General features: G+C 33.5%; 2 protein-coding genes across 2 annotated transcripts; both read right to left on the reverse strand.

The window, feature by feature from the left end:
* Nucleotides 1–31,820: 31,820 nt before the first annotated feature.
* Nucleotides 31,821–239,901, reverse strand: LOC118191921 (uncharacterized). The gene is made up of 33 exons (XM_085827585.1): nt 239,855–239,901; nt 237,179–237,199; nt 226,639–226,788; nt 214,937–215,011; nt 211,561–211,635; nt 210,004–210,078; nt 209,200–209,274; nt 192,996–193,070; nt 187,471–187,545; nt 181,945–182,019; nt 176,425–176,499; nt 170,905–170,979; nt 165,385–165,459; nt 159,860–159,934; nt 153,763–153,837; nt 147,036–147,110; nt 144,330–144,392; nt 137,748–137,816; nt 130,863–130,931; nt 128,100–128,141; nt 118,677–118,844; nt 102,742–102,786; nt 97,151–97,297; nt 88,544–88,660; nt 74,033–74,095; nt 73,346–73,426; nt 58,304–58,360; nt 57,619–57,693; nt 46,137–46,232; nt 41,276–41,425; nt 34,246–34,278; nt 32,994–33,092; nt 31,821–32,216 (listed from the first exon to the last, which is right to left on the reverse strand). Exons 2-33 carry the CDS (start codon nt 237,192–237,194, stop codon nt 32,005–32,007), a joined length of 2,727 nt encoding a protein of 908 aa, XP_085683711.1. The 5' UTR covers nt 237,195–237,199; nt 239,855–239,901; the 3' UTR covers nt 31,821–32,004.
* A 21,960-nt stretch (nt 239,902–261,861) lies between these two features.
* LOC146993521 (uncharacterized) lies at nt 261,862–286,407 on the reverse strand. The gene is made up of 7 exons (XM_085827376.1): nt 286,256–286,407; nt 282,893–283,043; nt 282,658–282,800; nt 278,407–278,548; nt 272,578–272,894; nt 267,622–267,796; nt 261,862–263,977 (listed from the first exon to the last, which is right to left on the reverse strand). The coding sequence occupies exons 1-6, from the start codon at nt 286,266–286,268 to the stop codon at nt 267,624–267,626; spliced, it is 939 nt and encodes a 312-aa protein (XP_085683502.1). The 5' UTR covers nt 286,269–286,407; the 3' UTR covers nt 261,862–263,977; nt 267,622–267,623.
* Nucleotides 286,408–288,358: the final 1,951 nt, after the last annotated feature.

Below are 288,358 nucleotides of genomic sequence, written 5' to 3' on the forward strand. Positions count from 1 at the left end.
AAGGACACCCTCATCATCCGTGCACTGATAGAAGAATGGGATAAATTACCTCAACAGCTGCTGGATAGTGTTATGCAAAGCATGTCATAATGTATGGAATCTTGCATTCCCCTCTACGGTGGTCATATCCGATAATGACATCTTACTCCAGAACACCTGCAGAAGGTAATTGCATTATTTCACTTCTACGTATTCAGCTCAAATTGACCATTTTCTCCCTTGAGCATTTTTCAGAGCTCTTTTGGATTTCAGGACACAATAGATTCTCTTTATTTTCTAGTATTCTGGCATTATTTTATTTGACTTGGAATCCAACCACACGTTTTTAAGCGCTATATACCCGTTTTTGATCCGTTCTTAGCAATTGCCCGCCATTGTATTTACAGAATTAAAAATGTATTAAAATAAGGGTTAAATTTTAAATTATGGGAATTATTTTAATAAAATATTTATAAAAATCAAATTTATATATCCAAGAATTACTGTTATTATTAGAAAGACTATGAATTAAATTTATAACAAAAAGAAGAATTAAATTTATCACAATGAGAATTATTTTAAGAAAATATTTATAATATTAACATTTGTATTAAGAACAAAATATTTTTGAAAATTATTACTATTATTAGAAAGAATGAGAATTAAATTTAAATTTAAAAATATTTTAGCAGATTTTTAAAAAATTAAATTAAGCAGTGAAAAGAATAATAGTCTGTATAATATAATGTAGAAGGTTTTCATGTCGAAAGAAATTGTCCACCAGTGTATTTACAGAACTCAAAATATATTGAAATAAGGATTATTTATAAAAATCAAATTTATATATCGAAGAATTATTGTTATGATTAGAAATATTATGAATTAAATTTATAATGAAAAGAAGAATTAAATTTACCTTAATGAGAATTATTTAAAAAAAAATATTTATAATATTAACATTTGTACTAAGGAAAGTTTTTAACAAAATATTTGTAAAAATTAATATTATTATTAGAACGAATTAGAACTAAATTTTTATTTAAAAAATATTGTAAAAGTATTTTTAAAAAATTAAGAATAAACAGTGAAAAGCGTAATCACGTGTTACAATATAAATGCGGAAGTTTTCATATTCCTCCTGCTATAAAGTTAACATATGATGGAAACTATGACATCGAAAATAAAATGTTTACCAATTGCAGAAGTTCTGTTAAGGATCAAGATGCCGCAACCAAGCATTTCATTTATAAAAAAAAAACAGTTATATTTTATGCAACTAGTTAGCTCTCTTGAATTTATTACATTTAAACCTCAACAAAATTGGCATTTCCATAGACATACTAAATTTACAATTAACACTATTTTAAGCGACCATTTAAAACTTCCAAAAGAAAGAGATGCTGGTATTTCATTATAGAATTTACTCAACCAGGGGCTATACGTATTTTAATAATTATTAGTCATACGATCATAATTAGTAACGATGTAATAAAGACCAATAGGTACAATAACGATTAATAATATAATAACGATATAGTGTTTTAATATCGATACGTCGTACGGTAATAATATAATAATTAATAACGACTAGTTATCGTATTGTTAAGTGCGTATTGGTTCATAATGGATTGACTGCACACAAACCCAATGAAAGATTGATAAAATTTATTTTCTCTTAAAAAAACACTTTACAGTTCTTTTCACAGAAGTGCTAATACAGCTGTTCTCAGTATAACAGAGCACAAACAATAATTATCACTTCAAACTATACAGAAAGTTAAGCACAGAACAGTATAAAAAGCCTCAATGCGTAAGCTCGCATTCATTCAAGATTGATCTCTCAGTACTCTGAACTAAACTTCGAGCTCAACTCTGAACTCAACTGAGAACTAATGCTCTCTCCAGTCTTATACAGATTTCCCCGTTCGCCAAAAAATTTCCGTTTTTCGAAACTGCTTAATTAATATACATTTACAGTTACATATACTGCTGTAGTTACATACAAGTATCGGACCAAATACTGTTACACAGGGATCGAATCAAAATGTCGCTAAATGATCGTCGCTAAGTTGGCGATGTTTGACGATTTCTAGCCACATTTGGCGACAAATTTAGTCTTCCATCGTCAAAACCATTGTCAGCTTGGCGTATTGGTGAGATAGCCATTTTAGTCAATGTTAAATGCATTTACTCTTGTAACCTTATTTCTCCGGCTGAGCTTCACGCTCTTGAGGCCTTTAATGTTACATTATACAAGAGATACTACAATTTTAGACATAATTTCCTAAAATTATTTACATATATACAAAATTCGTAATATTGACCTCTTCCCAAGGACTGCAATCCCGGGCAGTGCAGTTCTTGAAGAAGAAGCCATACTTACAAATGAGGTAAAAAAATGCAATACCGACATAAAAACTTTAACGAAAAATATATAACAAATCAAATACTAAATCAGTAAACAAATGCATAAATTTAGAAATGTATAAACACATAGGACCATGCTCTTAGTATACTATTTACACTATGGGGACTGTGTACTATGTCGAGCTAGTAAGGATGTCTTCAGAGTAATTAATGGAAACATCGCAAATGTTGCTCATCAAGAGATATTTTCCGCAGTATCGGAGTGCCTTTAATCGAAAATGTTTTAATACCTTCACAGTTGTTAAATACCGTATAAAGAGATAATTATTGAAAAGATCTGCAGTTTAGCAGAGAAGAAAGGGGGAGTGGTTTATCCAGCAAGAAGAAGGGTTCCCCGGAGCTGATGGTGACAGAGCCACACCAAACGAAGCTAGAATCGACCATAGAAAGCCACAATGCAGCTATTACAGATGCAGAAGGACAATTACTAGAAGGGGAAACAACTAATTTATGTCAGGTAACGAAATTTCGGCAGCAGCAGGACTATCTAAAACGTAGAATAAAGCGAAGGTAAATAAATGACATTATTTGTGAGGGAAAGTTTTCTTTTTCATCAAGACAAAGTTTTACAGCAAAGTACATAGCAATTATTAGTCCTTAACCTTCCAGCATGCGCGTATGCGCAAAATTTACGACAAATTCAGTTTTTAATGCACATTTTTTGCATATCGAAGCTGAGACGTCTGAAGGTCATTTCTATTCCTCTTTTCTACCCTTCCCCACATCATGGAATGTGCCAACAGGAAGTCATTTCACTTTTTTTAATTGGGCTTTTGTGCTACGTGGCAGATTTTTCATAACAGTTATGACACGCGCCTGGTCGTGTTTTAAAATTAGGAAAATATTTTTTCCCAAATATTTTGTAATTTTGTGTTATTAATTGCCGTGTATTATTTTAATTTGAATAAATTTTGCTCTGTAAATTTTATATCGGTTTTCATGGCAAAAACAAATGTGTGCAACCAGCTGATTTTGCTCGGATTTTTCAAGAATTATCTTATGATGAAGAGGAAGACAAGGAAACCTTTGGATGGGAGAACAATAGCGATCAATGTAATATATGAAGGAGGAAGTGCCTGGTGAGGTAGATAATATCCTCTCTACATTAGATCAGAATAGTAATTTTGAAGGTACAATAAGTACTATAGGTACCGCTGATCGTACCACGAAGCAGACTAATGATCTAAAACTACTTTTAAGGAAGTACGAAACCTATTTCTAAAATAGGTTCAACCCGCTAAAATAGGAAATCATGAAATCGAACGCATTCCAAGAGCAGATAGGAGAAAACCTCATTGCTATAGGATTACGATGGCATTTCTCAAAGAGTTAGACAAGGAAATTAAAGACATTCTAGAGCTTGGTCTCATTGAACCGTCGGAAGCAGCCATAGCACATCGAATATTATGTGATGCCAAAAAGGACGCAATAGTTAGAACGTGCGTAGATTACAGGGCTTTAAATTATGTTACTAAGGTCCCTGTATCTCCTATGGAGGATATACACGAACTAATATATGTGGCGGAGCATTCAAATGGTTTCTAGTTTAGATATGCACAGAGGCTATTGGCAGATAGAAATGGACGAATGAAGTAAACCACTGACAGCGTTTTTCAACTCATAATGGGATATTTCAGTGGAATGTCATGCGTTTTGTTTTCGCAGATGCGTCAGGTACTTTTCAAAGAGAAATGAATAAAGCCGTTTCCTGGCACAGTGATTTCGTCCAAGCGTATATCGATATTATAATTTTTTCAAGCATGTTCAAAGAACATATGAAACATTTAGAAATCAGCATTAAAGAGCTGGAAAATTTAAGATTTTTCTGCCAAACTCAGTAAGTATGATTTTGCGGCTAAGGAAATGGATTATTTAGATCATAATATAGAGTACCGTAAACATGCCCCAGATCCTAGTATGATTGCAGCAATTCAACAGTTAAGGAGTTCGCTCAGTATTGGGTTTCATGGTATTTGTATTGGTTTTCATGGTAATGCACGCATATCCCGAACTGAGCAAAGATAGCTGAACCTTTAACAGAGACGAGAAAGAATGAGCCAAATATTGTATGGTCGGGGCAAGTCGAAGAAACCGCTTTTAAGAAATTGAAAGTTATTCTGCGTCAGATGGCATCTTTGGCAACGCCTTGATTCCAGTTTACAATTTCAGGCGCATTTGTATCCGCCAGATGTCGCAATCGGCTGTTGTCTAACTCCGAAAGATGCGGGAGAGTACTTTAAATCAATTTCGTTTGCTTCACAAGAACTTTCTGGTGCTCAGAGAAAGTGGGCAATGATAGAAAAAGGGGTCTGAGCAGGTTCATTTTGGCTCAAGAAATTCGATAAATGGTTTCTGAGGGTAACGGTTTTAGATCATTATGGATCACAATCCCTTGAAGTACATATACCACCGTAACCACGTTCAGGAGTCCAATATTAACACGTTGGGAAGTCTCCCTCTGCAAAGCTGGAATTCGCCCAGAAGTACATCTGGCCGCGGATACACTGTCACGTTTAATGAGAAACGCCAGTGATATTTACATAGTTATGTTTCCTATTTTTAGGTCCTTATCAAGGTTATATATATATATAATAATTTATTTCCTAAACAGTATTGATTAATTGATTATTAATAACTTGTATTCGCACTAAATGGATTTAAGTTCATACAACATTATATATATATATATATACAGTTTATTCATATCTTTTGTCAAGGAAAACTAATAAGAAGACTTTTATATCAATGATCAGAAATTTGGATTGTTTGTTTCCTCGTATATATTTTGGTTTACGTATATATATATATAATAAAGAGATTGAATTTAACTCCCTACACCTGGTCGGTTGGGGAAATGAAAAGTTTAGTAACCCAGTCAGTGATGAGAAAGTTTTGAATTTCTTTATGAACCTCAATGAATGAATTACGAATAATAAATTTAGGCTTCATATCTTCATAAAACCATCAATTATAAAAAATATGAAATTATCAGTAACCATATAAAGTAGCATAATCCAACTATTCACGTTTCATAGCATTATAATGAAAGTCATACATTAATTGTTTTGATCTAGTAGTATATTTTATTTAGAAGAGCGTATGATCATTCTATTCATGTAATTTTACAATATTACTCATATGTATAGCAACTAAATTTTCCTCAAATATAGTTCTTCATTTAAAATTTTGTTTAATAATTAACATTTTAGCTTTTTCATACTTACCAATGTCATAATCTCACATTAATTCCTTTCTAAAGTTTTCTACTGTTTTCTATAACACTGAATTATTCATAAATTCATCAATTTCATTCTTAAAATCATTAGTAACTCTAGTTCTTAATTTGTATTCATGTCTATACTTTCGTAACCAAGGAGATTGTTTAAATTGCAATACTATATGAACACTTTCTAATTTTAGTCCCATTTTCAAATACAGCCTTAAGTTCCTATAATGAACAACATAGTGTTTTTTATCATATAAAGCTGTTAGTACTTTAGCTTGTTTAGAGCTATTTAGAATTCAATTTTGAAGAGCTAAAGTTGTATCTGAATGTTCATCATGTAGGTCCTTTGGATATTTTAAATCAATTTCTAAAATATACCCGGTATCTGAGTCATCCGTTTTAGTAAGCCATCATTGTTGCTTCATTGAAATCCACCATATGGTAGATATTGACTCATAGCCCATTCATATAAATTATTGGCATACACATACATTAAAAAACTAGATGGGTTACTTTTACTATAATTTTTCATATATTTATTATTTTCTTTTCCCTATCTATTACAATATTGAGCTATACCTCCTGTCGTTCCTCTTTCTAACATTAAAGTCATGCAATATTACAGTAAAGAATATTACATGAAGTATTACAAGAATTAATTGCATTAACATTTAAAGTCAACATATAGAAATGAATTAATTTTGAATATGTTTCTGATAAACTCTAAATGTTTCTGATGAACCTTCTGTGAAAATTAGCTTTATGAGGCAAATTTCCATCTTAGTAAGTATGTGTAAACCAATGCTCTCTTACAACCCGCAATTTGGAAAGGTCTGTGGTTATAAAAGTCAATACATCCGTTAAAAATAACTGATAATATGTTAGGAAAACATGCAAACTTGTTTTATGTGAAATATGATCAAAATGCTCATTATTGTCATTATTAATACAAATAGATTAATAAGAGTTCAAATACAAGTCAAATATTGCTGTGTGATAAGTGTTTAGGGTACGTTTTTTCAAAAGGGGACTAAACGCATGAAACTGATTGTGCATGTAATAGTCTTGCGAAGACATAAATGCCTGAAAAAGACACATACATAAAATTTGAAAATTATAAAATATGAATGAGAGTACAATTTGTCATTTATGTGGATTTTGAATCCAATTTGAAAAAGATAAATAGTTATAAATCTATTCCAACAAAATCCTGCATAACAAAATTGAAATTTTTATTGATTGAAATTGAATAATTGAAAAATTTATTGTTGAATAAGAGAAAAAAAAGACATTAGGAATATGGTAAACTATAGTGAAGATCATTATAAATGTACAAATCTTTGCCATATATATAAAAACGAAATTATACCTGATGCTTCAAATGCTAAACGAAAGTCATAAATAATTGCCATTTAAACTGGAAAATACAGAGGACCAGCGTGTAATATTTGTAATTTAAATTATCAAATTCCTGATTTAATTCTCATAATAATTCAAAGCTAAGCTCCAGTAATAATTAATTCATTATTTAGAAGATATAATGGGTATTTATATAGTACTGTACAGCGCCAAAATTATCTCGGAAAACAATGCTAAACATCTCAAATATTGCAATGCAATTATGGACTGATTATGGCATGATTTAATAATATAGTGTTAGAAAAAAGAACGAGAGGAGGTATAGCTCAGTATTGTAATATATAGGGAAAAGAAAGTAATAAGTATATGAAATATTATGTAAAAGTAAATCATCTGGTTTTAATGTATGTATATGCTAATAATTTACAAGGATGGGCTAAGATTCAATATCTACCATATGGTCAATATCTATCATAACGATTGGCTATGAGTCAATATCTCCAATATGGTGGATTTAAATGAAGCAACAATGACGGCTGGCTTACTAAAAATAAAGGTATATTTTAGAAATTCATTTAAAATATCCAAAAGACCAATGAACATTTAGATATAATTTTAGCCCTTTAATATAGAATTCTAAATAGCTCTAAACAAGCTAAAGTACTAACAGATTTATATGATAAAAAACACTATGTTGTTCATTATAGAAACTTAAGGCAGTATTTGAAAATGAGATTAAAATTAGATAATTAAGTATCGAAATTTTAACAATATATAGTATCGTAATAAATATACAGTATAAAATGTACAGTATCGAAATTTAAACAATCTCTTTGGTTAAGAAAGTATAGACATGAATACAAAAATGAGAACTAAAGCTGCTAATGATTTTAAGAATGAAATTGATGAATTTATGAATAATTCATTCTGGAAACAGTAGGAAACTTTAGAAAGAAACTAATTTGAGATTATGGCATTAGTAATTATGAAGAAGCTAAAATATTAATTGTTAAACAAATGGATTTATTGGAGAACTATATTTGAGGAAAATTTAGTTGCTATTCATATGAATAAAATTGTAAAATTACATGAATAGATGATCATATACTCTTCTCTATTAGATATACAATTAGATCAAAACAATTAATGTATGATATTATTTATAATGCTATAAAACTTAAATACTCGGATTGTGCTACTGTATATGGATACTGATCATGTCATACATTTTCTTATAGCTGATGAAGATATGAAGGCCACAACTGATTACTTTGATACATCTAGTTAACCCCCAAAAAAGAAAAAAATATATATTATTGCCCAAGAAAGTAGTAAAATATTCGGGAAAACTAAATAATGAAAATAAAGGAATATATATGAAAGACTTTGTTTGATTAAGAGCGAAATGTATACTTATAGAAATAAAAGGTTTGTAAACTAAGAAGTCAAGAGGTGTAAAAAATGATAATTTGACCTATGAATTTAATTAAGTATAAAATTAAAGATAATAAAAAACTATTATTGTCTACAGATGATATATGCTTAGATTTCGAAGTTGGATTTCTCATGAGACCGTTAGGTCATTATAAACGTTGTGTTTAATTTTTTTTATTAATAGATAACGGAAGAATTCAACAGCTTGGAATCTTACACTGTACCTCTTCAACTGAAAGACTTAAATGTAGGAAAATCTAAGCTACTAGTTTTCAAATGCGTTCAAACAAGCATTTATGTTTAAAAATAGTTAAATTAGTAGATGATGAAAAAGAAATTGCTATCTTAAAATATATCACGGCAATCTCTCTGATGAAACCTAAAAATAAATATTCGAAATTATATTTTATTTTCGAAGGACAAATTTACAACAAATATTACTATTACAATTAGAAAAAATAACCCCTTATGAATGGATATCAGTTGGATGGAAGTTCGAGAACGGCTAAATTATCTGAAAGTTTGATTAGAAGCTGTAAAAATGCTGTGAACTGGATAATTATTTCAGAACAACAGATATTAGAACATTTTATCTTATTATTTTAAGATTGAGTAAATTGGCATACTATTTTTTTACATCAAAGTCTATCAGAAAGATTTCCAATGGAGAATAAAGATTTAATTCATTGAGATGTCATATCTTATCAGAAATTATCTGCAAAATTTATGATTGAAAATGCTTCTAAACTGGTTTGAGAAAATTAAAAATTACAAACTTTACATCATCGCTTCATTATAGAGAATTCGAAGAAATGAAATATGACATTAGAATGTAGATATAAAAAATGAATAATTTATTGTTCGATATTGCTTTTTAAAATAGAATTTATCCTAATCACAATTTTATAAATGAATTATCTTCTTTATTATTTGCCTTAGTGAATTGCTTATGGAATTTTAATATAGAATTTTTTCTTGTCAATTTTATTAGAAAATTTGATTTTTTATAATTTTCCCTCGTCATTTTAAAATTTTTATTAAAATATGTTTTTTTAAATTTTATACTCATGCGCTTGCGTATGGCTTTTTAAAATACAATATATCCTCATCGCTTTAAAACCTTTTGTTAAAAACTCTGATTTTTTATCATTTGTGTCTAAAAATTGTCCTTGATTTTAAAGCTGAGATGATGAAGGATTAAAAAATCTCAGTATCGCTAAACATTGTTAATTTTTATATATCATTTAATATTTTATTTTTGTTTAATGCTTTATTTTTACATCATATATTCTTATTCGAAAAGTTAAAGGTATTTTTAATTTCCCTGAATGTGTTCCCGTTCGAACGATATTTATTACTCTTAATGAATATAACTTTAATTTAGGGATCAACAATTAAGATTTTTTTTATTTCTTCTGTTCTAGCAGAGCATTCATGTTCTTTATGTGACATTTTATTGGGCCCTTAAAGTCAGGACAATGTCAACTTTTTAGTCCAAAAAGGCGTTAGCCCAAATCGGCTATTAGACTTGAACCAGATTTTGCATCGCCCACTCTAAACGGCTGTTTTCAGATTGTTGGCACAAAATATTATCATTCTGTATTATTTTTTAAGAAATTAAATAATAAGGAATATGCACGTAAGTATGTTGTTCCTCGAATTATAAAAAAAAATGACGATGCTATCAAATTTTGAAAACACAGCCAAATATGTGTATGTAATACGTCACCCATCCAAATATGTGCACATGGAAGACCAGATTTTAAATTTCGAATTTTAAATTTAATATTTGGTAAAACTTTAATAACTTTTCTATTAATAAACTTAATGACTTGAAAGCTCCCAGTGGTAACACTGTCCGGAATAAAACATATTTATATTCAGAGCGCGAGACTGTATATTAGGAATTCTAAAGATATGCTGTTTTTTTATTTTGCTGTTGAATGGAATTTTGTGTGACATAAATGGGAAGAAGATGATATTTAACAAATAAAGTTAAAACACAAAATGTTAATATTAAAAATAAAAAATGTTTAGCAAGCCATCATACTAAGACAATTGAACATTCATATGTTCATATGAACATGAATTTTAAGCATATGCTTTTATGCTGCTTTTAAAATGTTTGTGATTTTGCTGATTTTTGCGATTGATTTTGCTGATCAATCACATTTTTGTGATAGATATTTTTAATGGTTTTGCTGATTTTTGTGATTTTGCTAAAATATATGCTGTAAGTGTAAAGAAAATGTTCCTCCATAATGATGCTAAAACAAAAAAGAATGGGTTAGCAGGAGTGAGTGCAACAGCAGATGCGAGCTCAGCTAGAGCGTGAAAACCGTTAACAAATCCTTTTGGGCAATCATTAAAATCTGTATCCTTTCAGATTTTATATTAAAAAAAATATTACTTTTTTTTTTTTGCTTTATCTGACCAACCTTAAAATCGAAGGAGCTTTTATTAAAATTCTATGCCAGACTAAGAATTTTAAATTTTCCATTGGCGTCTTTCTCTTGCAATTTGACCTAGTAGATTCTAGAGGGCTTAGAGCTGCAGAAAAATCAGCGTCGCTGTGGGCTTTTGACTGCTCATCACTCATTTCAAATGCAATCTGAAATTAATTATAGATCTTAAATACAGAGTATCCCAAAACGACCGCATAAACTCTGCACAGCTAGATTCCTCGTTGGGAGTACATAAAATCTGCTCAAAGAGGCCTTCCTGTACGATCCATAGTTTACGACAAAAATACGAAAAACAAAGTATGACGTCACTGCCGGTGCAAGGGAAAAAACAGTTTATTGGACATATCAACAACAGTATTGGCATATCTTTCTAAACGATAATGTTTAAAACGTTCGCCGCGCATATCGCATCATGCATGCGCGCGCGGCGTGTATCCAGACGTAGTGTCAACACCAACGGACTTAGTTGCTCGTCTGCATGCTGCTTGTACTTCTGTGGACCCCGCGATGCAGCAACGTGTGATTACAGCCATTCCACGGCGTGCTTAAGCCTGCCTCGACATGCACGGCGGACACTTTGAACATCTGCTTTAAATTATGCCTATACTGCTGCTGATATATTCAATAAAGTGTTTTATCTTGCACCGGTTACTTTGTTTTTCGTATTTTTCGCGTAAACTATGGATCGTACTGGAACGCTTTTTTGAGCAGTTTTTATGTACTTCCAACAAGGAATCGAGCTGTGCAGAGTTTATGCGGTCGTTTTGGGACACCCTGTATAGCATAATTCTGACTACCTAATTCCAATCCGATGATGATTTAATTTCGACTTTTCTACTAAGTTACCCAGTATAATTTATTACGTCACTCCTTAAAACTGTTGCTAATTATAAAAGTGATATCTCTGCTTCCCTGTATTTCTGGTTATCGCGATGAACGCTCTATTTTTTCGTGTCCATAAATTTCATATTTATGGGAGTTTAACTTAGTTTCTTTCAGGACTGAGGTCAAGTTTCTCTATTAGGCTTTTAATAATGCTAGGTGAATGACGTTTAAAGCTTCCATTCTTTTCTCCTTCGATTTCGATTTCTAAATGTGTAGATTAGTTCTTCGAGACTTCGAATGTGAAACATTTTCGAGTGTTTGTTCAACTTCCTGAATCGACTCAGGCTTGTCACTTATATCGTCAACATATAGGATTATATCAGTTCTTGTGTTTTCCCTGTTTGAGGCAAAGGAGCATGGATATATCCTTTGTCGCAAAGAATTTCAATTATTTTATTATTCCAATTTCTGGCTGCCTATTTTAGTTAGTAAATACTTCGGTTAGCTCACAATTGTTTTTTCCTTTCCCTGGCTAAATGTAACCTACTGGTAGCTTCATATTTCTTCTTGTAGGTCTCCATAAAAAGAAACTGCTCGGACGCCGAAATGATTTACATGCTTCTTTTCCTGAGCTGTAGTTCCAAAATTGTCCTTATCGTAGTGAATTTTATAACTAATGCATATGTCTCCATGTAGTCATGTCCAATTTTTTGTCACAATTCTTTACCTACGAGGCGAGTTTTATATCTGACTGCATTTCCTGAAGATTCAGATTTTGATTTGAAAATCCATTTTTATTTCAAGTTCTCATACTTTTCTAGTTTTTTCTACACATCTCCAGTTTTCCATACTTTTAGAAGTTGATACGTTCTCACATTTTATTTCTCTTTAGTAACTCCATATCTCCTTTTGTAGTTATCACCCACAGTTCCTTTTCTTTTATTAGAAAAGTTTGCAAGTCTTTACAAACTTTAGGCATTTTGATTTCTTCACTCTTTGTCATATATCAGAATTTATTTGGTGGGATTTTCCTGATTGTTCTTTGGACATTTTTCGTTAATTTTAGAGTTTCTTCTATTCTATATCATCTTCTGTTATATCTGGACAGTAGACTATCGACCCCTTTTCCATAAAAGTGCATTACGTTTCTTCTTTCCGAATGTTAATTGAATGATATATTGCCCCTCCCCTTTGTTTTCCTCGAATACGTCTTTGGAAAACAAAGTTGTTTGTATGTGGCATATAATTTCTATTTTCTTTAGTACGATTAGTGTATCCAACGAGAACTCCTTTTTTTCCATCCAATTTAGATATTTGTCTCCTGCTTTGAAATCAGGCAATAATTGGAACTGCCGAAAACTTTGATGACGCTTGAGTTCGGGTTTTGGTTATTCCAGAACTGAAACGGTGTTTTAGAAATTGATATTGATGGAATTCTGTTTTGCAGAAACGTGGCTATTATCGCAGCTTAGCCACAAAATTCTCTTTGAGTCTGAATTCGAGTAATACGCATCTTGTCATTTCCATTCTACATGGATTTTTTTCTTTCTACTGAACCATTCTGTTATGCTGAAAATGCTTCGGTGATTCATAATCGATTCCCTCTTCCTTCAGATATCTGTTGTTTCTTTATGTATTCTTCTTCATTGTTTCTCCTTAAGACTTTTAACTTCTTTCTAACTTCGTTCTTTCACATGGATAAAAAAGACTTTATCATGTGTAGTTAGCAAACGGACTATCCTGTATCTGGAATAATCAATCGTCAATGACTGTTATGAACTGTTTATTTCTTCTTAGTGATGTCGCACCAATGCACAAATGTCCGAATGTATGAAATCCAAAAAGGAATTTTTCAGTATTTGTTTTGCATAAGATATTGTAATTCACACATTTTATTTCCAGTGCATAATCTGCACTTCTCCCGATTTCACCCCAGGTCTTTATTATAGATGCTAAATCATTATTCAGCTTTTTCCGAACTTCATAGTCTCTACGGCCTAAATTTCAGTGCCATAGATGTAGGAAATGGCGATGCAACTGTAACTGTGCCGCCGCAGACGAGATCAAGCAACGATGGTGATTGCAGATGAGCAATCATGTTATATTTAATTATCTTATGTACTTTATTTTGTAATTATCAAGACTTTTCTGCTTTTCACTACTGAAATGTCTTAGGCCAATGAGTAGTCTTCCTGAAACCCATGTGACAAGTGGTCACGTACCCTCCAAAGTAATCCTGTCCTCCTAAACATATTCAGCGGCAGTTCTATACCTCGAGCGTTCTTGGAGCACCCACTTCAAGAGAGCCGATACACAGCTTGCAAGCTAGAAGCGGCTCTCAGCGGAACATGGAACAGGAGATGGCTAATGGTGGGACATTTACTCATCTTTTTCTTATCACTTTTAATTCATGGAACTAATTGTTTGTACACTAAAATACGGGGAAAATATTCCTATATTTTGATGTCAGAGTTGTAAACGTTCCTGCCCCCTATATTGATATTTCAGTTTCTCTGTACTGTGCTTAGTGAGTTCCTATTATCAATGATTAAGGACTAGCAATTTTACACCATTTTCAAGAGGATTACATGTACATCTGTAATCTTACTTGTATAATTTTTACTTTTACTTGTATAATTTTTGTTTTTAATTTAACTTTATTTAAAGTATAAGCAACATTTACTCTAAAGACAATTTTGAAAAATTAAAACGGAAACGAAATACTGAAGGAACTTTTATTACCAAACTATTTTCAAGAATCGATGTTGCCTTAACACAAGAAAATGATGAAAATGTAACATGCGATATCTTGAAGAGCATCTAAAACTTTTAATTGATAAAAAAGAATAAATTAAAGAACATTCGATTCATGTAAACTCAATTGAAGAGTACCTAAGCACTAGCACTGATTACCAAGAAAAACTTATCAAGTATAGTAACAAACTTATTTCGTGAAACGGAAGTTATACTAACTCCTCGACACTTTATGCTAACTCCTTTATGTGAGCCACATGAAATGACAGCTTAAATTTAGCCTCTTCAATCAAACTTCTTAAATTAATAATGAAGCCGTATTCAGGACACCCGAAATACTGGACTGAAATTCGGAATTCATTTAAAAGCACTATCGATCGAAGTGATTTACTTCCCAGAATTAAAACATCTGCCTATTTAAAAGCATACTTGACTGGAAGAGCGTTAAATGTAGTATATATCTTTTACTTAACTGTCAAAAATTAGAACAGCGGGGTAAAATTATTGAAACATCGTTTCGGTCGTAAAGATATCATAATTGATTTTTTTTCTTAAAAACATTTTAAACTTCAGAAGCGATAAAAATTCTTCAAATGTTCCATTTTTGCGAAACTTACATGATGAGCTCGATACGAAATTTAGATTCAGTGCAAGAGTATTCAAAATCCTGTAGTCTTTCGATTGTCCTAAATTTATTGCCGAAAATACTTGTTTTAGAATTTTGGTAAATTCAAAATGTGATTTTGATTTTCTGTGCTTATTAAAATGTGAGATTTAATATCGAGAATCATTATTATTAGATTTACATGATAGAAAAGTTTCTCAACAAAATCAAATAATTTTCAAACAGCCAAATTTGGATCTGGCCATTTATCTAAATTTTGTCCCGAGACACATCATGAATCCAGTTTTCAGTAGCTACTCAGGAGATCTCAATAGCTGCAGAAGTAATTACGACTAATATTTATGTTGAAGGACAGTAATATAATACTATCAGATGCTATAATCGATATGTATATTCTTAGGTAAGTTAAAATTCACACAAAAGAAAACTGTGTTCATATTTTTAAACATGTTGTTAAATATATTGCTCTGGAAGATGTGCACAGCAATAATATTTCAATTATTCAAACATTCGAATTAGAAGTAGGTCGTACTGCTATAAAAAAACAAGTTACGATTATTGAGAATCTTGTCTCCGATTACAAACTGCTCAAAATTTCGAATACTGAGTTAACTAACCAAGTGAAAGATAAAACACCTATTTTTGACATACATAGGCCATTATCTTTTGTCTAAAGAAACACAGTAGATCAAACAAATTCACACTTGTTTAGCCTACGCATAAGTGAACCGTAGTCTCCCGAATATTGTAGTAGGTTGTAGTAGTACAAACGAAAGTTGTATCCATACTATATGTACAAACTACCACAAATTAAAGAAGAAGATTGGAATCTCGGTATAATTAAACAAGAAAATGGTATTAAAAATTGGTGTCTCTTGCCGTTAATAGAAGATTTATGGGATAAACTACAAGATGTTCGTACGTTCACTACTATCGATTTAACAAATGCCTTCTTCCATGTTAGTGTCGACAGAAACAGCTGCCGTTAAACATTGTTTATCACGCATAATGGACAATATCAGATTTTACGGGTACCTTTCGGTCTCTATACCTTATCTTCTGTATCTCAAAGATTTGCGAATAGAGTTTTCAAGTATCTAGTACTGCGAGACATGTCTTACTCTAATTAGATGATATAATAATTATTGTTAAAGATAAAGATGAAGGTATTAAGCATTTGAAATCCGTTTTCTTAGTTGCTTTTCATTAAGGTCTTGAAATTAATTTTAAGAAATCTAAATTTTTAAGTCGTAGAATTGAATTCCTTGGTCATATCATCGAACATGGTAAACCGTACCTATCTCTTCTTAAAGCATCCACTATTATTAATTATCCCGAAACTTTAAGTCATAAAGACTTACAAAGCATTCTTAACCTCGCCGGATAATTGTTTTAATTTATTCTATATTTTTCCATAATTTCTAAATCTTTAACTGATCTTCTTAAGAAAGGTAAAACTTTTTAGTTTAGTGACAACAAGAAAAAAGCCTTCAAAATTCTGAAACAACGTTTATGTGCAAAAGCCGTACTTAGCATCTATAATCAGCAGTTGAAATACACACTGATGCCAACATCAACACAGTTATGGTTGTATTCTCATGCAAAGATCCATGACTGATAATTGGCTACATCCTGTTTATTACTTTAGTCATCTATGCAGTGTAAACATCCTTCCTTTTCCGATGCTTTCGGCTTTCAATTGAGTTTTATTAATCACTGTTATTTGCTCCGATCTGATTCTGTCTAATTTTATGAAGGAGGTTATAATATCTGTCATGTGGCAGGTAATTCTTGAATCAACTGAGTTTTGAGTTTTGGAACATTTTTTCTTTGATAAATTCATATGCAAAATCCTCAGTCTTTTCAAATTTCTTACTTTTATTTTCTACGTATCTTTGCTTACTGAAACTCTATATTTTGTTTATTTCCATAAATCTTTATTCATTTGCTTTTTATTCTTGAACATAAGATTATTTTTGTTTTTGTACCTTTCTTATAGTTACCTAAAGATCAGCATTCTTTTCCCTTTAGGTCTTTTTTTTAATTAACTGCACCTTTCTTGATTGAACTTTTTGAATTTATAATGAAATTCATTTCATTCTTCCACTCGCTTATTTTCTTTTCTTCTTAAGCATCTGTAAATTCGATTTTCATGTGTTCCATCATCAGTTCTTCTTCAGGAGGAGTTTCTGAAGTTGAACAAGGTTTTTTATAAATTTTGATCAGCCATTTAGTACCGATCTTCCCCGATTCCTTATTGTCAGTTACGATTTCAAATGTTTTGCTGATGTGCTTTTCAAGAATTTATTCGTTTTTTCCTATTAATGTATACAGCCTTCCGAGAAAAATAAAGCTTATTAGAGAGAGTTTTTTCTTTCGTACTTTTTTTAATTCCATCCCTACTCCTTTAGCTGTTGTTTTATTTCTTATTAGTAGGATTTAATTATTTTCTACAGGTAAGCTTGCGCTAGCCTGAGCTTTCATGCCGTTTTATTCATTCAACAGTGATTTCTTTGGGTACATCATTCGTCATTAAATCCCACAAATTTTGATTTTCAAAAATCATCACTAGTTCATCACTCACTCACATCATTTCCATACGTGATTACAAAATTTACATAATTTCTTAACTGAACCTATTTTCTCAGCTTGCAGCTATTCACGCTTCCATTTTTCAAGAGCGACGCAGTAGGAAACTTCTGGTTTTGCTTTTAGAAAGCGGATTTGGCTGTCCTCTGTCGATTATTCAGTGGTATGACAGAGTTTATACTCGGTTTTTATTTATAATAACTTATTTCTGTGGATATCATGTGTTCCGATAATGCAAACATGTTATCAGTTTCATAAACAAACGCAGAAATGACGCGCTAGTTCTGCGTGTTTTCTGAATACCGCAAACAAGTCGATAAGAAAAAAAAATGGAACAAAGTCAGAATCTCGTAATTCTTTTAATGCAATCCAAATACGATGTACGGAAACACAGAAAGACAAAATTAAATGTTGCATGATTTTAATTTACAGCTCTAATTAAAAAAAACGTAGAAGGTGAAAAGATTATAGGCGACACTCGATTTTCCCACATAACTAGTTTTTAAAAATGCGCGATAATGTTGAATGTTCAAAAGTATTGTTACGTGCGTATGGGTTCGTAATGGATTGAATGCACACAGAACAGATGATAAATTAATGAAATTTATTTTTCCAAAAGAAACAGTTTACAGTTCTCGAACTCTTTACAAAAGTAACTCGTACATTTTTCAATATAACAGAACACAATTAGTAGTTGCCACTTCAGTTTACTAAGAACTTTAAACACGAGACAATACAAAAAAGCCTCAAATGCGTAAGCTCGCACGTGAATCCTCGTACTTTCAATACTTTGAGCGAAACTCTGAACTAAACTAAACTGATGCTCTTTCCAGCCTTATATCAGGCCGGTTTAGTTTTATCTCGTCCGTTAAGAAATTTCCGTTACTTTCGATTCCTCGAAAAAGGCATTCACAGTTACAGTTACATAGGACGCATACAGTTAGGAATCTGACTAGTTACAGTTACATACGTATAGGCATAAAACGTAACCAAATGTTCACTAAGTTTGGCAATTTTTTATTTCTCGTCAAATTTCACGACAAAAATTAGTCCCCAACACATTTACTTTAATGTTAAACTAACTGACCCCTGATACCTTATTTTTCCAGCATAGCTTCACACTCTTGAGGCCTTTAACATTATATTATATAAGATATACTATAATTAGATACATAGTTTGACTAAAATTATTTGCATGTATACAAAATTCATAACATTGCCTCCTTCCCAAGGATTGCACTTCCGGGGCAATACAATCCCTGGACAGGAAGCCAAATTTACAACTAAGAAAAATCAATAACTGAACAATGAATGCAGTACTAAAATAATAATTTAAATAAATAACATACAACAAATAAAACAATAAACCATAAACAGACGCATACATTTACAAATTTACATACACATGGGACAATTGTCTTACTTTATACACGCTATGGGAATTGCGTACTATGGCCATAGTAAGCGACTACGGTAATGAACGAATTTAGGCTTAGAATTTGATTACTTAACGGATCTAAACGATAACGTCGCTCAGCCTATTTGCGACTGCGTAATGATCATTCCAGAACGACTGTAATTTAGGAGAAAATTATTTCTTTGAATCGGACCCAATATCCACACCTTGTCACCTTAATTGAATCAATGTACTTAACTGCAATGTCGTGTCGAGTCTTCATCTTCCCTGTCGTCAAGCTGCGTCACTTTCCTGCAAAAGTTTCATCATTTCTCACCGTAACTGCAGATCACCTCTGGCGGCGATGATCCAGAGGACAACCAAACAGGTGCTCCTATAGTTGTAGCTTCTCTCGGCTGCGTTTCTCAGGTCTTTTCCGCCCTCACAGGCTTCGCAAGTTTGGGACCAATTTTGCACGTCAGCCTTCGCATTACACCAGTAGAAATGCTCTCGAATTCTATACAAAGTCTTCATTATTCCGAAGTGGCTTCCATTCGGACTACTATATAGTACTTTAAGAATGTCCGGTATCCAAGACCTTGGAAGTATCAACTGGCACCGAAACGCCTTTCCATCATCCGATTCAAATTTCCGGTACAAGACGCCGTGTCAAATATGGAGTGAGTTTCAGAGAGACCAATATTGCTTTCTCATAGGACTGTAGATCGAAATATCCTGCCTGTTAGGTTTCCTATTTGAAGACTCCACTGAATCAATTATTGTTTTAATGCCTTCGTCTTCCAAATGGTTCTTCATGACTTCCTCACTCCATGGGTCTAGACCAGATGATCTTGAAGTTGTAACTTGTGCGGCCGGATTAAGCAGCTTGTCTTTCACTTCGAACCTGGAGCAATGTCGGCAGCTTTCTGGGCAGTGGTCCTCTATACAGGGCGTTGGTGTTCCTGTATGACCGTTCTCTCCTCGTATAGTTATGTCACATTCATGAATCTCTGTATCCATCTGCGTTGAATTTCGAGATTCTTCAAATTTAATAGCGCGATCAGTGATCCCTGATCTGTTCGAAGCAGGAATGTTCTGGCGTAGAGGTAAATGAGGAAAGGTTCTATGGATTTATCTATGACGAGCAACTATCTCCTGATGATACAGTACAGATCCGTTTGAGATAAACACTTACTATAGTACACTACGTAACGTTCTTGTCTTTTATTTCCAGAGGCAAAACAGCACCACATTACCATTACTCGTATCTTTGTAAAGAATAGATGGTCTGTCGAGCTGAAGATACGTCACGATCGCAGATGGCTGTCTCAAATGTTTATATGCCAATTGTTTTAACAGAGATGATAGATACACTGCTCACAAAAAGAAATTGGGGAGACAGTTGTATATCTTCCGTTCTACTGGGCCGATTGACAAGATTCAAATTGCGTTTATCATATCTCGAAAGTGCGACTTATCTATATTAAATTTATATATAGCTTTGTTCTAATATAGGTATTCTGACACAGAATCGGACTTTTCTGAAATAACATACCATATTTTCCCGTATTTCGATTCTACGATATTATATTATGCCTAAATATTAAATTTTGCAATATTCTACGGTATCAAATTATGCCTAAATATTTAATTTTGTAAAATTTGGGGCAAAATTTACGAAGAAATTCAAAACTTTTTCTTGGCGCAAACTGAAAGAAATGCACTTGGCAAACTTCTTAATTTATAGCAAACTCTTTTCATTTTCTTTTTTTAACTGCAGCCTAGCGGGAAAAAAGTCATCGTTCATACTTTCAAATAATTTTAACAAAGTGCGTATTATTGTTTGGCGATATTATGGCTTAAAAAATAAAAGTAAAAAAAATAAAAATAAAAATGACAAATTTTAAAAGCTCCAATATGTAAATTCATCTATATCTTAGAAAATATTGAATAAAAAACTCTAATTTTTTTGCAGATGTGCTTAGAAATATATCCTTTTTATGATGATGTTAAGAATTTTCTAGGTTATAATACACATTTTTTTCGAAAAATTTATAAAGTTATTTAAAAATACAAATTTTAAAAATAATTCATGAAACATGGGCGAATTATATTCGGATTAAGTGTAAATTTCGAATTCTGGAAGAAGGAATCAAGTAAGTTTAATAAAGAAATAGATATTATTAAAATATATATGTCAAATTTAATTAATATTGAGGAGGTAAAAGTTCGATAGCTAACTTTTTAAAAACTGATCGTGATTTTACAAAACTTACCAGTTTGGCATAATTTGAGTCAATCAAAATATGGAAAACATTGGCATATCATTTCAGAAAAAGTCCGATTTTGTGTCAAAATACCTATATCAGAACAACGTTATATATAAATATAATACATATCCTAAGTCGCGCTTTCGAGACATGAAAAACACAACTTGAATTTCGTCAATCGGCCCAGCAGAACGGGAGCTATAGAACTGTCCCATTTTTCTTTTGCGCAGTATACGAGGTAAGACATTTCCTGTCTGAGCAATTTACATTTTGCAGGACTTACTTTTACACTGGCTTCTTTCAGGTTCTGAAGAGCCTTCCTAATATTTTCTCAATGCTCTTGGAAGCATTTGCCAACGATACTGATGACATCCAGCTATAACAGGCACGTTTTGCAAGAAAGGCCTCTCACTATCTCCATGAGGCATTCGAATGTTGCCGATGTACTGGAGAGCCGCTTTAAACTTGCAAATGGTCTGCCGTTTGTAAATGCGGTCTTTTCTCGCTCATCAGAGTGTATCTCCAACTGCAACATCCACTCTTTAAATCAAGCTTCGAAAACAGTGCTTTGAATTACAGAAAGACAGACACAAGCTTCGAATTTCAGAAAGAGTGTCCAAAATATCGTCCGTTCTAGGAAGAGGCCATCTGTCTTTCTTAATGTCATTCAACCGGCAATAGCCAACGTAAAATCTAGTTTAACCATCGTTCTTTCTCACTAGGACTATGAGAGACGCCAAAGGACTTGCTAAAGGATCAATAACGTAGCTTTCTTGCATGTTCTTTAAGAGGTTGGAAATCAGTAGACGCTTTGGCTATTGTTTAGTTGGTGGATGATCCCCGTATCAATTCTATGTTGTGCCAGGCTTGTTCAACCTATGTCAGGAGAAGTGCAGGAGGAAACATTTTTAAATTCCTGAATCGTGCAGTACTCCGCTGTTCATCACATAGTTGCGCTTTCTGCAGTAACTCCAATGTTAGGCTCTACAAAGACACAATGACTGGAGGACTACTGGTTCGTTTAACACAGGTCAATAGAGTACATGCTGCAGTCACTTTGCCGTTCCTAATTACTTTTGTGTTTTCACTTACGTTGGCAGTTCTCACTAGGTGATGGGCCTCAATAGGTCGAGACGAGTACCGAAGCTATTCGTACTTCATTTAGGTTGTTACACTTCTTACGCTATTCCACTTTGCAGTACGAAAACGTTCTGTTTTCTATGAGTCTATGTAGTGAAAATTCTTTTCTTGGAGGTACTGTGATATTGTCTTGAGCTATTATCTGGTGGACTGACTTAATTTCGTTATCTTTAATTACGAACAGTGGTATCTCCTCAGAGACAGAATAAAGAATTAAAAGTTAATTTGTTAAAGTCCAAAGAAAAACTGTATTTCTTTAGAAAGTCTAATCCTAGTATGCAAGGGTCTATAATATAAGCGACATATGCCATGGGATGGTTGTCGGTTAACATTTAACATCACATTGATGTTGATTTTATCATCAGACACAGTCTAGAGGCTAACGCAAGACGGGATGCAGACGAGTTTACCTTCCAGTCGTTCAGCCAAATCTTTCCGTATGATGGTAGCATTGCATCCTACGTAGACGCGGAATTCCAGTTATATGTCCCATGATGAAGAGTCCATTACTGCCGATTTTACATGCATATGTCTGAAGCGTTTTAAAAGGAGGTTTTTCAATATCTGGCAACCTCCGCTCCGCAAGGATGTCATTAATTATTTCCTACCATTTTGCTAAGGAGCCGTCTTAGCTTCCCTGCATTGGGATATTCTGCTGTTTCTTTATAAGTGACTTTCACCGTCACAGTTTTAGCACTTTAGAATCGGTTTGTCATTTCACTGGGTGCCACTCAGCAAAGTGTATGATATTTATGTTTCGAATTTAACCAGAAGCTTCAGTGAGTTTAACTAACTGGGCTCTTTAAATCACACGTTTTCTTCTTTTTTAGCGCAAAAAGAACTATTCGTCTCGAAATACAATTTTGCGTTGTTTCATTTTTTTTTAATTCGAGTTAGTTGCCCTTTGAAAAAAACACCTTAATATATTATTCATAGTATATAACATAGTTAATCTGTCTGTTATTAATTAACAAACTAAACTATTTAAAATCGATGGATTCAGTTCTCAATAATATATTTTTTTGTTTTTTAACCGGATTGATTTTAAAAACACGCATTTAATTCATGAAATATATCTATTCAAAACAGCTCCCCGGCAGCTACAGACATTCGAGCCACAAGGTCTTCAACTAAAGGAGCGGGCGTCCCGTGCACCAAACACTTCATTTGGCCCCATAAGAAGTACATGCATGACAGGTCCGGTCATTGGTAGGCCAATGAACCTGACCACCACGACCTATCCTCCCCTAGCCAAAGGTTACATCGAGGTGTCTGCGAGCATCAGTCGTGTAACGAGGAAGAATCCCGTCATGCTGGTACCACATGGAGTGGCGCAACAACGGAGGAACATGTGCTGCGTCAGGACGTTCGGGCAGGACTTGCTCGAAGAAAATCAAGTTTGCCCTACCATCCAAAGAAGTGGGCAGAAGTTACTGTCTAATGAGGTAGTCTGCAAGAATGCCAGCCGAAACATTTATCTAGAAACACTCTGATGAGGGTTCTCTGAAGGCCCCACATGGGCGTTATGCTGATTGAAGGCTTCCTCACCTGCGATGTATGTTTCATCCGTGAACAATATTAACGCAGCAAATATGCTGTCTGTAGCATGTTGTTTCAGGAACAATGTAGCCGACCTCCGGAGTGAAAAATCCTCAGGCTCTTGTAAAGGGACGCGGTGAAGATGGTATGCGCTCATTTGGTTTGCTTCGAGTATCCTCCAAACGATAGATTGAGATAAACCCACTTCCTTGGCTATCGCTCGAGTACTCGTATTTGGTTTGTCTTCTACCAGACGTATGAGCACTTCCTCATTGCCAGGTGTCCTCGTCGTTCACTGTCGTTTCATTGTAGCTCTCATTAGGCAATCAGTATCGAGTATTTTATATTCACACGAACATCGTGTGATCTGGAGCACACCTGCTCGGGTAAGTTTCCTGGTACAAACGCCGAGCGGCGTTTTGCCCGTTACGATCCTCAGCTCCATACACAATCAGCATATCGGCCATATGAATACGCGTTCATCCTACCACCATGGGAAATGAATACTTCCAGCAAGATCGCTGTTCACGCAACCTTGTGTTCAGCGGCCTCTACAGCAAGACTGTTGGGAGTAATCTTCCAGAACATAAGGAATTCCATGCAGCGCTGCTGTCAGGCCTGCCTGACGACTTCTGGTCGTAATTTCGAACACCTATTCCAGCACAAACTTTCGATAGAATGTTTTGTTTTTTGTCCCATTAATGTGCTGCTGTTCCTGTTCTAGTTTCTCTGATTTGCACCATAGCTCGCAACTGCGGCATTTGCGACTCTGCATTCCTATGTGATTCCGAGTCGTCTCTGTATCCCCTACACAACCTACACGTTTGTCGGTCTGGTAGCGAATCGCTCTGTAGAGACCGCAAGACCCTTTGTGTCATATCATTACTGATAACTTTAATTTAATGCCTAATGCATGTTTTTAATATTTTGTATATTTTCTTCGTCATACAATTTTGCGCGTACGAGTAAAATGTCGAAGGTTTTTAAATGTCAAATTCGTTTGGATTTGAATTAAAAATTTATTCAACAACTGTAGTGATTTACCTGTATTAGGTCACAATATTAGCGTCTTCTTAAGCAGATAACTGAAATATTTGGCCATATTTTGTATATTTATTCCTTTGTTTGTTTATATTTTAAATATTTTTTATGAATAACTGGAATGGAAATGCTACCTTGCAATATGATAATTTGTGATTCCAGGATTATTGCTTTTAATTATTATTATTTGTAGTACATTTTATTAAAGTAATGGTCACTTTTAAAAGTGGTAAGTTTGGGAAGACAATCGCCATGACATATACGTGCATTCTTTATCGGCTTTTATTATACTAGTTTTATTATACTCGTATTATTTCAAGTAGTATTTGAATAATAACTTTACAAATAATTATTAATTAAGCAAAATTTCAAATATAAATTTTGGAGAAATATGTTCAGTAAATTTTCATAGCTGTTCTCATTTGTTTAAAATCTAAACAGCAAAATATTTCTTAACCTGTTCTGACGCTCTTTGTAAAGAATTGTACACAAAATCTTCATATTTAATATAACAGACGATTTAGAGTATCAGAATTTATTCTCACGTAAAACTAAACTTGAAAGGAATATTTTCCCTAAACTAAACATGCAGTTTATCAGTTTGATACTAACGGAGTTTTAAAAATTGCAAAATAAAAAAATTAGCTATTTTTTCAAAACATTTTTAATGTTAGCAAAAAAAAATTTAAATGTTTTTTAACATGCTAAAAACACCAATTTCAAACTAAACAAAACTGCTTAATTGAAAGCCAAATTGTTACCTATTATCAGTTTTTTGTCTTCTGACGAAATACTGTGTTAATTTCTGTCTCCCTTCCCAGAGCTCCAAATCCCAGAGCTTCCAGAGCTGGGAGCGCTCTGGGAAACGTGTTAAGTCCTTTTAAACACCACTTAAAAAGAACATTTGAATAAACCAAACTAACCTTAGTAGAACTGCTAAAAATTTCAACTCAAAATGAAAATATTTTTAATTCGAGACACTTTACTCTCTTGTTTACTCTCTTGACGCAAATGATTGAGGCTTTAACACTCGGGCACGCTTTTAATAGGACGTCCGATCCACGCGGAGAAAAATAGGCGAAAAATACTAGAAATTGTCGAACAAGTGCATAAAAGTTAGCCTCGCAATTATATTAACCATCTACAAAAAGGGATAAATAGCAATATTCAAAAATAAGGTATCTCCTGGCGTTCTTGCATTGTTCAAGGAAGAAAATTTACCTCTCTTGCGATGGCCGATGGCCTCTATGTCGACTAGAAGAAGTAATAGCTGGTTCTGATGGCAAAATTGTTGTGGTGATCTTACGGACAAAAATAGGCAGTTTAAAATGATATACTTTAAAAATTTGTATATTTTTCGTTCAATAAGAAAATGTTGTTTAATACAATATCTAATTTATTTTAGCTGTTATTGTTGCACCATGCTGTTTAGAAATTATTTATTTACATATTTATTTTGAAATACTGAGACAATTCAGCGTCAGGTGGGATGCTGGAGATCATTATGCTGTTTATTTTTAAAATAAAAACTAAAATATTAGGTTTTTCAAAATTCCGCAACCCTAGTATATGCTATAGTATGTATAGTAAGGTTATAATGCTCATTTTTGTTTCATTATTTTTTAGTAGTTTTAATTATCGTCTGCTCTGTAACTTGAATTCTTGTTTTTTCATTTCCAATGGGTACTAGCCGTTAGAGACGTTGGTCACTACGAAGGCCAGAAGAAGTTGTAACTTTATTATGGATGCATCTAATAGGTGGGCCACTATTGCCTCCTCTGTGGGGACAGACAAGTTACATCCATGCCTTCTCTGGGATTCTAACTCGGGCCTTTCGGTACAGCCATTAGAGTCACTACCCACTTTACCGTCTGGGAGGCAGCTAGTATTCTTTTAAAATAAATTAGTTCATAGTTCTTCCTGCATCTAGTAGCATTGTGTTCCTCTTAATTTGTAACAGCTGAAAGTCTTCAAAAATGTTTTAATGGGAAATAATTCTTAGGAATTCTGTAGAACAAAACGTAATCTTATTCAGCCCAAAATAACTAAAAATTCATATTTTATTTCACCTGTTTGAAAAACTGTGAAGCAGGCGATAACAATTTTTTTAAATCAAGATAAAAAGAATAATAAATTCCACAAAAACAAATAAAAACAATATGACAATTGTTCCAAAATTGCATGCAAGTAAATTAACAGACTGATATTATGAATCGAAAAGATAAGAACTGAAATACTGAAGCACATTCATACCAGCATAAAATTAATAAAAGTTACTCCAGCATTTCTAAAATCTTTTAGAGATACCAAATGACAACCAAAAGGAAACCTCGAAGGGACAACAAAAATAAAAATATAATTCCTACTCCTCGAAATTCATCGCTGATTTGGCAGAAAACTTTTACTATAATACAGGAGTTGTCAAATATACTTGAAATCTCTTTCTCTCGTTAAAAGTAAAACATTCAAAATTTTAAAAATCTTCACTACTTAATTCCCACACATTCTATTGTTAAAGAAACTATTAAGATCTCTTAAAATTTCAGCTACCTAATAAATCCGGAATACATTGGTGAATTATTGTTTGATTGAGTTCATGAATTCAATTAACAAACAAATTAATTTAAATAACTTGCTTAAAATTAGCATAAAATGTAATCCGATTTTTTATGCTTGAAATAAAAATTTCAGTTTGCTTCAAATATTCTAAAAATTAGGTACTTTGGTTAAAAATATCAAAAAATGCGCATTAGCAGTAGCATTAGTCAAGAAATTTAATTATCATCGTGCAATATTGCAGGAATTTAGAAACATAAATTTTAAAGTAAGCCTACATGAACATGAGACTAAATTCCTTCCTTCGAAAACTTTGACAATGAAACATAAATGGCAAACATTATTACTACCTTAAACAAGCATATTATTAAAAATAGCAGATAAATATCTACTCTATATTAGCACATTTATGAAATGAAAAAGCTAAGATCGCTAAGCTAGATCAGAAAAAAAAGCCCAAAATTATAATACAAAATGAAAAAAAAATTGAAAACAATTCAAAAATTAATAAAAAATTCTATTATTATTATTATTATTATTATTATTAGTAGTAGTAGTAGTAGTCAGGGCTTAATTTCTAAAATTAGAAGTGCCGGAGCCCTATGGAAGACCGTCAGCAAAGGGGAACAAGAGTAAATAAAATGACTATTAAACTCTTTAATAATTGTAAAATTAAATAGTTAATTATTATTGAATTAATTAATAGCTACTTAATTAATGATTATAAATTGCTATTTAATCAATAATTGTTGCATAATTAATTAATTATAATTTTATTGATAATTATTAGATAATTCATTAAATATTATTTATTGAAATAATTAAAGATTAAAGTAATTAAATAATTAAAATAAAATAAAATGTAAAGAGATAAATTAAATTTAATAAGCGGTTTTTAATTCGAGATAAAAATTTCTACTGAAATTGTTATTATTACACGAAAGAAGTGCCGCAGCTTTCTTATTCAGGGCTCCAGTGCGTTCCGACTAGAATTATGATTTATTACAAAAACTAAGAAGCAACGGAGCCGGGATCCGGTGGGTTCTGGCCTAATTTAAGCTCTGATAGTAAGGGGGGGAAGTTCTTTTATGATCACAAAAATTAAATATGCTTAAAGTATAGCTGATGAAATTTCAGATAATGCTAAAAACAGGGCGAAACAGAATGAGGGCCTGAGGGTATGAGTGGGTGGAAACAAAAAAATGAGGGAAATCCATAGACCTTATAAGAAATAGACCAACCCAAATGGGTTTTCTCCCTCGTCTGACGCGTTTCCAGCTGTCACCTTAATCACATTTGGAGGAGTAGGGACGACTTGCAGGAATTTAATAGGGGTTGCCTATTGCAGCGTGTATAATTGTCAAGAAAAAGCTGGTTGTAGCGCCTCATTTCACAAATTAGAAATTCTCCATATTTTTATTTTTGAAACTGAGATTGATTTTAAAAAAGTTAGCATATTTATCGAGCATAATTAGCGTTCCAGATAATTATAAAGCTATTGCATGCTTTCAGGGCTGCATATTTTTTTAGCTTTTCCTATGCTGTAAGGAAATTTGTAACTACTTCTTTTAGAAAATAATATTTTAAATCTGAACTAATATAAAATTTCAAACAAGGAATTTTCTCTTGTAATTTTTATGCTTTTTATTGGTGTAAATAAGTAAAAAATACTAAAATATTTAAAAACGAATTTTGTAAAGTTTTGTTTAAAATTCAAAATTGTGCTGCTTTTTTTAAATTATAGATGAGTATTATAGCACAATTTCTATAAAGGAATTTTATTTCAATCATATTTCATAATACATGATAGTGATAAACACTTTTGACTCCTTAATTTTTATACACTTAATACTAAAATTGTATTTAACAGTAATAATTAATTTTGCTTGTATTTTATAGTGATTATTTTTTTAATTTATTTTTAATATAAGATTTTTTTTATTTGCTGTTTACTTTATTAGCTCGAAGCGGCATTTTGCACTGTTTCACTATAAATATCCGTGTCTCCTTGCAAATTGTTGTTATTAAATATTATCGCCCTGTATTATATTTAAAGAAATTAAATAATGAAGAATCTGCATGAGTACATGTATGCAACATGAATTCATGCATACAATTTTGTCACAGTTTCTCGCCCTGTGACAAAACGACAGAATCTAGAGTCATCAAATTTTGAATAATGAAATCCTCCACCAGAACATGGGCATCTGGACGGTCAAATTTCGAATTTCTTTTAATTTATTTCATATTTTGTAAAACTTTAACGAATTTTTGATTAATAAACTCAACGAGTTCAAAGCGAGTAATTGTAACACTGTACGGAAAATAACATTTTTATCTCCAGTGCGGAAATTTCTAAAGGTATGCTGTTTTCAAATATGTGTGGTTTACGGTCGAAGAATATGATATTCAATAAATATAGGTACAACACAAAACGTTAAAAAAAGGTTCCTTTTCGGCGTAATATAAAATCTCAGTGAGTCTAGATTTTATTTTATCTTTTTCTTCTTTCATTACACTCAGAAAATTTTATGCTCGAATTTTATAAATTATTAAAATAAATATTCCACTTTAATAAGTCAATGATGATATAATCAAATAAATGATTGTTTTCTAATGTTATTATAGTTTTGAAAATCACTGCCTAAAAATGGTCATTAAATTAAAAAAAAATATCAGATCTTGTTTAATTTTACGTTATTTATTTCAAAGCATCAAGTACTATCAATCTTATTTAATTTTACGTTATTTGTACGCAAAATTAAGCCCATAAATTTTGTGCTTAGAGTTTTTACCGTTTTACCAAAGTAAAGATGTTTTACAAGAATTACGCGTGGAAAAAATGCGCGAAATGTAGTAAAAAGTGCTTTAATGAGATTTATCAAATCCTATTTTGAAAAAACTGTGACTTTCATAATCTCATCACTATACAACGTATCACATTTAATAATTAAAAAACGTTATGTGGTACAAACGCCATAGGTTTCAGTGTTAAAATAAACCAGATCGTCCCTACTCTTTCATGCGGACATGTCGGTGACGCGCGCCCCGCCCACTGGGTTAGTCTATTTCTTATAAGGTCTATGGAGAAATCTTGGTGAGAAAGAACGTTTTCTTTGATCACAGCTCTCTGCTGATATAATTATACCCATCAAGCAAATGTGTGTGAGTGGGAAAATGAGTCCTGGATCTGACTTCTAAGGATAAATGTAAAGTTGCTGGTTACACTTTGTGCCCCCCCATATTTGGTTACATTAGTGCATACTGGGGGAATACGATGTATAGGACGTGCTTGAGCAGTTTATCTCAGTATTTCACTCTTATTGTACTCGATATCACTTAACGCACATTTAAGAGCACAAATTTTCCTTCCTGTGAGGATAACTAACTGTAACCATCGATAACAATACAGTAGATACGATGGCATAGCGAGAAATTTACGCGTATTTACGCCCCTAAATTACGAAATAAAGGATATGCCTTCAAAAGCCATAAATTAGGAACCACAATTTAAACAAAGAAGTGAGTTTTAAATTTCTCCTTAACCAGCAAGAAATATTCAGTAAACGGATATTTATGGGTCATAATATTAAACAGAATATTATGAACTTATGATTAGTCTTTGAAATATACTTCAAAAGTGATTTTACTTATTAATTGAAGGTTTTATTTCTTTACATTTTTATTTTTTCCCAGGAAATGAAGTTCGAATGAAAATGATAGTGCAGTATTTCACAGAATACTACATAAAATACCAATTTGAAATTAAATTTACTAAATTTTCACTAAATTGTCTCAATTTTGAAAGTAGATGAGCCAAAACTCTTCTACCACAAAAAAAAAAATTAAATTAAAGCCAAATTAAAATCATGTTAAATTATTAGTAAACATTTTATTAATTTAAGTTCTTCAAGTCGATTTGACTGTTTAAACATAAGGCTTTTCAGCTCACTAAGATGTTCTTCTAAGAGATAATGTTAGATATAGTACAAGCTTAAACAAAACAAAGTTTCATACATCAAAACACTGATAATCGCCAGTTTCAGATGCAATTTATAAGCAAAGCTTAATTGCATTGAAAACATATATCATATTTTTGCATTACAAAGTCAGACTAGGGCAGAGTTAAGTTATGAATAACATTGGAAAGTGAGTTGCTTAATAAAAGAAAAACATTGGATTTTTTTTTCTTTTTACTTTGCATCTTTTTACTTTACAGATACATCAGAAAAGCAACATATTTCTTGAAGAGACATGGTTTAAGAAGTACACTTTAAATAAAAGATATGTAACATACACTAGTATCTCATTTTAATCAATTAGAAATATTCAGCAAACTTGGTATTTCTGCTGAGTGAAAAGGACATTAATTCCCAGAATTAGTTAAAAGCAGTTAAAACGTTTACAGGATTATTTTCTGATTGTGCATTACCTTGAAGTCCACAGTTTCGTAGACCTGCATAGCCTTCACCATCCACAGACCTCTTTATAAACCTTGAACTTTGTGGACCAGAGGCAGCTGCAATGATTTTTGCAGATTCATAATTTTGATTAATTCCGTATGCCTGTGCGTCTGGTGCGGCTTGTCCAACTACAGAGGAAGAACGAAATATTTTCTCTCGAATAAATTGGAAACATTTAAATATTTAATTCATCAATTAAAACTTCAAAAGTTACGATCAAAAATAATGAGAATCAAATAATTATTTTATCATTCGCAGATGACATCGCTATGAACGAAAACATTTGAGAAAACAATGGCAGAGAAAATGTTTCGCTAAAGCATAATCATTAGAGAAAGTTAATACAAGGATATATCTCCGAATATTTAAAGACAAGTCAAATACGTCGTTGTAACCCCCCCTCAAAAAAAGATAGTTGCAATTAACACAGCTTTAGACATTGAAGTAAACAAAGCGAGTACTGAATAATCACACATATTTTCTTCATACTAAAATTTTAATCGGAGTATAACGAATTACCAAGACCCTGATTAAACTTAATTTCATTGAAATTATTTACCACATTTGTATTGGCGAAGGAAGACTTGGGCAGTGTAACACAATGAATAAGTTTAAAACGATATTCTTTAAAGGGAAAAGCCATTTCTTATTTATTCTGAAACACGAGAACTGCTTTGTTATTTACGGTGCAACATATTAGAAGATTGAAAAAACTTCGGGATATTTCTTCAAAGACATAATTAAAAAGTACAGTTTAAATGCAAAAATAAGTTTTAGTAGCTGTTCTTAACCAGCTAAAAATATTCGATAAATCGTTATTTCTGCTTACACAACCTTTAATTCCTGAATTAATTCCTAAAACTGTCTTAAAATATTTACAAGATTACTTTTGGCTTGTTCATTACCTTGAAGTCCATAGCTTCGTTGACTTCTATAGCCTTGAGAAGCATCTGCAGACCTTTTCATAAATCTTGAATTTTGTAAACCTGCGGCTGCAGCGGCATCTGCAAATTTACAATGGAAAGTAGTTGAAGTAGAAAATAAAGCAGTTATTATGCAATATTCAAATACTCCTTTTGTAATATTTTGTTTGCGATATAGAAATCTCGTCACAGTGCAAATCATTTGCTAAGACTAATTTTGTTGAGAGCATTTATCGTACTTTCTTCACATTTCGATTTCGTTAAGTATTATCATGAACGTGATGTGGGCAGTTCTATTAAGCATACGTAGCTATTACAAGGCCAAACTTGATTTACAATACAAACAAATAAACAGGTGTAGTTTATACAAAGTTTTTAAAGTAATATTTCTTGCGGCTTGCAGAGTAACATACTTAGACCTAAGAAAACGGGAGGGAGAGAAAAAAATTTGTGAGATCTAGATTTTAACTTGGCACCAGATGATTTGTTAAGATCTGTTATGTTCTTTTTAAGCAATGCAGGTCTCCAATATCCTTTTATCTTTAAATCATTGCTTTCTTCGCACTTAAGTCACTTAAAATTCATTTGAACAGTGATTTCGATTTGTAACAAATCAAACTGCACCGTGATATATCTGAAAGTGCTTTACTAGAAACTGCTAAACGTACTTTCCATACTACGATTGAATTTATTCCACCGAATAGGAGGATTTTATTGCTCAGTGATTTGTGTCTTGCATCGAGGTACGGCCCTTAGATGAGACTTAAATCTATTATAATATAATATGGAGTCTCGACCGAACCCAATTTTTGATCTTTTGATGGAATTACCAACCTGTGCTCATTTTTGCAAATCAAGTGTCAGGATGAACTAAAAATTATGCTCGTATTACTGCGTCTCAACTTATTCGATTCCCTTCAACATGGCAAACTAAAAGCAAATAAATATGAATTTTTATAAATGGTATTTACGAAGCCTGATTTAGTGATCAGGAAATCGAAATATGGAACAAATGGAATAAAATATCAGCATGCATACTCATGCAGAAAATGTGCGCATAAAGTGAAAATTTAAATAGGGCAAAACTGAGTCTCAGATTGACTAAGATTTACAACGTCACTATTGTCTAACTTACGTACTTCTAAATTAAATGTGTATTTTATTACATGTCATAAACGAATAAAACTGAAGAAAGCAAAACAATTTGCCCAATAATTATTTAAATGGTTATTACCTTCTTTATAAATTTCTTCATCTCCTCGCATATCTGTGAAAGAAGGAAAAGTACATTTTAAGGCATGCTTGATTATGTACTTATACATATTCACAATCTTTCATAGTACACATATATATATATATTCATAGTCTACTTATATGCAGTTGTCTGACGACTTAGGATTTTAGAAGCGATTGGCGATAAAATGATTCTCTGTTAAATGGTCATTATATTGTACGTAACTCGAAAGTCGACAATATTCATATAGCAAGGTCATGTTCGTAAATTCCGAAAAATATGTAAAAGTCTTGAATGTATTCTAAGAAAATACATTTTTCAAAGAGAACATATATTGTTTGCTTCCACAATTTAGCATGAACAACAGTTTTAAGTATTTGTTCATCCTCAACATTCATATTAAATCGTCCTTGGTTATTTTCTGCTTTGAGAGAACACTAAGAATGATTACCTTGTTGTAGTGAAAATAGTTTGCATGTTCCTGAACAATGTCTTGTGCTAGAGAGAAACTAGTGATTTAAAATTATGAAATTCAAAATAACACTATTTTTAAGGAAATCATAAGGTTTCTAACATTTCAGAATGCACAAAACGTAAATATTATTTTTATATTAAAAGAAAACATCTAGAAATTTTCTTAAAAATTATATCACGGTGAAACTGTTAACCAGCTTAACACTTCAAAATTTTATTTTATCTTTATCTTTTTTTTTTTTTTTTTTTTTTTTTTTTCCACCACGAGGAAAATTTTGGATATTACCAGAATTTCGAAATCAGAAGAAGGTGCTAGGGAAGCAGAAGTAGGTGCGCGAGAATTTAGAAGTAGGTACCAGGGGAGCAGAAAGAGACATCGGTCGCTTCTCGCTTTTTCCAATTACAAGTGTCTTATTTATATAGTATGAAATTTTTAAGTTTAATAACTTCTGAAAACTAAAACTTTTAGGTTAATGCAAGTAAAGAGTAAATGAGCAACTTTTGAGTTACAAGGAAGAAGAAATAAGTATGCAATACTGTTGTTTCGAAGCAGCTGCATTTTCGAACCACTAACCAAATTAGTGTTAGCGAAGTGAGGAAAAAAAAATCTAAGTGGTGAGAAAACATGCGTTTAAAATAATTAGGATATATTTCCTTGATTAATTTCTAAAAAAATAAATTCTAGCGATTAAGAACGTTTCATAGGGACATCGAAATTTGTCATTGGGAAATGTATTCATGAGAACTTGGTTTTAGACTATAATTTACGTTTTGAGAAGTTATTTGCAATTTTTTGCTATTTTATTTTGGAAATGATTTCTGATTAAATATCTAAAATGATGTGACTTAATTCTTTATTTGTTTTTGATGTGCAGGTAATCAAGTCGAAATATTATTATGGAAAATTAAATAACTTCACGGGTAAAATTAGTAAATTCAGTTTCCTTCAAGGTGCTACACTTTACCAGATTCAATAAGAAACATTTCCTAATTTATTAATTTATCGGATTATAGCGTGTACATTTAAATCTTCAATAGGTAGTAAAACTAAAATGAATGTATTATATAGTTTATAATTTTTTGTCCATTTATAGTTTTGGAAGCACCACAAAAATCGTAACAGTTAACGTGAAATCATTTTCGACGCTTTGGCAAACAAAAAATGAATCCATTCTTATTCAATCAAGTATTGATCAATAAGTTCAGAGAGAATTCATAATGAAATTTAAGCAAATGTGAAGAAAAGGAAAATACAATTCTTACATGCCAGTAAATGCTTAATATCTGTTTTTTCAATACCTTCTTCATCTAATCTTTTTTGTCCGAGGCGCAATATGCCCAGAAGGACTATTAATTTCGTTTTGGTATTTTGCGTTGCTTCTCTACAAACATTGTTTCACTTTTCAAATTTTTGCCACCAAATATTATCGCCCTGTATTATATTTAAAAAATTATATAATGAAGAATAAGTGTATGTACGTTTCTTGTATACTGTCTTCTACGAGTAAACTTATGGTAGCTTCTGCTTGTTCATCCCATTTTATCTACTCGGCAGTGATATCTTTTCGTATATCATTGTCGATTAAATCCCATAAATTTCCCTTTTCCAGAATGTTTTATAGCTTGCGTTTCCACAGCTCATAATCTCATGGGATTTTTAAGAGAATTTTAAGTCCATTGTCAGCTGGTGTCAGCAAGTCCCTGAAGGCAATTTAATGTAGTTTAATATTGTCAGAACTCCTGCTTACAACCTCTTCGAACTGATGTAGATAATAAATTAGGATTATCGCACCATTTTAAGCTTGTTTCCATGAGAAAATGAAATTACTTTTATATGCTTTTTAATGCAATTTGCATTTGCTGTTTTTAGTGCACTAAAAATGAACCGCACGCCCAGAAAGAGAGCAGAGATTATCACACTTAATAGGCACATATCCATAACTTTAACAAATATTGGTTCTGAGATTACTATTGGAAAATGAACCATTTATCGAATTCTTAGAGGGTCAATAAAACTGGAAATTTTGCTCCAAAAACGAAAAGGAATATGTGAGGAAAATAACTCCAAAGTCTGACAGATTCCTACTCTGAGATAGCGTTATTACTAAAACAAAATTTCTTAGAACGAATTTGTTGTCTATTGATCATGCTATTCTTCTTTCATATGATCGGTCTAGACTTCTCACTGCTGGTCTGAAGGCGAGAAAGCTAATTAAAATCAACGCTTGTCACGTCAGATGAAAAAAACATTATTATTATGGACCTAAACTTTGACCACAAATGAATGGTAAAAGGTCATTTTCAATGATGATACTCATTTATTTGTTCATGGTTGTGCAACTAACGTTATTAGATGAATCAGTATGACCTTAATTTATCCGAAAAACCGTAAAAACCTAAAATTATGCGCGAATTCTGAATGTTAGAAAGTAGAAGGATGTAAAAAAAACATTTCATTAAAACTGTACTTTAGAATATTTATTCATCAATAATATTAAGTCTGCATATTCATAAAAAACATTATTTATTTACCAATATGCATAATTCCAATAGGCATAATTAATTTATTTACCAATATGCATAAATAAGTTTTTAACCTCTTTCAGGTGTTTTCCTTTTAAGCTTTCAAGAGCTAGTTGAATACCATTCTCTTTATTTTATTTTCTTGAAAAATATTGCATACATTCTGTGTCTTTCTTAATCATAGATCTAGGATACGTAACTTTTCCATAATATTCAAAAATTTGTCAAGATTCATAAACAGCTCATATTTTTGACTGTCAAAGTCATGACGACTTTATCAGTTTCATCGTGTATTTGATTTACCACTTATTGCTCAATTAAGTATTCTAGACAGATGCACCGAAATAGCTTTAGTCAACTAATAATTATCTTCGTTCTTGACATCCAAGTGTAGCTCATTCATTACACTCAGTATTTTTCACCAGTAATAATTTCCAAAATTTCTTCAGGATTTACAAAATCTCTCATCATTTCCGGGCGTAATTGCTTCCAAGAAACTTTCATTGCTGAATCTTTTATTTCAAACCACGAACCTCCGGTATTATTTATTGCGATTCATATATTATAATGCTTACAAAAGTCTTTTAGCATAGGCTCACCTTCCCTATCAGATGTATTGGTGGCCTGATTCATTATTGTCCTCATATAACATTTTTAAACATAGCTATCAGTGTTTTATCCATGAGCTGTATAAGGCAGGTAGCATTGAAAGGGGAAAATACAATGATTTGCGAATATAATTTGCAGAGATTTTGGGTGTCCTGGAGCACTATGTAAGATTAAAAATTCTTTAATTTGTAAAATTTTATTGTTAATATATTGTTTAACTGCCAGCACGAAATGAAACATGAACCAATCTTTAAACATTGTTGAGTGGGTAAGATTTCGTAATGGATTGAATGCACACAAAACTGATGAGAGATGAAATTTAGTTTCCAAAAAGAAACACTTTACAATTATGTACCTTTTCACAAAAGCACTCGTACAGTTATTCTCAATATGAAAGAGCACAATAAGTAGTTATCACTTGAAATTACTAATAATGTTCAACACAACGCAATGCGCATCTAGAGAGTGGAGTTCGCACTCATATCTCTCAGTACTCCATAGTCAGCTCTGAATTAAACTCAAAGCTGATGCTTTCTTCGGTTTTACATAGCCCCCCCCCTCAGTGTCTGAGAAATTTGCAGTAGCTTCGATTTCTCGAAATTTCTGGAAGTCCTACATAATTACAATTACTTAAGGAGGGATATGGGTGCACATACATATAGGGATCAGACCAATAACATGTTCACAGGAATCGGTAGAAAATATCACCCAGTGGTCACCATGCTTGTAGATTTTAGGTGATTATTTGTGAAATTTATCGAAAATATTAGTTGACAAAAACTATCACCAGCTTAGGGATATCCCGCCATATTTGCAAGATAGCCATTTACCACAGTGTTAAATGGGACCTGCACCTATAATCTAATTTTTCTAGTGGATGTTCTTTTCCCGACGCACTTCGTGTTGCATTGCACAAGAGAAAATGCAATGTTACATGTAACACTAAAATTACCACACTACTCATGCAATAAACCAGGCTCTTTTTTTCCGAATGAAAGGGAGGAATTCTATATCTCTACTTTTCAAAGCCCTGAGATTTTCGACTTGGTAAACTACTATCATATCAAAACCAGCTAAATTTCAACCAAGAAGGAAAGTCAAGAGGTTTTTTTTTAGGAGGATTATGTCGAGAGTCTACTGGTTCATGCATATAATTTCATTAAAATTATTTATACACATATAAAGAATAAGAAGTGGGATATAAAAATTGCTATTCGTTTTCGAGTTATGCGAGATATATATATACATACATACGTATAGACGGCACGAAAGAATCTCTTCTGAATCCATTTAAATCAGTTTTTCAATTCATTTGGGGAAATAGAGACCTTTATTCTGTCCTTACATGCAGATGTCACGCAAAAACATCATTAAATTGTTATTCTATAGCGGTCACAATGGATATTTTCGTTGAAATATGATACCCGAAATTTTTCGTGATTACAATACTTCCTTTACTTCGTACAAGGAAGTAAATATGAGTAATGTTAATTTTTTGTTGCTTTAATAATTAGGGAGAAATTTGCTCATGTTTGATATTCGTTTAGTTATTTACTGATATTTTTTTTATTTACAAATTACTGCGCTACATTGTAATTTATGGGATATTATGCCACCAGAGCGAGATAGTAGTTAGCAACGCTGACTGCCGTACCGAAGGGTCCAGGTTTTAATCCCTGAGAATGTATGGATGGACGTTTATGTATAGTGTCTGTGCGGCATGGGAGCACTCTGAATATGCGGCGAGCCGAAAGACCTCTTGACAGATTCGTGTTAGGGGTAGAGAGGTGAGAGACACTTCGAACCCCCTAGGTGCTCGCCTTCAAAATTGCGAGCGGAAATGAGCAAAGTCGCACAGATGCACTCCTTGCCTTGATGAATTTCGTGGGCTTGTTCTGATGTTACTATCAGACAAGTGACATACGTCATAACAACACCAATATGGGATTTTAATAGGACATTCAGGTTAATTTCTTCTATTTAATTAGAATCATTTATTTTCTTATTTCTTTTAGTCCCCTGCAAAAAAAAAATGTGTGAAACTGTTGTGAGCAATAATTACAAATCATGCAGTCATGGACAATTTTAATAATTTGTTATTTGGGTTAACAAGCGTTTAAGCATCACCGATAAACAAGTACTAACATGTTTGAATGAACTTCTTACCTGTTAAGAGACTGTGGTCAGAAAACAAGCGACAGCAAACTAAATAACCAGAGAAGTAGACATTGGATGCGACGTGTCTGAGATAAAAATTTGATAATGGATGATTTCGTTTTAGTTCAGATTTTTGTTTTGTTTGATTAATTTTACGTTTCTGACATTATTATTGATTGAAACCTTATGTAAGTGCCTATGTTATCAGCTTTATGGGAGAATCTTTCGACATGGATGTACTCTGAAATAACGCAGTTTCAAAACACTGAATTATTTTAAGTTGTAGGGTTTACATTCATTTTAACTAACATTTATTTTAAGTTTAAACTATCTTTCCTGTCAAGCCTTACTTTTCCCTGGAACTGCCAATGCCAGAGTATGTAAATTTTAGTAGAACGCGCAAGGATTCAAATTATCAGCGGAAGTATTCTGAGTTAAATACTAGAATGGAAACGAGTTCGAGGTGTGCTGTTCTTACTTCACGAGCGCGGAGGTAGTTAGCCAGAAATTGAAGAACCCCGCTTTTCGGCCTGTGTGCTTGCCTCGGAGAATTGTTAATTGTTCAACGTGATATTCAAAGTTTACTGAATTAGCAGCGGTATTGTAAAACGCGGTGAGGTTATTTACTTTTAGAGAGCTTCGTAGTTAGAGTCTTGTTATTATTTCTTTTCAGGTTCTTATTTTTATTTTACCGCCGGGTCGGCGTAGTTTGTGAGCGTCAAGAGCACGCAATTGTAATTTCTTAAGTTGAATAAAAAGGGACTTAAACCCTTAGCAAGACTCTGTCTATTTTCCAGTTTCAACAGTCACCTCTTGGTTACGTGCAAGTTGGAAGCGCGCAACTCTACAAAGTATTTACCAATTTTAGAGGACTAAGAAAAGGAATACTCAAATTAAAATTGATAGCTAAGAATTTACTTCAAATTTAAAATCAGTATTTTGATCATAGTTTTTTTTACCTTACACAAATACAAATATATAAAATGTGTATAAATTGCAGCAAACTGACTCTGCGGCTGCGCAGTAAGCATGACAAGTAAACAGTATGTAACGCATGAGAAACTTGGACAATTGCCAATGCTTACGATGCAGGTTTTACCAAGAGTAAGACAATAGATCGATTTATTTTTAATTTTATAAAACCACACCAGTCATTTATAAACACCTTGTATATGATACGACTGCAAAGAAATTAGGAAATATAAAATTATCATATACTGTAAAATAAAATAAGCTATATATGAAGGAAGCATTTAGGTTTCCTTACCTCTGTCTACGTATGAAGCAGCAATATCAACAGCTTTGCGACTAGCTGGAAGAAGTTGCGGGTTTTCATTCACATATGAATCCTTGTTCGCATATGCATCACGACGTGGTTTATAGGCTCGATAAAGAGGAGCAGGAAAACCCGATGCAACTGGAAAGAATTTTAGAACTTGATTCACTTAGGAAATATGTCCAATATTTTAATACATTATTTTCATGAATCATTAAATTCTTAAGAAAGAAATCATAACAGTGATTTAAAATTCTTAAGCATAAATTGGCAACGCCGGTTAATTAGTATGCATATATAATAATCAGGAAACAAGTCGAAGTTTTATGTCTTTTGTTCTACTTTGGCTGATTTACAAGATTCAGATTCCATTTTTGTACCTCAGATGCGCGAGTTGTAATACTATGCCAAGGTCCTAAGATTTCCAAAAATAAAGCAATTAGCATTTAAATAGAACTCAAGATTTTTGTTACGTAATATTACCTGAATTATGCACGTAAATAATAAAATCCGTATTTGAATTTAATTTTCTTGCTTTCTTTGAATGTAGTCCTTCTAACTGCATCTGAATCCAAACGATGATCAGGCATTAATGTAATTTTAAATATTTTAAATAATTTCTGTAATTTCCCGAGTTTTTAAATTATTAGTATAATATGAGTATTATTAGTAAATACTATGAGATTTAATTTATTAGCTGACAATATAAGAAATTATATTATTAAGCAGATAACTGACATATGTTTTCCTTTTTATAACTTTTATTTGTTTATTTTTTCGTATTTTAATAGAAAATATTTTGGAAGTGTTTCATTGTAATATGATGTCTTCTGATTACATGATTATTACTTGTAACTACTTCATTTAAATCATTGCTCATCTTTTGAAAAGGTAGTCTTAAGAAGACTGTCGCATGAGATATACATATTATTTTTCAGCTTACGTAAAGAGCTTAATACTTCTTATGATTAATCTCTGCTGATACTCTATATGAAACGTACTATACCCACGGTCTTCCTATTTACTAATACGACAGACGATTCTAAATATCAGGTTTTATTTCCAAATAAAAACCTTGATGCGAATTTCTTTCCTAAAATGAACCTGGAATTATTTTTTTGAATAACACATTTTTAAATCTAATAATAAAAAATAAGCTATTTTATAACACTCATTTTATTCTTCAAGAAACAATTGTTAAAAATATTTTAGCATGTTCAAAAATAAAAATCTCTAACTTACACAAAAATGCTTAATTAAAACACCAAATTTATATTTCTTGTCAGGAAACAAATTGTTGCCATTAGCTCATTTCGGTTGTGGCAAACGTTTATCACGTAAGAAGCATTTCTAATGCTTTGGTTAGTTAAATAAACCAAGAAACACGTAGGCAGATTTAGAGCAGTTTTTATTGATAATACTTGGTTTGAAAACAAGAATACTGTTATAAGAGAAGAGAAGGTCCTTTTCGAGGTCTGGCCGGATGTTGAAGAATTTCCCACGAAGACGGTTGCCCAGGGAATGGAAAAGGTGGTAGTCTGTTGGCGCGAGGGTCTGGGGAGTATGGTGGATAGGGAAGTGTCTCCCAGTCCAGTTGCTGGATGGTGCCCCTGGTTTCCCGAGCCATATGCGGCCTCGCATTGCCATGGAGCAAGAATACACCCTTCTGATTGACCAATGCTGGTTCTTTATGCAACAATGCCTGATGCATATCTTCCAACTGCTGCGAGTACAGGCCTGCCGTGGTGGTGGTTTGGCCCACTGACAGGATCTCATAGTGCACCACTTGGCGACTAGTCTACCAGATTAGAGCATGATCTTGTGTGGGTGGAGAGAATGTCTCACAGAGTGAGGCACAGGGTCCCGTGGTGACAACTAATGTCTGCAACACTTGGGTGTGTCATACTGGACCCACTTTTTATCGCTGGAGAGTACTCGATCAAATATGGATGCATTGTGGTGCCGAGCAAGCAATGACAAACAGGCAGCGAGACGCTGTTGCTTGTTTGTATCGAACAGTGAGTAGGGTACTCACTTGCTCAGCATATATGCCTTTCCTATGCGGTGTAAATGGAGTCTATGCGGTGTAAATGGATTTCATCAGATACCTGGAAATGTGAAGCAAGTCCACCGCATGTTTGGGTACTGTCACTCTCTATGGCTGCTCTCAGGACCTATTCGTCCAGTGCTTTTGACCGACCGCTGCGTGATGCATCATTAAGAGACATATTGCCTGACCTGAACTTCTGGAACCATTGCCTAGCGGTTCGTTCGTTAAGGGCATCATCCCAAAGCCTGGCAAATTTGGCGACTTGAACACATAAAAGGAAGTGTCTGGCCGTCTGTGTGTGTCTTTCGCTCGTACTGCGTGAAAGCTAATAGACCCAAGGCTAATAGACCCAAGGCTACCAAGACTCCATTTACACCGCATAGGAAAGGCATATATGCTGAGCAAGTGAGTACCCTACTCACTGTTCGATACAAACAAGCAACAGCGTCTCGCTGCCTGTTTGTCATTGCTTGCTCGGCACCACAATGCATCCATATTTGATCGAGTACTCTCCAGCGATAAAAAGTGGGTCCAGTATGACACACCCAAGTGTTGCAGACATTAGTTGTCACCACGGGACCCTGTGCCTCACTCTGTGAGACATTCTCTCCACTGATACACTGCGAAAACAAAAATGGGGCCGTTTTTATATCTCCCGTTCTACTGAGCCGATTGACGAAATTCAACTTGCGTTTTTTATGTCTCGCAACGTAGGATATGTATTACATTTATACATAGCATTGTTTTAATGGGAGTATTTTGACATGAAATCGGACTTTTTCTGAAATCACATGCCAGTTTCTTTCCATATTTCGATTCTACGACTCAAATTAAGCCAAACTGACAAGTTTAGCAACATTCGCACGAGAAGTTTTTAAAAAATTACCTCTCAAAATTTTAGCTGCTCAGTGTTAATTCATTATGGTATGCATATATTAATATCTCTCTTTTTATTACGCTTACGTGAGTCCATCTTTCACAGTTCAAAATTTAGGTTCATTAAAAATAAATTTCACTAATTTTTATGATTTATTTTTTTTTAATTTGTATTTTTAAATAATTTTTATAAATTTTTCGAAAAACACTTTGAATGATGATCTATATAATTTTAATCATACACCAAGTAGATGTATTTCCAAGCATCCCTGTAAAAAATTATAACTTTTTATTCAAAATTTCCGAAAAAATGCGTGGGCGCGTTTTGAAATTTGGCATATCTGTTGAAAGCGATAACAGCATCTGATGTGGTTTACGCACTTTGTTAAAATTATTTGAAAGTAAAAACATTGTGACTTTTTTCCCTCATGCTCAATGTAAAAAGGGAATGGAAAATATGTTGCTATCAATTGAGAAGTTCGCCAAGAGAATTATTCTTGACGCAAACTAAAAAGAAATAAACCAAGCTAAATTTTTGAATTTCTCCGTAAACTTCTCTTTTAATTTCACAAAAGTTAATATTTAGGCATAATTTGAGTAGAATCTAAATATGGAAAACATTTGGTATGTTATTTCAGAAAAAGTCCGATTTTGTGTCAAAATACCTATATTATAACAAAGCTATATGTAAATTTAATATATATCATCATAAGTCGCACTTCGAGATATGAAGAACGCAATTTGAATTTCGTCAATCGGCCCAGTAGAACGGGAGATATAGAACTGTTCCTTTTTTTTTTTTTTTTTTTTTTTTTTTTTTTTTTTTTTTTTTTTTGCGCAGTGTACATAGGTGCATCTAGACAAGTACATAGGTACATAGGCAGTGTACATAGGTGCATGGAGCTACCTAAGCGAATTTTTTTTTTTTTTTTTCAAAATTTAAATCAGATTTTTTATTTTATGTTTTTTGATGAAATCGCATCAAATCGATAATTTTCTTTCATTATATCAGCAGCAACGGCACGCAACCATGGCTGCTGATATATCACTCTTGCCATTGTTGCTAATATCAGCACTGTTGCCCCTCGGAAAAATGCGGGCGATAATTCTGTTCAGTTTTTAAATTTAATGTTTCACTTGGACACTGGACGTTTGTCGGAAAAGGCAACGGGAAGATTGTTAATTTGTTAGGATAATTAGTATTTGTATTAAGGGTATCCCTTATTTCATTGTAATTTTCTTATATTTAATATATTTTTATTGAATTTTTTCTAATAAAATTGTTCTGCAGAGTAAAATATTTTGCAGTTTTTAAATTTAATGTTTAGTGTTTCCTCTAGGCATTAGATAATGATAAAATTAAATATATTTAAACCAAATTAAAATGAAATCATGTTAAAATATTTTTAAATATTTTACGAATTTTCAGAGTTCTTACAGTCGATTTAATCATTCAAACGATTTTTCAGGTCTCTCACTGTTGTTTTAAAAGATAAAATTACAGTTAGCACAAGTTTCAACAGAATAAATCTTCGTCCATCAAAATACTGCAAACTGTCAGTTTCAGATACAATTTATAGGCAAAGCCTGATTGCATTAAAAACATATATCATATATCTGGGTTGCGAAGGTTGACTTGCGCAGAGCACCATTAAGAATAAGTTGAAAATAGAATTGCTTTATACAAGAAACAAGATATATCTTTATTGCATCATATTACAGGTACATAGAGAATGCATGATAATTGCTAAAAAGACATGATTTACGAAGTACATATTTAACGAAGGATATGTAACTTTTATTAATGATTTCGTTTAATCAACTAGAAATATTCAAGAAATATGATATTTCTACTTAAAAACACATTTCTAGAACTGGCTAAAAATAATTAAAGCATTACTCAATTATTTTATGATTGTGCATTACCATTTAGTCCCATTCGTAAACCTGCTGCGCCAGAAGCACCTGTAACGATTTTTGAAGCTTCATAGTTTCGATTCAGTCCGTAAGCTTGTCTGCCGACTACAAAAAAAAAAAAAAAAAAAAAAAAAAAAAAGAACGAAACATGTTTCTCGTCAATAAAGTGGAAACATTTCAAACAATTATTTCATCATTCTAAAAGGGGATACTTATGATTGAAAACATTGCGGAAGAAATAATTATTTTAGCATATCAGAAAAAAATCGTTATGAGCGAAAACATTTTAGAAAACAATGGCAAGGAAAATGTTTTTCTATCTAGAGCAGCAGTTTTCAACCTTTTCACTAACGCGTACCATCTAAACAAAAACTGAAAACCTTTAGTACCACCACTACATTTTACAATAATTATTTTTCAATTTCTGAATAGAAATATTAAATAACAACAACAACAATAATAATAATATAATAATAATAATAATAATAAAATCTGAAAGCTCTGAACTTTTACATTACGCCCAAATGGACTCTTTTTTAACCTTTTGTGTGTTACCTTTATTTATTCAATATGTTCTTCGCCCTTAAACGATAAAATTCGGTTCAAGAGCAATATCGCAAAACAATTTTAAAATGAGCATATCTTTGGAATTTCGGATACACAGTCTCGCGTGCTGGAGATAAAAAATCTTGTTTTTTCTTTTTTTCCCTGTTCAGTTTTGCCATTATTCGCTTTGAAATCATTGAGTTTGTTAATTAAACATCGTTGCAAATTTAATTTCAGGTGCGACTTTCTTCATTTGAGAAATCTCTCCGGAATATTTTCCTGCTAAAGCTCGAGCTCCGTCGCTGTATAACGGAATATTATCAAGTTCATTAGCCTCTTTTGTTAAAACGATATCTTTGGTTGCTCGTAATATAAGGTTTTCACCAATAGTGCGAGCCTGGGAAGTCTTAGCAATTCTTAGGCTTACCAAGTAACTAGCTTCCAGAGCTTTTTCACATGAAGTAACAAAACCTTTCATTACACGTCTACTATTTTTGAACTCCGATAATTTCCTCTTAATTTTCTTCAGATTTATCCTTTGAATTGGCATGCTTAGATTCAAGATATCTTTTAAGAGACGATGGCTTCATACTTTGATTGGTTTCATACTTCCTTGTTGTTGTTAATAATGCATTAGTTATTTTAATGTTTATTATTTGTGTTTTATAATTTCCCGACTCACGTGCAAGCCTCACTCAGATTTTGTTAGTATAGTTTAGTAATTTGTGTATGGCAACAGTAATGGATATTCAAGTTTGAAAAAGATGTAACAACTCTAGCAGAGTTATATTTTTTCTTTCGTGATAATAAAGATTGCTTTCTTTGAAACTGATTCTATTGCGCAAATAATCACCGCAGTTATAGTGTTTTTATGGGTTTTACTTTGGTAGACGGTTGCACGGATGTTTGAAAATAATCAATTTCCTGACTTATTTAATAACTTCGGACGAATGGTAATATATTTAACAAAGAAAACCTTTTTAATTAACAACGAACTATTTTATTTAGCATTCTAAACATAACAAAATGTAACATTCCATGCGCTATCACGCTCAAAGCAATATAAAATAATTACTGTTGCCACAAAAAATCTACATTATAATGAACATATTAAATTATTGTGTATTAACGGAGTTCGTGCACGTTCCTGAACATCCATCCCACCTTGCAATTTTTAGGAAATTGCAACGTATTTTCTACTCAGTTCAGAGATTCAGTCGATGAGGAACTTTTACTTGTCTTCCGACCCTAGTGGTTATGGGTCTGCCTATTGTAGGGGACTCAGTCAAAGGCTCAACTATCCTTGAGGTATCAATCTGACCCTCCAGAGATGTTGGTAGTAGGGGGGAACTTCCAAGATCCGCATCTTGATCTGGATTTAACGAGACTTGAGGCTGAGGTAGCTCTGAGGGACGAGTCACTTCTAAAGGATACAGGTTTTGGGCGAGTCTTATTTTTTTCCGTCAGCCGTTTTTACTTTTGCCACTCTTACATGACCATCTGTACCTGGAAATACTTGGACAACAAGTCCCAGTGGCCAGTTGATGCGCTTTTCCGGAGTTCCAATCAGCACCACATTATTCACCTCTAAAGTGTCTCCTTTTCGTTCTCTTCTATGGACTAGCATGGCTAGGTACTCATTTCTGAATCTCGAGCGTAAATCAATCCGAAGGTTTTGTAAATACCGCAAGCGACGATTTAAACTTTTGCTGTCTATAGTATCTAGATCCTTTACATCATGGTGAGGGATTCCTTGTATAAAATATGCAGGTATCAATGGGTTTAACTCCGCAGTCCCGTCTTCTAAGTAAGTTAAGGGTCGTGAATTCATTGTTGCTTCACAGTCGCATAGTATAGTTTCCAGCTCAATGTAACTGACCGTTTTAGAGTCCAAAACTTGTCTTAAAAAGTCTTTTACCATCCGTCTTTTACCAACCTCTTCCAAAATCCTCCCCACCAGGCAGCGGTTGGAGGATTACACTTCCATTTAATCTTCTCAATTGTTGAGAACTCCATTATTTTTTCCCAATCAAGTTCGTTTAGTACATTATTCGTTTCTACAAAGTTGGTACCATTGTCAGTATATAAGATGCTTATTCTACCCCTTCTTGCAATGAATCTTCGGAGTGCCATTATAAATGAATCTGCTGATAAAGATTTCGTCAATTCAAAGTGCACAGCACGATAGATCGCACAAGTAAAAATCACAATCCATGATTTATCGCCAGACAATACATACAATGGGCTAGCCAAATCGATGCCAGTGACCTCAAAAGCTCCAGCATATTTAATGCGGTCCTTTGATTAAGGGTGCAACTGGTGGTTGAACAGATTTGCCTTTGAATCTTTTACAAATAACACACTTACTATTCCTTTTTTTCTTTGTCTTCGTCTTCTTCACAAGACGTCACAAGACGACTAAACAAATTCTCTTCACAAGACGTCTCACACTGACAATCCAATAATCTTCTCGCAAGTTGCAGATCAAGGTCCCTGTATCTGCATGCTGCAGTCGCCGATGTTTCTATTCTATTAGGCGATGGACTAGTGCATGGTTCCCTGGCAATAGAATAGGACACTTAAAGTTTTCGTCTTCGTCACTTAAAATTAGTTTGTTTCTTACTGGATGAAGTCCAAAGTCATCCTTAAATGTAATCATCCCTTTCAAATTTTTTCCATCAGTATTCCGAAAGTTTTCGGCTTGGATTAAATATAACAACCTTTTCTCTGCAAAACTCACTTCTTCTGAGGTTTATTCCTTATTAAATTTTTCGTTTTTTCTATAACGACTGTTGTTAAGAAATCTAAAGATCCAAGCTAATACTCTGACATTTTTATAATATCCAGAAAATCGAGTGAATGTTTCTGAAAAGTTTGGGGTTCTACAGGAAACGCAGGAAACCACATTTTTCCTTTTTTCTTAATTAGCTGTATTTTCATCAGTTTCTAGTTCTGACTCTTCAGAGAGAGGCCATTTATCCGGCTCCTGTTTAAGGCAATCCGGCCCTTCCCACCATCTGCTCTGTAGCAACATTTTGGCATCGCACCCGCTAGAGGGAAGATCAGCTGGATTGCTTAAGCTTGGTACATAATGCCAGTCGTCCGGATTTGTGCATCTCCTTATTTCAGCTACACGATTGGCCACAAAAACACTCCAGTGGGAGTCTTTTTTTATCCATGTCAGAACTACAGACGACTCGCTCCAAAAGTACACCTGGCACTTTGTCAATTTAAGAGCGTCAATGACTTGACGGTACAGCCGTGTAGCTATAAGTGCTCCAAGCAACTCTAATCTAAGAATAGTTACCTTTTTGGCAGGCGCTACTCTTGATTTACATAATACCAATTGTAGCAAAAGTTTTGGAAGAATTTCTATTAAATTCGGCCTCTTTTCGAGGCAACCATTCAAGGAATTCCCATTTTCATCCTTCAATGATGCATCCAATACATGTCGCAGTTTCGTAGTCAGACTGTAATCCTTGATTACTGCTTGATGAGATAAATAGTGACCAGTATCACTATTATTCGGAGCTATTTCAATTATACCTTCCTCGTACCAGCTTTTAATAATACCATCTTCTGCAGTCTTCGTGTATTGGCGAAACGTCGTTTTTCCGCTTTATCTTTATTATCTCCAAGAATCCGATGACTATCCTTCCAAGGCAAACAGACTTCCTACCTATTTCCCTCGATTAATGTTCTCTAGGAAAAATTTGATCGTTTCAGTTTCTAAGTTCTCTTTAGTTTTCGCTTCCGCCGGATCTTTTATGCCAATTGTCTCTAAATTCCATAGTTCTGTGAGATGCAAATAACAAAGTCTGACGGTATCAAGCAAGGTATTATGACTTTGCACTGGGCCTTGTAGGGTCCAACCCAATTTTGTTTCAATGGCAATAAGGTTTTTGTCAATTGGAATGATATTATTCGTCATCAACAGTCCGGAATAGTCGGTTCCTATTAACAATCCGATATCTGGAGTATCTCTACCAGCATCACTGATTTTGATTTTATGTTCTCGAAGTGAGGAACATATATGTTTGAGTTTCACTCTAGGAATGTATCCAAAATTTTGTCTTTATCTAAAACCGATAATTCGTATTTGAATTTATTTTCCGTTCCTTGTATTTCGATATCAAAAATACCATGGACCTGAGATTCAGTTTCAACTCCACCAAACAAATTGTGGCTCAAAGTCTCTTGATCTAATGCGACTAAATCTAGTCTCTTTATTATGTCTTTCCGTAAGCAAGATCTTTGTGACCCACTGTCAAAAAGCGTTCTCACAAGCTCCTTTTTTCCATTACATTAATCTTCACCATAATAGTTTGGAGAAGAGTTGTTTGCAGTGTTTGGTTAGACAATAAAGTCTCACTCGTTTCGTTAGCTGCTTCAGGTGCTTCCTTTTTTGAACTTCTAGAACCTTTTAGTTCTCTGCACATCACCGTTACATGACGTTTGTTGCAAACTAGGCATTTCACAGAACTCTTACACTTTTCGGCAGCATGCCCAATTTTTAGGCAGTTAAAACAAGCTTTTGTCTTTCTTAGTAAATTTTTCTTATCTTCCAATGAAAGGCTGTGCAGCTTAAAGCACTCATAAGAATTATGTGTTTCCTTGTCACACGAAACACACAAATTAAGCTGTTTCTTCTTTGAATCTTCTGCACAAATACAAGCTGCTGTGGATGGAACCGAGTCATATTTGTCTGGAGTAGAAAACCTTGTACGGGCCAACTGAAGACGCTCTTCACTTTCAACTTCAATTCGGAGAAAATGCAATAAATTTTCCAAATTTTCAGTGTGTGCAACACTTTCCCTACGCTGGCGAGATCGCTCCCATGCCCTCAGAATTTCTTCAGGTCGTGAAGACTCTACAAGGGGATACAGCATAGCTGCATAAATCTCACTTTTTACCCCCAACATCTCCAAAGCTCTGAGTTGCGTCTCTAACTTATCATATAAGTTGGATAGAGTCATATTTCCTTTTTTGCTAGCTTGAACCAAAACCAACTTTAATAATTCGCGAACATAGATTTCTACCAGTAATTCGTCTCGTGCAAAACGAGATTTTAGCTGCTGGATAGCTTCTTTATAATTCGCGCCTGAGGGAGGATAACTATCTATGAGCTCTCTCGCTGGGGATCCAACGACCGTTGCCTGCAATAGGTACTGAAATTTATCATCGTCGTCTATATTTACATCTTCGTCGATCTTCATAAACTGACCCCAAAATCCTAACCAATTTCGGGACTCCCCATTGAATTTTTGAAGTTCCAACTTTGGTAATTTAAAGTTTCTTTTCGTGGAATTTTCTAAAATTCCAAGTGTAATTACAGAAGTCGAATTCACCCTTTTGTTTTCTACTTTTGTTTTAAAACTGATATATTTATCACGATATGTTTCATTCGTGTCAAAATCAGCCAAATATTCACTTTCGTTTTCACTTTTCAACAAACGTTCGGAAATTTGTGATTGAACTTCATCTAATCTCTTGAATATTTCTTCCAACTGTGAGCTCAATACTTGGAGTTGATTAACCTCCACGTCAGGCTTTAGAATTTCAGCATCTAAAGCACTGGCAGTAATCGTAAACGATTGCCTTAGAGGCTTACGTTTTTCGCTTTCAAACCGTTGTTTCGTTTTCTTCAAATAGCCATTCTGTCCTGACACCGGACGCCAGTTGTTTGAAATTAATCTATTTCTTGACTTATTTGATAACTTCGGACGAATGGTAATATATTTAACAGAGAAAACCTTTTTAATTAACAACGAACTATTTTATTTAGCATTCTAAACAAACAAAAAGTAACATTCCATGCGTTATCACGCTCAAAGCAATATGTAAAACAACATCCCTGTTGCAACAAAAAATCTACATTAAAATGAACATATTAAATTATTGTGTATTAACTGAGTTCGTACACGTTCCTGAACACACGGAGTTTTGGCGATTTACATTCGTGCAATTGTTGGCTCAGTTTTTACAGTCGTCAGCCATCTTGAAAAATGCTGTTTTTACGTATTCCACGCATAGTAAAGTATTCGAAACTTTAAAAAAATAAATATCGTTAAAAATGATGGATTAATTTTTTGTTGAGAACGTTGTTTTTTTAAGATGGTTGGCAAATGTAAATAAATACATTTACTAAGAGTATAAAATGCTAAAGTAAGGTTAAATTATTACTTTCATATAATAAAATAAGAACACCGCTATAAAAACATTGCGCCAACATTTAATTGGAATAAAATATTACTTAAATTGAATATTGAATTAAAAACCTCATACCAACGTTTAAAAGAATTAAAATTTTCAATTACTTAAATTCAAATCCTTTAAAATACGTTTTATAGGATATAATTATTTAACATTAAAACATATGTAGCAATAAATATCTCAGGAATTTTTGAAAATAGTGTATTAATTTTTTAATAAAAATTGACGTATACAATAATAAAGTAAACTACCTAACTAAGATTTTTACCGCAGCTCGTGAACCCAATCACATTCTGGGAACGGGAAAAATCCCGCAAGCGTCACCCACCGATGACTTGAAGAAAAATATGTACTTACATTTTTTTAAGCATTTTACGTTACGTATATTGATAAGTACCAGAAAAGAAAACGATCTTCATCTCTCGCACTTCATTGAAAAAGCAATTAGCGAGGTTTCCTCCAAATATTTTAAACAAATTTCCTCTGACCCTTGTAACAATAAATAAATCTTTGATAAGGAAATCCAGGTTGGCCAAAATAAGGTCTCAAACGGCAATTCTTTTATGCCGATACCAATAATTCTTGGTAATTACCAATAACAACATTCATCTTAGATACATACATTCGCTTTGAAATCTGAGGAACTCGAAGAGATGAATAATAAAATTTTAAAATGGCGTGGTATTGCACAAATAGTCAGTAACTAATCAGGGAGCTGATTACATCACGCCTAGAATTAAAATTATTTAAATAATCATTCATAATAAAATCATATTTAAAAAATTCCAAATTAAATTGTATTTTAATAATATTAAATATTAAAATTAAAATGTATTTTAATAATTTAATAAATAATTTAATAAATAATTTAATAAATAAAACTTAAAATGTATTTTAATAATTTAATAATGTAACAGCCATAAATAATGTCTAAAACATTAGATTAAATTTACAGATATAAAAACCAATTACTTTTAAAATAATGTGACGTCATTCATTACATCATTCACAACATAAAATTCCATAAAATATCATAAACAATAAAATTTTTATTTACAATAAAAATGCAAAATTAAATTCATTTTTTATTATTTAGAAGTCATAAATAATATTTAAAACACGGAATTTATGCATAATAAAACGCATTATTTTTTTAATAAAATGACAACAAAGTATCGGTTACAATAAATAACTTGTCTAGCAATGGGTTTATCATAAGTCGTATCGCTCACCAAAAAAAAAAATCGCCAAAATCCGTGCAAAATCCGTCTACCAAAGTAGCACCTTTTTATGATAGAGACATTTGTTTAATCTATAATGCGAGTCTTTAATTAAAGGCTACTTCGTGCTGACGTGTGATTTATACTTTTAAGTACTGAAAGCTGAAAAAGTAAGTGATATTTTTTTCTTATAAGCTTTAACAGTTGTTCACCGCAAACAACACATTGAGGTTGAGGGTCCATTTCCTTTCCATTCCAAGTAATTCCAAATGATGTCGAACATTTTAAATGCCGTGATTCGAAAAACAAACATTTATTACAGAGTAATAAGCAGAGATACACGAACAGAAATACGCGAAGCGGTTACATACTATATAACTTTACAACAGATCATGTTTTAACAAATCATAAACAAGACACAATAAAACACCAATCAAAAATAATATAAACAGATAGAATGGGATTAAGTTTCAGAATACATCGGACCTGACAGAAAGCTAATGCATCGGATGTGACGGAAAGCTATACTTCCTTTTAACCAATAAGAATGTGATTACAAATATCTCAACAAATGATAAGTAACTTTCATTATATTTTCTAGAAATATTTTTGTTTTCTTTTCAATATTATCATAGCTAGTAGATTGTCCTGGATCCATCACCTGTGAATCGTCACTTTTCCGCTTAGTCAATCCTAGCCATTTTTTCATTTTGAAAATCTAGGTTTTTTTTTATTATTTTTTCACAAATATTTAAATGCACAATATATTACAAGTTCTTCAAAAGCAGACGACGCTATTTTCAAACCGCGTGGAAAAATAAGCAATGCAAAGCAACAAGAAGACAAAATATTTACTGTTAGAAACAGCACACCGACGTAAAAAATTATTCTCATTCAAAATGGAGCAATATCAGCCCGGAAATGGCAGCATATAAAGTGCTGACATGCTAATAAATCGATAAACTCTAAGTGAATTAAGGATATACAGTTATCTTTTTTATAGGAATTTATTTTTATTTCCTCTTCTATTTCATTCCTTTGATATGAGGGCTTAGTTTTAGTATATATTGTTTCTTTTTACTTTAATCCGTAATGCTTTCCAGTAACTTTTCCTCCTGATTACCGAACTTACACTCATTGCCATAAACATTTGCGCACCAATAAATAATTGTGGGATTGTAACGAAACTTGGCCTGAAGGTACATGTCGGGTAGATATGCTAATGATTAGAAATGCAGCGTGATTGCGCATTGCGTAATGCCACTAGAGAGCGCTGAACTTCGTTCTTCTTGGAGTATAAAACAGGTAAGCTAGCTCACCTCTTTTATACTTAATCTTGAATGTACTTAATCTTTTGCTTAGGAACCTCTGAGGTAGACATGTCTTTACGCCGCCATCGAAGCAAATATCAGCAGCTTTCAGAGTCTGAGAGGGGAAGAATCATCAGGATGATGGAAGATGGATGATCAGCTCGGCGAGTAACTCGTCAGGTAGGCCGTTCTGATTTTACTGTGAGGAAGCGTTGGAACCAGTGGACAGAAGAGACGTCATTCACACGGCGACTAGGTTCAGGACGTCCTTGACAGATCAGACGTCGAGAAGACCGTCACATCATACGACGCGCACGCATAGAGGCACCTGCATTGGCCGCTATTTAGGCACAGGCAGCAGATTCATTACTTGCCCCTGTGTTTTCCCAAACCATCGTAAGGGGCCTTGTGAAGGACATCTGGTATCGCAGCGCTCATTACGTGTGCTGCCAATGACACCCATCCACGACGCCTCAATTTGGAGTAATGTCGCTCACGACAGGACTATACTTCAACAGAATGGAACCATGTCGTTTTCAGCGACGAATCTAGATTCCGTTTGACCAGTGATGACAATCGTCTTCGTGTGTGGAGGCCCAGCGATGAACAACTCAATCCTGCCTTCGCTTTATAGCAACACACTGTTCCCACAGTTGGTGTGACATTACTTACGATACACGGTCACCCCTAATATTGATTCATGGCACAATGACAGGCCAGCGGTACGTCCATGATATCCTTCAGCCACATGTGTTGCCACTCATGGCAGGGCTCCCATGAGCCTGTTTTCAACACGACAATGCTCGGCCACACACAACACGGATCTCACAAGACTGCCTCCGCCACATTAATACCCTTACCTGGCCTGCTCGATAGATTTATTCCCAATCGAGCATATCTAAGATCATTTGGGATGGTCAGTTGGACAGTCTATGAGATTGGTAGAACTAGAGGCGGCGCGTTTACAGCGACTGTGGAACAAGATGTCTCAGGACACCATACGGAACTTGTGTGCTGCAATGCCCGCTCGTATCGCATCGTGCACTCGCGCTGGTGCGAGTGCACGATCGAGGAGGTCCAACAGAGTACTAAAACTTCCGTTCATGTGTACTTTTTCTGCCAGAAATTATCCTTTTCTCCTTGATTTTCTAATCACATACTTATATCAATGTAGTACTTATGTATGTTAAATTTCGTTTCATTCTGATAACTCTTTCTTGATGGGCAAATTTTTATGACAAAGAGTATATTTCACTTCATCAGATTATGTTTACTAAGAAACGCTACGTCGTTTAGCTTTTAAATTACTTTGCGATCATATTTAGAAACTTGTATCTACCTTAGTTTTAAGTTTAGAACTTTAAATAGTCACAAAATGCACTGAAAAGTCTAACTTGAGTCTAACTTTTTAATTCTCTATAAATAAATTTTCAAGGTAGGTTGTATAGTAGGAGAGATATGTTGTTTATAAACGAAAATTTTACGATCAAAAAACTTCCGAAAGAAATAACTGTTTTGCCATTTACAGATGAAATCGTAACATATGAGATCACTAGAGAAAATAGAAGAGAAAATGTTTCTCTAAAGAAAAACCATTAGAGAAAGTAGTCAATACAAAAAAATATAAATCCGTATATTTTAAAACGTGTTGTATTCAAAGTTTTCTATTCAAATAATTGTTCACAAAACACAAAAAATAAGTGTAAATAACATTTTTCGTATTTAAACATAGAAGCAGTAGAAAAAGCGAACATTCTATAAGCAATCACATATTCTTTACACACAACTGTAATCGAGGATATACAAAACTGCTAAGCTAAAATTCATTGGATGAGCTTAATTTCATTCAAAATATTCATCATGTTTTCATAAAGTAGACTTACCCTTTATCAACTTTGAATATCTTTGACAGTAAATTATTTAATAGAGGAGAAACAGTCTTTAATTATTGTGCAATATGAGTTATGCTTTTTACTTAGCGTGCAATATATGCCAACATAGAGAACAATTCAAAGGTGCTTCTTTAAACAAACGAGTTTAAAAGTACGGTTTCGTTGTAGACAAAGGATTTAATATCACTTCTTAATCTACTACAACCAATCAATAGAGGAATGTAGATGTATGCTTATGCTTATTTGAAAGATCATCAAATTCCAATAAATTAAAATATTTAAAAAAAAAATTTTGTGATTTGTACATTACCTTGAACTCCATACCTTGCTTCATTTAAGCCTTGAACGCCTGCCGCTGCGGCTGCAGCTGCAGCAGCAGAGTCACCTGCAAAGTTATGACAAAAAGTCTTTGAATTAGAAAGTGAATAGCACACAACACAAATCATTTTGTAAGACTAATTTTACTTAGAATATACGTCATATTTACACTGAGAAAGCCTTCTCGGATGAGGTCTCTACGGTTAAATTTCAAACTAAATTGACTAATAAATGTTAAGTTGCAGAACCATTCTGGGGTGTTTGTTTGAGAATATAGAAAAATCTCCAATACACAGTTCTTAATAAACCTCATTCCATTTAAAATATTTATCATACTTACATATAGAATATAGTCTTACCCAGTATTAACTATGCCTTAAGTTAAAACAAAGTTGCTAAACAGGGGAGAAACTGTCTCTAATTCCTTTCTAATCTGAGATTTACTTTTTTTAATTACCGTGCATCATATCTAACGCAGAAAATAATTCTAGGATATTTCTTCAAACACATGAGTAAAAACATAAGCTTTAATTCCATAAATAGGATTTAGTAACACTTCTTAAGCTGCTAGACTTGATCAATAAATGGATGTGTTTGCTTATTTACAAGATCTTTAAATTCCATTTAATTCTTAACATTAAAATATTTACAAAAATACTTCGTGATTTGTTCATTACCTTGAAAGTCATAGCCTTGAGCAGCTGCAGCAGCAGCAGAAGCAGCAGCAGAACCACCTGAAAGGATACAACAGAACGTCTTTGCTGTAGAAAATAAACTGTTACAACACAAATTATTTTGTAAGACTAATTTTACTGACAAAATATATCATGTTTGCATTGAGGAAACCATCTCGAGAGAAATTCTACGAATAAAATTTGAAAGTAAATTGACTAATAAGAGCAATGCATTGCTTATATATTGGGAAAATGTTAGATGGTAGGAAAATTCTGGGATGTTTTTTTCAAAATAATTGCGTTAGAAAGTGCAGTTTAAATGCTATAATGGATTTTCTGCTTAATCTATTAGAAATATTTAATGAATTGCATGACTCTGCTTATTGGGACGTTCTCTCACCATTGACTGTTTCGATATGAAGAAATGTGGTGCTGCTTTAATTATTTAATTTTACTACTTCATTCATAAAAATATGCTGAAATAGCTAACTTAGGCGACTTCTGTACTAATAAATGTCAAATAATTTACGAATAAATTTGTAACTAGCTTAAGTGTATAAAGAAGAGAAATTAAACTGCTAAAACGAGTTTCATAGCTCTGCCAAGACAATCACAAAGTCCTTACTGAAAAAAGGTTTCAGCAGTTACTATCCTTCTTGACAAATGAATCCGAGGGGGTACGGAATTTCGCTCGCCCATTCCGGATTTCAAATTCTTGAATCTGGATTATTTAAAGAACGAGAATACGAAGAGGAAACGCTAATTAGTACCAAACCTTGATTGTTAAAATGAGGAAATGGATTCGGAATTAAACAAATCTGACGAAAGACAACGTCTTTTCTTTTATCAGGTTTGTAACTAACCTGATGAAAGAAAAAACTGTTTTAGCACAAAAACGACTCTTTATGAAACATATGTTATTCTACTTAAGAAAATGGCCTGCGACATTTGTTTTAGAAATGGGCATAAAGCGAAACATAGTAAGTCTAAAGTACAATGTTTAATATTTTCCTGAAGATATCTGCCAGTGCTATGGCAAATCAATAAGGTTCCGAAATTTGAAAATACGGTGAAGAAAAATATATAGAATTCAATAAATTCAGTATGCCATTAACTAATTTTTGTTGCACTCCATAAGTAAACTTTCAGAGTTTCTCATAAAATATGGAAGTAAATGGAGGAAAACTCTTAAGTCTGCTTTTGATCAATGAGAGCTTGCAATTGTATTTTATTTTAAAACCTAGCAGATAAATGAAGAAAGGTGCGGTGTTTCAGCTAGTTCCGAGACAACATCAAAACGAGAAAACTACAATTGTTACTTGGTACAATTACATAGTTTTACACATGATTTTCCCTATAATCCGAAATGACCAAGGGGGGTATTAGAGAAACAGAAAAATCACGAACGGACGTGCGCTGGCTAGTTAAAGCAAGCTCTGACTAAACTCAGAGATTCACTCGTTTAAATACTCCCTTCACTTAATTTTAAATTTTCATCTGGCAAGAAATTGCAAGGAGAAATTGAGGAGTTCAGAAAATGTAACAAAAATTTGAAGAATATGTTAATTTTAACTAAAGGAAAACCCTACAATATATATAATACTAGTATATATGAGTTATGGTAACTGATATATATTTCGAATATCAAATGTTAAATAACGTAAGTTCTAAATCAAGAGAAAGAGACAGTTTGTGAAACAGACGAAGATCCGTTACGTGCAAGAATTCAACATAACATAGATTTAATTCAAATGGAGGTAATGTAATCAGAGACTACACTTAATTTATTTAATCAGGCTCGAGAGAGTCATTGTCGCTTATTTTAAACGTCCGCAAGAGAGATGATAAATGATGATAGACAGTCGTTTCCTTGGATTAAAACTCTGACAGGGCTAGGATTTTAGATCCGTCAAAAAGACCGGTATTTAAAAAACATTTATTAGTTGAGTTTGTATTACTTACTTTACTTCGTATTTTCATAAACTCACATTTATCAAGAAGATATTTACATTATTAAAGAAAATAAAAAAGCAAAATATCTTAAATTATAAGTTAATATATGCCGAGTAGCAAAATTTCTGATGACCGTATAAGGCTGGGCATAACGCTCAGAGCGGAAAGAACACGCGGGGAACGTTTTTCAATAAAGGAATAAATTCGACATTTGAACAGAACTGAAAATCAGCGTCAACTTAAGAGTGAATGAAATCCAGCTGATTAAGCCTGAAGATAAACTAATAAAACTGTTCTACAGATAAACTAATAAAAGGCAGATGGTGGGAAGGGTCATGTTGGTTAAGAATGTCGACAAATTAATGGTCATTGTTCAATCCTCTTCCAAGAGAAGAGAAAGAAGTTTCAGAAAGAAATGAAACATTTACTGGCATTAAATTGTTAGAGCAATGCATACTTCGGGATGTTGTCATGTGTTTAGAGTTATACGAAGATTTTAAGAATCTTTATTTGGATGCGAACATTAAATAGAAACTAGCTATTGAAAGCGAAAGAATGTAAAACGAAAGACTTAAAAGTTTATGAACAGTCGACAGCAAAGAAAGTTATTCTAACATTAGCCTATTAACAATCTTTCAGTTTTATACGTAGGAAGAAAATAAAATCTATTGGGTTATTGGAATATGAAAAAACATTTTTCGAGTTCAAACCAAACTGACGGCAAGAAAGCAGTACGAACATTTTGCTTTTCCTATGTTACTTCTAAGAAATTATAAACTCGTTGACTATAACTCTTAACCTACAGCAGTATATATCGCAAGTTGGATTGCATGTATTGATATGAAAGTTCAGGAAATTCCTCTGGATAATGAAAAGTCGGAAAACAATCAGTAAAATGTTAGCTCAATGCATAATAATACAGTGTTTTTAGTTACATTACCAAATATAAAGTCCGAGAAAGTATTCTGTTTGAAGTGACAGATACTGAAATCACAGTTAAAAGTTTAAGAAAAAGGCATGGGTAATTCTAATTACCTGTGCTGTATATTGTGGTATCAGTCCAGAACTGATAATGTTTCTCTCAAGCGGAAGCTTTTTGCTTTTACCCCGCAGATTTATTGCGAGAAGAGGACGTCCAAAAATAATTTATTCTGACAATTGAAGGAATTTTGTTGGCTCTTGTAATCTTCTGATATACTTTGACTAGAAGGTGATAAAATAGAAAGAAGAACTCAGGGGATTTACTGTGCTAAGAAGCGGATGACAGCTGAAAGTTATTCCAGCGTGTTTGAGATATGTGCAATATTGACGCAATCGCGTATGAGTTTCAAAGCATAGTGATATTCAAAGTGTCTCCAGCCCATGTATGAACATGCTCCTCTGCTGACTGTCTAAGATGATGTTCTACAGTTTCTCTGCAAATGAACGCATAGTGATCTTCCCAGCCGCATGACAGGTCATTTTCACGTCGTCTAAAGCAATGCAGATAGGTCAGGAAGGAACCATTCCCTGTTAGAATCATAAAATGTCGCCGCGCATCTTCTTAACACTAGAAGCGCCAGAGCAGTCTTTTTGACTGCTTTCGTCATTTGACCTTGGATTCCTCAAAAACCCCTTATCTTAAGAAGTCACAAATTTTGGTATTTTCCTAAAATATGTCGAAAATTATTGGTATCAAATATAAATCGAATGAAATTAAAATTAACGGAGATATTATTAGATATACCTAAAAGCGCCACGAACAGTCATAATGACTGCTAGTAATACTGGGTAGATTTATTTGGTATTTTCGCTCAGAAAATATTTTTCTTGGAAAAACATCTGGCGTACATATACATTTCTTTCATTCACTGATTATTTACAGAAGGATATACTTCCCTTCTGCTCAGAAAATCGCTTTTGTTGGAAAAACATCTGGCCTACACATTCCTTTTCAATCTCTCTTTATTTACAACATCAAATACTTCCCCACCTCCTTGTCAACGGTCCACCCCTTTTTGGCGAAATGATATAGTTCTTAGTTTGCAGTAGTTCAGTCAGTTTGTTTCATGACATTTCATTCTTTCAAGCGCACGGTAATGGCAGCTCGAAGACAGCGATATCTGAATCCAGAAGAAATTGTACAACTTTTACAGGATTTATCTGAAAATGAATCTGATGTTGAAGAACATAATATTGATGATGATATGGATTATGAGCCTCCACAAAACTTTGAGAGAAATAATAGTTCTAGTGAATCTGAAGATAGCACGGAAGAGCAATCGTTGGGCCAAGGTTTTCAGCCCATCGATATTTACGCAGCAAATATTTCGTCATCAGTAACTGCAGCATCCACATCAACTGAAATAGGTAAGAAATATTTATGTTTATGTATTGTTATTTTTGTTTTGACAATTTCTGATGTACTCGAATTTTTTTAAAATGTGATGAGTCATTTATTGTAAAAAAGTATACATATATATTATTTTTTAGGTTCCCCTAATGCACAAGGTATAGGATCAAAGCGAAAACATGATTTACCTAACTCAGGATACGCACGAGGAAGAGGATGTCTTTTTCAAAACCACGAAAAAGGCTCTATATATGTCTCAAAAGATGGAACCTCTTGGACTGTGACATCTTCACAAACTACAGCTGGGAAATATGGAGCTCAAAATGTGCTAAAAGAAATGCCGAGTCCAACATCTTATGCAAAACGAAATGTTGGGGACAATGTGTTGAGTGCTTGGAAGTTGTTTGTAGATGAATCGATGTTACGACATATTAAAAAGTGCACGGAAGCAGAGGCAGTTTTGAACAATGAAGAAAACTTGGCAATATCTTTAGAAGAGCATGATGCTTTTATTGCTATTATTTATGCAAGAGGAGCATGTGGTTGCAATGATATGGATTATGATTTTTTTGGGGAATAATACATGGGGTCCTCCTTTTTTCTGAGAAACAATGTCTCGCAATCGTTTTCGAGACATTATGAAATATCTAAGATTTGACTTGAAGCAACTAGGACTCAGCGTTTAGAAAGTGATAAGTTTTCACTTTTTTCCGATATTTGGAATAAATTTATACAGAACTGTGCGATTTCCTATAAACCAGGAGAAAATCTAGTTGTGGATGAACAGCTATTTTCATCCAAAGCCAGGTGTAAGTTTATACAGTATATGTCGAATAAACCGGATAAATTCGGTATCAAATTTTGGATGTTAGTCGATGTAGACTCGAAGTATATGTGCAATGCTTTTCCATATCTTAGAAAAAATACATAGAGAAGTGAAACTGAAAGTCTTCCTGAAACTGTAGCAATGCGTCTTCTAAGCCATTATCTGAATTCAGGTCGAAATTTGACAGCAGACAATTATTTTTCCTCACTATCATTAGTTAGGAGACTTAAAATGAAAAACACAAGTTTTGTCGGCACAGTAAGAACACATCGACAAGAAATTCCGCATGAAGTAAGGAAATCCAAAACCCGGCTATTTGAAACAGTTTTGCTAAAGAATGGTGAAACTACGCTTACTGTCTATCAGGAAAAAAGGAATAAAAATGTCCTACTACTAAGTACCTTACATCCAAAAAAAGTGTAAATATAGACTCACAAAATAAGGAAAAGCTTCCAGAAACAGTAGAGTTCTACAACAAAACCAAATGTGGAGTTGATATCGTTGACAAGATGACACGTAAATATTCTGTTCGGGCTGCTTCACGTAGATGGCCTGTGCATGTTTTCTATAATATGCTGGATTTAGCAGAGACGAACGCCTACATTATCTACCATAATTAAGTGATTAAAATTTTACAAGGCACGACTTCCTATTTCAATTAGCAGAGGAATTAAGAGAGCTTTAAAGAAAAACGCAAAATTGCCCAGGAAATTTCCAAATCTAGCAATAGACTCTCGAAGAAAAGACATCAATGCCAGATTGGACTTTGTAACAACAACAAAACAAGTGATGTGTGTAAAAAATGTTCATATTATGTGTGTAAAAAATGTTCATATTATGTGTGTGGAAAATGCACTTCCAATATTGAAAAAGTTGTGTTTTGTAAAAATTGCGAAAAGCTGTAAAATGTGTTTTATTAAGGATAGGCTGAAATTTATAATAAAATATCCTCTATTTTTTTATTAAAATAATCTGTTATTCTTTAAAGTTCTTCAACAACTGTAATTAATATTCTCAAAAGCATTATAAAGCATTTACATTTGAATATATATATTAATTCGTTGAGCAGTCAATTTGACTGCCGTTGGCGCTTCTAGTTAGGGAGAAAGCTTGGCGCTTCTAGTGTTAAAAGCTGACCTGCTTTAGGAACAAAATCTGGTAGCTCTTCTTCCTGTATTGTCTGTTTCTCACAGATGTTGCCATCTCTTCAATAATTGTCTTTCCAGCCCTACTGAGAGATTAGAAGGGTCATATCAAGTGAGCGTAAGTGGGACTCAGTCGCAGCTCTCTTGGCTATGCCATCTGCAATTTCATTACACGGTATTCCTGTGTGTCATGTACCCACTAGAGTTTGAACCTAGTGTTTGATATCTTTATTAGCAATTTTTGTATAGCCTTCAGGAATACAATTTTACAGTATATGCCTTGTGTGACGACTAGAGGCAGAGTCTGCACATAAACTAGCGAGACTTAGTAGCCAATGCATAAGCAATTCTAGCTTTTAATGCAACCAACGTCAGCCTCAAAAATTGAGTTGAGCTCTTGAGCTTTCCTTTCCAAGTCTCTATGACCTAAATTTCCATGCAGTCTACAATAACCAGCCAGTGCAATGTTCTCGTTCTCAAGCATAAGTGTAGACTGCCATGACTTTGAAACAATCTGACGATTTAAGAATGAATTTAAATATCGAAATCAGGCGGGTGATAAAGAGGTTCAGGAATACTTTGCTCATAGTCAGTATATGCATTGGTGTCTTACTGAGTCAGAGCACGCGCAATATTGCACTCTCGAGTTGAATCAGCAGATGCAGAGGCAGCTTTTCTAAAGTCGCGTTTAATGTATTAGTAGGCAAGGTTTTGTACTCTGGGCAACTGCTTAGGAGGAATAGTCTTTGTATTGAGCATAACAAATTCTCCCCTTTTCTAATGACACTTATGGCCAACATGGAGGTCCCATAAATTGCAACTACTATGTCTAAGACGCTCTGCAACTACTGTGTACCACATCCTAATGCTCCTCGAAGAAAATCTCCATATTAGGGCTGCAGTACAAAGCATAGAATGAAGTAACCAGTGATGTCGTCCATAGACCTCCTTTAAATGTTGGATGTAAATGAGCGTGCCATCAAATTAACCCGAAGCTATCTCATATATCTAACAATTTTAGTACTATTTTTACCATGAAGCCTGATGCATGTTGTTCCCGATGTCTTTACAAGGACAGATAAGCATGGTTTTTTGAGTTGGCTATAATTAGTTTCTGGTCGTTGGTTCAATTGGCCATCGTGTCATAAAGTAAACTTAACGTAAAGTAGACTTGACCTTTAGCAACTTTCAATATGTTTGATAGCAAATTATTTAATAGAGGAGAAATAGTCTTTAATTACTCTGCAACATGAGGTTTGCTTTTTTACTTACCGTGCAATATATGCCAACACAGAAAACAATTCCAGGGTGTTTCTTTAAACACACGAGTTTCAAAGAACGGTTTAATTGTAGAAAAAGGTTTTAATATAACTTCTTAATATACTACAACCAATCAATAAAGGAATGCAGATGAATGCTTATTTGAAAGATCTTTTAATTCCAACAACTTAAAAAATTTTAAAAAATGTTTTGTTATTTGTACATTACCTTGAACTTCATAGCTTCTTTCATCTAAGGTTTGAACGCCTGCGGCTGCGCCTGCAGCAGCAGAGCCATCTGGAAAGTTACAACAGAATGTCTTTGAAGTAGAAAGTGAACAGCATACTGCACAAATCATTTTGTAACATGAATTTTACTCAGAACATACGTCATGTTTACACTGAGAAAGCCATATCGGGTGAGGTCTCAACGGATAAATTTGAAACTAAATTAGATAATAAATGTTAAACTGAATAACCCTGGAGGGGTGTTTGATTGAGAATATAGAAAATCCCCAATACACAATACAATTCACTAGCAAACCTCATTTCATTTAATATATTTATCATACTTATATAGCCTTACGCAGTATTAACTATGACAAAATTCGAAGCAAAGTTGCAAAACAGGAAAGAAACTGTATTTAATTACTTTCCAATGTGAGATTTACCTTCTTTAATTATCGTGCAACATATTCAAAGCAGAAAATAATTCTGGAATATGTCTTTAAACACATGAGTTAAAGCATACGCTTTAATTGCATAAATACGATTTAGTAACACTTCTTAAGCTGCTAGACCTGATCAATAGATGGATGTCTTTGCTTATTTGAAAGATTTTCGAATTCCAATTCATTCTTAACAATAAAATATTTACAAAAGTATTTTGTGGTTTGTTCATTACCTGGAAAGGCGTATCCTGGAACACCTGCACGCTGTGCAGCTGCACCTGCAGCAGCAGCATCAGAACCATCTACAAAGATACAACAGAACGTCTTTGCTGTAGAAAATAAACTGTTACAGCACAAATTATTTTGTAAGACTAATTTTACTGATAAAATATATCATGTTTGCATTGAGAAAACCATCTCGAGAGAGTTTCTACGAATCAATTTGAAAGTATATTAACTAATAAGAGCAATGCATTGCTTTTTTATTGGGAAAATGTTAGATGGTAGAAATATTTTGTTTTTTCAAAACAATTGCGATAGGAAGTGGAGTGCAAATGCTAAAATGGATTTTTTGCTTAATCAATTAGAAATATTTAATGAATTGCATGTCTCTGTTTATTGGGACGTTCTCTCACCAGTGACTGTTTGGATATGAAGGAATTTGGTTCTACTTTAATTACTTAAGTTTACTACTTCAGTTATAAAATATGCTGAAAAGGCTAATTTAGGCGGCTTCTCAGCTAATAAATGTCAAATAATTTACGAATAAATTTGGAAATAGCTTAGGTGCATAAATAAGATTTAGTAACTCTTCTTAAACTGCTAGAACTAATTAATAAATGGTTGTGTTTGCTTATTTGAAAGCTCTTTAAATTCCATTTAATTCTTAACATTAAAATATTTACAAAAATACTTTGTGACTTGTTCATTACCTTTAAGGCCATAGCCTTGAACACCTGTACTCTGTGCAGCTGCAGCAGCAGCAGCAGCAGAACCACCTGCAAAGATACAACAGAACGTTTTTGCTGTAGAAAATAAACTGTTTCAACGCAAATCATTTTGTAAGACTAACGTTACTGACAAATTATGTCATGTTTCCACTGAGAAAGCCATCTCGAGCGCGTTTTCTACGAATAAATTTGAAAGTTAATTGACTAATAAGAGCAATGAATTTCTTATATATTGGAAAAATGTTAGATGGTATGAAAATTCTGGGATGTTTTTTCAAAATAGTTGCGTTAGTAATTGGAGTGTAAATGCTAAAATGTATTTCGTGACTAAAATGTATTTTATGATTAATCATTTAGAAATATTTAAATTTTCTCTGTTTCTTGGGACGTTCTCTCAACGTTGGTTGTTTTGCTATGTATAAATGTGGTGCTACTTTAATTATTTAATTTTACTACTTCAGTCATAAAATATGCTGAAGAAGCTAACTTAGGCGACTTCTGTACTAATAAATGTCAAATAATTTACGAATAAATTTGTAACTAGCTTAAGTGTATAAAGAAGAGCAATTAAACTGCTAAAAATAGTTTCTTAGCTCTGCCAAAAAAATCACAAAGTTCTTACTGATAAAGGTTTCAGCAGTTACTATCCTTTTTGACAAATGAAGCTGAAGGGGTACGGAATTTCGCTCGCACATTCCGGATTTCAAATTCTTGAATCTGGATTATTTAAAGAACGAGAATACGAAGAGGAAATACTAATTAGTAGGAAGCCTTGATTGTTGAAAATGAGGAAATGGATTCGGAATTAAACAAATATGACGAAAGACAAGGTCATTTCTTTCATCAGGTTTGTAACCAACCTGATGAAAGAAAAAACTGTTTTAGCACAAAATCGACTGTTTATGAAACATATGTTATTCTGCTTAAGAAAATGGCCTTTGCCATTTGTTTTAGAAATGGGCATAAAGCGAAACATAGTAAATTTAAGTACAATGTTTAACATTTTCCAAAAGATATCTGCCAGTGCTATGGCAAATCAACAAGTTTCCGAAATTGAAAATATAGTGAAGAAAAATGCGTAGAATTCAATAAATTCAGCATGCCATTAACCAGGGCCGGGATGGAATGAGGCAGGTGATGCATTTGCCTCAGGTGAACAAATAGAAGGGTCGCCAAATTTGCTATTCGAATCAAAAATTCAGAAATTTATTTTTAAAACTTACGATTTTAAACTTTTTATTTCGGAATCTGTGGATATTAAAAAGATTTTGTGTTCTAAACAATCCAGCTAAGAAACGAAAAAAAATGAGTAGCATTAATGTATTCTCAAAAGACATGAGCTTTTGGAGTAGCGTATATAATATTTTCTACGTTAAAATTCCGATCACAAAGATTCTATGCTTCATCGTGATGCTTATCGTTAATGTAAATGCTTTGAAAAAAAAAAGGAAGTGGTTTCATACAGCATTCCCTGCATAAAGCAGTAGAATCAGAAAAAGAAACGTGGCGACATATCTTACGCGTTATATTAGACATCATTTTGTTTTGTGCAAAACGCAATTTACCTCTTAGAGGTTCGTATGAAATTACTGGCAATTCAAGTTCAGGAATTTTCCTAATTTGATTAATAAGTCATTATGGTAGTGTTACGTGCGTACGAGTTCGTAACAGATTGAATGCAGAAGTCTGATGAAATGTTCATAAAATTTATTTTTATCACAAGAAATAAAACAAAATGCCGAAATTTTTCCTCGCAGATATTTTTACAATATCATAATATCACACAGTAGTTTTGAACTACTAAAACGTTAAATAGAACAAAGTTCAAACCGCATAGAAAGCTAATCCGACGCGTTGCATTACGCGAGGAGATAAAATAATTTTAATTACAGTTTTACCAAAAATAACTAACTAAATACAAAATCCGTAACAATAGAAATATTGTCTATCATATAGCTAATCACAGAAAGGGATCCGTTTTTTATCTGTCTAATTAAAGTACAAGATGAATTCATATTACTCTTAGGGAATCATATTCGATTGGAAATTCGTTCTAGGACCAAAAAAGCGAAACAATTTTTCTTTGATATTTGATTGTAGACCAGATGTTTCGCATAATGAGCAACTGTGTCAGATTATTAGATACGTGTACATAAAAAGACGAATCCAGATTTATTAGAGAAAGCTTTATAGATTTTATAGAAACAAAAGAGAAAACTGGTAGTGGTTTAGCAAATGAAATTATTTTTAAGTTAGAAAAGGATGGCCTCGACATTCAGAATGTTCTAAAATAAGGTTATGATAAGGGGGCCAATATAGCTGGCGTGCAAGACAACATTTGCCAAAGAAATGATCAAGCTACACATATTCCTTATTCTGCTCATAGTTTAAATTTAGTATGCAAAAATGCCGCTTCAACAAATTCAAGTATGTTAATATCTTTTGGTACTGTACAGAGGATTTATAACTTTTTGTATAAAGTAAATAAAGAATTGAGTTCAAAAACTATAACTGTCGATAATGCCGCACGCTTAATAGAGGGACTATGTCTTTCATCAGAATTTGATGAAAAACGAAAACGAAAAGTTAATAAATCAAAATGTGAGGAATCAATTGATATAAATTGTAGTTTTTCAGAAAAATATATTTTTATAGAAATTAAAGAAGTGTTCGACAATTTAATTTCACATTTGAAATGACGATACGAAAAGTTAAATGAAATCTCTTCCGATTATCAGTTTCTAACTGGTGAACAAATAATGTCATCATATTTAAGTAATTTAAAGGCAGCAGCTTATAACATAGCACTTAAATATCGGAATGATATGAACGCTGAAGAAATTCAATCAGAAATATCTAGTTTTAATAACCTGTTATTTCAATAATTCCGGACACAAAAGCAGCTACAAGCTTATAAAAATAATAAACGATTATAATTTAGTTCAATCCTATCCGAATTTAGAAGCAGCGTTATGAATTTTTTAACGTTGTCATTTACTGTAGCTAGTGGCGAAAGAAGCTTTAGCAAACGTAAGATATTAAGGAACTATATGATATCTTCACTAGGCCAAGAAAACTTTCAAACATAGCCAATCTGTCTAAGATTGAAATACAGAAGAATTCAATAGATTTTGAAAAAAATTATTGATGATTTTGTTTCTTTAAAAGCAAGAACAATTAACTTATAAATAGGCTTGAAATATTTATGCCATAAAATTTTGAGCAGATGTTTTATTTATACTAAATATTATTCGCCATTTTTCAAAAAGCATATTTTTAATATTTCCCATTAAAAAAATTAGGCCCACCAGCGGCCGAGCGGTAAAGACGCTGAACACTGGTAGCTCGGTCCGAGGTTCGAATCCCGCGGACCGGCTGGCTGCATGGGCGTTTTCGTGGTTTTCCCCATTTGTAACGTGTATACGAGCCAGTTTCCCTTAGAACGTCCTCCACGAAGGCTATCCCTCCCTTTAGGCAGATAGCCCTCGTGTGCTTTGCCATAATTGAATAATACCAATACCCATTTCAAAATTGTTAATCATTATATATGTTTCACTTTGTGGAATATGCAAAATTTTAATTAAATATTACTCTAAGTGTTATTGTATTTTCGCTTCAAGTAGATATTTTAATGAGCATAAAATATATATAAACATAGTTAATTTGTTCTATATGTATGATTATATGTATATATATTAGTTCGTAGCAATATTTAATCATTTATTTGTTTATAATTAAAATTTCATAATTTAAATTTAATTTTTAATTACCTTTAATTTGCTTTTTACGAATAAAGAATGTTTGCTAAATTCAAATATATATATATATATATATATATATTGCGCGTGTTTGTATAATGTTATGTTTTCAAACATCATTTAATATTATTTATTTATCCCCGTCACAAATAGGTAAATAAATAATCTTGCATTGTATACAGGGGGCGCACATTTACCGCTTTGCCCTAGGAGAAAACATATGTAGGCACGACTCTGCCATTAACCAATTTTTGTTGCACTCCAGAAGTATTCTTTCAAACTTTCTCATAAAATATGGAAGTAAACGGGGGAAATCTCTTAAGTCAGCTTTAGATCAATGCGGGCTGGCAATGATATTTTATTTTAAAACGAACCAAATAATGACGAGAGGTGCGGTGTTTCATCTAGTTTAGAAACATTGAATGGTAATATGTTTGGCGTTCTATCATCAAAACGAGAAAACTACATTTGTTACCTGGTACAATTACATAGTGTTACACACGATTTTCCCTGTACATAAGGACTCTACGTAAGGACAGTCTTTTATTCTGTCCTTACGTACAGATATCACGCAAAAACATCGTTAAATTTCATTCGATAGCGGTCAAAATGGATATTTTCGTTGAAATATGTTGCCTGAAACTTTTCGCGATTAAAATACTTCCAATTTACTTCGTACAAGGAAGTAAAAACTGGTGTTCTCTGTTTCTCACAGGTGTTGCCAACTCTTCAATAATTCTCTTCCTAGCTCTACTGGGAGATTAAAAGGGTCACATCAAGTGTGCGTAAGTGGAAGTCAGTCGCTGTTCTCTTGGCTATGCTATCTGCAATTTCATTACATGGTATTCCTGTGTGGCATGTACCCACTAGTGTGTTAACCTACTGTTTAATATATTTATTTGGAGTTTTTGCATAGCCCTGAGAAAGGAAATTTTTCAGTATGTGTCTTGGGTTGCCTGAAGACTAGTTACAGAGTCTGTATATAAACTGGGAAGAGTTAGTAACCATCGCATAAGCAAGTGTAGCTTTTAATGAATCAACGTCAGCCTCAAAAAATTGAGTTGTGCTATTGAGCGTTCTTGCCCAAGTCTCTGTGACTTAACTTTCTACAGATTGTACAATATCCACTGCCATGTTCTGGTTTTGAAGCATAAGTGTAGACTGCGATGACTTTGAACCAGTCCGACGATTTAGAATTACTTTAAATATCAAAGTCAGGCGCGTGATAAACTGGCTCAGGAATACATTGCTCATAGTAGTATATACATTGCTGTCTCACTGAGTCAGAGCACCCGCACTATTGCACTCTCGAGTTGAACTAGCAGATCCAGATGCGGCATTTCTAAAGTCGCGTTTAATGCATCAGTATGCAAGGTTTTGTACTCTGGGCAACTGCTTAGGAGAAATAATCTTTGTACTGAGCATAACAAATTCTCCCTTTTTCTAATGACACTTATGGCCAACATGGAGACCCATAAATTGCAACTACTGTGTCTAAGACGCTCTGCAACTACTGTGTACCACAAACTAATTCTACTCGAAGAATCTCCCCATATTAGTGCTACGGTCCAAAGCACAGAATGAAGTAACCAGTGATGTCGTCCATAGACCTCCTTTAAATGTGGGATGTAAATGAGTGTGCCATCAAATTAACCCAAAGCTATCTTATATATCTGACTATTTTAGTATTATTTTTACCATAAAGCCTGATGCATGTTGTTTCCGATAGCCTTACAAGGGCAACCAAGATAAGCATATCTTGGTTTTTTGAATTGGCTACAATTAGTTTATGGTCGTTGGTCCAATTGGCCATCTTGTCATAAAGTACACATGACCTTTAGCAACTTTGAATATGTTTGACAGTAAATTATTTAATAGAGGAGAAACAGTCTTTAATTACTCTGCAATATGAGTTTTGCTTTTTACTTAGCGTCAATATATGCCAACATAAAGAACAACTCCAGGATGTTTCTTTAAACACACGAGTTTCAAAGTACGGTTTAATTGTAGAAAAAGGTTTTTATATAACTTCTTAATCTACTACAACCAATCAGTAAAGGAATGCAGATGGATGCTTATGCTTATTTGAAAGATCCTTTAATTCCAACAACTTAAAATATTTACAAAAATGTTTTGTTATTTGTACATTACCTTGAACTTCATAGCTTCTTTCATCTAAGGTTTGAACGCCTGCGGCTGCGCCTGCAGCTGCGGCTGCAGCAGCAGAGCCATCTGGAAAGTTACAACAGAATGTCTTTGAAGTAGAAAGTGAACAGCATACTGCACAAATCATTTTGTCACATGAATTTTACTCAGAACATACGTCATGTTTACACTGAGAAAGCCATATCGGGTGAGGTCTCTACGGATAAATTTGAAACTAAATTAGATAATAAATGTTAAATTGAATAACCCTGGCGGGGTGTTTGATTGAGAATATAGAAAATCCCCAATACACAATACAATTCACTAGCAAACCTCATTTCATTTAATATATTTATCATACTTATATAGCCTTACGCAGTATTAACTATGACAAAATTCGAAGCAAAGTTGCAAAACAGGAAAGAAACTGTATTTAATTACTTTCCAATGTGAGATTTACCTTCTTTAATTATCGTGCAACATATTCAAAGCAGAAAATAATTCTGGAATATGCCTTTAAACACATGAGTTAAAGCATACGCTTTAATTGCATAAATAAGATTTAGTAACACTTCTTAAGCTGCTAGACCTGATCAATAGATGGATGTCTTTGCTTATTTGAAAGATTTTCGAATTCCAATTCATTCTTAACAATAAAATATTTACAAAAGTATTTTGTGGTTTGTTCATTACCTGGAAAGGCGTATCCTGGAACACCTGCACGCTGTGCAGCTGCAGCTGCAGCAGCAGAACCACCTGCAAAGATACAACAGAACGTCTTTGCTGTAGAAAATAAACTGTTACAACACAAATTATTTTGTAAGACTAATTTTACTGATAAAATATATCATGTTTGCATTGAGAAAACCATCTCGAGAGAGTTCCTACGAATCAATTTGAAAGTATATTTACTAATAAGAGCAATGCATTGCTTTTTTATTGGGAAAATGTTAGATGGTAGAAATATTTTGTTTTTTCAAAACAATTGCGATAGGAAGTGGAGTGCAAATGCTAGAATGGATTTTTTGCTTAATCAATTAGAAATATTTAATGAATTGCATGTCTCTGTTTATTGGGACGTTCTCTCACCAGTGACTGTTTGGATATGAAGGAATTTGGTTCTACTTTAATTACTTAAGTTTACTACTTCAGTAATAAAATATGCTGAAAAAGCTAATTTAGGCGGCTTCTCAGCTAATAAATGTCAAATAATTTACGAATAAATTTGGAACTAGCTTAAGTGTATAAAGAACAGCAATTAAACTGAAAAAAATGAGTCTTAGTTCTGCCAAAACAATCACAAAGTTCTTACTGAGAAAGGTTTAAGCAGTTACTTTCGTTATTAAGAAATGAAGTCGAAGGGGGTGCAGAATTTTGCTCGCAAACTCCGGATTTCAAATTCTTGAATCTGGATTATTTAAAGAACGAGAATACGAAGAGGTAACGCTCATAACCACTAAACCTGGTTAGTTTAAAGTGAGGCAATGGATTCGGAATTAAGGTAAACAAATTTTTGCAAGTTTTGTAACAAATCTGATGATAGAAAAGAAACTACTTAACACATTAAAGGTGGGAGTCGTAGTATTACGATTTATCTCGACTGTAGCTTAATGGCGGGAGTCGTAGTAATACGATTTATCTCGACTGTAGCTTAAAGGCGGGAGTCGTAGTACTATGATTTATCTCGACTGTAGCATAAAGATGGAAGTCGTAGTAATACGATTTATCTCGACTGTAGCTTGCACATCTCGATTGTAGCTTGCGCATTTATTTTGACTGTAGCTTGCGCATTTATCTCGACTGTAGCTAGCGCATGGACTTCGCAATATGGTTTGCAACCATAGTACGCAATCCATGCGCTACTTTATATTCGTATTTTGTATGTTTTGTGGTTTGAATCTGTTCGGTTGTTCAAATTCTACTTACAGTAAATTTTGAAATCCTTCAATATGGTTTCACGTGAAAATAAAGATACATATGAAGGCGAATTGGTGGACACTGAAGAGCCACAACCTGGTACATCGAACCCGGCACCACGGACTCCACGATATAAAATTGATCCGCCTGGACGTCTTTCGCTAGACATCAAAAAACGTCAATTAATTCTGATAGAAAATAAAGGCAGAAAGCTGTATGCATAACGAAACTGCGTAGTTTGTGCGGCACATAAAAAAAGAAAGTTGATTTGCTTCAAATGCGAGTTTTGCAATGCACCTCTTCACCGTGGCGAGTGTTATTAACATTATCACACTCATAAAAAATACTAGATTCTTCTCATAAATATGTACTTTAAAACATTTTTTTCAATTAGTGTTTAGTTCTTTTTTAATATTTCTTGTAGTTTTAAGTGTTTAAATAAACATTTTAAAGTCTAAATTTTTTTATGATTACACAAAATATCGCCCGCTGTATGATGAAAAACGAGGCGAAGCGGTCGCCGCGTTACTTAGCACACTTTCGTCAAGATTCCCCGCCTTTAATGTGTTAAGAAAAAGGCCTGTGACATTTATTTTAGAAATGGGCATCGTTTCAAACATTGTAAGTCTAAAGTGCGGTTTCTAATATTTTTCCAAAAGACATCTGCCAGTGGTATGGCAAATCAACAAGGTTTTGAAATTTGAAAATATAGTCAAGAAAAATGCATAGAATTCAATAAATTCAGCATGCCCAGTGAGGTCGTCCATCGACATTCTTTAAATGTGGGATCTAAATGAGTGTGCCATCAAATTAGTTCAATATCTCATATATTTAACTATTTTAGCACTATTTTTACCATGAAGCGTAATGCACTGTGTTTCCGATGGCCTTACAAGGGCAGATAAGCATACCTTGTTTTTTTTATTTGGCTTTAATTAGTTTATGGTCGTTGGCCCATCTGATCATCTTGCCTATTGATTCTTGCTCCGTAGTCTCATTTACTTTACGGCTGAGCCCTTTGGTAAGTAGCAAATTGTCATCGGCATAAGCTGATATTTCTGAGCGAGGATCTACAATTAATAGATTCAGCGCTGTATCAGCTAATATATTCCATAGAAGAGGACCCAGACCACATGCTTGATGGCAGCCTTTATTGATAGATTGCGAGTGTACACCATGCGTCCGTTTTGGCTTGTATGTAAAGATTGTTAAAGTATTTATAAACTATTTCAAAGAGGATCTTTGAGCAACCCATGTCCTGTAATCTCTTGAGCATACTGGCCACCGCAACGAATCGAAGGCGCCATGTATGTCTACTGAGAGTGTCTGTGCTGATTATGTCTTATGTTATTTACTGTCATTTTCCGTAAGTATTTCAGGGCGTGACCCACCGATCTGCCAAAAATGAAACCGTATTGCTTTTTCACTTATATTTTGTCCAGATAAAACATAGTGTTTCGGTGTTAAAATAAAATAAATGTAATAAATAAAATAAAATATATTTTCAATATCTAAATACCGCCTTTCAAAATACCGTTCTCAACACAAATAGAAAAAACAGAAATGAAGAAAAGAAATCTGAAAGGATTGTGATTTTAACGGAGCACCAAAGGATTTTTAAGTATTTTATGCTCTCGCTGATAATCCCAGGGTACCAATCTACTTTTGGACTCATTCAAAGTAACACATTTTTTGGTTTTTTAGCTTTATTACTATGGATTCCTTTCTTCCTACTTACACCACAAAAAAATCAAGAGCAAAATCACAAACTATTTAAAAGCAGCCTAACTTTAGATTCGCGATGGACTGTTAGGTTTGCCATACATTTTTACATACTCGCTATATCATTTCTTTGGTAACTAGCCGCTTAAAAGGCCAGTCACTAAATGAGTAACCGTAAAAGACAGAGAAAGTATCTGAGGATTTTAAGGAAACCAGCTCTTGTCATTTTATAAAAATGTTGGGAGTACTATAAGTCTCCGCCGTTTGACAAAAAATAGTATCACCAGTATTTCATGGTTAAAACTGTCTGATGTAAAATATCCTGCCATAAGATTGGACATCTGCTAACAACATAACCTTGAAATATTAGCCATTTTGTATCAGCAACATATCATTTATTTTCGTGAGAAAATGTCGAGTTTTGAGCTGAATGAGCGTCCATTTGCAGAACTTTTGATTTACTTCTTTAATTTGAAGAAATCTGCAACTGAGGCAGATCTTTTGCTTTTAGAAGCATATGGCAAGGCTGCCTTAAATGGGAGAAATTGTCGTGAGTGGTTTCAAAAGTCAAAAACAATGAATTTGACGTCGAAGACCAAAAAAAAGGAGGGTGAAAATGTACAAAGACGTGGAGTTGAAAGCATTATTGGATGAATATTCATGCCAAACGCAATTAGAACTTGTACTTACATTAGGAGTGACTCAAAAAGCAATCTCACATCGTTTAAAACAATTAGAAATGATTCAAAACCAAGGAAATAGGGTTCCACATGAACTGAAGCTGAGAAGCGAGAACGAACAATTTTTTACACGTGAAATATTGTTCGCTAAGCATAAATGAAAAGGTCCTTTGCATCTCGTAGTCACTGGTAATGAAAAATGGATCCACTTCGATAATCCGAAGAAGAAATCATGTGAACCGCCTGGCCGTGCTACAACAGCCAAGCCAAATATTAATGGAATGAAATCATGTTGGGTATATGGTGGGATACCCTTGGTGTCATGTATTATTAGTTACTCAAACCATTACTGAGACTCTCTACCAAACCCAATTGATGAGACTAAGCCCAGAACTCAAACAAAAACGACCCTACTACTACTAAAGACATGACAGAATTATTTTCCTGTATCATAGCGCTCATCCACAACCCATAGTGCCAGGAACATACATACATATGGGATGTCATCTTTCAGAACCTACAGATGCCGCTTTTTGTGAAAACAACGTAGACAATGCCGTCATTACAATGAAAGACGTATAAATACGCTATTCTCTGATGCAAAAGACGTCAGCTTCTGTATATTCTCTAAATAATTTTCATCCATTTCCATCTACATATGAAATTAAATCGTAGGAAAGCTTCATTAAATGCATTACTTGAACAGTTGTAAAGATCTTAAGTTTTACTAACGTTTATTTTATTTTAAATCTTTACTATCACTTCTTATTTTCTACTTCCGGCCAGAATTATAAGCGTTAATGTATTTATGCAAAGTTTGTCTGGCGAACGCCAAGTACTTAAGTTGTGGCTTTTTGCCAAGAGAGAGAGAGGAAGCAGTTAGTCGAAGCAGGCCGCTTACCTTAGAAGTTTTACTCAGTTGCTGGTTGTCTTCCAGGCCAGAGGTTTAATCCTCTTGATAACTTTAAACGTATTGTAGTGTTCTCAGTTATATGTACTACATACGGCTTCCTGTTAATATAAGGCCAATCTTCCACGTTTATTATTTCAAAGTAGCGTTTAGTTATATTTTTATATTCTTACGTTTAGACCACAAGTAGTGGATCTTTGTATTCCGAAGTACGGAAATTATTGTATATAGAGAAAAATAAAGGGTTTTGTATACCCTTCTTGTGTATCCTGTCTACTTCCCACAATTATTGAACATAGCTTTAGTAAGCTCTCTGTTCCGAGTCAGGTCCTTGCATGTTCCCGAAGAAGGTAAGACGGAACATTGAACCTGATACAGTCACTTTGGGGTATGATATGTTCTACCTCTGGACACCGCAAAGAGTTAAAACTATATGTAGTAAATTCTAAAACTCAATGAGCCTGGGATAAGGAATGAATGACGACGATGAATGAAAGATTACGACGTTGGAACGAGTACGTTTGTTTCAAACTATTAATTTGCATATTGCTACTTGTAAGAAAACTCTTAATTCGATTCCTAAAACTTCTAATTCTTTAAGAACTGGTTCCACAAACCCAAGTAGCACATGACGTTTCAAACTGGTCCGAGAGCTTGCAAAGTGATCGTGGTAACTTTTACGACGTCTGTACAGAGCAGCGAAGACGCAAAATATTTGCCGTTGCATTTTGGCAATTTGTCAACGTCGCTGAAACATTGTTATTTGACGGCTTTTAGACGTGGTTGTTTTAGCATTTTCATCATAGTTCATCAGCGTTACTTTTAGAATGAAAAGAGACTTAATCTACACTTTCAAGAATCTGAAGTCTGTATAAGATTTATTTTGCAATGTTTCATTACTTTATTTCATCTAAAGATATAAATCTAAGGTAGATTCATCTAATTAAATATAAATTTAATATAAATATTTTTTGAATTATTAAATTTAATTAGTACTAAAAATACGTGCAAAATTATTGTTTAAGATTTTGTTAAAATAATTAATACTTAAAATAATTTTTATAAGTATTATAGCAAAATATTTTAAAATGAAAATATGCTATAAAATAAGTTATTAAGTTAGGCATTTTATATATTTAAAAAAAACATATTTCAAAAATCAATGCAAATCACATGTTAGCAATTATTTCACTACTGAAATATGACTTTATTTATTACTTCTGAAGTAAGGGCGAATTTATTTGAATTAATATTCTGACATATTATGAGACATTTTACCGCATACAGTGCAAAAACTACAATTCTCGAGAAGATTTGATTGTGCATGAAGATGTATTCACGGATAAAAATAGGGCGATTTTAGGCTTTCCAGGAAAACGTCCAATGTTAAAAGACGATGCATATTCATGCATATTTAACGGCTGTCCAATGTATATGACGGAAAACCCACCGACAGTCAGGAGAAGCAGAAAGGGAAAATTAATGGAAAAAGAGAAAGAAATATTAACACTTTTTATGAAAAAAGACAAAATTAATGGATTTGATAAATTACTAATAAATTCTGACACCAAAATTAGAGAAACTGTTAACAAAAATATGAAATTCTTTCCCTATAAACATCCTGATGAACTGTTTGTTATATATTTTTTTTTGTTTTTGTCCATCTCCATGCATTAAAAATTGCTTGGTTTAATCCTAGTATACGGTACACTCGGGATTTGGCGACATTTACATTACAAATATTTTAGCGAGCCCGAAAAACATTTTTTTGTAAATATAATCTTGTGAACATTGTTCGTAATTTTATTCAGTTGAAATAATTCTTCTAGGCCATTTAAGAGAAATTCTATTTATTACTTCTGAAGTATCAAAAGAACCGTCGAAAGGTTTAATGCAATTGTATAAACCGCTAAAAGGTTATACTGAATTTCTGTTCGACCGATGACATTCCATGTATATTATTTACTGACTGCTTATGTAAACGAACAACTGAGCTCAAGGTTTGCGCGCTTTGCCTAGCTACCAAATTCGAACAAGTTGTTAACTCCACAATGTTTTGAGACTGTCAAGGATTACACTAGGGAGTCAATTTCAGAATGTTTTAACTTTTGTTGAAAATTTGACAAATAATAATGATATTCTTGAAGAGAAATTTTAAGCATCTGTTAAATACTGGAGAGCTTCAATGCAGAAAGAGGGCGATGGCCAGTTTATTTTGGAGCAAATGAAACTGTTCGAAAAATCTGATAAAGGAAAATGATACAGCAGTTATCTGATAGCATTTGCATATATTTTATATATGAAAACTATGTCATGTTATGAAGCAGTTCTTTCAAGTAATTTGGTAAAGGTGCCATCTGTAAGGCATTTGAAAAGACTGACTTTCATGTTTGAAATTGAATCAAACAATGACTGATATAAATAGTATTGCTTTTATTAAAAGTAAAATTGCTTATATATTATATTGCTTATATTAAAAATAATGAACATACCATAACAGCTTGAACTGTTGTTGCTTCTGCATGGATTGCATTTTCAGCAAAACCAGAAAGTGCCTTACCATTGTGTTATTTTTATTGCGCTGTCAATCAAAGAGCGCAGCCGCACAAAAAAAGTTTTGAGTGCAAAACGTGAAAAATTGGTTTGTGCTTCTATCAAAAAGGTGTGACATGCTTTGAACAATTTCATGAAACTAAGAAATCGAAAAATTTTTAAATATTTTGGTATATATGCCCTGTGTACATGCATATATTTATCTCCTTTATCCATATGTATTCAAAAATATTGTGTATATCCATATATACAGCCATAATACAATGTTTTTTCATTACTATACAAAAGCTTCTGCTCATTTTCGTGCTTTACTGCAATGCTCACTTAGTCGCACTTTTTAAGAGCAGCTCTGAAAGCGCAGTGTTCCACCTCATGGAACACCCACATAATTAAAACGGTAAGAGCAATTTTTACAAAATTTTACCTGTACACTCCTTTGGCCTAAATAGACTGCGTACAACTTTTTTTATTGAAATTCCGACTTTAAAGTAAAATGCGCCACAAAGGGTTAAATATTGCCATCATGTATGTTTATTAGATAATCTCAAAAAATGAATGCTGAAAATAAGGTTTTATTTTTTAATTAATTTAAGTATGTTCTATTTCCTTCGCTTACTTTTTATGTGCTTGTGTTAACAAAGAAATTCATAATAAATAGGAACAAAAAGTTCCATCTTGTGCTATTTAACGAAGAGCTTACTTTAACGTACTTAGCTTACTGTCGTATACTATATTACTATTTAAATTAATTTTGTATAGTATCAAAAGGAAAGTTATTGATTATAAAAAGTTCATGAATTAATAATAGTAATCTACCAATAACCTGAAATGTGAGAACTAAAAATAAGTAAATATATTTGCATATGATCGAAAGAAATGGTGTTAAGAAACATCAGCATTACTAGTAAATACTGCAATCCCTAATTATCGCACTTTTAATTTCTTAAGATTTAAAAAAAACAACAAATTTTTATTAATTGGAAATTTTAGTTTTGTTACCTTCTTTCTACTATGCATACTTTTAAAGACTGCTAGTTCATGTTATTTCTTAATTAGTGCTGTCATGTATGTTGTTTATTAGGTTATTATTTCATTTTAAATAAGAATATTGGAAGATTTTGGGGGTATTAGATTCAGGTATATTTTTGTATGAAATATTTTTAATCACATTTATTAACTACTTTACACAGTCTTTCATTTGCACATCTTGGAGATAAGAAGTTAAAGGTTATGCTTTTTACTATGGAACGCGAATAAATTTGTACTTGAGTTCAGGTAAAACATTGATTATGTTACCTTACGCTTCCTAATTTATAGTGACAGGGGCAATTTTCCATTAGTATTTACATTTTTATAATATGTTCAGTTTTCACTCATCGGTTCCTTCAATTACATTTACGCAAAAATAAATTAAAATATCTTTAGAAAGCCTACAAAATATTATATATAAATATATATATATATATATATATATATAAACCTATTTTCTATCTGCTATTTTAATTAATTACGCAATACGGTTAAGTTATACTTCGGCAGAAACTTTAAAATTATCCAGATAACCTTCCGGCTACTGCACTGGACGGAATGGTCCGGCATATTTTTCAAATTTTATGGCCTTCCCTTTACACGAAGATCATAGACAGACCGGCAGACAAAGTAAGAGAGACGTGTTTATAGGCGCTATCATCACTAGGCACAGTTACAGATAACTTAAACAACAGCGATAGATATGCATTAATCTTAAATTATACTTATTCTCCTAATACCACTTACATTTAGCAAAATAATGGTGAGCTAATTTGCTAACTGTCATTGTGCTTTATTCATAAAACCAGCGTAATATTTTGTAAGATCCAGTTTATGGCCCTTGCGTGTTAGCAGAGGTAAGTAAAGTTTCCAACTAAAAAATTATTTTTTCAAATAGTTTTTACTTGAAATGATGTTATATTGATAAATTATGTTGTTTTCTTTAAGTTTTGCTCTGATTGTGATGTCTTGTTAATGATGATTGATTAATGCTGGAAGCAAAATGCCGTTAACGAACTTCAAATGGCTGTAAAATAGCCTTTTATTCTGAAGTTATAATAGTAGATGTTATAATAATTTTTAATATAGATTAAAGAATAATTACTTGCGTGAAATTAATTACACAAAAATTAAGTTTAAAATATTTTTTATCTAAGTAATGGTATTGGTAAATTATATGTATTTAAAGTTCTACAATTAATTTACCAAAATGTAAACTAAAATAAAATGTTTTCGCCATAATTATTAACTGTTGAATTTATATTAATAAGCAAGTAAAATTAAAATCTAAAAACATTAAATTGATACTGTCATGAATGTTTCAGTTGACTGAAATTAAAATATGAAACATTCTTATTTTAATTTTTGAAACTTAAATATTTCACAATTGAATGCTTTATTAAACAATTTGTCGTCAAAATTTTCATTGATAAATTTTATTTTTAAAAACATTGCTCTAACTTTGAGATGGAGCTTGTGCATTTACACAATAGTTCGATCTATATAAATAAATCTTTATAATGGATAAATTTAACGTTTTATTTGTGAATAATTGAGCATTTAGTGTTACATTGTTAAGGGTTTACGGTTATATAGTCTTCGATTAATATTACACTTTTCAAATGAACATTTTCAGTTAGAGTTTATGCATTTAAACCACTGCTAAAATTAAACAAACACTAACATCTTTATGGTGCATAATTAACCATTTTATGTTATGTTAAAGTTTTATTACTTTATGTCTTTTGATTGATTTCGTTATTTTTGAAATTAAAAGAAAACATTTACTTATGTTCATAATATGTAGTAAAGAAGCTTTTACAGTAATAATTTAATATCTTTGAAATGATATGGATATTTTGCAAAACTGTCTCTGAGATTTAACAGAAAAGAGTATGATAATGCTGTTATAATCAGAAACGCTCTTTTGTTTACCCACATATATAATTTTACTTTTGTTTATGTCTGACTGAGCTTTATTTACTTAAAACCTACTATTATTATTATATATTTATAACAACCATTTTCATAATTACTCTCACATACTAAAGGATTAAGGGGAAAATGATGAAATCTTAAATAATCGTAACTTAGAATTTAAGTTGTTAACAAAATTTAGTTTAAAGTAATGAAAATAATTAAAGCTATTATTAATTATGCATATTTATTCTAAAGAGAAAAATTGTAATACCTTCTGATTTTCTAGAAAAGATAAAATATTTAAACTTTATAAAAATACAAGAAATACAACATTTTAAGAAAGAAGAAAAATATATTAAGCTTATTTTTCTGCATAAATCATTATGTAACACAAGGACATAATAACGACGTTTTCACAACTGTTGCAAAAAGGTAGAAGTCTGAGAACATTTAGGCGTCGTTAAGACGTCGTGATAGGATGCTTTCCCAACCAAAATATAATCTGAGAAAGACGCAATAACGATGTCTATTCGGCAAAAACCTCATCTGCAAAGATGTAAGAAAGGCATCTTTCCAACGGTTGCAAAACAGTGGAGTTTCGCGGACATCTGGGCGTCTTAAAAACGACATATTGCAACGTTAGTGCAAAGTGACCCGCGACGAGTTTGCAACGTCATTACGACGTTGCCGTGCTATTTGGGAAGTCTACTATATTTTTGCATCAAATTATATTTGGAACATAATGTGATAGGAAAATTTCAGATATTCGATTTTGCGTAACCTTTCCATCTGATATTAATGTCGTGGAAACGAAACAAAAATTACTTCATACTTTCACAGCAACGAATTTCATTTCTGTGTGTAATTTATTACATGTTAATTGTTAGTCAAATGCTGATCAAAAATGTAATTTATTATTCAAGAGTGTTTGTGATTTTAAGCTTTTACATTCCGAACCTGATGATGTTGATGAACTACAGTGTTCACGATTCTGATGACGACGATGATAATTATTCTGTTAAGTCAAGTTCACCTAACGTAAATATTTCCGTAGATTAAAATTATGTCTACTAACATTTCATTATACTTACGTGATATTTTAGATACGTTTACGGAATTTAATAGAACTGATACATATCCGGTAGAATCGTCTATTCGCGATCTAGAAAAAGCTTTTAAATTATTTCCGTTATCTGAAATTTAAAAAAAAAAAAAATGTATTCTCTTAAAACGTGCTTACTGGTTCTGCTAAAGCATTTATTCGGTCTTTGAAAGATATTATGTCATGGAACAAATTAAGAGAATGTCTTTTATCTGAATTTCGCTTTAAAATAAATAGTGCACGAATTTATAATTTGTTATAAAAACATTTTAAAACCTGTTGAATCCTTTTCTGAGTATTTAATTGCAATGCAAGAAGTAGTTGCTTATGGCTTTGACGATTCATCTATTATCAATTATGCAATTTATGGAAAAACCTGGTATAAATAGTTTAAAACTTATTTTATATAATGGTAAAACTAATTTTGTCAAATTCAGAAATAGGCAGTAATTTATTTCTGAAAAATTTTTAATTTGAAAATTCGCACTCCAGATCCAAGTCCTAAAGGCTATTCAAGCATAAACATCTATACCTAGTAAAACTAACGAACCAAGTTGTTACGATTGTTTAAATGTAGGTCATATAAAGGATTTAAATGTTTTAAATGTAATTTATTTGGACACAAAGTCATGTATTGTTCCAAAACGTCTCCTAGAAACATCCACGTTGCCAAAACTCTTATTCCAACTACTCAGACTTATCAGAAAGAAATGCATAAAGCTGATAATTTAGGTAATTTTCAAATCAATGCTTTAATAGATACTGGAAGTCCAGTTACGTTAATCCGAGATTTACTTAAGAAGCGAGATTCCCCTGAGCTTAAGCCGGCAAATTTACAATTATCTGCATTTGCCAATGGGAAAATTCAACCTATAGGGACATTTGAAGGTGAATTCCAAATTGATAATTCTACATTTATATCAAATATTTTAAGTACCGCAAAAAAAAAAAACTTTTTTTAAAGCTATCATTGGTACAAATATTATAAGCCTCGGACAATTGACTTTAAATGAAAAGGGGAATTGAAATTGAAAACTTGCAGCCAGAAAACCATTACACGTGTATTCTTAATATTCATAATGACGAAGAAATAATTAAATTACATTAAAATGGGGTGAACTGAGACGAAATACTGCAGTTGTAAGGATAATCTGAATAAAATTAAAGCATCTGCCCTGAAGATGAGATAGATGTTGACAAATAAACTTCTGGTTCATTGCAAGCCGAGACATTCGTTCACTCCGCTAAGCAGAATGAAATAGATGAACAAATCATAAAAACCAAGTTGTTCCGATTTTTCAAATAATGTGAAGCAGAAAAGAAAATGGCTCCAATCGACTATATGTAGACTTTAGACGCCTAAATAAAAAAAATATACGAGATCGCTTTTCACTGCCATTAATTGATGATATCATTGATAAATTTGAATCTGAAATGATATACGCTATATTGGAATTGAAAAATGAGTTTATTCTTGTTGAAGTAGACGAAAAAAGCACAAATACACATCTTTTGTAACTTAAAATGCACAATTTGAATTTTTGGAAGTTCCTTTTGGTCTTGCGAATAGCCTAAGCTTTTCCAAATATAGTATAGCGATTTTTCAAATAATGTGAAGCAGAAAAGAAAATGGCTCCAATCGACTATATGTAGACTTTAGACGCCTAAATAAAAAAAATATACGAGATCGCTTTTCACTGCCATTAATTGATGATATCATTGATAAATTTGAATCTGAAATGATATACGCTATATTGGAATTGAAAAATGAGTTAATTAAAATGAGGAAGGTATATTTCGTGGTTTTTTTAAAGGATAACACTGTAGTAATCTATATGAATGACATCATTATTCCTTCCATATACAAAACTCCAGGAATCCAAAAGCTGAAACGTGTTTTATTGACCGCGTCGGATTATGTATTAGAACTAAACATTAAGAAATGTCAATTTTAAAAATGTTAAATTAAATTTCTAGATCACAAAATTAAGGATGGTAAATTATATCCTATTTCTTCTAAAACTAAAGCAGGAATTAACTTTCGAAGGCCTTATTGTGCAAAAAATTTTCAAAGAGTTTTAGGTTTAACGGATTATTTCAGAAAAATCATCCCTGATTATTTATTAATTGAAAAGTCGTTAAGTGATTTATGTGAGGGATTCTATTTAAAGTCGTGACACATGATAAAGCATTTAAACAAACTATGAACAAGAAAAAAATTTACATTAAAATATCTAGATGGGCATTAATGTTACAAGATTAAATTTACACAGTCGAACGTAGTAGATCTGCTACCCATATGCAATCTGTTAATACTTTGAGTAGAAGCTCTGTATATATGGAAATTCAAGATGCTGTAACATTTAATACAATTCAAGATCAAGAAACTGATGAAAATATAAAAGCTGTAAAGAAAGTTTTAAATTCTAAGCCATATGAAGTCTATCGCTTACGAAATGATGTGCTTTACAAAATTTTGGATAAAAATTATGCTGTCACCGACGAATTAGTACATGATTAAAGGAAAGAAAAACAACACATTCAGATTTCAAGCCATCGAAGAGAAATGGCACCGCAGAAGGAGATTCTGAAGAGAGGCACATTCCCGAGGAAGAGTCAGTTGCTAAAGATGCTGAACTAAATACTAACTCCACTAAAAACGCTTCAGTAACATTCCCTGCAACAAATAAGCAAAAGAAACTACTCAAAACAAAGAAAGTCCAGAGATCACCCGAAGAAGACGAGAAGACTGAAAAGCAGAGAAATCTGCCGATAAAACGCTCATACAAAAAGCAAAGATGGAGCAAAAGAGGGCAACGAAATTGAGAAAAAGAAGCGAAAATCAAATTCAGAAGATCCAGGAAGAAAATCAAAAGATTTTGATAATACAATACCGATTCTGATGAGTACTGATTTAGACCTTTTCCCAACTTGACAAATTTCTCACGATCTGACTACAGTCTATCGGTGTACATTTTATTACTTGTGATTACTGTTTTAAAGACAAAAAATATTTTAAGAACGGTGAAGATGATGTCAGCATGTATGATATTATATTGGTAAACCCTATACGGCTTGAAATAGTTGAGAATACATTTGAAATTCAGTCTCTCAGCAAAGAGGTGTACTAGATATTTACGGTGTAACGTATTACAGTTGCTAACAAATTCCAGGATATATCTTCAAAATATATCGGTTAAAAGGTAAAGTTTAAGCGTAAAAAGGAGTTTTAGTAATTATTCTAGATCAAATATAGATGTTGAACAATCTGGATGTTTTTGCATATTCCCCAAACTAACTACTACTAATTCCCAAAATTGAGTAAATATATTTAAGATATTTACAGGAATATTTTATAACCTGGCTATTACCTTGAAGTCCATAGTTATGATAACCCATGTAGCCATAAGCGTTTTGAGCAGCTGCAGCTGCAGCGGCTGCCGAACCTGCAGTTCCGTAGTTTCCATGAATTCCGTGAAAATGATTATCTATAGGAGGAAAATTAAAAATTTCTTTAAAAATGAGTTCAATCATTAAAAGTTACTATTTCATTATTTACATATCAAATCAAAGGAATTAATACACTGCAAAGGAAGCAGCGCCAGAGAAAGACAATCATTTTAGAAATGTAAATATAAAGATGAAACTTTGAATAACTGCAACAACAAATCTTACGACAAAAACTTTATTAATAACTCATTTCAATTTCCAACACTAAAGTATAAAGCAAATTATCCATAAAAATAAGTTTCTTTTACGCATATAACAAGTTAAAGAAATTATCTGAACTAGTTTGTATGATCATAATATTACAGTAAAACTTCAGATATCCACAGAGCTATAAAGAAGCTATTGAATTGGTTCAAAATTCAGTAAGTCTAACAAGATTTCACTACAGTTTTGCACAATTCAGTTCAAAATTATTCATTTTTCATCCATAAGTCAGATTTTTTAATCAGATAATGTAGATGATGTTGCATTATGCCTTAAATGCACCGCATAACTCTTCGAAACTTACTATTGCGGATATCCTCAGAAAACGCCTTCTGTGATGAACGACGCTTTGTACCTCCACTACCCATACTAACGTTTCGGTTTATGCGGAGTTTCCACATGTGTCTCAAGACTTTTACTTTCCCAAATGCTGCAGTTATGTGCATGTATACTTTCATTAAAGAGAAAAAGGAGCTTAGTCAATAGACAGGGCATTTGACACACTCCTGTAGGAAAACTGTCACCCGGAAAAAAAGGAACGGTAAGAAGGGCATCGGAAAAAAAACGAAAATAAGTCACCATTACTTTGCAATAGAAAAAGTTAGGCATGTTTAGAAATATAGCCAAGCTAAGCTAGGAGAAAACGTTTATTACAACAATCATGACTTAAGATTACCGGTGATTAAGACTGACGATGATTTCAAGAAGGTAAACGAGCTGTTGCCTGTGCAATAGTAAAAATAGAGGGATGTTATTGTCAGATCCTGATTAAAGGCTCCCTTTAACGTCATGTAGTATTATAACTCCAAATTGTAGCTATCTGAAACAGTGATTGTCGCATAATTCATCTGAATTCGCCTGACTTCGTCTGAGCGTTTGGTATGAAAGCAGTTTAAAACAAACCTTTGCTGATGCAATTTAAAGTCCGGTTTGTGATTAGAATATTACTCATTTTTTTCTATTATTAAGTATCGCATAATTTTCTGCATTTGATTTTAATTAAAAGCAAGGTATCTGCACAGGAAACAATTGTTTGAATAAGAAATAAATAAAATTACAGCCAGGACAATTTTAAGAGGTTTATTTAAAAATTACGTAACATTTTTAAAAACTGATTAAAATGTAATTTATAGTCACGTCATTTGAATTTAAAAATTTAGTATACAATGACTCTCAAAAGTGAGAAAAATGTACTAAGTATTTATCTCTAAGACGAAGGCCACCACCGAAAACCAAAATAAATTAAACACGTGTGTAGTCGCCCTAAGAAGGATTTAATATAATTTAAAACAATTAAATTGTAATGTATTTTACCAATTACATTGTAATGTATTTTACCAGAATTAATTTTAAATATTCAATACATAATGAAAGAGTTTATCGCAACCACCTCCCTAAGATTACCACTTCAAAAGTGACTAGCACTTCCAAAAGCATAAACGAACAGTTGTACTAATCATCTCTCTAAGACAATCACTTCCTCAGAAGAGCAAAATGAAATAGAAACGCGGATGGACGTCTCAGAACGGTTTCAGTGTGTTTTTACTCATAGCATTTACATTCTTTACAATTAGCTATAAATCTGAAGGAAACTTGTAAGCAGCCAAGCGGTTAAGCCGTTGAATACTGGTAGTTTGAACCTTGGTTCGACTCCTAGCGAAAAGGTTCGCTAGGATGTGTATGTGTTTGTGAGTATGGCAAAGCCTCGAGGGCTATCTGCCTAAGAGGAGGGATGCCTTCGTGGAGGACTTTCTAAGGGAAACTGGCTCGTATACACGTTACACATGGGGAAAACCACGAAAACGCCCATGCAGCCAGCCCGTTCGCGGGATTCGAACCTCGAACCGAACTACCAGTGTTCAGCGACTTTACCGCTCGGCCGCTGGTGGGCGGCTCGCTAGGATGGCGCTTTCGTAGTTTTCCCCATGTGTAACGTAAATTTACAATCAGACATGGATAAAACAGTTTAGTTCCACGACCCAGAGGCAGGGTAAGCGGCTGGCGGACCTGGCAACCGTTTTTAACCACACACTTCGAAGACGCTCCGTGAACACATAGTGATCTGGAAATACGAGCTTAATTAAAGAAGTCTAATCATTCAAAACACGTTACGGTTACCTCAGTAAAATAAAATATTCATCAATCTATTGTACCCAAGAGCAACAAGCAGAAGTATGGGCAAAAATCCAGATATTTTCGCACGTCTAGGATAAATGAACGACGGTAGCTGGAGAACAAAATTTAATCGTCAGAAAAATTTTTCGCCGAAGAGAAGCGACTTGAAGAATTAGTAGTAGAAGAGTTAGTTATGAGTAACAGCGGGTTTACGCCGAGAATAAGTTTATGCCGCGAGCGAGATTTATGCCGCGTGTTTGCAAGTTTGCAAGCTCTGTAATTTAATATTTGTGCTAAAGACTTACTTTTAGATTATTTTATATTTTAGACTCGACCTTGTTGAATGCAGTTGATAATTCTGATTTAGATTGAAGTAAAAGCCAGCGGTGTTGTTGAAATTTGATTAATTCTAATTGTACATAATATTTTCTGTTTAAGTTACTTCGCCACAAGTGGTGGTTATACCAGTGTGCGCATTTTTTGCTCCGTTTAGCTAAAATAAAAATGTTGTTCTAACCTCGTTGGTAGTTATCTGTTTTCAACACATAGCAAGAATGCGCTATCTCATGTTCAGAAGGGTCTACAATTCATGCTCTCTAAACGAATAACACTCTAAAAATTATTTTAAATTATTATTTCGTTTCTTCAAACAAAAGAATTAACACACTGCAAAGACTCAACGCCAGAGAAAGGTTCCTCTTAACTCTTTCGCATCGAAGTCGCCCGTAACGCCCGTTCATTCAGGCAACGGTAAACCGCCCCAACGCCTCGTTTATTTTCTACCTAGTTCTTTTCCCCTCCACGTTAGTGTATGGCTCATTGGTTTCGCGAGTTGTTAAAAGACATGTCAATCATTCTTTTGAAGCAAATAAAGGAGAAATACGGAAAGCTATTGACGTTCGCAGGTGCAATCCGGCCCTAAGTGAAACTGCACACAATGGATGAAACCGCAGGGGGAAAGGAAATCTATTCCAAGACAAATTCGTAAACACGGGCGTTTTCGATGTTTGTAGAAAACAGATTTGGTCGTCTCTCGATGCGAAAGAGTTAAACACACTGCAAAGACTCAACGCCAGAGAAAGGTTCCTCTTAACTCTTTCGCATCGAAGTCGCCCGTGCAATCCGGCCCTAAGTGAAACTGCACACAATGGATGAAACCGCAGGGGGAAAGGAAATCTATTCCAAAACAAATTCGTAAACACGGGCGTTTTCGATGTTTGTTGAAAACAGATTTGGTCGTCTCTCGATGCGAAAGAGTTAAAGACAATCATATCAGATATGTAAATACAAAGAAGAAATCTTCGAATAATTTAACAATGTCACAAAAATTGCTGTGACAAGAAACGCTTTGTAATTTCAAACACGAAAGTATAAAGCAAAGTACTCGTAAGTTTCTTTTATGTATGTAACAAGATAAACAAATTAACTTGTTTATGTGATCCTATTATTATAGTGAGATGTCAGAGGTTCACAATGTTTAAAGAAGACACGATTTCATTGATAGTTAGTGAGTTTAAGGAGATTTCTCTAACGTTTTGCATGATACATAAATTTCAGTTCGAAATTATTCATTTTCCATCCTCTTTAACTCTTTGTGGAGGGGGCTGTAAACCAAACTCTACATAATAAATATCATAAATATTTTACTTTTGCTCCAACGTACAAACTTCAAACACAACATAAATATTAAATCTTTAGAACACAATTGTAATAAAATAAGCCGCGTGTAGCCACATGTCTGAAATAAAATCACCAGGAAGTTTCATTCATTTATGAAACGAAAGTTCTAGATCAAATTCGAATCACTCATAATCCAAAATGAAATCCATGGCCTGGAGGGTTTTACGTAAATTTTAATTAAACTTAATATTTACATATATAGAATGTAAGCTAAAATGCCTGAATCGAATATTAAGGCTCAAAATGGAAGAATTGAATAGTTCCATCAAAGAATCTAAATAGAATTATATTGCGTAGTGCATCGAATTCTACCTTCAACAAGAAGAATATTTTCCCAAGTCACGTGTTCAGAAGGCGAAGGGTTAAGTAAGTCAATAGATGGACTCCTAACGCCATCTCTTGGCGGGATCAAAGAATACTCCTTCACATTTAAAAGTAGAAATAAATGAGCTTTATCTGCTTACGAAATAACAGGAGCGAGCCTTTTCGGCGAGTAGTATGTGTTAACACATCCATACGTTAGAGGTTTTCAAATCTAATATTCTAATGGGTTACATTCTAATTCTTTGAAATACACTTATGGATAAACTTTCTTAATTAGTCTATTTTTTGGGGCGAGAGACATATAAGTGAACTCATATTTCTATTTCGAATCCAAATTTGCAATTTTTATCTCAATCCCAGTATATATATAAACGTACTGTTCTGGATATCCTCAAAACACATCGCTATGGTAAATGACGCTCTCAACCATTAGTACCCACACGAAATAATTAATACAGCGCGAAATTACTGTTCTCTGGAACCGCTAATCGCAGTCAATAACGCTGATGCCATACACGGAAGTAATACTTAAGCAGCCAATTATAATTTTACTGCAGTGTTAATTATTGAATGGAAACCGAAACTCACTCATTCTGAATTAAGATTTCATCTTGAACATTGCTTATTTGACTTCTACACTTAAACCTAGCTATATTTCTGCTTGCTGCTCTTTTCTTACTGTAAAGCTATGAAAAATATAAATGTTTTGAAATAAGCGCGAGTAGTGTTTTAAGCTGTTGGAAGCCGCAATAGATGTTTTGAGATAAAAATGTTATCCGCTACCAGATTGTTCCTTACAATGCATCCACATTTTCAGCATCTACGAAATGCAATATTTCTACATCTAAGCTATCAATATTTTTCTATATCACTACATCTAAGTCTGCTGCATTAAATGTAGATATCCCAAAAAGACTGAAAAACGCTTCAAAATGCACCATTGTGGAATTCTTTAAAAAAGCCGTTTATGGTGAAGAACACTGTGAGCCAGAACCACCGACACTAACATTTTTGGCTTATGCAATGGGTTCGTAATAGTAGCACGTAGGATATTTTTGCTATATTAAACCATTTTTGGATATTTTACCCTCATTAGAGTAGAAAGGGGCCTAATTAGAAGACAGAACGTTTGATACCTGTCGTTAAAAGAGGAACTAATACGGATACCTGGTTCGTATTAGACAGGATGCCGCACTTAATTTCAGCTCTGTGGGAACACAAGAGCAAAAGACATAACGATTAGAGAAAAAGACCATTTTTTTCAGCAGCTGCTAAGCTATTACATGCCTTTCTAAGCATTTCTAAGAAAACAACATCATATTACTGTGCGTTCTTTTCAAATTAATGAATTTTTACTTTTTCTGTTACATTTGGATCTTCCGTACGTATAGTCAGAAATTCGTTGGCAATTTATGCATAGCAATGTTTACAATTGTATTGCTTAATTTTGGAATCTATGGAAAAAACTTACAGTTACCCAAGTGAATTGGTTCAGGCTATTTATTTTTTAAATACAATTATCAACTTCTTGAAGCTCTACATTTTCAGTTTAAGGGATTCATAAACCTTAATCCCCATTATGATCTTCGAATACGTGACTGTTACAAGAATTGGGATATTTTATTTATTTTAAAAGCAATTACGTTTACCTTTTTACAGCTGACTACATAATATAGCTGCTTTGGGAACTAGTAAACAGAAAGTTTGTATTGCCACAAATGTTTTTGTAATTTAATCCGCTTTGTGACAAAATTTTCGTCTTATTTCCACCTTGCGTGTATAATATTTTTTAAATGACTAATGTTGCATACTTGAAATTGGATGAAATTCTTTATATGGACACTATTTTCTAACTGAACCAAAAATCTGATGAATATTTTAATATTAAAACATTTTGTGAAAGAAAACATTACAGATTCTTTTAATAAAATGCATTTTATAAAGTCAACTCCAAATAAAATAAAAATTTAACATGAAATTCTTAGAATTTTTGGTTCACAGTAGTTTTCAAATGTTATAAAAGCTATATATTAAATATGGAATTAAATAATGCAACAGAATATTTTAAACTGTGCTCACAAGGTGGAAACATGACGAAAAATTGTGTCACAAAGCGGATTAAATTATAACAATATTTGCGGCAACACAAACTTTCTGATTACTATTTCAAAAAGCAGCTATATTATGTAGTCAGGTGTAAAAAGTTGGAAGTAAATGCTTTTAAAATAAATAGGTTATCGCAATTCTTGCAACAGTCACATATTAGAAGATCTTATGGGTTTTAAGGTGTATGAGTGTTTAGTGATTCAAATAATGAAAATTATTTTCATCATTTACCTTAACGATCGTAAAATTAATACCTGATCCCCTTAACAGATTTTCTGCTTTTTAAATATTAGATAACTCTTCTCTAAGCGTACTTTGCAAAAACTGGTAGTTCTAATAATTTTATGTAACCTAAAATACACTGCTGGTCATTAAAATTGCGACATCATGAAGGGAATGAAATAAAAAAAATAGTTTTATTGCACGCAAACAGAATGGCATGAAGACCAAATTATTAAATTTGTAATCATTTTGGAGGTTTACAGGGGTGCGAAATTATTAGAAACAGCTGCCATCTCTGGCAGCTTAAACAGTCCTTATCCCATTAGGCATGGAGTCAAACTGGGCTTGGATGACAGAACTGGGCAACTCATTTCATGCTCCTTTAAGCCTATGCCACACTTTATCAACCGCATTAGCTGGAGAAGCTTGGCGGGCCAGTCTCTCAGCAACCCACGACCAGATGTTTTCAGTGGGTGACAGATCTGCAGACCGTGCAGGCCAGGGCAGCAATCGAATACGCTGTGTATTGAGTAAGGTCAGAACACGATGTGCAACATGTGCTCTTGCATTACCTTGTTGAAACATGGCGTTTGGCAGACCACTGAAGATAGCGCACAACCACTGGAAGTAAGATTTCAGAAATGTACCCATCTGCGTTCAAATTGGCGTCGATCCAAACTAGAGATGAGCGTGCCGTGTACCCAATGGTTGCTCAAACCATCACACCAGGTGCAGGATCCCTATGGTGATAATGAAAGCAAGCAGGCGACGGGAGGTCTATTTGGACAGAACCGGGACTCGTTTGAAAAGGCGATATTGTGCTACTCCTGTACTCAGCTTTTTCGTTTGGCGCACCAGAATCGCAGTCTCTCGCTATGCTGCATTGTCAAGGGAAGTCGAAATAATGGTCACCCTGATGATAGTCTACGCTGGTGCAAATTTCGATGCACCTTACGAGCTGATATTGGGCCTGCTGCAAACATACCCATTTCCTGACTAATGGTCCGTAATGCGGTTGTATGATTTTGCAGGGCTGACATCACAACATGTCCGTCTTCTCGGGCGTTAGTCACTACAGGGCGCTGAGTTTCGTTCAATATGACCCACAGCAACACATTGATCCCATATTCGCATGACAGTGCTTGGATTGCGACCAATGCGACCGGCGACATCACGGAGCGATAATCTACACTTTCGATAGGCAACGATCCCTCCTCTATCGAATTTCGAAACTAGTTGGTAAGTATTTCAGCTTCTTATTGGAGGCATAACACGATATGCTGAGAAAACTCCGACCTTTCCGAATGATAAATTCATTAAACAACCTTTCGTTTATGCAATGCTTCACATGTCTTTTCTCCCTCCTGCGTCGGCCCACCAGCGGTCGAGCGGTAAAGACGCTGAACACTGGTAGTTCGGTCCGAGGTTCGAATCCCGCGAACGGGCTGGCTGCATGGGCGTTTTCGTGGTTTTCCCCATGTGTAACGTGTATATGAGCCAGTTTCCCTTAGAAAGTCCTCCACGAAAAGCATCCCTCCCCTTAGGCAGATAGCCCTAGTGTGCTTTGCCGTAATTAAATACACCACACCACCCTCCTGCGTCGTCTAAATGCGCTGAAATACTAATCATTTGCATATCCCAACTTCTTCCTTTTATGTAATTTTGGCGTTCTTCAGATCAACCCTTCTTGGTGTTGAAATTTTAATGGCCAGCAGTGTATTTATGGTGTTATTTGAAGATCTAAATATTCCTTCTACTTGTAGTGTATAAAATATTATTAGTAGTTAGCTAGTGATTACCTGGAACAAAGCGCTCACCTCCATATATATGCGGGTCTCCATACGCTGCGTAACGAGGATCTGGATAATACGGTGAACCTGGGATAAATTTAGGACCTGGAGGATATATTAATCCATTCGCATGATAAGCAGGATTCATCCCATAGGGAGGTAATGCTTCTGGATCTAAAATATAAAAGCAAATTTAATAAAACGTGACATATTTATTAAAAGTCTCTAAGTTCAAGAAACTACCAAAATAAAAATCAATGTATTACAAACAGTTTCGAATTATATGTTAAAATGAGAAAATTCTGTATACTAAATTTTCTTTTTTATTTAGAAATGGCGCACTTAATTAAAATTAAATTAAAGAAAACAGAAACTTAGACTGGTATATTCCACAAAACTCTACGCATTCGAAGTGTGTTGCAATGAAATTTAGGGGACCCAAAAGTTTGTTCGATGTATCCAATGACACGCTACAGCCAATATAACAAAAAAAATCCATCATCTCACAAAATATTGTAAAATTTTATTAATGTACCCCAAGAAAAAATTATTAGCATCTTCATATCTCCTTAAATAAGGGAATATTATAAAATTCTAATAAAAATTTTAAATTTCTAATTAAAAGCATATTAATGGTTTATTTCAATTTATTATTTTATTTATAATGGCAATTATTAAATTTCATTTTCGTTGTTTTTCAGTTTCACTGTATGATAAAAATTTTACGCAATTAACCACTTAGCATAAAATTTCTGATTCACACAAAGGTCGGAAACCTTTTTTTGAAAACTGCCAAATCATAAAACTCTTAGGCGAAGCAAACCAAAGGAAAGGGGGTAAAAACGTTTTAGTACGTTATATTTTTACATAACATTGATACATTTTTACACATTTTGCTGATGCTTACCCCCTAAAATAATCTGAAAGCCCTCAGATTTTAACGACTGCCAAGCATTAAGGGCTCTTTTAAAGTTTAATACGAATTATGAGTAGAGATTATCAACAGAGATGGTCCAGGTGGAGTAGTTGAACATTTTATAGGGTATTAAATGAATATGCATTTAGACTAACATAAGAACGTTACATATCTTTTGTACACTTTAAGAGTGAAAAAATATGTATTGCAAATCTATAAAAACGTATAATGTTTTAATTTGATATATCATAAAATAAATGCATTTTTATTTAAATCAGTCCGATTAATAAGTAAAAAAGTGAAGTTCTTAAGAATTGTGTCTATTGCTTTTAAACAGATTAGTTTGTTAATAAATAACGGACAGACTAAACATAAAAGAATAATATTTTAAGCTTTTCCGAATGACAATAGAATCGGATGAAAAGTGAAACAATGTAAAATCGTGTTTCAAATTAATAGACTTTATGGAACCTTAAAATAAATAAAATGAAATAAAATGCTTTTATTTGCTATTAAAGTATTATAGAACAAGTTAAATCTGTGTTTATGGAATGAATGTAATTATCTCCTTGAGAGAGTATTTCGTCAAAATAGAGTATTATTAACTCAGATTATCCCTATCATTAATGTTGTTCCCTAAAGGTCATCAGTTAATAATGTTCTCTATTTAAGTTTACATATTTCATTTTCTAAAATGTTTCTGATAGCGAAACGTACTCCTAAATATAGATATAAATCCTCATGCAAATGATTTTAATTTACTGTATTTATTTTCTGAAAGTTATTTATAGAATTGGGTTAGATCCAATTCGTTAAATATCTTTTTACCATACAATTATTTTGCAGATCAATCACTACCGTTTCAAGGTATAAGAGAAAATTCTTGATTGTACATTCCAATATACTTTGAAATATATATTTATCCATATGGATAATGTCTTTTGCACTTGCATGAAAATCCATAAAGCCTTGTTTTAAAGATTTTAAGTTCAGAAAATATGTCCGCTGCAAAGGTTTTTGGAAGTAAGGATTTCTTGGAACAGTTAAAAGGACATTACTTTGATTCTTGACACACAACTTATACAATAATCGTTGTTCGGTGTGTTACGTTAACTCAAATAAGGATTTTGCCAGGATTTGCAAATTTTACAGAATGGAAAACGGTCAAACCTGTTTAAGGTTATTTGTGTTTTAAACAGTAAAAACTGCCAATGATATGATCACGCGATATAATACATTTCACACATGAGCACTGTTTTTCTTTGTAATTTTCGGCTAAATTCGTTAAGATATCCCATGATGTCTGTAGCAAAAGCCAACATTTGTAGTGATTCATCGTTCAGCAATAGTAGCTGAAAAATATTTATTATTTCATTAAGATCAATAAATCTTTCGCATTGCTGAACCATCAAAATACTGACAAGTCGGGATATTCGATTTCAAATTCTAATAAAATATCACGAAACTGACGATGTTTCTCCCCTTACACAAATGGTTGATACTTTGGTGTTTCTCCTGGCATTCAGCAGGATAATTGGCTCCTGCTCTTGCCAGTATCCTCAGAAAATCCCGACTGGGCCTGACTTATAATGAAGTTTGAAGATGAGAGTTCTCCATACGAGGTAAAATTGAAGAGGTGACACAAATACACGTAACGGATTAAGGTTTTTCCCACAAAGGGCCTGCTGGTGAATAATACGAGAAGTGTTGAACATTAAGCTTAAGCGATAGAGATCAAACACAAGGTCTAAAAATTTGTCTAATTCTTTCCCCTTGCACAAAATTTTACCATCATTTGTGGCACATTTTAAATGAATCATTCGCAAACTGTACTATACTAGTCTTCCCTAATTCCTTGAAGGAATTCCTGTACGCATTTGTTCCAAGAATACTACTTCTAGAATATAATTCTTCACTCAAGTCTAGCTTGCGTTGACCACTCGAATAAACAGCAACAAGTGGGGTGTACGGCAATTTCTCTTGAAAATCAACATCCAACGAAAACGAATTATTATTATTTTTTACCTTGTCTTATAATGTTTTCCGATGATAATGGTAATCTTATAATGCTTCTTATAATGAATGCTCATGCTTCTAGATGTCTTGAATTCTAATAATTCTTCTTGCCAAAAGACTGATAGATCGAAAGATATCCATTTTTTGGGTGCAAATGTCTTAACCTATCACAGTCTAACATAATTTAATTCATTCACCATCGGTAAATAATTTCTCCTATAAGGTATTTCTGCTGACGATATGTGAATTTAAGTACCTGAAGGAAGCTTTAAAATCTACACCGGTCCTGACGTATCCTGAGCTCGACAGACCATTTATTTTCGACACAAAGCGAGCAATGAAAGTGTCGGTGCTGTGTTGTCCCAAGAAATAAACGGCCAAGAATGCGTACTGCAGCAACTGCCTGTCTGTGTTACTGCAGCAAGTGCCTATCTAAACCTCAGAATTAGAGGTGCGCGCCATAGAACATTTCCATCATTATCTATACGGTAGAAATTTCTTGCTCTGCACGGATCGTGCATCATTGGGCTGGCTTTTAAATTTCAAGAATCCTAAAGGGTCAAATATCCAGGTGGATGCAGGCGTTGGTGTATTTAATTATGGCAAAGCACACTAGGGCTATCTGCCTAATTCCTTGAGGCAGATAAGGGGAGGGATGCCTTCGTGGAGGACTTTCTAAGAGAAACTGGCTCCTATACACGTTACACATGGGGAAAACCACGAAAACGCCCATGCATTCGCGCCAGCCCATTCGCGGGATTCGAACCTCGGACCGAACTACCAGTGTTTAGCGACTTTACGTTCGGTCGCTGGTGGTCCAGGTGGATGCAAAGACTCCAGGAATATAACATCACTATCAGTCATATAAAGGGATTCATCACAAGGAAACGTCGACGTTCTCTCTAGAAGACCTTGCCCAGAAAGCTTCCGATATTATTTTAGGGTCGAAGCAAAAATACGAGCTGCTGAATCCGGTCGCAAATTATATCAACAACGGCTGATCGAGACCCATACAGTGACAAAAAAGTGAGGAAAGACCAGCTGGAAGACGCCGACATTAAACCCATAATTGATTTAATAGTCTTCAAACAGATAACCTATTTCGATCTATAGTCCTACATCAAAGCAATATTGGGCACTATGGTACTCAGTTTATATTCGAACAAGCGTCTTGTACCAGAAATTTGATTTGGGTTATGGAAAGATTTTCAGATGGCAACTGATACTTCCAAGATCCCGGATGCAGGATGTTCTTAAAAAAAATACATAGCAACCCTACAGGATGTGACTTCGGAATAATGAAAACCTTGCAGAGAGTTCGTGAGCGCTTCAACTAGAATAATGCAAAGTATGACGGGCAAAAGTGCTGTCGATCTTGTGATGCCTGTGCAGGGCAGAAAGGACCGAAGAAACACAGCAGAGGCAGCTGCAACATTAAAATGTAGGATCATCTGAGCGTATCGTCTTTTTCACCGTGGGACTTCTGCCACGAAACACTGATGGCAACAAAATACATCCTTGTTGTCATTGTTTCTTATTGCGTTGATGCCTTACGTTCAAGTCTGGCTTCCTCTCTAGGGATTGTACTGCTCGGGACGTTCAGTCCTGGGAAAGGGGACAGTGTTACGGATTTTGTATTTAGTTGGCTATTTTTAGTAGAATTGTAATTAAAATTGTTTCATATCTCCGTGCAATGCAGCACGAGATTTATTCTAAGAAAAAGCTATGGCGGAAATGTAAAAAATACAGGAGCACACGTATTTATCATTTAATAAATAGATATCTCGTAATTTATATTTAAATTGAATAAATGCAATTGTGTGTTAGCTGTAATTATAATTCTACTCTTTTGCTTTCCAGAAACCTCGAGAAAATAAAAATCACCAGAATGTTCTCGTGAATGATTAAAAAGCTTTAAAAAGTCGTAGAAAAACATCTCACTTCAGTTGTTTACTTACTTGTTGTTGTAGACTGTAGCGAATTCGCGGTGAGATCGGATTAGCAATTTCTGGGCTTTGAATTGTGTTCTATTTAACGTTTTAATAGTTTAAAATATAACTACTGTGTGATATTGTGATATTGTACGAATATCTGTGAGGAAACATTTCTGCTTTTTGTTTTATTTCTTGTGGTAAGAATAAATTTTATTAACTTTTCATCAGACTTGTGCATTCAACCTATTACGAACCCGTAAGCACGCAACAATGTGCTTTGTCAAATTCTCTTTTTTATTTTGAATCAGACTTCTGATGAAATGGTCTGAAAACTTTGACAGAATTTTGTGTTTTGTTTTTGGAATGTAGGTCAAATCATAATAATTATGGAAAAAAAAATAATTGACCTGGTCAAATTAGTGAATTCATGTTCTTTCACTGTGCTAAATTTTGCCAGAGTAATTAAAAAACAATGTAATTTATTAATTTATCAGGCTATTACATACACAATGAATTTTTTAATGGCCAATAAAATTGAAATGAATTTTCTATAAAGTTTCTAATTTATTGTTTATTTATTATTTGAGGGCACCATAAAAATTTTAACATTGTCAAATCATTTTTATTACTATAGCAAACAAAAAATGAATCAGTTCTAATTTAATCAAGCATTCATCGTTAAGCTTAGAGAAATGCAAAGAATTTACAATGAAGTTCAAGCAAATATGAAGAAAAGGAAAATAAATTCTTACATGCAAGTAGACTCCTTGTGCCTGGCTTTTTAATGATTTCTTCATCTACAAAACAAAAATGTTAATCTTTTTTTTTCAGTAAAAAATATTGCTTATTAATTATTAATTATTAATTATCATTTATTCCAGTAAAAGTCTTCAGAATTTGTGCGACTGGAGAGCAAACAAAACAAAAATTATAGCTTTTTCGCACGATAGGAAAGAAAAAAATAAAATTTAGTTACCAAAATACAAGCGAAACTCACATAACTAATTTATATTGATTAATATATGTATGGATATTTTTTCAGTAAATCAATTTTTATTTGAGAGGTGTCATATGCATGTCATTTCAACTTTATAAATTTAACGTTATGAAAGATTTTGGTTCTTCAGTGATAGCGGCCACCGCACTCATTATCTTCAACCATATATGCAGTAGCCGCCTGAGAAAGAAGCAGGTTTTCTTCTTTAGTCCCTAAAATAATCGGTGAAACGTTCTTTACTTTGATTTTGACATGAAAATGAAAACTGAACTATATTTGAAACTCATTAAACAACCATGTGGCTTAATCCAAGCAAAAACACTTCTCGAGTATTCAGATTATGAATTTTTTAGATTTATATTACCCCCAAAACAGGAGTTTTTTTCTTTATATTCATATATACGCTTCGAAAGTATTTGGGCTAATGTTTTCTTGGATTCAATATTTAAAAACAATCTATCTTTAGAATTTTCAATAGACAGTCTCGCGCGTTGAGATAAAAATGTTTCTTCCAGTAGAGTGTTACCATTTCTCGCTTTGTAATCGTTGAGTTCATTATTCAAAAATTCGTTAAAATTTTACAAAACATGAAATGCATAATAAAACAAATTCAAAATTCGAGCTTCTAGGTGTCCATATTCGGCTGGATGAATACGTTATTCAAAATTCGATGGCTCAATGTACCGTTATTTTTTCACAATGGAACAAACACGCATATTCTTCGTTATTTAATTTCTTAAAATATAATACAAGGCGATAATATTTGATGACAATAATTTAAAACATTCGCAATTTAAGTGTTTCGGTTCAAAATGCCGTTTCGAAATTAATATCCCATTCGGGACAAGCGTCTCGTTTGGCCAAAAAACGTTTTCTATTATAATATCAACACACATATCTTCATTATAATGTTAGTTTTAAAGGAGTAAAATAAAGCTAATAACACTTAGAAGTATGACATTTTGTTTATAAAATGTGATCCAATGCGGCACTTTCAGAACAACCAATGTTAACAGTTTTCAAACATTTCAAGTTTCATATCCTTTTCCGGGATTTTAGTTAGAACTTCCACCAGAGAAGTTTTCACCTGAATATTATTTTGGAGACTGCATGAAGTTTAGTTTTCAATGTCACACGAAAATCTTTAACACTTTAGAAACATAATTATTATACATACAGATAAGTGTCCCAAGCTTTTTAAAATGTCATATTTTTCTCGAAATAATTTCAGATTAAAGATTTTATAAATGTTACTTATATAATGTAATTTCAAGGGTATTTAAGAAATTCATAAAATTTCTGAACATTTGATTTTTTTCCCTAACAAACAAGGAATTTTTCGATCGTTTCTGAAACTAGAATAACATGTCATTTTCAGGACTAGCAAGGAAAAATCTTTAATATATGTTAGCCATAGAAGTTGGTCTGCCCATCTCAGATAATTTGAAAGTGTTTTTCAGCTCAAAGAGTTTATCACGAATTCAAACAATTATGAAGCATAATTCTCAAAGAATGTATTCACCAGTGTAATTAATAAAAGAAAATTACTTTAACAAGCAACGGAAAAGGTTTTGAGTGTGAACGAATCGAAAGCTGCGTCTTTTCTTGTTGGAAATATTGAAGTTTCAAGTGAATTACAAAATATTGCTCAAAAAGAAGTGACAAGTCAGGAAATAGATCAACCCCCAAATGAATATTACTAGAGCTGTCTCTATATTTAACCCTAAAGGAGATGAAATTGGATATCATTTGACAGCCTTTGAACGTCAAATTTAATAAAATTTAGAAGTGCTATAGAATCAAAACAGACTTTTTACCTGAACAGTTCACTGCCGACTTATAGCGCAACTTATTGCTAGAAAAGTTGAGAAAACAACCTCAAAATTACCGAAAAATTGAGGAAATACTTCTAAAGATTAATTTCGTACCGTTTCAGACAAGTGGCTTTTTTTCCAACACACGAAAATCCCATGTACAACTTGGAGAGATTTCTACCATAAACTAGCATCATATTTTGAAAGATGGATAAAAGAACTTAAGATTAAAGATTTTGAATAGCTTAAAAACATAATTATTTGCGAGCAAATTAAGAAAAAAACAACTTCATAGCTTAAAGAACATTCCATTCTCCATAAGTCAGTAGCAGAATGCCTACGAAAATATCCTTTATGCATTAAAGAGAAATTCAGCGCCACCTAACAAACAAAATTTTAGAAATGAGTTCCCGACATTAGATAGAAATTCAACTTCACTGCGATACCTGAGGAAAATAGTCAAGAGAAAACAACAAGAAATGTATTCTACAAGAACACGAAATCTACACTAGAAACATCGAACATCCAAATTTATGAGTGAGAAAATTCTGAATGCATACGATCCAAATGTCCTAGTTGGTTAAAATCTAAAAAAAGAAGCAAAATCGTCTTTAAATAGTCTGAATTTGTTTTCGTTCGGATCATCCATTTTTCAAACCAGTTTAATTCTCCTTCAAATTTGTGGATTTAAAGCTGCTGTGTATGCTGAAACCAGTGCATCATATTGTATTGCGAGCGGAAAGTCATACCATATATTGCAAAGTTTAAAATGTAAAGTTTAAACCCAAGCAAATTAAATTGACGCTCCCTGATTGAAGAAAGAGCAACGTAGCTGCTTTGACTACAGTTGTAGATTTTAATGTGGTAAAAGTGTAAGTAAAGTGGTAAGAACTAATTCGTTTGCCTGAAGCGAAACGAAACAGAACTCTCTTCGAAATAGGCTTTCTCTAGTCTTCTGTTTTCTTTTTAATATTCTCACGCACTTCCATAAAACTTCTTACGTACGTACATTTTCTACAAGTTTCTTTGCAACACTGATAGTTCTAAATCCATTTCTGATTCTTAGAAAAGAATTGCAGAAACTTCTCATTTAATGTTTTTGAAATGCCCTCTTTATTGAATCTTCGAAGTGACCGAGGTAAGCATTGAAATACAGAACAACGTACTCAACTAAACCGCTCGTTGCAATAACTCGATAGATACTTTGACAAAGGGAGAGACCTAAACCCATACAATGAACATTGTAAAAATATTGAAAGTAGTCCATCTGTTGCAGATTCTCATTACAGAACGAATCTCGTAAAAGGAGAATTGCTGAAAAAGAATTAGATTCTCTCCTGGCTAAAGGTATAATTAAAGAATAAGAATCACTATATACCAGTCTTCTTGCATTGGTGCCTAAATTACATTCTATAACAAAAAAATCGACGCATCAAGAAGGAATCATCAGATTGCTTCGAAATCTCATATGTATAAATGTTTTGACCAAATATGCAAGTGATTAAAATTGTTGTCCAATGAATGAATAGTGCGATCTCCAGCATATCGAAACTGCGCATCGAGCAGATGTATATAAGGGAGCTGCTCTTCAACTGTTGTTAACTATATTTTTCCTAGAACTAAAACGAAATTCTGCAGGAGAGAAAATTCATCAATTAAACAATATGTTCAGATTCAATATCACAACAGAAAAATATCAGCCCAGAAAAAGCCAATTCAATGTTTCAATTGCCAGTAGCTCGGGCACTCCCAAAATAACTTCTTTTAAAAGGTCAGATGCTGTAAGTGCGGACAAAATCCCAGATCCAATACCTGTAAATTAAAACCAGATGAAAAACCAACATGCATTTACTCTCAAAATCACGTTTCTTCTTATCGCGGTTGTACAGAAAAAATTCATTCATTTAGAGAAGATAGAAAAACCACAAAAAATTCCCACTAAAGATGACTTTCCCGAATTCATTTAAGCTTCAGCCCAAACTAATCAAGAGATGCCTAAAAACCTTTACAGTGAGAAAATTAAACAAAACAAATCCGCAGGAAAATTTAGCAGAAATCATTAACATTTTCAAAATTCAGGAAACCCTGTATCTCATGAAATCAATAACCACAATAGCTCAGAGAATTAAATCAGCTAAATCAAATATGCAGAAACTTTGTCTAGCTTTTCAAGCAATGGAGATTATTTTGAACTTTGCAGATCAAGATTAATTCGCAACTTCTCCCAATACAAGCATAGCCGAGCGAAAGAAATTTTCGCTTCCTAAGTTCGGGCCTCAGCACCGCTCACGCTTCATTTTTGGTTTTAAAACAAAAATGTCTCTTCTTTTCTTTTACAATTTTCGCCAAAAGATGGCGCCTTCTTCTTCTGTTCTAGAGACTAATCACTAGGTGAAAAAAGTACGTTCCATCATACTGGATTCAACTCATCATTAAAGATGCCCTATTTATAATATATTGGTAAAAGCCGCCGATTGCCTCTTAATTGCGTTACGACATAGACTGTTGTTAAAAGTTTCTGTTGCACTGCAATTTAGAATTCCTTTCAACGGCTGAAAAAATGCCTTGCAGCAGAATTCGAGCTCATTACGAGCAACTGTCAGAGTTTGAAAGAGATCGTATCATTGGATTGAAATAGACAGGTTGGTTAAATCAGAGAATCCCTCGTCATATGAGTCGAAGCGATGCGGCGGTTAGTCGATGCTGGCAAGAATGGGTGGAAAATGACATTTTTCAGCGTCATGATGGTAGCTGTCGACCTAGTGCCACAACAGATCGGGAGGACAAAGTGATTGTCAGATCAGCTGTCACAGCGCCTGATTCATCGCTATCAACCATCAGACATCGACCCGCAGACGAGTGTTCACCATGATCATTCACAGACGGCTGATAAAACGAAATCAACCAGGAGTTATTGTCCGGTGTGCCATTTCACTCGATTGCCGGACCCCTTTGCTCGTCATTAGGCGCACACTTACAGAACAGCGGTACGTCGACGACATTCTGGGACCTATTTTGCTACCGTTCTTTTTGCAATACTCTGGCCTTATTTTTCAGCAAGATAATGCCAGATCACATACGGCACGTGTTACTATGAACTGTATTACAGCTCGTTAAACACTTCCTTGGCCAGCCAGATCTCTCTTCCATCCAACATGAATGGGATACGATGAGAAGGTGACTGCATCTACCAGGGAATGTTGATGAACTATCCCGACAACTGGAGCACATTTGGCAAGAAATACCGCAGGAGACAACCCGGGCGCTTTATCAGTCTATGCCACGCCATGTGAACCTTGCATCCAGGCTAGAGTTGGGTCAACACCTTATTGAGCTCGTTATTTTGTAGTTATGAAATAAATCATTCAATTATTCTGAAATTTTAATCGTTTTCTGTTTTGTGCATAATCTTCATAGACATCAAATTTTGTCTCCATTGGGCAAATCTTTCTTGGTGAGTTAATGTTTTTGTTATAGAGTGTAAATGGTGGCATAACAATTTGCAAAGACTATTGCAAACTAAATGCCACTACTACTGCAGACATGTATCCTTTACCAGACATGAACGATCTTCTGATAGAAGCGAAGTGAATGGCCTATATATCAACCAGCGATCTTAAATCAGAGTATTATCCGGTTAAAGTACATGAAGCTTATCAAGAAAAAGAAGATTCAGTTTGCCAATTTGGAACATAAATATTTGCGTATGCCTGCGAATTTTCAGTGCCTGACTAACAAATTTAGTGCAGGCCAAAAGAATGTTTTTGATCTGTCGTAATGATGTAAGTGATTTACAAGCTGCTTTCAAGAGACTCTTTGCTTAAACTACATGTCATTTTGCGTGTGACCTAGTTAAATATTTAGGTCAGTGGATAACCTCAAAATGGAATTGAAGTGGACCCGAAAAAAGTGTCCTTTACTCAGAGAATCCCTAAGCGAACGATTATAAAGGAAGTTCAGTCTTATTTGAAAACTTGCTCATGGTTTTAAGCGGTTCGTTTCAAGCTTTGCGGAAATTGTAAGACAACTCAGTAACCTTACAAATAAAATGTACAATGGATTGGGTATCCTGAAACTCAAAAAGCGTTTGAAGAATTGCAGAAAAGATTAATAACACCTGCTGCTAAAACAACCAGATGGACCGAAGCCGTTTCGCATCCGTATATATGCTTGTAGCTATGCTCTAAGAGCAGTGCTTCTTTAAGGAGAATGCTGAGAGAAACACATTATTGAGTAGGTCGGTTGTTTGCTCATCCCAGCAGAACAAAATTACTTCACTACTGAACGTAAGGCATTTGCAGTAGTTTGGGCTCTGCAAATATTTCGAAGTTATGTCTGAAACCAAGCAATAATCATAACATCTGACAACCAGCCATTAAAATGGCTTATGAGCATCAAGCCACCATCAGGTCGTTTGGCAAGATAAGTTGTTCAAATTCTATACTATAATCCGAAAATTGAGTATAGGCTTGGTAAAGCTAATGCGCTTGCAGACATGCCGTATAGATACTCGAATAAAAATGAAGATGCCACTTGTAACTTATTTGCAATATCACAGAATTTTCCTACGAGAAACCCCAAAAAAATTCGAGAACAGTTTAAAGACAAAAACTGAAAAATTAATTGACTGTTTTACAAGCATTTCAAAAGATAAACGGATAACACGCGACTAATAGAGGTTATCTTACGAATAACGCTATTTCGTATCATTATCCACCCTAAATAGAAACAGAAGAAGTCCAACTCATAGTTCCTATCCGGGGAAAAAGAGAGCGTATTGCAACAGCCCCATAAAGTTGCAACTGCTGGACATTATTAAGCTGAAGGAACTTACAGTAAATTTGATCTAGATACTATACTTCTGCTCAGAAAATCAGCAACAACGTTAAACGAAAAGGTACAAATTTAAAAAGAGAAATTAAAAGATACAATTTAGGTATCTTTTAATTTATCTTTTTAAATTTAGGTAGAGGTTGCATTGCCGAATGCAAATAGGCAACTAAAATTAGCATAAAACGCAATCTCGCAGTCACACCACAACGCCTTAATAAGGGGCATGAGTTAGTTTGCAAGTAGCGATAGTTCCGTGTAATCCGAGATATTCAAAGCGGAAAGCATGAGACAAAGACACCATTTGCAGGATGAAATGCGTTGAAGGGCTCTTGCAAACTGTGTAAGACAATCTGCTGTTGCGAGAGAGCTGAATGTTCATCGCAGTATCATCAATAGGCTGTGCAATCGTTACCAAAGGGATCAAATTGTTTGTAAAAGACGTGGGTCTGGACGCCGGAGGATTACTACAAAGGCAAATGATTGCTTCCTGCTTATGTTCAAGACGCCGTAAAAAACTAACAGGAAGACAGCTCGCGTCGCATCTCTGCTACACGACAGCCCATATTCCGCCAAACTGTGTCGCGTAGATTGTATGGAGGTAGAGTGTACGCCGGACACTGGATGAGCTGTGCTTTGTGTTCCTTTGTCCCCATCACATAGCAGAGCGTGGTTGAATTGGGCCCGTGAAATTCGCACTGGGAGACCAGAGCAATGGGCCCGTGTACACTTTATGGAGAGTCTCGATATAATATTCAGAACGATTCCTGGACGGCAATCATATGGCAAGAACTAGGGGCACACTATCTTGCGCCAAACATCATCGAAAGAGACCATTACATAGGACGATACTTATTTGTATCGGCTGGGATAGCAACAAACTGCTGCACCAAGCTCTACGTGATTCCTGGTGGCTCCTTCATAGCCATCCGAAATTGCGTCGAAATTCTACACCCTCTTCTGCGTCCTTTTATCGTTGCATGGATACCAACGCGATATTTATGGGCGATAACGCCCACCCGTATAAAGCTCGAATCGCGCGGAGATATCTTGACAGTGACATCTGACGTGGCTAGCTAGATCACAAGACCTGAATCTCATACAGCATGAGTGGATCATATTCGGACGATGGATAGCAGGTTGCAGTGTGCCGCCGGGCGCCCTCCACCAGCTTCGATATGCATTACTACAGAATGGAAGCTAATGCCACAACAAATGATCAATGACACTATAGCCAGCTTGCCTCACAGTTGTCAAACATGCATTTCAGTTAGAGGGTATCATACCCGTTATTAGCATGATGTTTTTACTGAAGATTCTTCCGACTCATTTTGTCTTTCCCGTTGTCATGTTGGTAACACGTGTGTTTTTGGTAATCTTTGCTTTATTTTTGCTATGTGGTCCAGAAATGCCATAACTCATGGATCAGTTTCACTTAGACCTATTAAATAGGTTTTGTTTAATTCCATCTTTTGCCTTTGTTGTTTATTTTTTAGCAGGAGTATATTCTCAAGCCGTGCGCAAGTACTTCTTTGCATATGTTAAAAATTGTCAGAAATGTAAACGTCACAAACCGATTAATCAAACGCCAACCGGTCTTCTTCGAATTCCCGTTTATGCCCAAAGGTTTGAAACCGCGGCTATTGGTATTTTTTGGACCTCTTCTACAAACCTCGTCTGATAAAAAAATCATTTTTTTTATCTTAGATGATACCAGTACAAATGGGTAAAATGTTTTTTTTTTTTTTTTTTTTTTCGTTAGGAAGAAACAAGTCTGAACTTCTCCAAAACGTTAGTCGAAGAAGCTTTTCCAGGAAACGAACTTTGATAACGGGTCACAATTCATAAATGCGCTTATGCGATAAATTTTCAGTTAAGCAAAGATCTCAAAATGCTCAAATTTAAGCAAAGACCTTATTTCAGTGTATCATCCTTAAGCAAACTCATCTGAACGTAAAACTGCCACTTCCAGACTCCTGGGAAGAAAACCTGCCACTGGTTCGTTTTCCAGTGAAAACTCACGAGTGTGAACCCGCTAATCACACAGCATCGTTTTTGTAGTTTGGGTGAGAATTAAAAACAGGACATGATGTTACCCACGATCTAATCTCTATCGCTTATCTACAAAGATAATTTCGTCGCTGAGAAAACTCCGTATCTCAAACGACTTGCCCATTTATCCGCAGAACTTAAAAATCACTTCGAAAAGTCGCAAGACAAGCGAAAAACGTATTATGATCGGCAACGGGAAAAAAACATTCTACAAACAAGGTGACAAAATATGAGTGACGTTACACAAAATAAACAAATTTCGAAATTCATGCCCAAACGTGAAAAACCTTATTTTCTGACTAGCAATCGTTCACTCACTACGTATGATGTTGACCCAGTTAAGCCAGTTGATGTCCTTTGGACTTACCACAGCTCAGCCTTACATGCTTATGAACTACCCGTTTCAAGTGAGAGTGGAACTGTAGCACCTCTTCGGACATGAGGCAGGCCAAAGAAATATGCTGTTGGCTCTTCGCTGAGAAGTCGTACGAGCCAGGCGGGAAGACTGTAATTCAACGGCTTTCAAGAGCGCAGTCAGGCAAGGCAAATTTCATAAACTGGAAAATGACAAAAGTAAGAAATTTTTTTTAAAATTATTCTTAGAAAAATATTAAGTGACGAAGTATATAAGGATAACCAATGCTTTAAATATGTGAAAGAGGACAGACAGGGAAGGCTAAGTATCGGAAATGGGAAACGGGAACCACTAAAATTGCAACACAACGAACGAAGGACCTGACCAACGTCAAAATTACATGAAAGGAAAAATAGGTTGGGATATGCAGATTATTAGTATTTCAGTCCATTTAAAACAATGCAGGAGGGAGAAACGACATCTGAAAAGATCAGCATAAAAGAAAAGTTGTGTAGTGTTTTTTTTTTATTCGGGAACTGCTTTGTAAGGTAGGAGTTTGCTCAGAAGTTCGTGTTATGTCTCAAATAATAATAGGAAATGCTTACCAGTAAGTCTCGGAATGCTATAGAGTCAGGACTGTTGCCTATCGAGAGTGTGGTTTATCGTTTCGTGATATCGCCCGTCACACGGGCCAACAACCAACCACTGTCATGCAAATATGGTATCAATGGGTGATTGAGGCTCATTCTGAACACATGCAGGATCTCAGCGCCCTGCTATGACTAACCCCCGAGAGGACAGACATATTGTTAGGTCAGCCCTGTAAAATCGTACAACCACATCACGGACCATTAGTTGGAAAATAGTTATGGTTGCAGGAAACCTAGTATCCGCTCGTATGGTGCATTGGAATTTGAAGCCGCGTGGAACATCATTACGATTACCATTATTTCGGCTTCCTTTGACAATGCAGCATACAGAGAGAAGGAAGAGAATGCTTGACAATGCAGTTTGTATACAAAGTTAGCAGTGTTTAGATTTTATTTATATATGAACTAAAAACTTTCCTCTGCTAGTTCATGTTGTAAGAGCTTAAACAACCCCGATTCATTTTCTTAAAAACATGGCAGTTTAAAAATCCCCAGTCAAAAGTCAAACATCAGTTCATTTGTCAGGCAAGCCTATTTTGCTTATTTTAAAGTGAAAAATTGATGATCATGTGAAATCATGGGCCCCTCACAAAGTGTGCAAGCAGTATGCCGACAGTTTACTGATGTGGACGCAGGGAACACATTCTTAAATATCCATTTCGTATGTATATATTTTGGCGAGAGCCTAAAGATCACTCATACGATTTGACTTTTGTATGTTGAAAACATCAGGATATAACGAGAAAAACAAATTTAAAATAGAGGATTCTAATTTACCATCAGCTTTACCCCCAATGCCTCACTCAGCTGAACACCCAGGAATAGTTTTCAAGGAATTACCCTCTTTTTAAATACAGGAATACGAGTCTGGTAAATATCTAATTGACACAAACGACGAAGATTTTGAAATTAAAGATAATTCCGTTCGTATGGTAGCAGGAATTGAATGATTTGTCAGGAGATTTGGGACTATCCAAAAATGTTTCAGAGGTGTTATCGTAAAGACTGCATGAGAAAAACTTGCATATAAAGGGAGCTAAGGTATTCTACTTTCGGTTATTTCAAAGCAAGAGAGATAAAAAATGAGATACGCCTTCGCCGGGAATCGAACCGTGGAACTTTGAAATACACGTCCAGCGTGCAGACCACTACACCACCTTGGCACGCGACGAAATCTGGAGATATACCTTATATACTCCCCCTTTTAAAGGGCGACTGGCGTTTTAAGGGACCCAATCGCCAAATCCTAGGGGTGGAGAATCATCATCCACCACCCTTTTAGATCGGGCGCCACTTGTACAGACATTACGATTATTTTGGAAGTAGGAACGATGAAAAATAAGCAACTCCTTCGCCGGGAATAGAACTGCGGACCCCTGGAATATGCGCCCAACGTGCAGACAACTACACAACGAAGGATGGCGAAGAAGGCGGTAGAAATACCTTATATAATGTACATGGTTTCATTAGGGATTTGGGAATTTCAACCTATAACACAACACATTGGGGGTTGTTCATCGATTACTCAAAGTAAAACTTGAAGTGTGTCTTCCTCCATGATGGAAATGTATTTGGGGCAGTCCCAGTAGGCCATTCAGTTTGTTTGTAGGAAGACTACGAAAACATGAAGAGAGCCATTGATATATTGCAGTATCACACATCTGTGTTGACCTTAAAATGATCTACTTCCTTCTTCGCCAGCAACGTGGATATATCAAGTATCCCTGTTTTTAATGTGCGTGGGACAGCAGAGCTTGCGAGCAGCAATGGATGCAATCGAATTTGCCGCCAACATCTGACCTGAAAGCCGCTGATTCAAATATTCTACATCAGCCACTTGCCGTCAGGGAAAACATTATATTTTCACCTCTATACATAAAAGTGTCTAATGAAGCAATTTTAAGCTTAGTCAATTAAAGCAGACTGTTTCCAGTGTCTCGTTTCGTCATAGCACAGAATTGCAGCGAAATCGTGAAGCAATTTTTGGAGAGCTGAAAAATGCTTGGTTGCACCATGAGCATCAAACTGCAGTTTTTACGTCGCCATCTTTATAAATTCCCGAACTTGATGCAGTTAATGATTATCTGGGGGAGCGATTTCACTAAGATATTAAGATCATAGACCCATAATACCAAGGCAGGTTGGTTTTACTTATTAAGGCTGACTATTGGAGCATATCAAGCGAGAATCGTTCACAGATTAAACACTCCAGAAAAAGCCACAACCGAAGATATTTACGTTAATATGTATGTTTATTTGAATTACTACAAAGCATTCGGTCTATATGCCTAACGGAAAGGGTACCTTCGTGGAGGACTTTCTGATGGAAAACAGCTTCTAAACACGTTACACGTGGGAAAACCATGAAAACACCCATGCTGCCAGCTCGTTCGCGGGATTGAACCTCGGACCGAACTTCTAGTGCTCAGTGACTTAAACGCTCTGCGGCTCGTGGGCTCCATTTGTTAATTGAAGACAGGTGTTATGTTACTGATATGTTACCTGAAGGTAAAATTTAAAGATTAAATAAAAAATATTAATTTTGAAGAAAATTGTTTCTTCTCATTGTATCGTCAACCGCAAAATATGTGTAGACAAAATTTGATTTTGATAGCTTTCAGGAATATTTAATAATGTATGACAAACCATATCGTTAATACCATGAACGAACTAAAGGTTATAAAAAATACTAAAATTTAAAAACATTACTTTGATAGTCTTTGAATTTGCACTCTAAGTGTATAAATGGTTAATATTTCTAAACTGCAATATGTTCTCTTGTGTAACATGAGCACGAGTCTCTTGTGCGTTCAAAAGCAACCACTCCCTTTGTCTTCGTTTGACCCTTTTTTGTAAGTAAGTTACAGAAAAAACATCGCAGACGAAAACGTCGCGGAGATAACAAAGCAAGGCCAAAACTTCGTTATAAAAAACATCGTAGGAGAAAAGAAAGAAAGGAAAAAACATCACAAGTCCATAACATCGTGGTACAAAACATCATCGTCGAAAATAAAGCGGTTCAAAACTTCGCACTTTAAAGACATCGTCCTAAAAAATAAAGCATCTACAAATCATCGCATGACGATAACATTGCAGGCATGCTTTCAGCCTTTAAAAGTTGCAAATGCATATTCGCATAATGATTTGTAAGCGCGAGTAAGATTGAGGAATATGCCTACCTCTATACTTTATATTTTTGGAGTTATTAATTTTTTTCTCTAAGAAACATGAAGGAAACTAAATGTTTAAGCATGAAGGAAAATGTTTAAGCAATTATCAAATTGTTAATCAAATATTCTTTGAGTAAAAATTATTATTTTGTTGTAAAATTCTTATTTTGTTTCAGTTTATTCGTCTTCTTAAAAGTGTCATTATTCTTTTTATGTATAGTCTCTTTTGGATGTTGATTCGCGAGTTATGATGAAACATGTCAGGAGGAAGCATATTGGAAAACATGTGAGATTTATCTGCCTAACGGGAGGGAAGCTTTTGAAGAATTCCAGGCATTCCAGGAACAGATTATGAACGAAACTCATTCGTTTTTACAGCACTCAGTGAGAAGCCTAAAATAAAATTAGACCTATAAAATGTAAATGTAGATTTTTTTTCAGAAAGAATATATAATTAGATTTTTTTTCAGAAAGAATATATAATTAAAATGCATCTTCTTGGTGACTATTATCCTAGGATAACCAGTGTTTCTGAGAACATAAAGAAAGATATATATTAAACAATATCTGTCTAAGATGACTAAAGAGTCTTGTTATCGTCAGTGATCGCTTTAAAGAGAATTTTTGTATTTAAATTTTTATTTAGACAATGTTATAAATAATTTTAAAATATATTAAATTTTTTCATAGACCTTTTATTCGAAACTTATTTAGTTAATTCTTGAACTTTTACAACAAACGATGAACTATTTATCTTAGACCTGCCCTTCTGAATGTGACCAGTATGGCTGTAAAATTTTGGTATTAAATCTCATCTTTCTAAGAGGACAAGCTTCATAGGAGGGTAAATCGTTTAGAATTATAAATGGTGGCCTTAGAGGTGACCCCCTGAGTCTAGCTTTCCCGTTTAGGTTATTTTTATTTCATTTTAGGAAATGTGGCTTCAGTGAGAACATTTTAGGGAAACTGACTCATATTCTAATTAGAATAAAAACACTAGTCGTATTCTTTTATTTCTTAATATCTTGTTTTTTGCTTGGAATTTCTAAGTTTTCAAAGTATCTTACTCACAATCGTACCAGTAATTGATACAGAAATTGCACTAATATTTGGGCGGACCCCAAATAAGTGATCTAACGTTGTGAAAAGACTAGCCTAGTTGATCTACTGATTTTGGACAAGAGAGCGCATTTTTCATATTTACACTCTGTCAATTGCTGTCAAATTCAGATGTAAAACAACAAATTTTGAAATTTCGAAACATTGAGGAGAAAAGTGCTAACACAAGCAGTATCCAGGCAATATTTAAATGAAGTATGAGTTTTATTAGTATTTTCCTTTTCTCCTCGATTTAATCAATGAAACTCAAGCATGTTGCAGCTTTCAAATTAGAATATCCTTCATTTTCGTTAAAGCAATAAAATCAGAACTGATACAGGAAAGAAGGAAGAGGAAAGTTTTATCTACCCTGTTTATCTACTCCTGTAAGGTTTATCCTAAGTTTATAACAGTTACTTTTACGTTAAAGCTCCTTTCCTATCTCTCCTAATTTCAGCTTACAAATTCCTTACCAGAATGTTTTTTTTAACATCGCGTTTAATGCAAATCAGAAGGAGTAGTATTTAAGTTCCACTGACTTCGGAAGAAAGAAGCAGAGTTTCTGACTAGCGCGCGTTTGCTTTTTGGCCACGTCTCTCTAAACTGTTACTATGCTCGGTCGTATTACGGGACCTTTGATAATTAATAATAATGAAATATTTAATAAATGAAAGCTTCGCTATCTAATTCCATATTTAGAGGCCAACTACTTAGAATAGTGTTAGCTTAGGCTAAATCTCTTTAGTTAGTCATTAGTTAAGATTTTATTTCTTATAATTTTGAGTTTAATCCCAAGTGGAGGCTATGATGTACGTCCTCAGAAAAAGGCCATCTGTTAATCCTTATTTTAAGCAATGAAGGGTAATTAAACCTTCTTGAGTATTATGTTTCTGTTACTGAACTTAAGCGATTATTCGCTTAGCTCTTCACTAGGTTTGTCTACACTTACTTATTGTATAAAAAGGGAGAGATACTACAATCCTAATACAGAAAAACACCAATAGATAATTACGAGTAGGACATCATTTTATGCCAAACATTAGGGTGCAACATTTTACATGTGCACAGGACAACTAGGATACTCCTCTGAAAAACGGGTTAGGAACTAGAATTTATAGATATGAGTTTAAAATTTCTTCTTAATAAAAATGAAATATTTAATAAATGTAAATTTCTGGCTTATAATATTTAAATTTAAGCAGACTATTTTAGTCTTTAAAAGATACTCATTAACTAAGGATTTCATTTCTTTATTTTTTCAATTTGTGTTACTAACTTCAGAAAAAGCGTATTTTTCGAAATATATGTGAGATTTCAATTACGAATTAAATTTGCTAGATTCATATTTAATCTTCTAAACATAAGCAAAGATTAATTGCACTGGAAACATGCATCATATATCTGCATAGCGAAGGCTCACTCGAACATAATTTCGTTAAGAATAAGTTGAAAAGTAAGTTGCATAATAAAAGAAAAACATTGAATTTATTTCCTGTTTACTATGCATCATGTTACAGGTACATGAGAAATGCAGATATGTCTTGAAAAAACAAGGTTTTAGATGTACAGTTTAAATGAATACTTAATATGTAACCTTCAGTAGTATATTTTCTTAGTTTCAAAAAATTTGAAATTTCCGCTTACTGAGAAGAACATTAATTCCCAGAATTAACTAAAAGTACTTAAAATGTTTATAGCGTTATTTTCTGATTGTACTTTACCTTGAAATCCATAGCTTTGTGGATCTGCATTGCCTTCACCATCTACAGACCTTTTCACAAATCCTGAGCTTGCTGCACCTGCAGCACCAGAGGCACTCCCAAAGAATTTCTTAGCTTCATAGTTTTGTTTAATATTGTAAGCTAGTGTGTCTGCACGGGCTTGTGAAACTGCGGATGAAGCATGAAACATTTTTTAATCAATAAACTGGAAAGAGTTAAAATTTCTTCATTTAAAACTGTAAATTTTACGATCGAAATCCTCACGAAGGAAATAATTATATTATTACTTACAGATGGAATCGCTATGAATGAAAACATTTGAGAAAATAATAGCAGCGAATATGTTTCCTTAAGCATTAGAGAAAGTTAATATAAAATGATATCTCCGAATACTTAAGGATAGCTAATCAGAAAAGTTGTCGTCTAAAACGAAAAATAACTGATAATAACACTTTACAATTTAAACACTGAAGCAAAAAAAGCAAGTATTGCATTATTACTCGTATATCCTTTTTGCAAAATTTTAACCCAGATATATAAAATTACCAAAACACTGCTTAAACGTAATTTTACTGAGAAAATTGTTATGCATTTTGTATAGATGGAAATAATTTTAGTTAAATTATATGTAGGTTGTAGTATATCTGGAGTAAAGTGATATGAGAGGCCTCAGAGCGTGAAGCACCTCTGAAAAAACAGCGTTACAAGGGCAAACTCATTTAACATTGAGACAAATGTCTATCTCGCCAATTTGGCGAGAAGTTGCCGATAGTCGCCAAACTTGCCGAACATTATAGTCCAATCCTTGTGTAACTGTACATTGGTCTACTCCTGTGTAACATTAACTGAGCATAACTGGCCTTACATAACTATGCATTCGTTCTAGCAATTTCGAGGAGAAGAAGGCACTGAAAATTTCTCGACGGCCGGAGAAAAAACACGTAAGACCTGAGAGAGCATCAGTTTTCAGTTTAGTTCAATGTTCAGTTTAGAATTAAGCTGAGAGTATTAAGAACTCACTGTCCGAACTATGCATTACTGAGGTCAATGTGTATTTGAGGACCTTTGTGTTGCCATGTGATCAGTGCTCTTAGTAATTTCAAGTGGTAATTGACATATGCCATATTGAGAGAAAAGATCCAGAACAATAAAGTGTTTTGGGAGAAATAAATTTCATCGGTTCTGTGTACATTTAATCCATTACGAAACCGTACCCACGAGATAACTTTTCGTGTTGAACCGGGACTGAATGTCGGTGACAAGAGCGATATACGAACAACTAAGACAGCTGGTGACAGCCTTTGCTGTATTCCAAAAATATATAAAAGTGGCTCTCATATCCATTAAAAAAGAGGCGGAAGTGGTAGATGAATTTAACGTTAGATATCAGTAAGAATTTTATATATTTTGAAGGCACTTCCAAGAGTTTTATTATTTGAAAGATTTTTAAGCTCTCTAAGAATAAAGTTAGATATAGCATAAATTTTAACAGAAAAAAATTTATACATCAAAATACTGAAACTAGTCAATCACTGAAAACAAATAGCATATAATTTCACTGGGAAGGCAGACTCGGGAAGAATTTTTTAAACCTAAGTTGGAAAGTGAGTTTCTTAAGAGATACGAGATACACTGACCTTTTTACTTCCTTGTACGAAGTGAAAAGGAAGCATTGTAATCGCGAAAAGTTTCAGGCATCATATTTCAACGCAAATATCCATTTTCACCGCTATCGAATGCAATTTAACGATGTTTTTGAGTGACATCTGTACGTAAGGATAGGATAAAGGACTCTTTCCCCCCAAAAAAAATTGTAAAACTAATTTAAAATGAATTCCGAAGAGAATTTTTTGTGGTGTCTGTGCGTATGTATATATATATATCGCATAGCTCAAAACCGAGTAGCCTCAGAACGTTGAAATTTTGTATATAGGACTGCTATAACATGTAGATGTACCCCTCGTATTTTGGTTGCAAACGGCTGTACCAAAAGTATATAAAACTTTCTAGGACTAACGGAATATTTTAATAAATTCATTCCGCATTATGCTAAAGTAGCTAAACCTCCTAATGACTTACTTAGAAAAGGTATTGGTTTTAAGTTCAATTCGGAACAACAGGAAGCATTTTGCAGATTAAAAGAAATTCTCTCTCAAGCACCTGTTCTACATATATTTATTCAAGGATATCCAATAAAACTTCATACTGAGGATAGTAGTCAAGGCTTTGGTGCGGTACTACTCCAACTGTCTGATGATGGTAATTATCACTCAATCCAGTATATGAGTAAGATGGTGTGTGTGTTGGTGTATTTAATTATGGCAAAGCACACTAGGGCTATCTGCCTAAAAGGAGGGATGCCTTCGTGGAGGACTTTCTAAGGGAAACTGGCTCGTATACACGTTACACATGGGGAAAACCACGAAAACGCCCATGCAGCCAGCCCGTTCGCGGGATTCGAACCTCAGTATATGAGTAAGAACACCGCAGCAAGAGAAACTCTATAGTAACGAATTAGAAGCCCATGCAGTAATAGAAGCTCTTAAGAAGTTTAAAAACTATTTATTAGGGTCTTAATTCAAAATTGTCACTGATTGTAATGCTTTTCAGAAAATTTTAGATAAGAAAGATTTAATTCCTAAGATTGCAAAATGGGCAATGTTTATTGAAGAATTCGATTACGAAATTGTACATCGACAGGAAGACAAATGAAACATGCTGATGCATTCCTACTTAATGCTTTAATTTTGACATCATACACATCCGATATAACTGAGAAAATTCGGTTAGCACAACAACCGAATGAAGATGAGCATGTGAAATTGATCAAATATTTATTCGAGAAAGGAGAAGAAAATGGATTCTTCCTGAGAAATGATATTTTGTATAAATTTGAAAATGGTAAAGATCTGCCAGTATTGCCAGAGTTATTAAAGCAGAAGGATTTCTTCATCCCGTACCGAAAGAAAACGTTCCCTTGAGTACATACCATGTCGACTTTACTGGACCTCTTCCATCGACGAACAAGAGATACCAACACATTTTAACTGTGATCGACGCTTTTACGAAATTTACTTGGTTCTATCCAGTGAAATCACGACCTACGCAAAACGTCATTTCAAAATTGAGGCAACAACAGACTGTATTTAGGAATCCAGCCAGAATCATTTCAGATCGAGGTAGTGCCTTTGCATCGAAAGAATTTTCAGCTTATTGTACGGAAGAAGGCATAGAACATGTTTAAATTACTACTGGTATTCCAAGAGGTAACGGACAGATTGAGTGAATCACATGAGGATTCAATGAAATGGTTTAAGTATGTTCCAGATGTCCAGAGAATAATCAACAGTACAACTACGACAAGTACAAAATATTCACCGTTTGAACTTCTCATAGGCACGAAAATGAAGAATAAGGAAGATCTAAGGATTAGTGAGATATTAAATGAAGAATATCTAAAGCAGTTGATGCAAGAACGTGATGAAATGAGAGAAGATGCGAAAAACAACATTTTGGAAATACAAGAGAGAATCGTAAGCAATTTAACAAAAGACGGAAGAAACCGAAACTGTACAAAATAGGTGACTTGATAGCCATTCAGAGAACTCAGTATGGGACTGGTTTGAAACTACGATCTAAGTTTCATGGACCATATAAAATCATAGCTGTTAAATCAAATGACAGAAATGAAGTCGAAAACGTAGGATGTCATGAAGGACCGAATTTGACATGTACTGCGGCTGACCATATGAAGCCATGGTCAAATTGATTGATGATTGTATCAGCTCAAATCTAAGGACCTGATACTCTCTTTTTTTTCTTTTTTTATTCACTTTGCAGATATCTCATGATGATGGTGATGTCCACTCAACATACATCGAGGACGATGCCCCCGCAGGATGGCAGAGTGTAGCGGTAGCTCGTTCCACAACATTTACTTCTACTTCAACTTAGCAGAGCCGTGACGAAGTTTAGTGTAGCTTACAGATCAAGAGAAGATAGTTGGAAGTGCTGGAGACGAGACGCGTTCCAGACCGAGCGGATATTCTCAGATGGAATGGAAGCAGACAGACGGTCCGCAGGTCCATCAAGATGTTTGTCCATAGTAGCCTTAAGGGGGCAAGACGTGCCCTTGAACGTGCCTTCTTAGGACTGAGCATTACGCATCGTTATATGATCCTGGTATAACTGTCGGACTTCGTTTCACCATGAGATTACCAGTGAAATTATTAACTTTTACCTTTTATTCTTTTATTTCATTTATTTAATAGTAGTAAAATAAAACAAAAATTATGCTTTAAATGTGCTCTCCTCATGTTATTTGAAAGTAAAAACTACATATATATGTTTTATTAAGCTGAGAGGGCCTGGAAGTATTACAATGAATCTAGTATTATCTTATTTCAGTGCTTGCATTTTTTTTTTTTTTTTTTTTTTTTTTTTTTGTTTTGTTTTTGAAAGTGTTTAAAATATATATTCTGTATGACCTAATTATATCTATTGTAACATTAGAAATTATATATTAATAAATTAAATATATTCGTTGGGAACAAGATAAATTCATTCCTTTTGAAAAGTATTTCTTGTACAGACAATACATTTAAGGGTGACCAGTTATTAAAATTCAAATTTAACATGCCAAATATTTAACATGAATGCAAATGAATATTCATGTCAAATTTAATATGAAGGAGTTATAACAATTTTTACCTTAGTAATTTGAAACTCAGATTGTAATTTTCAGACTAGGCAGCTTAATTTTTAATATGCCTGTATGCAAATATATATATAATGTGTACCGTTTTGAAAGGTAGTTTAATGTTAAATTAAAATCATTTAATGGAAATTAATACAGAAGAACTTTACTTACTGAAGTAAAGTTTTAAACAACAGTATGCAACTGTAGCAGCACAAATGAAATTTCTAAAAAATACTGAGAAACCATATTTCGGTCTGTTGTTACGTATTTCAAGTTCTTTTCAATTTGACATAGCATTCACAACATCAACTAATTCTGATGAGCCATGAGTAACTCTAATTAAAATAAAATTTTATTTGAGAAATGTTCGTACCTTTTAGTACAGATATGGTTCCGCTTAAATATTAGTAACATTTTTAATTTGCATGTATTTTTCTTTTATCCGTCGCATAGTTTTTCTCTTTGCAAAATAACAGCATTTGTAATATTTTAAGTAGTACACTGGTTATAATAAATTAAGGAAAATTCACAAAAATAGCGACAACTCCCTCAAATTAAGCCAAACAGTGTAAAATTTGAATATGTTGCCAAGTAAGCGTAGCTGAGCGAAATTGCGATATGCCAATTAGTAGCAATGCACTCGGAATACATCATCTGCGAGGAGCATAAAAGTCCATGTTTGAGAGCAAGCCCACATATTTCAGTGTGATAGCGACCTCAGAAATCTGAGATAGCCAATTCGGCAGGACAAAGTCAAACAGAAGTGGCCAGATGGCTAAATATGAGTCCTTCTGTGGTTCATAGACTTCGGAGGCAATTTCAGACCACAGATTCGGCATCTAGGAGGTTCCGCCAAGGACGGCCAACTGCTACAACGAACGCCGATGACCGATATTTGACATTATGTGCACGCAGGAATAGAACCGCTACTCAGACTCTTCTTAGATCCTCCCTTGCTGCAGCCACCAGAAGGTTGTTGTCAACGTCAACTATGCGTAGAAGGCTTCGGGAAGGTGGTCTGTATGCGAGGCGACCAGCCTTCTGCGTCCCGCTCAAGTCACGCTATAGGAGGGACCGTTTGCAGTAGGCAAGACAAAATGTCTACTGGACGCTTCATTAGTGGGGGGCTGTTCTCTTTACGGATGAGTCCAGGTTTAGTCCAGAAAGCGATAGTAGGCGTTATTTGATATGGAGAAAACCTGGAACCCGTTATCATCCGTCAAACATCCGTGAAAGAGATGCATACGGAAGAGGCAGTGTCTGTGTTTGGGGTGCCATCTCTTTGGGTGGACGCACAGACCTCCATGTTTTTCCAAGAGGAACCGGAAATGCTCAGATTTATAGAGATGACATCCTTGAAGTTTGTGTGCGCCCATATGCCGGGGCAATAGGTGTTGCTTTCCTGTTACAGGAGGATAACGCAAGATCACACAGGGCTTGCATCGTAAATGATTATCTTCAACAGGAAACAATTATGCGCATGGAGTGGCCAGCTCGATCCCCGGATTTGAAGCCTATCGAGCACGTTTGAGATGCTTTAGAGAGACGTCTAACTGCTCTCAATCCGCCCCTTCAGACCCTTGCCGCGATTGCAACTTCTTTGCAAGAGCAATGGTTCTCGCTTCCTATGGAACATAGACCTCATACTTGAAAGCATCACGCATCGCTGTATGTGCTCTATTGCTTCTAGACGCGACCATATTCCATATTGAAGGTACTTTTCCTATAGCAAACTGACACCTTCGATTTGTTCATTTTATACATGTGCTAATTTCTAGACTATCATAATTGTCTGGTAATTTCTTTTTATGTTATTTGATACCTTACTATGTGTTATATATTGTGGGTAAGTTTCGTTAAATTCTACATGTAACTTTTTCAGTAATCGTGATTTTTGTGATTTTTTTCTTAATTTATGATAACCAGTGTATATTGAATCCTGAATAATTAAATGAATCTGGCATAAATGCTATTTCTTCACCAGATGCAAAATATAGATATAATAATAATATTTTATTGAGAGATTTTAAATTACTCTCGATAAATTTACGCAATTGTATTTAAAAATTATATGGCAATTTGTATTCCAAATGTATATAAATATATGGTTTTTCGTCTGAACTGAATGTAGTAACAGAAACGAATTTTAAGTAATGATTACAGTTACCATTTTGCAGTCAATTACGCTTAAATACAAAATTTTTCGATATGAAGAATGTTGACAAATTTAGTTACTTGAAAACAGAAACCGAGATTGATAAAATCGAGGTTTTGCGGAGTATCCAACATGTGTTTGTATTTCTTTTAAAATTCTTTCATTATGGTAGCGAAATCTTCACAGTTGCTTACATTTGATCTAACTTCAAAATGAACATTTTCAGAAGAAATCGACTATGCTTTAATTATTTTGTACAGGAAATTGCATGACAAAATGTTTCCAACCATCTTGCTTAAAGCGCGTCAAAGGGTTATTTGACATGATAGAAATATCACTGGAAGCCCATTGGTGCAACCTAGAAGCCCCTCCCTCGGTAGCTACACAGATGAGCATTTGTGAAATATGCTGCCCGGACTTTTCAAACTATAAAACAAAGAGAGAAAAAATTTTTCTCTTCAATAAACTGGAAATATTTAAGATCCAGAGCAGTCATTTTGACTGCTTTCGAAATTTTACCTTAAATTCCTAAAAAACCCTCTACCTAAAAATGTCACAAAATTTTGGAATTTCCTAAAAGAAACTTTAAAATTATTGGTACCAAATATGAATCGAATAAAATTAAAATTATCAAAGATATTATTAGTTATACCTAAAAGCGCCACGAGCAGTCATATTGACTGCTAGTTTTATTGGATACATTTATCTTGTTATCTCGCTCAGAAAACACTTTATCCGCTAAAAACATATGGCGTACACATTCCTTTCATTCACTGATTATTTACAACAGGATATACTTCCCTTCCAATCAGAAAACTTTCTTCGTAGACGAGAAGTGAACCTGAAAGTCTTCCTGACACATTACATTTTCAGGAAGTAATGTGTCTTCTAAGAAATTCAGGTAGACATTTGACTGAGGACAATTATTTTTCTTCACTATCATTAGCTAAACTTAAAATGACTTAAAATGAAAAACACAAGTTCTGTGGGCACAGTAAGGAGACATCGAAAAGAAATTCCGCATTAACATAAACAAATCAAAACCCGGCTATTTGAAACAGTTTTGCTAAAGAATGGTGAAACTACACTGACGGTCTATCAGGGAAAAAGGAATACAAATGTCCGACTACTAAGTATCTTATACCCGGAGTGTAAATGTAGACTCATAAAATAAGAAGAAACTTCCAGAAACTGTAGAGTTCTACAACAAAATTAAATGTGGAGTTGATATCTTTGACCAGATGACGCGTAAATATTCTGTTCGGGTTACTTCACGTAGATAGCCTGAGCATGTTTCCTAAAATATGCTGGATTTAGCAAGAACGAATGCCTACGTTATATACCATAAATTGAGTGGTAAAAATATTACATGGCACAGCTTCCTATTTCGGTTAGCAAAGGAGTTAAGAGAGCTCCATTTAAATTTAAAAGCTCAGGATTGCTCAAAGAATCTAGCAATAGACTCTCGAAGAAAAGATATCAGTGCCAGATTGGACTTTGTAAAAACAACAAAACCAGTTATGTGTGTAAAACATTTTCATATTATGTGTGGGAAAAATGGGAAAAGTCCTTCCAGTACTAAAAACGTTGTGTTGTGCAAAACCTCTGTGCTGTTGAAAACGTTTGAAACAGATTGAAAACATTGTGTTGCGAAAAGCTACGAAAGGTGTTTTATTAAGGGTAATTTATCTATTTTTATAAAAATAATCTGTTGTTCTTTAAAGAAGTTCTTAAACACCTATAATTAATATTCTTAAAAGCCTTATAAAGCATTTACAATTTGATATATACATTTAATTCGCTGAGCAGTCAATTTGACTGCCGTTGACACTTCTAGGTAGGGAGAAAGCTCAGAGTGTTCAAATAATTATTTCATCATTTAAAACTGAAAACTAAGATCAAAATCCCTGAAAAGCAAATAATTATTTTATCATTTACAGACGAAATTGTTGTGGACGAACATTTTAGATAAAACAATGGTGGGAAAATATTTTTTAAAGCCTGATCATTAGAGATAGCTTGCAGAAATCATATCTTGGATCTATAAATAAAAGCGTTGTCTTCAAAACGTTCTAGCTAAAGAGAAAAATAACTGGATATAATCCTTTACAACTTTGAAGCGGGAAACAAAGCAAGTATAGGGTAATGAACACGAGTATTCTTTTTACAAAATTTTAATACAGGATGTAAAAAATCAACGAAAACACAAAATTAATTGGCTAAATCTAATTTCATTCAAAATATTAATCATACTTACATGCAGAAGGTAGAATTTAAAATATTAAGTATGATTAAGGATGAAATTACGCTGTTTAGAAGCGGAAAAACGATCTTTAATTGCTGTGTAACATGAAATTAATTTTGTTTATTTAATGTATTACAATATTGAAAAATAATTCCCCAGTATTTCTTCAATAACATAATTAAAAATTTCAATTTAAAAGCTGAAATCGGTTTTAGTAGTTTTACTTAATTTGCTAGAACTATTCAATAAATCTATATTTCTGCTTACTTCAAAAATCATTTGGCATAAAGTATGAATAAGAATATTTTGTGGTTTGTACATTACCTGCATGATCATAGCCCTGAGCGGTCGCAACAGCAGAGGCATCTGGAAAGTTATAATATAATACAGTTGAATAAGAAAATGAAACATCACAACACAAATCATTTCCAAAGACTAATTTCATTATCTATATTGAAAAGGCAAAGTTACGGGAATGCCCTTGGAATACATTTGAAATGAAATTGACTAATAAGACAAATCTATTGTTTATATACTGGAAAAATATTATATTCCAGAAATATTCCCGGATGTTTTTTTAAAATACATGCATTAAAAAGTGCACTTTACATGCTGAAATGGGTTCTGCATAATCAATTAAAATATTTAATGCATTCTATGTTATGCTTGTTGGATAGATCACTAAAATTCGAAATTCGAGAGAGGTAACTAAAAGAATTGTAAGAATATTTTCTAAATTATTTATTACCTCGTGATGCAGAGATTCGTTCGTTTGCATAGCCTTGAGCTCTTTCTTTAACTTTGTGCAATAACGCCAGGATTTTGATTCATTTAACATTTGATTAATTCAGTAACCATCTTTATCAGCATGGCTTTGTATAATTACAGGTAGAAACTAAACGTGTTGCTTAAAGAAAGAATAAATTGGTAACCTGGAAAATATTAAAATAAAAGTTTTCTCACATGTGTGTTATCTCTGAGTTTTCATCCAAACTAGCGGGAGAACAAGTTAAATGCAGCAAAATGTAGCACCTGACGTCACATGTAACATAATTTTGTGACGTAAACTCACATCAAATTCACATTTTCGCAAATTCCGCAGTTGTAAATTTCCTAAGCTGCGAACTATAATTCTATTCTTAAATGTGTTCTTAGTATTGACAAGAAGATTAAAATCTATACTGCTAATTATGTACTGCTTAGATCTCCATTTCTCCTCTTAACTAACTGTCAATTAATCTAAGTTATTACTCTTCTGGTAATATGTTTATATCCATTGTCGGATGTTTTCTCATAATTCAATTATTAAGGTTGTTGAACTAATTCCTTTCATATGAGGCTGAATTATTGTGTTCATTATTTTTTCTCACCTTAATTAGTGACGCCTTCTAAAACCCTTTCCCCTTTTCCATTGTAGAACTTATTTCACTTCATCAAATTCTGATTTCAAAAGAAGCTACTTTTTTTTGCCATTAAATTTGTTTGCATTCTTATTTAGAAATTTTCTGCTATTTCAGTTAAATTTACGACTTTGAAAAATATTATAAAATGCACTAAAACGGCTAGCTCGAGCGAATTCAGCCCGAATAAATAGAGGTAAGTTGTATAACAGAAGAAATGTAATCTTTATTAAAAGGAAAATTTACGATCAAAAGCATTCCAAAGAAAATAACTCTTTTTTCATTCACAGACAAATTCGTTATGAACCAAATCATCAGAGAAAACACATCATCAGATGGAAAGTTTCTCTGAATCATAATCATTAGAGAATGCAAAAAATATACCTCCGAATATTTAAACGCAGCCGTTGTAGTTAAAATTTTCTAGTCAAATAATTCTAGTCAAAACACAAAAAATAACTGTAAATAACCCTTTGTATATTTAAACATTGAAGCAGATAACTAAGCAAGTACTGGGCAATCACTCATATTTTTTTCACAAAACTATTATTCATGGTATAGAAAATACCAACACACAATTCATAGGGAAAACCTAATTTTATATAAAATATTTATAATTATTACATAGAAAAAGTAGATTTAAGTCGTAACATCACGAAATAAATTTATGAGAAACAGTCCTTAATTACTGTATATATATATATATACTGCCTAGAATATTTTTTGATGTCTGTATGAACGCGCATATTAAATTATGTCAAAGAAGTTAAGGTTGTAGGGTTTATATTTATTTTAACTAACATTTATTTCAAGTTTAAACTATCTTTCCTGTCAAGCCTTATTTTCTCCTGGAACTGCCAATGCCAGAGTATATAAATTTTAGTAGAACGTGCAAGGATTCAAATTATCAGCGGAAGTATTCTGAGTTAAATAGAAAGGAAACGAGTTCGAGATGTGCTGTTCTTACTTCACGAGCGCGGAGGTAGTTACCCAGAAATTGAAGAACCACGCGTTTCGGCCTGTGTGCTTGTCTCGGCCAATTGTTAATCGTTCAACGTGATATTCAAAGTTTGCTGAATTAGCAGCGGTATTGTAAAACGCGGTGAGGTTAGTTACGTTTAGAGAGCCTCGTAGTTAGTCTCTTGTTATTATTTCTTTTCAGGTTCTTATTTTTTATTTTAACCGCCGGGTCGGCGTAGTTTGTGAGCGTCAAGAGCACGCATTTGTAATTTCTAAAGTTGAATAAAAAGGGACTTAAACCCTTCGCAGGACTCTGTCTAATTTCCAGTTTCAGCTGTCACCACTTGGTTGCGTGCAGGTTGGAGGCGCGCAACTGTACAAGGTAATATGTTAAAAGTACACAAATGCAGGTATAAAATACCAGCAGAATTTTTGCATTCAAATAAACATATAATATTTTCTCATAGCAGTTTTGAGAAATTTGTGCTTTCTAAGCGAAACGCCTGATAGGTCTGAGGGTTTAAACACAATGAATACTTTCCGGGTATTTCTTTTAACACATGAATTAAAAACTACGGTTCAACACCAAAAATACATTTTAGTAGCGTCACTTAATCTATCAGAATTTTCGGTAAATAGATATTTCTTCTTAATTAAAAAAAATCTTTATTTTTCAATTAATTCTTAATATTGGTTTAGCAAAAATATTTCGTGACTTGTTCATTACCTGGAAGTGCATAGCCTGGAACACCTGCATTCTGTGCGGCTGCAGCAGCAGCAGCAGCAGCCGAACCACCTGCAAAATTGAAGTAGAAATGACTTTAAAGTAGATATTGAAAATTCAAAACACAAATCACTTACTAAAACTAATTACATAGACAGAAGTGGCAAGATTTAAACTGAGGAGGTCATCTCGGGCCAGCTGAGCACGAATAAATTTCAAACTAAATTGAATAATTTTAGAAACGCGTTGTTTATTAACTAAAAAATTATTACACTATTAGAAGTAGTCCAGCTATTTTTTTAAAAGTGGTGTGTTACGAAGAGTAGCATAAAGGCTTACATTGTAAACACTCAGTAATATTTAGTAAATTGCGCGTCTCTGCTTACTGGAAAGATTACTAACATCCGGAATCAGCTAAAAAACAATTGCTTGGTACAATTCGACAGCCTCATCCGAGAACATAATTATAAACACGCATGGACCTATCGGACCGTATTATTCTCAAATAGGGTGGAAAGATGGGGACTTTCTTTCCCTCCAGCATATCTTTTTAAAGAAAAGTGAATATTTTCAGGTGACCTCTCACGTCGCAGCAAGTAATAACGCTCCTTTTAGACCAGTCTAAGTGTTTTGGAAGAATGCCAACCAGGGTTGCTTTTGGGACGGTTGAACTGTAGAAGAAACGGAACTTTTACTGACCGGAAATTTTACTATCGAAACCATACCGAAGGAAATAATTATTATATGATATTTACAGACCAACTTATAAACGAAATCATTTCAAAAAATAATGGCACGGAAAATATTTCTCTAAAGAATATTCGTTACAGGTAGTTAACACAAAAACGATATCTTCATATATTTAAAATTAATGATAATAAATTATAAAAGAAATTGACTAAAAAGAGATATTTATTGCCTACATACTACGCTCTTATGGGGGAAAGAGCTATTAAGCTAACTCATCGAACCTCGAAGGTCAAGGCCCAAAAAGGAAATTTGAAAACAAACGTCCGCGTACCCAGAAGGCAGAAGTTGAAAGGAAAGCTTTAAACGAGTAGAGGGGCCGGTGAAAGCGAGGGTCCAGATCCCGGAAGTTTTAAAAAAAACCCTCAAAAAGACATTTAAATAGGGTCATCGTAAAAAACTCACATCTACCAATTATACAAGTCCTGGTTGGCGATGTACCAGTAGAAGCCCTCATCGATACAGGAGCAGAAGGTAATTTTATGAGTGAGACATTCTTCAAAAAGAATTTTTATAGGTTACGATTATTTAGAAACAAGAACACAGAAATTATAGCGGCGCAAGGAAAAACCTGTCACTGCATCGGGAAAGTATCATTAAACATACAGGTAAAAGAGGAAAGCCTCAAGGTATTAATTTTTGTGGTAAAACATCTGCAAAATCCTCTTATTTTACGTATGGAGTTTTTAAGGGCCGCGAGGGCCAAATTGAATTTTCAGGACAGTTCTATTGTGCTGGAGATGGACCAGAGGGTGGTGGAACCTGTGGAACAACCGCAAGTTGACCTTAGCCATTTGAATGACCATGAAAGTCAAGCCATCCAGCAAGTGGTGAGTAATTTTTCTAACTTGTTTTCAGAAAAGCCTGGTAGCTGTCAAATAGTTACGCATCAGATACAGTTAACTGCCAAAAAACCTTGTAGGACTAAACCGTATCGTTATGATAAACAAAAAGACCTAATCATCGAAGAAGATATTCAGGAAATGTTAAAGAACAAAATAATAACGCCCATAAATAGTGAGTACGCGAGTCCAGTCGTACTATGTAGGAAAAAGAACGAGTTTCCTCCTTCGGATAAAAGGGCTTGGAGGTTTGCTATCGATTACAGAAAACTGAATAGTATTACTAAATTCCCAGTTTACTCTTTGCCGGTTATAGAGGAAATTATTAGAAACATTAAATCTACTAGATACATGACTACTTTGGACTTAACGTCTGGCTACTATCAAATAGCTATGAAACCCGAAGACATACATAAAACGGCGTTTATAACAAAATCGGGCACTTATGCATTTTTACGCATGCCCTTTGGGTTGTGTGGGGCCCCATCAACATTCCAGAGAGCTATGGACATTGTTCTAAAGCCTGTCCTAGGAAAATCGATTTTAATCTATCTAGATGATATAATTATAACGAGTAGTACGTTAGAACAACATATTAAAGATCTAGAAGAAGTGTTTAAATTATTAAAAGAGGTCGGTCTTACAATTAACGCCTCAAAATGCAAGTTCGCAACTAAAGAACTTAAATATCTGGGTTATAAAATTTCGCAAAAGGGTATAGAAACTCAAGATTCAAAAATAAAAGCAATCAAGAATTTCCCACCGCCCAACACCGCCAAGAAACTTTCTTCTTTCCTTGGGTTATGTTCTTATTATCGGTCATTCATAAAAGATTTCGCTAATATTGTTGAACCCCTGTTAGTAATTAAAAGAAAGAAAACTAAATTCACGTGGACAGCGGAAGCAAATACCGCATTTGAAAGATTAAAAGAAGCGCTCATCAATGCCTCTGTTTTGAAATTCCCGGAGGGGGACGAAAACCTGGAAATTGCAGCAGATGCGTAGGACTATGCCGTGGGTGCGGTTCTTATGCAAAATAGCCATCCTCTGGCATTTTTTAGTAAAACGTTGAATCACACACAAAGGAATTATGCAGCTACAGAGAGAGAAACATTAGCCGTATTAATGGCTGTACACAAATTTCGAGTTTATTTCGGCAAAGCGCCAGTAACAGTCTTCTCGGATCATGCGGCTGTTGGTAGACTTTACTCGGGTAAAAACCTAACGCCCAGGTTAATAAGATAGGCTTCAAAATTCCAAGAATATAATATAATAATAAAATATAAACCGGGTAAGGAAAACAATGTAGCTGACGCAATTTCTCGTATAAAACTGGACGATGAAGGTAATGAACTTAAATGTGCTGTGTTGACTTCAAACATTTTAGATTCTAGAGATACAATTATCGCTGAACTGAAAGCTTATCCTGAATTTGGAAGTATCTATGCATATTTGAAAGACCCCGAAAGCTTTGAGCACACAGATATCGATGCGATAAGAAATAGAGCAGAAAACTATGAAATACTAGATAATTTATTATTTTATACGAAAACAACAAACGAAAATCTCGAGTACAAACCAGTCATCCCAGCCTCGCTTCGATTAAGCATTTTGAAGGAATTACACGACGCGAAAACAGCGGGTCATTTAGGGGTCAGAAAGACTTTAAAAAGGGTACTCGAGGCGGTATATTTCCCGCAATTATACAAATTAGTAACTGCGTATGTCAGGTCCTGCAATCAAAGTCAGTTAATAAATGATATTAATTACAGCCCGGCCGGGTACTTAAATAGCATTCGCGCTACATTTCCGAATGAAATTTTAGGCATAGATCTGCTTGGTCCCTTCCCCCAGAGCGAGTTAAATAAAAATCGTTTTCTTTTAGTAATTGTAGATCATTTTTCAAAATGGACAGAAATTGTTCCACTTAAACGCGCGTCAGCCAAAACAGTCGCAGATGCATTCTTACACAGATACATTTTAAAATACGGTGCACCGATAAAAGTCATTAGCGATAACGGAAAACAATTCCTTACTCAAATATTTGAAAACATATGCACTGGACTTGGCATACGTCATATCAAAATGGTTCCGTATAGACCACAGGCAAACATAGCAGAAAGAGTTAATAAAAACATTGTAAAAATAATTCGCAGTTACGTTAGCACACATCACAAGCGCTGGGATGGCTACATAAATGAGTTAGCTTATGCTTTAAGAACGGCAAATCACGATACTACGGGAAAAACTCCAGCAGAATTATTTTTAGACCGAAAGTTAATTACGCCTTTAGATAAACTATTCTTTGTGCAAGAAAGAGAGCAAGAGTTTAAACAGAAAGATGTGCAAAAACTTATTGATCAGGAGCTTAAAAGCTCGGATACGGCAAGAAATAAGCAAAAAATATATTACGATAGAAAACGCCGTGAAGCAGATTTTAAAGTTGGGGATAAAGTATTGAAGCGGAAATTTTCTTTATCAAGTGCCCCAGACAATTTTACTGCAAAGTTAGCTCCAAAATTTGACGACCCCTATGTAATTCAGGAAATCAAAGGAGTCGTATTGGACCTTAAGAACGAGAGAGGGGAAATCTGTAAAGCAAGTCCAGACCAGGTGAAAAAATACTATAATCAAAATGATTTTAAAATCCTTAAAAGTTTCTTGCAGGACTCAAGCGTAAAAGAAGTAGAAGGTCCCGAAATAACGTCACCCGTTCCACCACCCAAGAAGCAGAGAACTGAAGAGAGACCTAGCCCTTCTACAACCCAGGCAACGGTACCGAAAAGAAAAAACGAAAATTTTCAGACTCCAGCATTTAAGAAAAACAAGAATGCAAAGCCACCGCGTAAAGAAACCTTGGTAAAGAGGAAAACACCACCTACAACGTATCGCAGTAGAAATTATACATCAAGGAGACGCTCCCAGGGTTAGAGAGTCAGGTGCAAACAAGGCCGCCGTTCTGGAAACTAAAAAGATAGCAGGAGGAACGAAAAGACCAGCAACAACAGAAGAAATTCAAGGAGGACTCCAGACCGGAGAACGTCAAGACCAGCCGTCCAATGGAAAAACGAAAAAGACAGCAACCCGACGACTACTACGCCAAGAGGCCAGCATGCAGAGGACGCAAAAGAAAAACTAATGTGGACGACACTCGGAGGTCAGTAAGGAGAAGATTGACGTCCATGAGACCTATCACGTGGGAACAGTTCTGCCAGAAAACAATGACGGAGTTTCAATCATCGAAAACTCAAAGATAAGTTAAAATCTTCTATAAAATTTTTCTTTTGTTCCGAAATGTTATGCGTAAGTACGAAGTTCTATGTTTTGACGAAAGTCAATATGTCTCGGTTGAGACTTAGTTTTGTTTTACTTTATTTAGCTAAGACAAAAGTATTATTTTCTTTAAGTATAAAATCTAAGAACAAGCAGTTTCTGTTGGTCGAAAGACTAATACTGTTATGTTAAAGCCAAAATTTGGCCGAAGATAAAAATAACTTCGTATTCTTGTATTAATAAAAACTTTAGTTTCAGTGCCGCCAGCTTAGCGAAGAATGAGTAAAGTAAAAATTTATTTTCTCTTATTCATTTTATGGGAAATTGTAAAAATCATATGTCTTAGAATTTTGTAAATATACGTAAATACTTGAATGTTATGTAAAAGTAGAATTTAGTCTAGAAGCATAAAATTTTAGATCCTAAAAGTAAATGCTCAAAAGCAATGAATTCAAAATTTAAGTATTAAACTGTAGATAAAATCATGCTTTAGAGCGAAAGCCTGCATGTCTAAAGATGAATGAGGGGGAAATTAAAATGAATGTGTTTTGTAGGGTTCTCCACCTACACTTGAATTTTAAGAATGTTAAAGTAGCTCATCGAGTTGTAGAATGTCGAGTAAGGTGTGGCTAGTTGGTCGTTGAATTCTAACAAATCATGGTGGTTAGGGAAAGTGTTGTAATACTAAAACACGAATCTTCCTGTTTGACACATGGTGGAGAGCCAGGGTAAAGCTAAATTAATGTTTGAATACTTGAATGAATGTGAAGTAAGCAGTAACTAAGGAAAATAAATCGTTTAAAAACAAAAATGTATTCAGTGTCAAGAAAGTGTAAATTATAATGTATTTAGAAAGATACTGATACTTATTCCTTCCAGATGCTGGAAGGAAAAGAACAAGATTGATTGCTGAAGTCCAGGAAAAGTTGCTGTAAGAAGAGAGATTTAAATAAGTATCTACAGGTATCTACAGAAATTTAGTATACCATTTGTGACATAAGATTTTTTTATGTAAACGAGGCTCTTAAAAGTTAGTTTAGAATTGTAGAAACTTTACAACAGGTCGTTTGTAGGACCTGCTTCCAAGTTTTCCAAATTCTGGCAGCGGCAAATGTAGGGTTTCTATTTATTTTAACGAACATTTATTTTAAATTTAAACTATCTTTCCTGTCAAGCCTTAGTTTTCCCTGGAAATGCCAATGCCAGAGTATGTAAATTTTAGTAGAACGTGCAAGGATTCAAATTATCAGCGGAAGTATTCTGAGTTAAATAGAAAGGAAACGAGTTCGAGATGTGCAGTTCTTACTTCACGAGCGCGGAGGTAGTTAGCCAGAAATTGAAGAACCACGCGTTTCGGCCTGTGTGCTTGTCTCGGCCAATTGTTAATCGTTCAACGTGATATTCAAAGTTTGCTGAATTAGCAGCGGTATTGTAAAACGCGGTGAGGTTAGTTACGTTTAGAGAGCCTCGTAGTTAGTCTCTTGTTATTATTTCTTTTCAGGTTCTTATTTTTTATTTTAACCGCCGGGTCGGCGTAGTTTGTGAGCGTCAAGAGCACGCATTTGTAATTTCTAAAGTTGAATAAAAAGGGACTTAAACCCTTCGCAGGACTCTGTCTAATTTCCAGTTTCAGCTGTCACCACTTGGTTGCGTGCAGGTTGGAGGCGCGCAACTGCACAAGGTAATATGTTAAAAGTACACAAACGCAGGTATAAAATACCAGCAGAATTTTTGCATTCAAATAAACATATAATATTGTCTCATAACAGTTTTGAGAAATTTGTGCTTTCTAAGCGAAAACCCTCATAGGTCTGAGGGTTTAAACACAATGAATACTTTCCGGGTATTTCTTTTAACACATGAATTAAAAACTACGGTTCAACACCAAAAATACATTTTAGTAGCGTCATTTAATCTATCAGAATTTTCGGTAAATAGATATTTCTTCTTAATTAAAAAAAATCTTTATTTTTCAATTAATTCTTAATATTTGTTTAGCAAAAATATTTCGTGACTTGTTCATTACCTGGAAGTGCATAGCCTGGAACACCTGCATTCTGTGCGGCTGCAGCAGCAGCAGCAGCAGCCGAACCACCTGCAAAATTGAAGTAGAAATGACTCTAAAGTAGATATTGAAAATTCAAAACACAAATCACTTACTAAAATTAATTACATAGACAGAAGTGGCAAGATTTAAACTGAGGAGGTCATCTCGGGCCAGCTGATGACGAATAAATTTCAAACTAAGTTGAATAATTTTAGAAACGCGTTGTTTATTAACTAAAAAATTATTACACTATTAGAAGTAGGCCAGCTATTTTTTTAAAAGTAGTGTGTTACGAAGAGTAGCATAAAGGCTTACATTGTAAACACTCAGTAATATTTAGTAAATTGCGCGTCTCTGCTTACTGGAAAGATTACTAACATCCGGAATCAGCTAAAAAACAATTGCTTGGTACAATTCGACAGCCTCATCCGAGAACATAATTATAAACACGCATGGACCTATCGGACCGTATTATTCTCAAATAGGGTGGAAAGATGGGGACTTTCTTTCCCTCCAGCATATCTTTTTAAAGAAAAGTGAATATTTTCAGGTGACCTCTCACGTCGCAGCAAGTAATAAGGCTCCTTTTAGACGAGTCTAAGTGTTTTGAAAGAATGCCAACCAGGGTTGCTTTTGGGACGGTTGAACTGTAGAAGAAACGGAACTTTTACTAACCGGAAATTTTACTATCGAAACCATACCGAAGGAAATAATTATTATATGATATTTACAGACCAACTTATAAACGAAATCATTTCAAAAAATAATGGCACGGAAAATATTTCTCTAAAGAATATTCGTTACAGGTAGTTAACACAAAAACGATATCTTCATATATTTAAAATTAATGATAATAAATTATAAAAGAAATTGACTAAAAAGAGATATTTATTGCCTACATACTACGCTCTTATGGGGGAAAGAGCTATCAAGCTAACTCATCGAACCTCGAAGGTCAAGGCCCAAAAAGGAAATTTGAAAACAAACGTCCGCGTACCCAGAAGGCAGAAGTTGAAAGGAAAGCTTTAAACGAGTAGAGCGGCCGGTGAAAGCGAGGGTCCAGACCCCGGAAGTTTTAAAAAAAACCCTCAAAAAGACATTTAAATAGGGTCATCGTAAAAAACTCACATCTACCAATTATACAAGTCCTGGTTGGCGATGTACCAGTAGAAGCCCTCATCGATACAGGAGCAGAAGGTAATTTTATGAGTGAGACATTCTTCAAAAAGAATTTTTATAGGTTACGATTATTTAGAAACAAAAACAGAGATATTATAGCGGCGCAAGGAAAAACCTGTCACTGCATCGGGAAAGTATCATTAAACATACAAGTAAAAGAGGAAAGCCTCAAGGTATTAATTTTTGTGGTAAAACATCTGCAAAATCCTCTTATTTTAGGTATGGAGTTTTTAAGGGCCGCGAGGGCCAAACTGAATTTTCAGGACAGTTCTATTGTGCTGGAGATGGACCAGAGGGTGGTGGAACCTGTGGAACAACCTCAAGTTGACCTTAGCCATTTGAATGACCATGAAAGTCAAGCCATCCAGCAAGTGGTGAGTAATTTTTCTAACTTGTTTTCAGAAAAGCCTGGTAGCTGTCAAATAGTTACGCATCAGATACAGTTAACTGCCAAAAAACCTTGTAGGACTAAACCGTATCGTTATGATAAACAAAAAGACCTAATCATCGAAGAACATATTCAGGAAATGTTAAAGAACAAAATAATAACGCCCATAAATAGTGAGTACGCGAGTCCAGTCGCACTATGTAGGAAAAAGAACGAGTTTCCTCCTTCGGATAAAAGGGCTTGGAGGTTTGCTATCGATTACAGAAAACTGAATAGTATTACTAAATTCCCAGTTTACTCTTTGCCGGTTATAGAGGAAATTATTAGAAACATTAAATCTACTAGATACATGACTACTTTGGACTTAACGTCTGGCTACTATCAAATAGCTATGAAACCCGAAGACATACATAAAACGGCGTTTATAACAAAATCGGGCACTTATGCATTTTTACGCATGCCCTTTGGGTTGTGTGGGGCCCCATCAACATTCCAGAGAGCTATGGACATTGTTCTAAAGCCTGTCCTAGGAAAATCGACTTTAATCTATCTAGATGATATAATTATAACGAGTAGTACGTTAGAACAACATATTAAAGATCTAGAAGAAGTGTTTAAATTATTAAAAGAGGTCAGTCTTACAATTAACGCCTCAAAATGCAAGTTCGCAACTAAAGAACTTAAATATCTGGGTTATAAAATTTCGCAAAAGGGTATAGAAACTCAAGATTCAAAAATAAGAGCAATCAAGCGTTGAAATAAAACGTTGAATCACACACAAAGGAATTATGCAGCTACAGAGAGAGAAACATTAGCCGTATTAATGGCTGTACACAAATTTCGAGTTTATTTCGGCAAAGCGCCAGTAACAGTCTTCTCGGATCATGCGGCTGTTGGTAGACTTTACTCGGGTAAAAACCTAACGCCCAGGTTAATAAGATAGGCTTCAAAATTCCAAGAATATAATATAATAATAAAATATAAACCGGGTAAGGAAAACAATGTAGCTGACGCAATTTCTCGTATAAAACTGGACGATGAAGGTAATGAACTTAAATGTGCTGTGTTGACTTCAAACATTTTAGATTCTAGAGATACAATTATCGCTGAACTGAAAGCTTATCCTGAATTTGGAAGTATCTATGCATATTTGAAAGACCCCGAAAGCTTTGAGCACACAGATATCGATGCGATAAGAAATAGAGCAGAAAACTATGAAATACTAGATAATTTATTATTTTATACGAAAACAACAAACGAAAATCTCGAGTACAAACCAGTCATCCCAGCCTCGCTTCGATTAAGCATTTTGAAGGAATTACACGACGCGAAAACAGCGGGTCATTTAGGGGTCAGAAAGACTTTAAAAAGGGTACGCGAGGCGGTATATTTCCCGCAATTATACAAATTAGTAACTGCGTATGTCAGGTCCTGCAATCAATGTCAGTTAATAAATGATATTAATTACAGCCCGGCCGGGTACTTAAATAGCATTCGCGCTACATTTCCGAATGAAATTTTAGGCATAGATCTGCTTGGTCCCTTCCCCCAGAGCGAGTTAAATAAAAATCGTTTTCTTTTAGTAATTGTATCATTTTTCAAAATGGACAGAAATTGTTCCACTTAAACGCGCGTCAGCCAAAACAGTCGCAGATGCATTCTTACACAGATACATTTTAAAATACGGTGCACCGATAAAAGTCATTAACGATAACGGAAAACAATTCCTTACTCAAATATTTGAAAACATATGCACTGGACTTGGCATACGTCATATCAAAATGGTTCCGTATAGACCACAGGCAAACATAGCAGAAAGAGTTAATAAAAACATTGTAAAAATAATTCGCAGTTACGTTAGCACACATCACAAGCGCTGGGATGGCTACATAAATGAGTTAGCTTATGCTTTAAGAACGGCAAATCACGATACTACGGGAAAAACTCCAGCAGAATTATTTTTAGACCGAAAGTTAATTACGCCTTTAGATAAATTATTCTTTGTGCAAGAAAGAGAGCAAGAGTTTAAACAGAAAGATGAGCAAAAACTTATTGACCAGGAGCTTAAAAGCTCGGATACGGCAAGAAATAAGCAAAAAATATATTACGATAGAAAACGCCGTGAAGCAGATTTTAAAGTTGGGGATAAAGTATTGAAGCGGAAATTTTCTTTATCAAGTGCCCCAGACAATTTTACTGCAAAGTTAGCTCCAAAATTTGACGACCCCTATGTAATTCAGGAAATCAAAGGAGTCGTATTGGACCTTAAGAACGAGAGAGGGGAAATCTGTAAAGCAAGTCCAGACCAGGTGAAAAAATACTATAATCAAAATGATTTTAAAATCCTTAAAAGTTTCTTGCAGGACTCAAGCGTAAAAGAAGTAGAAGGTCCCGAAATAACGTCACCCGTTCCACCACCCAAGAAGCAGAGAACTGAAGAGAGACCTAGCCCTTCTACAACCCAGGCGACGGTACCGAAAAGAAAGAACGAAAATTTTCAGACTCCAGCATTTAAGAAAAACAAGAATGCAAAGCCACCGCGTAAAGAAACCTTGGTAAAGAGGAAAACACCACCTACAAGGTATCGCAGTAGAAATTATACATCAAGGAGACGCTCCCAGGGTTAGAGAGTCAGGTGTAAACAAGGCCGCCGTTCTGGAAACTAAAAAGAAAGCAGGAGGAACGAAAAGACCAGCAACAACAGAAGAAATTCAAGAAGGACTCCAGACCGGAGGACGTCAAGACCAGCCGTCCAATGGAAAAACGAAAAAGACAGCAACCCGACGACTACTACGCCAAGAGGCCAGCATGCAGAGGACGCAAAAGAAAAACTAATGTGGACGACACTCGGAGGTCAGTAAAGAGAAGATTGACGTCCATGAAACCTATCACGTGGGAACAGTTCTGCCAGAAAACAATGACGGAGTTTCAATCATCGAAAACTCAAAGATAAGTTAAAATCTTCTATAAAATTTTTCTTTTGTTCCGAAATGTTATGCGTAAGTACGAAGTTCTATGTTTTGACGAAAGTCAATATGTCTCGGTTGAGACTTAGTTTTGTTTTACTTTATTTAGCTAAGACATAAGTATTATTTTCTTTAAGTATAAAATCTAAGAACAAGCAGTTTCTGTTGGTCGAAAGACTAATTCTGTTATGTTAAAGCCAAAATTTGGCCGAAGATAAAAATAACTTCGTATTCTTGTATTAATAAAAACTTTAGTTTCAGTGCCGCCAGCTTAGCGAAGAATGAGTAAAGTAAAAATTTATTTTCTCTTATTCATTTTATGGGAAATTGTAAAAATCATATGTCTTAGAATTTTGTAAATATACGTAAATACTTGAATGTTATGTAAAAGTAGAATTTAGTCTAGAAGCATAAAATTTTAGATCCTAAAAGTAAATGCTCAAAAGCAATGAATTCAAAATTTAAGTATTAAACTGTAGATAAAATCATGCTTTAGAGCGAAAGCCTGCATGTCTAAAGATGAATGAGGGGGAAGTTAAAATGAATGTGTTTTGTAGGGTTCTCCACCTACACTTGAATTTTAAGAATGTTAAAGTAGCTCATCGAGTTGTAGAATGTCGAGTAAGGTGTGGCTAGTTGGTCGTTGAATTCTAACAAATCATGGTGGTTAGGGAAAGTGTTGTAATACTAAAACACGAATCTTCCTGTTTGACACATGGTGGAGAGCCAGGGTAAAGCTAAATTAATGTTTGAATACTTGAATGAATGTGAAGTAAGCAGTAACTAAGGAAAATAAATCGTTTAAAAACAAAAATGTATTCAGTGTCAAGAAAGTGTAAATTATAATGTATTTAGAAAGATACTGATACTTATTCCTTCCAGATGCTGGAAGGAAAAGAACAAGATTGATTGCTGAAGTCCAGGAAAAGTTGCTGTAAGAAGAGAGATTTAAATAAGTATCTACAGGTATCTACAGAAATTTAGTATACCATTTGTGACATAAGATTTTTTTATGTAAACGAGGCTCTTAAAAGTTAGTTTAGAATTGTAGAAACTTTACAACAGGTCGTTTGTAGGACCTGCTTCCAAGTTTTCCAAATTCTGGCAGCGGCAAATGTAGGGTTTCTATTTATTTTAACGAACATTTATTTTAAATTTAAACTATCTTTCCTGTCAAGCCTTAGTTTTCCCTGGAAATGCCAATGCCAGAGTATGTAAATTTTAGTAGAACGTGCAAGGATTCAAATTATCAGCGGAAGTATTCTGAGTTAAATAGAAAGGAAACGAGTTCGAGATGTGCAGTTCTTACTTCACGAGCGCGGAGGTAGTTAGCCAGAAATTGAAGAACCACGCGTTTCGGCCTGTGTGCTTGTCTCGGCCAATTGTTAATCGTTCAACGTGATATTCAAAGTTTGCAGAATTAGCAGCGGTATTGTAAAACGCGGTGAGGTTAGTTACGTTTAGAGAGCCTCGTAGTTAGTCTCTTGTTATTATATCTTTTCAGGTTCTTATTTTTTATTTTAACCGCCGGGTCGGCGTAGTTTGTGAGCGTCAAGAGCACGCATTTGTAATTTCTAAAGTTGAATAAAAAGGGACTTAAACCCTTCGCAGGACTCTGTCTAATTTCCAGTTTCAGCTGTCACCACTTGGTTGCGTGCAGGTTGGAGGCGCGCAACTGTACAAGGTAATATGTTAAAAGTACACAAACGCAGGTATAAAATACTAGCAGAATTTTTGCATTCAAATAAACATATAATATTTTCTCATAGCAGTTTTGAGAAATTTGTGCTTTCTAAGCGAAAACCCTGATAGGTCTGAGGGTTTAAACACAATGAATACTTTCCGGGTATTTCTTTTAACACATGAATTAAAAACTACGGTTCAACACCAAAAATACATTTTAGTAGCGTCACTTAATCTATCAGAACTTTCGGTAAATAGATATTTCTTCTTAATTAAAAAAATCTGTATTTTTCAATTAATTCTTAATATTGGTTTAGCAAAAATATTTCGTGACTTGTTCATTACCTGGAAGTGCATAGCCTGGAACACCTGCATTCTGTGCGGCTGCAGCAGCAGCAGCCGAACCACCTGCAAAATTGAAGTAGAAATGACTTTAAAGTAGATATTGAAAATTCAAAACACAAATCACTTACTAAAACTAATTACATAGACAGAAGTGGCAAGATTTAAACTGAGGAGGTCCTCTCGGGCCAGCTGAGTAAGAATAAATTTCAAACTAAATTGAATAATTTTAGAAACGCGTTGTTTATTAACTAAAAAATTATTACACTATTAGAAGTAGTCCAGCTATTTTTTCAAAAGTAGTGTGTTACGAAGAGTAGCATAAAGGCTTACATTGTAAACACTCAGTAATATTTAGTAAATTGCGCGTCTCTGCTTACTGGAAAGATTACTAACATCCGGAATCAGCTAAAAAACAATTGCTTGGTACAATTCGACAGCCTCATCCGAGAACATAGTTATAAACACGCATGGACCTATCGGACCGTATTATATTACCTATCGGACCGTATTAAATTATTCTCAAATAGGCTGGAAAGATAGGGAGTTTCTTTCCCTCCAGCATATCTCTTTAAAGAGAAGTGAATATTTTCAGGTGACATTTCACGTCGCAGCAAGTAATAACGCCCCTTTTAGACTAGTCTAAGTGTTTTTGCAGAATCCCAACCAGGGCTGCGTTTGAGACGGTTGAACTATAGAAAAAAAGGAATTTTTACTAACCAGAAATTTTACGAAATCCTTCTGAAGGAAATAATTTTTTTTTTCTTTACAGACGAAGCCGTTTCAAAAAATAATGGTAGGCTAATATTTCTCTAAAGAATAATCGTTAGAAATAGTGAATACAAAAAAGATATCTTCAAATAATTAAAATTATTAATATTTAAATTTGAAATGAAATTGACTAATAAGTCAAATTTATTGTTTATATACTGCAAAATTAATATATTTCAGAAACATACCGAGATATTTTTTCAAAATACACGCGTTATAAAGTGCGCATTAAATGGTAAACTTGGTTCAGTACCTCTTCTTTATCAATTAAAAATATTTAATGTATTGTAAGTCTCTGTTTATTGGAAAGATCACTTATATCCGTAATTCGCGATAAGAATCTAAAGGATTTAAATTATCTAATTTATTTATTACCTCGCTATGCACAGACTCGTTGGCATACATAGCCTCGAACTCTTTCCCGTGTATCTACAAATATTCAACATTGCGCAATTACACAAGAATTTTGCTTTATTTAAAATTTGTCTAGTTTCGTAACCATGTTTATTAGCATGGCTTTGTATAATTACAGGTAGAGATAAAAATTGTTGCTTAAAGAAAATAATAAATTGGTAACCTCTAAAAATATTAAAATAATTCTTTCACCACATGTGTGTATCTAGGAATTTTTATCGAAACTAGCGGGAGAAAAATTTAAATTCTGCACCTGACGACAGCTGTAACATAATTTTGTGACGTAAACTCACATCAATTTCATATCGTCGCAAATTCCCTAACTGTAAATTTCCTAAGGTAAGAACTATAATTCTATTCTTAAATGTATTGTTAGTATTGACAAGACGATTAAAATCTGTACTGCTTATTTTCTACTGTTTTGATCTCCATTTCTCCTCTTAAGTAACTGTGAATTAATTTAAGTTGTTATTCTTCAGGTAATATCTTCATATACATTATCCGATGCTTTCTCATAGTTGGATTATTAAGGTTGCTGTTATAATCCTTTTCACATGAGTCTTACTTATTGTGTTCATTACTTCTTTTTATCTTAATTAGTAAAGCCTTCTGGTACATTTTACCGCCTAATTGTAGAACTTATTTCACTTCATCAAATTCTCATTTCAAAAGAAGCTACTTTCTTTTACCATTAAATTTGTTTGCAACCTTATTTGGAAACTTTCTGCTGTATCAGTTTAGTTTACGACTTTAAAGGCTATCTCGAGCGAATTCAGCCCGCAAAAATAAGGCTAATTTGCAGGAAAGAAGACATATAATCTTTATTAATAGAAAAATTTACGATCAAAACCATTCCGAAGAAAATTACCCTCCTTTCATTTCAAGACAAATTCGTTATGAAGCAAATCATCAGAGAAAACACATCAAAAATTAAATGTTTCTCTATATATAGAGGATGTAGAAAATCACGAACAAAAACTAATTGGAAAAACCTAATTTGATATAAAATATTTATCATAATTACATAGAAAAAGTACATTTAAGCAGTAACATCACTGAATACATTTATGAGAAAGAGTCTTTAATTACTGTATATATTACTGTATTACGGCGTAGTATATTTTTTATGTCTTTAAGTACGTATATATACGTGCACATTAAAGTATATCAAAGAATTTAAGGCAATATATTAAAAGTACACAAACGTATGTATAGAATAGCAGTAGAAGTTTTGCATTAAAATAAAAATATAATATTCTCTCATAGCAGTTTTGATAAATTTGTGGTTTCTTATCGAAAACCTTGATCGGTCAGAGGGTTAAAACACAGTGAATTATTCCAGGGCATTTCTTTAAACACATGAATTTTAAAAAAAAATTTTAGCAGCAAAAATACATTTTAGTAGAGCCTCTTAATCTACGAGAACTTTCAATAAATGGATATTTCTGCTTAATTGAAAAATATTTATTTCCCAATTAATTCAAGCATTGGTTTAGCAAAATTATTTCGTGACTTGTTCATTACATGGAAGAGCATAGCCTGGATGACCTAAGTAGCCTGGAACACCTGCATTCGTTGCGGCTACAGCAGCAGGACCACCTGCAAAATTGAAGTAGAAATAACTTTGAAGTATATATTGAAAATTCACAACACATATCAATTAATGAGCCTAATTTCATAGACAGAACTGGCGGAATTTAAACTGATGAGGTCGTCTCGAGCCAGCTGAGTACGAATAAATTTCGAACTAAATTGACTAATTTTAGAAACGCCTTATTTATTTACTGAAAAATGATTTCGCTAGAGATGTATTCCTCCGGCTTTTTTTTTTCAAAAGACGTGTGCTACAAAGGTAGTATAAAGGCTTAAATTGTAAACGTTCCGAAATATTTAGAAAATTGCATGTCTCTGCTTACTAGGAAGATTACTAACCTCCAAAATTGGCTAAAAGTATCAAAATTATTTATAGGAATATTTTCTAATTTGACCATTACCTTGAGATAAAAGATTCGTTAGTTTGCATAGCTTTGAGGTTCTATAGATGTGTCAACCAATCTCTAAGTGCTTGCAAAGGAAATAATCTTTTTGACATTTTGAGATGAAATCATTATGAACGATATTATTAGAAAATGCAGTGGCATAGAATCTGCTTCTCTAAAACATAACTATCAGAAAAATTTAATTGAAAATACACATCTCCGAATATTTATACATAACCGTTGTTGTCCAATGGCAGGAGTCAAACCATTCAAAAAAACGTTAGAAAATAGCCTTAAATAACGCAGTGTAACTAGAACCAGGACTCAATACCATTATTGCGTAATCGCGCATATGTACCTTTTGCAAAATTTTAATGGAGGTTATATCTTGAATCCTGAATCGTTAATTTCGCTAATGCTCTCAACTACTTAAGCGTTTTCACCAATAAATCAGGTAGGTCATTGGCCACTCGTAATTTTAAAATAGATCAAGGGTGCATGAGCACTGCGTCCGAAGACGAAAGATAGTCGAGATGGCAAAGCCTCGAGGTCAACTTCTGTTTACTGGCCTACCTCGTGGGAAAAATCCTCTCTGTAGGGGTTGAAAAGTTATTCGCCGAAGCCAATCACGTGGAAATCACCCTCCCATGAACTGACCCCGCGAGATGCTGCTTGAAACAGTGAGCTGTGAATTGACTTAAATTTTGTGAAAATAAGATCAAGCCCTGTAATATTCTGCATAATTAATTCAGATACATATCTAATTTTTATCTTCTGCAATTTGTTCGAGCCACATGGCAGCTTTAAATCCTGCAGTTAGTTTTTCTAATGTAGTCTTTCCTTTTTTGACACGATCAATATGTTCGATGAAGGTTCCTGACAATTTTTGAACTTTTACGTCTCGGAGCCATGAAACTGCTGCATTGAATTAACTTGAGATTGCACCTTTTCTTGACTGTGTTTTTTCACTGTAGAGTTTCCTGCTAGGTTATTCTTCAGATGTTTCAGCGGTAATTATTTACGGGAAGTCTTCTGCTTTTGGGATGGAAGGTTTAGGTTTCAGCACAGGTTTTTCTCAAATATGCGTCGTTATTCAGAGCATCCACGATAACTACATACATGTGGTTCTTTGCAGAAAATGCAGGTGAGCTTATGTTCTTCTTTTAACGTGCAGACATTGCGTCCATGCGGTCCATGGCATTTACAACATTTTTTTGGATTTGTGCATAGGGGCTGGGAGTGTCCCCACTCCCGGCGCCTAAAGCACTGCGTAAGTCTTTCCTTAGGCTTCCATTTTTCTATGCTGATATTTATGCTGAACATATTATTGAGGTTATTAATCGCTTGGCCACTTGAGTTTTTCTTTATAATTCTAGATGCCAGATTTGGAGTTTCTTCAAATAGTTTTTACGGGATCATTGGATTTGTTTCACTTTTATGATTGGGAATTTCCTTCTTTGTAGATCTTCAAAGATTGCCTCTTCTGGATTTTTATCAGGTTAAATTTTTCAGTACTACTTTTATTGGTTTTTCCCAGCTTATTTGGTAGGTGTGGAAAGGTACCCCTTACTTGTTAAGCATTTCTGTAATTGCACGATAATCTTCTTCATCCTTCAACAGAACGAAGATAGCTCGGCCTTTCATTCCAGCTTCGAATTCATCAATGCAGTTTTGTCATAGATATCCTTCAACTTTAGTACAGTCGATTTGTCCTTGCTGAAATACTACTATGGGGAACGGAGTTTTATGTGCTTTGGCTCCTCCTTCTGCAGCGTCAACTTGAGGATCTAATCTTTCGAAGCGATTTTTCTTTTCAATTTTCATCGGCTCTGAGCTTTGGGCTGGTTTTGCAAATTTCTTTTGTGATTTTCATTCTCCTTCTTTGGAAAAATGTGTTTCTAGTTTGTTCCCTTATCTTTTTCTTCCTGCTCTGCTTCTACTCCTTGTTTTCCTGTTACTTTCTCAAAATAATACAGAGACTTCCTGCCCGGCTGCTGGTGTATCATCATTTTGATTGTTTCTAAGCCAAATTCTGGTATTAAATCCCCTTGTTCCTTAACAGATAGATCATGAATGTTATCCGCATTGTGCCTAGTTTCAGCACTTCACATAATTCTTCCTGGACATTCCTTGCCGTTTCTGCTTTCTTGATTTTCTTTTTCGGAGATTTCATGAAATCTTCTTTTCTTAGCTTGTGTGACTTCGTTGATTTGAAAGATCTGTCCAAATCCGTAGCGGTATCTTCTTCATCCGTTTTAGACGATGGTGTCCTAAAAAAGAGCATTTTTGCGTACCCGAGGGTACCTTATTCAGTTAAAGTAACTTCGAACACAAAATCACTAAAAGCTGAGCTGTCCGCCTACTGGACTGGAACAGTCTGCGATAATCCTCCACATCGAGTGAGTTGAGGGCCTACGCTCCAGGATTCCGCAGGATATACATATTTAAAAGGAGAAGGCTTACTCAGGTGAGTTCTCTACGAAGAAACTGCAAACGTCTTTGACTAATATCAGAAATGCACGGTTTATTTAATAAAAATGTGTTTCGTTGGAGACAAATTCAGAATTCCCTTTTTTCAGAACACCTACGCTGCAAAGTGCACTCTAAAGGCTTTATACCTCTTCTTAATCAATCAGAAATATTTAATGAATTCTATGTCTTTGCTTACTGGGAGATCACTAAATCTCGGCTAACTTCGATGAGTTTTCTACGAATAAAGCTGAAAACCAATTGCCTGATATAGTTCGACAGCTTCATGAGTGCAAACACGCGTGCACCATACGGACCTGATTATTCTCAAATACGGTAGAAGGATGGGGACATTCCTTCCCTCCAGCATTTCTCTTTTCTGAGAAGAGAAGATTTTCACGTGACCTTTTACGTCGCAGTAATCAATAAAGCCCCTTTAAGACTAGTCTAAGTGTTTTGGCAGAATGCCAACCAGGCCTGCGTTCGAGACGGTTGAACTATAGAAGAAAAGCAATATTTTCTAACCGGAAATTTTACGATTGAAATCCTTCCGAAGGAAACAATTTTTCTGTTATTTACAGAAGAAGCCTTTTCAAAAAATAATGGTAGGGAAAATATTTCTCTAAAGAATAATCATTAGAGATAGTTGATACAAAAAAGATATCTTCAAATATTTAAAATTCTTAATAATAAACTTTAAATGAAATTGACAAATAAGTGAAATTTACTGTTTACATACTGCAAAATTAATATATTTCAGAAACATTCCGGGATGTTTTTCCAAAATACATGCGTTAGAAAGTGCACTTTAAATGCTAAAATTGGTTCAATACCTCTTTTTTATCAATCAAAATTATTTAATGTGTTGACTAATATTCGGAGTTGTTTGTTGGGAACATCACTAATATTCGGAATTCGCGATAAGTATCTAAAACATTTATATTTTCTAATTTATTTTTGACCTCGCTATGCACAGACTCGTTGCCATGCATGGCCTCGAACTTATTCCCATGTTTCTACAAATATTTAACTTTGCGCAATAACACTAGGATTTTGATTTATTTAACAATTTCCCAGTTTCGTAACCATATTTATTAGTATGGCTTTATATAATTACAGGTAGAGATAAAAATATATCCTTAAGGAAAATAATAATGTGGTAACCTCGAAAATATGAAAATAATTATTTCTTCACATGTGTCTATCTAGGAGTTTTATTCTAACTAGAGAGAGAAAAATATAAATGCAGCAAAATGCAGCACCGGACGACAGCTATAAGAAAATTTTGTGACGTAACGAACTATAATTCTATTCTTAAATGTATTCTTAGTATTGAATATTAGAAACTGTACTGCTTATTTTCTACTGTTTAGATCTCTATTTCTCCTCTTAAGTAACTGTCAATTTTTTTAACATGTTATTCTTCAGGTAATATGTTCATATCCATTGTCCGATGCTTTCTCATACTTCGATTATTAAGGTTGCAGAACTAATTAATCCTTTTCATATGAGACTTTGTGTTCATTATTTCTTCTTATTTTAATTAGTAACGCCTTCTGGTAAAATTTCCAGCCTGATTGTGAAACTTATTTCACTTGATCAAATTCGCATTTCAAAAGAATCTACTTTTTTTTTACCATTAAATTTGTTTGCATTATTATTTAGAAAGTTTCTGCTATTTCAGTTAAATTTTAAAAAGTTATCATTTCTCTGAAAAGCCTAGCTCGAGCGAATTCAGCCCGCAAAAATAAGGTAATTTGCACAACAGAAGAGATGTAATCTTTATTTATAGAAACATTTACGATGAAAACCATTCCGAAGAAAATTACCCTTTTTTCATTTCCAGACAAATTTGGTATGAACCAAATCATCAGAGAAAACACATCAAAAATTAAATGTTTCTCTATATCATGATTATCTGAGAAAACACATCAAAAGATAAAATGTTTCTCTAAATCATGTTCATTAGAGAATACAAAAAATACAAGTCCCAATATTTAGACACAGCTGTTGTAGTCAACACTGTCTAGTCCAATAATTGTAGTCAAAACACAAAAAATAACTGTAACCCTTTATATATTTAAACATTGAAGCAGAAAAGTAAGCAAGTGCTGGGCAACCACTCATATGTTTTCTCACTAAACTGTTATTGAGGATATAGAAAATCACCAACACAAATTCATTGGAAAAACCTAATTTCATATAAAATATTTATCGTAATTACATAGAAAGAGTAGACTTAAGCAGTAACATCCATGAAACAATTTATGAGAAAGAGCCTTTAATTACTGTATATATTACTGTATTACGGTCTTTAATATTTGTGTGATGTCTGTAAGAATATATATACAGTCAAAAGTCGTTAATCTGGACTCATCGGGACTTCGGCGATTCCGGATTATCGATTTTTCCGGATTATAGATCATCAGTTTAAATCTGGTAAGATGGCATGCAGAAATTCTAAAATTAAAAATATGAAACCGTAATTTATGAAATAAAGAACAATTATGATCTAAAGGGTATCAAAATCTGCAAAAAGAAAAAGCTTAATAATTATTTGTTTACTTTATTAAACATTTCTTTCAATGTAAGTTGTTTAAGTTTTGCTTCGTTTCATGTGATAATACTTTCTCTTTCATTCTATGAAACAGACATAATTTCTTGTTCAGTTACAAAGTTCCGCTGTTCAAGTCCTATAATTGCTGTGTCGAGAACACCGACTAATTTGCCAATCGAAATTTTTTCGTTTTCAATAACCTCTGTCACTTTCTTCGCTATCGGAAGCGAATTATAATGACGAGGAACTTGTTTTAAATCATATCAAAGACGGGGCATATCGAGATGAAATACTACATTTGGTAAGGAATTATAAGCCAAATAAAATAAAAGCATCTGCGCTGAAGATAAGTGCATAATAGTAGATAAACATAATAGTGCTGACAGATCAACTTCCAATTCATTACGCCCCCGCCGAGCAGCGTGAAATTGATAAACACATTTCGGATTTCAAAACATGCTTTCGCTTTAGATAGTTTACATATTAACATATATATATCGGAAATTCTATTTGATATAATCGAAAGTTTACGCTTACTTTTATAAAATTGCTCTTACAGTCCGCAAAAAATAATAAGCCGGATCCAATTCGAAAATTAAGGAAGAACGCAATCATCAACATTAAATGAAATAGATAATTAGATAATTTTAGCTTATACGTCCATTATACATAAAACGCGCACGCGAAAACGTATTCCGCACTTGCGCACACTCATATGCGCAGTCGTAAAACGTCTTACGCGCACGCGTAAACGCCTGTGCACATGTGTCAACGCGGCGCATGCACAGAAAGATTTTATTTTTGAGGTCCGGATTATAGATCATTCCGAATTATGGGTGTCCGAATTAACGACTTTTGACTGTATATATATATGTGCATATTAGAGTATGTCAAAGAATTTAAAGCAATATATTAAAAGTTCACAAATGCAGGTATAGAATACCAACAGAATTTTCGCATTAAAATGAAAATACAATATTTTCTCATAGCAGTTTTGAGAAATTTGTGCTTTCTTATCGAAAACCCTTATCTGTCAAACGATTAAAACACAATAAATTATTTCCGAGCATTTCTTCAAACACGTGAATTAAAAAGTACTTTTTAACTGCAAAAATACATTTTAGTAGCGCCTCTTAACCCACGAGAAATTTCAATAAATGCATATTTCTGTTTAATTGAAGAATCTTTATTTCCCAACTAATTCAAGCACTGGTTTAGCAAAATTATTTCGTGACTTGTTCATTACCTGGAAGTGCATAGCCTGGATGACCTAAATAGCCTGGAACAACTGCATTCGGTGCGGGTACAACGGCAGGACCACCTGTAAAATTGAAGTAGATATTGAAAATTTACAACACAAATCAATTACTGAGCCTAATTTCATAGAAAGAATTGGCGAGATTTAAACTTAAGAGGTCATCTCGGCCCTGCTGAGTACGAATAAATATCAAACTAAATTGACTAATTTTAGAAACGCGTTGTTTATTTACTGAAAACGTATTATGCTATACAAGTATTCCGGCGGGTTTTTTTTTTTTTTTTTTTTTTTTTTTTTTTTTTTTTTTTCAAAAGACGTGTGTTACAAAGGGTAGTATAAAGGCTTAAATTGTAAAAGCTCATAAATATTTAGAAAATTGCATGTCTCTGCTTACTAGGAAGATTACTTACATCCAAAATTGGCTAAAAGTATCAAAATTATTTATAGGAATATTTTCTGATTTGACCATTACCTTGAGATAAAAGATTCGTTAGCCTGATAGCTTTGAGGACCTATAGCTGTTTCTACCAATCTTTAAGTGCTTGCAAAGGAAATAATTTTTTGTCATTTAGAGAGGAAATCGTTATGAACGATATTCTTAGAAAATGCAGTGGCAGAGAATCTGTTTCTCTAAAACAAATCTATCAGAAAAATTTAATTGAAAATACACATCTCCGAATATTTAAACATAACCGTTGTTGTCCAATGGTAGAAGTCAAACCATTCAAAAAAACTTTAGAAAATAACCTTAAATAACGCAGTGTAACTAGAACAAGAATTCAATACCATTATTGCGTAATCGCGCATATGTACCTTTTGCAAAATTTTAATGGAGGTTATATCTTGAATCCTGAATCGTTAATTTCGCTAATGCTCTGAACTACATAAGCGTTTTTACCAATAAATCGGGTAGGCCATTGGCCGCTCGTAATTTTAAAATAGATCAAGGGTGCATGAGCACTGCGTCCGAAGACGAAAGATGGTCGAGATGGCAAAGCCTCAAGGTCAAGCTTCTGTTTACTGCATTGGAGTGTGGAGAAGTCCTTTCGCTGGTGGGAGAAATCCTCTCTGTAGGCGTTCAAAAGTTATTCACCGAAGCCAATCACGTGAGAGATCCACCCTTCCATGAACTGACCCCGCGAGATGCTGCTTGAAACAGTGAGCTGTGAATTGAGTTAAATTTTGTGAAAATAAGATCAAGTCCTGTAATATTCTGCATAATTAATTGAGATACATATCTAATTTTCGTCTTCTGCAATTTGTACGAAGCACATGGCTGCTTTCAATCCTGCAGTTAATTTTTCTAATGTAGTATTTGCTTTTTTGACACGATCAATATGTTCGATGAAGGTTCCTAACAATTTGTGCACTTTTTCATCTCGGAACCATGAAACTGCTGCATTGAATTAATTTAAGATTGCACCTTTTCTTGACTGTGTTTTTTCACTGTAGAGTTTCCTGCTAGGTTATTCTTCAGATGTTTCAGCGGTAATTATTTGCGGAAAGTCTTCTGCTTTTGGGATGGAAGGTTTAGGTTTCTGCACAGGTTTTTCTCAAATATGCGTCGTTATTCAGAGCATCCACGATAACTACATACATGTGGTTCTTTGCAAAAATTACGGGTGGGCTTATCTTCTTCTTTTAACTTTCATACATTGCTTCTGTGCGCTTCATGGCATTTACAACATTTTTCTTGTTTTCTTAGGCTTCCATTTTTCTATGCTGATATTATCAGGATTTGTGTTCCTCTTTACTTGCCTTGGAAACATGAACTGTCCTGACTCGGAACAGGGAGCTTACTCAAGCTATGTTCAATAAATGGTGAAGTAGACAATACAGACAGAAAGGGTATACGAAACCCTTTATTTTTCTATCTTTACAGAGCTTTCCGGAACTTCGGAATACAGAGACCAACCACTTGTGGTCTGAACGTAAGAATATAAAACTACTAACGAAAACTTTAACTAAAACTAAGTTTGGATTAATATACAAGTGCCTAACTTTAAGAATAGCCGTTATTTAACAAAATCCGTATGTAGTACAGAGAGCTGCTAACACTACGAAACGTTTAAAATTATCAAGAGGATTAAACCTCTGGCCTTGAAGGCAACCAGCAACCGAGTAAAGCTACTATGGCAAGCGGCCTGCTTCTAATAACTCCTCCCTCTCTCTTGCTTGGCAAAAAGCCACAACATAAGTACTTGGCTTTAGCAAGACAAATTTTTATAAATAATTTAACGCTTTTAATTCTGGCCAGAAGTAGAAATGAAGAAGTGATAGTAAAGATTTAAAACAAAATAAACGTTAGTAAAACTTAAGATCCTTACAATATTTATGCTAAATATATTATTGAGGTTATAAATCGCTTGTCCACTTGAGGTTTTCCTTATAATTCTAGATGCCAGATTTGGAGTTTCTTGAAATTGTTTTTGCGGGATCTTCAGAATTGTTTCACTTTTATGATCGGGAATTTCCTTCTTTGTATATCTTCAAAGATTGCATCTTCTGGGATTTTATCAGGTTAAATTTTTCAGTACTACTTTTATTGGTTTTTCCCAGCTTATTCGGTAGGTGTGGAAAGGTACCCCTTACTTGTTAAGCATTTCTGTAACTGCACGATATTCTTCTTTATCCTTCAACTGAACGAAGGTAGCTTGGCCTTTCATTCCAGCTTCGAATTCATCAATGCAGTTTTCTCATAGATATCCTTCAACTTTACTACAATCGATTTGTCCTTGCTGAAATACTACTATGGGGAACGGAGTTTCATCTTCTTTGGCTCCTCCTTCTGCAGCGTCAACTTGAGGATCTAATCTTTCGAAGCGATTTTTCTTTTCAATTTTCATCGGCTCTGAGCTTTGGGCTGGTTTTGCAAATTTCTTTTGTGATTTTCATTCTCCTTCTTTGGAAAAATGTGTTTCTAGTTTGTTCCCTTATCTTTTTCTTCCTGCTCTGCTTCTACTCCTTGTTTTCCTGTTACTTTCTCAAAATAATACAGAGACTTCCTGCCCGGCTGCTGGTGTATCATCATTTTGATTGTTTCTAAGCCAAATTCTGGTATTAAATCCCCTTGTTCCTTAACAGATAGATCATGAATGTTATCCGCATTGTGCCTAGTTTCAGCACTTCACATAATTCTTCCTGGACATTCCTTGCCGTTTCTGCTTTCTTGATTTTCTTTTTCGGAGATTTCATGAAATCTTCTTTTCTTAGCTTGTGTGACTTCGTTGATTTGAAAGATCTGTCCAAATCCGTAGCGGTATCTTCTTCATCCGTTTTAGACGATGGTGTCCTAAAAAAGAGCATTTTTGCGTACCCGAGGGTACCTTATTCAGTTAAAGTAACTTCGAACACAAAATCACTAAAAGCTGAGCTGTCCGCCTACTGGACTGGAACAGTCTGCGATAATCCTCCACATCGAGTGAGTTGAGGGCCTACGCTCCAGGATTCCGCAGGATATACATATTTAAAAGGAGAAGGCTTACTCAGGTGAGTTCTCTACGAAGAAACTGCAAACGTCTTTGACTAATATCAGAAATGCACGGTTTATTTAATAAAAATGTGTTTCGTTGGAGACAAATTCAGAATTCCCTTTTTTCAGAACACCTACGCTGCAAAGTGCACTCTAAAGGCTTTATACCTCTTCTTAATCAATCAGAAATATTTAATGAATTCTATGTCTTTGCTTACTGGGAGATCACTAAATCTCGGCTAACTTCGATGAGTTTTCTACGAATAAAGCTGAAAACCAATTGCCTGATATAGTTCGACAGCTTCATGAGTGCAAACACGCGTGCACCATACGGACCTGATTATTCTCAAATACGGTAGAAGGATGGGGACATTCCTTCCCTCCAGCATTTCTCTTTTCTGAGAAGAGAAGATTTTCACGTGACCTTTTACGTCGCAGTAATCAATAAAGCCCCTTTAAGACTAGTCTAAGTGTTTTGGCAGAATGCCAACCAGGCCTGCGTTCGAGACGGTTGAACTATAGAAGAAAAGCAATATTTTCTAACCGGAAATTTTACGATTGAAATCCTTCCGAAGGAAACAATTTTTCTGTTATTTACAGAAGAAGCCTTTTCAAAAAATAATTCTAGGGAAAATATTTCTCTAAAGAATAATCGTTAGAGATAGTTCATACAAAAAAGACATCTTCAAATATTTAAAAATTATTAATATTTAAATTTGAAATGAATTTGACAAATAAGTGAAATTTATTGTTTATATACTGCAAAATTAATATATTTCAGAAAAATACCGCGATATATTTTCAAAATACACGCGTTAGAAAGTGCACTTTAAATGCTAAATTTGGATCAATACCTGTTCTTTATAAGTTAAAAATATATAACGTATTGTATGTCTCTGTTTGTTTGGAAAATCACTAATATTCGGAATTCACGATAAGTATCTAAAACATTTATATTTTCCAATTTATTTATTACCTCGCTATGCACAGACTCGTTGGCATGCCTAACCTCGAACGCATTCTATGTTTCTACAAATATTCAACTTTGTCCAATTACACCAGGAATTTGATTTATTTAACATTTCTTTAGTTTCGTTACCATGTTTATTAGCATGGCATAGCTTGTATAATTACAGGTAGAGATAAAAATGTTTCCTTAAAGAAAATAATAAATTGGTAACCTCTAAAAATATTAAAATAATTCTTTCACCACATGTGTGTATCTAGGAATTTTTATCGAAACTAGCGGGAGAAAAATATAAATTCTGCACCTGACGACAGCTGTAACATAATTTTGTGACGTAAACTCACATCAATTTCATATCGTCGCAAATTCCCTAACTGTAAATTTCCTAAGGTAAGAACTATAATTCTATTCTTAAATGTATTGTTAGTATTGACAAGACGATTAAAATCTGTACTGCTTATTTTCTACTGTTTTGATCTCCATTTCTCCTCTTAAGTAACTGTGAATTAATTTAAGTTGTTATTCTTCAGGTAATATGTTCATATACATTATCCGATGCTTTCTCATACTTGGAATATTAAGGTTGCTGTTATAAACCTTTTCACATGAGTCTTACTTATTGTGTTCAATACTTCTTTTTATCTTAATTAGTAACGCCTTCTGGTACATTTTACCGCCTAATTGTAGAACTTATTTCACTTCATCAAATTCTCATTTCAAAAGAAGCTACTTTCTTTTACCATTAAATTTGTTTGCAATCTTATTTGGAAACTTTCTGCTGTATCAGTTTAGTTTACGACTTTAAAAAAGTTATAATTTACACTGTAAAGGCTATCTCGAGCGAATTCAGCCCGCAAAAATAAGGGTAATTTGCACGAAAAAGACATATAATCTTTATTAATAGAAAAATTTACGATCAAAACCATTCTGAAGAAAATTACCCTTCTTTCATTTCAAGACAAATTCGTTATGAAGCAAATCATCAGAGAAAACACATCAAAAGATGAAATGAAGCAGAAAACTAAGCAAATACTGTGCTATCACTCATATTCTTTTTCACAAAACTGTTATAGAGGATGTAGAAAATCACGCACAAAAATTCATTGGAAAAACCTAATTTCATATAAAATATTTATCATAATTACATAGAAAGAGTAGACTTAAGCAGTTACATCACTGAATAAATTTATGAGAAAGCGTCTTTAATTACTGTATATATTACTCTATTACGGCCTAGTATATTTTTTTATGTCTGTAAGTACGTATATATACGTGCACATTAAAGTATATCAAAGAATTTAAGGCAATATATTAAAAGTACACAATCGTATGTATAGAATACCAGTAGAAGTTTTGCATTAAAATAAAAATATAATATTTTCTTATAGCAGTTTTGATAAATTTGTGGTTTCTTATCGAAAACCTTGATCGGTCAGATGGTTAAAACGCAGTGAATTATTTCAGGGCATTTCTTCGAACACATGAATTTGAAACAAATTTTTTAGCAGCAAAAATACATTTTAGTATAGCCTCTTAATCTACGAAAACTTTCAATAAATGGATATTTCTGCTTAATTGAAAAATCTTTATTTCCCAATTAATTCAAGCATTGGTTTAGCAAAATTATTTCGTGACTTGTTCATTACCTGGAAGAGCATAACCTGGATGACCTAAGTAGGCTAGAACACCTGCATTCGCTGCGGCTGCAGCAGCAGGACCACCTGCAAAATTAAAGTAGAAATGACTTTGAATATATATTGAAAATTCACAACACAAATCAATTAATGAGCGTAATTTCATAGACAGAACTGGCGGAATTTAAACTGATGAGGTCGTCTCGAGCCAGCTGAGTACGAATAAATTTCGAACTAAATTGACTAATTTTAGAAACGCCTTATTTATTTACTGAAAAATGATTTCGCTAGAGATGTATTCCTCCGGCTTTTTTTTTTCAAAAGACGTGTGCTACAAAGGTAGTATAAAGGCTTAAATTGTAAACGCTCCGAAATATTTAGAAAATTGCATGTCTCTGCTCACTAGGAAGATTACTAACATCCAAAATTGGCTAAAAGTATCAAAATTATTTATAGGAATATTTTCTGATTTGACCATTACCTTGAGATAAAAGATTCGTTAGTCTGCATAGCTTTGCGGTTCTATAGATGTGTCAACCAATCTTTAAGTGCTTGCAAGGAAAATAATCTTTTTGACATTTTGAGAGGAAATCGTTACGAACGATATTATTAGAAAATGCATTGGCATAGAATCTGTTTCTCTAAAAGATAACTATCAGAAAACTTTAATTGAAAATACACATCTCCGAATATTTAAACATAACCGTTGTCGTCCAATGGCAGGAGTCAAACCATTCAAATAAACGTTAGAAAATAACCTTAAATAACGCAGTGTAACTAGAACCAGGATTCAATACCATTATTGCGTAATCGCGCATATGTACCTTTTGCAAAATTTTAATGGAGGTTATATCTTGAATCCTGAATCGTTAATTTCGCTAATGCTCTCAACTACATAAGCGTTTTTACCAATATATCAGGTATGTCATTGGCCACTCGTAATTTTAAAATAGATCAAGGGTGCATGAGCACTGCGTCCGAAGACGAAAGATAGTCGAGATAGCAAAGCCTCGAGGTCAAGCTTCTGTTTACTGGCCTACCTGGTGGGAAAAATCCTCTCTGTAGGGGTTAAAAAGTTATTCGCCGAACCCAATCACGTGGGAGATCACCCTCCCATGAACTGACCCCGCGAGATGCTGCTTGAAACAGTGAGCTGTGAATTGAGTTAATTTTTGGGAAAATAAGATCAAGCCCTGTAATATTCTGCATAATTAATTCAAATACATATCTAATTTTCATCTTCTGCAATTTTTTCGAGACACATGGCAGTTTTAAATCCTGCAGTTAGTTTTTTAATGTTGTCTTTGCTTTTTTGACACGATCAATATGTTTGATGAAGGTTCCTGACAAATTTTGAACTTTTTCGTCTCGGAGCCATGAAACTGCTGCATTGAATTAACTTGAGATTGCACCTTTTCTTGACTGTGTTTTTTCACTGTAGAGTTTCCTGCTAGGTTATTCTTCAGATGTTTCAACGGTAATTATTTGCGGGAAGTCTTCTGCTTTTGGGATGGAAGGTTTAGGTTTCTGCACAGGTTTTCTCAAATATGCGTCGTTATTCAGAGCATCCACGATAACTACATACATGTGGTTCTTTGCAGAAAATGCAGGTGGGCTTATCTTCTTCTTTTAACGTGCAGACATTGCGTCTGTGCGGTCCATGGTATTTAACACATTTTTTTTTTTTTTTTTTTTTTTGGATTTGTGCATAGGGGCTGGGAGTGTCCCCACTCCTGGCGCCTAAAGCACTGAGTAAGTCTTTTCTTAGGCTTCCATTTTTTTATGCTGATATTTATGCTGAACATATTATTGAGGTTATAAATCGCTTGGCCACTTGAGTTTTTCTTTATAATTCTAGATGCCAGATTTGGAGTCTCTTGAAATAGTTTTTGCGGGATTATTCGATTTGTCTCACTTTTATGATTGGGAATTTCCTTCTTTGTAGATCTTCAAAGATTGCCTCTTCTGGGTTTTTTTCAGGTTAAATTTTTCAGTACTACTTTTATTGGTTTTTCCCAGCTTATTTGGTAGGTGTAGAAAGGTACCCCTTACTTGTTAAGCATTTCTGTAATTGCACGATAATCTTCTTCATTCTTCAACTGAACGAAGATAGCTCGGCCCTTCATTCGAGCTTCGAATTCATCAATGCAGTTTTGTCATAGATAGCCTTCAACTTTAGTACAGTCGATTTGTCCTTGCTGAAATACTACTATGGGGAACGGAGTTTCATCTGCTTTGGCTCCTCCTTCTGCAGCGTCAACTTCAGTATCTAATCTTTCGAAGGGATTTTTCTTTTCAATTTCCATCGGCTCTGAGCTTTGGGCTGGATTTGCAAATTTCTTTTGTAATTTTCATTCTCTTTCTTTGTAAAAATGTGTTTCTAGTTTGTTGCATTATCTTTTTCTTCCTGCTCTGCTTCTACTCCTTTTTTTCCTGTTACTTTCTCAAAATAATACAGAGACTTCCTACGCCGTTGCTGGTGTATCATCATATTGATTGCTTCTAAGCCAAATTCTGGTATTAAATCCTCTTGTTCCTTAACAGATAGATCATGAATGTTATCCGTATTGTGCCTAGTCTTCACCACTTCACGTAATTCTTCCTGGACATTCCTTGCCGTTTCTGCTTTCTTGATTTTCTTTTTCAGAGATTTCATGAAATCTTGTTTTCTTAGCTTGTGTGACTTCGTTGATTTGAAAGATCTGTCCAAATCCGTAGCGGTATCTTCTTCATCCGTTTTAGACGATGGTGTCCTAAAAAAGAGCACTTTTGCGTACCCGAGGGTACCTTATTCAGTTAAAGTAGCTTCGAACACAAAATCGCTAAAAGCTGAGCTGTCCGCCTACTGGACTGGGACAGTCTGCGATAATCCTCCACATCGAGTGAGTTGAGGGCCTACGTTCCAGGATTCCGTAGGATATACATATTTAACAGGAGAAGGCTTACTCAGGTGAGTTCTCTGCGAAGAAACTGCAAACGTCTTTGACTAATATCAGAAATGCACGGTTTATTTAATAAAAATGTGTTTCGTTGGAGACAAATTCAGAATTCCCTTTTTTCAGAACACCTACGCTGCAAAGTGCACTCTAAAGGCTTTATACCTCTTCTTAATCAATCAGAAATATTTAATGAATTCTATGTCTTTGCTTACTGGGCAGATCACTAAATCTCGGCTAACTTCGATGAGTTTTCTACGAATCAAGCTGAAAACCAATTGCCTGATATAGTTGGACAGCTTCATGAGTGCAAACACGCGTGCACCATACGGACCTGATTATTCTCAAATACGGTAGAAGGATGGGGACATTCCTTCCCTCCAGCATTTCTCTTTTCTGAGAAGATTTTCACGTGACCTTTTACGTCGCAGTAATTAATAAAGCCCCTTTTAGACTAGTCTAAGTGTTTTGGCAGAATGCCAACCAGGCCTGCGTTCGAGACGGTTGAACTATAGAAGAAAAGCAATATTTTCTAACCGGAAATTTTACGATTGAAATCCTTCCGAAGGAAACAATTTTTCTGTTATTTACAGAAGAAGCCTTTTAAAAAAATAATGCTAGGGAAAATATTTCTCTAAAGAATAATCGTTAGAGATAGTTAATACAAAAAAAGACATCTTCAAATATTTAAAATTATTAATATTTAAACTTGAAATGAAATTGGCAAATAAGTGAAATTTATTGTTTATATACTGCAAAATTAATATATTTCAGAAAAATACCGGGATATTTTTTCAAAATACACGCGTTAGAAAGTGCACTTTAAATGCTAAATTTGGATCAATACTTGTTCTTTATAAGTTAAAAATATATAACGTATTGTATGTCTCTGTTTGTTGGGAAGATCACTAATATTCGGAATTTACGATAAGTATCTAAAACATTTATATTTTCCAATTTATTTATTACCTCGCTATGCACAGACTCGTTGGCATGCCTAACCTCGAACGCATTCCATGTTTCTACAAATATTCAACTTTGTCCAATTACACCAGGAATTTGATTTATTTAACATTTCTCTAGTTTTGTTACCATGTTTATTAGCATGGCATAGCTTGTATAATTACAGGTAGAGATAAAAATGTTTCCTTAAAGAAAATAATAAATTGGTAACCTCGAAAAATATTAAAATAATTGTTTGCTCACATGTGTGTATCTAGGAATTTTCATCGAAACTAGCGGGAGAAAAATCTAAATGCAGCACCTGACGACAGCTATAACATAATTTTATGACGTAAACTCACATGAATTTGACATCGTTGCAAATTTTCTAACTGTAAATTTCCTAAGCTACGAACTATATTTCTATTCTTAAATGTACTCTTACTATTCACAAGAATATTAAAATCTCTACTGCTTATTTTCTACTGTTTTGATCTTCATTTCTCCTCTTAAGTAACTGTGAATTAATTTGTTATTCTTCAGGTAATATGTTCATATACATTATCCGATGCTTTCTCATACTTGGAATATTAAGGTTGCTGTTATAAACCTTTTCACATGAGTCTTACTTATTGTGTTCAATACTTGTTTTTATCTTAATTAGTAACGCCTTCTGGTACATTTTACCGCCTAATTGTAGAACTTATTTCACTTCATCAAATTCTCATTTCAAAAGAAGCTACTTTCTTTTACCATTAAATTTGTTTGCAATCTTATTTGGAAACTTTCTGCTGTATCAGTTTAGTTTACGACTTTAAAAAAGTTATAATTTACACTGTAAAGGCTATCTCGAGCGAATTCAGCCCGCAAAAATAAGGGTAATTTGCACGAAAAAGACATATAATCTTTATTAATAGAAAAATTTACGATCAAAACCATTCCGAAGAAAATTACCCTTCTTTCATTTCAAGACAAATTCGTTATGAAGCAAATCATCAGAGAAAACACATCAAAAGATGAAATGAAGCAGAAAACTAAGCAAATACTGTGCTATCACTCATATTCTTTTTCACAAAACTGTTATAGAGGATGTAGAAAATCACGCACAAAAATTCATTGGAAAAACCTAATTTCATATAAAATATTTATCATAATTACATAGAAAGGGTAGACTTAAGCAGTTACATCACTGAATAAATTTATGAGAAAGAGTCTTTAATTACTGTATATATTACTCTATTACGGCCTAGTATATTTTTTTATGTCTGTAAGTACGTATATATACGTGCACATTAAAGTATATCAAAGAATTTAAGGCAATATATTAAAAGTACACAATCGTATGTACAGAATACCAGTAGAAGTTTTGCATTAAAATAAAAATATAATATTTTCTTATAGCAGTTTTGATAAATTTGTGGTTTCTTATCGAAAACCTTGATCGGTCAGATGGTTAAAACGCAGTGAATTATTTCAGGGCATTTCTTCGAACACATGAATTTGAAACAAATTTTTTAGCAGCAAAAATACATTTTAGTATAGCCTCTTAATCTACGAGAACTTTCAATAAATGGATATTTCTGCTTAATTGAAAAATCTTTATTTCCCAATTAATTCAAGCATTGGTTTAGCAAAATTATTTCGTGACTTGTTCATTACCTGGAAGAGCATAACCTGGATGACCTAAGTAGCCTGGAACACCTGCATTCGCTGCGGCTGCAGCAGCAGGACCACCTGCAAAATTAAAGTAGAAATGACTTTGAAGTATATATTGAAAATTCACAACACAAATCAATTAATGAGCGTAATTTCATAGACAGAACTGGCGGAATTTAAACTGATGAGGTCGTCTCGAGCCAGCTGAGTACGAATAAATTTCGAACTAAATTGACTAATTTTAGAAACGCCTTATTTATTTACTGAAAAATGATTTCGCTAGAGATGTATTCCTCCGGCTTTTTTTTTTCAAAAGACGTGTGCTACAAAGGTAGTATAAAGGCTTAAATTGTAAACGCTCCGAAATATTTAGAAAATTGCATGTCTCTGCTCACTAGGAAGATTACTAACATCCAAAATTGGCTAAAAGTATCAAAATTATTTATAGGAATATTTTCTGATTTGACCATTACCTTGAGATAAAAGATTCGTTAGTCTGCATAGCTTTGCGGTTCTATAGATGTGTCAACCAATCTTTAAGTGCTTGCAAAGAAAATAATCTTTTTGACATTTTGAGAGGAAATCGTTACGAACGATATTATTAGAAAATGCATTGGCATAGAATCTGTTTCTCTAAAAGATAACTATCAGAAAACTTTAATTGAAAATACACATCTCCGAATATTTAAACATAACCGTTGTCGTCCAATGGCAGGAGTCAAACCATTCAAATAAACGTTAGAAAATAACCTTAAATAACGCAGTGTAACTAGAACCAGGATTCAATACCATTATTGCATAATCGCGCATAGGTACCTTTTGCAAAATTTTAATGGAGGTTATATCTTGAATCCTGAATCGTTAATTTCGCTAATGCTCTCAACTACATAAGCGTTTTTACCAATATATCAGGTATGTCATTGGCCACTCGTAATTTTAAAATAGATCAAGGGTGCATGAGCACTGCGTCCGAAGACGAAAGATAGTCGAGATGGCAAAGCCTCGAGGTCAAGCTTCTGTTTAGTGGCCTACCTGGTGGGAAAAATCCTCTCTGTAGGGGTTAAAAAGTTATTCGCCGAACCCAATCAAGTGGGAGATCACCCTCCCATGAACTGACCCCGCGAGATGCTGCTTGAAACAGTGAGCTGTGAATTGAGTTAATTTTTGGGAAAATAAGATCAAGCCCTGTAATATTCTGCATAATTAATTCAAATACATATCTAATTTTCATCTTCTGCAATTTTTTCGAGCCACATGGCAGTTTTAAATCCTGCAGTTAGTTTTTTAATGTTGTCTTTGCTTTTTTGACACGATCAATATGTTTGATGAAGGTTCCTGACAAATTTTGAACTTTTTCGTCTCGGAGCCATGAAACTGCTGCATTGAATTAACTTGAGATTGCACCTTTTCTTGACTGTGTTTTTTCACTGTAGAGTTTCCTGCTAGGTTATTCTTCAGATGTTTCAACGGTAATTATTTGCGGGAAGTCTTCTGCTTTTGGGATGGAAGGTTTAGGTTTCTGCACAGGTTTCCTCAAATATGCGTCGTTATTCAGAGCATCCACGATAACTACATACATGTGGTTCTTTGCAGAAAATGCAGGTGGGCTTATCTTCTTCTTTTAACGTGCAGACATTGCGTCTGTGCGGTCCATGGTATTTAACACATTTTTTTTTTTTTTTTTGGATTTGTGCATAGGGGCTGAGAGTGTCCCCACTCCTGGCGCCTAAAGCACTGAGTAAGTCTTTTCTTAGGCTTCCATTTTTTTATGCTGATATTTATGCTGAACATATTATTGAGGTTATAAATCGCTTGGCCACTTGAGTTTTTCTTTATAATTCTAGATGCCAGATTTGGAGTCTCTTGAAATAGTTTTTGCGGGATTATTCGATTTGTCTCACTTTTATGATTGGGAATTTCCTTCTTTGTAGATCTTCAAAGATTGCCTCTTCTGGGTTTTTATCAGGTTAAATTTTTCAGTACTACTTTTATTGGTTTTTCCCAGCTTATTTGGTAGGTGTAGAAAGGTACCCCTTACTTGTTAAGCATTTCTGTAATTGCACGATAATCTTCTTCATTCTTCAACTGAACGAAGATAGCTCGGCCCTTCATTCGAGCTTCGAATTCATCAATGCAGTTTTGTCATAGATAGCCTTCAACTTTAGTACAGTCGATTTGTCCTTGCTGAAATACTACTATGGGGAACGGAGTTTCATCTGCTTTGGCTCCTCCTTCTGCAGCGTCAACTTCAGTATCTAATCTTTCGAAGGGATTTTTCTTTTCAATTTCCATCGGCTCTGAGCTTTGGGCTGGATTTGCAAATTTCTTTTGTAATTTTCATTCTCTTTCTTTGTAAAAATGTGTTTCTAGTTTGTTGCATTATCTTTTTCTTCCTGCTCTGCTTCTACTCCTTTTTTTCCTGTTACTTTCTCAAAATAATACAGAGACTTCCTACGCCGTTGCTGGTGTATCATCATATTGATTGCTTCTAAGCCAAATTCTGGTATTAAATCCTCTTGTTCCTTAACAGATAGATCATGAATGTTATCCGTATTGTGCCTAGTCTTCACCACTTCACGTAATTCTTCCTGGACATTCCTTGCCGTTTCTGCTTTCTTGATTTTCTTTTTCAGAGATTTCATGAAATCTTGTTTTCTTAGCTTGTGTGACTTCGTTGATTTGAAAGATCTGTCCAAATCCGTAGCGGTATCTTCTTCATCCGTTTTAGACGATGGTGTCCTAAAAAAGAGCACTTTTGCGTACCCGAGGGTACCTTATTCAGTTAAAGTAGCTTCGAACACAAAATCGCTAAAAGCTGAGCTGTCTGCCTACGGCACTGGGACAGTCTACGATAATCCTCCACATCGAGTGAGTTGAGAGCCTACGTTCCAGGATTCCGTAGGATATACATATTTAAAAGGAGAAGGCTCACTCAGGTGAGTTCTCTGCGAAGAAACTGCAAACGTCTTTGACTAATATCAGAAATGCACGGTTTATTTAATAAAAATGTGTTTCGTTGGAGACAAATTCAGAATTCCCTTTTTTCAGAACAGATACGCTGCAAAGTGCACTCTAAAGGCTTTATACCTCTTCTTAATCAATCAGAAATATTTAATGAATTCTATGTCTTTGCTTACTGGGCAGATCACTAAATCTCGGCTAACTTCGATGAGTTTTCTACGAATCAAGCTGAAAACCAATTGCCTGATATAGTTGGACAGCTTCATGAGTGCAAACACGCGTGCACCATACGGACCTGATTATTCTCAAATACGGTAGAAGGATGGTGACATTTCTTCCCTCCAGCATTTCTCTTTTCTGAGAAGATTTTCACGTGACCTTTTACGTCGCAGTAATTAATAAAGCCCCTTTTAGACTAGTCTAAGTGTTTTGGCAGAATGCCAACCAGGTCTGCGTTCGAGACGGTTGAACTATAGAAGAAAAGCAATATTTTCTAACCGGAAATTTTACGATTGAAATCCTTCCGAAGGAAACAATTTTTCTGTTATTTACAGAAGAAGCCTTTTAAAAAAATAATGCTAGGGAAAATATTTCTCTAAAGAATAATCGTTAGAGATAGTTAATACAAAAAAAGACATCTTCAAATATTTAAAATTATTAATATTTAAACTTGAAATGAAATTGGCAAATAAGTGAAATTTATTGTTTATATACTGCAAAATTAATATATTTCAGAAAAATACCGGGATATTTTTTCAAAATACACGCGTTAGAAAGTGCACTTTAAATGCTAAATTTGGATCAATACTTGTTCTTTATAAGTTAAAAATATATAACGTATTGTATGTCTCTGTTTGTTGGGAAGATCACTAATATTCGGAATTTACGATAAGTATCTAAAACATTTATATTTTCCAATTTATTTATTACCTCGCTATGCACAGACTCGTTGGCATGCCTAACCTCGAACGCATTCCATGTTTCTACAAATATTCAACTTTGTCCAATTACACCAGGAATTTGATTTATTTAACATTTCTCTAGTTTTGTTACCATGTTTATTAGCATGGCATAGCTTGTATAATTACAGGTAGAGATAAAAATGTTTCCTTAAAGAAAATAATAAATTGGTAACCTCGAAAAATATTAAAATAATTGTTTGCTCACATGTGTGTATCTAGGAATTTTCATCGAAACTAGCGGGAGAAAAATCTAAATGCAGCACTTGCCGACAGCTATAACATAATTTTATGACGTAAACTCACATGAATTTGACATCGTTGCAAATTTTCTAACTGTAAATTTCCTAAGCTACGAACTATATTTCTATTCTTAAATGTACTCTTACTATTCACAAGAATATTAAAATCTCTACTGCTTATTTTCTACTGTTTTGATCTTCATTTCTCCTCTTAAGTAACTGTGAATTAATTTGTTATTCTTCAGGTAATATGTTCATATACATTATCCGATGCTTTCTCATACTTGGAATATTAAGGTTGCTGTTATAAACCTTTTCACATGAGTCTTACTTATTGTGTTCAATACTTGTTTTTATCTTAATTAGTAACGCCTTCTGGTACATTTTACCGCCTAATTGTAGAACTTATTTCACTTCATCAAATTCTCATTTCAAAAGAAGCTACTTTCTTTTACCATTAAATTTGTTTGCAATCTTATTTGGAAACTTTCTGCTGTATCAGTTTAGTTTACGACTTTAAAAATGTTATAATTTACACTGTAAAGGCTATCTCGAGCGAATTCAGCCCGCAAAAATAAGGGTAATTTGCACGAAAAAGACATATAATCTTTATTAATAGAAAAATTTACGATCAAAACCATTCCGAAGAAAATTACCCTTCTTTCATTTCAAGACAAATTCGTTATGAAGCAAATCATCAGAGAAAACACATCAAAAGATGAAATGAAGCAGAAAACTAAGCAAATACTGTGCTATCACTCATATTCTTTTTCACAAAACTGTTATAGAGGATGTAGAAAATCACGCACAAAAATTCATTGGAAAAACCTAATTTCATATAAAATATTTATCATAATTACATAGAAAGGGTAGACTTAAGCAGTTACATCACTGAATAAATTTATGAGAAAGAGTCTTTAATTACTGTATATATTACTCTATTACGGCCTAGTATATTTTTTTATGTCTGTAAGTACGTATATATACGTGCACATTAAAGTATATCAAAGAATTTAAGGCAATATATTAAAAGTACACAATCGTATGTACAGAATACCAGTAGAAGTTTTGCATTAAAATAAAAATATAATATTTTCTTATAGCAGTTTTGATAAATTTGTGGTTTCTTATCGAAAACCTTGATCGGTCAGATGGTTAAAACGCAGTGAATTATTTCAGGGCATTTCTTCGAACACATGAATTTGAAACAAATTTTTTAGCAGCAAAAATACATTTTAGTATAGCCTCTTAATCTACGAGAACTTTCAATAAATGGATATTTCTGCTTAATTGAAAAATCTTTATTTCCCAATTAATTCAAGCATTGGTTTAGCAAAATTATTTCGTGACTTGTTCATTACCTGGAAGAGCATAACCTGGATGACCTAAGTAGCCTGGAACACCTGCATTCGCTGCGGCTGCAGCAGCAGGACCACCTGCAAAATTAAAGTAGAAATGACTTTGAAGTATATATTGAAAATTCACAACACAAATCAATTAATGAGCGTAATTTCATAGACAGAACTGGCGGAATTTAAACTGATGAGGTCGTCTCGAGCCAGCTGAGTACGAATAAATTTCGAACTAAATTGACTAATTTTAGAAACGCCTTATTTATTTACTGAAAAATGATTTCGCTAGAGATGTATTCCTCCGGCTTTTTTTTTTCAAAAGACGTGTGCTACAAAGGTAGTATAAAGGCTTAAATTGTAAACGCTCCGAAATATTTAGAAAATTGCATGTCTCTGCTCACTAGGAAGATTACTAACATCCAAAATTGGCTAAAAGTATCAAAATTATTTATAGGAATATTTTCTGATTTGACCATTACCTTGAGATAAAAGATTCGTTAGTCTGCATAGCTTTGCGGTTCTATAGATGTGTCAACCAATCTTTAAGTGCTTGCAAAGAAAATAATCTTTTTGACATTTTGAGAGGAAATCGTTACGAACGATATTATTAGAAAATGCATTGGCATAGAATCTGTTTCTCTAAAAGATAACTATCAGAAAACTTTAATTGAAAATACACATCTCCGAATATTTAAACATAACCGTTGTCGTCCAATGGCAGGAGTCAAACCATTCAAATAAACGTTAGAAAATAACCTTAAATAACGCAGTGTAACTAGAACCAGGATTCAATACCATTATTGCATAATCGCGCATAGGTACCTTTTGCAAAATTTTAATGGAGGTTATATCTTGAATCCTGAATCGTTAATTTCGCTAATGCTCTCAACTACATAAGCGTTTTTACCAATATATCAGGTATGTCATTGGCCACTCGTAATTTTAAAATAGATCAAGGGTGCATGAGCACTGCGTCCGAAGACGAAAGATAGTCGAGATGGCAAAGCCTCGAGGTCAAGCTTCTGTTTAGTGGCCTACCTGGTGGGGAAAATCCTCTCTGTAGGGGTTAAAAAGTTATTCGCCGAACCCAATCACGTGGGAGATCACCCTCCCATGAACTGACCCCGCGAGATGCTGCTTGAAACAGTGAGCTGTGAATTGAGTTAATTTTTGGGAAAATAAGATCAAGCCCTGTAATATTCTGCATAATTAATTCAAATACATATCTAATTTTCATCTTCTGCAATTTTTTCGAGCCACATGGCAGTTTTAAATCCTGCAGTTAGTTTTTTAATGTTGTCTTTGCTTTTTTGACACGATCAATATGTTTGATGAAGGTTCCTGACAAATTTTGAACTTTTTCGTCTCGGAGCCATGAAACTGCTGCATTGAATTAACTTGAGATTGCACCTTTTCTTGACTGTGTTTTTTCACTGTAGAGTTTCCTGCTAGGTTATTCTTCAGATGTTTCAACGGTAATTATTTGCGGGAAGTCTTCTGCTTTTGGGATGGAAGGTTTAGGTTTCTGCACAGGTTTTCTCAAATATGCGTCGTTATTCAGAGCATCCACGATAACTACATACATGTGGTTCTTTGCAGAAAATGCAGGTGGGCTTATCTTCTTCTTTTAACGTGCAGACATTGCGTCTGTGCGGTCCATGGTATTTAACACATTTTTTTTTTTTTTTTTGGATTTGTGCATAGGGGCTGGGAGTGTCCCCACTCCTGGCGCCTAAAGCACTGAGTAAGTCTTTTCTTAGGCTTCCATTTTTTTATGCTGATATTTATGCTGAACATATTATTGAGGTTATAAATCGCTTGGCCACTTGAGTTTTTCTTTATAATTCTAGATGCCAGATTTGGAGTCTCTTGAAATAGTTTTTGCGGGATTATTCGATTTGTCTCACTTTTATGATTGGGAATTTCCTTCTTTGTAGATCTTCAAAGATTGCCTCTTCTGGGTTTTTATCAGGTTAAATTTTTCAGTACTACTTTTATTGGTTTTTCCCAGCTTATTTGGTAGGTGTAGAAAGGTACCCCTTACTTGTTAAGCATTTCTGTAATTGCACGATAATCTTCTTCATTCTTCAACTGAACGAAGATAGCTCGGCCCTTCATTCGAGCTTCGAATTCATCAATGCAGTTTTGTCATAGATAGCCTTCAACTTTAGTACAGTCGATTTGTCCTTGCTGAAATACTACTATGGGGAACGGAGTTTCATCTGCTTTGGCTCCTCCTTCTGCAGCGTCAACTTCAGTATCTAATCTTTCGAAGGGATTTTTCTTTTCAATTTCCATCGGCTCTGAGCTTTGGGCTGGATTTGCAAATTTCTTTTGTAATTTTCATTCTCTTTCTTTGTAAAAATGTGTTTCTAGTTTGTTGCATTATCTTTTTCTTCCTGCTCTGCTTCTACTCCTTTTTTTCCTGTTACTTTCTCAAAATAATACAGAGACTTCCTACGCCGTTGCTGGTGTATCATCATATTGATTGCTTCTAAGCCAAATTCTGGTATTAAATCCTCTTGTTCCTTAACAGATAGATCATGAATGTTATCCGTATTGTGCCTAGTCTTCACCACTTCACGTAATTCTTCCTGGACATTCCTTGCCGTTTCTGCTTTCTTGATTTTCTTTTTCAGAGATTTCATGAAATCTTGTTTTCTTAGCTTGTGTGACTTCGTTGATTTGAAAGATCTGTCCAAATCCGTAGCGGTATCTTCTTCATCCGTTTTAGACGATGGTGTCCTAAAAAAGAGCACTTTTGCGTACCCGAGGGTACCTTATTCAGTTAAAGTAGCTTCGAACACAAAATCGCTAAAAGCTGAGCTGTCTGCCTACGGCACTGGGACAGTCTACGATAATCCTCCACATCGAGTGAGTTGAGAGCCTACGTTCCAGGATTCCGTAGGATATACATATTTAAAAGGAGAAGGCTCACTCAGGTGAGTTCTCTGCGAAGAAACTGCAAACGTCTTTGACTAATATCAGAAATGCACGGTTTATTTAATAAAAATGTGTTTCGTTGGAGACAAATTCAGAATTCCCTTTTTTCAGAACAGATACGCTGCAAAGTGCACTCTAAAGGCTTTATACCTCTTCTTAATCAATCAGAAATATTTAATGAATTCTATGTCTTTGCTTACTGGGCAGATCACTAAATCTCGGCTAACTTCGATGAGTTTTCTACGAATCAAGCTGAAAACCAATTGCCTGATATAGTTGGACAGCTTCATGAGTGCAAACACGCGTGCACCATACGGACCTGATTATTCTCAAATACGGTAGAAGGATGGGGACATTCCTTCCCTCCAGCATTTCTCTTTTCTGAGAAGATTTTCACGTGACCTTTTACGTCGCAGTAATTAATAAAGCCCCTTTTAGACTAGTCTAAGTGTTTTGGCAGAATGCCAACCAGGCCTGCGTTCGAGACGGTTGAACTATAGAAGAAAAGCAATATTTTCTAACCGGAAATTTTACGATTGAAATCCTTCCGAAGGAAACAATTTTTCTGTTATTTACAGAAGAAGCCTTTTAAAAAAATAATGCTAGGGAAAATATTTCTCTAAAGAATAATCGTTAGAGATAGTTAATACAAAAAAAGACATCTTCAGATATTTAAAATTATTAATATTTAAACTTGAAATGAAATTGGCAAATAAGTGAAATTTATTGTTTATATACTGCAAAATTAATATATTTCAGAAAAATACCGGGATATTTTTTCAAAATACACGCGTTAGAAAGTGCACTTTAAATGCTAAATTTGGATCAATACTTGTTCTTTATAAGTTAAAAATATATAACGTATTGTATGTCTCTGTTTGTTGGGAAGATCACTAATATTCGGAATTTACGATAAGTATCTAAAACATTTATATTTTCCAATTTATTTATTACCTCGCTATGCACAGACTCGTTGGCATGCCTAACCTCGAACGCATTCCATGTTTCTACAAATATTCAACTTTGTCCAATTACACCAGGAATTTGATTTATTTAACATTTCTCTAGTTTTGTTACCATGTTTATTAGCATGGCATAGCTTGTATAATTACAGGTAGAGATAAAAATGTTTCCTTAAAGAAAATAATAAATTGGTAACCTCGAAAAATATTAAAATAATTGTTTGCTCACATGTGTGTATCTAGGAATTTTCATCGAAACTAGCGGGAGAAAAATCTAAATGCAGCACCTGACGACAGCTATAACATAATTTTATGACGTAAACTCACATGAATTTGACATCGTTGCAAATTTTCTAACTGTAAATTTCCTAAGCTACGAACTATATTTCTATTCTTAAATGTACTCTTACTATTCACAAGAATATTAAAATCTCTACTGCTTATTTTCTACTGTTTTGATCTTCATTTCTCCTCTTAAGTAACTGTGAATTAATTTGTTATTCTTCAGGTAATATGTTCATATACATTATCCGATGCTTTCTCATACTTGGAATATTAAGGTTGCTGTTATAAACCTTTTCACATGAGTCTTACTTATTGTGTTCAATACTTGTTTTTATCTTAATTAGTAACGCCTTCTGGTACATTTTACCGCCTAATTGTAGAACTTATTTCACTTCATCAAATTCTCATTTCAAAAGAAGCTACTTTCTTTTACCATTAAATTTGTTTGCAATCTTATTTGGAAACTTTCTGCTGTATCAGTTTAGTTTACGACTTTAAAAAAGTTATAATTTACACTGTAAAGGCTATCTCGAGCGAATTCAGCCCGCAAAAATAAGGGTAATTTGCACGAAAAAGACATATAATCTTTATTAATAGAAAAATTTACGATCAAAACCATTCCGAAGAAAATTACCCTTCTTTCATTTCAAGACAAATTCGTTATGAAGCAAATCATCAGAGAAAACACATCAAAAGATGAAATGAAGCAGAAAACTAAGCAAATACTGTGCTATCACTCATATTCTTTTTCACAAAACTGTTATAGAGGATGTAGAAAATCACGCACAAAAATTCATTGGAAAAACCTAATTTCATATAAAATATTTATCATAATTACATAGAAAGGGTAGACTTAAGCAGTTACATCACTGAATAAATTTATGAGAAAGAGTCTTTAATTACTGTATATATTACTCTATTACGGCCTAGTATATTTTTTTATGTCTGTAAGTACGTATATATACGTGCACATTAAAGTATATCAAAGAATTTAAGGCAATATATTAAAAGTACACAATCGTATGTACAGAATACCAGTAGAAGTTTTGCATTAAAATAAAAATATAATATTTTCTTATAGCAGTTTTGATAAATTTGTGGTTTCTTATCGAAAACCTTGATCGGTCAGATGGTTAAAACGCAGTGAATTATTTCAGGGCATTTCTTCGAACACATGAATTTGAAACAAATTTTTTAGCAGCAAAAATACATTTTAGTATAGCCTCTTAATCTACGAGAACTTTCAATAAATGGATATTTCTGCTTAATTGAAAAATCTTTATTTCCCAATTAATTCAAGCATTGGTTTAGCAAAATTATTTCGTGACTTGTTCATTACCTGGAAGAGCATAACCTGGATGACCTAAGTAGCCTGGAACACCTGCATTCGCTGCGGCTGCAGCAGCAGGACCACCTGCAAAATTAAAGTAGAAATGACTTTGAAGTATATATTGAAAATTCACAACACAAATCAATTAATGAGCGTAATTTCATAGACAGAACTGGCGGAATTTAAACTGATAAGGTCGTCTCGAGCCAGCTGAGTACGAATAAATTTCGAACTAAATTGACTAATTTTAGAAACGCCTTATTTATTTACTGAAAAATGATTTCGCTAGAGATGTATTCCTCCGGCTTTTTTTTTTCAAAAGACGTGTGCTACAAAGGTAGTATAAAGGCTTAAATTGTAAACGCTCCGAAATATTTAGAAAATTGCATGTCTCTGCTCACTAGGAAGATTACTAACATCCAAAATTGGCTAAAAGTATCAAAATTATTTATAGGAATATTTTCTGATTTGACCATTACCTTGAGATAAAAGATTCGTTAGTCTGCATAGCTTTGCGGTTCTATAGATGTGTCAACCAATCTTTAAGTGCTTGCAAAGAAAATAATCTTTTTGACATTTTGAGAGGAAATCGTTACGAACGATATTATTAGAAAATGCATTGGCATAGAATCTGTTTCTCTAAAAGATAACTATCAGAAAACTTTAATTGAAAATACACATCTCCGAATATTTAAACATAACCGTTGTCGTCCAATGGCAGGAGTCAAACCATTCAAATAAACGTTAGAAAATAACCTTAAATAACGCAGTGTAACTAGAACCAGGATTCAATACCATTATTGCATAATCGCGCATAGGTACCTTTTGCAAAATTTTAATGGAGGTTATATCTTGAATCCTGAATCGTTAATTTCGCTAATGCTCTCAACTACATAAGCGTTTTTACCAATATATCAGGTATGTCATTGGCCACTCGTAATTTTAAAATAGATCAAGGGTGCATGAGCACTGCGTCCGAAGACGAAAGATAGTCGAGATGGCAAAGCCTCGAGGTCAAGCTTCTGTTTAGTGGCCTACCTGGTGGGGAAAATCCTCTCTGTAGGGGTTAAAAAGTTATTCGCCGAACCCAATCACGTGGGAGATCACCCTCCCATGAACTGACCCCGCGAGATGCTGCTTGAAACAGTGAGCTGTGAATTGAGTTAATTTTTGGGAAAATAAGATCAAGCCCTGTAATATTCTGCATAATTAATTCAAATACATATCTAATTTTCATCTTCTGCAATTTTTTCGAGCCACATGGCAGTTTTAAATCCTGCAGTTAGTTTTTTAATGTTGTCTTTGCTTTTTTGACACGATCAATATGTTTGATGAAGGTTCCTGACAAATTTTGAACTTTTTCGTCTCGGAGCCATGAAACTGCTGCATTGAATTAACTTGAGATTGCACCTTTTCTTGACTGTGTTTTTTCACTGTAGAGTTTCCTGCTAGGTTATTCTTCAGATGTTTCAACGGTAATTATTTGCGGGAAGTCTTCTGCTTTTGGGATGGAAGGTTTAGGTTTCTGCACAGGTTTTCTCAAATATGCGTCGTTATTCAGAGCATCCACGATAACTACATACATGTGGTTCTTTGCAGAAAATGCAGGTGGGCTTATCTTCTTCTTTTAACGTGCAGACATTGCGTCTGTGCGGTCCATGGTATTTAACACATTTTTTTTTTTTTTTTTGGATTTGTGCATAGGGGCTGGGAGTGTCCCCACTCCTGGCGCCTAAAGCACTGAGTAAGTCTTTTCTTAGGCTTCCATTTTTTTATGCTGATATTTATGCTGAACATATTATTGAGGTTATAAATCGCTTGGCCACTTGAGTTTTTCTTTATAATTCTAGATGCCAGATTTGGAGTCTCTTGAAATAGTTTTTGCGGGATTATTCGATTTGTCTCACTTTTATGATTGGGAATTTCCTTCTTTGTAGATCTTCAAAGATTGCCTCTTCTGGGTTTTTTTCAGGTTAAATTTTTCAGTACTACTTTTATTGGTTTTTCCCAGCTTATTTGGTAGGTGTAGAAAGGTACCCCTTACTTGTTAAGCATTTCTGTAATTGCACGATAATCTTCTTCATTCTTCAACTGAACGAAGATAGCTCGGCCCTTCATTCGAGCTTCGAATTCATCAATGCAGTTTTGTCATAGATAGCCTTCAACTTTAGTACAGTCGATTTGTCCTTGCTGAAATACTACTATGGGGAACGGAGTTTCATCTGCTTTGGCTCCTCCTTCTGCAGCGTCAACTTCAGTATCTAATCTTTCGAAGGGATTTTTCTTTTCAATTTCCATCGGCTCTGAGCTTTGGGCTGGATTTGCAAATTTCTTTTGTAATTTTCATTCTCTTTCTTTGTAAAAATGTGTTTCTAGTTTGTTGCATTATCTTTTTCTTCCTGCTCTGCTTCTACTCCTTTTTTTCCTGTTACTTTCTCAAAATAATACAGAGACTTCCTACGCCGTTGCTGGTGTATCATCATATTGATTGCTTCTAAGCCAAATTCTGGTATTAAATCCTCTTGTTCCTTAACAGATAGATCATGAATGTTATCCGTATTGTGCCTAGTCTTCACCACTTCACGTAATTCTTCCTGGACATTCCTTGCCGTTTCTGCTTTCTTGATTTTCTTTTTCAGAGATTTCATGAAATCTTGTTTTCTTAGCTTGTGTGACTTCGTTGATTTGAAAGATCTGTCCAAATCCGTAGCGGTATCTTCTTCATCCGTTTTAGACGATGGTGTCCTAAAAAAGAGCACTTTTGCGTACCCGAGGGTACCTTATTCAGTTAAAGTAGCTTCGAACACAAAATCGCTAAAAGCTGAGCTGTCTGCCTACGGCACTGGGACAGTCTACGATAATCCTCCACATCGAGTGAGTTGAGAGCCTACGTTCCAGGATTCCGTAGGATATACATATTTAAAAGGAGAAGGCTCACTCAGGTGAGTTCTCTGCGAAGAAACTGCAAACGTCTTTGACTAATATCAGAAATGCACGGTTTATTTAATAAAAATGTGTTTCGTTGGAGACAAATTCAGAATTCCCTTTTTTCAGAACAGATACGCTGCAAAGTGCACTCTAAAGGCTTTATACCTCTTCTTAATCAATCAGAAATATTTAATGAATTCTATGTCTTTGCTTACTGGGCAGATCACTAAATCTCGGCTAACTTCGATGAGTTTTCTACGAATCAAGCTGAAAACCAATTGCCTGATATAGTTGGACAGCTTCATGAGTGCAAACACGCGTGCACCATACGGACCTGATTATTCTCAAATACGGTAGAAGGATGGGGACATTCCTTCCCTCCAGCATTTCTCTTTTCTGAGAAGATTTTCACGTGACCTTTTACGTCGCAGTAATTAATAAAGCCCCTTTTAGACTAGTCTAAGTGTTTTGGCAGAATGCCAACCAGGCCTGCGTTCGAGACGGTTGAACTATAGAAGAAAAGCAATATTTTCTAACCGGAAATTTTACGATTGAAATCCTTCCGAAGGAAACAATTTTTCTGTTATTTACAGAAGAAGCCTTTTAAAAAAATAATGCTAGGGAAAATATTTCTCTAAAGAATAATCGTTAGAGATAGTTAATACAAAAAAAGACATCTTCAAATATTTAAAATTATTAATATTTAAACTTGAAATGAAATTGGCAAATAAGTGAAATTTATTGTTTATATACTGCAAAATTAATATATTTCAGAAAAATACCGGGATATTTTTTCAAAATACACGCGTTAGAAAGTGCACTTTAAATGCTAAATTTGGATCAATACTTGTTCTTTATAAGTTAAAAATATATAACGTATTGTATGTCTCTGTTTGTTGGGAAGATCACTAATATTCGGAATTTACGATAAGTATCTAAAACATTTATATTTTCCAATTTATTTATTACCTCGCTATGCACAGACTCGTTGGCATGCCTAACCTCGAACGCATTCCATGTTTCTACAAATATTCAACTTTGTCCAATTACACCAGGAATTTGATTTATTTAACATTTCTCTAGTTTTGTTACCATGTTTATTAGCATGGCATAGCTTGTATAATTACAGGTAGAGATAAAAATGTTTCCTTAAAGAAAATAATAAATTGGTAACCTCGAAAAATATTAAAATAATTGTTTGCTCACATGTGTGTATCTAGGAATTTTCATCGAAACTAGCGGGAGAAAAATCTAAATGCAGCACCTGACGACAGCTATAACATAATTTTATGACGTAAACTCACATGAATTTGACATCGTTGCAAATTTTCTAACTGTAAATTTCCTAAGCTACGAACTATATTTCTATTCTTAAATGTACTCTTACTATTCACAAGAATATTAAAATCTCTACTGCTTATTTTCTACTGTTTTGATCTTCATTTCTCCTCTTAAGTAACTGTGAATTAATTTGTTATTCTTCAGGTAATATGTTCATATACATTATCCGATGCTTTCTCATACTTGGAATATTAAGGTTGCTGTTATAAACCTTTTCACATGAGTCTTACTTATTGTGTTCAATACTTGTTTTTATCTTAATTAGTAACGCCTTCTGGTACATTTTACCGCCTAATTGTAGAACTTATTTCACTTCATCAAATTCTCATTTCAAAAGAAGCTACTTTCTTTTACCATTAAATTTGTTTGCAATCTTATTTGGAAACTTTCTGCTGTATCAGTTTAGTTTACGACTTTAAAAAAGTTATAATTTACACTGTAAAGGCTATCTCGAGCGAATTCAGCCCGCAAAAATAAGGGTAATTTGCACGAAAAAGACATATAATCTTTATTAATAGAAAAATTTACGATCAAAACCATTCCGAAGAAAATTACCCTTCTTTCATTTCAAGACAAATTCGTTATGAAGCAAATCATCAGAGAAAACACATCAAAAGATGAAATGAAGCAGAAAACTAAGCAAATACTGTGCTATCACTCATATTCTTTTTCACAAAACTGTTATAGAGGATGTAGAAAATCACGCACAAAAATTCATTGGAAAAACCTAATTTCATATAAAATATTTATCATAATTACATAGAAAGGGTAGACTTAAGCAGTTACATCACTGAATAAATTTATGAGAAAGAGTCTTTAATTACTGTATATATTACTCTATTACGGCCTAGTATATTTTTTTATGTCTGTAAGTACGTATATATACGTGCACATTAAAGTATATCAAAGAATTTAAGGCAATATATTAAAAGTACACAATCGTATGTACAGAATACCAGTAGAAGTTTTGCATTAAAATAAAAATATAATATTTTCTTATAGCAGTTTTGATAAATTTGTGGTTTCTTATCGAAAACCTTGATCGGTCAGATGGTTAAAACGCAGTGAATTATTTCAGGGCATTTCTTCGAACACATGAATTTGAAACAAATTTTTTAGCAGCAAAAATACATTTTAGTATAGCCTCTTAATCTACGAGAACTTTCAATAAATGGATATTTCTGCTTAATTGAAAAATCTTTATTTCCCAATTAATTCAAGCATTGGTTTAGCAAAATTATTTCGTGACTTGTTCATTACCTGGAAGAGCATAACCTGGATGACCTAAGTAGCCTGGAACACCTGCATTCGCTGCGGCTGCAGCAGCAGGACCACCTGCAAAATTAAAGTAGAAATGACTTTGAAGTATATATTGAAAATTCACAACACAAATCAATTAATGAGCGTAATTTCATAGACAGAACTGGCGGAATTTAAACTGATAAGGTCGTCTCGAGCCAGCTGAGTACGAATAAATTTCGAACTAAATTGACTAATTTTAGAAACGCCTTATTTATTTACTGAAAAATGATTTCGCTAGAGATGTATTCCTCCGGCTTTTTTTTTTCAAAAGACGTGTGCTACAAAGGTAGTATAAAGGCTTAAATTGTAAACGCTCCGAAATATTTAGAAAATTGCATGTCTCTGCTCACTAGGAAGATTACTAACATCCAAAATTGGCTAAAAGTATCAAAATTATTTATAGGAATATTTTCTGATTTGACCATTACCTTGAGATAAAAGATTCGTTAGTCTGCATAGCTTTGCGGTTCTATAGATGTGTCAACCAATCTTTAAGTGCTTGCAAAGAAAATAATCTTTTTGACATTTTGAGAGGAAATCGTTACGAACGATATTATTAGAAAATGCATTGGCATAGAATCTGTTTCTCTAAAAGATAACTATCAGAAAACTTTAATTGAAAATACACATCTCCGAATATTTAAACATAACCGTTGTCGTCCAATGGCAGGAGTCAAACCATTCAAATAAACGTTAGAAAATAACCTTAAATAACGCAGTGTAACTAGAACCAGGATTCAATACCATTATTGCATAATCGCGCATAGGTACCTTTTGCAAAATTTTAATGGAGGTTATATCTTGAATCCTGAATCGTTAATTTCGCTAATGCTCTCAACTACATAAGCGTTTTTACCAATATATCAGGTATGTCATTGGCCACTCGTAATTTTAAAATAGATCAAGGGTGCATGAGCACTGCGTCCGAAGACGAAAGATAGTCGAGATGGCAAAGCCTCGAGGTCAAGCTTCTGTTTAGTGGCCTACCTGGTGGGAAAAATCCTCTCTGTAGGGGTTAAAAAGTTATTCGCCGAACCCAATCACGTGGGAGATCACCCTCCCATGAACTGACCCCGCGAGATGCTGCTTGAAACAGTGAGCTGTGAATTGAGTTAATTTTTGGGAAAATAAGATCAAGCCCTGTAATATTCTGCATAATTAATTCAAATACATATCTAATTTTCATCTTCTGCAATTTTTTCGAGCCACATGGCAGTTTTAAATCCTGCAGTTAGTTTTTTAATGTTGTCTTTGCTTTTTTGACACGATCAATATGTTTGATGAAGGTTCCTGACAAATTTTGAACTTTTTCGTCTCGGAGCCATGAAACTGCTGCATTGAATTAACTTGAGATTGCACCTTTTCTTGACTGTGTTTTTTCACTGTAGAGTTTCCTGCTAGGTTATTCTTCAGATGTTTCAACGGTAATTATTTGCGGGAAGTCTTCTGCTTTTGGGATGGAAGGTTTAGGTTTCTGCACAGGTTTTCTCAAATATGCGTCGTTATTCAGAGCATCCACGATAACTACATACATGTGGTTCTTTGCAGAAAATGCAGGTGGGCTTATCTTCTTCTTTTAACGTGCAGACATTGCGTCTGTGCGGTCCATGGTATTTAACACATTTTTTTTTTTTTTTTTTTTTTTGGATTTGTGCATAGGGGCTGGGAGTGTCCCCACTCCTGGCGCCTAAAGCACTGAGTAAGTCTTTTCTTAGGCTTCCATTTTTTTATGCTGATATTTATGCTGAACATATTATTGAGGTTATAAATCGCTTGGCCACTTGAGTTTTTCTTTATAATTCTAGATGCCAGATTTGGAGTCTCTTGAAATAGTTTTTGCGGGATTATTCGATTTGTCTCATTTTTATGATTGGGAATTTTCTTCTTTGTAGATCTTCAAAGATTGCCTCTTCTGGGTTTTTATCAGGTTAAATTTTTCAGTACTACTTTTATTGGTTTTTCCCAGCTTATTTGGTAGGTGTAGAAAGGTACCCCTTACTTGTTAAGCATTTCTGTAATTGCACGATAATCTTCTTCATTCTTCAACTGAACGAAGATAGCTCGGCCCTTCATTCGAGCTTCGAATTCATCAATGCAGTTTTGTCATAGATAGCCTTCAACTTTAGTACAGTCGATTTGTCCTTGCTGAAATACTACTATGGGGAACGGAGTTTCATCTGCTTTGGCTCCTCCTTCTGCAGCGTCAACTTCAGTATCTAATCTTTCGAAGGGATTTTTCTTTTCAATTTCCATCGGCTCTGAGCTTTGGGCTGGATTTGCAAATTTCTTTTGTAATTTTCATTCTCTTTCTTTGTAAAAATGTGTTTCTAGTTTGTTGCATTATCTTTTTCTTCCTGCTCTGCTTCTACTCCTTTTTTTCCTGTTACTTTCTCAAAATAATACAGAGACTTCCTACGCCGTTGCTGGTGTATCATCATATTGATTGCTTCTAAGCCAAATTCTGGTATTAAATCCTCTTGTTCCTTAACAGATAGATCATGAATGTTATCCGTATTGTGCCTAGTCTTCACCACTTCACGTAATTCTTCCTGGACATTCCTTGCCGTTTCTGCTTTCTTGATTTTCTTTTTCAGAGATTTCATGAAATCTTGTTTTCTTAGCTTGTGTGACTTCGTTGATTTGAAAGATCTGTCCAAATCCGTAGCGGTATCTTCTTCATCCGTTTTAGACGATGGTGTCCTAAAAAAGAGCACTTTTGCGTACCCGAGGGTACCTTATTCAGTTAAAGTAGCTTCGAACACAAAATCGCTAAAAGCTGAGCTGTCTGCCTACGGCACTGGGACAGTCTACGATAATCCTCCACATCGAGTGAGTTGAGAGCCTACGTTCCAGGATTCCGTAGGATATACATATTTAAAAGGAGAAGGCTCACTCAGGTGAGTTCTCTGCGAAGAAACTGCAAACGTCTTTGACTAATATCAGAAATGCACGGTTTATTTAATAAAAATGTGTTTCGTTGGAGACAAATTCAGAATTCCCTTTTTTCAGAACAGATACGCTGCAAAGTGCACTCTAAAGGCTTTATACCTCTTCTTAATCAATCAGAAATATTTAATGAATTCTATGTCTTTGCTTACTGGGCAGATCACTAAATCTCGGCTAACTTCGATGAGTTTTCTACGAATCAAGCTGAAAACCAATTGCCTGATATAGTTGGACAGCTTCATGAGTGCAAACACGCGTGCACCATACGGACCTGATTATTCTCAAATACGGTAGAAGGATGGGGACATTCCTTCCCTCCAGCATTTCTCTTTTCTGAGAAGATTTTCACGTGACCTTTTACGTCGCAGTAATTAATAAAGCCCCTTTTAGACTAGTCTAAGTGTTTTGGCAGAATGCCAACCAGGCCTGCGTTCGAGACGGTTGAACTATAGAAGAAAAGCAATATTTTCTAACCGGAAATTTTACGATTGAAATCCTTCCGAAGGAAACAATTTTTCTGTTATTTACAGAAGAAGCCTTTTAAAAAAATAATGCTAGGGAAAATATTTCTCTAAAGAATAATCGTTAGAGATAGTTAATACAAAAAAAGACATCTTCAGATATTTAAAATTATTAATATTTAAACTTGAAATGAAATTGGCAAATAAGTGAAATTTATTGTTTATATACTGCAAAATTAATATATTTCAGAAAAATACCGGGATATTTTTTCAAAATACACGCGTTAGAAAGTGCACTTTAAATGCTAAATTTGGATCAATACTTGTTCTTTATAAGTTAAAAATATATAACGTATTGTATGTCTCTGTTTGTTGGGAAGATCACTAATATTCGGAATTTACGATAAGTATCTAAAACATTTATATTTTCCAATTTATTTATTACCTCGCTATGCACAGACTCGTTGGCATGCCTAACCTCGAACGCATTCCATGTTTCTACAAATATTCAACTTTGTCCAATTACACCAGGAATTTGATTTATTTAACATTTCTCTAGTTTTGTTACCATGTTTATTAGCATGGCATAGCTTGTATAATTACAGGTAGAGATAAAAATGTTTCCTTAAAGAAAATAATAAATTGGTAACCTCGAAAAATATTAAAATAATTGTTTGCTCACATGTGTGTATCTAGGAATTTTCATCGAAACTAGCGGGAGAAAAATCTAAATGCAGCACCTGACGACAGCTATAACATAATTTTATGACGTAAACTCACATGAATTTGACATCGTTGCAAATTTTCTAACTGTAAATTTCCTAAGCTACGAACTATATTTCTATTCTTAAATGTACTCTTACTATTCACAAGAATATTAAAATCTCTACTGCTTATTTTCTACTGTTTTGATCTTCATTTCTCCTCTTAAGTAACTGTGAATTAATTTGTTATTCTTCAGGTAATATGTTCATATACATTATCCGATGCTTTCTCATACTTGGAATATTAAGGTTGCTGTTATAAACCTTTTCACATGAGTCTTACTTATTGTGTTCAATACTTGTTTTTATCTTAATTAGTAACGCCTTCTGGTACATTTTACCGCCTAATTGTAGAACTTATTTCACTTCATCAAATTCTCATTTCAAAAGAAGCTACTTTCTTTTACCATTAAATTTGTTTGCAATCTTATTTGGAAACTTTCTGCTGTATCAGTTTAGTTTACGACTTTAAAAAAGTTATAATTTACACTGTAAAGGCTATCTCGAGCGAATTCAGCCCGCAAAAATAAGGGTAATTTGCACGAAAAAGACATATAATCTTTATTAATAGAAAAATTTACGATCAAAACCATTCCGAAGAAAATTACCCTTCTTTCATTTCAAGACAAATTCGTTATGAAGCAAATCATCAGAGAAAACACATCAAAAGATGAAATGAAGCAGAAAACTAAGCAAATACTGTGCTATCACTCATATTCTTTTTCACAAAACTGTTATAGAGGATGTAGAAAATCACGCACAAAAATTCATTGGAAAAACCTAATTTCATATAAAATATTTATCATAATTACATAGAAAGGGTAGACTTAAGCAGTTACATCACTGAATAAATTTATGAGAAAGAGTCTTTAATTACTGTATATATTACTCTATTACGGCCTAGTATATTTTTTTATGTCTGTAAGTACGTATATATACGTGCACATTAAAGTATATCAAAGAATTTAAGGCAATATATTAAAAGTACACAATCGTATGTACAGAATACCAGTAGAAGTTTTGCATTAAAATAAAAATATAATATTTTCTTATAGCAGTTTTGATAAATTTGTGGTTTCTTATCGAAAACCTTGATCGGTCAGATGGTTAAAACGCAGTGAATTATTTCAGGGCATTTCTTCGAACACATGAATTTGAAACAAATTTTTTAGCAGCAAAAATACATTTTAGTATAGCCTCTTAATCTACGAGAACTTTCAATAAATGGATATTTCTGCTTAATTGAAAAATCTTTATTTCCCAATTAATTCAAGCATTGGTTTAGCAAAATTATTTCGTGACTTGTTCATTACCTGGAAGAGCATAACCTGGATGACCTAAGTAGCCTGGAACACCTGCATTCGCTGCGGCTGCAGCAGCAGGACCACCTGCAAAATTAAAGTAGAAATGACTTTGAAGTATATATTGAAAATTCACAACACAAATCAATTAATGAGCGTAATTTCATAGACAGAACTGGCGGAATTTAAACTGATAAGGTCGTCTCGAGCCAGCTGAGTACGAATAAATTTCGAACTAAATTGACTAATTTTAGAAACGCCTTATTTATTTACTGAAAAATGATTTCGCTAGAGATGTATTCCTCCGGCTTTTTTTTTTCAAAAGACGTGTGCTACAAAGGTAGTATAAAGGCTTAAATTGTAAACGCTCCGAAATATTTAGAAAATTGCATGTCTCTGCTCACTAGGAAGATTACTAACATCCAAAATTGGCTAAAAGTATCAAAATTATTTATAGGAATATTTTCTGATTTGACCATTACCTTGAGATAAAAGATTCGTTAGTCTGCATAGCTTTGCGGTTCTATAGATGTGTCAACCAATCTTTAAGTGCTTGCAAAGAAAATAATCTTTTTGACATTTTGAGAGGAAATCGTTACGAACGATATTATTAGAAAATGCATTGGCATAGAATCTGTTTCTCTAAAAGATAACTATCAGAAAACTTTAATTGAAAATACACATCTCCGAATATTTAAACATAACCGTTGTCGTCCAATGGCAGGAGTCAAACCATTCAAATAAACGTTAGAAAATAACCTTAAATAACGCAGTGTAACTAGAACCAGGATTCAATACCATTATTGCATAATCGCGCATAGGTACCTTTTGCAAAATTTTAATGGAGGTTATATCTTGAATCCTGAATCGTTAATTTCGCTAATGCTCTCAACTACATAAGCGTTTTTACCAATATATCAGGTATGTCATTGGCCACTCGTAATTTTAAAATAGATCAAGGGTGCATGAGCACTGCGTCCGAAGACGAAAGATAGTCGAGATGGCAAAGCCTCGAGGTCAAGCTTCTGTTTAGTGGCCTACCTGGTGGGAAAAATCCTCTCTGTAGGGGTTAAAAAGTTATTCGCCGAACCCAATCACGTGGGAGATCACCCTCCCATGAACTGACCCCGCGAGATGCTGCTTGAAACAGTGAGCTGTGAATTGAGTTAATTTTTGGGAAAATAAGATCAAGCCCTGTAATATTCTGCATAATTAATTCAAATACATATCTAATTTTCATCTTCTGCAATTTTTTCGAGCCACATGGCAATTTTAAATCCTGCAGTTAGTTTTTTAATGTTGTCTTTGCTTTTTTGACACGATCAATATGTTTGATGAAGGTTCCTGACAAATTTTGAACTTTTTCGTCTCGGAGCCATGAAACTGCTGCATTGAATTAACTTGAGATTGCACCTTTTCTTGACTGTGTTTTTTCACTGTAGAGTTTCCTGCTAGGTTATTCTTCAGATGTTTCAACGGTAATTATTTGCGGGAAGTCTTCTGCTTTTGGGATGGAAGGTTTAGGTTTCTGCACAGGTTTTCTCAAATATGCGTCGTTATTCAGAGCATCCACGATAACTACATACATGTGGTTCTTTGCAGAAAATGCAGGTGGGCTTATCTTCTTCTTTTAACGTGCAGACATTGCGTCTGTGCGGTCCATGGTATTTAACACATTTTTTTTTTTTTTTTTTTTTTGGATTTATGCATAGGGGCTGGGAGTGTCCCCACTCCTAGCGCCTAAAGCACTGAGTAAGTCTTTTCTTAGGCTTCCATTTTTTTATGCTGATATTTATGCTGAACATATTATTGAGGTTATAAATCGCTTGGCCACTTGAGTTTTTCTTTATAATTCTAGATGCCAGATTTGGAGTTTCTTGAAATAGTTTTTGCGGGATTATTGGATTTGTTTCACTTTTATGATTGGGAATTTCCTTCTTTGTAGATCTTCAAAGATTGCCTCTTCTGGGTTTTTATCAGGTTAAATTTTTCAGTACTACTTTTATTGGTTTTTCCCAGCTTATTTGGTAGGTGTAGAAAGGTACCCCTTACTTGTTAAGCATTTCTGTAATTGCACGATAATCTTCTTCATCCTTCAGCTGAACGAAGATAGCTCGGCCCTTCATTCGAGCTTCGAATTCATCAATGCAGTTTTGTCATAGATAGCCTTCAACTTTAGTACAGTCGATTTGTCCTTGCTGAAATACTACTATGGGGAACGGAGTTTCATCTGCTTTGGCTCCTCCTTCTGCAGCGTCAACTTCAGTATCTAATCTTTCGAAGGGATTTTTCTTTTCAATTTCCATCGGCTCTGAGCTTTGGGCTGGATTTGCAAATTTCTTTTGTAATTTTCATTCTCTTTCTTTGTAAAAATGTGTTTCTAGTTTGTTGCATTATCTTTTTCTTCCTGCTCTGCTTCTACTCCTTTTTTTCCTGTTACTTTCTCAAAATAATACAGAGACTTCCTACGCCGTTGCTGGTGTATCATCATATTGATTGCTTCTAAGCCAAATTCTGGTATTAAATCCTCTTGTTCCTTAACAGATAGATCATGAATGTTATCCGTATTGTGCCTAGTCTTCACCACTTCACGTAATTCTTCCTGGACATTCCTTGCCGTTTCTGCTTTCTTGATTTTCTTTTTCAGAGATTTCATGAAATCTTGTTTTCTTAGCTTGTGTGACTTCGTTGATTTGAAAGATCTGTCCAAATCCGTAGCGGTATCTTCTTCATCCGTTTTAGACGATGGTGTCCTAAAAAAGAGCACTTTTGCGTACCCGAGGGTACCTTATTCAGTTAAAGTAGCTTCGAACACAAAATCGCTAAAAGCTGAGCTGTTCGCCTACTGGACTGGGACAGTCTGCGATAATCCTCCACATCGAGTGAGTTGAGGGCCTACGTTCCAGGATTCCGTAGGATATACATATTTAACAGGAGAAGGCTTACTCAGGTGAGTTCTCTGCGAAGAAACTGCAAACGTCTTTGACTAATATCAGACATGCACGGTTTATTTAATAAAAATGTGTTTCGTTGGAGACAAATTCAGAATTCCCTTTTTTCAGAACAGATACGCTGCAAAGTGCACTCTAAAGGCTTTATACCTCTTCTTAATCAATCAGAAATATTTAATGAATTCTATGTCTTTGCTTACTGGGCAGATCACTAAATCTCGGCTAACTTCGATGAGTTTTCTACGAATCAAGCTGAAAACCAATTGCCTGATATAGTTGGACAGCTTCATGAGTGCAAACACGCGTGCACCATACGGACCTGATTATTCTCAAATACGGTAGAAGGATGGGGACATTCCTTCCCTCCAGCATTTCTCTTTTCTGAGAAGATTTTCACGTGACCTTTTACGTCGCAGTAATTAATAAAGCCCCTTTTAGACTAGTCTAAGTGTTTTGGCAGAATGCCAACCAGGCCTGCGTTCGAGACGGTTGAACTATAGAAGAAAAGCAATATTTTCTAACCGGAAATTTTACGATTGAAATCCTTCCGAAGGAAACAATTTTTCTGTTATTTACAGAAGAAGCCTTTTAAAAAAATAATGCTAGGGAAAATATTTCTCTAAAGAATAATCGTTAGAGATAGTTAATAGAAAAAAAGACATCTTCAAATATTTAAAATTATTAATATTTAAATTTGAAATGAAATTGGCAAATAAGTGAAATTTATTGTTTATATACTGCAAAATTAATATATTTCAGAAAAATACCGGGATATTTTTTCAAAATACACGCGTTAGAAAGTGCACTTTAAATGCTAAATTTGGATCAATACTTGTTCTTTATAAGTTAAAAATATATAACGTATTGTATGTCTCTGTTTGTTGGGAAGATCACTAATATTCGGAATTTACGATAAGTATCTAAAACATTTATATTTTCCAATTTATTTATTACCTCGCTATGCACAGACTCGTTGGCATGCCTAACCTCGAACGCATTCCATGTTTCTACAAATATTCAACTTTGTCCAATTACACCAGGAATTTGATTTATTTAACATTTTTCTAGTTTTGTTACCATGTTTATTAGCATGGCATAGCTTGTATAATTACAGGTAGAGATAAAAATGTTTCCTTAAAGAAAATAATAAATTGGTAACCTCGAAAAATATTAAAATAATTGTTTGCTCACATGTGTGTATCTAGGAATTTTCATCGAAACTAGCGGGAGAAAAATCTAAATGCAGCACCTGACGACAGCTATAACATAATTTTATGACGTAAACTCACATGAATTTGACATCGTTGCAAATTTTCTAACTGTAAATTTCCTAAGCTACGAACTATATTTCTATTCTTAAATGTACTCTTACTATTCACAAGAATATTAAAATCTCTACTGCTTATTTTCTACTGTTTTGATCTTCATTTCTCCTCTTAAGTAACTGTGAATTAATTTGTTATTCTTCAGGTAATATGTTCATATACATTATCCGATGCTTTCTCATACTTGGAATATTAAGGTTGCTGTTATAAACCTTTTCACATGAGTCTTACTTATTGTGTTCAATACTTGTTTTTATCTTAATTAGTAACGCCTTCTGGTACATTTTACCGCCTAATTGTAGAACTTATTTCACTTCATCAAATTCTCATTTCAAAAGAAGCTACTTTCTTTTACCATTAAATTTGTTTGCAATCTTATTTGGAAACTTTCTCCTGTATCAGTTTAGTTTACGACTTTAAAAAAGTTATAATTTACACTGTAAAGGCTATCTCGAGCGAATTCAGCCCGCAAAAATAAGGGTAATTTGCACGAAAAAGACATATAATCTTTATTAATAGAAAAATTTACGATCAAAACCATTCCGAAGAAAATTACCCTTCTTTCATTTCAAGACAAATTCGTTATGAAGCAAATCATCAGAGAAAACACATCAAAAGATGAAATGAAGCAGAAAACTAAGCAAATACTGTGCTATCACTCATATTCTTTTTCACAAAACTGTTATAGAGGATGTAGAAAATCACGCACAAAAATTCATTGGAAAAACCTAATTTCATATAAAATATTTATCATAATTACATAGAAAGGGTAGACTTAAGCAGTTACATCACTGAATAAATTTATGAGAAAGAGTCTTTAATTACTGTATATATTACTCTATTACGGCCTAGTATATTTTTTTATGTCTGTAAGTACGTATATATACGTGCACATTAAAGTATATCAAAGAATTTAAGGCAATATATTAAAAGTACACAATCGTATGTACAGAATACCAGTAGAAGTTTTGCATTAAAATAAAAATATAATATTTTCTTATAGCAGTTTTGATAAATTTGTGGTTTCTTATCGAAAACCTTGATCGGTCAGATGGTTAAAACGCAGTGAATTATTTCAGGGCATTTCTTCGAACACATGAATTTGAAACAAATTTTTTAGCAGCAAAAATACATTTTAGTATAGCCTCTTAATCTACGAAAACTTTCAATAAATGGATATTTCTGCTTAATTGAAAAATCTTTATTTCCCAATTAATTCAAGCATTGGTTTAGCAAAATTATTTCGTGACTTGTTCATTACCTGGAAGAGCATAACCTGGATGACCTAAGTAGCCTGGAACACCTGCATTCGCTGCGGCTGCAGCAGCAGGACCACCTGCAAAATTAAAGTAGAAATGACTTTGAAGTATATATTGAAAATTCACAACACAAATCAATTACTGAGCCTAATTTCATAGATAGAATTGGCGAGATTTAAACTGAGGAGGTCGTCTCGAACCAGCTGAGTACGAATAAATTTCAAACTAAATTGACTAATTTTAAAAACGCGTTGTTTATTTACTGAAAATTTATTACACTAAAGAAATATTCCGCCGGTTTTTTTCAAAAGACTTGTGTTACAGAGGGGAGTATAGAGGCTTAAATGGTGTTGCGAGGCCCCAAATTGTCAGCAACAGTAGTAGTGACCGCTATGAATTGTAAATTACACAAACTCGTAAAAAGGGTTTAAATCCCTTTTTATTCCACTTTAGAAATAACAGCTGCGTTCACTTGACGCTCACAAACTACGCCGACCCGGCGGTTTAACAAAACAGAAATGTGAAACTAAAAATAAATGACAAGATGAATAAATAACGTGATCACTACCTACGAGGCTCTAAAATCGTAACTAACATAACCGCGTTCAAGATACAGCTGAGATTCAGCAAGCTTACTGATTAAGCAGTTGAAGATTCAACGAACTGCCGAAATAGGCACACAGGCCGAAACGCGCGGTTCTTAAATTTCTACCTAGCAACCTTCACGCTCGCGATTCAAGAAGCACACATACAATCTCGTTTCCCTTCTATTTAAACTGAACTTACTTTTGCTAATATTTGAATATACTGCGCGTTCTACTACAATTTACATACTCTGGCATTGGCAATTCTAGGGGAAAGTAAAGGCTTGACAGGAAAGATAGCTTAAAATAAATGTTAGTTAAAATAAATATAAACCTTACATGATAAACACTCAGAAATATTTAGTAAATTGCTGTCTCTGCTTGCTGGGAAGATTACTAACATCCGAAATTGGCTAAAACTATCAAAAGTATTTATAGGAATATTTTTAGATTTGACCATCACCTTGAGATAAATGATATGTTAGCCTGCATAGCCTTGAGGACCTATAGATGTTTCAACCAATCTTAAAGTGTTTGCAAAGGAAATAATCTTATCGTCATTTACAGAGGAAATCGTTATGAACGATATTAGAAAACGCAGAGGCAGAGAAGCTATTTCTCTAAAGCATAATTATCACAAAAATTTAATTGAAAATACATATCTCCGAATATTTAAACATAGCCATTGTATTTCAATGGCAAGAGTCAAACCATTCAAAAATGCTTTACAAAATAACTTTAAATAAAGCAGTGTATCTTGAACCAGAAATTAACACCATTATTGCGTAATCGCTCATATGCACCTTTTGAAAAATTTTAATGGAGGATATATATATTTAAAAGGAGAAGGCTATCTCAGGTGACTTCTCTACGAAGAATCTGCAAACATCTTATCAGAAATGCACGGTTTATTTAATAAAAATGTGTTACGTTAGAGAAAAATTTCGAATTTCGTTTTTTCAAAACACCTACGCTGCAAAGTGCACTTTGAGGGCTTTATACTTCTTTTTAATGAATCAGAAATATTTAATGAATTGCATGTCTTTGCTTACTGGGAAGATCACTAAATCTCGGCTAACTTGGAGGAGTTCTCTACGAATAAAACTGAAAACCAATTGCCTGATATAGTTCGACAGTTTCATCCCAGAACATGAGTGCACACACGCATACACCATTCGGACCAGATTATTCTCAAATGGGGTAGAATGATGGGGACTTTCTTTCCCTCCAGCATATCTCATTTCCAGAAGATGAGATTTTCAGATGACCTTTTACGTCGCAGCAAGTAATATCGTCACAGGTAATCGTCACAGATAGTTAATACAAAAATATATCTTCAAATATTTAAAATTATTAATAATAAATTTGAACTGAAATTGACTAATAAGAGAAATTTATTGTTTATATATTCCGGGATGTTTTTTCAAAATACATGCGTTAGAAAGTGCACTTTAATTGCTTAAGTAGGTTTAGTACCTCTGCTTAATCAATTAAAAATATTTAATGTATCGTATGTCTCTGTTTGTTGGGAAGATCACTAACATTCGGAATTTGCGAGAAGTATCTAAAAGATTTATATTTTCTAATTTATTCATGAAGAGCGTCTAAACTTTGTGCGGCTGCAGCTCCAGAGTACTTCATTTACTTTTACAGAGTACTTCATTTAACAGGCTACTTCATTTTCTTTTTACTATAACTTTGCAGAGACAAATGAAGTAGAAAATTAATCGCCTTAACACAAATTATTTACTAAGAAAACTTTCATTTAGACTACGTGTCATATTTATACTGAAAACGACAAGTCGGTGAAATCTCTACGAATAAAGTTTTAGCTAAATTTTCTAACAAGTCAGGTGTATTCTTTATTTACTCGAAGAATCTAACTTTGAAGAAAAATTCCAGGAGGGTTTTTCAAAATGTGTGTCTTAAGAAGCACTATAGGTTACGTACTTGTTCTGAATAATTAGAAATGTTTAATAAATTGTATGTCTCTGCTTACCGGGAACCTCACTAATACACAGAATTCGGAAAAAAATGTTTTAATGTTTTATAGGGATATTTCCTGACTTATCCATTGACTTGAGATGCATATATATGTCTTCCTTAACAGCTCTGAGCACTTACAGGTGTTTCCCCAAATTTTTAGCTTAGTGCATCTGCAGCAACGTAAAACGTGCAATAAGTCCAGCTGATTAATACAACCGTAATTGACTAATTCCGTTAACCCAGAAAAACCATACATTCCATTAATTCCGTAACCATATTTATTTCCCTCGCTTTGTCCAAATACAGTTTAAGTGTTTCCTCGAATAAATAAATGAATTAAAATGTTTAAAATTTCAAATATAATTATTTCCTCACGTGTGTGTTGCCAGAAAGTTTTCATCCAAACTAGCGGAAGAAGAATTGAAATGCTGCAAAATGTAGCACGTGATGTCAGAGATCACATAATTTTTCTGACGTAATTTCACATCATTCTCACGTCATCGAAAATTCCGTAAACTAGGAGCTATACCTTTATTTTTCTTTGTGTTAATTATGTATATTAGTTTTCACAAGAATATTAAAAACATTTCGCTAATTTTCCATTGTTGAAATATCATTTATACTCTTAATTAATTGTGTGTTAATTTTAGATGTTATTCTTTTGTTCATTTCTTCATGTGAATCGTCAAGTGCTTTCCGTCACTTGGATTATTAATGCTGTTATTATATCATTTGAGTTGGTCGCTTAATATTTGTATTCACTGTTTCTTTCTACTTTAATTGTTAACGCATTTCAGTTAATTTTCCGTACTTAATATAGCGCTTATTGCAGTTCATCAGGTTCTGGTTGCTAAAAAATTTCTTTTATCATTAAATTTCTTTGAGTTGATATTAAGAAAGTTGCTGCTACTTTTAATTTTTAACTTTACAATGTCAATAGGTCATAAAATATACTTCGAAATTTAATTTGGTGTGATCTCTGAAAATAAATTTGTAACTAAATTGCCTAATAGGTGAGATGCATTGTTTGTTCGGTGATATTTTGGTTGCCGGGCGCAGGGGTTTCTGCCGGTTTTTTTTTTTCCATAGTTCTCAGGCTGTAGCGTTTGAGATCATTTTAGTTTTAAAATACAACGGTTGTCATAAATTAAGGAAAAATCACAAAAATCAAGATTACTGAAAAAGTGGCATGTAGAATTTTATGAAACTTACCCACAATATACAACACATAGTAAGGTATCAAATAACATAAAAAGAAATTACCAGACAATTATGGTAGTCTAGAAATTAGCACATGTATAAAATGAACAAATCGAAGGTGTCAGTTTGCTATAGGAAAAGTACCTTCAATATGGCATATGGTCGCCTCTAGAAGCAATACAACACATACAGCGATGCGTTATGCTTTCAAGTATGAGGTCTATCAGTTCCATAGGAAGCGAGAGCCATTGCTCTTGCAAAGCAGTTGCAAGCGCGGCAAGGGTCTGAAGGGGCGGATTGAGAGCAGTTATACGTCTCTCTAAAGCATCCCAAACGTGCTCGATAGGATTCAAGTCCGGGGATCGAGCTGGCCACTCCATGCGCATAATTGTTTCCTGTTGAAGATAATCATTTACGATGCGAGCCCTGTGTGATCTTGTGTTATCGTCCTGTAACAGGAAAGCATCACTTATTGTTCCGGCACATGGGCGTATATAAGCATCAAGGATGTCATCTCTATAAACCGGAGCATTTACGATTTCCGTTGGAAAGAGATGGAGGTCTGTGCGTCCATCCAAAGATATACCACCCCAAACACAGACACTGCCTCTTCCGTGTGCATCTCTTTAACGGATGTTTGACGCATAATAACAGCTTCCAAGTTCTCTCCATATCAAATAACTCCTACTATCGCTTTCTAGACTAAACACAGACTCATCCGTAAAGGGAACAGCAGTCCACTCATCAGGCGTCCAGTAGACATATCTTCGTGCCTACTGCAAACCGTCCCTCCTATGGCGTGAAGTGAGCGGGACGCAAATGGCTGATCGCCTCGCATACAGACCACCTTCCCGAAGCCTTCTACGCACAGTTGACGTTGACACCAATCTTCCGTTGGCTGCAGCAAGGGAGGATCTAAGAAGAGTCGAAGTAGCGGTTCTATTCCTGGGTGCACATAATGTCAAATATCGGTCATGGGCGCTCGTTGTAGCAGTTGGCTGTCCTTTGCTGAACCTCCTAAATGCCGAAACTGTGGTTTGAAATCGCCTCCAAAGTCTATGAACCACAGAAGGATTCACATTTAGCCATCTGGCCACTTCTCTTTTACTTTATCCTGCCTCTAGTCTCCCAATGGCTCTCCATCGTAGTTCTGCAGGCAAATGATGCCTGGAGGTCATTGTTACGAATAGGCTATCTCAGATTTCTGATGTCACTATCACAGTGAAATATGTGGGCTTGCTCTCAAACATGGACTTTTATTTTCCTCGCAGATGACGTATTCCGAGTGCAGCGCCAGTAATTAGCATATTGCAGATTTATTCAGCTACTCTTACTTGGCAACATATTCAAATTTTACACGGTTTGGCTTATGTTTGAGGGAGTTATCCCTATTTTTTGTGATATTTTCTTAATTTATGATAACCAGTGTAGTATGTTTTAGTATGCATAAATTATGTGTTTTAAATATTATTTATGGCTGTTAAATACTGAAAATCAATTTAATTTTGCACTTTTATTTTAAAAACAGATTTTCATTATTAGTCCAAAAGGGCAATTTGCCCAGGAGGACTATTAATTTTGCTTTGGCATTTTGCGTTGATTCACGATAAACGTTGTTTCACTTTTCAAATCGTTGCCACCAAATATTACCGCTCCGTATTATATTTAAAGAAATTAAATAATGAAGCATCTGCATGAATTTATGTAAGTTTCTCACGGTGATAAAACAAAGGTACCTAGAGCCATCAAAATTTTAAAAAAGTAATCTTCCATAGAATTCCAATTTGATGGAGGTAGGGGGCCAATGAGATCAATTTGCACGTCACAAAGTCTTTCTGAAGTCAGTTGAAATTCATCGAAACTTGATTTTGTGTGGGGATTAATTTTACTTTTTTGGCAAGGCACGCAAGATCGAGTCCAAAGCTGTATATATTTACGGATACTTGGCCAAATAAATTTAGACGATGAGAGCTTTACAGATGACTTAATGTTAGGATGGGCTACGTTATACATCTGATGAAATTTCTTCAATTCTAGATAAAGTTATCTGCACCGATGTTGTCTCGACCTTCTATGTGCTGTATATCAGTTGAAACTTGAGAGATGTATTATAAATGTCTAAGTTGACGAGGAGATGCTTTTCCTGGTTTTTGTTTAAATAAAAAGATTATGGGTTTATGGCCTGTGAATATTTTAAAATTTCTTCGTTCCAGTAAAAATTTAAATACTCCTAATTTGAATTTGAAATTTGCTTTATTATCGATTTCATATTTTGTAACACTTCAACGAATTTTTGATTAACAAACTAAATGATTGCAAAGCAAGCAATGGCAACACTGTACCAAAAAAATTTTTGTCTCCAGTGCGCGAGACTCTGTATCGGAAATTCTGAAGATATGCTCATCTTAAAATTATTTATCGATATTGCTGTTGAACTGAATTTTATGGTGTAAGTGCGAAGAATATAATATTTAATAAATAAAATTAACACACAAAACGTTAAAAAACTGCCCTATGGACGTAATTTAAAATCTAAAACCTTTCAGATTTTCTTATTTTTTATAATTATTTAAATAATTTTAATGCTGCTGATAGTGTAATCAGTATTAGCACTATAGCGCCATGCCGTATGACGTAATCTGCTTAAGATTGCTTTTAATTGGTTAGTTTATTTGCTCAATGATTGGTTATAGAATACTTATGCCTTACCGCGCTATTTTAGAGATTTTTTTCCATTATACGTACATGCCGCTTTTATAGTTCGTTCTACTGTGGATAATTACTTGATATTTGGATAGAAATGGCTTCTTCAGTGTTCCCTATGAATATCATTATTGGTAAGTACCAATAATTATTGATATCAGAATTTCCTAATTCTCCTTTGAGACCTTATTTTGGACAATCTGGCTTCCTAAATTAGAGGTTTATTTATAAATTGTTTCATGGGTGACATGAAATTTATTTTAAATTTTTGGGGGAAACCTCGCTAATTGCTTCATCAATGAAGTGCCAGAGATGCGGATCAAAAATGAAGTTTGTTAAAATGACCGGTTCCGAAGACGGTCGCATATGGTATTGGGGTCATTGCGAAAGAAACAACCGCTGTAACGATAAAAAAGTATTAGATATTCTTTCCTTTTCTACCGGTAGAGTAAACTTTCGGTTGCTGTTATTTTAGCTCTGATATGCGAAGTATTCATGGATTCTCCGTACTATATAATTCAAAAATGAGCCCAGCATTTTTTCAGAAGTTGTAGTCCACGTTTTGCGGAAGTTGTAGCCCAGCTATGTAACCGACGTTTTAGTGAATTTTGTAGAAACTAAAATGAATAGAGGTGGGCCAGGGAAAATTTCGGTGATTGATGAGGCTAAAATTGAGAAACAGAAGTATAATAGGGGTCGATTGGTTGAAGGATAGTGGGTTTTCGGGGGAGAAGCGCGCGATTCAGGTCGATGTTTTTTGGTTGCTGGTGAAAGAAAGAACAGCGGATACTCTTCTAGCTAATTAAGGATTGGATCAAACCGGAAATCCAGATTATTTCGGACTGCTGGAAAATTTGCTACCATTTGAGCGAAGAAGGTTTTAATCACTTGAAAGTTAACCATTTGCTCCATTTCGTAGATCTGAGACCGGAGTTTTCACAAATACAGTTGAAAGACAACGGTGTGACTTCAAGAATACTCTTTGCCGGTTTACAGTCGTCAAGGAGATTTTCAAGGATATAAAGCCTGATATTTGTTTAGGTTGATTTCTTCTTCTTTGAGCATCCTTATGTTAAATTTCTCAAAATTGTTCGAGGTATAAATTGCGCTGATTAGCTTATAGTTCAGGGTGGGGCGGTTAAAGGATCTACGGAATCTTAAAAACGATACCAATTATTGGAAATATTCTTTTATTTTTCCAAATGTTTCTTTTTTTTTAATATTCATGATCCATTAATTTGGCTATAAATTGACTTATCGCTTTCTAAAGTTTTGATTCTTAATCTTTTTACTCCCCCCTTGCGTTTGATTTATCATTTTTTTTTCATTAGAATCTGAATTACGATTCTGATTTTTTTATGGTGACAATTATCGATATATGCTCAAAATTTATTATACACGTGATAAAAACGTAAGTACATATTTTTCTCTTGCTTGTATATTTCATTTTTTATAAAAAAAGATTAATGCATTATTTTCAACAATTGCTGTCCTATTTTTTATTGCCCCAGATCTTTTGTACCTAAATAGTTTTATTTTATAAATTACTTTCTTTTGAAGTTTTTCAATTCAAGTAATATTTTGATCTAATTAAACGTTGTCGCGATGTTTTTAAAGCTGTGTTTTTATTCAATTTCTTTGCTACAAGAGTAATAATTTAACCATATTTCAATATTTTATATTTGTAGTAAGTATATTTATTTACAACCGCCTGCCATTTTGAAAAACTATGTTTTCAACAAAAAATTAATATATTATTTTTACCGATATCGCATACTTTTAAAATTTTGAATATTTTTCTATGCATAACGGCATTTTTCAAGTTGCCAGGTGATTGTAAACCCGCGTTAATATCTCGCCAACAATTGCGCCAAAAAAAATCACCAAATTCCTATGCGGCCGTCTGCCAAAGTAGCACCGTTTATTCGCTGAAAACTTAATGATTGAAACCATTGTGAAGAAAATAATTATTTTATCATTCCTAGACGAAATCTTCATGAACGAAGGCATTAGATTTATGGGAGTCATATTGTTTCTCTAATTCCTAATCATCAGAGGTATTTTGCAGAAGAAGGTGGTCTCCGAATATTTTAACGCAGCCATTGTAGTCAGATCGCTGTAATCAAAACATTGCAGTAAAAGAAAGAACTGTAAATAACCATCTACAACTACTGTGTTTATGTAAACATTTTATCATCGTTATTATCCATGTAGCTGTTCCTAAACGTAAACATTTTGTTCTTACAGTTTTGTGTTGTGAGATTCAAAATTCAAATAAAATTCCTAGCGTAGCAAAATCGTGACTGACATCACGTGACTGTCTATCGAGAGACCGGAGCAACCTGCCCACCATAATCAATCTCAGGATGTATGACCAGCTTCACTGATCAGGCCTCTGCTTTGCGATCAACACTCAATACATGTACAATTGCATTTTCCATCGCAGCCTTCGGTTACTTTTTCAACAAGGGCCATTTTTCATATATGCCGAGGCCTTGCATCCTCTTACAAAAGAACCAGATCTCTTTTACTAATGAGAACTAATTTGTGGATATTGAGTACTTGATGATAACTGCATAGTTCCAGAAGATATTTTTAGAATATATTTTTCAAAATGTACCCACCAAATCTTGCTGCATCCTATCATTACGTGTAACATTTATATTTTCATTTTCAGGTTTTGATGGCAATTGTTTTGGGCCAGTTAGAAAATAACATGCAGCTTCGGAATGCTCCTCGCTTCTTCGGAATCATCATTTCATCCTTCATACACTAATGATGCTCAGAGCGGTTTCTACTTCTACTAATGCAGTAGCTAGTTCTCCTTCATCCAGCAACAAAAGAGCCAGAGACATTGTTTAGTTAATCCTATTAAACGCTCGCACCAACCTCCCCACTAAGCCGTCCATGGCACAATAAATTTTCATTCCATGCTGCTTGTAGGATAAAAATTTTGAACTGTATTAGTCGTTATGATATTACAGGGAGAAACAAATTCTCTGTTTCCGTCGTGAAAGCTGGCGATGTTGTCATTATAGATGGTGTGAAGGAGTTCTCGTCGACTGAGAAGCCTCTGAAGTGCCATTACGAACTTATCAGTTTTCAGGTCCGAAACGAGTTCCAGATACAAAGCTGGAGCAATTGAGTACGTGAACAATGTACGTTGTTATTCAGGGCTTGCGTATTGTGCACAAAGACAGGACCAGCAAAATCTATTCCCGTTGTAGTGAACTGCTTGGAGGGTGTTACTCTATCTGGTGGCAGGGGAGCTTTTGATAGCTCTTGTAACAGTTTACAAATTAAGCATTTGCGAAGTATCCGGTTAATGGCATCACTACCTCGCAAGATCCAGAGTTAGAGTGTAGTTCGGAATAAACTATTCGAACACCCAATCAATGTAGACGAACATGCTTATAATGAATCAGAAGGCGAACAAAGGGATGAGAGCCATCAAGTAACAGAGATCGTATGTTCGAAGATACCAGTGCAAACTGAAGTATGCCTCCTAGCCGTAAAAGAGTGCCTTTCAGGAATGGGTAGAAACGAGCAGGAAAACATTCTTTGTGTATACAATATATCGAATATTCTTTTGCCTTCTTTAGCTCAGATGCAGAGAAATCAAAGGATGAACGTTGCTGCGATGTACAATTTTGAGTGAAATCGGAACACCCAGGCTGTCACATGGATTAGTTTGATATAACAACTTGTAGAGTCATTAGGTTAATTGGAAGCAGAAAAGATGAAAAATATGCAACCGCCTTCGCCGGGGATCGAACCACGGACCTCTGAAATACCGGCTCAGTGTGCAGAACCACTACACCACGAAGGCACGCTAGGGAAGTTTGAGAAATACCTTATAAATTGAATGGAGTAACATCTATGATAGGATTAAACTTAATCGTACATAGAGAATGGAATTCTGTTTTCCTTGTTTCTGCATCAGCCGATGAATGGTGGTTCATAGATACAGATTTTGTAGGCCAAACATCTGGAGATTGCCTTAATCAAGGTGGTCCTTCCCACCATAATGCTAAGGTGGTGATTTCTGCTGGAATACCAAGTGGAAAATAATCTGTTGGATTTTGATTACCTGGTCAATGACGCCACTGTGCTAGAGAAGTGGATTTCAGTAATTCAATTGTAAACGTTTTCCAAAGGTGGGATCTCCTCGAATACAACTTAGAACTACTACGAAGTCACTTCAAAGCATTGTTGTGCTGCAGTCTAAGCCAGTTCCTTTACAGATGTAGTGAAGCAAACGAGCTGCGATCACTTTTGCCAACACCTCTAGTCGAGGAAGAGTTATTTTTAAGAGGATAAAACCTGTTACGACTGCACACTAATCGAACCTTTATAACATTTTTTTCTATAAAACTTTTTCTATAAAACACTGCTGCATGTGCTCATTTAGAAGCATGGCAAAATATATAAATACCTCAGAAGATAATAAAACTCTTGTCCATCTTGGAATGTATATGGTATTTAAAGGTGGTAACTCAGTGCTCCGTTTGTACCTTCGTGTAGGAATAGCCGGTAGGAGAATTTCATCCCACAGCAATCCGCAGAGTCAGGTACTCTCAAAAATATTTTTCTACAAGTGGCTTCTGAGACAAAAAGACTTTAGCAGTATCGTAAAATTTTGGTTCTCAAAAGTTAAGGCTTCGTTATGAGCTTTTGTGTCAGGTCATACACCCTACTTTGAACGTCTTGATGAAATGCGTTCGGTATTCCAATTACTACCTAAAATTTGTATCACAATTCAACACACGCTTTTTAACAAAATGTTTTGAGTGCTTCTGAAATAATGTTCCATTGGACCAGAAATTCACAAACAATTCCATTCGCTAATAGAAAAATGATAAGAGACATTAAACCTTGCTTTTCATAACAAAGAGTTCTCGTCTTGTCTTCAAAATCAGCTCTCATTATGAATTCATCCATAAAGGTTTTCTTTTCAAGTTTTTTTGCTACTATATAAGTATCTAAGTGCAGATCAGCCAATCCGTGTAGGTAGCAGAGCAAAAAGAGGCTTGACTTACATGTGGCTGTTTCTGAAACCAAAATCACAGTAAGATAGCCAAACTTTCTGGAAGTAAATTAGGACTTTGCTTGAGGGCTTCAACAAGAGAAGAAATTCCTTGCGTATAAGAAGATGAATCGAATAGAATGCGCCATTTTGTTTCTCCATTTCCTTTTTTTGCTTTCGAACTGCATGATAAAGAAGAGAGCGATATTTAGAGATGGGCACTAATTTGTTTCTTCCGTCCTTGCTGTAGAGCGCTTTTTTTTTTCAGTGCCCGGGGGTACTCTGCAGTTCCTCCGTATTTGGAACTTCAGCAACACCGTTCAAGCACCTTTATGGTAGGTTTGTTGCTACTCCTACCCCATTTCAAGGCATTGATTTGTCTGGTTAATTCTTCAGTCTTATTTTCCTTGGCCTGGAGTTTTCTGCAGTTCCTTTGTACCTGGCCTCCAGTACCGCAGTTCCAACACTTTAGAGTCGGTTTGTTGCTACTTTTGTGGCCTGACTTGCTTGACTTTGATTGACTTGCTTTGTTAAATCGTCTAGACAAGCAGTCATTTGATCCTCTGGCTCTTGGACTTCAGGAGCTCTGACTGGGTGTCGGTCTCTACGAATTGCTTGTTGGGATGCCTCGATTTTTATGGAGTACGCTAGAGTGTTAGTACAATAGAGATATTTGCAAGATTTTCTGTATTTCAGCATGCCTGATGACATCAATGAAGTACTGCAGGTACAAGATTGTCCTTATTTCTGTCAGGCATTCCAAAAAGGCGAGATGAGACAGCCTTTCGACATCCATGGGAAGTATCTGGAGTGTATCCGGTGGCTTCTGCTGACGAATTTTAATTGAAGTATACTATAGTCATTTAAGCACTTCTCTCCAAAGCACAGCTCCAATGCAAGAGTCTAGCCTCTGGTTTTCGGGAAGAGTTTGAGAGAGGTCAGCTGCGTTTGTTCTCAGAGAAGCGGTGACCTGACAGGTCTTAGCTTGGGAAACCCATCCATTCGCGTCCACCACTATACAAAATTGTGTCTTTACACTTGCCAGAAGATCTCACAATTATACACTGACTTCCAATAAGTATTAGGACACCTATGCAAATGACGGTATCTGCGGTCCTAAGGTACGTCACGGACTCCGCCGGTATATATCGTGTAGGAAACAGCATCGGCTTTAGTCGCATGCAAGATACCTCGCAGTTCGGAACTCTCTGATTTCGAGAAAGGTATAATTATCGGGTATCACAAATGTAGCCGATCCTTAAGGGACATATATAGCGATCTGAAGTACCGAAAATCGACAATGGCCTATGTAATTAAGAAGTGGAAGTTGAGCGGTGATTGTCGGAATGTGCCCCGAGTCGGCAGACCAACGAAACTGGAAGATAGAGACCGACGAGTGCTGTCCAGAAAAATTCGGAAGAACCGCACCCAACCGATGGCCCTCATCCGCGAGGAGTTTCAACAGGCATCCGGGAGTATTGTTTCAATGAATACCATCCGAAAGGAAGCACATCTGCTTGGTTTTCATGGTCGTGTTTCTGCCCATAAGCCTTTGATCGCAAAGTCCAACCGCGCTGCTCGGTTAATGTGGTGCAAAGCACATCGAAATTGGACTGTAGATCAGTGGAAACGGGTTCTTGTGAGTGACGAATCAAGGTTCACCCTTTACCGTTCGGATGGCAGGGTCTGGGTCTGGCGTCTACCTGGAGAACGTCTCCTGCCAGAATGCATTGTGCCAACAGTCAAATTCGGCGGAGATGGAATTATGGTCTGGGGGTCTTTCTCCTGGTATGGGCTAAGACCCTTGGTCCCCATTCATGGTAAGCTCAACACCGATGCCTACTGCACTATTTTAGATGACAATGTGCTTCTTACGTTGTGGCAGTTTTACGGCTTGGACCCCTGTTACTTTCAGGACGACAATGCCAGTTGTCATGTTTCGGCGTTAACCAAGGCTTGGTATGGTGCAAATGGAGTTCATCGAATGGACTGGCCTGCCCAGAGTCCAGACCTGAACCCTATCGAGAACCTCTGGGACGAGTTGCATCGCCGAATTCAGGGGTGCACTACCCGTGCAAAATCGGTGAAGGAACTTCTATGTCTTCTTTAAGCCGAGTGGAAGAAAATACCACTAGCTGTCATACAAAAACTTGTGGAAAGTATGCCCCGGAGGGTCCACGCTGTAATTACCTCTCGTGGAGGTTCTACCAACTATTGATTTTGAACATAGTTTTTCTTTTCTATCACAGATGTCCAAATACTCATTGGTAGTCAGTGTATGTGGATAGCTTTAGAAAGGGATTGTTCGGTAGACGTCTTGGATGTTGCTTGATTGGTGGATGATCATCGGTATCGATTCTGTGTTGCGTCAAACTGGTTCGTCACACGTCAGAAAACGAGCGCGAGAAAAGATCTTGAAGGTCTTGACTGACACGTTCAGCAATATTCCTCTCTTCATCGTTTAATTGCGCATTTTGCAATAACTCTGATATAATTGTCTCTGAAGCCATGGATTCTAGAGTGTTAATGTTTCGTTTAAACTCTTAAGGACCAGCGTCGGGAGAACGAAGCGCGGTCACGGGACCGGACCCGCTGAAATGGATCGTCGCCACCGGCCCGCACATTTTCAGTAGTTAAGCCTAATTTTACAAATAAAATCGTATAAAATCAGCATGTTGATATCATGACCTCAATTTGTGAAGTTGCGTATTTAATGTACTTGTTTTTAATGTGTATTAATATAAAGAATATCACATTAATAGAAATAAACTAAACAAGCAAAATACTAAAATCATTACTATATACACATAGAAATAAGTACTATAAACATGAAAAAAAATTACAAATAAGAAATTTAGGAAAAAACTAAACAAGAATTACCTGTAGGTAATTAAATTCCAATTTAAAAATTCTGCTATGTGTAAAATAATTCAAAACAAGGATCGACACACAGTCCTATATTACATATTTCGCACTCAAAATACGTTGTTTGCTTTCGCGTTTCCTTGCTTTCAGCGCACACAATGCATCTTCACCTACTTTTATTACCTTCTCCGTCAACGTAAATTTTCGGAAACTGTCTTCCAGTTTGACAGAAAGGTGGATTGTCCGGTGATTTTGAACAAATTTTTAAGTTTTTAAGTAAGGTCTCTTAGCTATGGCTAACGGAATGAAACTGAATATAACCCAACACATATCCCGAAACTTCTTCAAAAGACACTCAGAAATATTTCATCCTCAAAGCCTGTGTGACATCAGGTTTATATTAAAAAACTCCCTGTTTTTCTAAATCGAAAACAGCGTCCACGATGACAGGAAAGTGATCAAGGAAAAGACCCCCACTGGCGGGATAACCATTACTGATCACTTCAATCTATACATTATATGTAAAGTAAATACATTATATCCCAAATATAATGCGTGTGTCATTATATATAATGACCATTCATGCCGCGTAAGAAAAACAAAAACGCTGGGTCTTTTCTGAGAAATGTGAACAAGACGCATTTACGCGTCGAGAAAGCTGATTGACTTTCCCCTTCTGTAATAATGTTGTAATATTACTTTTTAATTAACCAAGAAAGCTTATGTTAAGATTCAAAATAAATAGAAAAACAAAACAAAAAATAATAACGAAATAAAGAAAAACGCCTGTGGCCCTTTAATTCACAGGCGCGCTTATTTCCAGTTTGTTTATTTCAATAAATCTCTCAAAACCAGAAGCACAAAACAGAAACTAATGCCAGTACATGAAGGTCAAATGTCGTATGATTCAAAATATGTGAAAATAATTACCACTTAGCTCCATTTATTGGATTTTAAAAATTCAAATAAATCGTTCCGTTTTAATGTTGCGTATACGCGACGCTGGGCTCGTTGGAGCAGAATCGTAGCGTCGCGTATACGGCATGCTGGGCTGGTAGGATTGGAATCGCATTTCTGACACCAAAAGGTTTTGCGTGCGTACCGGTACGTAATACATCAAATGCCCAAGTCTGACAAAAGGTTAATAAAATTTATTGTTTTCAAAAGAAATACCGAAATGGCTGGAATTTTCACTCAGATATATCAGTACAAATACTCCCATTATCACGCAACGTAATCAGTAATTATACTTTAAACTACGAAAAACGTTATAACACAACGCAATGCAAAGAGAACGCTAATCTGATCTGAACTCGCAAAAAAATAAAACCAGTACCTAACTAAACAACGACAACTGAGCTGAGATGTTTCTCTCCGGGCTTTTTTAAAGATTTCAATATGTTGCGAGAGATATTAAATGCACGTGCTCTTGTATTTTTAATTTTACAACGTAGCTTTCTCCTAAAATATATGTTGTGCTGCATTGCAAAGAAAAATAAAGTAATTTTTATTGTAATTCTATTTAAAATATCTAACTAAATACGAATATAACATGTTTAATAAAAGAGAACATGTTTTTAATTACTGGGCAGTATGGTATTTGCATTGCTTATTTAACGTGCAACAAATGAAAATTTTGAGAAATATTCCAGGATATTTTCTTCAAAAACATAAGTAAAAATGTTTACTTTAGAACCAGAAATACGTTTTAATATCTCGTCTTAGACTGCTAGACGTATTCAATAAATGCATATTTCTATTTACTTGAAAAATTTTTAGTTCTCGATTAATTCATAATATTTCCAGAAATTATTTGCAAAAATATATTGTGATTTTTATTACCTAGATGTCCATAGCCAGGATAACCTAAATATCCATGAGTGCCTAAAGCTTTCGCGGCTGCAGCAGCAGAGGCACCTGTAAAGTTATAGTAGAAATACAGTTAAAGTAGAGAATGCATTGTCACAAAACAAAGCTATTGAATGCTAAGACTTTTTTCAGTCAATTAGAAATGTTTAATATATTATCTGACTCTATTTCTGGAAAATCACTAATAGTATTATAGGGTTTTCCTTATTTTGCATAACACATTTATTTTAAGTTTGATTACCTGTTCCAAACTTCTCACATTCTCTCACCAGGATGTAAATTGAAAGTTAAGTGAAGTGCTGTTTAAACGGGTGAATATCTCAGTTTATAAAGAGCGTGTTTTGCAAGCCAAGCGCCCGTTTCGTTGTTACTTCGCGGTCACACTATTAAGCCTCTAGGCCTTATCAGATTAGTATCACGCCGGTTAAATTCCTGCGAATCCACCTCTTAAGCGTAAACTTCAGTACGCTCTTGCCCTATTTATTCCAGTTTTGACTTGTATGATATTCTACGTTTTAGTTTCCACCGCAAGTGGACGTTGTTTTTATAACGCACGAAGTCTGTATATATATTCTCTCTAGAAAATGTTAATCGAAAGTATAGATATAACCAACACACAATTCGTTGAATAAACTTAATTTCACTGCAAATATTTATCCATTTTAAATGAAGAAAATATACCTATTTAATATTAACTATGAAAACTTTAGTTCCCAATTAATTCACAACATAGGAAGAAATATTTGCGAGAATATTTTGTGATTTTTTTTTCATTACCTAGATGTCCATAGCCAGGATAACCTAAATATCCATGAGTGCCTAAAGCTTTCGCGGCTGCAGCAGCAGAAGCACCTGTAAAGTTATAGTAGAAATATAATTGAAGTAGAGAATGTATAGTCACAAGATAAATCTATAAATTGCTAAGACTAATTTCTTGACAGAACGCGTCGGACGAATTCTGTACAAATAAATTCCAATTTGAATTGACGAATAGGAGAAACGTATTGTTTATGTGATGAAAAAATACGACATTTTACTAACTTGTCACAAAACAAAGCTATTGAATGCTAAGACTCTTTTCAGTCAATTAGAAATGTTTAATATATTATCTGACTCTATTTCTGGAAAATTACTAATAGTATTATAGGGTTTTCCTTATTTTGCATAACACATTTATTTTAAGTTTGATTACCTGTTCCAAACTTCTCACATTCTCTCCCCAACGGGTGAATATCTCAGTTTATAAAGAGCGTGTTTTGCAAGCCAAGCGCCCGTTTCGTTGTTACTTCGCGGTCACGCTATTAAGCCTCTAGGCCTTATCAGATTAGTATCACGCCGGTTAAATTCCTCCGAATCCACCTCTTAAGCGTAAACTTCAGTACGCTGTTGCCCTATTTATTCCAGTTTTGACTTGTATGATATTCTACGTTTTAGTTTCCACCGCAAGTGGACGTTGTTTTGATAACGCACGAAGTCCATGCCTTTCTGTTAAATTAGTTTGAATTAATAAAGGGTTATTTTCACCCTTCTTCTGTGCTGGTAATTAATTCCCGCCTGTGCGAGAATTCGCCAGGTTCAGTCGGGCAAGTTCTATACGAAAACATCTTTAATTAGATTGTTTAATAAATTCGATGCATTCTTTATTCATCGGAAAACTTTTACTTTAAAGAAAGTTTCCGGAAGGTGTGTGTGTGTGTGATTATGGCAAAGCCTCGAGGGCTATCTGCCTAAGGTGAGGGATGCCTTCGTGGAGGACTTTCTAAGGGAAACTGGCTCGTATACACGTTACACATGGGGAAAACCACGAAAACGCCCATGCAGCCAGCCCGTTCTCGGGATTCGAACCTCGGACCGAACTACCAGTGTTCAGCGACTTTACCGCTCGGCCGCTGGTGGGCCCGTTTCCGGAATTAATTTTTCAAAGATATTTCTTAGAAAGTGCTGTTTATGCGAAATTAGGTTTAGTACCTCTGCTTAATCTATCAGAAATATTTAGTCAATTCTTTGTGAGTGCTTATTCGAGATTCGCGAAATATATCTAAAAGATTTACAGGAAATAGTTTTTTACTTATCGATTACATCGAGATAAATAGATTTCATGGCTAGCACAATATGAAAATTCTGAGAAATATTCCAGGATATTTCTTCAAAAACATAAGTTACAATCTACCCTTTAGAATCAGAAATCGGTTTTTATAGCTCGCTTTAGAAAGCTAAAACTATTGAATAAATGCATATTTATATTTTCTTGAATAATCTTTAGTTCCCAATTAATTCATAACATTGGAAGAACATATTTGCTTGCAAAAATATATTGTGACCTTTTTTTATTACCTAGATGTCCATAGCCAGGATGACCTAAATATCCATGAATGCCTAAACCTTTCGCGGCTGCAGCAGCAGAGGCACCTGTAAAGTTATAGTAGAAATGTAGTTGAAGTAGAGAATATATCGTCACAATACAAAGCTTTTGATTGCTAAGACTAATTTCATTCTATGAACAGGTCATATTTACGCTGATAAGCCATATCGGACGAATTGTGTACGAATAAATTTGAAACTAAATTGACGAATAGGAGTAATGCATTGTTTATGCGTCAAAAAATGAGACATTTTACTAAATTTCCGAGATGATGTTTCAAGCTTAAATGGAATTTGTACATCTTCTTAGTCAATGAGAAATATTTAATAGATTATTTAAGTATGGCAAAGCACACGAGGGCTATCTGCTTTAAAGGAGAGATGCCTTCGTGAAGGACGTTCTAAGGGAAACTGGCTAGTATACACATCACACATGGGGAAAACCACGAAACCGCCCATGCAGCTAGCCCGTTCGCGAGATTCGAATCTTGGACCGAACTACCATTGTTCAGCGTCTTTACCGCTTGGCCGCTGAGAAATATATAATCAATTATATTACTCTATTTCTGGGAAGATCACCAATATTCAGAAAATTTGGGTGAGTTCTCTAATAATAAAGATGAAAAAAAATTGCCTGATACAGCAGATGGATTTTATAAAATGGAAATCCTAGGATCGAAATCATTCCGAATCAACTAATAATCTTCTCCCTTAGAGACAAAATTGTCACAAACGAAATAATTAAAAAAATTATAAATAAAATGTTTGCTTAAACCAGAGTCATTAGAGTACTTTGGTACAAAAAATATACCCTCGTATATTTTTATACACAGCCTAGCAGCCAAACTGTTTGGGTCAAAGTACTGTAGACATCATACACGAAATCCTTTTGCTTAATCATTTACAACTTAAAGCATTGAAGCAGATATCTTAACAAGTATTTTGTAAATACTCATTTATTCTGTATACAAACTTTTAATTGAGGATTTTCAAAAAGCGCCAATTACCAAATCGCTGGCAAACATCATTGCAAATATTAAATATTTGCATGGAGAAAGTAGACTTAAGTAGTCTCAGATCTCAATAAATTCGCAAGTAAGTTGTTTAGTAGAAGAAAAACAGTTTTTAATTACACTGCAATATGAGATTTGCTTTTTTTATTTACCTTGCAACATATTCCATTACAGACAATATTTCCAGGTATATCTTCAAACACATGAAGGAAAACGTGCTGTTTAATGGCAGAAATAGGAATTAGTAGCACTTCTTAACCTACTAGAACCAATCAATCATAATTGATATTCTTGCTTATTCTAAAATTCATTCTTTCCCATTAGGTTCTTAACATTAATATGTTTTGTGGGTTGTTCTTTACCTCTTGAAATCCATAGCTTGGTTTACCTATATAGCCTTGAAGGCCTGAATTCGTGCGACTCCAGTACCAGAAGCACCTCCAAATGTGTAGTGGGAAGTAATTTGAAGTAGCAATTGAACCTTTTAGAACACAAAGAATTTGCTAAGAGTAATTTCATTGAGAAATTATGCCATGCTTACTCTGAGAAGAGCAACTTAGGCGAGAACATTACGAAATAATTTTTACATTCTTTGTTTATCGGAAAGCTTTTACACTGAAGAAAGATTCCAGGAGGATTGTTTTCAAAAGATATCCGTTAGAAGGTTGTATAAACGCTTTTAAAGGATATTTTTTAAGGGTTTTGTGCTTCCGCTTAATGAATCAGAATATTTAAAGAATTCTATGTCTCGGCTAGTTGGGAAGGCCACTAACATTCGAGATTCGCAGAAAGTATCTAAAACGTTTTCAAGAACAATTATAACCTATCATTACCTTGAGATAAGTAGATTTTATAGTCGGCATAGGCTAGAAATGTCGAAAATGTTTAAATAATTGTTCTTTCACATATGTGTCGCCAGAACGGTTAGGTTAGGTTATTTAATTACGGCAAAGCCTCGAGGGCTATCTGCTAAAGGGAAGGGATGCCTTCGTCGAGGACTTTCTAAAGGAAACTGGATCCTATACACGATACATATGGGGAAAACAACGAAAACATCCATGCAGCCAGCCCGTTCGCGGGATTCGAACCTCGGACCGAACCACCAGTGTTCAGCCACTTTACCACTCGGTCGCTGGTGGGCTCTGTCGTCAGAACGTTTTCATTCAAGTAGCGAGAGAAGAACTGAAATGCTCCAAAATGTAGTGCGTGATTTCAGAGATCTTTTATGACGTAATTTCACACTTTAAAATGCAACTTGACGGCAAATTCCACCTCTGTAGATTCCGTAATCTACGAAATTAAACTTTGTTCCTGGCTGTTTTTATTATATACATTAATTGTGAAAAGAGTTTAAAATCATACTGCTAATTTTCTGATTTTCTTACCTCCAATCTTTCTCTTAATTAACTATGAATTAATTTACGTTCTTATTCAACTGTTAACATATTCATACCCACTGTCAGGGGCTTTCTTGTACTTGAATTGTTTATGCCGTTGAAGGAATTCTTTTGGTGGCTTATTTCTGGAACTATATTTTCTTCTTAACGACGCTTTTTAGTTGTTTTTAGGATCTGAGTTTTGAAATTAATTAAACACCGCTTCGTTTAATTCACTAGATACTGATTGCTAATGAAACTGATTTTTCCCATCGTGAAATATTTTTGCGTTCATATTATGAAATTCGCTGCTAAATTAAATTATTTATGTTTACAACTGCAACCAGAGTTAAAATACACTGAGAAGGCTAATTTGGACGAGTTTTCTATTAATAATTGTGGAAGTAAATTGCGTAATAGGAGAGATGACGCGTCGTATATTAACTGCTGACTTTACGATCGATAACATTGCGAACGAATCTATTATTTTATGATTAACAGATGAAATGGTTATAAACAAAACCATGACAAACAACTATGGCAGCCGGAATGCTTTCCCTAAAGAATAATCATTACAAAAAATTAATACAAATAATTTATCTCCGAATATTTTAACAAAGCTAATAAATTTAAAACGCTAGGGTGAAATTATTGTAGTAAAAACACAAATATAGCTGTAAATACCCTGTTTAAACTTTAAACGTTGAAGCAAAAAGAAAACGGAAGTATTGCATAATCACATATATATTCTCTCTAGAAAATGTTAATCGAAAATATAGATATAACCAACACACAATTCGATGAATAAAATTAATTTCATTGCAAATATTTATCCATTTTAAATGAAGAAAATATACCTATTTAATATTAACTATGAAAACTTTAGTTCCCAATTAATTCACAACATAGGAAGAAAATATTTGCGAAAATATTTTGTGATTTTTTTTTTTTTTTCATTACCTAGATGTCCATAGCCAGGATAACCTAAATGTCCATGAGTGCCTAAAGCTTTCGCGGCTGCAGCAGCAGAAGCACCTGTAAAGTTATAGTAGAAATATAGTTGAAGTAGAGAATGTATAGTCACAAGACAAATCTATAAATTGCTAAGACTAATTTCTTGACAGAACGCGTCGGACGAAGTAGATATTGAAAATTCACAACACAAATCAATTATTAAGACTAATTTCATAGACAGAATTGGCGAGATTTAAACTGAGGAGGTCATCTCGGGCCAGCTGAGTAGGAATTTCAAACTAAATTGACTAATTTTAGAAACGCGTTGTTTATTTACTGAAAAATTATTACACTAGACAAATATTCCGCCGGTTTTTTTCAAAAGGCGTGTGTTACAAAATGTAGTATAAATGCTTAAATTGTAAACACTCAGAAAAATTTAGTATATTGCATGTCTTTGTTTACTGGGAAGATTACTAACATCCGGAATCGGCTGAAAAACAATTGCCTGATATAGTTCGACAGCCACATCCGAGAACATGAGTGAAAACACGCATGCACCAATCGGATCGGATTATTCTATAACAGGGTGGAAGGATGGAGACTTTCTTTCCCTCCAGCTTATCTCTTTTCGGAGAAAAGAAGATTTTCACGTGCCCTTTCATGTCGCAGCAAATAATAACGCTTATTTTAGACGAGTCTATGTGTTTTGGCAGAATGCCAACCAGGGTTGCGTTTTAAACGGATGAACTATAGAAGAAATGCAATTTTTACTAACCAGAAATTTTACGATCGAGATCATTCCGAAGGAAATAATTACGTTATTTAAAGACGAAATAATTATAAACGAAATCATTTAAAAAAATAATGGCACGGAAAATACTTCTCTACAGAATAATCGTCACAGGTAGTTAATGCAAAAATATATCTTCAAATAATTTAAATATTAATAAAAAATTTGAACTGAAATTGACTAATAAGTGAAATTTATTGTTTATATACAGCAAAAATAATATATTTCAGAAACATAGCGGAATGGTTTTTCAAAATAAAGGCGTTAGAAAGTGCATTTTAAATGCTATATTGTGTTCCGAACCTCTTCTTAATCAATTAAAAATATTTAATTTATTATACATTTTCGCTTGTTGGGAAGATCACTAATGTTCGAAACTCGCAAAAAGTACCTAAAAGATTTATATATTCTAATTTATTTATTATCTCGTTATGCACAGACTCTTTGGCATGCATAGCATCGAACTCTTTCTCATGTTTCTACAAATATTCTACTTTGTGCAATAACACCAGGATTTTGATTTATTTAACATTTGACTAATTCCATAACCATGTTTATTCGCATCGTATGTATAGTTACAGGTAGAGACAAAAATGTTTGCTTAAGGAAAAGAATAAATTGGTAACCTGCAAAATATTAAAAGAATTCTTTCCTCACATGAGTGTATTTAGGAGTTTTCATCTAAACTAGCGGGCGGAGAATCTAAATGCAGCAAAATGTAGCACCTGACGTCAGATATAACATAATTTTGTGACGTAAACTCACATCAATTTCACATCGTCGCAAATTCCCTAACTGTAAATTTCCTAATCTACGATCTATAATTCTATTCTTAAATGTATTCTTAGTATTGACAAGAATATTAAAATCTGTACTGCTTATATTCCACTGTTTAGATTTCCTTTTCTCCTCTTAAGTAACTGTCAATTAATTTAAGGTGTTATTTGTCTGGTATAAGATTATATCCATTGTCGATTGCTTTCTCATACTTCGATTATTATGGTTGTTGAAGGAATTCTTTTCATATGAGCCTTAGTTATTGTGTTCATTATTTCTTCTTATTTTAAATAGTAACGTCTTCTAGTAAATTCCCACCCCTCCCTTCTTTCACTTCATCAAATTCTGATTTCAAAAGAAGCTACTTTCTTTTGCCTTTAAATTTTTTCATTCTTATTTAGAAATTTTCTGCTATTTCAGATATGTTTACAAATTTAAAAAAAGTTATAAATTACACTGAAAAGGCTAGCTCGAGCGAATCCAGCACGAATAAATAAAGGTAAGTTGCGTAACAGAAGAGATGTAATCTTTATTAAAAGGCCAATTTACGATCAAAAAAATTCCGAAGAAAATAACTCTTTTTTTCATTTGCAGACAAATTCGTTATGAACCAAATCATCAGAGAAAACGCATCATTAAATGAAATGTTTCTCTGAATCATAATCATTAGAGAATACAAAAAATATAGCTGCGAATATTTAAACACAGCCACTGTAGTCAAACGTTTCTAGTCAATAATTGTAGTCAAAACACAATAACTGTAAATAACCTTTAAACATTGAAGCAGAAAACAAAGCAAGTACTGGGAAATCACTCATATTATCTGTTTTCACAAAACTGTTATTAAGGATATAGAAAATCACCAACACACAATTTATTGTAAAAAGCTAATTTCATATAAAATATTTATCATAATTACATCGAAAAAGTAGACTTGAGCTGTAACATCACTGAATAAATTTATGAGAAACAGTCTCTAATTACTGTATGCATATATGGTATCCGTAAGTGCAACACAACCACCACAGGGCCTCACCTATGCGCCAGCAGCGAGATCGAGGTGAAAGTGGAGTATGACATTTAGACAGAGAGTTTTCTATCCCATGCGAATGTAGTAAGATGTCTCCACGAGAAAGTGGTACGACGTAGGTCTACACGTGAAGGTGTTAAATAATGAACTCCATGTTTCCAAGTTAAGTTGGTAAATTGAACTGCATAATACGACAGCAAGTGTGAGTAGGCACTAAGCTCCTATGTTATAAAATTGGTAAAAGCTATCCAGAATCCTGTTTGTATCAAACAGCACTGTGCACTTTAATGTACCTTGTTCTGTTATTTTTATTAAATGTTCTGTGGTGTGGAAAACGTTGGACTTGTTAATTGACCCTAGCAAAGCATCTTCAACTCCCCTACCACAAAAAATCTGGGCGCTCTGACCGGAATACTTCGGAGAAGGTACTGTGAAAACTTTGCTTTATTTCTTTCTTGAAGATAGAGATACTTTTGTTTCGTTCTAAATGAATTTCTTAAATAATTTAAAGAAAAGTGATTTAAAAATAATCGCGGAACAAATCAGAGAGACTGTTCCAGAAAATGCTAAAAAAGCTGACATTAAAAAAATTATCCGAAATTCTGATACCTTCAAAACGAACGTTGAATTTGTTCGTGGCGTCGTCAAATTGATCGCTGAGAATCGGACACTTACAACAAGTAATGAACACTATCTGTTAGAGATCGAACGTCTTAAATTAGCTCAAATGGAGAAGCAGATTGAGCTAGAAAATTTAAAATCACAATCATTATCGGGTGATAAAAGATACGCGCAGACTAGTGTTGAAGATATCATTAAAAGCGTCAAAACACTAACTATAGCTGTACCCCAGAAACCGGAAGCTCTGCATTTGTTTTTTCAGTCACTTGAAAAAGCTTTTACTACTAAAAGCATACCAGTGGAGTTAAAATCAGAAGTGTTGATTAATTTATTGGGTGATAAATATAATAATGTTTTCACGTATGTTTCTGAACAAGAGATCGCGGATTATGATAAATTAAAAACTCTAATCTTGAACTAATTTCAGCCGATACCGCGTGAATGTTTGAATGATTTTAAAAATGCTTAGAGACATTAGGAAATTGTGAGTTAGGAAATTGTGTGATCTTATTGTATCTGATAAGTTGTATGAAACTCTGGATTCTAAAACAAAGGAACATATTAGTGTTCGGGAGGGCCGAAGTAGTTCCAACGTAATCATTTGGGAAGAGAATGTGATTTATTTTATTCATCCAGGGGTAAATCTATAGCTGATACCAGTTACAAGCGAGTCGAAACTCCAAAACGTAAAAAGCTTAATTTTTCCAAAAACAATCTTAGAAAAGCTCATAGCAATTTCAAGGATTCAGGGAAGCTTGTAAATCATAATAGTAGTAAAACAGAACGTATTTGCTACGTATGTGGGAGTAAAGAAGAATTATTTCACTTTGCGAGAAATTGTCCCAAACACTTAGAAAAGGAGGAAAGTTTGTCTCAAAAAAAGGTATCTGGGTTTAAAGATTGGATCGAATAATGCAGCTAGAAATAAGTTAGAATTTATTGAACTGTTAATTGATGGTAAGAAAATAAAATGTTTAATATATTCTGGAAGTGAACTGATAGTTGTAAAGAAATCTCTTTTTCCGAATAAAATATCATGTGGATGTATAAAAAAAGTTCGTTTGGTCATGTGGTTAAAGCGAAAAGTTTATTTTTTCTTTATGCGAAAGCAAAAAACAAATAAAGCAAGAAGCAGCGATGGTTTATGATTTGATAACAGAGTGTATTTTACCCCTATCTAAAAATGAGCTGTTGTGATTTCTTCGGAAAGGAATTTTTTGTTTTTTATTTCTACAGTTTCTACAGGGAGACAGCGAAAGAGATTTATTGTACATTAAAGATAAACGATTACGCAATGCTGTTTCCACTCTTATTAATGAGTATCAACCGTTAGAAAAGCGGCGCAGTACCAGTACCTCCTACATGCAAAGCCAAGGCTCTAGGGTTGCTTGAACGCTCTGACGTCACGAAAGTCGTCTCTTCACTATCCTCATTCTGATATTTTACATGCTGTTATATATAATTTTATTGCTGTGAAGAAACTAATTTCAGATGAATATGAGCAAAAATTTTTATTTTCGGCTAATCCACGAGATACAGTGTGTAAAATTACTTTAAATTTACTTCATGAAACAATTTTTTTTTTAACTGAATGACTATGCAAAACTTCATAACCTTCAGATTATTTTGAAAAATATCATACAATCATCAACAAATAGTTTTATAAATAATTACTGCAAAAAGATAAATGATAATCTTTTAAGCAATAATTTAACTAAGCAACGGAAATTGAAAACATTAAAAAAATAGTTTATGTATGTAGCAGAAGTGAAATATGTTATTTGTTTAAAGTACAAAATAAGACAGTAAAACTAACCTATTTTTTCTCAATATTTTCAGACTTGTAATTCATTTTTTAAATGAATATTTTCTGCAGAATGTTTATAATATATTGAATAAAAAAGTGCTTTTTCTATTTGCGTTGTGAAATCTTTGCCACCTATTCCAAAATGCATGCACGCATACTCACAAAAAAAAAAAAGGGAAATATTTGCAATTATCATAGAAAAGTGATAAAGCTCTAAGGTCTGTTATATAATATACTAAGCTTTTTCTTCATAAACTAAAGAATATTCATTTTTGAAGATAAAATACTTTGTCAATTAATATTACTTTCGTTTATATTTTAAAATCAATATCTTGAAATTTTCTAATCTTATTTTAATTGAAACAGACGTGTTTGTTACATTAATTTTAAACTGTAAGAAGTAAGTATGTACAATTTGTAGTCAAATACAATTCCAGATGACTAATTTTTTATAGATATTTACTAATATATTATTTTCATTTTATTCTATGTTTAATTCTATCAAAGAAATAAAATTTCTGGAAATATAGTTGTACGTATACAGAGGAAAATGCATCTGATAACTCTTTAAAAAATAAACTAGAATAAAAAAGTACTTTCATTTCTTCCTAGCTGTAAGGCCTCATACATTTGTACTAAGTTATTTTTTCTCAAAGGAATTTACTGTAATAAAAAGTAAGTAGCATGAAGTTGCCTAAATAAACATTTACTCCCCTTTTTCTCACTATAATGCATGGTGTCATTTCCTATTATTTCTAGTTATAATTGTACTGGTAGAAAAATTTCAGGTAAAAAAAAAGTCTTTTTTTAATGCGTTTTGCACCCTAGTTGTGCTACTTTCTTAATAAAGATCTGAAATTATTCTGAAAATTTTAAATCCTACCTTAACACTAAACTCCTTATTCATTACAATTCTAAAAATTCAGGGCATTTGATCTATTTAGATGTTTTAAAAGTTTCTGTTGATTATCCTGATAAAAAAATTCCAGTAAGTGCATATCAAATTATACAACTTCATATTTATCATTTGCTAAACAATTCTTAGATAAGCTACAATTAAATGATTTTTAGGAACAAAAATTTACTAGTTACAAGAAAATTATATATGTACATATTAAACAAAAGGAATGTTACAGACATTAAATGATAAGAATGAAACTTGAGAATTTTGAATTCCAAACAAGTGAAAGTTTGTTGAATTTTTGCAATTTTCCTTTTTTGTTATTGAAAAAGATGCAATTACATATTCTTCAAAAATAGGAATCTTATTGAAAAAGCTTAAATGTATGGAATTTTTTGAGCCTATATTGAAAATTAACACTGAATAAATACCAATATATTCTCAAAAATAGTATTTTTCATATTGCTCAAAAATAGTATTTTTCATATTGCTCAAAAATAGTGTTCAAATCATACTCCAGGTTTATTATATGTTACAAAATTCAATCCTACAGTGAAGTGAACAAGATCAAAACCGGAAAATTACTAAACAAATATGTGTAAATAGCAAATGTTAAAAACTGATATTGCAAAAATAAAACATGATTAATAAATTTAAGATTAGGGATTTTTAGTTTTAATCAACTGTTAAGTTGTCATTATGCATTATTGTTGCCTTTTTATTAAGGAAGAGGATATTTAGTAAAATATATATTCAAAAAACAAACCAGCAACAGCCAGATCTTAAACATGTATTTTATTACCACCATCTGAAGTATGTTAAATCAATTTCTGTTATATTATTTTAAGTGTAAAATTATTTAAGAATAAGATACGTATTTGAAATTAGGAAATGCAGTCGATGAAGGGCAAATCGGATATACATATTTATTTATTTAAAACCAAATGGTATAAGCCTTCTGCAAGGGGGGACTACGTTTCATTTTCTCTCGTCTTAAGGGAATAACAGCGATAAGTGGCTTCATGTGGCAACCATTCTGTATGCAGATAAGGACGACTTTAGTGACGTAGTGTCAGCCGTGCCGTGGCTTTGTATGTAGGAGGTACTGGCAGTACAGACTTCAAAATGGAAGTAATATTAAAAGATGAAATTCCAGTTTCTCAGCGTTCGAGGAGAATTCCTTTTACTGATCAAAAAATTTTGAATATCAAATAGATTAATGGTTAAAGGACGGGATTATAAAGCCATCGTGTACAGAATATGCTTCGCCAATTGTTTTGTGTAGGAAAAAATGTGGTAAGACACGAATTTGTGTGGACTTCAGGCAGTTAAATAAAAAAAATAGTTAAGGATTCTTTTCCCATTGAACAAGTAAAGGAGGTTTTAGATCGTTTGGGGGAAGCAAAGGTTTTTTTCGACATTAGACTTAAAAAATGTTTTTTTCATGTTCCGGTGGAGAAAACTGCACTAAATATTTGGCATTTATTACTCATGCAGGCTTGTACGAATTTCTGAAATCACCTTTTGGTTTGTGCACATCTCCTAGTGTGTTCCAAAGATTTATTTATAATGTGTTTAGTGATTTAATTCGGGATGACAGTGTTGTTACTTCCATGGACGATTTTATTATTCCAGCATGAAACGAGAAAGAAGGTTTAGAAAAGTTGAAATGCGTTTTAGAAGTAGCCAAAGATTACGGTTTGGAGATCAATTTTAAAAAATGCCAATTTTTGAAAAGAAAAATAGAATTTCTCGGCTATGTTATTGAGGAGTTTCTTGGGTCTTACTGGGTATTTTAGAAAATTTATTGCCAATTATTCAAAAATAGCGAAACCACTAAGTGATCTTCTTCGTAACGGAGCAGAATTCAAATTTATGTCTGAACAAAAAGAAGCATTTAATAAGTTGAAAGAACTTTTATCGATAAGTCCGGTTCTTCATACTTTTAAACAAGGAGCACCATTAGAATTGCATACAGACGCAAGCAGTCATGGTTTCGGCGCTGTATTGCTACAAAAGTCAGATGATGGGCAGTTACACCCCATTTACTTCATGAGTTAAAGAACTAGTCTCCAACAAGAGAAGCTATCTAGTTATGAGCTTGAAGTTTCAGCTGTAGTAGAAGCTCTAAAATTCAGGAATTACCTTTTAGGATCTAAGGTTAGAATAATTACGGATTGCGATGCTTTCCAGAAGACTCAAGTTCAAAAACGATTTAACTCTTAAAGTGGCGAGATCAGCATTATTTCTAGAAGAATTTGACTGTGAAATTGTTAACAGATCTGGGCAGCAAATGAAGCATGTGGATTCCTTAAGTAGAAACGCTGTCCTGATGGTTACTTGTTCTCAGGGAGAAGTTACAGCCAAAATTGCAGCTGCGCAAAAAGTGATGAGCGTCTCCAGTTGCTAAAATCCTTAGTCAAGCAAGGACTAAATAAAGATTTCCTAGTGAAAAATGGAGTATTATACAAGTTCGACAGTGGTCGCGAGTTACTTGTGGTACCCGAAGCACTATAGCTAGAAATCATACGTAGTATCCACAGCAAGGGACATTTCGCAGTGTCTAAAACGGAAGATCTGCTGAAAATCGGCTTTTATATTAACTTTAGAAAAGGAATTGAACACGTCATTTCAAATTGTGTAGAATGTATTTTGTGCGACAGAAAACGAATTAAGGGTGAAGGGTCGCTGAATCCCATACCAAAAGATAGTATCCCTTTGAGCACTTTTCATATCGATTTTATAGGACCATTACCTTCGACAAATAAGAACTACAATCACATCTTAACCGTGGTTGATGCATTCCCAAAGTTCGTGTGGCTCTATCCAGTAAAGTCTACATCAGCTCAAGAGGCATTGCAGAATCGGAAACTACAACAATCAACTTTCGGTAATCCTTGAAGAATTATAAGAGATAAAGGTAACTCTAAAGATTTTGAAGGTTGGTGTAATCAAGAGAAGATTCAGCGCATATTTTCAACTACAGGCATTCCTAGAGGAAATAAAAAAGTGGAAAGAATTGTTCTCACTCTGATTCCAGTCCTATACAAATTATCCATAGATGATACAACCAAGTGGTACAAATATGTTGGAGATGTACAAAGGATCTTGAACAGTACTAAGGCAGAAGCACAAAGAGTTCTACATTTGAGCTTCTCACTGGTGTTAAAATGAGAAATCGAGAAGACTTAAAGATTATGGAAATTCTCCAAGAAGAAGAAAGAAATATCATGATGAAAGATTGAGAAGATATGAGTGAGGAAGCAATGAAAAAAAATTCAGGAAGAGAATAGAAAATCATACAACAAGAAGAGAAAAGAGGCACAGGTACACAGGTATACAATGTTAACGACCTAGTTGCCATACAAAGAACGCAGTATGGAGGTGGTCTAAAGAAGGACAAAGTTCTTCGGTCCATATCGTGTAACAGCGAGGAAAGGCAAAGATCGTTACCAAGTGGAAAGGTCCTGGATGTACCACTACAGCAGCTGATCACATGAAGCCTTGAACAGCTACTATATAGGACTATATAGCTACTATATAGCACTTCTATCTTTTTGTTTTTTACTTCCTTGTACGAAGTAAAAAAGAAGTATTGTAATCGCGAAAAGTTTCAGGCAGCATATTTCAACGAAAATATTCCATTTTGACCTCTTTCAAATGCAATTTAACGATGTATTTCCGTGATATCTGTATGTAAGGACAGAATAAAACACTCTTTTCCTCCAAAAAAAATTATAAAACTACTTTAAAATGAATTCTGAAGAGAATTTTTCGTGGCGTCTGTACGAACTTATGTATGTATCTCGCATAACTCAAAAACGAGTAGCCTCAGAACGTTGAAATTTTGTATATAGGACTGCTATAACATGTAGATGTGCACCTCGTATTTTGGTTGCAATCGGCCGCACCAAACGTATATAAATATATTTATATATATATCCACTCTGTTACCCGGCTCAGTGATCTCAGTTGCTTTACTCTTATATGTTTGTAAATTGTACATTTTTTGCTTTAAAAATGATTGAATTATATTGTTCTTATCTTCCGGTTAAGGTTTTTATGCCTTTAGTAAATCTGTATGCAATATTTTTAGAATTATCAACAATTTTAAAATTGTTTAAGTGCCGCTAAGCCTAATAATGTTTTTGATGGCGGCCATTGCTCTTGTTTACATTTGAAACAGCAGGATAGAACTTAGCTTCACAACAGCAAAGATAACGCCTTCATTTATTATTTAAATCATGCTTAAACTTTTCTGCAATTTTTTCGCGGAAATAAGCGTTTAAGATTTACTTCGTAATTTTTAATACAGATATTTTGAGTTTTTATGTATTTTTGCCTTGTCGCGAAGTGAAAACTGAATTAATTGAATGAGAAATACTCAATCGTCTGTGAAAAACTGCTTCTTTTTTGTTTTGTTTGCTTAATTTCTTTTATACATATTTCTAGCTTTATCATAGTATTTGAATAGAACATGTGGCAACGATTAGATAATTCTTTAAATGATATAAATTTTGTGCATTCTGAGTTATAATATGAACGAAGTATAATACTGTTAAGTAAACCTAGCGCCAGAGTTTTGCTATGGTAAACAAAGTGAATTTTAAAGAATGCATTTATTCTAGTGTGGTTTATGCGCTATCGGCGAAGTAGATTTAATTCAATCTAATAAGTTTAAATGAAATGCAAGAAAAAATGCGTATAATTTAATATTCCGTACAAGGAAGTCATGTGGTGTACACATCAGATTTTTTTCTTTTGTTTTAATTCTTTTTAAAAGCTACTATATTGGACAGCTACGATATAGGATTATACAGAACTTCTATCTTTTTGTTTTTTTTCTTTTGTTTGTTTCTTTTTAATTTATTTCCAGGTGCTGTCTTGAAGTTCCAGTGCCGCTGATCCGTGTTTGCGAGAACGAAAAAAGTATCAGGACGGACGAGTTGTGGTATCCGTAAGTGTAACACAACCACCAGAGGGTCTCACCTATGCGCCAGCAGCGAGAGCGAGGTCAAAGAGGTGTAGGACATTTAGACAGAGAGTCTTCTATCCCATGCGAAGGTGGTAAGATGTCTCCACGAGAAGGTGGTAAGACGTAGGTCTAAGCGTGAAGGTGTTAAATAATGAACTCTATGTTTCCACATAAAGGTGGTATATTGATCTGCATAATACGACAAAGTGGGAGTAGGCACTATACTCATATGTTATAAAATTGGTAAAAGCTATCCAGAATCCTATTTGTATCAAACGCCACTGTGCACTTTAATGTATCTTCTTCTGTTATTAAATGTTCTGTGGTGTGGAAAAGGTTGGACTTCTTAATTGACCCTAGCAAAGTATCTTCAACTTCCCTACGTCATATATATATATATATACATATATATATATATACGGCGTAGAATATTTTTGTGATGTCTGTAAGAACGTATATATACGTGCGTATGTGAAAACAATTAAGGCAAGTTCACAAACGCAGGAGAATGTTTGCATTAATATAGAAAAATAATATTTTCTCATAGCAGTTTTAGAAAATTTGTTCTTTTTTTGCGAAATCCCTGATCGGTCAGAGAGTTAAAACATAGACAGTAATTTAAGGATACTTCTTCAAACACATGAATTAGAAAGTACGGTTTAACTGTAAAAATACATTTTAGTATCTTTTCTTAATCTAAGAGAACTTTCAATAAATGGATATTTCTGCTTAATTGAAAAATCCTTATTTCCCAATTAATTAAAGCATTGGTTTAGTAAAATTATTTCGTGATTTGTTCATTACCTGAAGGTGCATAGCCTGGATGACCTAAAAAGCCTGGAAAACCTGCGCTCTGTGCGGCTGCAGCAGCAGAACTACCTGCAAAATGGTTTGGATAAATTCCATATATTCCTTCGCCTGCTCTTCTTCGTCTGATCCCCTGATCTTGTCCACCTGCAGAAGAATACCAATCAATTTTACTTCGAAAACAACTAAAAAAATAAGCTAATAAAAATAATTTTAAAAAATTTTTCGTAGTTTACAAATTGAAACGCTGTGTACTAATACATTTATGAGAAAACAACTGTAAGTAAAATCATACTTCTAAAAGACGCAATCATACAAAAATAAATAGCAAGAAGAAATCTTTCAATAATGAAACATCATCATTATGAGTTCAGTCACAACCACACATCGCAAGTTCAAACATTCAATCATATATAAAAGGAAGGTTTTATACACCAAACGTATAATAAAAGAAAGAGTCTGTCTGTTTGTGTGTGTGTGTGACTTTCATTCGTGCTTGCGCGTAAGCTAATAGACCGAAGGCTACGAAATTTGGTACGTAGGTGCATCTAGACAAGAGCCAGTGCATCTCGAAGAGAGTTTTTTCAAAATTCGAATGAGATTTTATTTTATGTTTTTTGATGAAATCGCATCAAATCGATGATTCTCTCTCATTATAACAACAACAAAGGCACGCACCATTGTTGCTGACATATCAATGTTGCCACTCGGAAAAATGAAGGCGATAATTCTGTGGAGTTTTTAAATTTAATGTTTCTTTTGGATACTGGACGTTTGCCGAGAGAAGGCAACGGGAAGTTGATTAATTTATTTATTAAGATAATTAATATTTGTATTAAGGGATATTTTATATTTCATTGTAATTTTTTATATGTAATACAATTTTATTGATTTTTTTTTGATAAGTTTGTTCAGCCAAGTAAAATTCTGTGCAATTTTTTAATTTAATGTTTGGTGTTTCCTTTAGGTATTTTTCCGGTACATTTAAAAGACAGACGAAGGCTGACTGCATAGCGGCTAGATATTAAATAAAGCAGAGCTTCAAAGAAGGTTAATATAATCTTTTTTAGAAGCTAACAAGTTCAAGATTCCCATGAAGCTCTTTTTGCGATTACAAATTTACTGCAAAAAATACATTTAAACTCTAAAGAAAGAAATAATTCTGGAATTTTATATGAGACAAGAGCATAAAATGTGTTTTAGTATTCTTAAAAACCTTTGTTACTTGTTAACCATTTTCCCACAGTTTATTCTGATAAATCAAAGTTGTCTTATTTTATAAATAAGGACGGCTTATAATTTTGCTTGCCTGTACGAGTATTTCCCAAGAAACAGAGGCAAAGTTTTCTTTTCTAACGAGTAATAAGTTCAAGACTCTGTTCATTAAAACACTAATAAAGACCAATAATGAAAAAAATATTTAATAAATTAGATGAAAACCTTTTTACAAAGCTTGGACTTCTCGCCCATATAGATACTGTTAAGAGATACCCCCCCCCCCAGTTATAATAGGACGGTTAAAAACGTTTTTTCAATTTCAAAAGGAAATTCATAAAAAAGGGCATATTTAAATGTAAAATAAATGTTCATATTTTCCGCATTCAAAACTACTGGTAATATCTTAATTAAACGTCCAAAATTACAAGAAAATATAGACAACGAATTCACATATTTTATTTAAAAATTAAAAAATGATTACGAGAGAGTTCTGGTTCGAATGCATAATTTTCACCACTTTTTCTGAATTATTTTAAAATACTTTTAAAAAATGTAGAATTCATACGATTTTAAAGGGTATGACTATCATATTCAGCAATTAATAACTTAAGATAATAAAATTAATATTTAAAAAGTCTTATGCCATTTCTGCTCAGGGTTTTATTTGTGTAAAAGCTTAAGTCATGTCCTTCAAACACTACTACATCAACAAGCAAGTTATTGCTCTAGTCTAAATGAATATGACAGAGTTCTCAGAAGGTTAAATAATCTTTTTTGTTAACTCTTCAAATTTAACAGAAGGCACCACTTGTGTTTAGAAACAGAATTCAGACGTAGATTACACAAACTAGGTCTACTTAAGCTGGATGAAATCTTTTAACGTCGACTAGTAAAGTGGTTAAAGCCGTAATAGCCGGACATAAAAGGTATGAATTAGCAGTTAAGCAAATCATAAACATCTGGATGGTAACTGTGATTCATGTGATTACTGTGATCAGTGTATAATGATTTACATTTCTAATCATTACTTACAAGAGCTACAAATTGCGATATAAGGGAGAATATGTGGCAACTTTAGTTTAAAATTCTATATCCTCCTTTTTGAGTGCAGTCTAAGAGGATATATTTTGAAACTTTTATTATTGTCTCTATCTGTCTCCTTAATGTTGAAAAAAGACTAGGTTTTGTACTATTTACAATCCTGCTTATTGCCATTCCAACTCAGTGACGTATTTGACAAATGCACAACACAGATAGTGGATCTTCCCTTAGCTTTAAACCAACTAAGGCTTTTGCTCACTATATGGGCTGGTGCCCTAAGGAGTTGCACAAAGGGGGAAGAACATAAAAAATCATTTTTTATGCCAAAAAAGGCATATAACGTGGGTAATGCAAAAGTTAATTTACTTTTGAAAATTTGAAATTTTGTAATTTATTTGGCCAGCGGGAATAAGATCCGAGATCTGTGGGTTTAGGCTAAAAGGCGCAGTTCGTGGACCATATTCAGAAAGACAGAAAAGGCTTTCGAGGCTGATGTAGTACTTAGTTGACAAGTTGCTCCAGGATTTCTCTCTTTTTAGAATTTTCGGATCAAGAGAGAGGAGCAAGTTTCAATTACAGGGTTTTCTACTCACGAGGAATTCGTTCTACCACTTTTCTAAAGTGTTTCTCGTTTAATTTTTATATTCCTCACATTCATGGTATGAGCTGACAGACTGTTTAAAGCAAAAACACATATTTCTACTTTTAAGACTTGTCTAATTTTCAGTTAGGAATCTAGTGGCCTTGTGTATACTTCACGTATTTCAGAGCAAAACTTAAGTGTTGTAGATGTTCATAGCTCAAGCATTTGAAGCAATAGGGTAATTGTTTCTTTGGTCTGTATATAGTGATTTAACCCCAAAGTATAACACGAGTCTTATTGTAGGTCTCACGCCCCTCTGCTGTGTGTTCAATGAAATGCAAAAGCAATCTAATTAGTGTGTCGTCAGCAGTTTTGGTGAATTGCTTAACTTCCACGACTGCCTAATTTCTAAATAATAGGTTTTCTTTGATCTTTTCCTCCGGAATATTTGCATTCGTTATATTTGGATAATTTATTTATTTATTATAAGTCCGCCTGCTTCACCTCTCAATAGGCATAACAGGTCAGTCATGTTATTCAGATCGTTGCACCAGCAACCCTTTTTGGTTGTTTATCTTTTCAACCATATTATTAATAAATATATTTAACATTAGTGCATTAATTTTGTTAGGTACTCCAACTTACAATGTTTGGAGTATGATAGTATTAAATTAGCAAAAAGGGCTAATTAGTTTGGAGATATTTACATATATACATCAAAAACGCACTGGGGAAATGGTGTAGCACCAGGGTGCCTGGATCAAGGACCTTACCCCTTGTAGAACAGATATGTTATTTCAAATACTGCCATGAGTAATTAGTATATATTTAGAATTTTATATATATGTATAGATATATATAAAAATATATAGAATTAAATCATATTTTTAATTTTTTTTTAAACTATAAGAATAGAAATAAGATAAAAGATAAATTTCTAAAAAGACTAAAGTGTGCGTCAAGTTTCAATAGACCTGAAGTGCTATCTGGGAAGGTTGAGAAAGGAGGAATGAGCTGGCTATAGCCTGATGCAGAAAAAAACATTCGTATAAATAATAGGCAAAGTAGTATGAGTTTCTTGGTGCACTAGTAATAATTAAATCTTAAATCTATAACACAATATTAAGAGGTACACTGCTCAGAAAAAAATGGGACAGTGCTATATCTCCCGTTCTACTGGGCCAATTGACAAAATTCAAACTGCGTTTTTCATGTCTCGAAAGCGCGACTTAGGATATATGTTAGATTTATATATAGCACTATTCTAACATAGGTATTTTGACACAAAATCGGACTTTTTCTGAAATAACATATCATTTTTTTTGGATATTTCGATTCTACGACTCAAATTATACCAGATTACCAAGTTTTGTAAAAATCGTACGAGTAGTTTTTAAAATATTAGCTCTCAAAATTTTAGCTCCTCAATGTTAATTGAATTTAGTAAATATTTATTAATATCTCTTTTTTTATTAAACTTTTATTATTTTCCCGTCACATTTCGAAATTTAGGTTTATTCCAAATAAAATTTACCCATTTTTGTGTTTTATTTTTTAAATTTCTATTTTTAAATAATTTTTATAAATTTTTCGAAAAACAATTTAAATTATAACCTATAAATTTTTTACCATCATCTTAAAGTAGGTGTATTTTTAATTACTACTTTGATAAGCATATCTGCAAAAAATTAGACTTTTTAATTCAAAATTTTCTAAGAAATACACAAATTTACATATTTTCGCGTTTTGAAATTTGGCATCTTTTTTTGGGGGGGCTAATAACGCCAAATGTGGTTTATGGATTTTTGTTACATTGAATTGCCACAGCTATTTTTAACCGTAAATTTCAAGTAAAATTCTACGGAGAATTAATTATATGAATTTTTTCCCTCAATGATGCGTAATAAATATTTATTAATACTATATGAAAAGCAAATTTTTTTTTAAATTATAGATGATAATATTCAAATTTTTAACTATTTTTTTTAATTTCTCTCTTTCTTCCTTTTTAAAAAAAAATAAGAGTAAATTTTTGTAAGAGTAAATTTTTACCTTCGCCGTTTTATCCTCTGCTACTTTACTTCGTTTAAATCGAATTGTCTAAAACGGAGAATTTTCGTTTGATGTTTATTTGAATTTTACGAAAATATTTTATGACATTAACTGCATAATTTATTTCTAAGCAAACTGTTGCTTATGAAGTTCCTGAAAGAGCGGCTGATACTATCATCCATATTTTTAAAGCACAGTACATTTTTATAGAAACATAAGATTTAGAATAATCATTTTTATAAAAGTTAAATTATGATATAAACATACAACCCTCTAGAGACTGAATTAATGGAAGTTAAATGGTTATGTAGAAATGATCTGCAGCTACTTAATGGCTGGATAAGTCAGCAGGTTCTGTGGACAAGTAATAATAATTATATAAACGACACTTAACATTACGGATTCAATTAACAACGAGGATACGATGTTTATTAAACGAATTTAAGAAGTTTTAAAACATAAAAAATCAACTCCTTTTTTATCCTAAAATGTATTTTCGTGCGCTGCGTATTTTCATTACATCCTTAAAATTCTAATTTAGAATGTAATTGTCAAGAACTGAATCCTAATCATCAGTAATATAATAAGTAATTATTACGGTTATTAATAAATCCTTCTTATAAAGTCATTGCAAATATTGCAAAAAACATTCTGTCTGAATGCAAATATTTCTAATTTTATATTAATCAAGGTTGCCCACGATATTATTTATTTGCACATTAGTTCTTATCGTCAGCACTACTAGAAGTTACAAATCAATTATATTTAATTAAGGAATGACCATCTAAGTTTAGAAATAGCATACCGTAAGAGCAATTCAATTATTGGCGCCGTATCATTCATGTTACTCCTGATTGGCAAGCTATATAATTTTTGATGAGCATTCGGGTTTTTCTAGTAACTTCACTTGGAAATCGCGCTTAAACTAGGTTAGTTGGTTATTTGAACATAGAAAGAACATTGGAGCCATTTGGTTAAGATGCTTTCATAGAGAACCTTTGTAAAGAGAACCTAAAAACCTACAAAAACCATTCATGCAGCCTGGGTTAGACTTCGCAACAAACAATTAGTATTTAACAATCATCAAATGCTAGGTAACTGGTGAGACTCCAATTAAATCTCCAATTTAATATTTTATTTCTAAACATTTAAAATATTGTTGTATTCTTAGACACAAAAATCAGAATTTAAGTTTTGTTAATTCGTTAGTAAACTGCCAAGCCGTAGTGCAAATAAATATTCAATTTTTTTTTTTTGCAATAATTGTATTCACTTAATATTCTTGGAATATGAGCTAAAGAAGGAATGTTCTGCGAAGATTAAAGAAGTGTTTAAATTTAGTGATATTAGGTTTGTCTTACAAGTTCAAAATCAAAACGATTCTGCAATTGCCCGAGTAGTTGACTTGTAAATGGCTGTGAATTAAGCAGATGACTTTTAATCTTACGTCAGTCAGAAAACGTATTCCAAATGTTTTGTATTGCATGACAATGCATCTTTTCATTATTCAATAACCAATCGGATAACCGCTTGTGTTCCGAAAATAAGTATGTGTACTCAATCGTCCTGCATTTTTTTCTTTCCCAAAAACTAAAGTTGCCTCTCAAAGGAAAGTGTTTTGACACTGAAGAAACGAAAGGAGTATGACATCTACTTTTAGAGGACAGTCAAAACAGATGTCAAAAACACATCTCTACAAGCCTTCTCTTCTATTACATGTTGTGCAGTCCGACAAAAAGTTGCATCAGAGTAAATTCTATAACTTATTTTTATTACACTCTGATTACTTTATTAACATACAGTGAATATTTACTAAATCTTTTACTTCAGCTTAAGTAATTCGAAATTTTTGACGGAATTGTTGTCGGAACTAGGACAGAGAAGATAAGAAAAAATTAAATATTTCGATAACCCAATAAATTCAAGGTCGAAGTTTCAATATTTTATTTTCGGAGGGAAGGGAAAATTTTTCAGTTTTGGTCCATTATCCTAAATATATTTGCTTCGATTGTTTATTTTTCCATAAAAGAGGAAATTTTACGCATGGTAACATATAACGCATAGCTTCAAATTAAAATTTAATAATATACAGAGTGGTTATAATTAAAGTTCCACACTGAAACGGTCATAAAAGGAAAAGTACTGGATCAAATGTCATCAAACTTGGTAATCGTGTAAAGGAGGTCATGGGAATTTATTTTCCGCGATAAAAAGGAAGTTCGAAACCTCACCACCAGGGGAGAAATGGAGCTGTATGCAATATTGTTAAACGAAATATGGGTCGGAATCTAACTTAACCTTTTGTTACACGCGTTTAATATGTTGTATACCCTGAAGAAACTTTGAAGTACGCAAATTACCATTTAAAGGCGTTAAATTCGATAAAAGTCGAGTGCGTCATCCGCGTAAGTGAGAAATTCGTCCGTGAAAACCACGAATTAGCGATTAGAAAATGTGAGATCGCAAGTCACTTGAACAAGTGCGTACGATCTGGAAATCGTTTTCTTACAGATCGCTAATTTGTAATTTTTGAAGCCTGAATTCGGCCCTAAAACATGAAGATACTGATTCAAAACGCTTTTAATCGATTTGGGCGAAAGAAATCCCTCATGTTATCTATCTAGTTCCATTGCATTCTCCTACTGCATTCGATTGCATAACAGTCATTCCACACCGTTTAGTGTTGAATGACAGCTAGTTTTATAACTGAACCATTTTTCTCTGAAGAGCAGTCGACAGCTGGACCACTGTGATTGCAGCTCACTTAGAGTAAATGTTAAAATGTTCCGTGATACATGAACTGCAGTAACGTGACATTTTAGATGCTACGATTTTTATGCAGGCTGCGCCCCACCTCACGTGTGCCGCACAGTTACTTAGGCAACATTTAACGATGAACGTCTTATAGGCCGACACTTCCCCTCTTTATAACTAGAATGATTCCATTAACACATTTTGTTGGGCTACGACCTGTTGTTTGCAAATAAAATTGCAAAATAAAATTATCATCAGAATAAATTGCATTATAAAATAAGTTGTATTTAAGCTAAAATATTTAAACTTAAATAATATTGTAAGCTAATTAAATTCAAATGCGCATAATAATTTCAAGAGTAAAACTTTTGATACTATTACTTAATTAAATGTGAATAAAAATTATTCCTTTTTTTTAAAACTCCTTGCCAAATGGATGCTGAAGAAATTTGAGGGGGCATCAGTAGTCTTAAAGGACAGTAAACGAGCATTGGGAAGCAAGTGGTTCATAAACAGACTTTTTGAACATTTGATTACCAAATAATTTTTTAAAAACTACTTTCATGCATCGTTATAGAATCAAATCGTTTACGTCAACCTTTATACATGCTAGTTCTAAAATCAATTTAGTAAAAGATGTTATAGCAAATGATCGTCACAACATTTATAAGTGGATTTTGTCACACTCTCATAAAAAGATTCTAGCTCTCACTGCAATGAAATGGTCGCTATAGCAAGCTATCGTTATAACGTTTATCAACTGTATCAATATTATACAAGTCTAAACTTGCAGTAGTAATCAATAGGCGTTAATAGTGTGGTCTTTCAATACACACTTTTATATAAAATGAAGGGAATTTGCAAATTATGTCTATTCTAACAAAAGTACAGAACCAAAAGTTCTAATTATGCCACTGAAAAATTATGCAATGAGTCGAATATAAGTGTACACGTGGCGAGTCTGAGCAGCTGTGACGGCCGAGAGGATACAAGCGCACGAGCGGTTTTCAGCGGTTTGTGTGCTCGAACTCGAAAACGTTGGGTAAATTTTATAAAGTTTGACGTAAATTGAGTAACCCGGAACTTATGGATGACAGAATAAGATGTAAAATTTTCGGTAGATTGGAGGCAGGCCAGTCACAAGCACAGTTGTCTACAGAGCTCAGCTTCATGCCCAATGTCGTATGCAGTTTGGGGACACACTTTTCAGGACACTAAATCCATATCAAAAAGACCTGAACAAAGAGAAACAAGATCCACGATGACGAAATAAGGATCATTATTTGGCACTTTTAGCGTTGCGACAGAGGACTGCTGCGGCTTCTCAGCTGTTACGTGTTAATGGAACCTGAGTTTTACTTTCTCTAGTTGGAGGAGTTACTGAAACCAACTGGAGACAGTAGTTGATTTTACTGTCTCCAGCTGGATGCTTCATCGTATAAGCAGTATGCCAGAAGGCTCGCTGTTTGCGTCTCGCACACTGTAGCTCACAAAAGAGCAAGTTTAGGTTAGTGCAGAACACATGCGTCTTGGACCAGAATACACTGGAGCACCTTACGTTTTACGTGCAAGTCGAGATTCAGCCGGGACAGTGATTCTCGGCGTATTTTTATCTGCAGACAGCCTGGAACATGAAGTCCCTTATCAGAGAAATGGATCATTACAGTGGTGAAGCTTTAATGGTTTGAGCAAGCATTATATTGAACGGTGCAGACCACTGCATGTGTTTGACAAACGCTCACTGTTAGGAGGTACAGAGAGAAGATCTGAGTGCCTTACGTTCGATTTTTCAGAGGCATAATTGGTCCTGTATTCTTGTTAATTAACGACAATGCTCGTCTACATAGGGCTCAACTGCTCAACTGATCGACGATTACCTGGAAAGTGATGATATTCGGCGTATGGATTTGCCAGCTAGATCTCCTGACCTTAACACTATAAAACATGTATAGCACGCTCTTGTGAGGGTACCTTCATCTCACAATCTCCTTTCGAGAATCATCCTGGAGTTGAAAACTGCCTTGCTGCAGAAGTGGGATGGTGTGCTACCTATCCAATATGGCATGTTACTTCCTATTCAATATCGTCAGCTTCCTCCTGTCTAATATTGTGTGACATACACGACCAGTCTGGTTGTGAGAGGGAACCGTACCCAATATTAGATTCATTATTAGACGCATTTTTCAGTTCGATATCACAATGTGGATTTTAAACATCCGTGCTCTATAAGATTTACTGATAATAATGCGCACATAAAATGACATTTGAATATTACATCTCTTTATCTGTTCTAAATGCATACTCATATATCATTTCTTCTGGTTTATTGTTAATATAAACGTTCTAAAATGTTTTTAATCATTCCATTCTGTTTTGCGTGGTAAGGTTAGTTTTTAATTTGGTACAATGTAATTGCAATAAGTATCTAAGCATTTAAATGATATTTAGTTACTAGTGTCAATAGACAACATTTAGAGGACAATTTTTTGGCTCAAGTATTAGTGGCGCTGAAGAAGTTCCAGGGGAGCATTGAGCAAACGTAATCACAAATAAGAGGCGTTGAAATAAAAAACAGTGTGGGGAAAATATGCTGCAATATGAATATAGGGAGCGAATTTTTATTTAACTGGTTAAGATGATTGTTATTTTAAATTTGTTGAGATATAGGATATGTTCTCAAATTAACTTTAAACTTAAAAAGAGAACTTGAATACACTTCAAGGAATATGAGAAACAATAAACACGCCAACACAGCATACAATCCATAACATAAAGAATAAACACACCAACTGCATACATTTCATAACATAAAAGACAACAGCATATAAATGTAGGTTGGTTATCCAATGAAAACAATAAATGTTATTTAAAATATAAACTCATATTTACCGTCCGTTGAAAGCATATAAACTGAAATAAAATGGATAATAAAATAAATATTAGTGCACATAATAAAAAAACTTAATACAACATATAAATAAATCAAAACTAACAAATGCAATAAACTTCAAACATGTGTTATATTTTATTAGACTATAAATTTCTGTATGAGTGGGATATTTTATTACCCTGTATTCCGGTGTATAACGCACGCCGTTTTCTTTAGGAAGAAACCTAAAATATACACATGCTATCTTTTGAAGATTTTTTTCCATTACATTCATTCGGCGATTTTTCCCAGGCTTTCGAAGAAAAATGTAGTCACAATAATTAATATGCCAAAGACTAAATGTGCTTTGCGTAAAGGAGTAAAGCCTATCCCAGAAAAGAGTGTTGCGAATTGAGTCCTAGAAAATCGCTAGAATGGATAAATTGTAACAAGAAAGAGATTACGCTTATTTGCCTTAAAAAGGACAAAAAAAGAATCCGAATAAAAGTAAAACTTTAAAGTAACTTTGAGTTATGTACTCGATTTAGAGTATTGAATAATTTAGTTCTATCAGAAAAAAAAGTTTTGCAAAGGCTTTCGAAAGATTTAAACAACAAATTGATAAGTTTCCAGAAGTACGTTATTAACCTACAAAGGAAAAACAAACTATTTATTCTCACATATTGGAAAGATGGATGAAACTCCAGTAATGTGTGATGCGATAAGAAATAAAACAATTGTGTTATAAGGTACTTTTTGTCTCTTTCCAGCATGCCTTCGTGGTGTAACGGTAGCACACTCAGCGAGTATTCGAGAGGTTCGGGTTCGAGACTCAGTAAGAGCACTGCATATTTTCACGTCTCATGCTTCAAAATAATAACCAAATGATTTTACAGTAAAAGCCGAACTAAAAGGTGGTGGGCAATAATTTGCCACTACCAGCATTTGCCGATTGGTTCGCTTAATCCCCAATCGCACTGTAAAAGGAGGAGTATATAACGTATTTTATCCCTCCTTCTAGCATGCCTTCTTGGGGTAACGGTAACACACTCGGCGCATATTCGAGAAAGTCCAGGCTCTAATCCAGGCAAGGGCATTGCACATTTTTCACATCTTCTTCTTCAAAATAACCTAATAACTTTACAATGAAAAGAACAAAAACGGTTCGCATAAAAACAACAGATCACAAAATATCTAGCCTCACCGTAGTGCTTTTCTGATTATTGGATGGTACAAAATTAAACCTAGAGATATGTAAAAGTGTCCAAGAACAGTCCTTTAAAAACTCATATTTTCACGAAAATATATAAATTTTCATCATTTCTTAAATGTCTTCAAAAATCAATATTTTCAATATTGAATATATCAATTTTCATGTTTTTTCGAAGCCGAAAAGCTATGGTCTCAAAATTCAAAGCCGAAAGGCTATCGCCTCAATATTTTCAGGAAAAAAACTTTCAGGAAAAAATTTTCAGGAATAAGTTTTAATCATTTATAGATCCTTCGGATTAGAAGCCTTTTGGCTATAAAGATATTTAGAAAAGTTTCTAAAAATGATTGAAATTCATTATTTTCATAGCTTCAATTATAAATGAATAATGTAAAAAGGAAATGTTCCAAAAATTAAATAAAAGGTCACATAATTTATTCAAAATTAAAAGAAGAAAAATTGTACAAGTTTATATAAAAATTAAAATAACAATATAAAGATACAAGAAAGATTATTCTAATTCATCTAATTTATATACATATTCCCCATCTTTAATTTTTTTTATAGCATAATACCTAATTTTCATTATAGATTTCATTTATGGCTTTATCAAAAAGTTCACCATGTTTTTTAGCAAGCTAATATTCTTTTGCCTCATTAACCACGTCTAATTTCGCAATTATAGAAGCTCTATATTTTGCTTGAATTCTTTCCAATGAGACCAGATAATAATTTCCAGGATCTAAATCTTTTAATTTTAGCGTTTTGGATCTAAATTATTGAACTCTTCCTTCTCTTTTTATATAGAGTCATTCTTTAAAGGCTCTTCGGTAAAAGGGTGAATAATTTTTCTTAGGAGTTGCACAAATATGTGCTAATAATTTAATAGTAATTCTCTGTCAATGGCTTTTAATGACATTTTCAGATAATGTCTATATAAAATAAAAGAAAGAGTATGTCTATGTGTGCGTGTCTTTCGTTCGTGCTGTGAGTAAGCTAATATACCCAGAGCTACGAAATTTGATACAGGTGCATCTAGACAAGAACCAGTACACCTCTCGAAGCGATTTTTTTCAAAATTCGAATCACATTGTTTTTATTTTATCTTTTTTGATGAAATCGCATCATTTTGAATAGTGTCATTCTTTTAGAAATGTATTTTGGGCAACCGTTTTTCATTCAATGCTTTGTACACTGACTGCTGACAGTTGAAAATATGAGATAAAATATTATTAATTATACACGCGACACGCCCATCGCAATCTTCTTATTCTGGCGCGCATGTATCTCGCGAGGTACAACAGAAAGAATTTCTTTTTTCTCTCTCTCTCTCTTTATTACCTAATGCCAAAGAGATACAAGCATTGACAGGTTTTAAGACCTTTTAGGGATTAGCTGAAATAAGCGAGGTGTGTATATACATTTTTTAATAATTAAAATTCAAAATTCATTCTCAAAGAACAAACAAGAACTAAGATTTGATTACCCCTTCTGTTGTAAAGGGACTCTTCTTCTGAAGCATCTACATCCGGTTGTCCTGCATAATAATGAATGACACAATTATTCAAAAAAATAGTAAATATGATAAAAAATATTAAACTTTTTTAGTAATGTCAGTTAATTAGATTAAAATACAAAACATTCTTATACTTTTAATATACGGTTAACGATATTTATTAAATATAAATTAAATTCGACAAATTTTATTTGGAATTATTCTTTATTGAATTACACCGCTTGTTTTGCAATTTTTCTTGTAAAGCTGTATGAATTTATTTCGGAAAATGTTCCATGTACACTAAAATGAAATTATTATAAAATTAATAAATATAATTTAAAGATTGTTTTATATACTTAAAGCCATAAATAATGCCAAAGACTATTGCGGTTCCATTATCGAAAATTCCGATTTAGTGGGCACTTTGCATTAACGAATAATTCCTGAATCTTCGGGCTGTGAAAAGAGACAATTTAGCAAACACTCACTAATAGTGAACAAAAACCTGTCTCGTGAGCGTCCGCTAACTAAAGATTTGACTGTATTCAAATTCAGGCACATGATGAGTGCTTTTTATTCGTACTGTGCCATATATTTTATGAATCCAGACCACATTCACTTTATTTTTTGCCTGCCTTCAATTCAGTTCTGTTTTAAAGAACAAATGCAATTTTTATTTTGGTTCTAAAAAACCATCACGATAAGTGAACTTCTTTTGAAGCATCTAAATTAATTATGAAGTTATTAATCCGTATCTAATAGAAAAGTGGTGTATACTATTTTGTTTCATATTACTGAAGAAAGCATTCAAGTCTGGAAAACGCTATAAACATATGCCAATGCAAGACAGGGAATCGATCAGTTTTTTTTTTTTTTTTTTTTTTTTTTTTTCGGGGGGGGGGGGTCATGGTGAATCTAAATAAATCAGTGTGGTTAATTTAAAATCTCTTAATTTATAAGCTGTATTTTTGTCAAGTTATTTGCAGTTTAAAAACGCAGAAAGCAAGCGGAAGCACCCGGTGTTCGTAATGCGAAAAACAATAATATCTTTGCACAATTTTTTTATTATTATTATTTAATAATTTTCATTTCCAAGTAATAAATGCTTTCTCGTAACTGTGATAGTCTTAATTAAAATTAATGAAATGCAAATGAATAAATTATTTTCCTTATTATATTAAAATTTCAATTTTTAAAAATAAAGCAATTAAAACATATTGAAAAGGTCCCGTTTCTATTTTTTATAGCTCATACCGTGAAAACTGCTACTCAGCTGCTGCAGAGTTCATTTCCACAAACAAATTATCTTGTTTCATAAGGACCACGGTAAAAATATTTGAATGGATCCTGTTATATTAGTTTTGTGTTTAATATTTTCGATGCGTTTAAGCAGTATATAAAAGTTGGACACCACATGACTTCCTTGTACCTCTTTCTTCCATCTTTTACTTCATTTCTATTATACACACTTTTGCTGCACTTCATTTGAACTTATATCTTCGAAGTTCATTAGAGATATATTTCTCATTAAATTAATTCAGTTCTCACTTCTCAACAACGCAAAAATGCATGAAAACTCAAAACATCTTCATTAAAAATTGTAAAATACTGATAAACCTAAAATACCAAATACAGCTAAAACATTTAACAAAAACAATTTTTGCAACTAAAATTAGAGTTTCTACGCAAAAACAAGCGATTCCGCCAGCCGCAAGAAGACAAATTTTTCGATGCAAAAAGTTGAAAGTTTATTTTTGGTCCCACTCAGCAAAACGCAACTAAAGTTGGTGCAAAAACTGACTTAATTCACTGTTCTACCAAGAGTTTCAAATGTAAACAGATGGCGGCTTCGTTAGGCTTATTTAACAACTTTTAAAATATTGACAATTTTACAACTATTTCATGCAGATTAACTGGTTAACTGGTTTTTGTTAAGTCATAAAAACCAAAAGAACAGCCTAATTCAATCACTTTATAAGGTATTTCTCCCGCCTTCTTAGCATGCAATGGTCAGCACGCTCGGCGCGTATTCGAGAGATCCATGGTTCAAGTCCGGCGAGGGCATTGCTCATTTTCTATGCTCCTGCTTCGAAATAACCTAAAGACGCTAGAACTTTTAAGGCAAAAAATTCATAATTTACCAACATGTAAGAATGAAAAATCTGAGCTCACCCAGCCGGGTAACAGAGTTAGTATATATATATATGTATATTTATGTATGTTTGGTGTGGCCGATTGCAACCAAAAAGGGAGGTTCACAACTTTATGTTATAACAGTCCAATACAAAATTTTCCAAGTTCTGAGGCTGCTCGTTTTATTATGTGAGATACATACATACTTACATACATATGTCCAGACGTCACAAAAAAATCTCGTCTGAATTCATTTTAAACCCATTTTACAATCCGTTTTATAAAAAGTCTTTTATTCTGTCCGTACGCACAGATGTACGCAAAAACATCGTTCGGGTGGATACGAGACCTGTCGAAATTGAGACTTTCGTTGAAATACGATACCCGAAATTTTTCGCGATTACAATACTTCCTTTACTTTATATAAGGAAATGGAAAACATTATCCCACTTTCATCCTAAACAGCATATGTAATGGTGCGTTATTAATCATTACGTTTTTTGTCTATTCTACATTTATATCCATTAGTTCGTTATCGAAAGAGCTGAAGAATCATTTGCTTTCTTTATGCATGTTCCGCTTGCAGCAGCATGGTCAAACGGAGACTGTTAAACTCTTAAATTGCTCTTGCTTTATAATAAGCAGTAGCTTTATATTTGGAATATAAAATCACAATTTGAATCCTTCTCTGACTCTTGACTTTTTTAACAATCAGTAACTTATTTTTCTAACAGATATTATGAGTAATTGTACAAAAATTTAAAAACATTTTAAATAATAACAAAAGTAATATTTTGTTTTCAGCGATTTACTATCGTTTCTTTTCTACTTTTAGAATAGGTAATGCCCATCGATAAAGCAGAATACTCTTTGACAACTAATTGCCTTAATGAACCACATTAAATTTAACTAAACGGTTCTACAGATATGTATACATGTAACATATATTTGGAAAATGGAAGCCTATCTGTTCTTATTATTTTTAATCATCTTATTATTCAATGAAGCAATTAAAATTCTTAAGGCAAGATTTGATCTTCGCATGTTGCATCTTATTTTATTTGTGTACTAAAATCTAAACCATTGTATGAAAAAAGGAGAGAAAGAAAAAAAGATTTAAAAAAAAAAAAAAAAAAAAAAGATAAAACAAAAAAAAATCTGAAAGGTTTCAGATTTTAAATTACCTCCAAAGGGGCGTTTTTTTAACATTTTGTCTGTTACCTTTAGTTATTAAATATCATGTTCTTCGCACTTAAACTACAATATTCAGTTCAAGAACAATATCGCAAAATAATTTTAAATTGATCATATCTTTAGGATTTCTTATACGCAGTCTCTCGCGCTAGAGATAAAACTGTTTTCTCTGTACAACGTTGTCATTGCTCGCTTTGAAATCCTTGAGTTTGTTAATTAAAAATTCCTTTAAGTTTTACAAAATATGAAATCGATAATAAAACAAATTCCGAAGGGTTTCCAGATTCCCGTATTCGCAGTAGGATTACGTTATTCAAAATTTGATAGCTCTAGGTAACGCTGTTTTACCACAATGCGAGAAACATGCATATATTTATGTAGATTCTTTATTATTTAGTTTCTTCAAATATAATACAAGGCGCTAATATTTGGTGGCAACAGTTTGAAAAGTGATACAGCTTTTTAAAGATTTCAACTCAAAATGCCAAAACGAAAACAATAGTCTCTCAGGAACAAAGCCCCTTTGGACTGAAAATTCTTAAAATCTCGATTTATTTTTAAATAAATTTTGTACGTTGAACTGCAGTTCTTTTTAAGCATCTCTTTTTCTTCTCTTTTCCTTTGCCTTTTTGCGAAAGTGCAAGATGAAGTATCAATAGAAATTATTGGTCCCGTTTTCGTTTAACTGCTTTATTCTTTGTATAAATGAAAAGCTTCTACATTGTTATAAATGCGCGTTAAGTTCACTTAACTTCTCAATTTATTTCCTTTAAAATCAGTTGACTATTATAATCACAAAAATGACCTTATAACTTAGAACTAATTCTTGATTTTATATCTGTTATGGGAGCTTACAGTGCATTATAGAAAACATTAGAATGTATGTAATGTAAGAAAGTACTTTCTTGAATATAAAGCAAGAACAGCAAGAATTGCATTCATGTATGTTTACAAATAACCAGATTAATTAAAAATATGAAAGCCTTGTTTATTCCCTTCAATCGCTTCTTTCTGCTCAAAAATCACTTTAATTTACTTTCAAAATAATACAAATATTTAACTGCTGCTTTTGAATTTTTCTGAAATGCATTATGAAACTCCTCTGGTATGAATTTGGCTGCATCTAGTCTAGAGTCTGAATTTAAAGAAAAATTTTATACGGGACTTATCGGACTAGGGAACTGTAGTCGAAAAATTTGCCAGTTTGATGAATGGTATCTATAATTAATAAGGCCAAGATTTTTGTAATTATTATTGTATTAATTTTTAGATTTTTCAGATTGCCCAAATTTACATTTAAAAATATATTTATTTGTACTTCTTATTTACATAAATATTAGTCATTATAAGCATCTTTCTTTTTCTTATTATTCTTTCAATCGTTCTTAAGATGATGAAAATAAAAGAAGTCTTTGCAAAAACGGAAAAAATAAATAAAAGTAGACTATTTAAATATGTTACTCATGAAAATTCAGGGAACTATTTTAAAGGTAATTTCATGATATGGTGCTGTGTGAATATATTCTAAGAACCAAATTGGCATACAAGTTGCTAAATCTTGCATGTCGCATGCTATTCAATAAAGTGCATTTGGAGGGGATAAGGTAAATACTATTCATATTTTTCTGAATTTAAATAAAAGAAATTTGTGGCAATTTACTTAATTTACTTAACAGCTAATTTTATTTTAAAGCAACCGTTGCTATTGTTCTTACTTTCAACCCACGCTTTCTTGCCAGAATGATATTAGATTTTCGCACTTTATGCAAAGTAGAGTAGAATTCTGTTATATTCATTTTTGACCTGGTCTCTGAGTTACTTTAGAAAAGAGAATGTTCTGCCTTTCGGACACGTTGTTTCTTTGATAGTTAAGTTTGCTATTTTACGACCGTGCATATTAATTGCCGGTTTGGCTACACCCATGATAGGGCTAAGAGCCAACTCGCGTGAAGCTACCACTGATTATTTCACTTAGTTTTAATTTTATACTTCTGTTTTCAGTTATAGCCAAAAGTACTGACTTAGTTTCGTAAGCACCAGGAGTGCCGTTTGTAAATCCTTTCTTGAGTTGAATAGAAGGGTCTTTTCACCTTTCGTAAGTCTTGTTATTGATACACTTTAAATAGACGCTTCACAGTTCAATTAAACAGCTAGCCAACAAAGTAACTTTAATTTAGTTAAAATCTTAACAACTTTTACAAGTATTTTAGGACTGCTTGCCTGGCGTTTATTTTTAAATGCAAGAAAAATTTAAATGATCAAAAATATAACTGTTTTAGAAATTAAAATTAAATTATTATAAAAAAATATAACAATGTGCGTTTTCTAGCGTTTCACATTTTTTATAGAATCTACAAATACTCATTTCAGTATTATCCATATAATTTAAAATATTGTTTATATCAGTTTTGTTTTGACTGCAGTCTTTCTTTTCAGCATACTACTGTAACAAACTAAAAAATAATTATACCGTACTGAAATAGCAGCTTCAATATATGTTACCAATCTGTATTTAGATATTTTTGGAACGTTAGTTTACTTATTTGCCCTAAACACTTCTTGATTGGTAATATATTATATTCAGCTTACTATTATTTTTTATTTACTATTATATTTTACACGTCGAAACCTGTTTCACTTCAGATTTCATTTCCTTTGCATTTTATCCTCCATTATCATCCACAACAGACAATTAGCTAATTATTTAATTAAGCAAAACGCAACAGTATACTCTGGTTGAAATACTGTGTGGTTATTGCATCAGTTCTCCAACTGAGCAATTGTGTTTTCAAATAAAAGGTTAATTCGCCTTCTTTTTTCAAATGAACTACAATGGGAAAATAAGAGATTATGAATAGTTCATTTATTCCTATCTTATACATCAAGGACTGAAGAAACGCAAACATTAATTAGCCTGACACATTTGAGGACGTCATACCACTATTCTAGTATACAGAAACAGTATAAGACGATAGTAATAAGATAACTGTATGAAAACAAATCCAGACTATATTTCAAAAAGGAGTAAATAAAGATGAAATAAATGTTAATACTTAAAACTGAATTATACGAGGGCCATCCAGGAAGTAGATTATGTTTCCGTCTGTGTCCGCTAGGGGCGGGGCTAGCGCGGCCATCTTGGGGTCAGAGCGTTGCGCAGCTCAGTCTGCATCTAGCCGTGCTAGTGAGAGGTTCGTGCTGTGCTCCGTTCAGATACTGTGACGGTTTGAAATGTCTGCGTTAATTGAAAATCCCGCGAGCTGCGAGGTGCGCTCAGTAATAAGGTTTCTGACTGCAAAAAACTGTAAACCGATAGAAATCTATCGGCAGCTTCGTGAAGTGTATGGGGACAACATTATCACTGAAGGTGGAGTGCGTCAGTGGGTCATAAGATTTCAAAATGGCCGAACCAATGTTCACGACGAACGAAGATCGAAGTGGGAGACCCAGCATAGTGACCGCCGAACTTCTCGAAAAAGTCGATGCTAAAGTCCGTGAAAATCGAAATTTCACAATAACGGAACTTTCTTTGAGTTTTCCACAAATTTCGCGAAGTTTGTTGCACGAAATCATCAGCGAAAAGCTTGGTTACCACAAGTTTTGTGCAAGATGGAAGGCAAGAAGAGGTAACGAAGTGGTTGAAGGCGCAGGCGGCCGAATTTTTCGACGAAGGAATTTCCAAGCTCGTACATCGCTACGATAAATGCCTTAATTTGTATGGTGACTATGTAGAAAAGTAGTATTTGAGTGTGGCTTTCATCTGTATATAATAAAATTTGTTTCCTATACTTTGTTTATTTTTTTATTCCAAAACGTAATCTACTTTCTGGATAGCCCTCGTATGTTTTGTACATTTCACTACCGGAAAATGGGTTTGATAGTAAAGCTAACTCTACAGAATGATGCAATATTTTTATTAAATATAAAATAAATATCTGGGTATGCAAAAATTGTTTTGACAGTGAGGCTAACACTATAAAATTTTGCAAAATTTTTATCAAATATAAAATAAATATCTGGGTATGCAGCGAGAGAGAATTGTGCAATACATTCACATAAAACTTAAATGAGTCAGGTTTGGAATTCAAACTTTGACAAAAGTGGAAATCGCTTTTTTAAAAAGACATTTGATTTATTTTCTGTAGAATAATTATATTCTGAAGTATGAAGAATTAGTAAGTAGTATTATCAATTAGTAGTATGAAGAATATTTACGTGTTTCTGATATGTTCTGAATGTACGTGTATCTTCTGAAGGTATGTCAAAGCTGTAATTAAATCAGAGATTTTTCGTTTTAGCTTTGGCTTACTTTGAATTCATATAAGCTTCGTACGCTCCTCAGTCTTCTTACGAACTCGAATCCTTCAGATTCAATACGATAAACAGCATTCAATCTACATATAACTAATCTTGTTCGAACATACTTTTTGTTTTTAACTTGAAATGTTTCAACATAAAAATGTGGCCGAATGGCACTAAAGAAAGATGAATCTTCTTCGATATTCCGTTACTTATTAAGCGGCAATGAGGAATGCTAGAACTGCAAACGCATTTATCTATTTTTATGTATCTAAGAGATTATAGAATGCAGTGAAAATATTGGTAGTTTTTGCATTAATAGTAATACTCCATAGCTCTCAGACTTTCTCAAGAGTAAAAGAGTAATTACATTTCACTTATTGTACGTACATATCACATAAATATTTTCAAACGCATCATTTTGAATAAAACTCTTTTGAACTTGCCTTGAGAGTATTCATAATTTTGCGGCGCTCCAAAGGCACTTTCACCATTGAAATTCTGAAACCTTCTCGGATCTCCAGAGCCTTGATATGTTTCTATACCTGCAACAGGCAAACCTTCTTCAGAAACTTCAAAACCTTGTGCATTAGCCTGATTTGGGGCATCTACATGAGAAAAACAAAATATCTCCTTTCAAACAAATTCGAATACATAGTTGAAAAATTAATTAAGCAACTATTTCATTGATTGTAAGTGAAAACATCTCACACGAAAGTATCATAGAGAAACCAAGCCAAAGGGGAAAATTTATTTCTGCAAAATACAGTGGAATATAAAGGAAATGACAACATTTGTGTAAATTAAATTATCACCATTGAGAAACTGGTAGGAGAAAAAATCAGCAGTAATGCATATAAATATTGATAATATTAATATATTGATTTATAATATAAATATTGATATACTGATATAAAGCACTTAAAGCGCTTCATTTAATAAAGAAAAAATTGTATAAAATAAATATAAGGGAAAATATACACAAACATTTATATAAAGTATATTTTATAAACACAAATATACACACAAGCGCCTGGCCCCAGCCACCACCCCCAAGCTCTTATTGGACACGACTTGTGATGTCACATAGTGACGAACAGAATTCTCCGCGGCATTTTTGCGCACCAAAAGCTTGAGCCCGAGACCATTTTAGAGCTAAAACGGGCGAAGCGATAGGTGACGGATACTCAAATTCACTATATGTTCTTAGAATAATTTGCCATATTTTGCGAAAAAATTACAAAAATAAAAACCAGCTTTAGAAACATATTGCTAATACACATGGTATTAGAAAAAAAGGTACAATTCGATGTGCAGTCGATAACTGTTTAGCAATATTTTTTGTTATTAGATGAATATCGAAGTTATTTGGCAATAAACACTTTTCATAAAATAAAAAGTTAAGAAGCAAAACAATAATGAATAAAAAAAGCATGATAACTCCAATTGACAAAGTCAAATAAACGATGTTATAAGTGCTTTAAAAATATCTTATCACTTTATCTAATTTTTACCATAGATGAAGAGAAATTAATGTCTAGAATAGGAAAGTAAAACACCAATCTGACTACGAACAATTCTGATTCTAAACAATCTCTGTTTAGCAAACAATTAATAAATGAAAGGAAGGTTATTTAGTTAATAAACAGTTCATTTTTATGAAGAAATAACTAGCTTTTACATTTATATATCGCTTTTGAAAACACCTTTTTGTAAAATAAACCGCTAGTTCATGAAAACTGCGGCAGACACGAATGTTCTACACAGTAAGACTTAAGTGTCTGAAGAAGCAAATCTTTTAATGTCTCCTGCTATATGAAATTATACAATGTATTTCCTAAATATCAGTACAGCGCTACGAATTGCACTGAATACAAATGCTAAGCAAAACGGTATTTACGCAACATAAGATACTTTCCAATTAACATTTAACAATTTAAATAAAAAGTGGCGACATATTTTCTTATATTGTTATGTCTGTTTTAATTGCAAATATTTTGTTACATTGCACAAATTCATATTAATACAGGACATAACCAAGGCCAAAGTAATATAAATTCCCCTTGACATAACTCAAACGAAACACATAATGGAATCTTTTTCATGAACCTTATAAGAAATAGACTAATCCAAATGGGTTTTCTCCCTCGTCTGAGGCGTTGCCGGCTGTCACCTTGATCACATCCGGAGGAGTAGGGACGACTTGCAGAAATTTAACAGTGGTTGTCTATTGCAGCGTGTATAATTGTCAAGAAAAAGCTGGTTGTAGCGCCTCATTTCACAAATTAGAATTTCTACATATTTTTATTTTTGAGATTGAGATAGATTTTTAAAAATTTAGCATATTTATCAAGCATAATTAACGTTCTAAATAATTATAAAGCTATTGCATGCTTTCAGGACTGGATATTTTTTTAGCTTTTCCTAGGGAAATTTGAAACTACTTCTTTTAGAAAATAATATTTTAAATCTGAACTAATAGAAAATTTCAAACAAGATATTTTCTCTTGCAATTTTTATGCTTCTTATTGGTGTAAATAAGTAAAAAGTACTAAAATATTTAAAAACGAATTTTTGAAAGTTTTGTTAAAAATTCTAAATCGTGTTGCTTTTTTAAAATTATAGATGAGTATAATAGCTCAATTTCTATAAAGGAATTTTATTTCAATTATATTTCATAATACATCATAGTGATAAACACTTTTGACTCCTTAAAAATTTTTATACATTTAATTCTAATATTAAAATTGTATTTAACCGTAATAATTAATTTTGCTTGTATTTTATAGTGATTATTTTTTTATTTTATTTTTAGTTCTGCATAAGATTTTTTTTATTTACTGTTAATTTAATTTATTAGCCCAAAGCGGCGGTAGCCTAGAAAGGCTGTTAGTTTCGAAGCGGCATTTTGCGCTGTTTTACTACAAGTGTCCGTGTTTCCTTGCAAATTGTTGTTACCAAATATTATCGCCCTGTATTATATGTGAAGAAATTAAATAATGAAGAATCTGCATGAATACATGTATGTTTCTTGCATTGTGACAAAAACGACGGTATCTAGAGCACCAAATTTTGAATAATGTAATCCTCCACCCAAACATGGGCATCTGGACAGCCGAATTTCGAATTTGTTTTAATCTATTTCATATTTTGTAAAACTTTAACAAAATTTTTATTAACAAACTCAACGAGTTCAAAGCGAGCAATGTACGGAAAATAACAGCTTTATCTCCAGTGCAGAAATAATAAAGATATGCTGTTTTCAAATGTATGTGGTTTTAGGGCGAAGAACATGATATTCAATAAATATAGGTTTTTGTTTAACGTTTTGTATAAATAATACAAAACTTTAAAAAAAGATTCCTTTTGGGCGCAATATAAAATTTGAGTGCTTCTAGATTTTATTTTACCTTCTTTTTTTCCCTTCATTACGCTCAGAAAATTTTATGCTCCGAATTTTATGAATTATTAAGATAACTAATCCACTTTAATGTTAATAATTTAATGATCATATAATCAAATAAATATGATAGTTTTGTAATGTTATTATAGTTTGGAAAATCACTGCCTGAAAATGTTCATTAAATTAAAAAAAAGTTTTTATCAGATCTTGTTTAATTTTACCTTATTTATTTCAAAGCATCACGTACTATCAATCTTATTTAATTTTACTTTATTTTTACGCAAAATTAAGTTCATAAATTTTGTGCTTAGAGTTTTTACCGTTTTACCAAAGTAAAGATTTTTGTACAAGAATTACGCGTGAAACAAATGCCCGATGCAAGAAGCATTAAAGAAGGATGTTCAAAAGAAATTCTTATTCAAAACACACGGGTATGCCAAGTTTTGTAATTTAAAAGTCATCCGAGAAATATATCCCCAAATAAAAGCTGTTACCGAACGAATATTAGCGACATTCCCCTCATGTACCTGAATACGTATAATAATTGACTACGGAAGCAAGAAAAAAGTAGAACATTTTTAATGAGGTGGTTTATGAATTAAGTCAACCTGTTTTATGCCAAATATTTATGTAAAATTAAAAATAATAAAACATAAAATAATGAAACACTTAACAAAGCAAAATGTAAAAAGTAAAAAGTAAAAAGTAAAAAGGGCTTTAATGAGATATATTGTATCCTATTTGGATAAAACTGTGGCTTTCATGATCTCATCACTATACAACGTATCACATTTAATAATTAAAAAGAGTTATGTGATACAAACGCCATAGGTTTCAGTGTTAAAGTAAACCACATCGTCCCTACTCTTTCTTGCCGACATGTCGGTGACGCGCGCCCCGCCCACTGGGTTAGTCTATCTCTTATAAGGTCCATGATCTTTTTAGCCTGACGTCATAAACGGCAACCAATAAGAACAGGGGTGGTGTCTGGGTCCAGGCGCTTGTAATATACACAAACTTAATATATTTTTGTTCGATAATTTTTTAATATGAAAATGTTTTTTTAATAAGTGCAGTATAAAAAAGTAAAGCGCAGAAGCACAGGAAAATACAACCAAAAATTTATAAATTTATATTACGATGCAAGAATCCCGTAAAATTTATATTACGGTGCAAGAAGCATTTATATTACGGCTGCATTAAAGAAGGATGTTCAAAAGAAATTCTTATTCAAAACACACGGGTATGCCAAGTTTTGTAATTTAAAAGTCATCCGAGAAATATATCCCCAAATAAAAGCTGTTACCGAACGAATATTAGCGACATTCCCCTCATGTACCTGAATACGTATAATAATTGACTACGGAAGCAAGAAAAAAGTAGAACATTTTTAATGAGGTGGTTTATGAATTAAGTCAACCTGTTTTATGCCAAATATTTATGTAAAATTAAAAATAATAAAACATAAAATAGTGAAACACTTAACAAAGCAAAATGTCCAAGAAGGATAAATTAAAAGCCACGTATAAAGCACATGAAACGTAGATCAGACACTAAAAAGCGGGTTATAGTTCTTTTATTTTTTCTAAATGAATGGTGGTGTAATGAATTATTTCATACTATCTGCAAGTGCTAGCTTTTTAGGCTATGGATTTAAGTAAACAATATCTTGGTGTACTTTGTACAATATTTTTAAATACATGAAAAACAGTAAATAGCGTAGAGTCATTAGGTTTTCTGAAGCAGGAGACATAAAAAATGTACAATGTCCTTGCCGTGACTCAAACCTTGACCTCTCGAATACCCGCTGAATGTGCTACCGTTACGCCACGAAGGCATGCAGACGGGAAGGAGAAAATACTTTATGCACTCCTCCTTTTTTAAAAGACGACTGGGGATTAGGGAACCCAATCGTCAAATCCTGGTGGTGAAGAATCATCATCCACCACCATTTTCTAGTTCCGGCGTCACTGTTGAGACATTAGGTTTTTTGAAAAGTATCCTTAACATGTCAACAAACAATTTTCAAAAAGATTAGTTGGAGCAATATTATTTGCAAACAATGGTTTATGTTACTTTTAGAAACATTATGACTGGAATACGTCTAGGATAAAGTAGTCATCATTTACGAAATGCTCGATATGTATAATAAAATTTCAGTCAAGCCAACATTACATACTATTTATGCAATAGCTACATATTTAATACGAATTTTTGGTTGCTTTTCATATAATTATGTCGTTAATTCGATTTAGTAAGGTACCTATTTATAAAACATAGAGTTTTTCTACTAAATCTGTTAGAGAACCAATACATTATACCTACAGTTGACAGTTAATAATAAAGAAAATTTTAAACTAAAGTAAAGTAATCTTATGAGATATAAGCATTTTGCATTGTAGTTGTTATGGAATTCTGCCATTTCTTATCTTCTATGTTTAATGCACATTCGAGTACTAATGAAAACAAAAATGTACTGAATCCTCCCGTTCTATTAGCTAATAATGAAAGCTGAACTAAACGGTAATGTAAGAAGTGTAATCTCTAATATTGGATGAATTGTCAATTTATCATCCTTGCAGAAGATATAAATCCTTTAGATCACAAATTCTTAACTTTTTCAAAATGCTATTAATCTTCTGTAAAGTGCATGAAAATCTTTAAAAACTACTTTTCGGAAATTAAATTTCTTTATTATGTCCAAATTTCAAGTTTTGCGTAGTTAAAATGCCCTTAGAAGTTCAAAGCAATTTTTTTAATTCTAGTTTTCGACATTTAGTTCTAAGTTCCACTTTATGCCGGTGATATCACACAGTTGGTATGACGTGTTCCAGCTCCATGAAGTTAGGCCCTTGACAGTTATGCGTTCGTGAGCGGAGAACAGCAGTGACGGAAATTTCGAAATTTATTTATTACAGAAATTTTGCAATATTCATTCTGATACAAAACTGTTTCTGGCTACTATATTTTTCGAGAAAATTTCGAAACATAACACGATCTCACAAGAAACTGGAATCTAATTAAACTGCTTATAACAGGGCAGTAAACATTTGGTATAAATTAGGGGCAAAATGTGGACCTCTTCTGTGTTTCTGCTTTAAACAATCAAACTTAAGAATTTTATTTGCATTATTACACATTTTTAAGACTTAATAACAGAAACAGTCATAATTTTCATAACTTAATGATTTACCATTTAGAACATATTCTTGCAAAGCATATATTGCTAAGTTATGTTTCATGTCTATTTTCTGCGAATAAAACCTTATTCAAACTTAGTAAAAGAAGGAAGCGAAGGAAATATAAACCGCATACATTTCATTAACATAAATGTGACTAGAAGTAAAAGAAATCAGAAGCAAAAATGCAATGAAATTCTATAATTTAGCAATAATAAAAAAGTAAATTTAAATAAAAGTAAAGCTTTTTTCATTTATATATATAAGAATACATATTCCCTTTTTCCTATTTCATAAAATAATAGTAACTTCATTCAAAATGGAAATTTATAGAAAACAACAGATTGATCTGAGTGTAAACTCTTTTATCTTTTCAAAAAAAAAATGCTTAACAGAGTATTTAAAAATTTATCTTTTCACTGGTCATCAAAATTAAAGGATAATGACAGAAATAAAATGTAACCTGATAAGTAATGAAAAATTACAGCATTGTGCACTGGTTGCAACATTAACTTATTGAGCATGATTTTCTCATTATCCTTTAATTTTGATGTCCAGCGTTATTTGCAGCTTTATATAAAAATCACAGAATATGAAAACTTATTATTTAATTTCAAATTTTGCGCTGTTTTACTGATTAATAAAAAATATGAAGTTTTTTTAGTCAAATTTTTGGTGTTTTAATTAAAATTTTATAAGGGCAAAAATAATTAAAATGTAGCTACCATTTCTTCTGTAAAAGACGTCAGCTGGTGCAGCATCCACATTCACTGGAACTATGTAAAAGTGAAAAGAGATATGTTAAAATTTTCTGAACACAATACATTATAATAGAAGGTGCTCTAAATTTCAGTAGCTCCCAATGATTAGCTTGAGTACACGAAAATTTTCTTTACTTTTAGAAATTTCGAATTTTTCTATATCTATACTGATTACTTGCGAATAAAATGTGAAGGATTTTAAAAGACGTCTATCTGTTCCGGAACCTTATATAAATACATATCCTTTACTTTCATACATTGAGTATTGGTTACAGGTGAAAACCCCGCGAAAAATAACGCAAGGTAAAAACATAGTGTGAAATATTGTGAGAAAAGAGAGCAGGGAGAAAACAGGGCAATTTTAAAACAATTGTTGTTGAAACTACAGCGGTGGTCTATAGTTAAAGGAGTGGTCTTCAAACTTGGCAGGCTCTTAATATGTTATAAGTACTTTATGGTGTTTGGTTTATTTAATTATGGCAAAGCACACTAGGGCTATCTGCCTAAGAGGAGGGATGCCTTCGTGGAGGACTTTCTAAGGAAAACTGGCTCGTATACACGTTACACATGGGGAAAACCACGAAAACGCCCATGCAGCCAGCCCGTTCGCGGGATTCGAACCTCGGACATAACTACCAGTGTTCAGCGACTTTACCGCTCGGCCGCTGATGGGCCATAAGTACTTTATGTAAAGACGATTAAAGAAAAGTGTTGCATTTTTATTAAAAACTTTCAACACAAAATTAATGTAATTTACACTTTAATAATATTAATTCGTGCATCAGGTGTCACATACTCTTGTGTCATACTTAGTGACAGATTCTAGTGTACTTTCACTTTTTTGCCCTAACTGTCGAGGTCTATCTGTATTGATGTTATCTGCAGTCGCATTTCATATTCTGCATTTAATTAGTTTCTGTTTGGTTTTTGTTGCCACATACATTGAAAGAGATTTTTGACTTAAATACTTTGTTCCCAATGAGAATTAAAATATTATGTGAGAAACATTTTTGCATGCACATCGACTGAACAATCGAAAAACCGGAGCTACAGTCGCCCGTGCGTCACTGCTGGCGTCGGCAGCCCACACAAAGCTTCGGATTGATTTTCAAAGACAACTAAATGCATATTTTAATTAATAAATAGTAGCTAATATTGTGTGACTACTTTATAATTTTTTTTTTAGAATTTTCATTTTGACTTCTGGAATCCCAGGGTTTAACTTATGGTTCCAGTAACCCCGGGGTTCAGCGGAATACAGTTTGAAGACCACTGTTTTAAAGCATTGTCGTAGAATGTATCGTTTAAAAATTTTATTAGCAGCTAAACGCAGCATTAATTTTCTAATAATTTTCCTTTTTTTAATATTTAAGTTTCCTTCTTGTTTTTTCCAAAACGTTTCCTATCAGTTAATTAAAAAAATAGATACATGGAGGGAAAACTATTCCTCATTCTTTCCTTACGCTCATAAATCGTTATGCGATTATAGTTTTAAAAGCTTGAAAGATACATTTCTGCGACGATGTCGTCATGCGATAGTTTGTAGATGTTTTATTTTTTATCTCGATACTTTCTACGATGATGTTTTTGAACAGCTTTACTTTCAAAGATTATGTTTTCTCATTGCTTTCTTTCCTCCCACGATGCTTTGCACCACCCCGTTTTTGCCTTGCCTTGTTTCCTCCGCTACGGTATCGTCAGTGATGTTTTCTGCGGAACCCCAACGCATGCATACTTAATTCTATTAATACTAATAATAATTAACATCATTTTAATTCTGATATTACAGTAAAAATCATCAGTGAATGTTATGTAATTAACGAAACAATAGGATGAAAATTTTTTAAGACATCATGAATCAACCATGTAATGCTGTTACATCGTTGATTTTTAAATTATTATTACTTTTTCCTCAAATATTATAAATACTATTCTTAATAATCCTGAAGAATAAATTATTAAATAATAAACTTATCATCCAAACTTTTCCAACTGGCATGTAATTAACGGAACAATAGGATGAAAAATTTTTAAGACATGATAAATCAGCGATGTAATGTTGATCATCGTCATATTTAATTTACATTACATAGTCAACGATGTAATGTAAATTAAATATGATTGTATCAGATATTCCTTAGTCATGCATTTCTTTTAACTGAGATTAACTCAAACGTAATTTATTTTCCTTTCTATATAGAATTTATTTGTTATGTACAAAGCATAAAGAATTTAAATTTTAATTCTAAATAAAATGTCATGATCTTCATAGCTTCTTAACGATAGTCATAACTTCTTAACGATAGGAAGAATTAATTTAACTTCATTAGGTAGTATACAGTTTATCGCTTCAATGAAGTTTAAATAAAAAGTTATTCAAAATAAATTATGGCTCTCTAGAGACTGTCAGATAAAAACCACAAAATACAAATAATTTGTTCATGATTATATTACCGGCAGTTAACCTTAGAACAGCTGCATAACATTTCCATGAATTTCCCTAGATTTTTTCTTAAGGTTCGATAATGCGAGCTACAATTTCGTTTAGAATGCCATCACAACGGTATAGCTGACCTTTGCATGCTTTGCTAATGCGAAGTAACTAACCGTTAAATGATTTACCTTGTTTCACAGAATAATATTCATTTAATATGCACTAAATATATTAGAAATCACCGCTTTTTAACATACGTTTAAATATAGAATTTTGGGAGAACTACATACACTGATGAGCCAAAACATTATGACACCTATTCAATAACGCATTGCGCGACCTTTGGTCTTCAAAGCAACTGCAATTTGCCTTGGCATGGATGCCACAAGTTCTTGATAGATTACTAGAGACAGGTTGTACCAAATGTCTAAACAGTGGTAACACAAAGTCGAGATATTCTGACATTGTTGCGTTTCAGCTCAGGGCTGCCGCTCCATGATATTCCAAATGTGCTCTATCGGGTTAAGATCCGGTGAGTTAGTGCCCAGGATATTAACTGGAATTCCTCTTTGGGCTCCTCGAACCAGTTCAACACAATTCGAGCCTTGTGACTTGTCCTGCTGGAAGATTCCATTTCGAGTTGGGTAGAAACACTTTACGTAAGGGGCTACCGATCGGCAGTGATGTTCAGATAGCCCGCAGCTTTCATGGTCTACTCTACCACAGCTAAGTGTCCCAGAGCCGGCCATAAGAACGCAGCCAAAGCATAATATCCCCCCCACCAGCTGGTGTATGACCTGCTATACAGGGGAGAAGCAACTTTCGTCTGGATTGAGGGCGTATCTGACACGACCATCGACGTAATGAATGCGAAATTGTGATTCATTCGACCAGGCAACTGTCTTCCACTTATCCATGGTCCAACGCGATGTTTCTGGGCCCACTGTAGGCCTAGCTAACAATGACGCTTGGCCAACAGAGGCACAAAGTGAGGCACAAGAGTGGGGAGGTCAGCAGAGGCACAAGAGTTGCTTCCATATCCAACAGTGTTTGTTGAACTGTGTGTTCCGAAACACTTGCACTTGCATTGTATTGGGCTATCAGCTGAGCCACTGCCTGGCGCGATTTTGGTGTACCAAACACAACAGTGTCCGACGTCTTTTTTCTTTGACGACGCGTGAACCTCCAACACCTTGGCATCTACTCTGGTTTCACCTTCATTTATTCACTTTGCATTAATGCTAACGACGGCAGATCGTAAACAATCTACCAGTCGCGTAGTTTCGGAAATATTCGTTCCCAGTCTTCTGGCCATTACATTCTGCCCTCTATAAAATTCGCTTAGATCAGCAGCCTTTCCCATCACTCGCAAACGTAACTGTAAGAATGATTTCTTACCTTCACCAGCAACAGTTAAATACCATTCCCACATAATCACGTGTCATTCACGTCATCCAAATGAGTTCATTGAAAAACGTGGGGATGGTCATAATGTTTTGGTTCGTCAGTTAATGGAATGTTGCTCCACAAAAAATAACTTTCTCGAAAAAATATCAACTACATATAAGGTCTCTTTTTTATGCAAATATAGCAGTTTCCTTGAGCACCAGTTTCACATATATTAGGGAATTCATACATTATTTGATTACGGTATTCAGAAATATCTTTCAATCATTACGACGCTATAATGAAGGCTCGATAGTTGAATATCGCTGTAAATTCTGGAGGCCTTGACTGTTTCTTAGATAGCCTATAAGATCACAGGAGCGCTATGTAACTTTTCCTTTTGAAAATATGTTTAAGATGTGATACATTTGTGTCATCTTTGTCTGCAAGCTTTTGCTCAAAATATGCATTGTTACTGATAAAGATACAATAAAAAAATGATACCAAATTCAAGAGAAACACTTCAATATAAAATTTAAATTAGGAAAGGAAGAAGCTTCAGTTTTGCGTAGATCTTGAATAGAAACTCTGTCGATTTCGAGGCCTGATCGTTCTCAGAATAGAGAGGTGGTATAATTTAGAGTTTTAATAAGATTCTACGCCAAATCATGGTTGCTGTCTCATTAATTTTAAACAAATAATACATTGGACATAAAAATATGGTAAGAATTTGATTTTCATCTTCTTCGTTTGATGTTGGTGGAAGTCCTACAGAACTCGGGAAGTGAAACTTCGAGAATTTTCTTTCATTTTATGCCAGGCTATTTGAAAATTTTGGTCCGTCTCATAAATTATCAAGTCGCTGATTGTGAATAATCCTTTAATACTAAACGATTTTCTAATTTTAATATTTCATGTTGTATTTTGTAAATTTAGTAAACATAGGTTATCACACCATAGCTAGATTTCACAGGGGTTATTATTGCAGATTAGTAAAAATTAGTAATTCAAGCAAAATATTTCCCAATAAAGCTATTCCAAGGACGGGAAACATCCCACATAGAGAGATCGCTTAGAATGTTCGTTTCCAATCGAAAATTTCCTGAAAGAAAAAAAAATTACAAATTTTATTTTTTATTAAATATCACATTTAAATGTACTCCAAGATAAGGAATATGCATGCACTCAAAGATGGACTTCAATAAAAATACATTTCAAAGCATACTTTTTGAATTCCACTGTGAAATTCTCACGACTTTGCAAAATACAAAAATTTTACTTATAGTATTCAAAAGATACTAGGATCTATTCTTTGGCAGTAAAAATGTTTTGCTTATTTAAAGGAAAAGTCCTTTCAATTCAATTTTTCTACTGATACAGATTCCTTATCGGCAATTTTTCTACATGTTCCGCAGAATGCAGTCTAAACGAATTGCAGAATGTGATAAAGCACATCTCAGTTAAAATCTTCTAGAAATTCTTATTACACAACTCTGGTTGACTTTCTTCAATTCTGTTTTTATCAGTCTTGTATGACTCATTTCTATATATCTGCTCAAAAAAAAATAAAATTTTTGAGTATTTAATTTCTTAAGTATACTAAAAATATCTCAGCAAGCTGAAAAAAATAAGTCATCCATAATTAGAAATAATCGTCTCTTGTTTTACGTACATTTTTTTAAATATCTGTGTCAGAAAATTATAAATGAAAGCTTTTTTTCAAAAATTTACAAAATTAGCGAAATACAATAGATTGAGAAATTTTCAGAAAAAACAATGCGCTCCAAAGATTATGAAGTTCTTTCAACCACGTCGTGTAATGTTAAGAATCATATGAAAAGTTAAATGTCCAGATCTTTGCAACAATTCATATATTAAAGTCAAGCTATGAGAAATAGAATGACAATTTAGTAGATAGATATAAATTAATCATACTTAAACAAGCAGTAAACTGTAATCCTCAGCTTGACACTGACATGCAAAGCATTTAAGAGAACTTTAAAAGAATTTCTAAAATCGATGATAAAAATATTTGTGAGCGTAACATTTCAGAAGTTTCATTCGTCAGAACCTAGCAAAAATGTGTCAAATACTGCATACCTAACTGCAACATGCCTACTACTTTCACTTTTACACTGCAGAAGAGGACTGCTGACCCTACGGCATGCCTACTACTGTATAATATTAATCGCAATATACTTCAGCTGCTATTATGTCTAACAAAATTACCTTTTAGTCGCAAAGTTTTATTTTTATTGGGAAAAGTATAAAGGTAATATTTTAAAATTAACTTACATAAAATGTCATTGCAACTTGCTAATAAATATGAAGACTGTAATTAATACCTTACCAAGAAATCTTTGCTCTTATTTCCCATTTTGTATGTTTATATAATAAAATATTTGCTCTCATAAATAATTCTATCAGAAATGGAAATCATAAACAAGGAATATTCTGTAGCACTAAAAATATTTTATATGGTAAATATAAAATGTTAAACCAAATAACTATTTCACTGCGCTTCCTTACCCTTCCTTGATTAGACGAATTTTCGCATTCGCCTTTAGTTTAAGTTACAGTTACTCATTGTTATACTTAAAAAACACAAATAAGAAGCAAACCTTAACTAAAAGATTTAGTAAAAACTGCGTCTTGTAGTACAGCTAAAATATTAGCAACAGTTACCCACTGCTAATTTGCGGAATATCAGGAATTCGAATGTTTATGCTTAAAACAACGAACCTAACTTCTAAAGATTAATTCATTTGCCATCAGCTACCGTTATTTCTAGATCTGAGCGCTTGCAAGTATACAAGTTATTCGCCAAAACGCTGCTCGGTCATAGAAGGACATCTCAAGGATAAAAAATTGAATATAGGTACCGAAAAAGTATACGAGATGGAAAAAACGAATTAACATAAAAATAAAGTAGTAGTTAAAATAAACCTTTAACTTACACAGTCCCGTTAAATAGATTTTTATGCTACATATCTAACTTCAATTTTATGTATCCCATACGTCAATGCATAAATAATATTGATGTCAGTTGAAAAAGGAACACAAAATATAGCCCAAAAATTTATAAATTACAAATTATAAATAAATTAAAAAATTTATAAATTTATAAATTACCAAAAAAGCATGTAACATTCATTTGTTGCATATAAAATGCATAATTTAAATGCTATAACATAAATAATCTTGAATTATTCACTTGAATAGCGTAAATATTGAAATGTACACTGCCAAAAGCTGATGGAATAATAAAGTAGAAGCAATTTTACATGAACTTTACAAGAACTAAAATACAATATACGTTTCTTAGATGATAAATACTGTTTCCTTAATTATGGAATTTAAATGGGAAAAAACATCATACAGTCTGAAAATCAAAGTTTACGGTATTTACGATTTTTATTATAATCGTAAATACCATACCTTGTGGCACATGCTGAGAAGGGTATAGAGGAAATTCACTTCATAAGCGTAGGAACGTGAGAACATCTACTGATCAGTTATCTGATTTTCATCATTTCAGTAGAAGTACAAGTTGTGAGCCTTCTAATGTACCTGCAATAATGATATTTCATCCTTCCCAGGCATAATTCTAGATATAGGGCTATGTAAAATCATCCCCTTAAATATAAAGAATAAATGACTACAAAACAATGATTATCGAAACGAATTTTCAGTTAATCAACAATTAATTAGATTTTGCAAGAAAAATGAAACCTGCTTTTAAGGTGCATTTAAAGCGGTAGCTTTTAGGAATAAATATCTTATTAAAAATTTATCTACTCTATAATCATAATGTTTCTGTTTTTGTACAATCATGAAGTTTCTATAACTTTCTGATGAAAGATTTTATCGTTAATATCCAAACCTCGTGAAAAATCTCCTATAAATAATGTAACTAAACTTCATTGTATACATACCTTTTGGCATAAAATGCTGTTTAAGAATTTCTGCAAACTAGTAAACAATTTTTTGAAGGCATACAAAATTATTCTTTTTCATATATTCATTTAAGTATTTACGAAGTTTCATAAAAGTGAAATTCTACGTAAATTATTTCTTTTTACTTTCTTTCTTTTTATATTTCTTTCTAGCTGTTAAAAAAAAAGTTATTTAAAAATTCCGAAGCAAAAATTTCCATAGATTTTGAGGTAGACTGCTGATTATTTTTTGTATCTCTGTGTAATGTTAAATGTTTTCTGTTTTTAACTCATATTAACGGGTATATTATCTTTCATTACCATTCATTATAAAGTGTATTCTATAGTTACAAACAAAAAGTAGCAAACTATTTCAGATCGTTTTTGAAATACTGTTTTACAGATATACTTCCCCCGAAATTAATTGTCCGCTACATATAAACTAATCTGAGGATTATTCAGTAAGTTAAATAAAATAAAACAATATACAAAGCTAGAGTTTTACTATCTTTATTTTCATTAAACTAATTTATCATTGCATTCTCCTAGAACGTATGAAGATTTGTAAGGGAAAACTGCACGTTTAAGAAAAATTTAACTAGGTTTCACTGTAGGATTATTAATAAAAAAGAAACAGATTCGAAAAAATACGATTTACAAAAATCTTTAAAACGTAAAGAATAAAAATTAAGCGCTTATCTTCTAAATTTCTTCAAAGCATTTCTCATGTTTCTAATACGTTGTGAGAAATCTATTAGACTACGTGATTTTTCAGAATCTTTGATGTATTATATATCTGTGAAACAATTTTCCATATTCACATGAAAAGAATAAAGCAACTGCAGTGAAGTAAGGGTTAATGAAACTTTCTGGCTTATGCTGTGTATCAAGAAGCGATAAAAATTATTCTATTTAATAATGAAAGAAAATAAGAAAACTATTAATCTTACAATGGTTCAAAATTGTTTTTAATTCCCTTTTCCGCAATTTTAATTAATATAAACAGAACTGGAAAGAAAACTTCACCTCACAAAGTTGAAGCTCAATTTTGAAATGATATTTAAAAAATGCCTTTAAAAAGGAAGCAATATCGTCGAAAACTATTTTTTAATGTTTTTTATTATTTGATACAAGAAAGTATGAAATTTCTGTGAATCAATAATACTTCATGGTCCATGAAGGAACATTTATTACCCCAAGATATGCATCTAATCTAAAAAAAATAATTAATTAAAAATGATAACAATGAAGTAAATTAATTAATTTTTTAAAAAATGAGGTCTTTTACATATATTAGATCCTTCACTCCTTTTCTTTAATATTTTCTTATTTAACCAAACTTCGAAATAATTTCTCCTTTTCCTTCTCTATGTTTTCTCTTAATCAACTGTAAATCATAAAAAGGTAATAAAGATACTTACATAAAAATATGAAAAGGTAATAAAGATACTTACATAAAAATATGAAAAGGTAATAAAGATACTTACATAAAAATATGAAAAGGGAATACAAAATACATTTAAGAAGAAAAGCTTAATCAGTTAAAAGAAAATAATAAAATGAAATAACACGTTTTTGAAATATTTTAAAGCAAACTGAAAAAGAACTAAAGCGTCTTTAGTTTTTCTAAAAGAAAAGCCTTTAAAAGCACACTATTTTTAAACTGAAATGAAAGACGTTGAATAAATGCAAAAGAGGTAAGGATATAAATAGTACAGAAGATATCACAAAAGAAACTTTCTGAGATTACTGAATCTGTAGCGAAAATGATAAAAATAAAATGAATTTTTTTATTTTACTCTTAATTTTAATAAACATTGCAATATCTTTACAATAGTCGCTGGTTAAGGTGATCGCTATTGATCTCATTATTCAGATATACTATTATAGGAATCTAGGAATCCGGTCAGCTTGTATAATTGAAATTCGTGGTTAATATAAGAGGGGGTTTTGAATCAAAGTAAATTCAGAAAAAGGGTGGTTTATTCATTAAAACGACCATATGTTAAAAGTTAATCACTTTTACTCTTTTTGAGCATTTTTAAAATATGGAAGAGAACAAAATGCGTAATGATCTGAAAATATTTCAGTGATTAAAACGCTATTACATGCAATTACGTATATTATATACCTAAAAAATAGTAAATTTCTATTCTTTTTAGCAAATATTACACCTATAATTCAGACTCAGCAGAGGAAAGGATATCTTTTTGACATGAGCGTTGGAAGCTTTTATGCATGAATATAAATGTAAAAGCAAGAGAGTCAGCAAGCGAAACTATTCTCTTCACAGCAATGCATCTGCATGACATAATGCTGGCACTATCGCTGAATGAAAGCAATAAGAACTATTTTAAACATTTCAGTATTTTAGTAAATGATAAAATAGAGGAAAATGAAGAAGAAAACACAGGATTTCATCACATGAGTTTTCCAGCCTTCAGAACTGCTAACACTTGAATATCAATGAAAACGCTCAAATAGCAGCATTGGTAGCAGAGGAAGATAGTAAAAATAATGGAGAATTGTTTCTTCTAAAACGAGGTAGACGCTCCACATTTTAAAATCAGGTATATAAAATGAGTCGGGTAATTTCTGGAAACAAAATGAAATTTAATAGTTTACAGACTAAACTCTATATATATCATTGCAGACAATCTGATAATAATGATTTTTAACTTTCAGCAAAATTCACAATATGTAAAAATATGCACTTGTATGCAGATAATGCCAACTTTTTTATCACCTAATTTTAAATTAATCACCTGATTGCTAAACAGAAGAATCAGAAATTTCTTTCTTAACCGTTTTCTACTGCAAGTATTTTTACTAAGCAAATCTCAACAAGTTAATTCGTCGAATTCTGTGGCAATAACTTTGCACGATGATGTCTCATTAATGTTTCGGCCATGCATATATCTTACATACTGCACCTTTGATTTTAATTTTTTTCAGCTTTTCTTTTCCTTATCTATGCCATACCAGAATTTTTAAAAGTATTCTCAGCTGTCAATAATTAATAATGAATATTTGTAAGCAAAATTAATAAATTATACTTAATATTAAAGAATAATTTCTATAAACATATTTAAAAAAATTGTGATGTCAATGTGATGGAAAATAATATTTTTGAGAGAAAGAATGTTCATTTGCCCCTTTTTAACAGAATATTCAGATGTAAATAAAACGTTGTTTTTCAAAACTAGAACAGATTGAACGACATGATAACAAAACTTTTATTTTCAACTGTAGTACAAATGAAGTTAATCATTAATTACATTGCCCTTTAAAAATGAATAGCAAACATTAATGAAAGTTGTAGTAAATTTAGAACAGGAGCATTTACGACGTTAGTGACATCGATCAAACGTATTGCATGAAATGTCACACTTTGTATTTACGCTATAACATAAACACAAATATCATATAAACATAAAAGTACTAAGGATAAGAAAGCATACGCTAAACCTAAGCACATCGATAATTTTAACATAACTTTCCTTTTTAGGATTAACTGAAGATCAGTCGCATAATCATAATTTTTACTGGTACATTATTAGTTTTGTGTATTGAACCTCATTAAAATTTTAAAGAAAATAGTAAAAACTTTATTTTATTCTAACCAATTATTTTTAGTTTTATTTTTCTTTCCCTCCTGATTTCATTTTCTTGCCGGAATGTAAATTTTTAAATGATCTAGTATGCTTATCTAAACGTGTTTCAGAAGCAGTATTTAAGCTGCGTTTGAAGAGTTCGAAAAGAGTAGTAGCGCAGTTAGTTCCGAGTTTATACTGCTCGTTCGAAATTTGCTCTCTAGTCGGTGCTTTTAGTTTATACTGATATTTCGAGGCTCGGCTTTGCTGTGTGCAGCTGATTTAGCAAGTTAGATAAGCTAAGGAGCCAGTCGTTGGCCCTTCAAATTTATTAGTGATTTGTTATATTTTTATTTTCTATTAAATTTAGGTTAGCCACAAGTGGCGGTAAACTGTCAGCACCGAGTGCATGCATCTTGTTAAATTTGGTTCGAATAAAAAGGTTCTTTAAACCTTCTCTGCAGTATTTATTCTTCAAAAACATAGCGAGTATTCGCTACTTCGTCTTCTACGTGGAGACAACAGTTTATGCTCCCAAAGTGAACACAAAGACTCTAAGCCAGCCTTATCAGCATACACGTGACTACATCGATGACTGAAAATTCTAAACTGTTTGATAACTGAATATGATTAGTCAGCCAAATTGTAATAGCTGAAAGCTAGAAAACTTGCAAAATTTCTACTTCAATTTCTACTGTTCTGCTACTCGGCTGATCCATTCTGAATGTATAGGACTTTCTAGGAAAAAACTTAAATAGGCAAAAGAAAAAAAGAAAGCGCGATATACTTTTAATACTCACTAAATATTTTTAAGTTTTCTAAAATAATCCTAATAAGAAGTCACTTATGACCAAATCTTTAAATACTAAATATTATTAAGAAAACTGAATGTACTGTTATCTAAATACCATTAAGTTGCGCAAACTCACCATTGCCATAATCAAAAAATACAAGGAATCCATTATTCTTTCGCAGGATCATCCATTTGGTATCTGGATATGCTAACCTCTTGTCCCACTAAAGTACTTACGATAACATAGGAACTTCTGATATTCATCCCCATTTAAAAGAGCAACCGGGAAGAGCCACCAAACCTAGTGGAAAAATGCAAGTACTGACTAGCTGTCTTCACCACCTTTCTAGCTCAGGCTCCTCAAAGAAATTATTAGAGTTGTCGGAGTTGGGAAGCAAGGAAAATCAACTGTGTTCCCACTATAGGGTTTCAACCCTGAATCTCCTCCTTCATACTTGTATGTAGTTTGCATTTACACTATAAAAGCATGCAAGGAGGATTTGGTAATTACTTACAAAATTACCAAATAATACTCATTAATGTTTTAATGTTTAGAGAGATTCATTTCATAAAAGAAGGCATTGTGTTATTTATTAAATATTCTACTGCATGAGATATATATGGATGCAAATATATAATACTTACCGCTAACTTTCTTTCCTTGTCCCATGTCTACTGTTCTCACTATTTGGATTTTCGGCATTTTCTATTTCACTGTGATTAGAGGTATGAGAATCAGCAGATCTGCGATTAGATAATTCTGACATAGATAGTCCACCAGATATTTCTTTTCTCCCAAAAACATCATCCTTATGCACTACTAAAGGGAAATTTTAACTATGAAAATCCGTTTGTATTTAAAACAAATGTCCCATAAAGGTTATGCAAAAGAATATATAATTTGTAACAGAATAGTTGCAACAAAGTTTTAAATATTCATAAAATTTAAAATATAAAAATATAAGCAAATTAAATTTAATAGTTTTAAGAAATAACAGTAATTTACAACATTACATAATATACATAATTTATCATTGATACAGGTATTATTTGAAATTATTACTCAAAATATTTATTTCCTATAGCAGAAGAATATAGACTTTTAGCCTTAATAATTTGCATTTAGAGCATATGATATTGAATACTTAAAAAATACGTAATAAAAATATCAAAATATTTTATAACTTTAGAATGAATTTTTCTGACAAAGTCACCATTATACCTGAAAACACAGTAGAAATCACATTATAAACTATAAAACATTACACATTAATAACATCTGCATGGTCAAGACGCTTCTCTCATTACATATAATTGTATGAATACTTTAGCAAAGAAAATCTATGGTTGCCTTTTTTATGAATAGAAGCCTGAATAGAATGGTTGCCTTTTTTATGAATCATATTATTCGTACATTTAGTTTAATTTTGTTATTACTTCATTACCTTATTTATTATATACTTAACAATGTATACCTTTTTGATTTCCTTTTAATATATTTGATTAAATATTGCCATATCATCATTTTTCCTACAATGTGTCACTTGTCAATAAAGCAGGATTTCCTGGATTCAAAACAGAAAGGTTTTAAGAGCTCTAATTCAAGGGTGAGTAAACTACGGACCTCATGCAAACCGTTTAAGTTCAAGCTCGGCATTGTTGACGAGGATTGCATTATCTTCGTACCCACCATGCTTCATCAGCTGTAGGTTTCGTGCCACCCGCGGTAAATTCAAAGAGATGCGAGACCTAAATATATACTGGTCGTACTCCTCAGGGAATCAGCCGTCTATCTATCTGTTAGTCATTACATAATTTATCAGAAGAATCACTGCATAAAAACTCTAAATATGCTAAATGTCACGACGCCGGCAATAAAACTTTTTTATTTTCTCAAATCTACAGCATAAATCTTCGCTAATTCAAAAAATGTTTAAGAGATTTGCTTTTGTGAATATGATGCTTAATTTAAAACACAAAAATATCCCAGTTGATTAGAGGTGTTTTACTAAAAAGAGTATATAAGTGAAAAAATGAATTGAACTGTTTGAGGAGATAAAAGAATATCCATTTCTAGTTTAACGATTAAGCATGAATGTATGATTTGGCTTTTCTCGTCGATATAATTCAGTACCTGAATGACTTAAATATGGAACTACAAAAACAAAGGTAGTTTATACGCAACATGCTTGAGAAAACGCAACATGCTTGATAAAACGCAACATACATGATGAAATCAAACTTATAATTTGGAACAAAAACTGCTTTCAGACAACGCGTGACGTTTACCATACTTGAGAAAAGAAACACCTTCAAAATCACTAAAATATAGCCCACCAGCGGCCGAGCGGTAAAGTCGCTAAACACTGGTAGTTCGGTCAGAGGTTCAAATCCCGCAAACGGGCTGGCTGCATGTGCGTTTTCGTGGTTTTTCCCATGTGTAACGGCGGCCGAGCGGTAAAGTCGCTGAACACTGGTAGTTCGGTCCGAGGTTCGCATCCCGCGAACGGGCTGGCTGCATGGGCGTTTTCGTGGTTTTCCCCATGTGTGACGTGTATACGAGCCAGTTTTCCTTAGAAAGTCCTCCACGAAAGGCATCCCTCCTCTTAGGCAGATAGCCCTAGTGTGCTTTGCCATAATTAAACACACCACACCACACCACACACCCATGTGTAACGTGTATACGAGCCATTTTCCCTTAGAAAGTCCTCCACGAAGGCATCCCTACCTTTAGGCACCCCCCCGGGGGTCGACGTAGAGAACTCTGCGAAGCTACTGGCTAGGATCTGTACCTAGGCAGTCTCGGCCACGGGGGTATAAAATTTATGAACTTGGTGGTTCTGAAGGCTCTGGGAAAGGTCACTTATTGGCCGGCCCCGGAGTCTGGCACGTCCTAGCGCGGCGTGGTTCTAGTAACCCGGGGGTCTCCCCCGGGGTCGCTGGGTAATGTCCCGCTGCGACGGGCTCGCCCATGCGACTGGTAGGAGCATTAGACGACCGGTGCTGCCTGGTGTCATCCAGGTGGTGCGCTGCTCTCTTGGAGGGTAATAGTGGAGGTTGAACTTCCACGATGTGCCCAAAGGGGGAGTGGACCTGCAGTGGAATTGAGTTCTGGGAGCAGGGAAGCCCAAACTTATCTTATCTTATCTCCCTTTAGGCAGATAGCCCTCGTGTGCTTAATCTTAGGTCATAATTAAAATACACCAACGACAACACCAACACCCAACAAAATATAAAACTTACTAACCGTATTTGGATCGCAATTTCAAATATTTAGATCAGGAAAAACGGTTCGTAATTTTAATATTTGTTCTTCGTCATTAAATAGAGACGTAGAAACAGATCCATAAGACTTATAAATGGAATTGCTAACCTGATTTGAGAAATAAATTTCAGAATATGGACATACAAAAATTTTATCAGAATTGCGCGATTTTTCGAAAAATTTCCGGAATTAGTGATGCATGCAAGGCAAGTCATGACACTTACGGAAAGTACTTATTATATTAGCGGGCTATGATTTTCCGCAATGAAAATAATTAAGAGCGACGACCGATCAAGGCTAAATGACATAAGACCTAGCGTACGAAAATTTTTAGAGTCGGCTTTTTGTGTAAAAGAAGATTTCTCACACTGTCTCTAATTATATGGGAGATATTTGCTCATTCTCCCTTTCTCTTTCCATGTAGGAAATTTTAAAGCAAGCTAAAAGATATTATTTGCTTTTAAATGGCATTTAAAATAAATATCCGTTTTTGTTGATAATTGGCCTATTGCAGTAATAATTAAGATATAATGCAGAACTATTTACCATAAATGATTAATTGAATTTCATAACACAATATTTTCTAAAACTTAAAATTAGAAAAATACGGAAATATCGCCACGTTTTCCTCACGCGCTTCAAATATTTTATGAGTCTCCTGTTGGTTAATACAATAAATATGCAAGCGGTAGTTTAATTTGTTTCCATACCTCTTGTGCTTGAATGAATGTCTTGTAACCAATGGAGCATACGAGGACATCTGTAATTTTCTAAAACCTTTTAATAGCTTTTTGGTCTCTTTCATGCATCAACTATTATTGCGCGTTCAATGTTACTACAGTATTTGGAAATCTAGTGTGTTTTTCAGTAGCCTGTGTATGTGCAATTGAATTTGAGTTTAACATTACTTTAACAGCTAAAAGTTGCATCTAGTAAATTAATTGAAAAGAGAATAAATAAAAATTAAAAAATTGAAATAAATAATACCAGATTACTGGCGGATCTGTGTTAAAGGAATGTACAAATAAACCATTAATAAAAACAAGATTTAAATGTTGAAATAAGCAGGTAAAACAACCTTGAAGATGTAAGTTAATAAAAGCAAAAGAAAATCAGACACTTAAAAGTAATTGTAATATTATATATTAAGACATTAGCTTCAAACTTTGGCATTAAATGAAATACTGAAAATTAGAAAGCTACGAAGCTGTGACTCTTTTTTTCTAACCAAGAAAAGTAGTCTAACAAAGAAATTTATTTTATTCTATTTTATTTGAAGAGTAGTTGTTTTCCCTTGTGTACTTAAATATTTATTAACTGCTGTTTCAATTATATATATTTATCAATTTGTTTTCGTTTTTATGTAAATTTCTAATCGTTTTTGTAATTTCAACTAATTTTTCATTTTTAATACTGTATTATAAATATGTTTGATAACAGTTACGAAAGAGAAAGGTAAACTCCAAAGGCTGAATGAAAAATTTTAAAATTGCCTCTGTTTCGTCTTACTATTATTAGATTTTACACTGATACCCAAAATTTGTAAACATGCTGCTGGAAACCTTCATTATTTAGTCTCAAGGAGATATATTTTATCTTTGTAAGTGAGTAAAACGTTTTATATCTGTAACTGAATTTTGTGTTGAATTATTATATACCGTATAATAAATCGTATATATACCATATTTCATACCGTATTATGAACTTATATATGTACCCTTGCACTATATATCCCATAACAGTTTAAGAGTTTCATTATGACTTGCGGAACTCTTGAATTCTTATGGTAAGGTCTTCAATTCTTACGGTACATATACGGCGATAAACTATGGAGCCATGCTTCAATATTTCAATGATGGCGATAAAACGCGAGTAAAGACGAAGAAAATTCTGGTGAGTAATCCACTGAAATTAAGGATGATAACATTGTATACCCAGTGGCATATAATAAAAGGACTATTACCTAAACATCTTAAAAAAACATTTGCGGAGAAGGAAGGAAAGAGTTGATTTGCTTTAAAAAGAGTGGTTTTGTTGCAAGTTGCTGCTGTTGCACTGCCAGCATTGTCGAACTTTCAACATAGCCAAAGATTATTTGATATGTGATCTGTGAATGTTGTCAAAACTGGAAGTACAACTATGCAAGAAAATATTCTTTTCAGGTGAGAAAATGAAATCCACCACACTAGTAATGCTTGAGGTGATACTGCGAAAGAATGTTTCGCGTGTTTTGATTGTTTATAAAACACTGTGAATACTGTAATGTAATGTGAATCCTGAATAAAAGAATCTGTGTTAAAACATTTTAGTCAATCTACATTTGTTAATTTACTCACACGTCTTAATATCTTTAGTACCAGAATTTGCTTCTCTTGGAAAACGGTCATTTTCATCTCGATTATATATTCCAGAATTATTAATTATGACGACAAGTTCTACAGGCTTTTCTGGAAGATGGTCAGCCTGAAGTAAATACGGAAAACAAACTTCTGGTGCTTTTTCTTGCAGAGAATGCTTTTCAATTTGCACATTCAACTTAATATTATTTATTTCAGCAATTTTTTGCAGAAGATACATCTTTATTGGCACTTCACAAGAAATAAACAGGTCTTTAAGATACGCCATTGCAGACATTGCTTTTTCAGGAAGCCTACTGAAGAAATAAAAAGTATATAAGACTATTAAATATTAATTTTCACTTAAAATATTTTAAAAAGTCAAAATATATTTATTTAAAAATATCCTGCTAAGTATGTATTAATTGGAAGCTGAAGTTTTAAACTGTTTTATAATCATTCTGACTAAATAATTAAAACTATAAATCATTAGCATTTCTAATTTCATTTAAAACTTTTAAATCATTATTAACAAACAAACATTAATAAATTTCAAAAATCTTTCCATTTAAATTATTTAGAGCTTTTGAGTCGTTATATTAATAATGACTTAACTTTTAAGTCGATATTAATGTAACGACTTAGCCGTCATTAGCGTTTTTATGAATGAGTCTTGAAATTTATTAAAAGTTTCAAGCCTCAGTCATAAATCTAGTTGAATTGCATGCAATAGTTCTAGAATTATCAACAATTTAAAATTTTAGTGCGGCTAAGCTGATTTTTAAGCCTGATAACACCGAAAAATCTGCATTCCTGCTTGCTGGCTGAGTTGCTTTTTTTTGCGTAGAAACTTTAATTTTAATTGTAAATTTTTTTAAAATTATTTTAACTGTGTTTGATGTTTTATATTTTTCAATTTTTAAGCCTTTTTGAGGTTTTATGTATTTTTGCCTTGCCGCGAAGTGATAACTGAATTAATTGAATGAGGAATATATCTTTAATGAAATTCAAGGAAATATGTTAAGTGAAATGCAGCAAAAAATGCGTATAATTTAATATTCCACACAAAGGAGTAACTTGATGTACTCATCAGATTTTTTAATCTACATTATTATATATTGTTGACAACAAAGAGCATTAGTCTAAAAACTAAGATTTTGTGATATCTCATTAAAGACGCTACATAATGAGTTGCACTTTCTCAAACTTCAGCTCAGGAATTTTTTCTGGAATAATTGGAAATTGGCGTGGAGAAGTCAATCATTTGCTCTCTTTTAGTATTTCCATTAAATTTATTTTTTCCCGGTTATAACAGGCTTAAAATTTCTTCTTGAATTTTTTTGCTTTAATGAAATTCTGCACTAAAACAGTTTTTAGGTATAGAAACAGACGTTTGTTATAAGTTAATCAAATGAAAGAATTTTTGAAAAATTATTTATTATCTAAAATTAAAAACATTAGCAACGATAGATTAGATTTCCTAAATTAATGTAAATATTTGTTTGCATTTTGCCTTTTTTTTCCGGGGGGGTTGCATTATTGCACATTTAAATGCAATGCAGTTGGTTGTCCTTTTTTCTTTTTAATATGTGTTTGCATTTTATGTAACTCTAAATCTTTGCTCATTTGCATTGTATTTTGAGTTATTTTAAATTTATATATTATAATTCAGCACTTTTATGAATAATTAGCCGTACTTATGCGAATAATTTGATTCACATGATGCCTGCAGTTTGATGCTATCTAAGAGTTTTCGCCCTCTTTCTACTAATCGTAATCTCTTTAAAGAACTTATAGGGTTTCTCACTTTTATTCTGTTAAATTATGTATACAATTATGTGATCCTAGTGAACTGCTAAGCGAATAATCGCTTACGTCCAAGAACAGAAAACATAAAACTTAAGAAATCATTCTTGAGTTTGATGGTTATTCACTCCAACATAAGATTGAACAGTCCGCTCCTTTTTTAGAGCGTACAGCAAAGCCTCCACTTGGGCTTAACCCTTTGCGACACGCATATTTAAAATATATTTTAATCTTAAAAAAAATGCCTTAGAATAAGTCAGATGGACTTACTTAAGTGCCTTTAAGGCTTGAAAAAAATTCTGCGCTTTTATTTTTTACGGGGGAAGGTGGGATACCATTTGTCCCACCATGCAACTAGCACATGTCTTATAGCATATTGGTGTATAGCAGGGAAAAAAAATCATATGTGGAATGAATAAACAAAATAAAGCGTGCATTCTAAAATATTCATAATAAACACACTAAAATGCATTTTGTACTTATTGCATATATGCATGACTTGTAAAATTTTGAATATGCACGTTTTGCATATATATATTTAATATTTTTAAATTTTAAGAACAAAAGAAAAGAATTTTTGAAAAATTATTTATTATCTAAAATTAAAAACATTAGCAACGATAGATTAGATTTCCTAAATTAATGTAAATATTTGTTTGCATTTTGCCTTTTTTTTCCGGGGGGGTTGCATTATTGCACATTTAAATGCAATGCAGTTGGTTGTCCTTTTTTCTTTTTAATATGTGTTTGCATTTTATGTAACTCTAAATCTTTGCTCATTTGCATTGTATTTTGAGTTATTTTAAATTTATATATTATAATTCAGCACTTTTATGAATAATTAGCCGTACTTATGCGAATAATTTGATTCACATGATGCCTGCAGTTTGATGCTATCTAAGAGTTTTCGCCCTCTTTCTACTAATCGTAATCTCTTTAAAGAACTTATAGGGTTTCTCACTTTTATTCTGTTAAATTATGTATACAATTATGTGATCCTAGTGAACTGCTAAGCGAATAATCGCTTACGTCCAAGAACAGAAAACATAAAACTTAAGAAACCATTCTTGAGTTTGATGGTTATTCACTCCAACATAAGATTGAACAGTCCGCTCCTTTTTTAGAGCGTACAGCAAAGCCTCCACTTGGGCTTAACCCTTTGCGACACGCATATTTAAAATATATTTTAATCTTAAAAAAAATGCCTTAGAATAAGTCAGATGGACTTACTTAAGTGCCTTTAAGGCTTGAAAAAAATTCTGCGCTTTTATTTTTTACGGGGGAAGGTGGGATACCATTTGTCCCACCATGCAACTAGCACATGTCTTATAGCATATTGGTGTATAGCAGGGAAAAAAATAATATGTGGAATGAATAAACAAAATAAAGCGTGCATTCTAAAATATTCATAATAAACACACTAAAATGCATTTTGTACTTATTGCATATATGCATGACTTGTAAAATTTTGAATATGCACGTTTTGCATATATATATTTAATATTTTTAAATTTTAAGAACAAAAGAAAATATTTTCTTGAATATTATTTTAAGATTAAAATTTGATACACGTACAAATGATACTAAATAAAATATTGAAATTGGCACTTGATTCAAAAACATTTATATATAATTAAAACTGAAAAACAGTCATTTTTCATGAAACTTTGAAAAACATGTTGTTTCATTCTTTTGTAAGCATAGAGGCACTTCACATGTTTCACATATCCAAAATGTTCGTCGTTCTTCTTTCGATGTGCTGCGATATGCACATCTTTCTCCTGCTCGTTCACTTTGGCATGTGACTTATATTTTTTAGTCTCTTTTCTGGTTGTACGAACGGGTTTTTAGTTTTTATTTGAACTGGGGATTTCAGTTTTCTTTTCTGCTCTTTCTTGCCTGCAAGTGCCATTAGACCTTCTATAACTGAGAGAAGAAAATCTTTCATTGTGTTTACATCATGATCGGTTTGCGAACAAACTTAAATAGAATAAATGCGTTTACTATACTCTCCTCTAAAAAGTTAAAAAAAAAAAATAAAAAAAAATAATGTGCCACCATTTCTTGCTTTTGCGGTCTATTTCATATAGTCCTTTCAGTTGCTCAATCAGTCGACATATCCCATGTTCTTATTGTATGAAATAATGCTGTTTGGACACAGTACTTTTTTTATCTTTCCATCTCGTTCTTTTCTATTAATTTCTTTCATTTGAGTTGCCTTTTCCAAGCAAGACAGGATAGAAACGGATCTTTTATCCTTCCATTTTATGCAATAAATTGAATCATCTCTAACTGAAAAGTCTATATATTTTCTTGACATAAATTTGTGGGTAGATACTTCCGATTCATATTTACAGTGCCACATGCATAGATGGCAGCCACACGCATAGATGGGTCTGTGTCTTTAAAAAGCGAAACAAATTATAACTACTTTCCTTTCTTCTTCAGCAATAACTTCAACCTCATTTATTCTCTCTTGAATTTCATTTTCATCTGAATCAGAACTGACATCTGAAGCATTTGAGTCGCAATCGGATGGCAATTCAGCAAAAAGATCCAAAGCTTCCTGTGTTGTTAATTTTTTTCTAGACATTTTAGCACATCAGAGCATACAACGGATGTAAAAGCGCGCGCAATCACGAAAAAAGTAGATGCAAAAAGAAAAGAAAAAATAATCGTGAGTGCTGCCATCTATTGAGCGGAAATTCAAGTGTGTGGTGGGACAAATTTTAACCCACTTATTTCAACTGCAAAATTAATGTTATAAAATATTGAATCCAATTAAGATTTTTGAAAATAAAATACCTTTGAATATTAAAAAGAATCATGCATATCCTAAATTGTATACCAAAATGTTTAAAATATTGTAAAATGCGAGATACATGGATATCACTTTTGTGATCCTATTTTGAATATTTTTTGCTTATAAACTGAAGCCCTGGTATAGTAGTGACATCTACTGAGAAAAATAATAACTAAAATAGATTATTTTTAAAAGATTAGAAAATTTCTAACGGAAATTTCTAACTGAGAAAATAAATATTAATTAGGTGGGACATATATTGACCCACCATGCCGCAAAGGGTTAAACGCAAATTGTAAGAAATAAGAACTAACTAATGACTGAAAAGAGATTTAGCCGAAGCTAACACAATTCTGAAGTAGCTGGACCGTAATATTAAATTAGACAGCGAACTATCAAAAGGCACGTAATACGCCCGAGCTTAACAACAGCTTAGAGAGATCTAGCTCAAAGGCACAAACGCACTTCCCAGGAATTCTAACTCTTTCTCTGTCGAACTTTACTTAATTACTATTCTCCTTCTCATTTGCATTTAACGCGATTCTAAAACCTTATTCTAGTAGGGAGTTGTAAATTGAAGTTACATGAGATAGGAAAGATGCATTAACTTAAAATAACTATTATAAAATTAAAACATACCTCGCAAATTTTTGAACAGACAATGATATGAATTCATAACGGTATACGTCGTACTGGCATGCGTGTTCATATTGACATACGTGTCACTGATACGTGCATAATTTGTTCTATAAAGTTATTAAAAACTGCAGATATACATTTGATTTTCTTAATAAGATATTTCGATTTATCTATGGCAATTTTCAGCCAAAGTTCCTTCTTAATTATGCCATTTGTGTTGTTTTATCATTGCACTGCACTTAACGTATCAATACGGTACACCGAATTAACTCCAGGAGAAGCATATTTTGTTTTACACTATTCTTGAATTCCGAACTTCTAATATCGCTATACCACCTCAGCTCTAAAGTTCTATAAAATGTGTATTGAGTAATAATTCCTATATTAAGTTAAACAAAATGCAAAAGCATTATATGATAATTTTATACGCTATTTTATAAAATCTTGAATGAAACTCTTCTCTAGACTTCCGACTTCCTTATATGGATATGAATAATAATTATATGCATATGTTAATATAATAATAATATGCAATTTTATAATTTATACAAATTTTCAAATTTTTTTTGGTTTTTGCATACAATTTGAAGCCAGAATTTCCCACTTGTCTAACGAAGGTTTCATGAAAAGCTCTAAGAAATCCAGGCATAATTTTATCAGCATTTTTGAAATCAATGGTAGAAAGGCAATTCTGAATAGCTGCAATAGGTGGCCCAAATTCTCCTAAAAACAAATATAAATGCATAACAAAAACAAGCACTTGAATAGAAAAATACAAGAATTTGAGGTAAAGCATAGACACAGAAAATTATTTGAATTTTACCCGTGAAACATTAAATTTTAAAGAAAAGAAAAAAATATTTTATATGTTTTTCCGTATGTATAAACGACAGTGCCCATATCAGGATTTACATAATAATTTGTGGCAAGATAAACCAATAAAACTATAAACACAATTCACAATAAACCATACTTAATATCTGATGTTTAATTAAACTTGCTTATATTTATTAAAAAGCTCGCAAATTAATTCATCACATGTTAGCCTAGCATTCGAAAGTTATTATAGATTTATTTATGACATAATGAGAAATTTTTACATTTTATAAAAATATCGCAGGCCTTTTATACGTGCATGTAATTAAAATCATTAAACTGCCTACGTTAAAAAGAAAAACAATTGTAGTGTTATATCACAAAAGCAGTTTTAATAATCTTTGAACAGCTGAAAGGAAACAATATGTAAATGAAAAATAAATATTTCCATCTCCTATTCATAACAAAACTTAAGTTGATTTCTTTATTATATTTAGGTTCGATTAAAAATACATAAATTTCTGCTTTAAAATTCACCTGCTTTCTTTTTTGTAACTTGAAACTTGAATTTCGAAATGAAATTTCGAATTTTGAAACGTGAAATATATTTTTACAGGGACATATACCTATTCTTCAGTTGGTGAGAAGCGTTCGTCCACCTGTAACATCATTTATTGAGCTCCAGTTCGACCAAAATAAATTATTGCTGGAAAATGTTTTTATTTTCCTAAAATGCGATTTTCTATCGGCACGAATTCGTGAAATAATAAGTGTAATACGTCATTAAGGCGTCATAGAACTAGTTATCAATTAAATAATATTTTAAAATACGAATTAATAATGCTAAAGCATAATCACCGAAGGAAACTTAAATTTTAATAATCAATTTATATAAAAATGACTAGAATTTAATATAACTAATAGGATTTATCAGCTCTAAAAAATACTTTGGTGGTTCAAACCCACAGTTGAAATAAACGTGCATTTTAATTTGCAATATACATTAATTATACTTGAAACAATATCATTTCTTCATCGCTCACACATTTTTAATCAAGTTACTTAAAATTAATGAAAAATATTCAGTTACATCCTGACTCATAGATAATATTTAATTCCTGTTCTCCATATAATTTACTCATTCATGTAAGTCGTATTTCTCTCTAGTCTACCATACTCTCTAAGATATGCTTTTATTGTATAACGGCAGCTTAACAGTAAACTAAGAGTTTTGAAAAGAGGATCTGAGCTACTGCAGGACCAAGAGATTTTAGAGTTTTCTATTCTCTAATTTCTGAATTTTCTTACACAGGCTGTACCAGTAATCGCAACTCTCTATAACTATTTACAGCTTCTTCACTACTAGAAGAGACTTATTTATTTATAGAGACTTTTATATTTTATATAATAAATGTTTTTCAAAGTTTTCGTATGTTTCTCATTCATTTCGTTCAAAACATTTGGCTTCAAATAACTGACATCTTACTTCATTTGTTTTTCCAAGTCTTTTGTCAAAAGTAATGTAGATTAAAGAAAAATTCTGTATAAATTGTATATCTTATTTCTTTTTTCATGATTTTAATAGCTGTATATTATACTGATTCTACGTAGTCTACTCAGCATTAGAAGCAACAGTTATAATCGTCAATTTCTGACCTACCGCTTTAATATGCATAATCATTTTCAATAGAAGCTACAAAATTTCTAACAACGGGCATTCAAAGTGATCCTCCTTATAAAACCAATTGTGATGTACAAGGATCCTTCAGTAACCATTTGGACCAAGACGAATAAAAACGATAGAACATAATTCTCGGACTGCATATATGAATATTACAAGTAATTCCCATATAATTGATGCAGCGTTCTCATGTCCCAGGACGTTGCGGAATGGCTGCTGAAAACCATTCTTTAAGAAACTCATATTTAGTCTGTCGAAAACTCATATTTAGTCTGTTGCAGTTTCGCCTTACTAACAAATGTCAACTACTCAAGGTGCTTCTTTATCTTGTAGAAAAGTGCATTGTTCAATGTAATAATTCCTAGCACATTATCCCACATTATTGATTACGAAAATCAGTGAGATTGTGGGCCATATACTGACCCCAAGGTATAGTCATTTTCAGATTTGCACTATTGGGTAGAGTGTTCTGAGAATACCTGTTTCATATTAAGAATTGCATTCATCGAATGAAATGCCTAGTTATGTCAGTATCAAGTTGGAAACCTGTTGTATAATAGCTAATGCACGCCTCTTTACTGATTTACCAACGCTGATTCTTTTTACTACACTTTCTCATGTTAATGTTCCTAATACAGTTAAGAACAGAGTTTCGGGCAAAATTTTGCTCATCATATATAGCCATTAATCACCTGTGAATTTGTGTAACTGGCTGTCCCTCCTTCTGAAGAAATCATACTATCTGCGTTTGACCAGGCACATCACCTTCTACTGAAATACATATACACTTGTCCACGGTTTTTTTCATTGTGATTCACGTTATAACTCACTACTGCTCTTATACTGGGAATAGACAAGCTGTTACGGAGGAATGTTGAACTCACATTACTATCTGAAACAAACATCCACCCACGACGTTAAAATCTTTCTTGTACTAGAACAGCAGCATGAGTACAAATTATATCGAACGCATTCCTATGATCATGGTTCACGTTTTATCTCACACCTAAGCACAAGAAGCACAATAAAAAACTTTTGACTGTTAAGTAGCTGGCCAACTAATTTACTGCTGCTAATAAAATTTAAATTTACTGTCACTGAGGGTAACAGCGAAATTCTTTCGATAAACAGGAACAATTTATGAAAGTTAGTTCCAAAATATATATGATCACTGAAGGAAAGATAATTTAAAATTAGAACTCAAACTAAAATTCGACACTATCAAGCTGGACCAAAATATATGTCAAAATATCAGTTTCAAGTATATGATCACAGAAGATAATTTAAAATTCTAGCTCTGAATAAAATTCGGATTAAAAAAGCAGAAATAAAACAAATATTTTTCTCTACTTTTTTTAAACTCTTGTGTAAATCAGTGGCTATTCTACTCTGCCCCTTGCCAATGCATGTTCTTTTGAAGTTTCTCCGTTGTAAGAAGAAAAAGGTTTTATGAGTTTTCCCGTAAATGCCTTCCTGTTAACTTCAAATCTTCCAAGCAAAACTTTTAGCCTCTTCTAGCCACTAAATTTGGAGCTATTTCAAAAAGACTATAACTGAAAGTCTAATGCAATTATTCACGAAACTTCCACAGACTATACACACAGTATTTTCACGATAAAATATTCTAAAATAATTGTACGTAATCAGTTAATTATGCACATTTCTTATAAATACAAAATACAAAGGCATATATATTAACTAAAGATACCAAATAAGAAAGATACCTAATCCACATTAATGCAAAATGCAATATTTTCATTAATTTTCAAAAATAAGATAAAGAATATACCTTGCTAAAATTAAGTCTTTTAATTTTTGTTGCACTCAAAAATATAAGAGAAAGAGATTACTACAACAACAGAAAGATTCAAAAGTTTTTTCAGTATAGAAGCAGTAATATAAGAAAGCAAAAATTTTCTCTGAGTTTTCTATGTTTTTTACATTAGTTTAGGATTCTGAAATGAAAACCTTGATCAGCAGTCTTAAATAATGAATTTTTTATGTTTTTGAAAATTGAGCAGAGTGACATGGGGAGAGGGAATGTTTTCAAATGTCCAAACTGAAAGTTTGATAAAAATTGAGAGTTGACGCTTTGAATATTAAGTATATAATTCATTTATTATGATTAAATGCTTTTCTGAACACTAAAAAGTACTATTTTTAAAAAACTTCTGTTCAGTGAAGTAACACAGTTTTCTTTAATTTTGATCATTAAATAAATTAATGTCAACATAATAAATACTCTGGATATCTCTAGAATTCTAAATAGAAATTACGAATCCTAACATAATAATATGATATAAATTTAGCACTATAGAGGGATTAATTTAATTACCCGTAAAGCCTTCAGGAGCATCTAGAAGAGGTATAACAACGTCAAGTCGTGCATAATCGTATATTAAATCTTTAATTAAAAGACGAGACATGTAAGAGCACTGGGCAAAATTACTTTCTAAACAATTGTGTTCTACAGTTTTCCTAAAACAATGAAAATATATAAAATAAGTAAAAAATATCTCCTAATTTCTCAAATATACATATATAAAAAATACAAATAAAAAACAACTTACAAAGCTACAATATTTAATGGAAGATTATCTTCTGCCAGATCTTTGATAACATTATACAATCCTGGAGTACAAGAATCCAAGTTATCTTGATGTAATGTTTTAAAGCACTGTTGGACATACTGTTGATCAACAATAGAATGCTCATGAACTCCTATAAAATAAAATTTTAAAATATCTAAATAAATGACTTTTTGATAAAATATTCAAAAACATTTATAGAAGAATTAATGCAGAATTATCTTTCAAGTCTAGAGCTCTGGCTCGGACTGTGGAAGATCAAAATTAAAATGTCGCTAAATGTGCTGCCACTTTATTTATCCGAAGTATTTTCCCAAATTTACCTAACATGCAGTTCTTCGGAGTTCTTCTTAATTTCCTGGGTTCCTAATTATAAGTGTCTAGGAGTGATACTTGATTCAAAATTAACCTGGCAAACTCACATCCAAAAAACGATTTCCAATGCGGAGGTTATGAAAACCTAATTACTGCCTTTCTTCGCTAGAAATAGCGACCTGTCCACGAGAAACAGGATTTTACTCTATAAATCAATGATAAAGCCAATTCTGACATATGCTAGTCCCGTATGGGGCGCAGAAGCAGTTACTAATAGGAAACATATCCAAATTTTTTAGAATATTATGCTACTGCAAATTTATAAAGTTCCTTGGTTTGTTACGAACGAGGACATTCATAATGCAGCCAAAATTCTCCCTGTGAATCGCTTTATGCAGCGACTTTCGGCTAATTTTTCCAAAAGATTCCTTCGATCGAAAACCCCGTACTCCACTGCCTGCCTGTTAATCATCCGGGAATTGCATCATCAAGAAAGAGACAAACGCATATAATGCGCTTCCTGATCCCAAGAGGCGTTGCTATGGAGACGAGGCGCCTCGAAGGTTTCACTACACTCGTTCGCGTGACCCCCCCTCCCCGCCTGAGTGAATTCGCTGAACTTTCAGCTTCCCTCAGGGTCACTCTCTCTTTGTCCCGTAATTGGGCAATCTTACTTCTTTCAACCGTAAGCGGTTGTTAACTGACTTTAAGCACGCTTTTTTTCGCTTCTTAAAAGGGTTCTAGTGCATTGATTATTATTTTTATTCAATTTTAACTTTAAATCAAACTCGCCTAACGAATTCCCGCTTCTCCTTCCCCTCCCAGACCCCAAGCACTTGCGACATGAAATTTTTCGCGAGTGTTTCCGCTCTCGTGTTGTTAACACCACATGACCACTGATCAAGGAAACGTCGATGCTATTCAAAATTCATGATGTAACCCCCTCAAAATTGATTCTGGCCCTTTTTCGACACAAAAAAATTACTAAATTAAGTCCTTCAGTGTTTTTACTTTTTCTCACTGTGGAATGCACATACTCTTTTGTTAAATTTAACATTTGGCACTAAATTTTACCTCTTTGTGGAACCCTCTTTTTGGCGATAAAAATAATTCTTTGATGATGTGGGGATAAAGGCTATAAGCCTAAGTGCCTCGTAATAGAACCCTTTCTTGGTCCTTGGTAGAAGTGGAAACGGGCTTTTAGAACAGCGAAGTAAGGAAGGTGGTATTTTTCTTGAGATGAGCCAGGACTTTTCTGCGAGAGCTATGGGCATATTAGCCCGCTAGAACTACCACTCCTCGTGTATAATGTTAGTAGCGATAGCGCATTCTTCCTGTTAACACGGGACTGAATGTATCCAAGTCCCACATCGTCATGATTTGGAATTGTTAATGTTTTTGTTTTATTAAAATTCATGTTATTGTTGGAAGTTCATTTCAACTCTGTATTACAACCCAGGGTTTGTGTAGCGGTTTCGGCCACTACACCACATAATACACACACAGCAAATTTGGCATTATAATTGATTAATTTTTGCATAAGGATAACATTTAAACTTGAGAAATATTTTTGCTAAATTTTATTTCAAAAAACACAAGTCTTTTCGAGAGAAAATTATTAACAGATTTCTTTTGGTTATTCGCCGTGTTTTTTAACAGTATATAACAATATTTTAAACTATTTTTGTATTCTTATGTCAAGAACAACTGTATAAAAAATTTATGCGATGCATACAGTTTTGTGTAAATGTACATTTGCTTTTGTACCTTTGATTACATATAAAAATTAACATATTTCTTAACTGCAGGGCTTTTAATATAATTTAATAAGCTGAGACAAATTTAAATAGAAAAGGAAAACCATGGCAAGTCATTCAGATAGCAAATGAAATCTCCACGAGTAGAGATGGAAATATGCATGGACGTTTGATCTCATTCTGCGAATACAAGTGGTTAAACGTGTAGCCATTTCAGCGGCGGCGCCAAACAGGCGATACAGACTCAAAATCTCTAGAGAAAACCGCCAATTGGCGAAACAGTAAACAAAGAAAGTAAATCTCTATGGCACCCCTACGAGCTGACGAAAAGAGACGAGTTTTCCTCCGGCAGGTCTAATCTGTGCCTCCATCGGAGATGTGTAAACTTCGGCATCCGTGTCTGTGTTGGTGCCGTGCTCTTTCTTAAGTCGTTACGATATATCCATGTCACCTTTCCTTATTAAATTACATTATTAATTGTATATGCCTATCTCAATTACGATTGCTGTTTTTCTAGGTTATGTTATCAATACTTTTGTAGGCACATGTTACTCGCGCGTACCTCACCATTATGGCAAAGGGAATTAACGTTATGCCTCTGAAAACCAAATTCTTCAAACTACTCTGCTTTTCTGGGCTCTTAGCGAATACTTCTGCTATCGTTATTGATGTTGCTGCTTCGATGCTATTGCAAGTTTTTCAAGTATTCCTCATTTCTGGATATTTCCAGTCGTAAGCAGTCTTTTCTCCATTTTCTCCCAGTTTACACTAAAACCACATCTTGTCAGACTCATGGCATCACGATCATACTTCTATGATGGCTGCAACTGGAACTGGCTGCTGCGTGTTCAATATCATCTAGACGTAAGTGCTGGAAAGCAATTTAATGTGAAAAGATGGGGTGTGGGCTTAGTTTAAAATTTTAAAATTCGTTTCTCAAAAAATTTTTAAATGCGATTGAAAGATCTAATACAGCATTCAGCATTTTATTCAATAATATACGTAAAGCACTATTTTTTATCTCAGATTTGTAGCCAAAATTTTAGCTCATCCTTGATTTATTGCAATAGATAAATGAAAAACTTGTTTTTGAAGTCATTGCGCCCTTTTGACTGGAGGTCTAATACAGTTCACATAGCAAGCCAGACGTATGGGCTTTTTGCTAATATCTTTTGCTGTATATACATACACTCATACATTTTGAAGTTAAATTATGGAATAGAATATGATAAGTAATTTTTATATCGTATTGGATTCATAAGAAAAACAATACCTGCATCATCCATAGCATATGCGTCAAGCACTTCATTTACTAAAGAACCGACATAATGTAAATTTATTTGTCTCAAGAATTCATCAATCAAAATCAGATCAGATGCAATGCAATTTTTAAAGACATCTTTGATGCAAGTTGGCTTATATGTGTCTTGGCTAGAAAGCAACAAAAACCTTTTATTAAAACTAGAGGGAAAAAATTAAAAACATTTAAATAAAAACTGCTTTATTTTTAAAACAAAATTATTGTTATGAAACGTGTAAAGTGAAACGTTTTACCTTTTTCATATTTATCATATATGAAATTCATATTTATAATACACAAAAGTATAAAGCGTTTTAGCTTCTTCATATTTATAACACATATAAATATGTAATGAAGCAGACTTAGCTCTTATAAGTAGTTTAACGACATATTATAAACGAATATTTTTTCTATTAGTATAATTAATGTTTCCATTTCATAATAGGGATTCAATAAATAAGATCTTGTTTTCAAATATTTTTCTGTTACAATGCATAAAAATTTTAGCTAGATATTTGTTTCCTATAAGAGCTCTTATGCAATCATGAAATAAACAAAAAGAAAAAGAAATGGAAATATGTTATCTATACATCCTCGAAATTTGATGAAATTTTTAGAGCATGAATTTTATGAAAATGTGATGTGAAAATGCAAACTTAAAGTAATTATAATACATTTTTCCTGTAACTGTTCATAATCTGCCATTGGAAATAATAAAAAAAATTAATTATAATACAATAATTTCTAGCAACACAAAAAAAATGCTAGTAATAACAATATTATGATAAAATAAGCATTTTAAGTAATAACACAAATATTTACAGCATTTTTTTGCCACGGTTAATTATTATACTAAATGACCTCCTAAATTCAGTGAGATACTGAGACTTGTTCCTGCAAACACAACATTTTTACTTCTCGCCAATCTCTCACTCTCTCTATATATAATTCATTGCAACTAAATTTGCTTATGTTGAAGTTTTCGCGGAGCCACAGATTTTAGCAACTTTTTAGCGTGCGTACTAAAATTTATCTTCTAATTTCCTTAATTTTGCAGCACAATGCGCAAAATTTTTGACCACATAGGTCTTTTATCGTTTGTTCTTACTACTTTACTTTAAATTATATATATATAGAAGAGGGAGGTCCAAAAATTTGATAGAGAGTTTTCCGTGAATAAACACGAATTAGGGTCCCCATACCATGTTTCTGTTATTTTAAAAACAATATCTGTCTATCTGTGGGTGTGTGATCATTTTTTTCGTCCACAATACCTCTTGTATGATATATGACTCTTCCAAATATTTCCATTTCCGTTATTTAAGTTTTTTTTCTCTTTTTTTTTTTTTTTTTTTTTTTTTTTTTTTTTTTTTTTTTTGTTCATATCAAAAGTTGATTAGATTTTTGATAAAAGTGGATAACTGGAATTAGTATTTCACATGAAGCTTATAACAGTCTTTAACAGACAAAGAAAAGTGAAGCTTTACTTGAAGCCCGTAATAGTTTTAATAGACAACTATATTAAAATATAATCGAGAACTTTTCGCTTACAGTTTTTATGCCAAAAGAAGCAATATGGCCAGCGGGCAGGATGATAGAGTTTTTGGTGCACAAAATTTAAAGTTACCTTTTAGTGACATTGGGCAAAAGAACACTGAAGTTGGTACACCAACTAGCTTAATTCATTGTTCTGCTAAGAGTTTCAAATGTAAATAAATGACAGCCTCGTAATGTTTAGTGACACATTAAAACTGTTGATAAATCTTCAACTATTGCATGCAGATTAAGTAAAAGCATATAAATCGTAAACGGAACATAAGAATAATATAATTCAATCACTTTTAATGCAAAAAATGTACAATTATCCATTATATAAGAATAAAAATTAAGCTCACCAAGCCGGTTAACAGTGCAGCAGTATTATATATATATATATATATAAAGTTTATATTGATAGATAGATAGATATACACATACGCACACACATACGTTTAGTGCAGCCAGATTGCAACGAAAAACGGAGGTGCACGACTACGTGTTATAGCAATTCCATATACAAAATTTCAACGTCTTACA

Source organism: Stegodyphus dumicola, chromosome 12 (genome assembly GCF_044657685.1).
Source record: "Stegodyphus dumicola isolate Sdum_Otavi_A_Nest chromosome 12, ASM4465768v1".
Taxonomy (NCBI): Eukaryota; Metazoa; Arthropoda; class Arachnida; order Araneae; family Eresidae; genus Stegodyphus; species Stegodyphus dumicola.

What these genes read in the sequence shown, in the direction of transcription:
- LOC146993521 (XM_085827376.1), bottom strand. An exon ending in TGCTCCTGAAGGCTTTACGG is followed by an intron (nt 278,549 to 282,657) that starts GTAATTAAATTA and finishes ATTTGTTTTTAG; the next exon opens with GAGAATTTGGGCCACCTATT. An exon ending in GGAAATTCTGGCTTCAAATT is followed by an intron (nt 272,895 to 278,406) that starts GTATGCAAAAAC and finishes TTATTTCTTCAG; the next exon opens with TAGGCTTCCTGAAAAAGCAA.
- LOC118191921 (XM_085827585.1), bottom strand. An exon ending in TCCAGGTTATGCTCTTCCAG is followed by an intron (nt 176,500 to 181,944) that starts GTAATGAACAAG and finishes TTAATTTTGCAG; the next exon opens with GTGGTCCTGCTGCTGCAGCC. An exon ending in AAGAAGCTATGAAGTTCAAG is followed by an intron (nt 58,361 to 73,345) that starts GTAATGTACAAA and finishes GTATCCTTTCAG; the next exon opens with GTGGTTCTGCTGCTGCTTCT.